The following is a 288,358-nucleotide window of genomic DNA, read 5'->3' on the forward strand; positions in this document are numbered from 1 at the left end:
TGTTTTTATATATATCTTAAGGTTAATTTTCTGAAAATATTAAAGTAGTTGCAAAAATATTTAAAATTTGAAAAGTAGGTATATTAAAACTCAATAATATTTTAAGTAAAAATATTTTATTTATACTGACAACAGAATTTGTTATCATTTGACTTTAATGAAAGCAAGTTCATCAATAATACTTTAAAAATCTAATTCTAGAAAAAAATTAGCCCTTAAAGAAATGTATACAAATATGTATGGGAGGATCACTTTTTCTTTTGCCTCAGTTCCAGCATGGCTTAGCACACACTGATTCCTGAGAACAAATCCATACAAAGAAAAACAAAAAAGAATTAGGAAGGGAAGGGAAAGCGAGCTCGAGAGAGAGACAGAGAGAGAGAGAGAAAGAGAGAATGCCAGAGAGAGACAGAAAGAAAGAGAGGGAGTGAGACTGACATTCTTTCCCTGTGTGCAACTGACCAGACCAGCATCCAAATCCGTACCTGGGCTTCTCAACTCTGTGAGCACTAATGTTTATTGTGGTTATTGTCATCATTGTGATTTGTGTTTCTGTCATTTGAAATTAAAAGCCATCTGTAAGCTGGGTCTTTGTCTTAAATTGGGTTCCCTGAAGCAGATCCTGCAACTAAGATGTGCGTTCAAGTAGTTTACTTGGGAGGTGATCCCAGGAAGTACCGGAGGAGAGTGAAGATATGAGAGAGGGAGGACGGAAGGAGAGAAAAGGAAGTTTTATTGAGCAATACACCACTGTGAACTCTGCTTGGGACTCGGGAAGACAGTGTAGAACACATCTCAGAGTCCCTGCACACCACCCTGGTGAGGAAGCTGGATTATTTATCCTTCAGCTCCCATCTGCTATTGGCTCCTGGGGGCACCAACTCCCTGGCACTTCCAGTCTGCCCCTTGTTCAGGCCAAGAGAAGGATATCAGGTGGAGAATCTTGGTGCTTACAGTAGGATTCTGACCAAGCACATGAACTGGAAAGGTGAGTGCTGGGGGGACAGGTGTGATGGGGCACCCACAATGTCTATCTTAAAGGATGATCAAATGTTTACCGAGGGCACATAACACAAAGTCACTCTCATTACAGAGCAAAGGGGGAAGCTGGTATTGTACTGTAGAAAGCTCATAGGATTTGGACTGGAAAAAGCAGACTTGAATCTTTTCTCCAGATCTTACCGGTTGTGTGGATTAGACAAGTCTCTTGGTATCTTTTGATCATCCGTATGTTTTCTCATCTGTGTATGAGTAGAATAATGATATAACCAACTTCAGAGCAATGCAATGAAGATCAAATGAAGTATATAATTGGTGGGAACACCTTTAAGCACTCAATTTTAGTTTTTTCTATTAGCTGGTCTTAGAAAAGAAGTTTCCATGCTTCAGCGCTGCAGTTTCCAACCCCCCAGGGCCCTGGACCAGTGCAGGCCCATGGCCTGTTAGGATCTGGGTGGGCTGCACAGCAGGAGGTGAGTGGCTTGTGAATGAGTGAAGCTTCATCTGTATTTACACCTGCTCTGCTTCCTCCCTGTCCCCCTACGCCCGTCCTGTGAAAAAATTGTCTTCCGTGAAACTGGTCCCTGGTGCCAAAAAGGTTGGGGACTGCTACTTTAGTGTAGTCAAAAATGATTTGGAGAGCATATTAAAAGTACAGAGTCCTGGAACCCATGCCTAGAGTTTCTGATTCTGGGTGCCTGGGGTGTGACCTGAGACCCTACATTGCTCAAAATTCCCATGTGATGCTGAAGTAGCAGTCTGTGGGGTACATCTTGAGAAATGCTGCGATAGCATGAAATACATACAGGGAGAGAACAACTGGATGTGATGGAGAGATAAGCCCAAGGAAGGAGATGAAGGTCATGCAGGAAACTAAGGGGAACTCGGACTTACTTTGTGGGCAGAGGCAACATGTCGAAGGCTTTTAAAACAGGGGAGTGGTGTGATGAATGCCATGTTGTAGAATAATGGTTCTGACTGCAGCACTGAGAATGGAGTAGGGGGTAGGAAGGGGAGGACTGAGAAAACTACCAGTAGGGGGGCTACTGTAACCAACCAGAAGAGAGGAAATGAGATCTGGAATTGGGGTAAAATGAATGTGAGAACAGAGAAGATGGGGCATGGGGAATGGAGAAACAGATGCTAACAACAGATTTATGCAGAAAAAAGCAGAACACAAAAATGTATATGTATTCAGTGTGTTCCTACTTGGATTACAAATGTGTGCATATATGTTTAAACACACACAAACTCACACACACACATTTACACACAGAAAAGAGGAAAGAAAATGTAACCAAATGTTAAGAGTGCTTATCTCTGAATGGTATAGATAACTTTAAGATTTTTTCTTTAAATATATATTTTTCTTTCAAAATGCTTTATAATAAACATGTATTATTTTTGTGATCATATAAAAAAGAATGTAAAGAAATAAAGCAGAAAAAACTTTATTATGATAAAAATAGAATTTCATGAAGATGACTGAGGAACAGCCAAAGAAGAAAATCTATGAAAGGACAAGAAATCCTTCTTGAGGACTTACAACCAAATTCTGATGAATCCTTTGGCATTATTAGTTAACTATGATGTAGCTATTTAGGTGAGACAGGCTTTTTTTCTGCTACTACTGTTACCTCCTATACCTTTAAAATACAATTAAGTGAGAGTTACTATAGGTTGATTGATGGCTGGAATCTTGCTTGCTTGCAAAATGGATAGAATTTGAACTCTGTATTTATTACACATTCAAGAGGTGAAATGCTTTTCTGTTTCTTTAATGATTTTTTAACTTTAAGATAGAGTCAAATATTTTCAAGGGAGGAAAAAATCCATAGTTTTCAGAACTGACAGAAAAATGTGTAAGGCTTAGTAAAAACCACGCCAAGTACCAGAGTGTGGTAATATATCTAAGAACAATGCAATGTACTGAATAGTTCTCCTTAGACTAGCGTATGTTAATTGTTGTTCAGTGAAACTTGATTGTTGATTGGAGGTGAAAAAAAATAGTAAATGCAATCCAGGACCACAAAAATTTGGTATGGCATCGCCAGAAGCATTCAAGATTGGCAATTTTTCTACCTTTAGTGAGCTTCTAATGAAGGTCTTGTATTCATACTGCCATTTTACAAAGAGATTCAAAAGTTCTCTGGGTTCCCTAAAGTAGCCAGTAACCCTGAAAAACCCTGGCAGTCTCCCTAACAAGTCCTTCCCCATTGACCTCCGATACCAGGAACCCAAAAGACCAAAGAGAAAAGTCAGGCTGGCTTCAAATAGTTTAAAGGGCTTGTTATCTCACAGTGTTAACAAAGGGTGCAAAGAGGATTGTCACTAAAAGCTACAGTTAAAGAGGGATGTCACTGTGGTGGAAGAGGCATTGGTCAAAGAGAAGGCAGTTCACACTCTGCTATCATCCCATTCTAGCTCCAGCAAAATCACCAAGAGAGAAAAGCCTGGTGCATATTTAGGCAGGTCTTGTAGTAAATGGCAGTTTATGTTCTGGAGAATATTGACACATGGGTAGAAACTGAAATCAAATAACAAAAAACAAGCAGATCTAAAGTCAAAACTACAGAAACATCTGCTATTTGCTGTCTGCTGCCCAGGAGGTCAAACTGTCTCCTCCCTACAGCCCTGCTCAGCAAAAGGAATTCCTAAATTCAGTGCTTCCTACCTTGTAGGCTGTGTACTTCTAGGGAACCCGGATTTCACAGGGAGCCTTTGTACCTGTAGATACTCAAATCTTATATAAGAAGTAGAGGAATGTAGATTATTAGCCTGTAAAGAGCATTTGTTCTCACCTATATTTATATACCCACTATTATTTTTCAAATGCGAATCAATTTTGTTGAGATTAATTCATAGGAACTTTCTGACATTTTATATTTTCTCAATCACTGCAACTATGTCAACTGCGGTGTGAGGGACTGTGAAAGTGTTTGACATTCAAGAGGCCCTCCCCCTTGCAAAATAGCTAAGAATGCCTGCCTTAAACAATTTATAATTATTGGCATATAACAATGAAAGAGTTTCTGATGATAGTTTAGAGCAATGTCTCTTAGTTTGGGGTGTACATTCTAATTCCCTGAAGAGTTTTTAAAAACCCCCATGCCCAGCTCACAGCCCAGACCAATTAAATCAGAATCTGTGGGGTGGTATCCTGGCACCAGTATGTGTAAAGCACATGTATTTCAATTTTCATTTCCTTGAAAACTAAAATGATGCACGTGATAAAAATTTCAACTCATGAGCATAGATATACAGTAAAAAGTAAGTCTCTCTCCCACCTCTTACTCCAAGTCATTTTATCTTTCCCAGACACTACCACGATGCCAGCTTCTTCGCACTGATGTAGAGATATTCTAAGCATGTATAAGCACAAAAATTGATATTCTTATTGTTATATGAATTATTAAGGATTATCCTCACTAAACATATGACAGCCTACACTGCATGGGTGCAGCATGAAGCCATGAGCCCACGGGTCCACAAAGAAACAGGCTGCTAACCCGAGTAGATCAGTTGCTTCTAAGTTTTGCATAAATATTCCTTTGCTATATGTTCATTACTTTTGCCATCTGTTAGCTCTCAGTGACAGACAGACAGTAGTAGACATCAAAGGTTAAAAAACACTTTGAGAGCTAATCTCTAGTTTGGGAGAATTCTATCAATTAACTTAATGTTTATGCAAATGCATGCCACGGTTAGAATTTAACCTTGGAACTAGTTTGAGAGCCATTATCTTGAGAGATTGGAAGGAGTGCTTGGGTAGACGAGACAGAAAGGGGTAGAGTAGAGAAAGGATGGCTTGTCCTGGCTCTGTCCCTTTAAATATTCAGACCCTAGGAACAGAGCACAAGAGTCATGACCCAGGAGTTGTCCAAGATTAATTAAAATTTGTTCTAAAATACATGTCTTTATCTTTTCATTCCTCCGGAAGTCTCTGGTTTTCCCCATTTAACAATCCCCTACATTCCGTTCCCTCTTAAAGTCAGGGACAATGTCTTGTCATCAGTGCATCCCTAAAGTCTAGCAAGGTGGCAGGACCCAAAGACAAGACCCACGTGGGTAGAATAATCCCAGCCGACCCACTGGCAAAGGGGCTGACCCTCCAGCCATTGTGGGAAGTAGGCGCGAGTGCTTGGGAGTAGGCAAGGGACAGCTGCCAAAGCCACCAAAGAGAACTTTGTCCAAGGAATTTTTCAGGGGAAGACTGTGGAAATCAGAAGACCTGGGTTCAAATTCCAGTAGTGTTGGTACTATCTATATGGCCTTTAGTTGGACAATCTTTGTGGCCTTTGAACGGTGGTTTCTGAAGCCTGGGCTCCCGGGAGATGCGGGACGCTGTGAGAAAGCGTCCGGGTGCGCCAGGCTTGGCCGTCTGGTCCTTGCAATCTAGAAGGGTGTGGTGTCTCTGGCTGGGGTTTCTCTGTAACATCTTGTTTGACGCAAGGGTTTTCTTGCTCTAAATCTGGTTGAAATCCAGTAGATTTGGAGATTTCCCCCACCTAAAACATTCTAGGATTCAATAATTTCTACATTTAGGAACTATGAAATTAATATTCCAGACCCTTGAATTTTAAAATTCATTTCCTTCGCCTGGGACCGAATCATTTTCCACAAGCGCCCCCTAAAAACCCTACAGCGACACTCCACGCAGGCCCTCAGTCACACAGGCCTGCATTCGTGTCTTTTCATTATTTCCCAGGGAAATCAATAATTCTCTATTCTAGTCAGATTTTATATAACAGCAAACAGGATTTACCAGGCATATGAGTGGCCCACAAACACTTATCTCTGCCAAGGGAAATTCCCATTTAAAATCAAAATGCGGAAAATATTTTTGCTGCCTCCAAAGCTCCCCACCCCCGCCCACCAACTGCACCACAAAGTCGAGGAGGATGCACCGCTGTTCTGACAGCGCCCACTTGGCTTCATTTAAAGATAACAAATGAGAGAGACGCTATCCTAATAGGAATCAGAGGACTAAAGGATTAATTATTTTCCCTGCGAGAGGGCGGACTTTTCCTGGGGAACTTTCCTGCAGCCCTGACGATGCCGCCTTATGCGGGGAAACAGCAGTCGTCACATTCTCAAATACTCAGGGCCTAGGACTTAGGAAAACTTAGATTCCTCAGTGTACTGGGAGGGGCACCGGACTAGGATGTAGGTAAACTGAGTTCTAGACTTGGCTGCACCGTGTGACTTCCCTGCGTCTCAGATTTCTCAGCTTAGAGATTGGAATAGTGATCCTTGTTCTGCAAATCTCAAGGGGTCTTTGCGAGACAAGATGTGCGAAGGTTCTTTACTGAAGGTGGAGCACCATACAGATTAATAAACTGTGTGGTGGAGAGTGTGCAGTGATCTGCTTAGCGTTTATTACCTCTTTCTAGGATGCCTTTCTGTACTGCAGAGCCTAGAAAGTCATAAACATTTCTCAGACAACCTCGCAGCTGGCTGGCTGGGTGTGATTTGGATTTTGTCAGTCATTGCATTTACAAAAGTCTAGAGTATGGAATTGGGTTAAGTGAAGAGCCCTGTTTTGGCTGGTGCCGATTATAACAGAAGTGTCGTGGTTCGGTGGCTGGCAGCTCTGGAGGCAGCTTTTACACTTGAAAGGCAGTTTCATCCTTACGGGTGGAAGTAGCAGCTTCCTTGTTAGCCCAGCTCTGTGGTGTGGCTTTGGGAGTCGCCCCTGGAAGCTTAGTCTACAGTTAGTTCCCTCAGCCCTCCAAATGTTCCTGTAAACTATTTAATATTCTGCTATAAAGCCTGCCTTAAACTAACTAGAGTCAAAAGATATTTCTGTTTCTCTTAAATGCATTCATCAAAGGAAGAGATGATCTCACATGGAGGTAGAAACAGGTCTTTAGACTAATTTCCAGAAGACATCAAAAATTCTGTGTGCATAGAACACAGTGTCTCAGAAGAGAATGGCAGAAGTAGATTGAGAAGATGATTGCAGATGATTTGTGGACAATTTATGAGAGACCTTGTATGTCACACTCAGGACATTATGGCTTTGTTTTGCAGCTAATGGAGAACAATATTCGTAAATGTGTTTCTGAATGATCAGCCAGGATGAGCTAAGAAGAAAAACAAGCCCAGAATCTCAGTGGCTTACAACAGGGAAGGTTTATATCTCGTTGGTTCTACATGTCTGATAATTATGAGACCCTGGCTCAGTTCTACTTGACTTTACTCCAGGACCTGCTGATAGATCAACCTCTACCTGGAATATTGCTGGTCTCGTGGCAGAGGGAAAAGAGAAGTTAGCAGACCACATGCAGGCCCTTGCAGCTTCTGCTTAAGTATGTTACAGGACATACTCATTCCTGCTTCATTCATCAGAGGAACTCACACAGCCAAGCCTACACCATGGGTCAGGGAAAAACAATCCCCTAAGTGGGATAGTCAGACACATTTTTGAGCAATCAACAAAATTTACCATAGTCTGGAAGGCCTGCAGAGAATAGATTGGAGAAAGATGATGAAGTCTTGCTCATTTGTTCCACCATAGTTATATCCATACATTCTGCTATGCTCGGCCCCAGGGATGGAGTGGTCGGTCAGACGGACAAGGTCTCTGACTTCCCAGAGCTCTTAGGCTAACATTTATAATGTGCTACACAGTATTATAAACACTTTTACATGCATTTTCTCATTTAATCCTCATGCTCATTAATATGATCTCTAGTTTATAGATTCGAAAACTGAGGCTTAGAGAAGTAAAATAGTTTGACCAAGACCAGACAGAATGTGGCAGACCAGATCTGAACCCAGGCAGTGAGTGGGACTCCCAAGTTCCATGAGCCGAACCTTTGGGGTAAATCATCACTCGGCTCAAATAGTTCTCAGGAAGCATGAGGAAGACCTGTGGGATGGAGGCAAGGAGGAAGGTATGTCAGGAGATAGTTAGCAAGGAGAAATGCTTGGGCTTGATTATAGAATAGATGTGAGTAGTGAGAGAGAGGAAGATCAGTCAGGAAACTTGGCAAATGAATGACTAGTTTAACTGACCTCTATCTAAGTGATTCAGAAGAAGCCTATTTACGAGTGAAGATGGTGAGCATGGTTTTGGACATTTGGGTTTGCGATACTTTTGAGGCACCCAGAAAAATTTTGGAACAATTAGTTTGGAACCCAGAAAGAAAAAGGGAAGACCAAAAATATAGGGAAACCTGGTTGTGTAGACTTTTCACTGATAGGAAGTAAAAGAAATTGTATCGCTTGTATAGATTATCTTAAAATGGTCAAATAACCAATTCTAATTGCTACAAAGGAAAATGTCCAGTTGTACAAATCAAGGAGTACCTTGTGGATTGTTTTTGTATAGGAGCTGGGAGCAGGGCAGGGCAGGGGCATTCAGGTGGTGGTCAATTTGGAAGTTACCCTCTTGTCAAAAATCATTCAGTAACAGGCAGCTGGATCAGACACTTTGCAGAGTCTGAATTAGAACAGAGTAAACCTCTTTATGTTTCATAACTGCATGGATCTCAATGCAATAAAGAGGTGTAGAAACAGCCGGGCCGCATAAAGAATTGATGCATACTTTGTATTTAGTGTCAGAATCAGACAGAAATTCTCTATGTCTGGAATATTAGCCCTGCTATAAGGAAGTAAATACTTGTGTGCATAAAAGTATGAAAGATAGACCAGCGTGGACACCAGAACTAATCATCAAATACAGAGCCAGGACGAGGGTCTGATAGGACCAACAGGGAACAGTCTCTTGAGCACCTTTGATGAGTGCTCACCCAGTCCCCGTGTTAGGAAGAACATGAGTTACTACAACAAGGGACGGAGAGTTCAGTTTTTGTTTGTTTTTTTTTTTTAAGTTGAGCATCTGTCACATGGTTCTGTGCAGTTTCTGGTGCTCTGGTCCAGAAACCCTAATTTGTCTTTGTGGCCTATCTTCTCTTTGTTGTGGAAATGACACTTTTCATTCATGCAAATGTAAGGTAAGCTCCCAAATAGTGCCCTTAGGGAAGCTTTGAATATAGCAGATTTAGCTTATTTGGACTAAAATACAGGCTGTCCCAAAAGTCTCCATACAAAGGACAAATTTTGTAATGAATATTTTATAAATAAAGGTACATTTAGCTAGAATTTCCCACTTTCCCTATGTATGGTGACTTTTGGGACACCCTGGAGTAAGGAAGCTGCATAGCAGTGTAAGTTGGATGTTCTAGCAAGGTGTGCCCCTGATGTCTTAAATAGATTCTTCACCCTAAAACAGGATTAGATAGTCCTGTGCTTGAAAATTGTGGTTTGCTGTTTAGAGATGCAAGTGAATTTTCAACTTAACGATTGTTCATACGGGACGAACCCTGAGACGAGGCTATCTCAGGAGATGATCACAGACCTGCTTTCCACCCTTGGTGCTGGAGGAAAGACGATAGGGATGACAGGACTGAGCTTGGCACCTTGCTACTGTGACGTGATTGGTGGTCCCCACATGTGCTTCTGCACAGCTGAACAAACCAGACTGGGACGGAATCCTAGGCCAGGTCCCATCCTGAGAGTAAAGCGGTGATCCCCCCACCCCAAGAGGAATAGGTCCTCCCACTGTCAAGCATCCTTGGAAGATGCTAACTCCAGGGCATGAACAAAGTGAGGGAAGACTTATTTCTCTCCCTTGAATTGTGAGTATTTTAAAAGCGAGAGAAAGGATGATTAGGCATAAATTTCAAAGAAAGTGGGTTTCTTAGTACATTCTGGAAAGGCAGGCATTTTGAGTGGTCCCTGCCACATGGCTTTGGGTCAGAACCTAGGTGACAAGGACCTGCTCAGAAGACACTGCAGTTAGACTGGATCTGTGTAAACTTAGTCCTTCTGGTACCCATTGTAAGTTTCAGTCTGTGCTGTACTTCTGCTCTCCCAAGTCTACAATCAGGTGTAGGTCGAAATCACATCATGGTGTGTCCTGGTTGTGCTGGGAGGGTTACCGAGAATGCTGCTTGTTCCCCTAAAGCTAGTGGGCTTTTAGCAGTGATCCTCCTTAAAGAGCTGTGACCAGGAGAGTAGCCATCACCTGAGGACAGCAGCAACAGAGGCCCGTGGAGGGGATTGAGCCTTCTTCTAATTCATGCAAAGGCTCACACTAGTGTGGGCTAGTGGCAACTGGCTTTTTTTGGTGGGGAGAACCTCTATGCCCAATCTTGCCCAGTAATGGCCCCCACAGCCTTTGTATTTCACACCAGGAAAGCAGTCAGTAAACCTCCTCTGCATCTCCAACTTGTCCTTTCTATCCAAGGATGCAAAAAGGGCTCTGAGTTCAGATCCTCAGTCCTCCAGAGGCATCCTCCAGCCCAGCTCGTCCATTCTAACCTTGGTGATCCCTAGTTGTTTGGCTTTGAACACATCAGTGGAAACTTTTAATTTCCCCTTATGTAAAAGTAGTATTATCACAAGGGTATAAGACAAAATGATATGAAAGAGTGTCAAAATTGTAAAGAGCTTACTAATGAAAAAAAAATGATTCTCTTCATATGGTCTTTCACTATTTACTACCATCATGGGAACACTTTTGATGGTGGGGATTTGGATTTTATTTCAACTGAACCTCCCCAGAGTCCTGAAAATGTTGACCTTTCTTCATATTATTTGGTGTAAACATAAAACAAAATTCACATACAATTTCACTTTCAAGTCATATTTTTCTTTTAATAGTTATTGTAATTTCCAGAAGAAAATGTTTAAACAGTGTTTTATCCTGGGTTCCCAGGAGGTAGGCCTGAGGCAAAACACATATGCTAATATTGAGAGAATACAGTCCAAGGAAACAGGAATAAAGAAGAGGATACAAGGGAGACAGGAGGGAGGCAGGGAAGGGACAGTCAGCAAGCTGGCCACCACTTGCTGGATCTCAAGGGTCGCTTGTTCTGGGTGGCCCTCTACATGACTAGGACTCAGGTTGGTCCTCTCTGTGGGGGAGAAAGGAAGAGAAATATATTTATTCTCAACTTCCATGTCTCATTGGCCAAAGCTTTGCCTCTCAGTTTGTGTTCACTCCTCCATATTTCTCGGTGGTATTTACCTGAATAGTCCAAACATCTCCCAACTCTGCAAGAAGGACAATTCCAGCTGGGGCCAAGTGCCATCAGGTTGCACCTGTGTGAATTCAGACAGAGCCACAGCAGCCACTGGGCCCAGACAAGTGCCAGAAAGCCCCGGTGGAGGGCAAGGTTGCCAGGACCTCAAATGGTGCTTAAGAGGTGTCAGTTCAGAACATAGTATTTACTTCAGGGATTACTTTATTTTTGCCACAATGTAGCCCATTTGTATTGTTTTGTCTCTATTATTCTTTGTAAGAAGATAGTCATCAGGCAATCCATCAGAACGACTCACTTGGGAATTCTTGTACAGTCTATGCACATAGGACACGGAAAAAACCATGTAGTTTCTAAAACACTCAGAAATATTGCAGGGCTGCATGGAACACTTTTCCTGTCCCCTTTAATGATGAATTTCCCCTGCTTTATACTCTGCAGCCACAGGTTGTGTGTGTCCCCAAACACGAGAGGTAACCTGGTAGAGGGGTAAGAGCGTGTTTCTAGGAATTTCTTTAGGGTTACCCACTTAACCAGGGCGGAACTTCTATCAGTGGCTCAAAGGCAAAACTGTGAGGGTGGCCTTTCCTTTTCCACTCCCCAATTTTTTTCTTTTGAGAACAATTCTCTCACCTTCCCAAATCAGCCAGGCCCCCAGACTCCCGAAATTCTCACGCTGCTCCATGAGCAAGCTCAACTCCCATCCAGCCTTAATTTCCCAGGTACTGAGTCCACATACATGGACAGTAGCACTTCTGCATACTTGTCATTTACTTAATCATTCATTCACTCATTCATTCATTTATCAGATCTATTATCGAGCTTCCACTCTTTAGGCCCTGGAGATACGGTGATGGACACAGACAACCCCCCAGCTCTTGCGCCACTACATTATAATGGAGGCAGCAGATAACAGGCAGGAAAGCTGAAAAAAAAAAAAAAAAGTTCAGATTGTTCAGATTGTGTTAGGGGATACAAGAGAAATAAAACAAGGTAATTAAATAGAGTCAGTCTTGCACACTCTAAGAATCTAACTCTGACTTATTTATTCATGATTGACACTTTTTTTCTTTCAGCTTATTATGGGGGTACAAAAGTTCAGGTTATATATATCGCCCATGCCTCCCCATCCCCCCGAGTCAGAGTTTCAAGCGTGTCCATTCCCCAGACAGTGCGCATCGCACTCATCATGTAGGTATACACCCATCCCCTCCCCCAACCCCACCTCTGTCCGATACCCAATTGGTGTTATTCCCAAATGTGCACTTAGGTGGTGATAATGTCTTGTTATGACTATAAGACTATTGCCCAGTGAAGTCCTCTAGGGCATCGAGGGGATCTTTCATCTGTACATCTTCAGCATCTTCCTAAGTGCTTATTTGAGTGTTGAATGTTAATAAGAGACAAGGTCTTATTAGTTCAACACATGTATCTTCTTGAGGGATGGTAGGATGTAATTTGAGGCATAAGAAGCCCTTTTCCAGCACCCTCTTTCATATCACATGATGCCCGGAGATTCTCCCCAGGAATATGCTACGGGAAGTATTCTGTAGTCAAGCGTAAAGGCTTTCAAAGAAGAATTTGCTCTGTCTACTTTAACCAGCATTTCTTTCTTTTATTATCAGACCTAAATTCAGTATATTGGAAATAAAGACAGTCAAAACAAACTCCAAATGAACTCAATTTTGAGACTTTGTTATTTTTTACCCTCTGAGTGAAAACCTCAAACTGTATTTCCTCTGCTTTCACACCACAACAATCAACACAGAAGAGTTCTGTGACCAAATGTGTGGGGAGTTTTCCCTGCCAACAAGCAAGCAATAGATTCTGCAGTGAACGTCAACTGGGTATCCTCTAATTCAATTCAATTCTGGCACTGTCTACCTGGAGACAGGGTGAGGGTTCAGTCACCAAGATGACCCCTCACTTCTGTTGCCAGTTGCAAGCCTTAGTTTGTTTTACCTGTGCTTCTGACTGGCCAGTTATAAATCAGGGATTCCATGACCCCTTCTTGGGTTCAATTAATTTGCTAAGCAGCTCACAGAACTCAGGGAAACACTTACAATTACTGGTGTATTATAAAGGATATTACAAAGGACACAGACAAAGAGATGCACAGGGCAAGGTATGAGAAGAGGTGCAGAGCTTCCGTGCCCTCCCCGGGCTCACCATCCTGGGAGCCTCCACTTGTTCAGCTCTCTGGAATCCCCCTGCACCCCGTCCTGTTGGGCTTTTTATGGAGACTTCATTGAATAAGCATGATTGACTACAGTGTAGAAATGTAAGTGGACAAAAAGGGTCTGATCTAATAGTATTAGGCTGAGTGGGGAAACCCCGAAAGGCCTGACTGTTCAGATTCTTCTTGGCCTTTCTCTTCAGTATTCTTTCCTACCAGGAATGGGGCAAGACTCCTTCCAAAATGGGGGTCATACGACCTACAATCAGGCAAAGTCAGTCAGATAATTTCTTTATGGAAAAGTAGGGGAAGATTGTGGTCCTAATGAAAAGAGAGCAGAGGATCAGAGATAAAGAGTCTGTTTTCTGAGGCCTAAAGTGCCCCAACATTATAACAAAATGCTATAATACAGGCTATGGAGTAATGAGCCAGAAACCATGAAAACCTATACATATATCTTATAATATCACACACCCCAATGTGCTCCTTATGCTCTCAAGAGAAAGAGAGAAGAGAGAAGAAAAGGCAAAACAATACAAGAGTTTTAGAAGAAAAGAGTTTTAGAAGTCTTTCTACTTTAATTGATCCACACAGTATTGGTCAGAATAGGTTAGTTTATGCTGCAGTAACAATCTCAAAATCTCAGTAGTCTAAAATAACAGATGTTTCTTTCTTATTCACACAATATCAGCTGTGGGTCCAAATAACTCTCTGGAGCAACTTTCCTCCATGTGTGACTCAGCAATCCAAGCTGTGCACCTCAATGTCAAGTCCAATTTAGCTGCTATGGTGGCTTGTCTAAGCCTTAACCTGGAAGTGACACACATCATTCCCAACCACCGTGCATTAGCCAGAACCAATCTTGTAACCCTGCCGACCTGTGATGATGCTGGGAGATGTGGGGAAGCAACTGGGATGGTTGACACCACTGCCTCTCCCGTATTGGTCCCTCAGGGTATCAAGGCAAGAACACAAAAGCACGGAGATCTTCATGGGGCCATAAGCCTGGTCTTTGCCTTACTCTCCTACCAATGCCAACACAGGGGTCTTGGGAGGTTCTTAGACAGTTTTATACAGCAGGTAGAATCAGTTGGAAAGGACACCTGGAATCTTATCTCACTTTCCCCCAGATTCTGCCACCCCCTCCACGCCCATGAGGCTATGGTTACAATAATCTTTCCTTGAAGTTGTAATTTCCAAAAGGCAGCTTACCCAAAATACCAACCCTCCCCTCAAACAACTGAAAAGACTTTCGTGACAAGTTCTAAAATTAGGGCCCAAAACACCTTTGCAAATAACCTGGTTTGATCATTTTGTGACATGGTTATAAATGTAACCACTTTGATTTTTATTTTATTTTAACTGTTGATCAAACTCAAAGGGACTGGGAGCCACTGTTTAATATTCACAGTGGAGAACAAGAGCCTGGCATCTGCCCGGTTTTCCACAGATTCTTCTGTGATAGGAACAGATTCTATAAACTAACAAAAGACTTTCCTCATAGCCCTGCTTTTGTGGACAAAGGAAGAGAAAGGGACCCTGCGTGTGCAAGTGTGTGTGTGTGTGTGTGTGTGTGTGTGTGTGTGTGTTTATGTGTGAGCAATTAGCATCATAGTATCCTTTACTTTTGTCACCTCACTAACAGCAAAAGTGTGGCAGTAAACCCTAATTGGAAACTTCTGAGAAAGAAAGTGGACAGAGGAAGGAAAGAGGTGGAGGGAGAAAGTATGCCCATTCTCAAGATAGTGCCTACCAAGATTTTAGTAGATAATTTTGTTTCCATTCTAGGTATTCTTGGTTGTCTCTCATTCATTCATTCAGTAACTATTAAGGATCAGCATTAACCTCTATAAAAAGATACTGAGGAATCAATGGTCAGTAAAATTAACATAGCCCTGGCTCAGGGAGTCTAGCATGGGAGACAGACGGCATACACATCTCCACGTAAACAAGTATACAACCTGCCAGTCGTGGGCCTGGGCTTGTTTGGTCTCAGAACTATTTTATTCTCTTCCCCTGCTCTGTGGCAATTTCTTTGCTTTCTGCCTTTCTGGTAGGTTCTGTCAACACCGGGCCCTGGCAGGAGATGGGCAGATAGGAGGAGGGGGAAAGCCACGGGATGTTTCCCCCCATCACTGCTTCTCCTGCCAGCACCCACCAGCCATTCCCCAGCTCTGGGCTCTGACGACCCTGCCGCCCCTCGTCTTCCCTCCAGGCCCAGGGATGGCAGTGGCTTCCGGCAGTTGTTGCCCACGTGCCCGGTGCCTCTGTAGACAAGTCCCTTCATTAAGTCCCCTCTGGCTTAGGTTTCCTTCCCAGGCAATCACACAAGAATAAAAACTGTGACGAGGGCTAAAAAGGGAAAATGTTCTGCTAACAGAGCACAATCAGGGCTCTGTCATAATCTTTATGATCAAAGGAAGCTTCTCTGAGGAAGGGACATTTGAGCTCAGGTAGGAGGATGAGTCAAAGTTAAACAGGCAAAGAATGTGGTTAAAAGGTTCCTAGAAGAAACAGCACAAGCAAAAGCCCCCAGTCGAGGACTCAGGCTGTGAAGGAACTGAAGTGAGGGTAGAGTGTAGGCAGCAAGGAGAGAGTGGGCATAGCAGGGGGCATCAGTTAGGAACAGATGGTGTCATGTAGGCCCTCTAGGCCATATTTAAGACTTCGGTAGCTACCATAAGGACAAGGGGAAGAAATTGAAGGGCTTTAAACAAAGGAATGATACAATATATATGCATGGTTAAAACGATCACCCTGTCCACAGTGCAAAGGCTGTGACAGAGGTGGGTGAGAATGGATTTAAAGAGATCAGTCAAAATGTGCTGCAACAACCCAGGCAAAAGGTGATGGCAGCTTGAGCAAAGGACAGTGGTATGAGAACTGGAGGAAAGTGGATGGACTCAAGAGATATTTAGGAAATAAATCAACAGGACTTGGCGATTGATTAGTTAAGAAGGGGTGACGGAGAGAGGGATGTCAAGGATGACTCTGGGTTTTGGCTTACCCAGGTGAGTGGATGGATGGCGGTGCCATTCACCAAGACAGGAGAGGCTGGAGGAGGAATGGGCTGTGTGTGCATGTATGGGGTGAGGAGGAGATGGATCATAAGTTTAGTTTTGCTCATGTTGAATTTAAAGTGACTTACAGGTCTCCAAATGCATTTGTCTCTAGTAGGCACCTAGATAGATGGGGCTAGAGCTCTGTGGCAGGTTGGATTATTGTTTCCAATTTGTCATTCACCTGTAATAGGATTTTATATCCATACTCTTTGCCATGTAACTCTGCAGTGCCTCTTATCAGGGGGAGAAGCGTATTTCCCCACCCCACTGATCTTAAACTTAGCCCAGGAACTTGTTTTGGTTAGTAGAAGATTAGTGGACAAGATGCAAACAGAGACGTTTAACATGCTTTCATGTTTGGCTTGTCCTCTTGTGACCTGGTGATCTTCCATGAGAAGAGCGTGTTTAGGTAGCCACTGCCCTGCCAGCCTACACTTCAGGATGAAAACATGTAGAGCTGACCTGCACACAACCTGGGAGCTGGGTCCAAACTGATCCAGCTGAGCACTGCCTTGCCCGTGAGCATTGCCATAAACCACTACACTTTTGGAGTTGTTTGTTACGCTGCCTTCACATCCAAACTCTTCATTCTCTACCCATCTTTTGGCTTATACATCTACGGTGCATTCCATCTTGATATGTCTTTGAGAGGCAATGGTTTATGCCTGTCAAACATTTGCTTTTCAAATGGAACCTTCAATGCCTTGGGCCAAAGTCGACCAGATAGAGGCTATGTGGAGTTCCCTTCTTTGCCAAAGACAATGTCTGCATCAAAAAGGTGACTGCTTACAACCGACATTGTAGAACACCATTCAACTTTCTCCCCATGCCAGCAGAAGGACTTAAAACAGGATCCTTTTGAAGACTCCACTTAGATTTCTTGACAGGAGGAAGAGAAGGTGAAAATCTGTTATGTATGTTTCTTCATGCTTCCTGCAGTTAAGGAGTTCACATGGTTGCTCCAACTCAGAGCTATCTCACACTCTCATCCTCTTCCTTTCTCTTCCTCTCTTTCTCATTATTTTTTCTTTCTCTCTTTCTCATTCCTTTTATTGCCTCCACTCAGTCTCCATTCATTAATTCAAGCTCTCTTTACTTAGGTTTGAATAAAGGGAGCACATTGAAATATTTAGTAAATTCCTTTTCCCCTTTCTGCATGCTAATTCCTTAGCCTGTTCACTTCCATAATATGAATAGAAGTTTATATTCATTTTCCTCCATTTCTCTGCTCTTTGTGAGTGAAGAATTCTCTCTCCTATTCATTACATTCAGTAATCTAATTCTCTCTGTTCCATAAATGACTCCCTTTATCTTTCAGAGGGCTGTTTCTAATGAATTTTTTCCCTTTCCCATTTTAAATCAACCTTCAGTGATGTTCGAGCCCTATGTGGGTCTAACGATAAAAATCAGAAAAAAACCCACAGCATTCACATCCTTGCTGGTTACCTCTCAGGCCTCTGCGCTGAGGGTTTTAAAGAACACCCAGACAGGAGTAGAAAATCCTAGGTTCAGTCTCTGGCTCTTATCCTGGGTAGCTTTGTCACCCTAGAGAATGTTCTCCTTATCTTTAAAATGGAGATAAGCTGATGCTAGTCCCTGTGTGTAACAATTGACCTAATTAGACTGAATGAGAAAAATTTTAAATATGGATAAATATTGGGAGCTGCGCCAGTTAGGAATGTATTTGGGTAATGGAAATAAACTAATCACCTCACAGTAACTTTAACAGTTGGTTATTTTTCTCATAGACCAAGCCTAACGTAGGCAATTGCTGGGGTTTGCTGTGTGGATGAACAGTCTCTTCTTTCCCCTTCATGAGGAGAGCAGAAGATGCCCTAGAACACACTCCCCACAGACCTGCACTTATCTCTTATGGGCTAAAAGTGGGTCACGGGGAAACTGAGCATTTGGAGGTCAGGAAGTGGCAAGAAGAAGGGAGGTAGAAATATTTGGGGGAGAATCATCTGCCACAGAAAGTTTGAATTAAAATCACATTAATCAATACACCTAAAACCTTCCTTTAGAGAGAATTCAGTGTTTCCAGAGGTACCAAACTCCTATATGCTCAGAGAAACCAGAAACCTGAAAGGAGAGCCAGGTGCTTACTGTCCTCTTCCTTGGGGCTGTGTCTTCCCTAGACCTAGGCTGCTGGTCCAAGGGAGTCAGGTGACTCAGTTGGGTTGGTATGCGGAAATTCTCAATGCAGAATGTTCCTCTTTAGCTCTAAGATGTTTAACCCAGTAACTAAAAGTACAGGCTCTAGAGTCATGTGGGCATAGGTGGAATTCTGACTCTACTCTTTTCTAACTGTTGATCTTAAGCAAGTTTATGTTTAAAACCCTTGCGTTAGTCATTTGAAAATGGCAGTAACAGTATTTCTTACCTCCTTGTATTGCATTGAGGATTAAATGGAAAGCCCTGAATGCAATAGCTGCCATATAGTAACAACCTTTAAATGGTAACTGTTACTATCAGCTTTAGTAGTTGCTATAGACTGAAATGTTTATGTTCCTCCAAAATTGCTATGTCAAAAGCTAATCCCCGATGTGATTGCATTTGGAGGTGGGGCCTTTAGGAAGTGATTAGGTCATGAGGGAGGAGCTCTCATGAATGAAATGAGTGCCTTTATAAAAGAGACCCCAGAGAGGTCCCTGTGCTTCGACTACGTGAGAACACAGTGAGAAGACGGCTGTCTGTGGGCCAGAAAGCAGCCCTGACCATACTCAGAGGCTGCTGGCACCTTGATCTTGTACTTCCCAGCCTCCAGAACTGTAAAAAATCAATGTTTGTTGTTAAAGTTACCCAGTCCATGGTATTTTTATTATAGCAGTCCAAATAGACTAACACAGTAACAATAAACAGTAAAACTTTTTAAATTTACAGATCTTCCAACTCTACATCAATTTTATCCTAAAGGTTAGTTAGCAATAAAAGTTATATGAATAGATCTCTTTCCATGTGCATCTAAAACTGAACCACATGATCTTGTTGGAATTCATCCTAGAATATCTGTAATTGTTAGTATTTGAATGACAAACTCTCCCATACATTTACTAAAGTTTGTAAAGAAAACTATGTCATTCCTGAGTATGATCATTAGTCTTGATAATGTATCTAGTAAGTTCATTAGTTGCCTGTAGTAGTGTCTTGCCAAATTTAATTTGCAAAAACAGCAGCTTCATAGCCATGTCTTTTAATCTGGTTTGTAATATTGCTCATTAAATAGAAGAGATATGATGCCACATCTTGTTCATTTCAAAGCAAATTATAGGAGGTGACTAAATTGTGTACCAAGAGAAAGCGTCCAATGTTTCACCAGCAAGGCCACAAAACCAAACATCTGCTTTTTGACAAGCTGAGAGATCCAAAGAATTGAGACTTGATGAATCGTAATGCTGTCTGTCATATACCACAATGTTCATCAATTATTTCTTTGTGAAAGAATGACTAATGATTATTCCTACTAGGGGACCATTTGCATATTCAAGCTCAAGTGTTTTACAAAGAAAAAAATGTTGATTTGGTGTGAGGGCAAACTCCTTCCTTCCAGATTAAAATGCATCTTTTTGACACACTGCTACATTAGGCTTGCTATTGAAACCCAGGGAGAGATAAAATATAATTCAGGGCTCAGTCCAAATCTATTTTCCCATTTCCAAGAAAAAGGAAAACAGTATCTTGTTTTTTTGTGGATTGCAGACTAAATTTTTGAAAAACATGCTCTGCAGCTGCCATTGTTCATAGGGGAAAAATGATCTGGATACAATTGGCCTAATCAACTCTTAATCTGAGAACATAAGTGGATGATTACACCTAGTGTTACCCACACAAGCAGCTGCTGACATCAGGGTCCTTTTGAAAATGCTGCCCCTGCCATAACTGCCAGGTAGGTGGCACTGGAGATTTCAGACTTCGTGGCTCCCAAAGATGCTGAGCCATTGCATCTGGTGGCGCTGTCCTCTGAGTCAAAAGGCTGCTCTCCTCTGCAGATGAATGAGTGTTGAGACAGCTGTCCTTCCTAGACCAACAGCTTCTGGCCATGGTTGCTGCCTTCCAAACGGGTGGACTTGGAAGGAAGCAGGATTCAACCACAGCTACACTAGTCTAATTAGTTCCAGCGTGATCCCAGGAACATATCAGGAGGACTTGCTGCTGCCGCAGCCTGCATGTGACTCTTCCCAACTGCAAGGGAAAAAGAGTATACTGGCAGGCTAGAAGCATCACCATCTGCCTGGCCACATTCTACTCGTAGCTCACTCCATCTGACAGCGTGAAGCCAGACCTGCCCTGGGCTGCCAACAAAATCTTCCTGGAAGCTGGGAATAGCATGCAAAGGATAAATAGGAAACATCCAAGTGAATACAAATGAGAGGGTGTTTCCGGGAGAAAGAATCTCATGAGTCAGGCGCACAAGCTTAAAACACCATGATGCCTGTTTTACTGGTTTCCTAGGGCTGCTATGATAAAGCCCTGCAGACTGGGTGGCTTAAAACAACAGAAATCTATTCTCTCACGGTTCTGGAGGCTGAAAGTCTGAAATCAATGTGTTTTCAAGGCCATGCTCCCTCAGAAGTCCAAATCCTTCCTTGCCTGTTCCAGCTTCTGGTGGTTCCTGGTGTTCCTTGGCTTGTGGCAGCATCATTCCCATCCCTGCCTCTGCCTTCACTCCCATGGCTTTCTTTCCTTGTCGGTCTGTTTCTCAGAGCCTTCTTAGAAAGGTGCCAGACATTGGACTTTGCACCTACCCTACTCCAGTGTGGTCTTGTCTTGACTTGATTAGATCTGCAAAGCCCCTATTTCCAAATAGGGTCATATTTATGAGGACCAGAGGTTAGAACTTCAACATATGTTTTTAGGGGACATAATTTAACCCACAACATTGGCACATGAAGAAGGAATAGGAAGCATATAAATGAAAGTAGAGGAGTGGGTACTCCGTGATGCTTGTGCAGAAAAGCAGCAGTGCAGTGGTGTGGGCTCTCCACCTCACTCTTCGCTCCTATAGGATGACTTACCCTCCCTGTGGTACGACCTGCGACATTTAGGGTTACTTGTTCATTGCACATGTAGAGCAGTCACTAGTGTCATCATAATACAACAGCCCATCCCTACAATTTGCCATGTTGGGAGAAGAATACAAATGGAAACCCAATAGCATATGTCTAATTATTTCAAAGTTATATTTCATGCTACAAATAGTTAAATGAAATATGTTCTATTTGCCTATTTTGACAAATACACTTTCATTACTACAAAATTTTAAAACAAATTGGAAAGCTATGGCTTTGATTTAACTGAAAGTTGGCAAAATAGGAAAGATGATCTGCCTGGGTGTTTTGTTGAAGGGCTGGTGATGTTAAGATTAGTAATAAAGATGTATATAATTTCATAAATATCATATATTTATTCCATAGAATTTATTTTTCTTGTCTTCATTTCAGGAAATGCACTGATTATGCTGTTGTGAAACTTTTCACATAATTTGTGTTTTATTGACAGTATTGCCAAACTAGACCAAATCCTTGAGTGATTATTGTTCTTAGGTAATTTTTATGAATTTGAATCTCGAGAAACTTTGCTTCGCTGAGGCAAGAGCAACTGGTATTTTCAACAAAATAATACCTAGATTCAGATATGAGCCATGAATTTCATAGATTATACGCAAACAAAATAATTCATTTACATATGAAAATGTATCATTAACAGAAAAAGTTATAATATATCTAACTAACTTCATCATTAATTGCTGTCACTTATGTCACAGTTTGAACCATTATTTAAGGTAGTATCTAGAGCGATTCCATATTTCTTAAGTTTTTATTTCAAATATGTTCATTCTGGGATGATTACCAAAAAAACCCTGAAAATAGTAGCATGCTGTTAGGTCTGTTTAAATCTCTCATTAACCAGGAGTGTATCTTAATCTTTACTAGCTAGAAAACAGTTTTCTTAAAAATTAGTTTCAGGATTATTTGCTTCTCCTTAGAGTCATTTTTTTTTCAACCTCTAATTTTCTTATACTTTATTGACATGTCATTTTTGTTGTGTAACTTGTGTAGATTTTTATTATAAAAATATATTTTATAATTAAAGTACTACTCTATGTTGTATATATTATATATGTATTAAGGCTTTTAAAAGTAAAATAAGACTATATCTGTTGGGGGTTTCTGTAAGCTTTGGCTAGCATTATTAATAGCATTCATCAATTTATACCAAAAAACTGTGCAAAAATTATAAATTAGTTAAATTTTCTCTGATGCCTATGATTTTCTCTTTTAATTAACTTTCCCAATGCACCTTGTATCCCTTTATGAGTCCAAAAGTGGCTGTAAGGTTTCATCAAAATGTTTCATATTTTAACAGAACCAGAAAATGTGACATATAATCTATGTATTATTCCCAAGAATCTCATTGATAAGGGCACAGTGAAGGCCAAGCCTCCTAGTAGCAAGCACAAAAGAATTACACAAAAGATTGCCAAGTACAAGAGTGGATTTGGGTCAAACTGTTGGCTTGTTCATCTTTTCTTTACCAACCATGTTAGTGCCATTATCATAGGCGTATCATTGACCTTTTAATTTATTTTGAAAAGGTGTTTTCAAACTATTTTTTATTTTATTAATTTTTATGACATGTTTTTGTGAAATTAAAACCCAATTCTAGCTTTTAATGTCCTTCTGGTTACCAACGTAAAGAGGAGATATCATATTTCTGGCATGATATGTGTGTGTGTGTGTGCGTGTGTATCCGTATATGCACATATTGAATTATTTTATATTACAAAATGTTCCTCAGTCACCCAGTGCATTATATTTAATAGTAGATAGTTAATTCATGGGTCTTTCCTGACCCACAAATTGGAACACAAAGAGAAACAAGAAAATGGATGTTGAACACTACTACAAATACTTCTAGATTTTTTTAAACAAAAATCTAGTGCATTTATGATATCTAAGAGGGAAGATTGGGTAAGTTAATTAATTTGGCTTTTCTCTTATCTTAGTGCTCTTGCCACCCAAATCCTCCTCACCTCCAAATTGCTGTCTGTCTCCACAGCTGGCATGGACTAAATCCACAAATCTTCACAATAAACTATTCTTTCAAGGATGTAGGGTATGAAATTTGGTGTCTCAGGGCCCTGATATGTGGGTCCTGAGCCCAGGGCAGAAGCTCCTCATCCCCAGGGCTTAGGTCTATGCTGCAGTCCGTCCCCTGGGACTCTGGGATAGCTCACTGGCTCACGGGCTCGGGCCCTTAGAAACTTGATAGACAAAAGTCACCATCATAATCATATTCATAAAATAGGACCTCTAAACAGCATATAAGTACATACACACATATGCACACTGGTATGGTGATTTTTAAAAGTCCATGTGTATACCTTAATTAAAATCTTTTTGTAGTGATGGTGACATAAATAATAATAAACAGGAAGAGAAGGGGAAGAAAGGCAGTTACTACTTACCAAAGAATTCCTATGTACCAAACATTCCCTTATGCATATTATCTCATTTAGATATTATTATCCTCATTTTACAGACCCCAAAAAATGAAGACCCAAAGAAGTTGCATGACTTATACAAAGTCACAAAGCTAGGAAGTATTAGAATCAGATTTGGATCACAGATTAGTCTATGAAGTTCATGGTCTTTGCCACCATGCTGCATGGCATTTAATTTAGCAGAGCCATACAACAATCATTACTTGTTTTTCTCTATGTTTTAATCCTTAAAATGAAAATAGTTACACAAGTAATAAAAGACAACATTCTCTGCCGGGCAAATTGGCTCATTCCTATAATCCCAGCACTCTGGGAGGCTGAGGCAGGAGGATTGCTTAAACTCAGGAGTTGGAGACCAGCCTGAGCAAGAGAGAGACCCCATCTCTACTAAAAAGAGAAAAATTAACCAGGTGTTGTGGTGCACCTGTAGTTGCAGCTACTTGGAAGGCTGAGGCAAAAGGACCACTTGAGCCCAGAAGTTTGAGATTGCTGAGCTATGATGACTCCACTGCACTCTGCCCAGGGTGACAGAGGGAGACTCTGTCTCAAAAAAAAAAAAAAAAAAAACAACAACAACAACAAAAAACTCATGTTCAAAGAATGAAGAAACACAAAACTGTATAAAGCAAAAGCTAAAGTCTTCTTATACCTCCCACCAGAATCCTTTTTCTCCTTTGCAGGTAACCACTAGCTGTAGCTTAGTGCATAGAGACATGTATCTAGCCTTCCTTGTATAAATTAAGTCAAGAACTATGTATTATTCTGTGACTTATGTTTTTGTATAAACATATTAATAGCAATATATCTTGAAATATTTTTACATCCATATTTCTAGATCTACCTCAATGTTTTCAATGGCTCAGCACTTTATTCCTCTAGAAACTGGAATTTAGACCATTTATATTTTTGCTATTACAAAAATGCTATACCAAACAGCCTTGTATATATATCTTGGTGTGTACATTGATTTTGAATAGGATTTGAATTGCTAGATTACAAAGTATATTTGTTTTTAACATTTTGGTAGAAGTTTTGGTAGAAATTTTGGTAGAAATTGCCAAATTGCCTCCCAACATTGCAAATTTATATTCACACCAAGAGCATACATAACTTTTTATGCCATGGGAGATGGTTTTATTCAAGGGAGTTATATTTGGAACTCCATAACTAACCAATTTTTCACAATATTCAAATGATGTCCAAATTTTGTACAAATCTGTTTCAGACATCCAGCTATCAGTTGATAAATGAGCAATAAATCATTTTCCTATAAACAAAGGTGCACCTCTTTCTGCACAAATCTTTACTACAACATACTGTCTGTTAATTTTTCTTCCTCAGGAAGAACAAAACCATGAATCAATCGCAAATTCAATTTGAATTTGGGTTCTTTCAGGTTTAGGGACAGTGATGATAAAGCCTGCATTGATATTGTCCTTTTTATTTTCCAATTACTTTTATAAATCTCATTTTCTCCCTGAAGTCATAGAATATTTAAATATAAAAAGAATCTGATAAAGTTTTATTGGATTTGTCTATGTATGCAATTTGAGACTGAACTTTTCCCAGGCTGAGACTGAACTTCCCCAGGCTGGAAAGCAACCTCAAGAGCAAAAACTCTCATGTTGGTTGGGCATGGTGGCTCAGGCCTGTAATCCCAGCACAATGGGAGGCCAAGGTGGAAGGATCGCTTGAGCTCAGGAATTTGAGACCAGCCTGAGCAAGAGCAAGACCCCATCTCTACTAAAAATAGAAAAATTAGCTGGGTGTCATGGCAAGCGCCTGTAGTCCCAGCTACTTGGGAGGCTGAGGCAGGAGGATCGCTTGAGCCCAGGAGTCTGAGGTTGCTGTGAGCTAGCCCGACGCTATGGCACTCTAGCTCAGGTGACAAACTGAGAGTCTGTATCAAAAAAAGAAAAAAAAAAACTCTCATGTTTTGCTCATCATTGTCTACTCATCTCTTTGCACTGTGTTTGACATTTAGGATACAAATAAATGAGACAAAAGAGCCTAGTAAAAAGCTTTCCTTGGTAGAATAGGAAACAGAGTACTAGAAAGTTTGAATTACCCAAGGACATGATTATTAATGGCGTAATCAGGAATCTTAGTAGCTAAAAATATTACTAATAATATAATGGTGACCAGGCCACAGTTTGGTGTGTTCTGCTGTTTGCACACAGCTTTGGTCATGTGTGGATACTTCACTCATAACTGAAATTTGCCTTGTGAATTGATCAATTGGTTCTCAAAACTGAGGGCTTTCCTGAGGATATTTTTCACTTGCCACCTGCATGCCAAATACAAAGTTGCTATTTGGTTCAATCCACCCTCCCTAATTTACAAATGAAAGTCTTCCAGTGAGATAGGTAGGGAAAAGACACAATCTGTCCAGCATCCACTGGTTGTCCCCATAGCCCCATTTGGAACATTTCATTCTTTTTCCTCTTTTCTCCTGTCCCTTATCTTAGTGCTTTAAATTTCTTTTCTGGCATTTTTTGCAGATTTGAGATTATTGGTGGGAAAAGACTATTTCCATAGACCTTAAATTCCTAATTTATTTAACCGAGGAGCCTGACGTTAAGAGGAGCCAGGCAGCGATGTGGAGCAGGAGCAAGTGCAGCCTGTCTTGGAAAACTTCTCCCCAAAGCCTTGGCTCACACATGGTGCACAGCTGCTGGGGATGCTCTCTGACCAGGTTGGGGCTCCTGAGGAAACTTGCCTCCCCGCTGCCTTTTTAACTTGGAACTTTCATTGTCCAGTCCCCAGGAACTGACTTTGACAATCCAGACATTCTTGTTTAAAAGGGTTCAGACTACGTAGGTTCTAGAGGCAAAGGCATCACCAAATAAGCCACAGTCTTCTCCCGGGAAGAAAGGTGACAACAGCACTTGGTAGCCCCTCTTGTCACTGCCTCCATCTTCTGGTGGTCTAGAAGGCTTAATCACTACACCTCCAAAACGCTGAACCAGATGGCCAGACACAGTGACACCCACAATGACGATTAAGACATGGTTCCTGTCCTGTCTTTGAGTAATAGTACAAACCAGTATGTGATCAACATCCTAAGAGTGACATTCTAATCATTCTAAGAGGGAAGAGTTAATTCTAGCCAACGTGGCTCAGGAAAAGATAAAAAGTCCAGGGAAAGTGTTTGTCAGCCCACTACCACACACCCACATCCTTCCCCAAACAATCAACACTGCCTACTCACACCATCTCTCTCATGGGAATAGCGCTTTTGACTCACTGCTAAACTAAAAGGGATGCACCAAGTTAAAAAGAACAAGGTCTTCCAAGGAAACATGGTAGACGTGTTGCAACCTCATTAACAGTTTAATCCTAGGACGATTACAGCACCCGAACAGTATTATTTTCAGGAGTTAAGAAAGAATATCAGCAATTCAAGCCAATTTAAATTACTTGTTATAGGTTGAGCATTTATTTAGTACAAGTCACAGTTTCTCTGAAAGTGCACTCTTCCTGACAGTTATATCTTAGTGATTTGTTGCATAGGGTGCTATGGAAGAATTTTTAGCATTGCCCTGAACATATCTAGTCATTTTTGCAGTTAGAATATATATAAAGTAGAATAAACAGGATATATATATATATATACACACACACATATATATACACATATACATATATGTATATGTGTATATATATGTGTGTGTGTATATATATATATATATGTATATGTGTATATATATGTGTGTGTATATATATATATATAAAAATAGGCTAGGATACCATAGAGAAGCCAAGAGGAACTATAATGGGGTTTGTGAATTACAATTCAGAAAATACACTTCCAGTAAATTATTGGTAAAGAACTGATTATTTTTGCCAGTTCTCATATTAGGTAATTGTGTACATGACCCTCAAGAAGTAATATAGGCCGGGATCATTTGAGCTCAGGAGTTCGAGACCAGCCTGAGAAAGGGCGAGACCCTGTCTCTACCAAAAATAGAAAGAAATTAGCTGGACAACTAAAAATATATATAGAAAAAATTATCCAGGCATGGTGGTGCATGCCTACAATCCTAGCTACTCAGGAGGCTGAGGCAGAAGGATTGTATGTGCCCAGGAGTTTGAAGTTGTTGTGAGCTAGGTTGACACACAGCACTCTAGCCTGGGCAACAGAGTGAGACTCTGTCTCAAAAAAAAAAAAAAAAAAAAAAAGAAGTAATATAGAAGTCAAGAATAGTCACTGATATAAAAAAGGTAGCATTTCAAATCAACTGTGACAGATATTAAAACAATCAGGTATATGTTTAAAAAAATTGGATCCCTACCTCTTCCCATGTATAAAACTAAATTAAAATGTGTATGCATTAAGTATCTAAGGAGTAGACCAACTTGACATATTGTTGAACACTATACTCTGTTGAACACTATACTCAACATAAAACACAACATCCGACACCTGTGGAATGCACATGGAATATTCACCAAGATAGAGCATGTGCTGGGTCCTATAACAAGTCTTGATTAATTTCACCTTAAGAAGCTACAAAAAGAAGAGAAAATCAAACCTAAAGTAAGAAGGAGAAAGGAGATAATAAAGATAAATGAAAATCAATGTAACTAAAAAACAGACAATAAGAAAAATTTAAAAAGCCAGAAGTTCATTCTTGGAAAAGATGAATAAAATTGACAGATCTTTAGCAAAACTGAATCAAGATGAAAAGAGATAAAACACAAATTACCAATTTCAGGAACAAAGAGGGGATATTACAACAGAGCTTACAAGCATTGGAGGGATAACGAGGGTATTATGAACAATGTAATGACAATTATTGAATAACAGTTGAAGTGGAGAAATGCCTTTAGAAACAACTTACCAAAATGTATTGAAGAAATAGAAAATTTGAGTGACCTTATATTTATTTTAAAAATCATATGCAATAGAAACATTCTCACAAAGAAAACTCTAGGCCTAAATGACTTCATTCACTGACAATTAAAACATATTGCTGAAAGAAGTTACAGAAGCCTTAAACAAGTGGGTAAATACACTATATCCATAGATTCAGATACTCAATATTGTTAAGATATTAACATCAATGCTGCTTAAATTTTGAATTTATTCATAGATTCCATGCCATCCCAATCAAAATATTACTAGGCTTTATTTTATTGGAAAATGACAAGCTAATTCTAAGATTTATATAGAAAGTATTTAGAATAGTCAAGACAATTTTAAAAAAAGAATATAGTTGGAAAACTTTTACAACATGATTTCAAGATTTGCTATAAAGCTACAGTAATCAAAAACTTGGATTGGTAGTACATGAACATATATATAGTTTAATTGAACAAAATCAAGACCTGAATGTATTGGTCAGTTGAGTAATTTTCAAATCAGTATCAAGGGAATGGAGAAATGGGGAGTGGCTGCTTAATAGATATGGGGTCTCCTTTGGGAATGATAAAAAAGTTATGGAGATAGATACTTGGACAACATTGTGAAGGTACTAACTGCCACTGAATTGCATACTTTCAAATGGTTAATTTTATGTTATACGAATTTCACCTTAACACCAGCAACAGCAGCAAAAGAGTATCAAACAATTCAATGGGGTAAAGGAAAGTCTTTTCAGAAAAAAAGGTCTCCATCAACATAGGGTAGGTAAAAATTTTTTTAGACAGAACATAAAAAGCACTAAACTTTCAAAAAACAGAAAAATTATATTTTATCAAAATGTAAAACTTCTTACTCCTCAAAAATCAACATTAAGGAAATGAAGAGACAAGCCATAGACTAGAATTTTTAAAAATCATGTTTGGCAAGGGATTTGTATATGAAACTACAAATTAATAATAATAAAAAAATCATAAAATAAATAAATGATAAAATTAAAAAGTTTAAAGTAGATAAAACTCTTGAACAAACACTTCACAAAAGAAGGTCTATAGATAATAAACAGCACTTAAGAATGTTCAATGTCATTAATTAAAAGGGAAATGCTAGTTAAAACCACAAAGATACCACTTCATATACAATAGAAAGGAAAAAAAATTTTATTTTATTTTTTATTTTTTTTTTTATTTCAGCTTATTATGGGGGTACAAAAGCTCAGGTTATATATATTGCCCATGTCCCGTCCATCCCCTTGAGTCAGAGCCTCAAGCGTGTCCATTCCCCAGACAGTGCACCTGGCATTCACCATGTAGTCATACCTCTATCCCCGTCCCCCACCCCCTACTTCCCCGAGTCAGAACCTTTAAGCATGACCCTTCCCCAGACGGTGCGCAACGCACTCATCATGTAGGCATACACCCATCCCCTCCCCCCACCCCCTGCCTCAGTCTGATATCCAGTTGCTATCGTTCCCCCATGTGCATTTAGGTGATGATCAGGGAAACCAATTTTCTGGTGAGTACATGTGATGCTTGTTTTTCCATTCTTGGGATACTTCACTTAATATAATGGGTTCCAACTCTCTCCAGGAGAACCAAAGAGATGTCATATCACCATTATTTCTTATAGCTGAGTAATACTCCATGGTATACATATACCACAATTTACTAATCCATTCGTGAATTGATGGGCACTTGGGTTGTTTCCACATCTTTGCAATTGTGAATTGTGCTGCTATAAACTTTCGGGTGCAGGTGTCTTTTTTATAGAATTACTTTTGTGCTTCTGGGTAGATGCCCAATAATGGGATTGCTGGATCAAATGATAGGTCTACTTGAATCTGTTTAAGATATCTCCATATTGTTTTCCATAGGGGTTGCACTAGTTTGCAGTCCCACCAGCAGTGTATGAGTGTTCCTGTCTCTCCGCATCCACACCAACATGTACTGTTTTGGGACTTTTTGATAAAGGTCATTCTCACTGGGGTTAAGTGGTATCTCATTGTGGTTTTGATTTGCATTTCCCTGATGATTAGGGATGTTGAACATTTTTTCATATGTTTGTTAGCCGTTTTTATATCTTCTTTTGAAAAATTTCTATTCATGTCCTTTGCCCACTTTTTGATAGGGTTGTTTGATTTTCTCTTACTGATTTTCCTGAGTTCTAAATATATTCTTGTTATCAGTCCTTTATCTGATGTGTAGTATGCAAAAATTTTTTCCCATTCTGTAGGTTGTCTGTTTACTCTCGCGACTGTTTCTTTGGCTGTGCAGAAGCTTTTTAATTTGATCAGGTCCCATTTATTTATTTTTGTTGTTGCTATGATTGCTTTAGGGGTCTTCTTCATAAATTCTTTGCTTAGGCCAATGTCTGTAAGAGTCTTTCCTACATTTTCTTCTAGAATTCTAATAGTTTCCCACCTAAGATTTAAGTCTGTTAGCCACCGTGATTTGATTTTTGTGAGAGGTGAAAGCTGTGGGTCCTGTTTTAGTTTTCTACATGTGGCTATCCAGTTTTCCCAGAACCATTTATTAAATAAGGAATCTTTTCCCCAGAGTATGTTTTTGTCTGCTTTGTCAAAGATTAGATGGCTATATGAGGATGGTTTTATATTTGGATTTTCTGTTCTGTTCCATTGGTCTGTGTCCCTGCACTTGTGCCAATATCAAGCAGTTTTAATAATCACAGCTTTGTAGTATAGTTTGAAGTCTGGCAAATTAATACCTCCCATTTTGTTTTTGTTGCTTAAAATTGCTTTTGCTAAATGGGGTCTTCTCTGGTTCCACACAAAGCATAAAATTATTCTTTCTATATCTGTGAAAAATGATGTTGGTAATTTAATAGGGATTGGATTGAATCTGTAGATAACTTTGGGCAGTATAGACATTTTAACAATGTTGATTCTTCTGATCCACGAGCATGGTATGGTTTTCCACCTATTTACATGTTCTGCAATTACCACTTCATATGCAATAGAAAGGAAAAAAAATTTTAAAAACTATAGAATGTTGGCAAGGATACGGAATAACTGTAACTCTTGTACTTTGCTGGTGGGAGTAAAACAAAAATGAAGCCACTTTGGAAAGCTGTAGGTTAAAGTTGAACATACACATATCCTCTGACCCAGCAGTTCTACTTCTAGGTATTTAATCAAGAGAAATGAAAATATCCAAAACTTACACAACAAAGACTTGTACAACAATGTTCATAGCAGCTTTGCTCATAATAATTCTCAAATGGAAATAATTCAAACATGCATTGATAGAATTGAAAAACAAATTGTTGTATAGTAATAGAATACAGCTCAAAAATAAAAAGTGTTAAACTACTGAAATATACAAAATGTGAATAAATCTCAACTACATTATGTTGAATGAAAGAAGCAGAGAAAAAAGATGTAAATAAATAAATATGTATGCATATATGTACTTTATGTGTCTGTATATATGTGTATATATTAATACATACAAATACATGCACATATACATATATTCCTTAGTTCTGTTCGCCTGGAAGCAGAGATACTCCAGTAGCAAAAAGCATACCAAGTGCTCAGTTCTTGGCTTCTAAATATCATTTTCCACTAAAAGTTAGAGGGGTTAGTTGGAGAAATATCTAATCCTAGGGCTGAGGCAGGAGAAATGAGAATGAAACATCTTACAGTTACCAGGAGACAAGGAAGTGCTTAAAGAATGTTGGGGACATGAGAAAAGGCTAAGAAGTCAGCTTGATGAAGACCTCACTGGCTGAATCAGGGACAATTTGACCAGCAACATAAATGACAGGAATGGATTATACCCCAGTGAATAAAATAGAAAACCATGTTCATACAGATAATAAAAAAGCAAATAAATAAAAAGTTTGATGAAGAATGGAATACTTATATTTTTTCAAAGTAAATCCTCACAAAACATTTATTAATTACAAAAGGATGAAACAGTAGCATTACAGTGGAAAAGCCTTGCAGACACCAGTTTAATGACATAATAAAAGTGAATATAGTCAGGAATGGGACAAATGAGAGCCATGTGCCACCAGTGAAAAAACTGATTTACCTCTGTGACATTCTTGCCAGTATATTCCTGTATGTATAACTTGAATTTTAATCATGAGGAAAAAAATCAGACCCACCCAAATTGAGGGACATTCTACAAAATCACTGGACACTAATCTTCAAAAATGTCAGGGTCATGAAAGTCAAGGAAAGACTGAAGGAAACTAAAGAGACATTACAACAAAATGCAACTTGTCATCCTGAACTGGATCCTTTTGCCATAAAGAACATTGGGACAACTGTTGAAATGTGAATGGGGTCTCAGATTAGATGGCGTGATGGTCAATTTTATGTGTTGACTTGAGTGGGCCACGGGTTGCCCAGCTATCTGGTTAAACATCATTTCTGGGTGTGTCGGTGAGGGTCTTTCTGGAAGATATCAGCATTGGGGGGCTGAACACAGCACATGGCCCTCCCCAGTGTGGGTGGGCACCTCATTCCATCTACTGAGGGCCTGAACAGAACAAAAGGGGAGTGAAAGTTGAATTTGTTTTCTACCTAACTGCTTGAACTGGGACACTGGTCTTCTCCTGTCCTCGGTGCTCCTGGTTCTCAGGGCTTCAGACTCAACTGGCATCTATACCATCAGCTGTCTGGCTCTCAGGTCTTCAAACCACACCACTGGCTTTCCTGGGTCTCCTGCTTGCAGACAGCAGATCATGGGACTTAGCCTCCATAATCGTGATAGCCAATACCTTCTAATAAATCTCTCTATGTATGTATATAATTTATTGGTCCTGTTTCTCTGACCTGACTAGTACAATGGTTTTAAGGTATTGATTTTGATATCTGCTTTTTGATCATTCTGTTGGATAACATTCTTGTATATAGGAAATTCACACTAAAGTATTCGGGGTTATAGTGAATCGGGTCAGTCGCTTACTCTTAAATGGTTCCGGAAAATAAGTTCTTTTTTTTGTTCTTTCAGTTTCTCTGTAGGTTTGTGGTTGTTTCAAAGAGTGTTTTAAAAGACAGTTAAAGGCCGGCGCGGTGGCTCACGCCTGTAATCCTAGCACTCTGGGAGGCCGAGGCGGGTGGATCGCTCGAGGTCAGGAGTTCGAGACCAGCCTGAGCAAGAGTGAGACCCTGTCTCTACCAAAAATAGAAAGAAATGATTTGGACAGCTAAAAATCTATATAGAAAAAATTAGCTGGGCATGGTGGTGCATGCCTGTAGTCCCGGCTACTCGGGAGGCTGAGGCAGTAGGATCGCTTAAGCCCAGGAGTTTGAGGTTGCTGTGAGCTAGGCTGAAGCCACGGCACTCACTCTAGCCCGGGCAACAAAGCGAGACTCTGTCTCAAAAAAAAAATAAAAAAAAAAATAAAAGACAGTTAAGTAAAAGAATAATGTATATAAAATATATTCCAAATATGGGCTGGGTGTGGTAGCTCACGCCTGTAATCCTAGCACTTTAGGAGGGAGGTTGAGGTAGGAGGACTGCTTGAGCCTAGGAGTTCAAGACCAGCCTGGGCAATGTAGCAAGACTCCATCCCTAAAAAAAGAGACAAATGTAAAGTATATTCCAAATATGCAAACATAAAACAAAATTATATATTGTTTTATATACATACTTATGTAAATATGCATGTAGAGCTTTAGATGAACACTGGTTATATTTGGGAAAGATAGTTGACTGGGGAAATTAGGAAAGATTCTTGTTTGTGATTCAAAATATTCCTATATTGTTTGACATTTTCATGCAATGATAATGTATTCATATACTGCTTATATAAAATGGAAAGGAGGAGGTAAAACTGTTCCTACTTTCAGGTTATATGATTTTATACTTGGAAAACTTTTAAAAATCAACTGAAAACTACTACAAGCAGTAAAAGAATTCAATAAGGTAGCAGAGTATAAAATTAAAATATAGAAATCAATAAATTTCATGTATACCAGAAACAAGTCAGGAAATGTAATAGAAGAAAAAAATCCCATTTCTAATTGCAACAAAAAAGATATAATGCCTGGGGAAAAACAGTAAGAACTGTATAAGCCCTATGTGAGGTGGCATTTCAGAAGGACACAAGAGAAAACAAGCAAATAAAAAGATATTCTTGAGTAAAAGACTCAACATCACAAAGATGTCACTTCTGCCTCAGTGAATTTAGAAATACAATGGAATCTCAAATATACCAACAGGATACTTCGTAAAAAACTAAAAATCTTATTCTAAAGTTTAGATGCAAAAATCAATGAGAAAAATAGCTCTTAAAACTCTGAAAAAGAGGAAAATTTTTTAAAATTCCATTTTTTAAATTTTTGAAATGTTTTTTACTTTTTAAATTTTTAATTAAAAATTTTTATTTTATTTTTTAAAAGGTCCTAGAAGAAAACTTTAGCAAAATCTTTTATAACCTTGGAGTAAGGTCTTTCTAACTATAACTCAAAATGTAAAAGTTGTTAAAGAAAGATGGATAAACAGATATGTTTACAACCATACAAACAAAATCTTGCATTCAGCAAAACAAAAACATAAGCAAAATACAATTGATTAACTGGGAAAAGTATTTACAATTCATGTTAGAAACATAGTGCTAATTTCCCTAATACATAAAGAGCTCCTAGGCTGGGCGTGGTGGCTCACACCTGTAATCCTAGCACTCTGGGAGGCCGAGGTGGGTGGATCATTTGAGCTCCGGAGTGCAAGACCAGCCTGACCAAGAGCAAGACCCCGTCTCTACTAAAAACATAGAAAAAAATTAGCTGGACAACTAAAAATATACAAAAAATTAGTCGGGCATGGTGGCGCATGCCTGTAGTCCCAGCTACTCAGGAGGCTGAGGCAGGAGGATCTCTTGAGTCCAGGAGTTTGAGGTTGCTGTGAGCTAGGCTGGCGCCACGGCACTCACTCTAGCCTGAGCAACAGAGCGAGACCTTGTCTCAAAAAACAAAAAACAAAAAAAAAAGCTCCTAAAAAATGACAAGAATGAGATCCATAACTTAACAGTAAAGGGAGAAAAAGATGAATTGACTTTTTACAGGAAAAAAATATACAAAGGATTTTTAAGTAAAAAAAAAAAACCCACTAAGCTTTATTTGTAATAATTTAATACAAATTAAAACCGTACTAAAATACTACTTCCCCCCTTATATTGGCAAACATTTCAGCCATTAACAACACATTTTGTTGGTGAAGCTGTGGGGAGATGGCATTTTCGTTCCGTGTTTGGTAGGAGCACAAAGGGCCACCGTGGAGGCCTTGGTGGCAGTAACGACCGTTGCAAATACATTTACCATTTGATTTAGCAACTCCATTTCTGAGAATTCATCTTAATTGCACATCTGCATACATGGACATAATGTCAATGTTATTCCCTACGACATTGTTTATAATAGCAAAGAATTTGTCTGATGGTATCAGTAGTCTCCTTAAAAAATAACATCAACCTGAAAAGTCATCAATCAGGACTGGTAAAATAAGTTGTGTTACATTTTTACCATGGGATACATATGTACTGTTAAAAAGAAAAAGGAAAAGAAAAAGAAATGGAGGAGTGAAGGTGACAGAAAGCTACTGATATATAAGATACATTAAGATTTTTTTTTAAAAAGCAAGGCACCTAATGAATATGATATACTCCTTTTTGTGAGAAAAATAAAAATAAAAAATATACATTTTTATTTGTTTATATTGATGTAAATATATTCTGGAAGGAGACACAATAAACCATGAAAAGGAGCATTAGGTTTGGATGGAGATGGGGGTGGGAGAAACTTTTCCCTATATAATTAATTTTTCAACTCCATGAGGTAAGGGTTACCCCTTACCTGAAAATGGCAATATCTGACTCCTTTTGACTTACAAAAACGATAATTTCTAATGACAACTATGACAGTAGTCCCCTCCCCCTTATCTATAGTTTTGCTTTCCGCAGTTTCAGTTACCAGTGGTCAACCTCAGTCCAAACATATTAAATTAAAAATTCCAGAAATAATCAAATCACAAGTTTTAAATTGCACATTGTTCTGAGTAGCATGATGAAATCTCATGCAGTCCTGCTTCCTCCTGCCCGGGATGGGAGTCTTCCCTTTGTCCAGCACATCCGTGCTGTAGACGCTCTCACCTGTTAGTCACTTAGGAGCCATCCCAGTTATCAAATCAGCTGTCGCAGTATTGCAGTGCTTATGTTCAAATAACCCCAATTATTTTACGTAATAAAGCACAACAGTAGTGGTGCTAGTGTATTACTATAATTGTTCTATTTCATTATTGGTTATTACTGTTAATCTCTTACTGTGACTAATTTATAAATTAATCTTTATCATAGGTATGTATGTACAGGAAAAAACATAGTATCTACAGGGTCTAGTATTATTTATGGTTTCAGGCATCCACAGGAGATAGGAACATGCCCCCCTCTGATAAAGGGGGATTACTGTATTATTGCTATTTTACAGATTTTGAATTTATCTGAGAGTTTTTAGAACATGTACAAACATGGACCAAGAAGGTAAGAAGTCATTAAACTTAAATGTAGATAAGATGCAGAGATAAATTTTATTATACCAAGAGCTACAAAATAAATAAATATAGCCATTATTCGGAGGCCTTTCTATAAATCAGAAAGTAAAGAAAAATTCTGGAGAGAAAAGGAAGGAGTGAAATGCTGCCCTGTTGGAACAGGGAAAGAAGCAGATGTCTGATCCGGGATGCAGGCATATAGACCATGTGAGGAATGCTTCATTTGCAGATTAGCAAGATGCTGCAGCTTCATCTGTTTGTTCTGCTGGCTTTTCATTCCCTAGCTCAGGAAGTTCGTTTGACATATTTCTTCAAGAGTTGAGAAACAGAGCATAGGTCTTCTTATTAAAGGACAGATTATTTCAGCCATGATAAAAGAGATGCAAGTCAGATTTAAAATTATTAGATCTTCCTTAAATTGACTTGATCTTGTCCACCTTTTTTTTGCACTATCTATGTATTGAAAGTCATTTTTCTCCCAGGGAAACATCAAGAGACTTGCCCTTAAGAAGTAAGAGATTGATAACTGCAAAACCCTGAATAAAGATCAGAGGAAACTACCCAATGCAGGATGACAACAATCCCTTAAATGAGAACTGATCCTATCGTAAATCAATCTATTGGGCTGGCTTTGTCTTTACAATTTCATAAGAGCAAAATATCACAGTGGAAACCTAGTTCATCTCTTCCTTTCAATTTTCCATGTGTAATTATGACAAGATCTTTAGAAGTTTACAGAAGTTCTTGAAGACTAGTAACACTGAATGAGTTGAAAAATTCTTAATAGGAGTTTGCATTTGAAACATTACCTTGTGAATACCCACAATGTTAATATTTCACTTGTACTCACTGACACAAAGTACACTTGGTTCTATCTCAGAAACAGTTCAAGCCCAATTTCTGATTTGTAAGACATAAATGGGATTTCCTAGGTTTACTTTCCATTTTAAAAAAAGGAAGAGAAAAATTAAGGCAAAATGTTTTCTTGGAGCAATAACACAGAGAACATCACAAAGCTTTTTTTTTTTTTTTTTTTTTTTGGTATCTCAAGATCCTATTTCCTCCCTGCCCCACATTGCTGGGAGGGAAAAGGAAAGCTTGAGAGGTCTCATGTTCATTTGAAAGAGAAAGTCATTAAGCAAAAGGGCACCCAAAGGCTTTGGACAACATCTGCTCTAGGATGCAGCTGATCCATTACGGAGAATTAAGAGTCCATAGCTAGGTACTGAAAGCAGAGAAGGCCATTTCCGAGAGTAGTCCTGTCTGCAGAATGATTCATTCCAGTTTAGTGATTAACTGGATGCTCTCAGCAGCGTTAGGAGGGAGTAAACTAACATTCCTTTCCAGAAAAACTGTTCTGTCCTGTCTAATCTCATTGTCAAAGGCTGTTACAGGTTTTGTGAGGTTTGAAGTTTATATAATTTAAGGAGCCCTCTTTAGCACAAAAAAAGAACTAAATTATTAATTCAAAATTTGTTAGAAAAGTGAATATTTATTTCAAATGAGAAAAGAAATTACAAACTTTTTAAAAGCTGACAAATACAGACATGGCAAAATCAATGTAAACAACACAATGTTTTTATTAATTATATGAAACACATTATAGTTCCTTCCCTACAGTTTGTTTTGGCTGTACATAACCTTTGAATACTTCCTCATATTGACAATTTTGTAATATATTATCTATAAAGAGATAATAGGCACTCTGGGAGGCTGAGGCAGGTGGATCACTCAAGGTCGGGAGTTTGATACCAGCCTGAGCAAGAGCGAGACCCCGTCTCTACTAAAAAAAAAAGAGAGAAAGAAATTAGCAGGCCAACTAAAAATATGTAGAAAAAATTAGCCGGGCATGGTGGTGCATGCCTGTAGTCCCAGTTACTCGGGGGGTTGAGGCAGAAGGATTGCTTGAGCCCAGGAGTTTGAGGTTGCTGTGAGCCAGGCTGATGCCACGGCACTCTAGTCCGGGGAAACAGAGTGAGACTCTGTCTCAAAGAAAAAAGAAACAAAAATAATAAAAATAAAGAGGTAATAGAAATAAAAGTCAGTCTGAAACATAGATGATGAAATTTGTGTTATAATACTGATAGTTAAAAAAAACTTTTAGCTTCCCAACTTGTTATTGGTAATGAGATGCAGTATGTTAGGATGCATAAAACATGACTTCACACCCAGTTGTGCAGCTGTTGGGCGTACTTCTACAAGTTTTCTGCCCTACATACATAGAAATTTTGATAAATTCCATCAAGAAATAAAAAATGATCGTGCATTGATAATTATATAGGGTGCATTATTGCATATATTCTTACAGAACACAACTTCCATTTTGTCTAGGAATTAATGAGAACTGAATTCACCTCTTGAAATTTTACATATTTGAGGTCTGGAAGACTTTTCCACAGGCCATTTTGCTCCATACATTTCAGATATTGTTTCTCCATCATTACCCATATATTTTAATTCCAGGTACAGTAGGGCATGTTTATATCATGGGTAATATCTAGGTCTACACCATTTTACATGGTATCAGGAAGTTGCCTTTGTGAGCAGGATTATTCCTAGAAGCCATTCCTACGCGAGAAGAGGAAGCAAAAACATTCCTATGACCCACAAAACACAAAATAAATGTATTCCCAACACAGTTTCCTTAGCTGAAACCTCATAATGCCTGTGGCCACTCCAATACTCCACAAGTCTAGGTGAAGAGTGACAGAGAAAAAGTTGGAGTGAACAGAGGCAGCAGCTTTAATCAATTGCAGTCAAAATATCTTATTTTGCAAATTTTATAAAAACATATGAATATGTAATCACATTGCTAGAATCTCTCCCAGAGCCCTTAAAGGAGCCCATCTGTGCAGTGACGGGCCTTGAAGCTGAAGTTCTGTTAGTTTCATAGTTAATCCACATTTATGTCCTAGCCATATCAACAGTTTGCTCCCTACCCTTTATGCTCAGGGCCATTAACTCGGGTTACGGACTCAAAACCTTCTTTCCTGCAGTGGCTCTCATCCTCTTCCTGTCCCCAATCCCAGCCTCTCCCTTTTCTTAACCTTACACATTAGGCTCATCTTTCTCCATTTGATCTTCACAATTCCTGAATCAGAACCTCAAACTGATTGCCAGTGGCCTCATTGAAAGGTGAAAACTCTTGACTTTCTAAAGAGCACAGTTCCTGAAATTTAGATCTGGTGTTTATGTTAATTACTGATTGATCAGCTGGTGGTGGTAGGGGGCGACTGAGAGCTGTTTTCTCCTGTAGCCAGTATATGCCCATGTGTATGCCAGTTGTGACAGTTTCATTCACTTCTACTCTGTCATTCAGTCCTCACAACGTTCCTATGAGGTAACAAAGTTTTCAATCTTTTTAAAGATGAGGCAATAAACTCAGAGGTTAGGTAATTTGTCCAAGATCGCACAATGAGCAGTGGAGGGTTCAACTGCAGCAACACTGACTCCCAATAGCTTCCATTAAACCTGCCAGTGCTGAGAGCAGGAAGATATAGCTGGTTGGCCGACTCAAGTCCTAATCAAATGGCTCAGACTGAGTGTCCCTTTGGTGTCTGTGCGGCTCTCTCCAATCACTACTAGCAGATTTTCCAAATCTTTCCTCCAAGCCCAAAGTATATCTGTCTGGCTCCTTAAGGCAGAAAGCTATGCATATGCGGGGACTTTGTTCTACGTCTCTCATTAGATTTGAAGATACTTTAGAATCTTGACAATATACCATCCAAAGCACAGAAGGAGTTAAGAAACTATAGAACTGACAGGGACACTTATGATTTTTCCTCAGATGCTAACAGTCCTCAGATATTCATAAATAAAGCTTCACTATTAAACTGGAACTAAACATTCAATATTTATATGCACATATGGAAGTAAAACTCAATGGAAATCATGCAGGTGGCCGGGGGAGGAGGAGATGGGTGAAATCATACGTAATGGGTATAATGTGCACTATAGGGTGGTGGGCACACTTACAGCTTTGACTCAAACTGTACAAAACTGCTTCATGTAACCAAAAGATTTTATACCCGTAATACTCTGAAATATGAATAAATAAATAAATAAAGCTGATTTGGGTTATTCAGAAAGCAGAAAAAGAATATACTTTCAAAGGTCTACAGAATCTTCTCAGAGAGGTAAACCTGAGACTAAGTAGGGAAAAAAAGAGAAACCGTGACACAGATAAAAAATTGAAGCAACATACTGGGCTATAAGGATGAACATGACAACACAAATAACTAAATTAATGGAAATTTAAAAACTGATAAATAAATCCTCCTATCTTCAGCACTGCTAGGACTCAGGTAAAATATTTTGATTCTTTGTGTTTTCATTTCACTCTCATGCTGACTTCTTCACAGAGAAAATAGAACCAGAATGTCCTCAGTTTCCTACCACCAAACATATAAAACTTACTGTTATCTGCTCTCATCCTATTATCCTTGCCTCTTGTTAAAATAGACCAGAGCAACTATCCTTTCTTCTATTCAAGGCCACTTGCTTTATTGAATACCATTGCAGTGTGTGTACGCAGAAATCTTACACAAGCCATTCGCCTGTTGCTTGTATATTCGTGCTTTCTCTGTCACTGAGATAGTCCCATGACCTTAACAATTTTTGTTTATTTATCAGAGTAGTATATGTACGTAATATAAAAAGTCAAACAGTAGAACAAAACTTGTTTTGAGAAAAACTAGTCCCCTACTTTGTCACTTTCTGCTTCCCAGAGGCAAGCCCTGTCAACTCTCAGTTCTTCCCTCTGGAACTTACCTTCCTTTTTCCAAACCCCAAGCTTGTTAATATGGCTAGTTCTTGATTTTACAATTCATTTAATTTTTTGTTTCAGACATTGTCAGTTGATTGCCCACTAAGAAAGATTAAGAGCAAGAAGTTACAATTTTTAGTTATGGTAATCTTCAACCTTAACATTAATATGTTCATGTAAAAACATTGTTCCCAACTGAGCTACATAATATGCTCTAATTCCATTTGTTCTCCAACTATTTTGGTCCCTAGAATTAGCAAATGCTTTTGTTTTTGTATCTGCTTAGTTTTCTAGTTATTAATCATTAACTTATCCATAAACTCTCTGGCAGAACTCTCTAAATACATTCAAAAGTATTCAATGGAAGTCAGATATACAGTACTAAGTAAAGAGCATTGAGATAGTAAGTATGTGGATAAATAGAAAATATTTCATTATTCTTCCCTTAATTTTTAAAACACATATTGAATGTTTAAAACAATAAATATAACATGGTATTGTCAGGCTTATCATGCATTTAGAAATAAAGTGTGTGGCAATAGTGGCACAAAGAATGGGGAGGCAATAAATGAAATTAGATAGTTGTATGTTTTTTATAGGTTACATGAAATGATGCACTATTAGCTGTAAGTAGACTGTGATCTATTTCATCAAGGGTACATATTGTAATATCTAAAACGACCACTAAAAATGCAAAAAGATATAGCTAGAAAGCAAACAGAAGAAATAACATAGGATATTAAAACATTTGTTAAGAAACACAAAAGATAGCAGGAAAGGAATAAGAGAAGAATGAAAAACAAAAGGGAAATACAGGAGGTGGAGCAAGATGATAGACTGGAAGCAGCCTACCCACACTGCTCTCAAGGAGAGGACTGAAAGTTGCAAGTAGATGCCCACCTCTCAATGGGCCTACTTGTAGAGAGCATTGTGAATCATCAGAGAAATGATGGGAGATGATGATGGAGTGATCCATTTGGCAAGATCAGAAGGTACCTGGGGGAGACCCCTTCATATGGGGAAGGACAAGAGGAGAGAACCCTTGGACTCCATGCTCCCCCAGTAGACACTGCCAAGCTGTGAGTGTGGCCTCCATCACCACCACAGATCTCCAGACTGATCAGAAAGTTGTTTGGAGTCTGTGCTGCAACATTGCACCAGAGAGCGGGCATAGGAAGGACCTGGTGGCTTCCGTTCCCAGGTTGCTGCAACTGACACCACTCTGAGGTCTCAGATCCAGAACACCTGGTCTGCACACAGCTTGGATTTGCAGCAGCTGCCTCTGCATTGACCCAGTTGGGCCTGGGAGGGAGCAGGGACAGCAGGTGCTCCCATGCACCTTATGACTGGGAGCCAAATGCCCCTTCCTCAACAGGGGATTTGAGCTGAACAGGCACCATTGACACCACCTGAGAAGACCCATGGTGACTGTCTTATTGAGACCCGGGCAGGGAGAGTGCCCCAGCTGCCCAGTGGTGCAGGCTCCCATGGCTCCTTCACTACCGACCAGGTCCATCAATTGATGAGTTGATAAAATGTTACACACACACACACACACACACACACACACACACACACACACACACACACCATGGAGTACTACTCAGCCAGAAAAAAATGAAACAATGTTTTTTGCATCAACTTGGATATAAATGGAGACCATTATCCTAAATGAAGCTTCTTAGGAATGGAAAAAAAAAAAACCACCACATGTTCCCACTAATAAGTGGGAGCTAAATGGTGGGTACACACAGGCACAAAGAGATATAAAAAACATTGGAGAGCAAGAAGGGTGGAAGAGTCACCAGGCAACCAGCACGTGGGAGGGCCGGCAGGTAGGGAGCTCATAGTCCAAGTATCTGTTGGTTCACTGTAGGGACCCAAAAGATAAGGCCCCATTCCCTGTGGATGCCTCCAGGTGGTGGCTAAATTGTCTCTCTTGGCAGCTGAAGGTAGAGGAGGGGAAGGGGGAATGAAGCAAAACGGTGCCTGCCCATTGGCTCAGGTCTGCAGGGCAGGAGGTGTCCAGAGGGAGCTGGGAGACTGGTGCCCTGTCCACAAGAGGCTCACTGCTCACTGGCAGCAGCCATCTCTGGGCTGGTGTTGGCAGGTCTCTCCAGAAGCTCAGAAGCCCATCAACAGTCTCATATGCAAGGAAGGGAAAATTTAAGCACTCCACCTACCCTTTTTGCTGGTCTCCAAGCCTCTCAGGATTTAGATCCTGCCGATGCCTTTCTCCTTACAGTTCTGCTCCGCAACTTCTTACCATGGAGTCTCCTATAGTTTCAGGCACGCTTCTTTCTGTTGCTTATCGGATCTATGTCTGCCTCTTTTTTTTTTTTTTTTCACTTTCATTTAAAATCTATCTTTCTTGCACAAACACTCTGGTTGGCAGTTTCTCTCATCCGCCATCTTGCCCATATTTAACTAAAGAGGTAAAAGACCTCTATAGGGAGAACTATGCAACACTGAGGAAGGAAATAGCAGAGGATGTAAACAGGTGTAAAACCATAGCATGCTCATGGGTTGGCAGAATCAACATTGTTAAAATGTCTATACTACCCAAAGTGATCTACAGATTCAATGCAATCCCTATTAATATACCAACATCATTTTTCACAGATCTAGAAAAATAATTCTATACTTTGTATGGAAAGAGAGAAGACCCTGTATAGCAAAGGCAATCTTAAGCAAAAAGAACAAAGTGGGAGGCCTCAACTTACCACACTTCAAGCTATACTGCAAGGCTATAGTAACTAAAACAGCATGGTACCAGCACAAGAACAGAGACATAGACCAATGCAACAGAACTGAGAACCCAGATATAAAACCATCCTCATATAACCATCTAATCTTTGACAAAGCAGACAAAAACATACACTGGAGAAAAGATTCCTTATTCAATAAATGGTGCTGGAAAAATTGGATAGCCACATGTAGAAGCCTGAAACAGGATCTGCACCTTCCACCTCTCACAAAAATCAACTCACGGTGGCTAACAGACTTTTTTTTTTTTTTTGAGACAGAGTCTCACTTTGTTGCCTGGGCTAGAGTGAATGCCGTGGCATCAGCCTAGCTCACAGCAACCTCAGACTCCTGGGCTTAAGCGATCCTACTGCCTCAGCCTCCCGAGTAGCTGGGACTACAGGCATGAGCCACCATGCCCGGCTAATTTTTTTGTACATATATTTTTAGTTGGCCAGATAATTTCTTTCTATTTTTAGTAGAGACGGGGTCTCACTCTTGCTCAGGCTGGTCTCGAACTCCTGACCTCGAGCAATCCACCCTCCTCGGCCTCCCAGAGCTAGGATTACAGGCGTGAGCCACCACGCCGGGCTTAGGAGCTCTTTATGTATTAGGGAAATTAGCACTATGTTTCTAACATGAATTGTAAATACTTTTCCCAGTTAATCAATTGTATTTTGCTTATGTTTTTGTTTTGCTGAATGCAAGATTTTGTTTGTATGCCTGGCTAACAGACTTAAACCTAAGGCATGAAACTGAAAGAATTCTAGAAGAAAATGTTGGAAAAACTCTTACAGATATTGGCCTAGTCAAAGAATTTATGAAGAAGACCCCAAAAGCAATCACAGCAACAACAAAAATAAATAAATGGGAACCGATCAAATTAAAAAGCTTCTGCACAGCCAAGAAAACTATCACGAGAGCAAACAGACAACCTACAGAATGGGAGACAATATTTGCATGCTACACATCTGATAAAGGGATGATAACTAGAATCTCTATGAAAATCAGGAAAATCAGCATGAAAAAATCAAACAAACCTATGAAAAAGTGGGCAAAGGACATGAACAGAAACTTTTCAATAGAAGAGAGACTAATGGCTAACAAACATATGAAAAAATGCTCAACATCTCTAATCATCAGGGAAATGCAAATCAAAATCACAATGAGATATCACTTAACTCCAGTGAGAATGGCCTTTATCAAAAAATCCCCAAACAATAAATGTTGGCGCAGATGTGGAGAGATAGGAAAACTCATACACTGCTGGTGAGACAGCAAACTAGTACAACCTCTGTAGAAAGTAATATGGAGATACCTCAAAGAGCTACAAGTGGAACCACCATTTGATCCAGCAATCCCACTACTGGGCATATACCCAAAAAACCAAAAGACATTCTATAAAAAGGCATCTGCACTAGAATGTTTATAGTAGCACAATTCATAATTGCAAAGATGTGGAAACAACCCAAGTGCCCATCAATACATGAGTGGATTAATAAAATGTGGTATATGTATACCATGGAGTTCTACTCAACCACAAAAAAAAGTGATGATCTGGAACCTGTTGTATTATCCTGGATAGAGCAGGAGCCCATTCTAAGTGAAGTATCCCAAGAATGGAAAAACAAGCAACACGTGTACTCACCATCAGATTGGTATTAACTCATCAACACTTATGTGCACATATAGTAGTCACATCCATTGGGTGTCAGGCAGGTGGGAGAGAGCTGGGGGATGGGTGTATTCAGACCTAATGGGTGCAGTGCCACAGTCTGGAGGATGAACACACTTGAAGCTCTGACTTGGGTGGGGCAAAGGGAATATATGTAACTTAAACATTTGTTCCCCAGTAATATGCTGAAATAAAAAAACAATTAAAAAAAAAAAAGAAGGGGAAACAATTTCAAAATAAAGAATGGAAAGGGGTTACTATTGCAGATCCTACACACATTAGAAGGATTTAAAAAGAGAATATAATGAACTACTTTATGCCAATGAGTTTTGCAACATATATAAAATGGTCATAAGTGAAAAACACAACTTAGCAAAGTGGATGCAAGAAGTACAAAACCTGAATGGCCCTATGTTATTAAAAATTTCATTTTTAATAAAAACATCCCTGTAAAGAAAATTTCTGGCCTAGATAACTTCACTGATGAGCTCTTTGAAACATTTAAGAAGCCAATAATGTCATATTACACAAACTCTTCCAGAAAATAAAGGAGGAAACATTTTCCAACTTGTTTTATTATGCCAGAATAATCATAATACCAAAACCTAATACAGCTATTACAGGAAACACACACACACTCACACAAACACAAAATATCCTTTACGAACATATACACAAAATTCCTTAATCATAAGTCAGCAAATCTAATCCAGTAATATAAAGAAAGAATAACATATTATGGCCAGAAATACAAGGTTGGTTTAAAATTAATCAATGCACAAGATGATGGATATGCTAATTACCCTGATCTGATCACTATACATTGTATGTATTGAAATGTCACTATGTACTGCATATATATGTTATACGAAATCTGAAGGAGTGAACAAGAGCACTACGTCAATTAAAAAGTAAAATAAAGAAAAAAAAGGGAAAAAATTAATCAATGTAATTCACCATATTAAAGGAATAAAAGAGAAAAACATATGGTCATCTAAACAGACAAAGAGTTTTTTGACTAAATTCAACACCTATTCATGAAAAAACCGAACAAAATAGGGATAGAAATGAACTTCCTTAGTCTGTTAAAAGCATCTATGATTCACTTTGGGAGACCGAGGAGAGAAGATCACTTGAGGCCAAGAGTTTGAGAGCAGACCTGGCAACATAGTAAGACCTCATCTCTACAGAAAAAAAAAAAACAAAAAGCTAGTCTGTTGTTGCATGTTTGTAGTTCCAGCCACTCAAGAGGCTGAGGTGGGAGAATTGCTTGAGCCCAAGAGTCGGAGGCTGCAGTGAACTATGATCACGCCACTGCACTATGGTTAACATTAACATTGTATTTAACGGTAGAATAGTAAATGTTTCCCCCCTTACTTCACAACAAGGAAGCCACCTCCATTCAACATTGTACTGGAGGTCCTAGACAATAAAATAAACCCCTCCTTTCCAAAAAAAAAGAAAGAAAGAAAGTTAGACATAAAGAATAGAAAGGAAGAATAAAACTTCATTTTGTAACAGAAGAGAAAATTTATGTAAAAAATCCCAAGGAATATACAAAAACAAAACAAAATAAACAACCCTAGTAGAGTGTATAATTAAATGCAGAAGTTTATAAGCATAAGACCAATACAAAAATTGTATATCTATATCTTAGAAGCACACCATGGAAAATTAAAATTTAAAAATAGCAGGATTTTCACTTCTAGTTAGTATTTAGATTTTTGTAAGAGCCTATCATTTTCACTCTAACAACTAAAATAAGCCAGGCAAGGTACAGTACCATAATTTTTCTAAACTCAGCAGACAACTGAGTGTGTCATTAAAAAAAAAAAAAAAGAAAAAGAAAAATCAAAACAAAAAGCTAAGTAAAGAAAACTCCAAAAGGCAGCTAGCTTTTCTTAAGGGAGAAGAGATTCATGGCTGTCCTCATCTCTGGTGAAGTCCCATGGTAAAGACGAATGGAATCTACCATAGATGTAAACTAAAACAAGCCAAAATTTTGAAAAGAAGGCTGTGTGTAGACTGGTATGACAAACTAGGACTCTGAAAAGCCACAGTAACAGAGTAAATCTGGCGATAAGCTGCCATATCTTTCCAATGGAACTTTATAGAGTACTAGGGAGTACACCAAATCGGAAGGTAGGACAGGAAAGACACCTCTAGGCATGCAGAGCCTCTCTTAAATGTAAGGCAGTCACCCACTGAATTGGATGAGCAGAGCAGAAGAAATGAGAGAGATCAATTCAAGGTACTTTGTGCCTTTACCTACCAAATGTTGAGGTCACAGCTGAAGAACTGAGAGAATGCTTCCACCCCTTCCACACCTAGCACTGTAAGCTTTCATCTTTGAAGGGATGGGAGTGAGATAAGAGATACCCCTCCAGGGTATTCTAGCTGGAAAGAGACCTCCCAAGGAATTGAAAGCCCGGAATAAGACTGAAGACCAAAGGAAACTTCTTAGTTGGTATCTTGGCTATAAAACACAAGATATATCTGGAATATTACCAGTGGACAGAAGGGAAAAATATTGATTTTGTTTCAAATTATTTGAAGGCAGTGATGAAATGAACCCAAAGCTGCAACAAAATCCAGAACAGAATCACCACAGATCATATAGATTCAGCCCCAATTTAGAGCATGACATAAAGAGAGCATGCATGTTTTTGAAACAAATATTATTTACTTTAATTTCTATTGCTTTCTTTGTTCATGTATGGCATAAAACTTAAACATTACAAAAAAGTGAAGCAGAAAGAAAATGTGACCCGTAATCAAGATAGGAAACAATCAATAAAAGAAGATCCAGCTATGGCCTAGAAATTGGAATTATCAGACAAAGACTTGAAAAAATAATAAAAATGCTGAAGGTTATAGTGGAAAGATGAGTAATATGCATGAAGGGAAGAAGAAATTTCAGTGGAGATATTGAAACGTTGACAGAATCCAGTGGAAATCCTAGAAGTAAACTCATTAGGTGGGATTAACAGCAGACTGGACTCCCTTCAGGAATGAATCTGTGAACTTAGAAATAGGTCAATTGATAATACCCAAACTGAAAAATAAGTAGGATAAAGGATTTAAAAAAAAAAGGAAACCAAAATAACAGAGAGTATCTGATATATGTCAGGCAATATCAAATGATCTAATGTATACATAACTGGAGTCACAGAAGGAGAGGAGAGAGAGATTGGCAAAGAAGAAATGTTTAAAGAAATATTGACTGGAAATTTTTCAAAATTGATGAAAGACATCAATCTATACAACCAACAGCTCAGGAAATCCCAATAAGGATCAATTCGGAGAACACCATACCTATAGTCGAACTGCTGTAAACCAAAGACAAACAACAAATTTTAAAAGCAACCAAAGGCTGGGGATGGCAGGGAGTCATATTACATATAGGGGAACAACAAACCACCAAAAACCAAACCAAAACAAGACAAAAAAAAACCCACTGGAGGCCAGGATACAATGCAATAACATATTTAAAATGCTGAAAGAAAACAATCAATCAACTTAGTATTCTATATCCAGTGAAATGATCATTTAAAAATGAACAAAAAATAAAATCATTTTAAGACAGACAAAAGCTGAAAGAATTTGTCTCCACTACAACTGCACTAAAAGAAACCCTAATAGAAGTTCTTCAGGCTAAATGGAAATTATACTAAATGGAAATAAAGATCTGAAGGAAGGAACAAAGAGCACTAGAAAGAGTTAATATCTGGGTAAATGCAAATAATTTTTTTTGGTAAACAAATCCCCATACACACACATAAATGTAATCTTTTAAATGTATTTAAAAGACTATTGCCTGTTTAGAACAAAAAATAACAATGTATTGTGGGTTTTATAGCATATATAGAAAAAAATAAAAACAGACAAAAGCACAAAAGGTGGGGTAGAATTATGCTGCTGCATGTTAAGTACTATATTAGTTGAAGGAGACTGTGATAAAGATGCAGACTGTAATTTTTAGAGCATCCATTCCAAAGCAGATCAAAGGAATTAAGGCAAAGATTTCAATACGCAAGATAAAACCAAATAGGGCCGGGTGCGGTGGCTCACACCTGTAATCCTAGCACTCTGGGAGGCCGAGGCGGGTGGATTGCTCGAGGTCAGGAGTTCGAGACCAGCCTGAGCAACAGTGAGACCCCGTCTCTACTAAAAAATGGAAAGAAATTATCTGGCCAACTAAAATATATATATATATATATATATATATATATATATATATATATATATATATATATATATATATATATATAAATTAGCCGGGCAGGGTGGCACATGCCTGTAGTCCCAGCTACTCGGGAGGCTGAGGCAGTAGGATCGCTTAAGCCCAGGAGTGTGAGGTTGCTGTGAGCTAGGCTGACGCCAGGGCACTCACTCTAGCCCGGACAACAAAGCAACACTCTGCCTCAAAAAAAAGATAAAACCAAATAGTAAAAAAAATGTATTTCACTTAATATAAAACAGGAAAGGAGGAAGAGAGGACTAAAAATGGATGGGATAAGCTATTTATTAATATAAGAAATACACCTTAAATATAAAGGGTGAGACAAACAGAAATTAAATAATGGGGAAAGATATACTTTGAAGAGAGTATAAGAAAGCAGATGCAACTATATTAATCATTAAAGCAACCTCAAAATGAAGAGTATCCTATGGATAAAGATCTTTTATGAAGATAAAGGGATCAACTTATCAAGAAGACATAACCCTACGTATGTGTACCCTTAATAAAAGAATTTCAAAATATACAAATAAAAAATTAACAGAACTAAAGGGAGAAACAGACCAATCCACAATTATAGTTGAAGATTTTTAACACCATTGTTCAGTAATTGCTAGAAAAAAGTATAACAAATGAGTAAATATATAGAGATTTAACTAGCATTATCAATTAGCTCCACCTATGTGTCATTTATAGCACATAATACTGAACAATTGCAGAAATCACATTCATTTCAAGTGCATACAGAACATTCACCTAGACCATAGTCTGTGCCATAAAACAAGTATCAATAAATGACATTGAAATGATAGAGTATATTCTCTGGCCACCATAGATTTAAATAAGAAATCAATAAAACTATGATACTTAGAAAAATCCTCCCAAATACAGAAAGTAAACCCATGGGCCTCAGAATAAAACACAAGGGGTAGTTGAAAATATTTTGAACTGGTGATAATGAATAAACAACAAACAAAAATTTTGGGATGTATTAATGATTAAGGCAGTGGATAGAGGAAAAATGAATAGCTGTACGTGCTTATTAGAAAAGGAGAAATATTATAATATATAAAAATTTATGATCTAAGTTTTCATCTTAAGAAGCTAGGAAATGCATTATTGACTTTCCTAGGGTGTACAATTTAAAAATATTTAATCTTTTTCTTATTAATCTTTTCTTATTAATAATGTAATATACACTTGTTTTATGAAAAGCTTGGAAATGGAGTTCATTGGAACAAATATTCCCCAATAATATGAAGGCAAATACTATTATCACTATGTTCATGTGTTATATTTCCCTCAAGTGTATTTTTATTAAATAGTTTCATAATAGTATGGCTTATCTTGTTTTTTTTCCTACTTTACATAATAGTCAATTTTTCCCCTGTCTTCCAGTATAATTTTGTATGATATTTTTCCCCTTGTAGAGTACATACATCTCAAACCAAGATCACTCGTAGACCTTTTCCATTTTATTTTCTGCCACAGTGACTGGGATCTTATTTCCCATCGATGGATTCTGCCAGTACACATATCTTGTAGATTATCTCTAGATTTTCCCAGCCATTTTACCAATCTAGCCTTAAATTCTAAATTCATTTGGGTATTCTAGGAAGACAATTATATACATTATAATTTCCAAATATAGCCCTACTTTCCCATACTTACATTGGGAAATATATACTTCATATATATTTCCTAGATTAAAATTTCTAGAATGATTTTAAATGATAGACATTGTCAGGTCTCTGTATTTTGGTCCTGATTTTAATGAGAACCCTCTAGTGTGTAATAATTATGATGTTTTTGGCCACTGGTATTAGAGTGATATCCTCTATGGTGTATGAAGCATTCTCTTTCATACTTGGTTCATAATGATTTCTTGTGGGAAATGGATGTGGAATTTTGTAGGACTCAATTAATGATCATGGCTTTTAGTTTACCTGCAGTTATATTGGTGTATAACTGATATCCCTAATACTGAACCATCCTCAGAGTCCATATTTAACCTCAGGTGACTTGGTTTGATTTTCTTTTTACTACTTAATTTTAGCTACTAGTATTTTATTTAGGATTCTAACACTCATATGTATAGTAGAGACAATTTTGTGAGTCTCACTTTTTGAGTATTCTCTTAGTAAAGGGGAAAAGGGGACTGGAAATTAGTATTTACTAGGTTACTGCTACCTCTAGGATATTGCATTAGTGTCTTACATATATGATTTCATTTATTTTTTTGCAATTTCCTAAGGGAATCTGGTTTATACTAGCTTGATTAAAAGTAATTATTTAAGTGGTATATGTATATCATGAAGTACTACTCAGCCACAAAAAAGATGAATTAATACCTTTTACAACAATCTGGATGGAATTGGAGCCCATTCTCCTAAGAGGAGTATCTCAAGAATGGAAAAACAAACACCCCATGTACTCGTTATTCAATTGAAACTAACTGATGAGCACACAAGTGCACAGAGGGAGGTAAAACTCAGTGGAAAGCAACCAGGATCAGGAGAAGAGGGGAGGGGAATAAACCAACCTAATGGGTACTATGAACACTATTTGCATGATGGGCACACCTATAGCCAGGATTCATGCATTACAAAAACTATCCATGTAACCTAAAACATTTGTGCCCCCTTAATATTTTGAAATTTAAAAAAGCACTTATTTATTTTTCAGTATTTATTTCAATTCACATATCACGGGAATTATCAATGCCTAGAATCTTTGAAATAATTCCCATATAAAGCCATCTTATTTCCAGGCCTTTTGTAGAGGTAATCATTTGATACTTGTTTCAATTTCTTCCTTGTTTCAGTCAATTCAGCCAATTTTAGAGCTTTAAAGGGTGTTCCTGACCTAGTCCCACTTATTCAGAGTTCTCTCACTTGGATTTCTACCTCCATCAATAAAGATCTCTCTCTCTCTCTCTCTCTCTCACACACACACACCCCACATCAACCAAAAAGCACTGCCTCTCAACCCTACCAAATTTTAGTTATTGAATCACCACTCTCTTATGGCTGAGCCTGAGCCTGATCCTTCACATTTGTTTCCTTAAAAACACTTTTTCCTCTACACCTGGCTAGCAAGTAGGTACTGTTGAGATATGCTGCACAACATCCTGTATTTCCCATTCACAAGATTTATGTTTTGTTATTTATTTTAATAAATTTCATCATATCTATTACATATCTAGCCAGCACAATCTGCTGAATGAGATTGCTGAGTCAGTTTTTCTTACAGTAGGTGCATTTAACCTACTGCATTTGTTATACTAGTTCTGCTAGATGTTTGTAATGTTATTTTTGCCTTCCCCTTTGTTAGTGTTCAAATTGTGGTTATTCTTCCCTCACTTGGCCACACACAGTGTTCAGTTTGCACTTTGCAGGATTTATAGTCTATTTTAAATTCTACCAATAGAATAAATTGGTAGGATAAAGCTGCTTAATTATAAAAAATCCTTAAATATTTATAACTCAAAGTTTAAAAATCAGTGAAAAAACATTTTTAATTTCTTTTTAGGGAAAAGGAAGAATTCTGTACTTTATTTCTTTACTCAGATTTCCCCCTTCCTCTTGCCTACTTTCCATTTTATTTGCAACAGATGATCACTTGGTCTTTTACATTTATGTTTGTAAACAATGTTACCAGTTAGCCTTTCCTGTAACAGTTTAATCCTCACTGCCAGTCCTTTAAACTTCAACTTCCTAAAACTGGATTGATTTTGATCAATTTTTAGCATTCCCTAAGCTTTAGGTACTATGTTAATATACTTAAAAAATTCTATATAAATGTTAATGCTAGAAATGAATACTAAATAAGAGTTCGCAGGTCAATTTTTTCTCACTTAGAGAAAAGAGTTACCAGAGAAATAGGACTTACTTTTTTTTAATCACTGGGATGTTCACATTACTTATCTTTCCAATTTAAAAGACACCCAGTCATGTCTAGGTTTGGATCTCTGTTCATGAATTCCACCTGGGATACTATGAATATGCTCATTTCCAAAATTCACTTTTTTTTAAATGATGTTCTAGTATCTTTAATGACTGCTTCTATTCCAATTACTTCTTTAGAAACATCAATTATGCAAACATTGGCTCTCAACTCATTCTTTGTAAATTAATGGGCTCCAATCTCAACTGGACCATCCATGTTTTCTTCTCTACATAAGTTATTTCAAAGCTCCTCTGCTCTCCTCAAAACTTTCAATTTGGCATACTGCGGCACAAGAGTCAAATCCAGCCCGCTGCCTGCTTTGTAAATAGTTGTAATGAAACAGCCACAATCATTTGTTTATGTATTGGCTATGGTTACTTTCATGCTACAATAGCACAGTTAAGTAGGCGGGGCAGAGAATGACCAGCAAACGGTTAAATGTTTACTAAGTAGTCCTTTACAAAATTATGTTTCCTGACCTCTGCTTTAAACCTATCACCCACCCCCTTTGATCTGAATAGATGATTTCACAAGGAATACAAGGCACATAATATCAATTATCAACTTTCAGGCAAAAAATAAAAAATAAGAAAGGTCCAAATCTGATTCTACATTCATGCATTTCTACCCCTCATGGTAATGTTAAGGGGCAATTTCCCTGTCTGACATTTGATTCTGTTCTTTTCCAGCTAGGACCTCAGTAATCCTATCTGTATTCTATTTTCTGACCCATTATCACCTTAAAATACTGACACTACTCCCATCAAAAGGGAAAACAAATCAAAATAAGAAACCTTACTTTAAACCTGATCCTACAGCTACGGTTCCCCCCTTGCGTTCCTCACCAAACATCCCATGCTGTATATACATGGAGCATCCATTTCCTCACTCCAATTCTACTTCTTTGCCCACTCCAAAGACTCCTTTCATTTCTTCTTTGAAATACCTAATTTATATTTTAACTTCGTATTTGACTGTGCAGCAGCATGTGACACTGTTGGCCATGTCTCAAAACGTCCTTTTTTCCAACCACCAAGAGGGATACTTCTCTGATTTTTATTATGCGTCCTCTTTTGCAGGCTCCTTTTTCTCTTCTTGTTCCTGTTTCTGTCCTGAGCTGCCTTCTCTTCTGCCTACATACAGATTATCATTTGTATACTGATGATTCCTGACTTTAGAACAGATTACACTCATGTTTAAGATTCACATACCCAACCAGAATGCACCATAGCAGCCTTAAGCTTAAGCTCCATAGGCTCCAAATTGAAATGGATTTTCCCCCTCAAAACTGCTCCTACTCTTGTGATTACTGTATCAGTGAATGGTACTACCCTCCACTCAGTTACCCAATGCAAAAGCTGGCTGTCACTCTTGCCACCTCTCTCTCCCTTCTACCATATGCAATTTATTTCCATGTCCTTTCAATATTTCCTCTCAAATCTCCCCCTTTTTCTCTATCCCAATGTTCCTAGCCTAGCACAGAGCACTAGCATTCTTCACCTCTTTAAAGGATCTCCCTACCCTCTCCTCCAGTTCCCTCCAAACTATGTAAAGACTGATAGATTGTTGATGATCATGACATACCCCCATTCGAAATCCCACTATGCTCATAGGTTAAGTCAAACTCCTTTAATAAGGCCTATTAAAAACTGCAACTCTGGCTTACTGGTTTTTTATTAGTCTTCTTTCCCCTTAACATAACTAGGAGATAGCCACATTCAGTTTCATTCCCATAAATGTTCCATATGAACCTTGTTCAACTTCTAAGACTCCACATGATGGGCTAGATGACACGCCCACTAAGCTTCCTCACTCCCGTTCAATCCCAATTTAGACATCACTTCCTCAGGAAGGCTGAGACTTCCACCGCTACCCCAGACTAGGTGGTCCTCCTATATTCCTATCACATTGTTCACACAGTGTTACATAATTGTGCTTTCTCCAAGAAAACAGACTTTATGAAGACATAGGCTGTTTCTATTTTATCACTGTAAACACAGTTCCATACAGAGCCAGGCATTCCATTTAATTGACAAATTAAACTGACTCATCCTTATTTTCATCTCTCCATTCTTGTCCTTGTGATCTAGGAGCATTTCTCAACCTTGTCTTCTACTGACTCAAATGTCTACCTTATCATTTCTGGTGCTTATCAAATTTAATATATCTAACTTTACTACTCTTTTTCGATTGCACGCCATTTTCATTTTTTGTCTTTCTTCAGTTTTCATAATGACCCTCACATTTTTTAACACTTTATAAAGTATACATTCTAAAAACTTTTTGCTTATGGCAGTAAATCTATTTTAGAGCAAAGTGAGTATCATAGTCTTCAGGGCACTGGTCGCTTTTATTGTGCTGCAATTGTCATTCATAAATTCCACATTTTTTCTCCTTACTTTTATCTATTAAGGCCTGGTTTGATTTTGAGCAAAGGGATAAGATACTATACGAATTGTTTGGCTGTTACGTTACAGACTGGCACAAGACTACACCTGAATCCTTTACTAGGCTCTGGGGTGTGCAGGGGCAAAAGAGAGAGGGAGAAGTGGAAAGGAAGCACAACAGGAATAACAAACTTTTTTTTGCCACCATCCACTGCAAATGCATGCAAACTCCTCTGGTACCCCCCAACCCCCCTCCAAAAAAACAGAAAAAAAAAAAAAAAAAAAAAAAAAGGCAGCAACAACATATTATGTTTAAGATTTTTACCAACGTGCCTTGTACTGAAAACAGTGATTAAAGCAAATGCCACTCTTGGCCATCTCTTAGAAACACATGATTTTTAGGTGGTAGGTGGAGACAAAACATCCCAATGTTGTCAAAGGGGCTGGCTGCTGCAGAGCAGGAGGCAAAAGTTTACATGTAGTTCATTAGTAACGTTTAGAATATGACCAAACCGTGTCCTATTTAAAGTTTTTCAACCCTTCTTTTATGTTTTTAAAGGGAATTCAGTGTGGAAGAGAGAGAGGGAGAGAGAGGAGTGTGTGTTGGGTACATTCAAGGTTTTCCATTATGGCTTTCTACTGCCATGTTGGCCATAATTTTAAGGCATTAATTGTGTTATTGTTATTAAATTGGTTCAGGAATATCTTGCCCCAAATCTGCTTTTTGATACCAGCAAATTATCAAATTTTCTGTGATAACTGAAATTAAGACGGAATAGGAATGACAGGAAAAAATTGATCTCTAAGTGTATGTAGCATTAGAATAAGTCCCTCAACATTGATGTTAAAATAAATGAGTAATATCTCAGTTAAGAAACAAGTCTTTAGTAGGTTACAAAATGTATTAGTTTCCTTAAGTAGAAAAGACAATTACTATGCAAATTTATCATATCAAATACATGACTCTTTTGCAAAGCATCATAATAATCTAAAAAAAGTTTATATTTTTCAAATAAACACAAAATAAGACAATTAATTCTGAATAAGTAACAACTTTATTTTAACTCAATGTGTTGAAATGCAAAAAATATTTTCAGCAACAAGACACAAGTAGTATGTATCTCATCATTAACATCAGCTGATTAAAAACGAGCCTGAAAATTTCGATGTTTTCATACATTTGAATCCTGAAAATCAATTTCCCCTAGATTTAATTTTTAAGTATTTTTTTGCAGATTTTTGTTTTCAAAAATGGGACTCAATTTATTTCTTAATTTTTAAAAACTGAATGCAAAATTTACCAGGTTACAATATACAATGATTAACAACAGAAAAAGATTTAAATATAAGAATTCCTTTTCAAACATAAAGTTCACATACTGCAAACAAGACACGGTGTGATTTCATTCCTAGTGAAGAGGAAGTCTTGCATATGGTAGGCACTCGATATTTTTCAACTGGACCTAAAATTTACATCATTCCATGAACACTTAAATAAAGTAGAGCTCATAATCTGTATAAAAAAGGTTTGTAAAATACTCTTATGTGTGCTGAAAGTGCTATCCTTACAATCTGAGAACACTAAAACAAACCCACTCACCCACCCACCTTCTTTTGCAAGAATACATTGAGTATTTATCCATCAAAGAGCATGCACGTCCAAGTCAGAATAATTCACCTCTTCAAGTATACTTGGCTATGATCAAAGCTTGCTGAGTTAAATTTTCATAAAACGTAACTTGCCGAACAAAGTCCCTGTTCCATTTTAGTAATACTGGGTAATATCTATGATCTACCAATTTTATAAAGAATCCTGCTTAGATTTTAAATTTAAGCATAAAACTTAAATAGGTAAATAAATTAATAAGTATCCTTTTGGCCATTTAAGCTTTTACTTAGATCTAGTTTAAAAATAAACCAATGTGTTTATGACAACTGTTTACGAGATTTTTGTCAATATTTTAAAACTTAATTTTATTATAATTGATGTCCTAAAAAGGCACTGTTTTCACATTTCATCATGCAGTAAATTGATCATATTTTTGAGAATTATTTCATGTCATCCATTGTCCTCCAAAATAAAGCACATTTAAATGAAATATTTCAACCAACCTGAACTTTCAACATTTAACTGGTTCCTATTTTTAGAAATTTACTCTTTTGAACATAACACATACAAAGCCCAAGCGAGTACAGGTATACACACACATACCCACACACACATACACACATACACACATACACACACACACACACACACACACACACACCACAAATAACCACGTAATTCATGCAAGGTTCTCCAATTACCATTTTAAGACAATGACACATGACTATTCAAGGAGGTAACGTTGGCAAGCCATATTATGGCACCTTCATATTTGTGCTCCAAATATCAATACACATTAAAATTAAAAAATAAAAAAGGCACAAATAGAGTGTTTCTAAATCTTAGTCTAAAGAATAGTTATCCAATGATTATTTTTATAATACGTAATATTTAAAACCATTCACTACTTTCTACGGAAAAGCCCTGTTTAGGTGATAAAGGTAAAACAGGAACAGGCTGATAGTTTAAAAGGCTGGACAGAATCTGTGCCCATTTTGAAAACAATGTATGTAGTTTAAAAATGGAGGAGGGAGGCTATTAGAGCACTTACATCAGAACACAGTAACAGCTTTTTATCATTGCTTCAAGAACCCACAATACCAAAAATATACATAATAAATAAAAAAATAAATCAACTACCATATGATTTTGTTAGTATAATGGTAGGCATATTATCTGAAAAGTGGACATTTCTACAAAGATGGATATTCTTATAGCACAGTGTCTGACATTTTTGGTACAAAATGTGCCACCAAACTAAAAAAAAAAAACAAAACAAAACTACTTTATAATAAAATCCTTAAGATCTGCAATAAACACTAGAGTAAGTAAGAACAAGCTGAAATGTTCATTATATGGTATTACTGAAGTCACTATATAGATTCAAGCAGTGAATTAATTCACGATGTGCTGGTATGGTGTGCATTTGATATAAATGGATACATTAGTATGTCATTTTTGACAGATGACAAACAAAATTCTATAGCCTGAGGGAGTTTTTATTTTCTTATAAGACCCTGGCAAAATCTTAAAAGTGTGTATGTATGTATGTGTGTACATGTATTTTTAAAATTGTACATTGTAAACTTAACAGGCTCAATCTTATGGTGGAGTTAAGGAAGTCAAATTTCTACTTCTCATAACACTTTTACATAGGAAGAAGTCCATTACCAGGCAAGAATCTTTCTTCTATCCCAAGGGATTCTTCCAATTTCAAATTTAAGTTACCACAACAGTGACTCAAAGCTACACAGAAAGAAACAAAGATATCTGAAAATATGATCTTTTCAAACTGTAGTTCGTTGTGGATAACACTTATTTGACAGTGTTTGTTCAATGAATCATGAAATATGAATCATTCTTGATATACTAGAATTGCTTCAGTTAACACCTAAAAAGAGACACAAAAATAAAATCTATTTGAAAACCTCAAGCTTCATTTTTTTCTTTTGTCCTGAATTCAAAAATTAAATAAACAAATTATAAAAATGTTAATCTGGAGAATAAAGTTATGCATTCAAACTTATAGGCATATGCATTTTTTTCCAGTGACCCATTTCTTCCCTTGTGGTCAAATGTAAATGTTGTCTAAGAAGCATGTTGTCACTATCACAGTAAGTCAGACGTGGTGCCCTGACACTGGTCGCTCCTGCTTCTCCAGGACAATGCACCAGAACAGACTTCCATTAGAAACGCAACTATCAAACACTGAATGTGTGTATGTGTTTAAAGCTAAAATTCATTTATAATAAAGAACTGGCCCATGAAAAGCAGTTTATAAATAGTTTATCCTGTTCACATTATGCAGAATTTCAATATCATCCACAATGTTAGTACAGCAACTCAAACACAAAGGGGAAAACAAGGAGGTGGGGGGAGGTTCATAGTGTGGCCTGACATAGTCTAAGGGTTCTCTCCTTTAGTACGCATCTTCCATAGGCAAATGGTATCAGTTCATTGTTTGAAGGAGAGTAGACTATCCAGGATTCATTTACTGTTCAGGTGCCTTTTCCAAAGTGTGATAAAACAGGAGTAAATTCAATAATGAATCATCTGTAATCCAAACCAATTTAATTATAATCAAGGATATCTTTCTTATTTATTATCACAAACATCCCAGTTGCCTCCATCTGTCTTAAAAAACTCTCTCAAAAGTTAAGACACAATTAACTATACCTTATTAATTTCCTCAAAAGCAAAAAAATATATGTGCCATTCAGCATACAAAAGTTACACATTAAAAGTGCATATATATCTTTCTTAATTGGCCCACTCATTAAATTTACATTTGGTCATCCTTACTTTTAACAGAATTCTTCATATAAATGTAGGTCACTATAAATTAAAAAAAAAAATTACTTCCGCATAATACATGCTTTCTTCATGAAATCTAAACCTCAATCAGTTCTCAATCATTGTAAACTTGGATAAACCCACAGTTTGTAGGACAGTTAACATACATACAAACATCACAAATTTTACTAAAAATCTGGGCCAACTCATTGCATATTTGCCCCCTGAAATGAAAAATAAATTAGAATTGAAGCAGTGTATTGCCATAACTTACCTTGAAGGTAAGCAGGTTCTCCTATATTTATAGAAACTTAGACTGGAGAAGACATTACTGGTAATCTCCAACAAGTGCTTTTAAGGAGAACCTAGTTTTGAACTTTCAGATAGCGTAGGACAATCCCTATAAAATTCATTTTTCTTTCTCAAAATAATGGAAGATCCTTTTGAAACTTATTATCTTCAGATATCAATATTACTGCATTATGGAGCTAGTGCAATCCTGCATAGCCTTGGTCATAATGACAAGGCACAATAAAAAAATTAAAGTATTATATGAACAAGAGAAGTCATCAAAGATAATTTAAGGCCTTGAAGTGAATTAATCAGTCTAATTTAAAGCTGAAGAATAAACCATAAATTATCCACCTGAAATGTAAGCAATATGCTTTTCAGCTTCTGTTCTGTGGACAAAATAACAGAAACAACTCTTGCTTATGGTTTGTGTATTAGAATCCTTCTGGACCTGGAGGAGTAAAAGTCAATTCCATTTTTCTACTGTTCATGGAAGATTCAGGACTGTTTTAGCCGTTTGCGTGGAATGCCAAACTGTGGACACTGTGCAGATGCTAGTGCTCGGAAGGCTTCTGCTACTAAGTGAGGGTGAGACTGAATCATGGACTTCCACCCTGCTGTTTCCATTATGTCAGTTGCTTGGCTGAAAAATAAAATTAAGAGATGTTTACTAAAGAATACTTTTCAAAATGCATTGCTACATTGTCAATTAAGTTTTATAAATTTGTCTATTTCAAAATGTTTGAACACTGTCTACCTCTCTTGTGTATTCAAACCATTTGGCTTTATTAAAATATCATCTTTATCTGACTGTTTTTTTCTGTTACAACTATTAAATTTTTCTGGAAGTTCTACTCCCCTGAAGTATGTGAAACTTGTCTCCATAGTTCTACTGTCATTGTTACCATTTCTGTGCCAGCTTTTTCAAGAGCCCCTTTCTCTTCTTTTACCTACCTCTATTAAGGCAGGTTTTCTCTAGAGTTCAAACTTTTGCCTTCTGTTCTTCTCCCTTAACATGCATTATTCATTCTACCTCATGCATTCTTCATAATTTTAACTATCATATTCAATGATGATAACTATTAGTTTGTTAAATCATAGGCCTCCCAAAAGGTTTGTTTCCAACCACCTGCTCTTTTTACCTGGACGTGCCTCAAGACCCATATATTCAGGATTATCAGATGAGAACTCACCATCTATCACCCCAAACCCCATTTCTTCCCCACACATTTCCAATTAGCTGAAGCTTCCACCATCACCTAGTGATTCAAGTTAAAAACTGTGGAAACATCTGGACTCTGTCCTCTCCAGTCATCAAAACCCTAGCTTGAGGCTTGAAAGATGTCTTGAATCCCTGGGAAAGGCACATACCATCTCACATTTGGATTATTAAAACAGTCTCCTAAATTGTCTTCTAGTCTCCTATTCTGCTCCTCTCAAATCCAGCTTCCATAATGCTATCTTAGGAATATAAATATGGCTGTATCACACCCCTTTCTATTATTCCACATTGCCTATATCCAAGTCCTTTAGAAAGAAGAACGTGGCTCCTTATGGTTGGTTCCTTACTTCCCCTCTCTAGCTTTCTGCCTCCCACTTCCATGCTCTGGCATTTTATACTCTGATACTAAACTATTTATTGTGCTCTATGTACAACATGCTCTCACTGAGCAATCAAATAATTGCTTAAGCAACAAATCTAGCTACCCATCCTTGCCTCCTCTCTTCTCTCCCTTATACCACCCACCACCCAAATAATATCCATATATTATGGATTCTCCCTTCAAAATACTTCTTATATACTTTCATTGCTCTCTAGTCACACAGTCACCAATCAAGTTTAATTTCACTCATCTTTTGCCTGAACAACTCCAATAACTTTCCAACTGATCTACCTGTATTTAACCTTGTTCCTCAGCTAATACTGTCACCCCAACCTCCCCAGAATCCATTCTCTACCCTGCATGTAGAAAGATTGTTAAAAATGCAAACCTGATCAGGCCCCTCCCTAGGTGAAAACCCTTTATTAGATATCCATTACTCTTTGAATAACATCTAAAAGCCTAATGTTATTTTACATAGCCTTCCAAGGTCTGACCTCTGCCTACTCTCTCCAACTGCTTCTCATTACCTACACCTCCTCCCTTTCCTTCTCTCTCTCTCTCTCTCTCTCTCACACATGCACTCTCTCTCACACTCACACACACTCTATATTGCTTTTTCTCATCAACAATATTTTGCATATCCTTTTCCTGGGATATACTTTTCCTCCTCTCTGCCCTCTTCTTCACCAGGGTAACTCCTACCAATATTTCTGGCCTTCAGTTTTACAACAATTTCTTGAAAACGCTTCCTCTGACCCCTAGATTAGGTTAGGTCCCTTTACCATATGCTTCTATGGATATGCTATACATTCTTTCTCATACTTTATTACAACTGCCTGTTTAATCTGCTGCTAAACCATTAACTCTATGAAGGCAAAGAAAAGATCTGTGCTGGTCACCACTATATTCATCATACTGAGTAAACTGCTTTGGGAACTTATTGGACAATAAAATATAAGTACCTGTCAAATGAATGATCAACTGCTACTTTATTCTTCTATACTTTGGATCATGCTATACTTTCTGTCTGCAATGTTGGCTACTTCTTTCTTAGTTTTACTAACTCCTATTAATGCTTTAAGATTCAGTTTAGTCATCTCCTGAAAGCCATCCCTAAATTTCTAGGCTTATTCTTAGTCAAGTGCCTGTACCATAGCTTCCTCTATCATATTACTTATCATATTCTAATGAGTTGATATATAATCATATATTTATCTCCACTAGATAAATTTCTGAAGAGCAAGATTTTCCCTCAAAATTTTTTTTATATGTAGCACCCTAGCATTGTGCTTGAGACACAATAGATACTAGGTTAATATTTTTTGAACTAATAGTAGCTAACATCAATAAAGCAATTTTTTAAGTGAACAAATATTAAATTACCACTGTGCCATTATGTTTAAAATTTCAACTAGTTGTTTAGAATCACATAGATACTTCTTTAGTTACTTCTTAATATACCTGAGCTCTACATTTATTAATTCAATTAATAATTAGCTACTGAATGTCTGTATGTACAAAACAGCTTCTCCAGGAAGTATAAAATAAGCTAATTTTTTTGACATTGAAAAAGTTATATAATGTAAAGTATTTCCTTAGCAGAGTAAAACTATAGTTTGAAAGTGGCTAAGTACAAAATATCACGAAATTGTCATTTCTGCTAACATAGTATATTTTAAATTAAAAATTTTTTTTCTAGGATCCTACCACATACCATAATGAAATAATATTATCATATACTGACCAATATATAGGACAACCAATAATTTTAAAGTAATCATTACTTTTTACTTTTAGAAAACAAAATTCACAAACTTCAGAAATTCAGTTAACCAACTTTACATATATCAAAATAGACGAAAGCAATAGGGAATAATTAAGTCAACAAAATAATTTATTTTATTGACTTTAACACAATTCTTTTTTTTACTTTCTTATATCAACTTTTGATAATTTGGGAAAATGGAATTTAAGGGTTTATAGGCAAAACTGATAAAAGGTAGATGCAAAACCTTCAACCTGTCAACCCTTCCCTTTTTGATTTCAATTACAAAAAATAGAAAAGTCGCTAAAAATGGGAAGGGAAAAAAGTAGGGAATGATATATTCAGAAGATCCAGGCTTAGAAAGATATAGCAACTATCCAACTGTTATAGATTTACCAGGGAAAAGGAAAGATGAAATTGCTACCACTTTTGGAATATTAGCCAGCTAGCCTAAGACAGCATATGATGCAATCTACTTGGGCTAACCTAAGAAGCAGTGACTTAGCCTTCAAATGGAAAGGCTTTTTAAGCAAATCTGAAGGGTACATTCCTTACAGGATTAAATGACTATTTCCCACATTTTAATTTTTATTTATTTATTTATATTTTGAGGCAGGGCCTCACTATGTTGCCCAAACTGTTCTAGAACTCCTAGGCTCAAAGGATCCTCTCCTCTTAGCCTCCCAAGTAGCTGGGATTACAGGCATGTGACACTGCGACTGGCTTTCCCACATTTTTAGAAATGCTTTCTGAAGGGGCAGGGGCTAGCTCTCTAGCAGTCCTTATAATACTTGGACTCAGCTATATATCACATGGCATACGTGCTTAAGAAATGAGAGCATTTATCACAGTTAGCATGAGAAGCTGATCTACAAGGGAGCATAACCTCAGGAATCCACTAAGTAGTCAAATTTTTTTTTTAAATAACTGGCAGTTTGCTTCAAAAATTAACATCTGGATTCATACTTATTTTAAATGAACAAAAGGCTATGCAAACAATTTCATTTAAGCAGATCAACTTTAAGTCAGAAACTGATGTCATCTTACTTGCTGTTCCAGTTTTTCCCATCTTTACACCCAAGTTGTCGAAGTACACTGCACCTGCATTGAAGATTTAAACACACTTAACAAAAAAGTCCAGTGAAAAAATGTTGAAGGTGTCATACCCACTGAAATTATAAGCATAGCTTACCTATTTATAAAATCTATGGCTTGTGCTTTCAACTGTTCTGCACTGTGCAAATCTGCAAGGACAAGGGTATCAGCAACATTTTCTACTGAGAGGTTACTACACAAAGCTTCTTCACACATGACCTTCAGCCGTTCCAGTGCATACTATCCAAAAAGAAAACAACCGTTAAACATTTACTACAACTAAGTTTCCAAATACATGATATATTTGTAACTTAGAAAATAAAGCTAAAGCAGATTATCTTTAACAAAGGTTACTTTAAAATTCTTTAAGTCATTGTTTCAACCTAATAGAAAGAAAATATGCATGAATGCATTCAGGAGAAAGACTACTTTTCTTTAGGGAATTTCAATTTGCATAACCATAAAATAGAGGGTATTTTTAAAGTAGGGTTTATGCTAAAAAAACTACATTATTACTCAATATTGTTTTTTTTTTGCTTTACTTTGTTTATTTCTCATTAGTAGAGATACCTCCAAGTTGCATAATCATTTTTTGTGAATTTTTTTTTAATTTCAGCTTATTATGGGGGTACAAAAGTTCAGGTTATATATATTGCCCATGTCCCGCCCATCCCCCCAAGTCAGAGCTTCAAGCATGTCCATTCCCCAGACAGTGCACATCGCACTCATCATGTAGTTATACCCCCATACTCTCCCCCCACCCCCATCTCCCCGATCAATATTCTTAATGAGTATATTTCTCTTCTCTACTATTTCAAACACAAGAATATATCACCCAGTACAATGCAAGTTGTCACCACTCAGTCTGAAAGAATGAATTCATTATAATGCTAAAAAGATCATATTCACAATCACTAAAAATTCTTGCATTTAATAGTATATATGTTACATAACATCTTTAGTAGATTTACTGAGGTATAACTGATATACAGTAAAGTGCACATAAAGTTCATACTTTGAGAAGTTCATGCCACCATAAAACCATCAATTCAACATATTAATAGTAAATGTACCAATCATCCCCCAAAAGTTTCCTCCTACCCCTTTGTAATCCTTCCCTCTTACCCTACCCCAGCCAATACCTCTGATATGCTTTCTATCACTATACATTAATTGGCATTTTCTGGAGTTTTCTATAAAGGGAATCATATAATATATACTCATTTTAATCTGGCTCTTCCATTCAGTATGATTGAGATTCATGCATGTCACTGCTTATATATCAAGTTCAATCCTTTTTATTCCATCATATATAGATATCACAATGTAGTCATCCATTCACCTTTTGGTGAACATCTGGTTTGTTTCCAGTTCTTAGCTATTAAAAATAAAGCTGCCAGGAACACTCATGTACAAGTCTTTGTATATGCTTTCTTTTCTCTTGCCTAAAAACCTAAAAGTGGACTCACTGGTTCATAGGTTAAATTTATATTTAACTTTTTAAGAAACTGCCAAATGGTTTACCAAAGTGGTTGTACCATTTTACTTTCCCATTAGCAGTGTATGAGGGTCCTAATTCTTCCACAACCAACCTTGACAACACTTAGTATGGTCTTTGTAATTTTAGCCATTAAATTGGTACACAGAAGTATCTCACGATGGTTTTAATTTACATTTTCCTAATGACTTTGATATGTTGAGTATCTTTTAATGTATTTCATTGACATTATTTCAGAAACTGCTAAAATATTGTCCATTTTTAGAAATAATGTTTTTTATTTTATTTTTTTCAATTTGTATTGATACATAATAATTATTCATGAAGTACATGTTATATTTTGATACAAGCATATAACATATAATGATCAAATCAGAGTAATTGGGACATGATTCACCTGAAACATTTATCATTACAAGGATGTGGAAACAACCCAAGTGCCCGTCAATTCGTGAGTGGATTACTAAAATTTGGTGTATGTATACAATGGAATATTACTGAATTATAAGAAATGACAGCGATCTAGTACCTCTTATATTTTCCTGGATTGAGCTTGAGCCCATTATCCTCAGTGAAGTATCGGAAGATCAGAGGAATACTCTCCACATGTACTCGCCGTCAAATTGGTACTAACTGATCAACACTATGGTGCTCACATGGTAGTAATATTCTCCAGGAATTAGGGGGTGTAGGGGGCGCAAACTCACAACTAATGGTCACAGACATGGTGAGCATTGTAGAGGGAAAGGGTATGCCTCTAAACTTTGCTTGGGTGAGGCAAAGACATAAAATGTAACCAGATGATATCTGCACTTCAGTGTTTATTGCAGCATTATTCACAATGGCTAAAATGTGGAATCAGCTTAAGTGTTTATCAAGGGACGAATGGATAAAAAAGGTGTGGTGTATGTACACAACAGAATATCATTTAGCCATGAAAAAGAAGGAAATTTTGTCATTTGCAGAAACATAGATGGATCTGGAGGACATTATTTTAAGTGAAATAAACCAGGCACAGAAAGACAAATATTGCATTTTCACACTCACATATGGGACCTAAAAAAAAATTGATCTCAAGGAGGTAGTGAATAGAATGGTGGCTACTAGAGATTGGGAAGAGAAATAACATTTTCTTATAATTGAGTTTTTGGAGTTCTTTATACAGTCTGAATACAATAGTCAGATATATTCTGGATAAAAGTTGTTCCTCAGATTTGCACTGGGCAAATATTTTATTCTCCTATGCCTTTTGAAGAAAAATAGTTTAAAATTTTATTACAGTTCATTTTATCATTTTTTTCTTTTATGGATCAGGTTTTTTGGTGTAAAAGCTAAGAAATCTTTGCCTGACCCAACATCAAAAAGATTTTCTCTTAAGTTTTCTTTCAGAAGTTTTAAATCTTTAGGTTCATGATTCATTTTGCATTACTTTTTGTATCTGGTGTGAGGAACGTTCCAAAGTTCATTTTTTACACATAGGGGTATTCTGTTATTCCTACACCATTTTGTTGAAGACTGTCCTTTCTCCAATGAATTGGCTTTGTACTTTTGTCAAAAATTAAATATCCACATATATTAATATGAGGGCCTATTTTTGTACTCTCTATTTCATTATTTGTCTGTCTTGACACCAATACAACACTGCCTTAATAACTGAAGTCCTATAGTAAGTCTTGATATCAGGCAGTGTTAGTCCTTTAATCTTCATTTCCAAAGTTATTTCATCATTCTATATCCTTGCACTTACATGTACATTTTTACATCAGCTTGTCAACGTCTTAAAAAAAAAAAAGCCACTAGGATTTTGATAGGGACACTTGATTATACTACCAATTTTAAAGAGAATCAACATTTTAACAATTTGAGACTTTCAATCCATGAACAAGACTTATCTTTCCACTTATTTAGGTTTTTTTGAATTTCTTTTAGCATTATTTTATAATTTTCAATATTAAACATCTTTTGTCAGATTTATGTCAATGTATTTAATATTTTTGATGCTATTGTAAATGGTGTTTTTTAATTTAAACTTTTATTGAGATAGTTGTAGATTCAAGTAGTTTTACAAAATAATAGATCCATATATACTTGGTCCAGTTTCCCCCAATGGTAACATTTTTCAAGTGGTGTGTATATACACACACACAAGCACATAATCCATTTATCTACATGCACATATATGTGTGCTTTATATATCAAATATGCTTTTAGGATTGAGAACCACTGGTTTTGAGATTCTCTGATATTTTTATGGTTTCATTAATTTTAAGAAATCACCAAAAGAGTATTATAAAATTGTTAACATTTTTTCTGTTTCTCTTGTCATATTAAAAAATAAATCTATGAATATAGAGAATTAAATTATACAAAATACCCAATATTTTCTCGTTTTTTAAAAAGATCATGCACTATGCCTTAAAACTAAGAATACCTGAAAATTACAATAAGTTGTATATGCCATTGTGTGTGTTCTATAAAAGGGAATAAATAAATATACACTCAAAACTAATGAGTTTTCAGTTTAATCTCCCATGGGGGAAAAATCACTTCTTCTTGGCTCAAGATATTTTTATATCTTGTGGATTGTTTTAAAAAATCTCATTTCCATATTATCCCACTATATGCTACTTCATAAAACTCTGAGGAGCCATCTATAAATAGTAGAGATTAATTCAAGTTATTTGAAGTTTTCATTTGATGATTGCTTTCTACATACATCAATCTTGAGGATATTTTTCAGTTCTTTAAGACCTAATTACTTACTTTGTCTGCAGCTGCCAACAAGTTGTCAGCCATTTTGTCAAGGTTTGGTGCTTTCCCTGTGTAAACGAATCTCATCATTTCTTTAAATACCTCAGGGTCTAAATCATTTATTTCCACTCGATTCTGATATTGAAAACAACACACAAAAAAACTTAGAGAAAATACACACACAAATGAACCAAAGTGAATCTCTGACAGTAATTTAAAAGCCCCAAATCTACACTAAAATAAGTTTATAACACAAATACACACATGCAGATATTTCTAAAATCTAGGTAAGTAAATCTTCATTAAGGTAATAAGGCAAAGTGAAGTAGGCAAGTGTAAGAAGCAAGAAGCATATATTGTGTGAGAGATGGGAACCGTGACCAGCTGTAGAGCCCATACCCTGATACTTGGACCAAGCCAAGTACTACCATGTGGGAGTATAAGCCCCAATTTCTCATTAAAGAGCTTAAAAACAAACAAACAACACTGTAGGCCAAACAAAATGCATCTGTGTTCAGTTTCTGACATCTGTCCTAAAGGATAATGGCTATGAACTTTTTCTTTGCTGAATTCCTAGGTCCTAACACAATGACTAAGACCTATGACCAACAGTTCTATTCCCAACATTAAGCAAAAGGTAGGTCCAGGTATTTCAGACAATAACAGAGCTCACTACCTCAGAACTCTCCCTTTTGCAAAAATGGGATGTATTCTTATATACTGGCACTTCCTTGCTAACTTGAAACATACTCAAGTCCAAAGAGGACTAGTACTTTTTTATTTCTTTATCTTTGCATTTGGTTTCTCTCTTGAGATCAATGAAGCTAAATGTCTAACTCTAAACAACAACAAATTTTTCTGACCCTTTGCTGCCAGTAACATCTGAAACCACTGATGTCTTCCCCACTTGGAAGTGACCAGAAGGCTGATCACAGCACGTTCTCTGACCAACCGGCTATTTTATTGCAGCCTCTAGTTCTGCAGAAAGAATTAAGCTGGACCACATGAATAAACTCTGGAGTTGTCTAACTGGAGCCCTAAGGCTCACATGTTATGCAACCAGCAATGCCTCAGCCTCTGATCTCTAACATAACTACATTTCGAGATGACAGGTGAAAGAGAATCATCTGCAAGAGCCAAATAGGTAATATCTTGATAATAGCTAGTGTACAATAATGCTGATGTAATCTATGTCCATTGTGTTAAATCTAATAAATATCCTTTTATCTTAGTAATCAAAAGAATGTAGACATTATTTTTGTTGCTAAAAAATGAATTCCAAAATCAACCCACAAATTCTAGAAAGGGGCAATATACATCTTAACCAGAGACCTCTCAAATAGTTATCGACCAGAACAGTCCTTCTAGGTAACAACTACCCATTTACTTACCTACCAGAGAGGCATAAAAGTAGCTGTTACTTGGAATATTCACTGAGCATCCACATTGAGCTACATCCACTGTTCTATTATAGAACACATTTTTCTCCTTATCTATTTGTTTCTAAAATTTTTCCCTACTTACCACCGTATGAGATCATGCACCATTGCTTTTAAAATATACATTCCACTATTTTACATTTGTAGAAATTAAATATTAGCCTTTAAGCCATGTTTACCTTTTTGCTTTCTTCCATTTCATGTTCAAACATTGCATTAAAAACAGGGGATCGAGCTGTAATAAGATTAAGCATCATTATTTTACATATAAACTTATCTTAGAAAATGTACTATATTACCCCAAAATAGAAAGTACCTGCAAGCACAGATTTATGAGCTTTAAATTCTTTTCCTCTCACAAAGAAACTGCAATCTGTAAATCTTGTGTTTTCCCAGAGATTTCCTAAATCTTCTGCTAGTCGACATTCAGGCACCTTCAAAGTATTTGTATTAGTATGTCCTGATATATTTACTGAATCTTGGACCACACTCACCTAATAAAAAAGGGACAGCAAGAGAAACATTTTCACAAAATAATATCAATAATTAGTAAGTCTAAACTTAATTTTTTTATGTTTAAGATCATTTCGATAATTCAATGTATTCTTGATCAAAAATCCTATTATATGGGAAATGAATTTAAGGATACAATTTAAAAGAGAAATATAATTTAAAAAGCTAGAAACAATATAGATCTTTTTTCAATAGTGACATTTTATGTAAATGAATGGTTTACCAATTGACTGGAATGTCTGATTATTAAAGTAATTACAAAAAATAATTCTCAACAGAAAAGCCACAATATGATGTAAATTCAAACAAAGAGAAGACATTTTTGTACAGAGAGGAAGAAATTCCTTTATTTTTTCATGCTTCAGATTTGGTAACATTTATATTTTATACTATGTACAATAAACATAGTATAAAGCTCTTAATAACTTTTTACAATATAAAAACAGGTTATAAAACTACAGTCTACGATATGTAAATTGAAAATTTTTAAAGAGTTATTCCTACATGTTTCAACTCTAGTAAAATTGAGTTAAATACACAGTACAATTGATTTAAATTTTAAGGAACAAACATTCCCACAAAAGCAATTGCAATTATTAAAGTTCACAAAAATCTTTTATGGAAAATCAATAAGAGCAATATAAATATAATTTAGTTCTATTTGTACACTTTTTATTTACCTATGAAATAATCAGTAAAGTTGGTATTATTACAGTACTTTTATGTAGATTCCAACATAATATGGATTAAATTATCTCCCATTAAAGATGACTATATACTGAATAAATCCTAACACATTATTCGTAAGTCTTGCTTGTGTACCACCACCTTTAAGAAAAGGTATTCTACTATGTTATTGGAAATTTCATATTACATTTAATAAATTAAAAAAATAATATCTCAACTAGTAAAGCAAATGTTTCAGAGTAAATGAGCCTTTTAGAAAAACAATAAACAAAAAGTGCTCCATTAGTTATCTATTCTTTTAAGTTTTGGGGACATTTGTTATGAAACAATAGATAGCTGCATTCATTTAAAAACATTTCATAAGGTTTTTATTAAATAAAAGTATAAATAAGGACACACATAAACAAAGTAAACTATGTAGAAAATATAAATTAGAAATGGGTAAATCAGACCAAACTACTAACATGTGAAACATAAAGTATAATAATGGTTCAGGGTAAAATATTTAGAGTATTAAGTCTTAGAAGTACCAGTTCACTCAAATATACAAACATATATCTTCTGTGAATGAATGGACACTTCTAAAGAAAAATTGGAAAATCTTAATCTTTTAGAGCATATTTTTATTAATTACATTTCCCCCCCAACTTGCACGTTAACACTTTGAAATCATATGTGTCACAGAAATCATAAAATTCATCTTATTTTATAAAGAGATTTCAAAGTGAGATCAAGACAAGGTAAATCACACTGCTAGTTAGTAGCAAAGGAAGACTAGATCTAAATCTCCAGTTTCCTTTTTTATGGATTTTTGTACAAAACAATACTTTTCTGGTATTATTTAAAATTAGTAGTAAATTACTTTAACATTTTATGATCAAAAAGCAATCATCACAACAATCTTGTGAGATGTTTTTCTAAACAGGGGAGACAAGATATTATGTACCTATATAAATGTACCAATAAAGGTTCTCCTATCCTATAGTTTTTAATCACTCAAATTATCTCTAAAATTTTAATAGCTACAAAGTAGAAAAAAAATTCACCATTCCTTACCTGATTATAACCTAGTGATATAGAAACCAAAAATCTGTTCAATGACTTAAAGTATGCACTGGAGTTATAAAAATGTGATGATATAATTAATTTAGGAAAGGATTTCTTAAATTCTATTTATTGTCTCTTACACTGTTTAAAAATAACATAATTAATGTAAAAATTTGGCAAAAAATCAAGTGATAAAAGAAATAAAAAGTTAAAACAGACATTATTGGGCATAGTTATTGATGTCATATTTGTATTTTGTATAAGCAATCATTTCAGAACAATTTATAGTACTGACATGCCTGTCTACATAGTATTATCACAGCAACCACTAATTTTAACTAAGACACATAATTAACGGTTCATATTCTAAAGTGTATCCAAGGGGCTATTTATGGAGCAGAAATTAATGATCTAATTAAAAATTGATAGGAAATGAATTCTGATTATTTTTTTGATACCTATAATTTTAAAAAAATGATAAAAACTTAGTTTTCTCTGTCACGTATTCAAATATAGGTAATAAACACTCTTACTGAATGGAACCCAGAATAAAAAATTCAGGAAAAAGGCTGAGATTCTTTCCTGAGGTCAAATTTGCTCTTCTTTAAAAATTAAAAAAAGGAAAAGTGCACAATACTCAAAATTGTCAAATGTCACAAAGTAAAGCCTCAAACTCATTTGACATCCCTTTTTCATATTTGCTTTTGACTCAACCCCAAGAACATAATTGAGACTGAAGATGAATATCTGAGGGATCTAATCAATTCTGTGACTATGCTGAAAATTTGGGTCTCCTCTCATGTGGAACTAAGGTAACTACTGGTTCCAATTTTTAAAAATCTGAATATTCCAGCTAATTCTAAAAGCCAGGAATATCCAAAGCTGCACAGTACTACAATTTTGCCACTCTAATCAACTGCCTAACCACCCCCGCACTGGCTCTAAAGTGAGAAACTTTTAACAGTCCAATATCACGTTAGCTTCTAGAATAGAGGGTCTTAGACTTTTTTTTACTTTCATAGAGAAGTGTCATTTTTAAAAATCTGGTGACAGAAACAGGGTAGTCAACTTTTCATTTTGCCAAGGTTTTTTTTAGAAAATAAAACCCAACTTCCACCCACTATCACAAGTAACAGAAGGACTATCTGCTATGGTTTGAATGTGTCCCCCAAAGTTCATATGTTGCAAATTTAATCCCCGATGCCATAGTGTTGAGAAGTGGGACCTTTCAGAGGTGATTAGGTCATGAGGGCTCTGCCCTCATAAAGGGACTAATGCCTTTATTGAGAGAGTAGGTCTATTTAAATGAGTTCTGATATCTTCTATGCTATAATGCAACAAAAAGTGCCTTACTAGATCCAGCCTCAATCATGGACTTTCCAGCCTTCAGAACCATAAGCCAAAAAATTTCTGTTCTTCATAAATTACCCAGTCTCAAGTATTCTATTATAGCAACACAAAATGGTCTAAGACACTATCTTAGCAAAAGAAAAACAGGATGGGAAAAAAGATGTGTCCTTAAAAATAAATTAGTTTAACTTTATGAAAATCTCATTATTGTATTTTATCTGTGCATATGTATTTTTCTGTATATCATAGAATGGCATGGGTTTGTAGACTATATTAGAGTATTTAAAATCTGTCAGATTTCAAAAGATGAATTAATCTAACCAGTGTTTTATTTTTCCGACTTATTCCTCAATTCCTGTTTTCTATGCCACTTTAGGAGAAAGAGGGCAGAGCTGTTTACACTGCTAGAAATCTCTGTCTATGTCTGGTCACTTCGACGAGTGTATGGAACTTGTAAGATTTAGCTATGTTTTGCACAAAAAGGGTAGCCCCCAACTGCCTTACCTGTCTACAGCACCACTTGCAGGGGAGGGAGAGGAGGCAGTTTCTTTAGGTAGGGCAGTGCAATGCTTCCTCCTCTTCTGCAAGCAGTGCTGGAGATGCTGTAGAAGGAAGGGCATCTGTGAGAGGGATGGAAGAAACGATGGAGGGCATGAAGAATGTTGGTTAGAAGTATTTTTTGCCCACCTATGCTAAATATGGTGCCTGGGTATAAAAGTCTATATCAGTTAAAAAAAAATGTATACTTCAGGATCTAAAAATGAATCTGATCAATGCCAACTTAAAAATGCATGTCATGATGGGTTTATTTTTAGAGGGCCACTAGTGTGTATAATCTAGCATATGGATACTAAACATACTTCAAAAATACATATCAAAAAAAGGTCTTAAATTTAATTTCAGCCTTAATTCTGAATTTCTTGGTTGTCTAGGTTCCGGAACAATATACTTAGAAAAATATCTGTAAACCCTTTTTCAATCTAAAAAAAACCCGAGTATTTTCTAAAAAGGTTCATTCACAAAAAAAAAAAAAAAAAAAAAAAAAAAAAAAACTAGCCACGGTCAGTATTTTTAAAACTCTTAGATGACATTTTTAAAAATTAACATGTTAAAAATTCTAGAAGATTCTACATTAGGGTGCTAAAATGTTAAATAGCATAACATATTTATATAGAGTACTACTTAGAATATCTGCCCATTGGCAACAAATGATTTAGTTTGTTTTTTTTTCCCTAAATTATTTAATGATAAGCCTTGCTGCTCAAGAGACTTGTGGTATGTGCTTTGTTAACCAAGTAATTGTATTCATAACAAATTCATCATACAGTTCATTTAACTTGTCTAGCTGAAAATAAGATGCACTACATAGTCTCCAGGGCCATATTTCAATTATTCTTCTGACGTAACATAATGTCATACAATTAGTTTGTAATCTTTCCAAGAAATTTTACACATTTACTATAAAGAGATTAAAGCTAATTTAGTAGTAGTTAAGCAGTAATCATATTTCTAAGAGATAATAATCTGCTGAAATATATTTAATCTTGAGTTTACTTAATCATAACCTTTTCAACTGGTTTTCTCATATAAATTATCAACAGCCTTAAACATTTCAATAAAACTGTTACTGATGTATATTCTCTATAAACTGTATCGTTAACATATCATCTGTGAATTCACTCCAAAGAGGATTCTTAAAAATTCATATAGGTAAAAGTCCTTGACAGTAACAATGACAAAAGTAAATCCAAACCTCAAATTAAAACAAATCTTAAGTATAAATTATTGTCAAAAGCAATGCTAGCAACTTTCAAAGTATATCATTTTATGTATATAAACATACCTCATAAGTTTGTCAACAGACACGGTCATATCTTAAAAGCTGAAGAACTATTTCTTAGAATGCTATTTGATTAAATTAATCCAGTTGCCTGAATAGTCAGAAAGCTTCCTAATCTTTTTCAGATATTTTTGGATTCAAGCTGATAACTCTAAGAAATAATGTTTAATATGATCAATCTGAAAATTTTTAAAAATTGACCATTTCTGCAAAGTTATTAAGAAGATAATACTTACAAATGTTCATATAAAGACATCCACAGTCTTTTCAAGAGGAAGGAATTAGTATGTAGTAGCATAATTGTGCATATAATTTTTAGCCAGAGATATGACAAAATTTTTTCAGACTGGGCCACCATATTGATTTGTAAAACAATCTCGTCAGCTTTTTCTGATCAAGAATTTACAAATGAAACCTGATGAAATTATACCAATTACTTAATTTTTAAAGTATACCCAATATTAATCAAGTTTATACTTTTGCCATTATCACTAAATGTAACCATGGAGTTCTTTAGAGTAAAAAATGTACCCACCTCACAAAATAATGTAAGCTTGTCATCTGGTAAAAGACCATTAGCTTCATCAAGCAAAAAATCCCTTCTAATGAATTTCTTAAAACCCCAGTCCTTCCCTTGCACAAATCGATATGCTCTTTGGCTTTCTGGTGGAAAACAGAACAGTAGTTTAAATAAAACAAGTATCCAAGAGACACGTTTCTTAATCATAACCCAGTTAAATAAAATGTACAGACATAAAAGTTGGCCAATAAATCCATTATAAAATTATAGATATTTGTGTTCATAAATAAAATATTATAAGAGTTAAGTTAGATAGAAACAGATCAGTCCACATGGTTACTCAAATTTTGGCCATTGTCAATGAGCTGAATTTCAGACTTCTGAATCTCTAAGTAGAAAAGCCAGATCAAATCTATGGAGAAGGAAGAGATCTTTTTAAAAACCTAGGCCCTAAAAAACAATGAAATAGGGCCAAAGTATGTTGGTATAGGCATACTATTCATCATCTAACATCAGAATCTGGTAAGAAACATACATCTCATTTTCCAATTCTCCCTATAAAAATGGATGCTCTAAGTCAGTAAGACATCTTTTAAGCTTTCCTGGCACATCCATCCCACTGATTTAAGTTTTACTCAACTAAGAAAAATCCATTAACTGGTGAAAAAGCTAAATGAAGTTCTTTATCATTCCTAAGTCTCTGGACATAATCCCCTCCCCCCTAAAAAAAATTTCCACTGAAGTCCAAAAGATGTTTTTAGTATAATTTGTGAAAGATTTAACAAATATCTGAAGTAAATGTTTCAAATGTCTAAATTACTGTACAACAACTATATACTATACAATAAACAAGATCCTCTATAGAAAGTATTCACCATCTGTTATACAAAAAATAAAAGATGGAAAGAAAGCCAGCAATAAATCTAAATGAAGTACACTCCACTATCCTAAAGGTGACACAAGGTGAAAATATGAATTACTTTGGCAGTAAAAGATCTTATTTAAAAACATGTGTGTGGAGGTGTTTTTGTAATCAAGTTATTTGATTCTGTGATTCACTTCTAAAAAATATTTAAAATTTAATTTGGCAGCTCAAGAGATATTTTCCTACTATGCATAATGTATATTTCCTACAATACTCTTCTATTATGAAGCTCTGGGCTACAATATTTCAGCAGGCTATATATATGTGAATCTTGGACTGAATTTAATAGACCCTGAAACTAAGAAATAATTTTTGCATTGAACATTCCCTTTCAGTTAGTGCTCAGTCCATGGCTCAGAAAATTCCAGTGACAAAATATCAGGGCATTCCATCTCCTTCTCATTGTTCTTCAGATTTTATTACTTGGCAAAAAAGGCAAGGGAGAAGAGAAATCTTTCCTGAACATATATTATATATGCCAGGCACTGAACCAGGCACCTTGCCTAAACAGCAACTATTTTTCTAGTTAGATGTCATTTTAGGACATGAAGAAGTTAAATTTTAATATTATTAATTACTTTTGCATGTTTTAGTAAGTTTAAGACTTAGTAAAACAATTATAGCTCTACAACTGAATTTAAAATTAAATAATGGTCAAATTAAATAATTTAGATTAAGCAGATTTTACTTAAAAAAAAAAAAAAGAAACCAACTTTTCTAGGTAAAGGTACCGAAGTTACAGCATACAGTTACACAGAGACTTCTACACTCAGTTTGCAAATCACTTACCCATTGCTTTTGTTTCTTCCCTTTTGGCATTCAGAAGGGAAAATTTGAATTTTGCTCGAACTTCACTTTTGGGGCAGCTGACTAAAAGCAAATATAAGGACAAGTAGTCTTTACTTTCATCATCTAATCCCTTTGGGTTTACCCTCAGGCACCTAAAATAAAACAATAAGCTCACATGGAGGAATATTTGAAGCATTCAAAAGAGAAAGGCAATACTAAAATCATTTGTTAATATCACAAACAACACTCCTGTCAATATCCCCACAGTTCTATACAATTCTCCATACTATTAGGAATGTGTTACCAATCTAATATAAAATTAGACTAATACCTAATCAGGAACAACAATAATAATAATCAAACCACAAGTAGCTGATGGTCACATCAAAAACAAAAAACAAAAATCCAAAGCACACAAAAATCTTACCATTTCATTTTGTCATTCGGGCCAGATGAAAATGTTGAACTTTTTAACACTTCACCCATTTCCTCTCGACAAAAACTGAAGTTATTAATGGTCCACATGTAGGAAAATTTTACTACTTTAACCTAAGAGATTCAGAAAACCACATTTATAACGATGACTCTTATGCTTTTAACTTGTCACATGTTAAATACTCTATGATCCACTCTTCTAATATTTCTAATATCTATGCCAAAGTATTTCATAATAATGTTCTTAAAATACTGTAAATTTTATAAGTGACATAAAGTAAGGAATTTTTAACAGCATGTACCTGTGTATAACACCAGCTTTCTGCTATAGGACCAGTAGACATATCTCCAGGTAGAGGTGGGGTGGGTTCTCGAGACATTGCCACTTTACTGCAGTCTTTTAGAATTTATGCAGTATCCTACAAAGTTGAGTACTTTGCCTATAAAATAAAGAAATTTGATTAACTGATCATAAAGTCTAGCAGCATCAAGATGGAAGATGTGTTTAAACAGTCACAAAACAATTACTATCCTAAATTAGGTTATAAGGAAACGTGAGAATTTCAAATAATTTTTAAGAACTGAAATCATAAGCTTTTGTAACGTATAATACTTGAAACCTAAACAAACAATATTTATAGATAAGACATTATTTTGTCAAGACACGTTTTCCAAAATATCACAAATCAAAAATAACATATAACTTAAGAGTAGGATCATAAACATAAAATCACAAAGTGTCACAGAAACTTAAAGACATCAATTAATATCTGACTCAGCTTCCTTCTTCTTTTCATTGATAGATCCATGAAAACCAAAAAGTCTGCAAAGTTAGAACTAGAAATATTAGTCACTCATCTGTCAGACTTCAGAAGTTTTCATGGAGTAAAACACAGAATAGGATATGATAGGCAATGCTGTGTAAGAATTATATATAGATTTCCACAAAAGTCTACATCTATCTCAGACGAACAGGTACTCTGATAAGATTGCATTCCTATCAAAGTGTTTCTTACTGAGAGGTACTATATTATGAAATTTCCTCCTAGTTAGCTGTTCTTGTACTACATCCATTTGGATGCATAAATAACTCCTCATAACCTAGCCAGGATATTAGTGACTAGATGATTTTGTTTTGCAACTTGGAAAGTCTATAAAAGAAAGAGACAAAATCAGAATGAGCTAGGTAAGCAGTGTACTTTTCAGGAGCAAGAAGGTTTCCAGATTACATTACAACATAGGGACTCAAGTCTGAGAATTCTTTTTTTCATTTAAGAATAATTAATAAGGGAAGAAAACCGCATGAATCCTATGGAAAAAAACTACTAGGGAAAAGAAAGGGGGACTCTACCCAAAATGGAAAGGAAAATATTTTCTCTATCTTTATATTCCATTCAACAGTAGCATAAGATGAGCAAAGACTGAAGAAAGCTGCCTGAAAGACACACAGAAATAAAAATAGCTATGAAAGATATGAAAACATTTAAAACTACAAATGAAGAAACAGTAAAAATATGTACTAGAAATAAGGAATACATTTAACACTGGGGGAAAAATCATATCAGTATAAAGATTCCCTAGAATCAGAGAAAAAACTACTTTAAAAAAAAGGTAACAGATATTGAAGACTGAGAGCACAACAGAAATACTCAACAGATAACTAACTGCTCTGGAAGGGACTAAAACAAATGGAAGAGTAGTTATAAATCAAAGATAACAGAAGCACACTCTCCTGAGCTGAATAAAGAACTTGATCTATATAGATGAGCTCCATAGTAACCAAAAGAAGAAACCACCACACATAGTTCTGCGAAATTCAAAATGAGAAAAAAATGTTATAAGCACAAATGTTCCTTTAAATCAACAAAAATCAAGCCTAAGGAAAACAATAATTACTATAGACTTCTAAGGGGAAAGAGGCTACAGCACAAGAATTTTACACTGTATCTTTTTTTTTTCATTTCCAGATGTGCAAAATATGTATGCCACTCTCACAGCTATAGGAGATAAATTCACTCAAGTTATTATATTTTCCAGCTAAAGACAGATGAATCAAAAAGAGAAACAAACATAAAAACCCCATGGAGAAGTTCCGATTTTTATACCACTTAAATTCATAATGTTTTGAAACTGAATGGACATGTCAAAAATAATCCTTAAAAGACTATGACAAAATAAATTAACTATTAAGTAAAACTATGAGATAACAGAATTATTCTAAAGGCACAAAATCAGTGAGCCCAGGACATAGTTTTGAAACATATAAATGTAAAAAAGGAAGACATTCATCTGGTTCTTATAATCAAGAAACAGCTGATTCAAATCAGCAGCCAAGTTTGGTGAAAAACCCCTCCAATTCATATGATACACATATTTACTAAGTAGCTACTATTTATAATACACTCTTCAAGCTCAGGAAACATGTTAGTGCAAAAACACACAACAGGTAAATAATTAAGCAGGGAAGGAAACCACAGTAAACAAAATTAAAAGCAAATAAAAGAAAAATAGGATGGAGTAATTGCTATGCAATAGCTGAAAATCCTTCAATTAGATAGTAGGGAGGCTACTTTAGATAGGGTAATCAGTTAAGGCTTTTCTGAAGAGTTAATATTTGAGTTGAGACCTAAGAGATAAAATAAAAATAACAGAAATAAGTCAAAGGAAGTGTTTGTAAGGGAGGAGAAAGCATAGGAAGTACAAATGCCAGAAAGAATTTGAGGATACTTCAGAAAGAGAAAGGCATACATGTGGTTGATGTCACTGAAGAATTTTAAGTAGGAGAAAAACAGTGTAATTTATAGAGTAGTAAGATCAGAATGACAGCTTTTAGGGAATAATCTGGCAATAAAGGATGGGGAAGAATAAAGGTAGGAAAACAAATTAGGAGGCTATTAAGAATGGTCTGAGGAGAGATAATGGTGACGGAATAATATGATATGCCAGTAGAGAAGGGGGAAGTGGTCCCATGGATTGAAGACAGTATCTTAGAATAGAATTTGTGAGGGCTTAAAATTAAAAGGAGAAATCAAGGATAGCTCCTAGTTTGGGACTTGAGCAACTGGGAAGATGACAATGCTATACACTAAGATGGGGAAGATAGGGACAAGTATAGGAATTTGAGGGACCTGGGGGATTCAGTTTCAATAAAGTGATATATGAAACATCAGAAAATACTTCAAATAGAACAATTTTTAAATAATCCTTTATGATTAGATTGTTTGTGTAATTTCCCTTTTCAGCGATGGAATCCATATTGTTGCACTCACCCAAATGCATTTACAACTCACATACAAAGTGAGTTCCTATCATGTGATGTAACTGCAGCACAACACAATGAGCTGGGGAATCAGCAAGGAAGCCAGGATGACAACATTGGGAATATTCTTAGAAGCACTTAAAAGTCAACAATCAGCTTTAAAGAAGTGAAGAAGAGTGATGTTGCTTAAACAAGCAAGAATAGGGGGGATAAATGGTGGAAGAAAATAAGAGTGCCTTAAAGAAAAGTGTACACAATTCATTTTACGTTTAATGTTCATTAAACATTACAAATTGCCACTTTAAATACAAATTATTCATTTCTACATAAAAAGGAGGTATTTCTCTTAAATACCTCCAGGTGCTATTGTCAATTCCCTTCATAAACTAGAAATGGGTATTCATTTACTTTATCTGAAAACAGCAGTATGCAGATAGTCCCAACAGCTGAGATCACTAAGAGTACTGTCATTTTAAGAGATACTGGTAGCCTACCCCTACCCACAATTTTTAACAGCTTTACTGAGGTATAATTTTTTTTTGTTGTTTTTTTTTTTACTTTTATTTTTTTGGTCTTCCAGTGAGGACCAAAAACCTGCTAGACAAATTCTAAAAGAACTGTAACACTTACTGAGGTATAATTTACGTGTAACGAAATTCACCCATCACAAAAGTACAGATCAGTGATTTTTTTAGTGATGTCATATAATTGTGCACCAATCAGCACAATGTAATTTTAGAATACTTTCATCATTCCAAAAATCTCTTTCTACTCCAAGCCAAGGCAACCACTAACCTGCTTTCTATAGTTATGCCTTATCTACAAATTTCATGAAAATAGAATTGTACAATATGCAGTCTTATGTATGCCTTCTGCCTTTTTTTCTATTTGTTTCTTTGCATGTCTCAATTTTGGGTTGAAAGCTGGACATTTTAGTTGATATACTATAATAATTCTGGATTCTGATTTTTCCATGGGTTGTTTTCTTTTTAGGAAGTTGCCTAAACTTAACTGCAGTTATTTGTCTCACCATATTGTGTGGCGGCTGATGTCTCTGTTTAGTTTTTTTATTCTTTTCTTTTTTTCCCCTGGCTAGTTGTCCCTTTGCCTTCAAACTGAGTTTGGTAATTGTACCTGATAAATCCGTAGGTTTATCACTACCCTCCCTTCAGCCCCAAATCAAGTCCACCCCATCTGGCAGCAAAGCTGCTGTTTTTCCCAGCAAGCCTCAGGCTGGCAATACTACCAATGATGCATACTGAGCTGGAAGCAGAAATAGGTACAGAAACATGAGTTGAATATTTCTTTTATTAAATAAATGTACTAAAAGAGTAATGATTATTAGATTTATCTACTAGGAAAATCTCTAGTAATATATGAGAGGGCCTTGTCCTGGTCAATACTTTTCTCAGTGACTCTAAAGAAAGTTGATAAAATAAACCATCATGACCAATCTCAAAAACAATAAACCAAGAAAAATATTTGCAATGCATATAGCACATAAAACTAATTTCCCTAATAAGTAAAGAATTTCTGCAAATTAGAAAAAAAGCTTGACTGGGTGGCTCATGCCTGTAGTCCCACCTATTCAGGAGGCTGAGGCAGAAGGATTACTGGAGCCTAGGAGCATAAGGCTACAGCGAGCTCATGTACTCTAGTCCCGGCAACAGAGCAAGACCCTATCTCAAAAAAACAAAGATAAAGTAAAAAATACAAATAATTCACAGGAAAGAAAATTTGCTCATAATAAGAAGAATAAAAATTAAAACTAGATTAAGAAGGCACTTTTTACCTATTACACTAGCAACAATCCAAAAGATCAGTGAGAGTCTAAGAACAGTCACTCCCTGACATTCCTAGTGGGAACATAAATTGTAAAGTGGTTTAATAATCTCCCTTCTAACTTTTTATGGTGAAATTTCTGGCAAAAGGGGAGAAAATGATGCTAAAATATAAGCTATTAATTTTCATAAGCATAAAAATGCAAATGGTGTTATTTGATGTCCACAATAACCACTCATATGGTTTCTGGCAACTAAGAGTGATTTCAAAACATTCAGAAAAAGGTGATGAGATGAACAAGCCAATTCACAGGAGAATAACTACAAAGGGAAAAAAAGTTTAATGTTACTTGTAATCAATGAAATAAAAAAAGAATCCATACCATTTTTTTACTTACAGTTTTGTCAAAGATTATTTTAAACTGTCAACCCCTCCAGCCAGCAAAATTGCAGAGAAGCAGATATAACTATATTGGAGATTAGGCTTCTCTATAGAACAATTTTACAATTAGTATCAAAATAAATTGTTTGTCATATTTGTCCTATGAATTCACTCTAGGAAAGATGATACAATTGTGGAAAAAGATAATTATAAATCTAGTATGTTTTTGTAATATATTTATACATGGAAAACTATGCAACCATTCCCTTAATGACAGGGAAAAGTTTTTAAGATATGTTATATATAAAAAAAAAATCAGACAAGGAGTATGCCTAAAAGGACCTCACTTTTATAAATAAATATAAATAGCATACAGAGTTAACAGAGGTACTGGTAATGAAGAATAAACTGCAGATAGATGCACTGCTTGCACTTTAGCATTGCAGTGACAATGCCAAATACATCTAAATATTAAGAGGCTGCCTCAGGGTAAAGAGATTTTTTTTCTTATTTTTATTTATTTATATTTTCTAAATGTGTTATTTCAATTAATACAGAAATACAAGCCATTATTTTTAAAAGAAGTGAAAAATATAGTTATTTTCAAACTCATATGGACCCACAGAAGATACATAACATTGTGTGTGTGTGCATGTGTCTGTTTGTGTGTGTGTTACTGTCAAAGTAGTAGATACTGGGGTGATAGGTAACAGGAGATGGTAAGTCAAAGAAAACTTTAACCTTAAGTTTTTATAAGAAGATATCAGTGTAATTTAATACTAACAAAATACATAAATAAAAAATAAGTTCTAAAAACCTGGAAGGTAAAGAAGAAAATGTCCTTTAATACCGCTACAAGAGTTATTATCTTCCTCAAGTGTAACTAACAATATTAATACATATATTAAAGCAAACTAAATAAAAACAAAGATTTTTGTTTTCTCTCCAGCTACTCCTTCAAAATGATACAGTTACGGGATGAGAGTGTGGAGAACTTCAGTGAACAGACTGCATTTGTGAGTACTTTATAAGATATTACATACCTTGTTTACTCTTCAGTAATTCTGTGAGACGGGTGGTAATAATCCCATCTTAATGATGAGGAAAAAAAATTTAGATAGTGTGGAAGTTTACTTTAGAAAGTGGTTGAACACAAATTTGCCTCTCTCCAAAGTCTATGCTCTTTCCATAGAATCATGCTGTCCTTCTGAATATTATAGAGCTTAAACAGCCCTTACCTACCTGGTCCAATTCTTATTTTAAAGATGAGGACCAAGATGAGACAAATGGGCTAGAACTGAAAAAATGATCTGTCCAAGTTTATACTGTTAGGTAAGTATTAGAACAAAGAACAAAGATCTCCCAATGCCCATTTCAGTGCTATTTCTAGTATTCTATTTTTCTTCCTTTTCTTTAAAAGAATAAGAAAAACAGTAGACCATCAACTACCTAATTACATTCAGGCTTTCCTAATCTTGTTCATACAGAAAAAACTTGCAGAAGGAGAGAGCACAACCAAAATAAGATTTAGAGAATAACATGAGACAATCTAAGTACATCAACAAATGAATAAATGGTTTCTTCCATATTCTATTGTATAAACTTGTTTTAAAAATGTCAAGTGTGATGTTTCCTACTCTTACTTATTAAAGGAAAAGTAAGACTTAGTATTGGAATAAACATGTACAAGACTTTCTACTTTAACAAAATGTTTGTGTGCCACAATTAATATACATATGTCATACAGACACACACAACTACCTAATTTTATTATTAAAAATTTCAAATATTCAGAAAACATATAAAGAATCATATCATATGTCAAACAACCATGTACCCATCATCCTGATGTATCCTATTACCATCACATTTCCTCCCCATACCAGAAATAACCTATATTCTGAATTTGCTGATTATCATACCAATGAATTTCTTCACATTCTTTCTACTTACCTGTGAATCCCTAAACTATAGGGATATATGTATATGTGTGTGTGTGTGTGTGTGTGTGTGTGTGTGTTTGTGTAGATGTATATACAGATACAAGTTCACATATATGAAATAAAGCATATGCACACAGATGTCACCAAACATGGTAGAGTAGAGAACTTCAAAATTCCATCCCTCCTCAAGAGCAATGAGGTCTGGCAAAAATGGTCAGAATAAGCTTGTTGGAACTCTAGAACCTAATCATAAAAGTTACAGCCAGGGAATACTTCATGAAGAAGTTACTGAATTTCAGAGAGAAAGGGCTGTGGCATTTTAACACACTGCTTACCATGGCCTCCTTCCCAGTTTCGTGGCGGCCACGAAGTCATCAGCCTGCAGTCCTGGCATACAGTGCTGGAACCAGTGGGAGCAATATGGACCTTATTCTTAAAAAAGTTGTGGTTGTGTGCTTTGACCAGTCTGGTAACTCCCTGAAAGACTGGCTCACAGACCAATGTCACCAGCCTTAGAGCTTTTCCAGTGTAGGAGACAGCATGCTGGGCTCTACCGTTAATCAAAAGCATGAAGAGGTAAATGCATTAGCTACAGCCACCTAGAAAGGGAATAAGAATTGGCACAAGCAACATCCAGACAGAAAAGCTTGGGCAGGAGGAAGCTGGGAAAGACGATAAGTAGTGGGTAAGGGCTTTGAAAACCTCCCACGTGTACCAGGCAATCTAGAAAGCCATGTGCATGCTGAGAGCCAAACACATGCTTCGAAAAGACATAAGGAGACCCTAAACTTTCAATTCTGCCTGACAGGTGCTAAGCCAACAGGAAGTGAAAACTAAGGCAGACTTGTAAATGGCCTGGCTAAGCAATGAAGAAGTGTCCCAACAGAGAGCCAATCTGCAAAGACTGGAAGAGTATTTTTATGAGATCCATGTGTTTATGGAAATCAAAAACAGCTTGAAAGTGAAAGGAGGATGAAAAAAGATATTTCATGCAAATAACCAAACAGAGCTTTGTGGCTATACCAGTACAAAACAAAATAGACTAAGTCAAAAATTGTTACAAGAAACAAAGGACATTATATATTGATAAAAGGGTCAAATCATCAAGAAGATGTAACAACTATGAACATATATGCACCAAACAACTGAGACCTAAACTATATCAAGCAAAAACAAAATTGAAGCGAGAACAGACAATTCTACAATAATAGTTGGAGACATCAATACTTGAGATTCAATAATGCATAGAACGAAGAAGATAAATAAAGAAAAAGAGGACTTGAACAAGCATACAAAACAACTAGACCTAATAGACATTTCATCCATCAACAGCACAATACACATTCTTTTCAAGTGCATGTGGATCATTCTCCAGTATAGACCATATGCTAGGCCACAAAAGAAGTCTCAATAAATTTAAAAAGATTGAAATTATAAAGTTTCTTCTTGGATTGCAATGAAATGAAACTAAAAACCAATAATGGAGGAAAAATTAGAATATTCATAAATATTTTGAAATTAAACAACACATTCTTAAGCAACGAACAGGCAAAAAAGAAATCACAAGAAAAATTACAAAACACTTGAAACAGAAAACAAGAACACAATATGCCAAAATTTATGAGATGCAGCAAAAGCAGTGCTCATAGACAAACAAATAACTGTCAACACCTGCACTTACAAGGAAGATCTCAAAAATCAATAAGCTAACTTTACCCTTTAAGCAATTAAGGGGAAAAAAAGAGCAAACTAAACCCAGAATTTATAGAAGGAAGGAAATAACAAAAATTAAAGGGAAGATAAGTCAAATGGAGAACAGAAAAGCAATAGAAAGTATCAAAACAAAAGTTGGTTCTTCGAAAAGATAAAAAAAACTGACAAATCTTTACCTGGACTGGCCAAGAAAAAAGAGAAAAGACTCACACAAGTAAAATCAGAAATAAAAGCACATTACTACCAACCTCAGAGATAAAAAGTACAAGAAATTACTATGATTTATTGTATACCAACAAATTAGATAACCTCCTAGAAGAAACAGACAAATTCCTAGAAATACACAAACTACCAAAACTAACTCAAAAAGAGAAACAAAATGTGAACAGACTTACAACCAGTAAAGAGACTGAATCCCTAATCAAAAAAACTTCTAGCATGTTATTAATAGCTTGAGGAGCTCCATGGACCTGCTCTCCAGCAAAACTGGTGAAAATTTACAAAAAGAACCATTTAAAATCTCTGGAAATGGTCCCAGAGGCTTAGAACAAATTAATAAACATTTATTCAAGAAAATTTACTAAAGGACTAGAAGAACATTGAGAGTCTGTGGTGTTAGAACGAGGACCTGCTACATCCCAACTCAGGGAGTCAGACACTGCACTCCAAACTGGTGCAGCCAAGAGCACTGGGTTCCTTCTTCCAACAGGTCCCTGAGGGCTTCTTGGGAAGGGCAGGGTGTCAACATCCTGCCTCTAGCTATCTATTGTTGAAGTTCCAGGTGACTGTAGCCAAGAAGTGAAGGACTCTCTTTTTTCATCCAGTTGCCACTGGTGGGATGGAAACTCTACTTTGTGCATGGTGCTGCTAGGGTACCAATTGCTGTTATCCTTTCTGGTTTGTAAAATATGGGTTCCACACTGCCTCCCTCCAATCCCATCTATCAAGTGTTCAGCTTTTAGAGCAGAGATATCACTGAGAGAGAAACGCATCATTGTCCCCTTACTTCAAATCCCTGGCTTGGAGATTTTGCCTGTGGGGAGAAGCCGGCCCTAAGCAGATAGCTCCTAATCCCTTCCCAGGGAAACTTACCTCATTTTCAAGGCAAGCATACTCTAAAAAACAGTGCAGGTTGTGGTGAAAGGGAAATGAGACTGGAAAAATCACTGGATATAAGGGCTAAACTACAGGCCAGCTAATTTGCCAGAGAGAACCAGGAAAGGAGACAATTGAGAGGAGCCCACCTGGAGTCAGAAGAAATCTCAAGCACTGATTTAGGGAATTATCCCTTCAAAAGAAACCAAATTTGATTAGTTTAGTCTGTGGAACAATTTAAGCTGTAGGGCATTGCTGAAAACAACAGTGGACCTTAACAGTTGTGTGTGGTCAGGGAAAAAAATATAATCAAAAAGAGTCCTGCCTAAACCACTGTCACACCAGGGTAACTGTGAGAAAACCCAAGGCTGCTTTCCCTGAGGAAAAACATCAGAGGCCCGATTCACTATCTGAATGCATGTGTATTTGTTTGGGCAGCGGGTGGCGGGGTGGGGGGGTGAGGGGGTGCAAGCTAAACAGATGCCACTAAAATGCTCTATAAACAGATAAGCAAGCAAGAAACGATAACATGCACTGGAAGGGAAAAACCAGCTCTAAGAAATTCTACAATGTATTATATAAAATGTCCAGTTTTGAACTAAAAAACTACAAGGGATGCAAAGAAATAGAAAGTATAATCTGTATGCTGGAGAAAAAGGCAGGTAACAGAAACTATCTGTGATTGCAACTACATGTTTGTTAACAGACAAAGCCTCCAAAGTAGCCATTTATAAATTTCCTTAAAGAACTAAAAGAAACCATGATTAAAGAAACAGAGGAAGGTATGATGACAATGTGACAAACAAAAAACTAGAGAATATCAAGAAAGAGGTAGAGATTATTAAAGAAAAGAATTAAATGGAAATTATGGAGTTGAAAATTACAATAACTGAGATGGAAAATTCAGTAGAGGAGTTCAATAGTAGATATGAATTGACAAAAGAATTAATGAACTTGTGGACAGATCAAAAGAGATTATACAATTCAGATATAGAAGTAATGAGAAAAATGAACAGTCTCAGAGAACTGCAGAACATTAAGCACACTGACATATATATAATGGGAATACCAGAAGGCAAGTAGAGACAAAAAGAAGCAGAAAAAAATAATTAAAGAAATAATGGCTGAAAACTTCCCTAACAAAAAACAATAATATATACATTTGGGAAGCTCAGTGAACTTCAAGTAGGGTAAACACAAAGAAATCCACAAACAGATCATAGTAAAAATGCTAAAAGCCAAATACAAGGAAAAAATATCAACTGGAATGGCTATAATAAAAAATAAATAAATAAATAAATCACCAGAGATGGCAAGGATGTAGAGAAACTGGAATGCTCAGCCATTGCTGGTGGAAATGTAAAAATGGTTTAGCCACTATGGAAAATAGTTGAGCATTTCTCAAAAAATTAAACATAGAATTACCATATCACAATTCTATTCCTAGGTATGTATCCAAAGAACTGGAAACAGGTGAAAAACAAAATAAAACAAAACAAAAATATATTAATTATAGTGCTATTCACAACAGCCAAAAGGTTACTGGCTAATAATCCATCCACTAACAGTAAATCTAAATGCCCACCAACAGATAAATGAACAAACAAGATGTGGTATATTCAAACAATGAAATATCATGTAGCCATAAAAAGAAACAAAGCATTGATGCATATCATGACTCATTATGGATGAACCTTGAAAATATTACACTATGTGTAAGAAGACAGACACAAAAGGCCACATATTGTATAATTTCATTTATATTAATTATCTAGAACAGGCAGATCCATACATACAGAAAGCAAATTAGTGGTTCCCAGGGAGGGGGAAATAAGGAGTTACTGGTTACGGGGTTTCCTTTTGGAGTGATAGAAGTGTTCTGGAACTAGATAGCAGTGCCAATTGCACAACACTGTGAATGTACAAAACACTACTAAATTGTACTTTCTAAAACTATAAAAATAATAAATTTTATGTTGTATGAATTTTACCTCATTTAAAAAATGTACATACAATACATATTCATATCCACATTTATACATATTTATTTTGTGAATAAAAAGTAATGGGAATAAGTACAGTCATCCCTTGGTATGCACGGGAGATTGATACCAGGACCTTCATGGATACCAGAAATCCATGGATGCTCAAGTCTGTTATATAACATGGAGTAGTATTTGCATAAGACCCATACATATCCTCCCACATACTTTAAATCATCTCTAGATTACTTAATACCTAATACAATGTAAATGCTATGTAAGTATTTGTTATACTGTATTTTTTTAATTTTTTTATTTGTACTATTTTTTATTGTTATATTGTTATTTTTATGAGGTTTCTTTTTCCCCCAAATATTTTTGAGCCACAGTTGGTTGAATCTGCAAATGCAGAACCAGCAGATAGAGAGAGGGCCAACTGTATAAAGTTTCTTCTATAATTGTTGAGTCCAAAGTAGCCACTATTAAAGAAAATTACTAATTCGATTATTTTAATGAACCAAAAGAAAAACCATTAAGGTTCTTTAACAAATGTCTTCAACTGTGCAATATTTTTAGTGTGTTAGCTTATCAAAGTTTCTAGACCTGTGGAATATATAAATTACCCAGCAAAGTAAGGTTTAAAAAAAATCCCATGGTCTAAAGAATATTATAAAAATTTTATCCACTTGTAAAATGTGACTAACATGTTTATGAGCTATCTCTTTTGTACTGTCATCTATAATCAGCTCATTCCAGGAGGTAGTTTAATCAACTGCAATGGTAATCATATACCATTTTTCTTTATTAATGCTTCAATCAACAAATTGTAATTCATTTTACAACTGTGTACTACTACCATAGTTATGTTAAAAAGTCCTTTGGGGGCTCCAAAGATTTGAGGGAGACATAGAGGTCCACGGTGTGCCCCAGGCCAGCCTGAGCTGTTCCTCGTCTGCCTGGGTCTGTTCAGGGGGGTCTTAGTGTCCAAGGAGCTGCTGACGGAGGGGAGCGACATCCACATAGGTATATGGGACAGGTTGCTCATCAACTCCCAGCCTAATTCCAGAAAAACCTCCACTTTTCAAACAGTTCGGATAGAGAGGAGACCCCGTGGCACGGGCAAATGAAAAGCTAAGCAAAGAAATGGCAGCTGCACCATCTGGTCATTTCAATATTGAAAATATTGATGGGACTCTTGTTAGAGTTATAGAAATGGATGTGGCCTTGTTCGAGATGAATCAGTCAGATTCAAAAGAAGAGGACAGTTCAGAAGAGAGTTCACAAGACAGTTCAGAATCTGAGGATGAAGAAGACAGCATCTTTTGTGAAGTCACGCAGATAACATTAAGCTTCCTAATTCTGAAGGTAGAAAAGGCAAGATTGAAGTTTTGGACAATCCAGCAAGTAAAAAAAAGAAATAGTAAAATAAATTATCTGAAAATAAAAAAAAAAAAGTCCTCTGAACTGCTTCAGGAAGTTATAACAAAATACTGTCTGAGGTCAAAACAGTTTTATATACGTGATGATTACAATTACCTAATGAACAAACCAGGAATTAATATGCAACTTAATATTTAATGTTCAACAGTTTTGCTAAGACTATATCAGGAAGAATAATTAGACTATAATAAATGTTTACAAAGGTGATAAAAACCGTAATACATACATCATAAATTTCTTAAATCTCTTTGAATTAAGCATATGATGACTTCAGGGGAGTAACATTTATTGTATGCTTACATTTATCATATACTGTAATGGACTCTGGAGCACAAAGATGAATAAAATACATTTCCTATTCTGGAGAAGACTACGATACAGGAGAGACTGACAGACACTAAGATACTTTAAATATGATAATATGAGAGAGGAATGTACAGAGTGATGACAAAACATTTTCAGGAAAAGAAGGATTGGATTCTATAGGAAATAGACAAAATTTATAGGAAGACCACAAACTGCAGCATAGATTTTAATACCAGGGGTTCTATACTGAGACCAATGTGAATCATTGCTTTGTCATGAAGTCTGTGATCTTACAGGTAGTAAGGCTTTCCTTTATCAAATAATTATAGTACCTCATTTCTCTATGGTTGGTGAGCGAATAATATAAAATTTTATATACACACACACACACACACACATACTCTCTTAGTACACAGTGAGTAGTACTGGAAAAGATACAGCAAGTAAAACTTCACTGGTGACATCTGAGGGTAAAGCTAGACAGGAGAGATAAAGGTGGTAATAACCAAAACAAATGATTAACATATACGAAAAGTACTTAAAGGCTATCTGCTTCTAAGGATAATGGAATAGCTGGCAGGTGAACTAAGTTCTGCTGAGGAGAAAAACTTAGAAGAAAATAAATATGTTTAAAGGAATCTAGAATGACTCAAGCAATCATGACAAGGGGTTTCAAAATTCCAGAGAAAGGGAACAATCTAAATGTAGGCTGACAGACTACAACCACTTTTCTCCCTATGTGCTAAGAATCCACACTTTGCCCAGACTAAGAGGCACTGCCAAGGGGTGAAAATATCAGCAAAGATTTTGTTGGTTTCATGGGGCTGGAGATAAAACAGGATACCTGAGGGGCTAAGATCCTGGTAAAAAGTGCCCTTTAAGACTTATGCCAAATGCTGACCCTAGGTGGAGGAGGAAGCCAAGAAGAAAGCCTGTAAAAATCAGCAAAGCTTTTAGATATTTTGTATTGAAAAGGAGATTAAGATTACAGTTCAGGATCTGCCAGAGAGAGGGACCCAAATAAAAACTTCAAGCTTCCAATTGGAAGGCCTGGAAAGCTAGACTGTATAACAAGGACAAACCAAATGTACAAATGTACAAACAGCCTTAAATCAGTCCTTATGCATTGAGTCCCTGACTCAATGAAAATCCTCAGCTCCCACGCTATATGCCTAAGAGAGGAAACGATAAACGTTCTCTAAAAGATTATCATCTGGAACCTTTACAATTTCCATGACTGTTATTAAATCAATAATTACCAGGTTGCTAAAAGACAAATGAATATGAATGAAAACTTGGAGGAAAAAAAAACGAGGCAACAGAGAGTTTTAGTAAGAATTTAAGAAAGAAATGGAAATTCCAGACCTGAAAAATAACTAAAATTTACTACTTAAAATAAGTAACAGTAGGTTAAACAGCAAAAGACTAGAAAACTTTAAAAGGTCAATAAAAGATATTTTCACTGAAGCAGAGAAAAAAATTATGGAAAATACAAAGAACCTAAGGCAAATGTAAAACAGGGAGAAAGTCTAACATATATCTGAGTGGAGTCACAGAAAGAAAAGAGACATTTGAAGAGATACATAAGAATTTTCTAAAACTGCCCAACAAAACAGTAATTTTACTGTCTTAGGGTTTAAATATATATAGTATTAAAATGCATGACAACAATAATGTAAAAGGCATGAGGGATAAATGAAGTCAAAAGTTTTCTTAGTGGGGAAAAAAAGTGTTCCAAGGTTCTAGCATTCTTGGGAATGTGGGGCAAGAATAATTATTAGTAGCAGCTGTAATAAATAAGTCAATGAAGCATACTACAATCTCTAGGGTAACCACTAAAAGGAAAGTAAGACAGCATAACTAAAAATAGATTTAAAAAAACAGAAGAGAAAAAAATAGAAAAGATGGTAGATTAAAAATACAAATATATAATCACATTTATATATAAACAGGCTACATTTTCCAATTATCAGACTGGATTAATATCAGAATCTATTAATGCAATTTATTCTGTTATCAGGAAAAGGTGCAAGAAAAGATCACTTTGACAGTTGCAGAAAAAGCAATTGATAAAATTCAATACTCATTCACGATAAGAACTCTTTATAAACTGGAATAAACTTTCTTAACTTTATACCGTGTCTTAAAACACACAGACACACACACAGAATAAATTCTCCCTGTGAGGTGGGAATAAGACAAGAAGATCACTATTCTCTACTTCCATTCAACATGTACTAGAGGTCCTGACCTTAAAGAAAGAAAAATAAAAAGCATAAGAATTGGAAAAGAAGGAAAAAAATGGTTACCATTCACAGGTAACATGAATGAGTACAGACAAACTAAGAGAAGTTACAAGTAATTTTGCCAAGGTTGCTGTAGACAAGATCAACATACAAAAATCCGTTGTATTTTTATATGCCAACAACCATCAGAAAATAAAAATTTTAAAAGATATCATTTATAGTATAACTTAAAAATCTACTTCCTAGAAATAAATCTAATGAAGGATGCAATCTCTACATGGAAAACTAAAAAATGGTATTGAGAGAAAGTAAAACTAAACTAATGAGGAAATATACCGTGTCCATAAATTGGAAAATTCAAAACTGTGAAGACATCTATTCTCCTCAGATTGATATATAAATTCAGTACAATTACAATAAAAACCCCAGTGATGCTTTTTACGGAAATTGACAAGATGATTCTAAAATTTACATCGAAATGCAAAAGGGAACAAAAACACCCAAAGCAATCTTGAAGAACAAAGATGAAGGACTTAGAGAAAATGTATCTTCCACCTAAAATATAGCAACTAAAATGAAGTACAGTACAGAATGGTACTGGTACAAAAACAGAGAAACTGATCAATGAAAGAAAAATAAAAGAGTCTACAAACAGACACACATATATAGCCAGTTCACTTAAGACAATGGTAACGATGAAGTACAATACATAAAATGGTCTTTGAATAAACGGTGCTGAAACAAATGGATAGCTACATGGGGGAAAAAACCTTGACTCCTACTTCACATCATGTGCAATGATCAATTTCAAGTATACTCCAGATATAAATATCAAAGTAGAGCAACAAAGATTTTGGGAAAAAAAATAGGAGAGTATCTTTATAACTTTGAAATAGGCATATATTTCTTAAACAGGACACAGGATAAAAGAAGGTATCTGATAAGGGACTTATACTCAGAATATACAGAGAATTCCTACAATTATAAAAAATGCAGGCAATCCAAGAGAAAAATAGCAGAAGACTTAAATATTGTATAAAAAAGTGAAAAAAGAGGATATCCAAAAGATCAATAAGCATATGAAAAGGTGTTAAACTTCCTTAGTCATCAAACACATTAAAGCAACAATGTGATACTACAACTGACAGAGCAGAATGGCTGAAATGAAAAAGATAATACTAATTGTTGGCATATGGAGAACCGAAATCTATAAAATTACAGTGATAAAGTATAATCACTTTGAAAAACTACTTGCAGTATTTATTAAAGTGGAACAAATGAATACCTGACAACCCATCAATTTCATTCCTGGGTATACATACAATAGTATATATTCATACATTCATCAAAAGTAGCTACAAAAATGCTTATAGATAGATTTAGATATAATTATGAAAGTAAAGTAATAAAGAACTTTTGATAGGCAAAAACTAAAAACAATCCATATATCCACCAACAACAGAATGGATAAATTATGGTACAGTCCATTACAATGGAATACTATACAGTCATGAGAATGAACAACCTGTCACCAACATGCAAAGTGGATGAATCTCATAGACACAACGTTGATCCAAAAAAGCCAGACATAAAAGAGCTTGGGCTATATGATGCCATTCACACCAAGTTTTAAAACAGAAAAAGCTAACTTATGCTATAAGGCATCAGAAGATACCACAATGGCAGAGGTAGAAGTGACAAGACTTTGAGGAATTGTGTATGATATCAAGATTTGTAATTTACAAAACAGAGACTTAATTCACTGATAAAGGGGATTCAATGTAAGAAACAATTATGTTGGTTTTGGGGACAGCTGAGCAGTTTGAAATTATCAGTGCGGGAAAATTATATTCAAAAAGGTCATGAAAATATATATATTTATTATAGCTTTACAGAAGTGCACACATAGAAAAATGATTCATGAGTACTACTTACTGGCTTCCTATGAGCCCAATTATGCAAAGAGCTCTACTATTTTAGCAGTGGGAACAACAACCTCTAGTAGCTAATATCTGCAAGTATCCTTGCTACTGATTCCAGCAAGCCACAAACTTCTTCACCAAGAGTTTTCAACTCATATAATTGAGGGAACTTTTAGAGAAAAGTTCCCTGAAATGCACCCTCAGTATTATAAAGAGAATCATTGTGAAAATTTATTTTCTATTATAATAATCTGCTTCATAGCTAACTTTGCAGAAACTTAACCTCTTCTGGAAAAAAAGAGCTATTTAAAATGCATAACTCACATTTTCCTGAACAGCAGCAAGACTTTCAATATGCCAGGCTTAAGTATTTATCTAATTTAATTCTCAAATTAACTCTATGAGGAAGGTAATAATTGCCTCTGCCAATGTTATAGAGGAGTAAACTAGGGTGCAAAAAAGCTAAGTAAACAATCCAAGGTCAAAGCACAAAAATATGGCAGTGCCTGCCTGAATTTGAGTACAAGCTTACACTAAATTCTTAAAAACATATCTTTTCCAGCATCTCAGTAATAGAAAATAATGCCTGGTTTAAAAAACCCAGAAGAAAAGGGCTTCATACTCTCTTCCCAGTTCATATGTGTCAAAAGTGTATAGCCTTCTATCAATTTTCTAATTTCTATATACCTGGATCACATATTGCATCCAAGATAGAACTTTGAAAAAAGTATATGGCTTAAGGCAGTGAAGTGAACACATTTATCTGTCTCTCTTATTTCCCAACATAACAATGAGGTGACAAATTTTCACAAAAAAATGAAGCCACAACAATGCTGGAAAATAAGAAAGAGTAATAATACTGGTAGAACAGAAATTTCCAGAAATTCAAGGCAGGTGAATAGGAACAAATTAGCGGAGAAATCAATTAGAGGGAAGCAAATTAGCACACAGATAAAGGGAGAAAAATAACAATCCAAGATACTAGAGATAGCCACACTTCTTTCAAGCAGGCCCAAAGAAAAACCAACCTTTCATCAAACACAAAGAGCAGAAAAGGGCCAAGTGGCAATTATCAAGACAATTATTTTAAAAACAGTATTTAGGCTGAGACAACTGGGGCTCTCCTCTTTCCCAAGGCTAGCAGTTGTGGCTTTTACCATCATGCCAAAGTCCAAGAATTGTCCTCTAAAGAAAGTGGGCCATATGTCTGGGTATGTGTGTTGTGAGAATGTGAATTCCTGAGAGACAAACAGGATACAGATTGGACTAATTCTGAGTATCATAATAAACATTAGGGATGAGATAGGGGGAAAAGGAGGGAAAAAAGATAATTCCCAACAGAAATTAAATAGTATTAAAGTACTCTACTACACAAAATAAAGCCCACCTTATTTTGACATGTGGTGGGTGGGTTCCAACTTATCCATGCAACCTGTAGGGAAGTCATCATGTTGAGACACCTTGCTCACTTATGCTGAACATGTCCACAACCTTCCCGTTCAAAGAAGAGGACTGCTGGAGAAACAGACTTATACAACTGCGGTGGAAACCATAGCCAGATACTATCACTTAGTAACACATTCTTTCATCCTAACATATTAATAAAAAGCCAAGGACAACAGACATTTGGGAAAAACTAATGGCATAAAAGAAGACCCAATATCAAAATATTAATAATGACAAATAACCCTCATAGAAATGGAGACAATTCAGGGGACAGAATGGTATATTTTTTAAAAATTTCTCATAAAGGACACTTGAATAAATCAAGAACAATCAGAAAAAGTGGTCAGAAATAAAGAATTCTTAATTAAAAACAAAAGACAAAATAAATTTACTGTGCAAAATAAATAACAAAATGATTATAACTGACATATAAGTGGAAAATAAAAGATAAAGACTACTTTTGAGGAGACAGACTAAAAACAAAAAATAAATATGAGGAATTAGGAACTCGCAGGTCACATCAAGGAGGCCAGTATTCATCTAACAGGTGCTCATAAAGAAGGCAAAAACAGGAACAGATAAAGAGAAAAAAACCAAGATTATTTCCATGATCTGAAGGAAGACAGGAGTTCACAGGCCTCATCAACTGCCAAGAATGATTGTTGAAGAAAAGATCTATACCTAGACAACATTCTGGTAAAACTTCAGAATTCCATAAAAAAAAAAAAAAATCCTAAAACTTCCTATGTTATCTACATGGAAATAAGTCAGACTGAAATCTGAATGCTGTTAAGGTAACGGATAAATGCTTTTAAGGTTTTCAAGAAAAAAAATTTGAATTTAAGATTTCCATACTCAAATTTATTCAAGAATGAGGACAAAATAAGGACATTTTCAGACAGCAAACACTTGGAAAGTTTGCCATCCTATACTACAAATTACTTAATGTAGTATTCTGAACCCAGTTAACTCTAAACTTTTTTATTTTTTTAGACAGAGTCTCGTTCTGTTGCCCGGGCTAGAGTGCCGTGGCATCAGCCTAGCTCACAGCAACCTCAAACTCCTGGGCTTGAGCAATCCTTCTGCCTCAGCCTCCCGAGTAGCTGGGACTACAGGCATGTGCCACCATGCCTGGCTAATTCTTTTTAATATATATATTTTTAGCTGTCCAGATAATTTCTTTCTATTTTTAGTAGAGATGGGGTCTCGCTTTTGCTCAGGCTGGTCTTGAACTCCTGAGCTCAAACAATCCTCTAGCCTCGGCCTCCCAGAGTGCTAGGATTACAGGCGTGAGCCACTGCGCCCAGCCTAAACTTTTTTATATGGCACACCCTTATGAGTAAAAACACATTTGAAAATATTCTCAGTATATATTTATAAATTAATAAACATATCACTATATTATGTATTATATATTGTAAAACATACCAAAATAAAATTTAAAAAATCTAATAAAAAACACAGATTTTGAAAATGCTCAAAATATTCTGATACTCCCCCAAATAATCCTGTATATCCTCTTTAATTTGGATCCTTCATTTTAAATACTACAGCTCTAAACAAATGAAAAAAAAGCCAAGAAAGAGAAAACATGGAATTGAAGAAGCAAGAGCTGACTATGTCTTAGAGGAAGAGAAGTAAACTAAAAAAAAAAATTAAAAGAGAATCTACTAGATTTTTCCACTAGGAAAATTTTCAGTTGATGAAGCTTTAATATACATAGGATTACATTTCAATCTCTGTGGGACCACTCCACTCTGTTTTATAGTAAGTATTTATATAATCACATTGTATTTCTAGGCTTAAAATTTTTAGAATTGACTCAAAAACAAAGTATAAAAAAATTATGGCTACAGAACAAAATGCAAATACCTTGATGATGTAAAATTAATTCATCATAACTGGGAGACTGAGGGAGTAAGGAGAGAAACAAGGCTATCATTCACAGAAATAATACTGTTTTGAGCCAATAAATAAAGAATATTATTAATAGAAACCACTAACTCAACCAAAAGCAAGCACAATTTACAGTGGGGAGTGAAACTGGGAGTGGGAGGATGATTTCTTTACTGTCTTATGTAACGTGAAAATCAATACAATTACAACTTCTAATTTTTTTAAAGTATTATAAGCACGGAAAAAAGCAGTACATAACACAATATGCCAACTTAGAGAACTGAAATCAGTTGCTGATTGCCAGTCAGCTCACATGAAACATTCCTACCACCTCCACCACCCTCCTTCATTTATTGCCTTTTACTGTAGAGTTTTATGTGCAAGGTTGTGGTCTTACCTAACTATAAGCTCTATTTTATTTATTTCTATAAGGCAAAGCCTAACCCAAAGTTTATTTAAGAATAAAAAGGGAGGAGGTTAGTTATATGGTCTCAGGGAATTAATGGAATGGTTAATTCAGATTTAGACACAAAAACAGAAAGGCCATCTTATAGTTCTAATCACTTAAAACTAGTTTGTTTAAAGTTGACTAAAATGTATACTAAATGGACAGAATATCTCCTCTGAAACAGAAACAACTGTGATTCCCAGGGGATCAGTAAAACTAAGAGGAAACACATCAGGACACCACTGCTACCGAAAAGAATCTTAGAGGGGCAGGAACAACAGGTGTTGGAAGACCCGGCAATGGCAACAGCAGAACCCTCAAGAAAAAAATTGTTTAAGGACAGGAAAAATACTCCTTTTTCCTGGCTACATACATTTCTATGTAAGAGGAAAGCCCAAAGAGCTGGGGGTTTGGGGGTGGGAAGATGGGGTGGAGGGGATGGGCACACAAAAGTCATAGGTGGTGGTAATGAACTTACACAGGGCTTCAGCTAAATAAAATGCATGAGGGTTGAGCAAATGTCTTCATTTGCTTCACAGTCTACTTACCTGGGTACTTGAGGCATAAGTGAACTCACTGTTCTACAGTTTGAGCTCTCTGCCCCAAGTAAAAGGTGACTTTCCTTCAGTTTAACAAGTCTTTTCAATCAATTTTATCAGGTTGATCTGATAAACTGATGTTTTTGTAGGTGGAAAACAGGAGAATATCGGTAATTTCATGTGGTCCAACCCAATAGTCCCACACTCCAAGTGATTACAATGGTAGACTCATTGTTTTATATTTCTCTAGGGCAGTGATTCTCAAAGTTAAGTGTGGATTATAATCACCTGGAGGGTGGGTCTGGGTCAGGCTCCCAAATTTGCATCTCTTACCAATGTTTCAGCTGGTCTTGATGAGGCTGTGCCAGAAATCTCACAATCCAGGGATTTCACAGAGACACTGTTCTAGTCTAAGGGCTGGTACACAAAGCTATTAATATCACTAATACAAAAATCTTATCATCACTGCCCTAGGTGTTCTTCATTCAACCTCCACCTCTATCTAAGTCTTCCATTTTATCTGGGTACTATCCTAAGGGGTTGGGCTACCTCCAACTTCTTTTTCCTAGGGTCTTATTCAAATGTTATGGAATCTCTTTTGAAATCACAAAATCCTCTTTGAAATTCACAACATCCTCTACCACTGAAAGTAAGGAGGTAGTTTTAATTACATTTTACAAGGGTAGACTAAAGACTTCCAGGTATTTTTGGACCAACTCTTTTTCTATTTGATAATTCCTAAAAGCTACTTAGCACATGCTGCTATACAAGCAGAGATTGAGAGCCTCTGATTATTGTTGCCTTGTTACTTAATGCCAAGTTCTCCCTTTTAACAAAAACACAAAAATTATAAACTAAAGGTGAACCCCTGTGCACCACAGTACAACCCCACAGAAATCACTGTATTTCTGTTGGTTTAATGTATTTTCAAGGAAAAGACTAAGAGCAAGAAATCATTTAACATTTTTAGACATAGACATAATAAGTATGTTATTTTCCATGGCAATGGTAAAAATGGAAAAGAAAGCCCTAGGGTGCATGTGTTGAGATATCTGGATTCTATTTCAGCCATTTCATGTTTCAGGCCACGTGCCCTTTGGCACATCACTGAGCTTTTGGTTACTGAAAGAACTGGAGGCAAGAATCACTAAGTCCTGTCCAGTTCTACTTTAAATTCATACACAAAAACTCCCAAACTGTAGGCAAAGATTTACGTAATATCACCAAATAATTTCCTCAAACTGAAATTACCTTCTTCTAAAAAATCAACTACAGGTCATTCCAAAACCCAACTGCTTTTCCTATAGCATAATGTATCAAAGATATTCTGGATGTTTGGAAACTATTTTTTAAAATCATTTCCAAACAACTACATTTATGTCATGCTAGTTGCTTCAAGTCCAATTGTTTTCTTATTACTTATGTGATAATGTATATATAAAGCATAATAAGAAAAGTCTAAGCCCATTGAACCTACATTAATAGCCATAACCCTTTAAAAATATATGGAGTAAATATTTCACTTTTAAAGAAGTTATTTCCAAAAATCTTATAAAAACAGTATTAGGATTTTTAAAAATAAGATTTAGTTAGAATCATACTTTATAGTTATTAAACCTCGTGAGATGTGATTTTAAATTATAATAATATATATACTGTACTGAACTTACTTGGGCATTGGTCTACAAAGTTTTACAATTTCAGCAATGGCTTAAAGCTCTTAAAATACAGAAAGAACCAGAAATTGCCTATACATAATCAGTTTTTTTTGTAAAGTATTATAGAATATATTATATACATTTTTATATGATAAAAAATTTTTAAAGTCAATTTAAATCAACCTCTATTTATTAATTAATGTACTTTTTATCCAGCTTCTAGAGGAGTTATTTCAATTAAAAAGTGATAATTTAATCTTATCTCTTCTTTAAGCAACAGCACTATCTTTTAATCTGCCCATCTTAAATGTCACCTGTTGTATAAAACTTTTACAAACCACCCTTTGGTCCCTATACCACTTTCCTCAGTAAAATGAATTACTACCTAGCAATCTGAGCACGTTCATAAAGAATGCCTCCCACACAGAATTAATCAAATTAGTACAATAATCAATAAGATTTTGCTTCACACATTAAGACTTTATTCCTACACATATTATTTCATTTGATCCTCTAAACCTGGGGTCCCCCACCCTCTACCAGTCTGTGGCCTGTTAGGAACTGAGCCACACAGCAGGAGCAGGCAAGCAATGGAAGCTTCATCTGTTATTTACAGCCACTCCCCATTGCTCGCATGACTGCCTGAGCTCTGCCTCCTGTCAGAGCAGCAATAGCATTAGTTACAGGAAAACAAACTCAGGGCTCCCACTGACTCTGTATTATGGTGAGTTGTATAATTATTTCATTATATATTACATTGTAATAATTATAGAAATCAAGTGCACAATAAATGTAATGTGCTTCAATCATCCCTAAACCATTCTCCCCCCACCCCCCACCCCTGGGTCCATGGAATAATTGTCTTCCATGAAACTGGTCCCTGGTACCAAAAAGGTTGGGGAGTGCTGCTCTAAACAATCCTTTGAGATAGTTACTTCTATTTTACAGATAGGCAAATTGAAACACAGAAAAGCAGTGTGATCTAAGGTCATAGAGTTTAAATTTTAAAAAAAGCCAAGCAAATCAGAAATTGAATCCAAGGAGTGTGGGGAACCTGCAGCCTTAAGGCCACATGTTTCCTGCTAGGTCCTTAAGTGTGGCCTTTTGACTGAATCCAAATTTTACACAACAAACCCTTTTATTAAAAGGGGTGAAGCACGAAAGGTGCAGTCTTCCTTGCCTCCTTTGGTGCTTAAAAAAGAACAATCTTAAAATCAGAAGGCCGCAGGTTTCCTTCCCACCGCTGATTGGGCCTGTTTTCTTGTCTACAGAACAGGAATAATAAATGGTAATTACCTCAAATGACTAGTATATTAAATGGAAATGTATAGAAGACACCTAGTACACTGTCTGGTATATAGACACCACTCAACAAATTAGTTTTATGAGTTTCAATATGAATCTCAAAGATAGAATTCATTTACAAAATAGTAATAATCTCAGGAACTATGAAGGAGAGCAGAGTTAAACTGGCCCAAATATAGTTTTTGAGGTTTTATTCTTGCTTTTTCAGCCTTATATAACATAGCTCTCCATAAGGTATTACATCAACTATTAACTCTGATGCTCTCACACTGCTTATCTCTAACAGCTCCCATTTGCCTTTTACTGTAAGTAATGTGGAAGGGTAGCTAGAAAAAGACAAACTGATGTCCAATATTTCTCTTAGGAATTGTGTAACTTTTGAGGGATCTTCTGGAGTAATGGAAATGATATATATTTTGATTGGACTGTTGTTACACACGTGAATACTTACATCAAAACTCGATGAAATGTACCTATAAGATCTGTGTATAAAACTTTGTAAATTAGAAAAAAATTAGGTTATATAATCCTTGAACAAGTTCCTTTCCTTTTCTGCTTTCTCATCTCCAAAAAGGGAATAAATCCTCTTTTACAGAAAGGAAAAATTATACTAAGTATTGAAGGAAATAAGGTCTGTGAAGTATTAATACTTAGGTTAGTTCCTGCACAGTTAGTTGCCAATTCTGAATCCACTAATATTAACCCTAGGCATTTTTCAAATTTACCTGAGTACTAAAACATTCATCCAAAATAAAAGCTATGTTCTCTTCCTCTCCTTTTTCCCTCTCTTCCCCAAACTCTTCTGTTTAGGAAAATATGGCTAAACCTTTGGTTAATGCCTCCTCACCACAAAATCATAACAATCTTTTGCCTTCATATTTCTCTTCCTTCTTCATCTAGCCATGGTCAAAATTTTTTACTTTAAATTACTAAAGACTTGGGGGATGGCCACGCTAGAAGCTCTGACTCGGGTGGGGCAAGGGCAATATACGTAACCTAAACATTTGTACCCCTGTAATATACTGAAATAAAAAAATAAATAAGTTACTAAAGACTTCTTTACCCACATTGCCCCCGAGCTAATTCACTACAATTCAATACTCAGGAGCCTCATGCTCCAATGAAAGAAAACAAGAAAGTAAGCAGCTGTCAGAGATTAGAGTTGTGATAATTGCTAAAAGTTCTGAAAGATATGCATCAATTTTGCAATATCCTCTTGCCAACCTCTAAACATCAAAAATAATCCCCCAGACATCCCAACTACCCCTTAATAACCCATCAAGAACCTGCCATCCACCAATTTATTTAAAAATGTATGTAATTTATTTCCTGTATTAGACACAAACATGTCTCATTACAGTTAAGACTAATTAATTTCATACATTGAAAACACAATTGTGTTAAAGTAACAGTTCCTTTTACCAGTGTTCAAATCACTTTTTTTTCCATTTTATTTTTGTGGTGAGGTATTATATGTTGCCCAGGCTGGTCTTGAACTCCTGGGCTCAAGGGATCCTCCCACCTCAGCCTCCTGAGTACCTGGGATTACAGTCAAATCACTTTTAAAAGCATCTTAAGCAATGCTCTTTGTTCTAGAATTCCAGGACACTGGAACAATTTCACATTTGTCTAGCATTTACTGAACAAACATTTATTAAATACCTAAATAGGTCGGGCACCGGTGAAACAAAGATTATGAAGATAAGGTCAGAGAGGCAAATACCTAACTAAAGCAGATAAACTAGAAATGCTATTAATAAAATAATATCCTTTTCTTACAAACGTGAAGGATCTAGAAAAAGGAGTCAGGGCAGTTCCAGTTCTTCCAACTCTCCAATGTTGTTTCCAGACCTCTTTTCTACACTACCAAAACTGTTTGGCAACTGCATGAGTCAAATATTATACACTCTTCTCACTTGCTATCATGTACTCACCTCTTCCATTTAGGCTCCCTTATTGAGGACTCCAGCACTTGTCTCCCTCCATAGCCTTCTTCACTATTCCTATCACCACCTTGGATGAGTACATGTCTATGGACTTTCAGCCTACCAGCATGGAAGTTCTTTGACCTTTCTGAATGATTTCTCCCACTTAACATTTTAGCAATCTTCTCCAAATGAACTTAGTTCCTTGAATAGCTTAACTAACTCTGAAAATAAACCCTGGTATATCTTTTTATGACAGAACTAACTTATTCCTATTCTGTCATCAATTTAATCCCCCAATATCTCATTACCAATACTTCCTTGACCCCTTCCCATTTTTCTTAAGTCATTATCCCCATTATGGCTTCACCTCCTTATCAAGTCCAAAGCCCAAATGCATCAAGTCAAGCACTGTAGAGCAAGCATGCTTAACATTTCACTCTTTTGTTCTTTTACCACAACCATTTTGTAAGCCCTCCACTCTCCCACCATCAACCTAACCACTCACTATCTGCTTGAGCTGAGCACTGGTGTAGACAATTTTAAAAAGCAAGATAGCAGCTTTGTAAGTGCATGCTTTTATTAAACGTGTACTTCTGTTTTTTACCTAACTGCTGTCAAATGCGCTTGTTTCAAAATAAAAGTCTTACCACATAATGAAATAATTAGCTGTAAATTTATACCTGAAAACACTGTAGCAAGTGCTTTCAGACTACTCTCTACAACTGTACTTTCTAATATGGTAGTCACTAGGCACATGTGCCTATTTAATTTAAATTAAATTAGAAATTCAATTCCTCACCCGTACTAGACTCATTTTACGTGTTCCATAGACATAAGTAGCTAGTGGCTAGTGTATTAGAAAGTGGAGGTTACAGAACATTTCCACCATTGCATAAAGCTTTACTAAACAGTGCTACTCTACATGTTCTGTGACAGGACTGCTTAGCCACTATTTCAGTTCTCATAACCTATAATTTCCCACCAACCCCACCTATCACCATCCTGATGGCTTCACGAATCTTGCAGGCTGTAGCACTTAACATGCTCTAAGTTCATGTACCCTAAGTGGCAATAAGGACAGAAAGGAGTTAGCTATCCCTAATCATTTGCATCCTAACCCACTTCCAATCACGGAGACTCCTTTCTCCCCCAGTACTGTCATTAAAGGAAGACACTGCATCAGAGAAGAATTAGGGAAAGAGAAATATACTTAGTAAATGCCTTTCAGATTTTACCACCTGGAAAAGACAAAACTCTTATCATTGTACAAATACCTGTCTCACACATCACTAGATAAGACCACGACAGAAGCTGGAAGTAAAAAAAAAAAAAAAAAAAAATCTACCAAACTCAGGTTTATTTTAATGCAATCATCAATAATAGTATTTCATTTAAAAAAATACCTAGTACAAATGCTAAATAGGACAGGATGCTGGGGCAAAAGACATAAACTAGCACTGCCTTAGGCAAAAGCAGGATATACCATCATCCTTGAGAAAGATTAGAAGAGAAGAGTGTGATTTTTGGGACCTCTAACTTGTAAAAGTTTTAGGAAAAAAACTGACAAAACAGCATGCCTTAGGGTAAAGGGCAGTAGAGAGCTATGCTTCTATTATCATTACATCTTGCATGTCCATAACCATTAAAATGGCTTAATTCTCCTTAAAAACATTTTTACCACGTAGCTGCTTAGTTTACAGGAAAAAAAGAAAGAAAGAAAAAAAGAAATTGAAAGGAAGGAAGGAAAAGAAGGAAAGAAATGAAGCAAAATGATTCTTAGAGAGCAATGTGTTAGGATACTCCTGGATTTTAATCAGTTTCTTCTGAAATGTTCTAACATATGGCCAAACTAAACTTCATAAAAGGAGATTATTGCCATTCAATTATCAGCCTTATCCCTTTCACAAAGAAATGCTTTGCAAAATAAATTTCACAGGAACACTTTAAGAACATGAATGCCATCTCAGTTCTTCTGAAGATGAGCTAATAATTCAAAGATTCCTGTGACCAGCAACAATCAGTAACTATTAACACGAATATGGAGAGCACAAGTATTTATCAAACAGCTGCTATGCCCTGGATCAGTACTTTGCAGCAGTAAGAAATGAAGTCAGATATAAAAATATTAATGATAAAAATTTAGGCATATTAAATGGCAGAAAGGGAAAATTGTGGGCTTTATCTGAAGTTAAGAGTCTACATGTGTGCTTTATTGTAATAGAAGAAGTCAACAACTAATTATTATCCCCAAAAGGTAGAGGAATGGCACTTCCCAAAATATGATTCTAAAGTAATCTACATTCATTAAGGAAAGAGAAGAGAGTAAAACTATTAATAAAATCCTATGAAAAGGATACATGGGCAGAAATATTTTTTGTATCCTTGGTTTTCACTATGCAATTCAATAATGAAAAATAAAGATTAGCAAGACTTCCTTCTGCAAAATTTATGAAAAAACGCCACAAATAACAATAAATTATTGTTATATAAAATGACACACACCATGCTGTAGGCAGATGGTAAAATTTATTTTCTCAACTTAAGCTCTGCTATATAGATAGTGTTTTGCTTCTTTAAGGGTAGCAAAACCTCACAGAATATTGAATGAACACAACCCACAATTTGGGTAGACAGTCAAGTAAGAACAAATGCATTCCAGCATTGTGTAATTAAAGCTTTGGGCCAATGTTGCAGACTCATTCAATAAAATAAAGAAGCCTACAAAACTTTTTACCAGCTTGCAAAATCTTTAAACTTTCCCCATGTTTAGCAAATTAGAAAGCACCATTTGCCAGAAAGTCAGTAAACTATACTATGAAGCTATAATTTTCATGACAGTCTCATTTTCCTTAAATTATACTTAAATTTGTTTCATATTCTACATCTTGCCAACTGGCAAGGCAACCAGAATCATCTGATAGGCTTTAGGAAAATAAACAAGTCTCTATTCCATTTTCCCTTAGTGTACACACAGGAGAGGTCTCTGGGCAGGAGTATGGAAAGGAATCATGTTTCTTTTGATGAAACAACCTACCCACAACTTAATACCACTTTACACCCACCAGAATGGCTAAATAAATGAGACACAATATCAAGCAAATGTTGCAGAGTATGTGGGACAACTGGAACTCTCATTCACTACTGATGAAACTGAACTGGTACAACCACCTTAGAGACTGAACAAAAGCACACACATGACCCAACAATTATACAACAAAGTAAATTCCTTAGACAAATGTATATATGTGGACCAAAAGACACATACAGGAATACAAGAATATTCTATAGGCACCCTATGCATTATGGCCGCAAACTGGACACAACCTAGATGTTCACTGACAGTAAAACAAATTATGATATACACAGTCATACAATGGAATACCATAAAGCAATGAGAATGAATAGGCTACTGCTACACACAATATGATTGGATCACATAAATATATATGTTTAGGGTAAGAAGCGAGACATAAGACTGCAGGTGCTGTATATTGATATGTGCATGTCTTTAAACATATGTTATACTTCAAAAGTTTACTCAAAATAAAAATGAAAAGAAATATTTAACAAATGAATAAGCAGCCTTGATGCTTTCAGTTCATAATAAAATCCTGCTCCTTACGTCATATCCCACCCTAAAATTGGGACAGGACACTTTTTTCAAATCTTCCTGCATGGTAATTTATTTTTATATTAAAACAAGGCTATATTAAGGTAATAATGCAAAAGTCAAATCCTTTTTAAGAGAAACCACAAACTTGAAAAAAATTTTAATACCAAAGCTCTTCCCATCTACCACCACCCTGACCACACTCTGATCTTCACCTCCCTTTCATCCCCTAAGAGTCCACTCTTCTCTGCCATTTATTCAGTAGAAACACTGACTGACCCGAGCAGGGTAGTTATGAGGATTAAAACAAAAAGAACATAAAGTCCTCAGCACCATATCTAAGCACTCATGACTAGACACTTAATAAATCCTAAATAGTGAGTTCTTCCAGGTCAAAGACTATTTCCAATTCATCACTGTAAACAAGGAACCTGGCATTTAATAGGTGGTCAATAACTAAATGAATGATGTGAACCCAAAATAGAAAAAAGCAAAACAATGAAAACAAGGCAAAAGTAAGAATGAGGAGAAAATTAAGAAGCTCAAAGAAAGTTCTTAATCTATTTTTGTTATCAGGGTAGATGACAAGACTTTAAATCTCAAGATGAACCAACAAAATCATGTGCATACAAACACCATTAAAAATGATCTCAGTATTACCTTACCTCTATATACTGCACAATGTAGAGGCAGTATGTTTTAACTGAAATTAAAACATGTGTTTGTAATATTAAAACCCTTTAAAAATGTTTGAGTGAGTCCCTTATGAGGTTGACAGGAATCACAAGTATATCACAGTTATTTCCAAGATATCCTTTACGGCACATCAATATTCTGACTAAATACATCAACAGAGAAGAAAGGAAAGCAGATTTCAGCTGAGCCTTTATACAGCATTATTTTTATGAAAATAAAAAATGTAATTTATATGTCAAAATTGACTGCAATCTTAGTTTTAAAAGACACATCAATAAAATACTTTGATCTTTACTGTGTGTACATAATATTAATGAACCATCTGATAAGGCCCTTTTCCCTTCCCTTTTAAGCAATCACTGACTTATGTATCTTAGATCAGAAACAGCATCACTGGGTTTTTTTAGTGTTTTGTTGTTTTTTTTTAATTTTTGCGCTTTTTTTTTTGTAGAGATGAGGTCTCCCTACATTGCCCAGGCTGGCCTAGAACTTGTGGCCTCAAGCAATCCTCCTGCCTCGGCCTTCCAAAGTGCTGGGATTACAGGTGTGATCCACCACACCTGGCCAGCATCACTGTTTTTATTATAATTAACAAAATTATTCACAAAGCATTCACCTACACAGAAAGCACTATTCTAAATGTAAATATAACTCGTTTAGTTCTCACAACAACCAAGAGGTGGTACTACTAACATTTCCATTTTCATTTTACAGAGCAGAAAACTGAGACTTTAAGTAACTTGCCTAAAGTCACAAAACTACCAACTGGCAGGGTGGCTGTATGCTCTTAACCTCTATGCTATACAGCTCTAGAGCTGTAGAGTAAAGAGAGTTCTAGAGTAAAAGAGAACTAAATTTGTCTTGACTTCACTTCACGTTGGGAGTTTAGCTGTTTTCAGGACCTTGAGTGATAACCATGAAATGGGGTAGAACTAATTCCACCTTTCACTAATTCTAAGACACCTATTTTTGTCATATTTTAACATCTCTGAAATTGATAGCATCTTACAATTATAATCCATAGTGGATTGTTTTCCATGAAACTTGTCCCTGGTGCCAAAAAGGTTGGGGACTGCTGTTGTACAATACCAAGCGTGAATCATAATGTAAACCATGGACCCTGGGTGATAATGACTTGTCAATATAGACTGATTAGTTTTAATAATGCGCCTCTCTGGTGAGGGATGGTGATAATGGGGGAGTCTGTGTATGTACGTGTGCAGAGGGCAAATTGGAAATCTTTGTGCCTTCTGTTCAACATCCCCATCACCTAAAATGGTTCTAAAAAATAAAGTCTATTAAAAAAAAATTACTTAATTACTTGAAGAGGGGGGTCCAAGCAGAGGTAAAAAACAAATGTATTTTATACAAGAAAAAACTGTTAAATTTGCTTCAGAAAACATACCCAGACAGGAAACAACGGTATTTTCTTTGCTAACAAATCTCAAATATTTTACAAGCATGATACTATTTTTTAGGTATACTACAAACTTTCAGATCTGCATTAGCTATTAAGAATATAAAATGCCTCTTTCTGTTTTTGTTATCCCTAATCATTTTTATTCCTATATCTAATATAGGATGAAAACAAACACAACAATCCCAAAGAAGTGTGTGTGTAGGTATTTTCAAAGATATTCGTATTGTACAGATGAATTTTTCCATCATACTTTCAGTTCAGGTATATCTACAATCTATCCCAACCATTGTTTGAGGTAATGCAATTTTTTTTTTTTCTTTTAGACAGGGTCTTACTCTGTCACCCGAGCTAGAGTGCCATGGCATCAGCCAAGTTCACAGCAACCTCAAACTCCTGGGCTCCTCCTGCCTCAGCCTCCCCCGAGTAACTGGGACTACAGATATGTGACACCATGCCCAGCTAATTTTTTCTATATATTTTTAGTTGTCCAGTTAATTTCCTTCTATTTTTAGTAGAGACGGGGTCTCACTCTTGCTCAGGCTGGTCTCGAACTCCTGAGTTCAAACGATCCACCCACCTCAGCCTTTCAGAGTGCTATCATTATAGGCGTGAGCCACCACGCCTGGCCAGGTAATGCAATTTTATATTTGAAAATAAAAGTACATAAAGCTTAGTCTCACAAAGTTGTATTACACAATATAATGTTAATGATATTCTGTCTTCTTTTAGAACATATAGGCAGGTCTAAAGAATATCAGACAGAAGCAATAGTTATGTTCAATATATAGATAAAAGGCCTATAAAGCTATGCCTGTAAGAATCATGATAATACATAAAAAGTGTAACAGTTATTATACAAGTATTCAGTAAGACCTACAAAACAAAACTTAAAATCAGGGAGAAGGCAAGAGCAGAATATACTAAAGCCAGTAATAACTAGTAAAAAGAAATTTTAAAAGTTATAATTTTCTTAACATAAAATTTAAAGAAGACCACCTTAGCAGATCAGAGTAACACAATATTTCTACAATCACTCAAGAAGGTATTTCAAAAGCAAGTTTTGGTAGAGCCCACCCCCTTTTATTTGAAAGCAGAGGTCTTCTAGAACTTTTCATTTACTGTGTTTTTAAAACACATTTTAACATCATATTCCCTTCTATCTCACTATTTTCTATGAGACTTTGATCTTGCTAAGTAAGGTTTTGCCAACTACAGTATTCTTCAAAAAGTAATCCCTACAGGTGAAATGTGTTCTACTCATGGTCCAAGATAAAAGTCCAGGGACTTGTAAACTCTTTGATGTAATACAACTATTTAAAATAACATTTACAGTATCAAAGGGCTGTTCTCATTCTGCTGAGCCCAAAAGCACTGTCGCCGACCACACAACTGAGGTGTAGTAGTAAACCTTCACCAATCCTTAGCAAGGCCTTCATTTTCAACTCCCTAAATTTGAGAAAAAATTGCCTGTACAAAATGTTTTCCATAATAAATCAGTAAAATATAACTGAAATATTTAACTTATGCTATCAGTTATTTCATTATTCTATAAGTACAGGCTTAATATATAAAATATAAGGCTAGCTAGTAAAAATAGAAATACTAAAACAAAGATAAGCTTTCATTTTTGAAGATATTAAAAATCTACCTCCACATTTGGTGACTTACAAAGATGGTGACAGTATTAATCAAAACAACAAACAAAAAGATGCAAGGTCAAGTTAGAAACCTTTGAACAGCATGGCTAACATCTCTAACTTACCACCCATGTGCTCTAGCCACAATCCCTGCCTTTGCAGGCTTTCAAAATACTTAAAATATCATTTTTTAAACCCCCTACCACTGCCTCACCTTCTCCACCTATGTTTAACTTGCCTTTCAGAAACACTCTGTCCAAGTGTCATTTTCCTTAGAAAGCCCTACCTGATGCTCCTTCTCTGTGCTTCCAAGGCAACCTAAATAAACACTTATGAGAGCACTAATCATACTAGAAGAACAAATATTTGTTTAATTGTCCATTCTCTAATCTCTAAGTTCTAATCACATATCTAAAAGTCTGTTAGTATTCAGTGCCTGATAAATAGTATTTAAAATCTATACCCTGAATGAATGAGCTGTGGGGAAAAAAAGTTTAAGATACTTATAGAACAGCCAGATGGTGATAAATAGAAACATGGATCTGAGCTCAGGAAGGAAGATATGGCTCGTGCTATAGATATAATGATTTTATTCTAAATTTAGGATTGTAGCTTTAGCAGATTAAAACAAAATTCATCATTAAATAGTTTATGGGTGGACTACCAAGAAATATTAAGTTTTCTACATGTTGCTAAATCCAATGTGCACTCTTTAGTTCTCCACTTAAATACTAATAATTTCTCAGCTGCATTCAAAACAGCCAACTGGCCACTCCTCACTTTTTCAAACAGTCTATTGCTTAGGCTTCAGTGATACCAATGAAGTTTTCTTCCAACCTCTCACTACTCCTTCTCAGAGTCTTTTGCTCCATTGGTTTTTCCTAATGTTTAAATGTTGAAGATTCACAGGGCTTAATTTTAAGACCCCATATTTTCTCTATATACTTTCTCCTTAGACAAGCTCATCCCAAACCCCAAGACATCAATTATAAACTCTATGCTATTTCCAAATTTATCTTCAGACCAAATATCTTTGCTGAGCTTACCTATATCCCCAATTCCTACCAAACATCTCCACTTGTATGTCTCACTCTCAAGTTCAGTAAGTCTCAAGCTGAATTAGGATCAATACCTCCCCTTGCTTGAAACTACCAAACAAAAAACTGCTCCTCCTCACTACCTTAGGCACAAGAATTACTAGCCCTGGAAAAAATCAGCTGCCTTTTCTCCCTAAGCCCCCAAATCTTATCCATCCCGAAATCCTATCAGTTTTACCTGCAAATATTTGTCAAATCAGGCTACTTTATCACTGCCACTCTGAACCAAAATTCTACAATCTCTTACCTAAATTACTATAATAACTGAACTTGATTCTACTCAAAGTGTGGTCTGTGAACTAATATTGGTCCACAAACCTTTGCTATTGTTCTAAGATGAGGTAAATACAAAAACTGACAGGAAGCATTTACTAATAGAAACTTTTAGAGCAACTGGACACTGCCACAGCATCCATTTTATTGCGTGTTGCTAAAGTGTCTGCATGAATTGAAAATTAAAAAAAAACTGGTTCTTCACCACAGGTAAGACTGAGAAGCACTGGCCTAATTAACTGGTCTCCCTGCATTTACACTTGCCTCTCTCCAATGTGTCCTCGACAGAGCAGCCAAGTGATGTTTTTAAAGTAAAAATCTGAGTAACTTATTCAGCTGCTTTAACATTGTCTGGTGGCTTCCTATTGCTCTTAGGATTAAGTACAAAATGTTTAGGTTACAATATGCTCCAGTCTATTTCCCATCAACCAACCTCATGCGTTAAGGTCTCAGTAAGGACTGTATCTTACAGTTCCAGAAAGTTGAAATCGCCAACATCAGTCGGGTAACTACAGTTTATCTTTTAGGTTTCAGCCTAAAACACATTTCTTCAGAGAAGCATTCCTTGATAGATTAGTAGGATTTCATTGTTCACAATAATTTTCCTTTGTAGTAATTATCATAACTAATTATTATTTTTATAATTTTTTGTTTAGTTATTTTTTATACCCCAGACTTTACCTCTGTGAATACAGGTACTCTTTTTCCATTAGTATATGTCACCAGAGCCTAGCACAGTGCCTGGTACAGATGAATTATTCAATAAACTTTTGCTAAGTGAGCAAATCCAAGTCAGGAAACAAAACAGTGAGCAGTACCACCAAATGCAAATACCTTCCAAATCTAGTCATATATACGGCTTGAAATAAGACTGGACAAAGTGCTTTATAAAAGTTAAATTTCCTTATGTCCTTTTACTAAACAACCTAAAAAAAGGGAAAACCCACTGCTGAGCTTAAATATTTTTAAATAAATAAATAAATAAATAAAAAACACTTTCAGAAAGATGAAGAATCTTATCTAAAGTAATCAACAAGGAAGTGGAAAGTCTGAGAAAATGACTCAAAAGACTCTAAAACTACATTGCTTGGCTGTAATACTTGTAAATGTGTAACTCTGTGGAAGTTTAGTCCATTTCTCAGGTTCCTCATTTGTAAAATGGAGACAATAAAATAATAAAATCTTTTTAAATAGTTACAATGCAGTGTAAATAAGCTATATAAATGGTCAGTGCCAAACTAGAATATAAATTACAAAAAAGCAGAGACTGCATTATTATTCTAACAAACCTTTTCTCAACTAGGGCTCTGCAGGAATTAAGCCCTACAAAAACTAATTTGAGTGACTACTTCCTCAGTTCCCTCAAGAATGGTACATAGCTAGTACCACTCTAAGTATATAGGTGATGAGGCAATTCATCACATACCTTAGATGCTTTGAGTATTAGAGCTTGATTTTCACTGGAACCATAGTTAAGAAGGGCTACTCTCATGTACCCCTAATACCTGGCATGTGATAGGTGCTCATTAAATATTTTTGGAAATAATACACATTTACAAAACCGAAGGAATAGTGCTAATCACAGAGTAGATGCTAAATGTCAATTTTATTCTACCCCTCCAAAGTTTTTATAAGCTTTAAAAATCTGATTGTAGAGGAGTCATTTTTCTTCTACCCTCATTGCCTATACTATTTAAGGTCAAAAATGCAGAATATAGACACTAGGAAAGCCAAGAAACAAAGAAACCCATGTTGGAATGAACTATGTGGAAGCAGTAAGAGGTGGAAGATAGGTATAATCTGGATAAGCAGGAGAAAGAGCAAAGGTCATTCTAGGTCAGGGAACAGCATTAGCAAAGGCAATGTCACCCAAAGTATGAAACATGCTACACTGGTAGCATAAAAATGATTTTAGGCTAGAGATGGGAAAATATTTTTATTTTGACAGACACATATCTAAATGTACATATTATTACATGTAACTGGGACAGCAAACAATGATTTCAAATTTATACTCTTTGTAACAATACTGAGGTAACACCTATTTAGGTTTTTTAAAGTGAGTCATTTAAAAACATATCAAGTTTCAAAACGAGCAATCTCTATTAAAAAAATAAAAATGTATTAAGTAAATACTAGTACAAAGAGGTAAGCAAATATGGCAAAAACTGTCACGGTTTTTAAAAAGTGTACAAAACTTGGTAAAGGCAAAAATTCACCCAGGAAAGGCATGTGAATATGAATGAACATAACAGATTAAGAGAAAAAGCCATCAATCTTCTGAATGAAGCCAAAGTCCTATCTTGAGTAATTAAAGATAAAGGTCAAATGGATATAAAGAATACCACCAGTTTTGAGTATTTAATGTGCAGTACTAAAACTCTTATTTGTAAAGCCCTCATTTTCCATTATGATGAAACTATTACATACAATACTTCAAATTCATTTATGCTCAAAACAAAGATAAAATTTTATAAATCCTAAAATCGGTATCTGAAATTAAGGGCTGACTTATCTGTAGCTTGAAAATAATAAGTTAAAACCCTGCATTTTTCAAGTCAGAAGAAATTAATTTATACAACAACAAAATACAAATCCTATTTACATCAGAAAGGATGTTAAGTGAAGAAGAGGAAGAAGGCAGCTTTCCATTCCCACTTCCCTCTCTCAGAATTAACCTTTCAATAGCCAAAAGAAAGCAAAGAAGTGATGATAAAGAAAGAATTTATCAAACTCTTATCATGTGCCCCTGTTCTGAATATTTGTGCAATCACCACCACCATCCTATGAGGTTTATCACTATCCCCATTTTGCAGCTGTCAGAATACTGGGGCCCCAGAGGTTAAATAACTTGCCCAAAGCCAGAGCTGGTAGGTGGCAGGGCAAGAGTTTAGACCTTGGCAGGGCTCTTAACCACTAGGCAACATTTCTCTCAAGAATGATGGAATGAGATTTTGAAATATTCCACCAGTCCTACTATGGCAGGAGAGATGTAATTTTCCAAGGCATGAATCTTTTACTACTTCAGTTTCCAGTCTAAGAAACAGTGGATTCAATTGTAAGGAAGAAGTGGGAAGAGGAGTTATTATAATGGGTCAAACTAGGCCCGGGATTATTCAAATACAGACAAAGCATCAGAAGCCTGGAAAGGATGACTAAATGACAGTGTGCAGTTAGGGAAGAGAAAGAAGGGAAAAGTTAGGGTAAGCAGAAGACAAATCTTATTTCTACTGGGCTCTATGATTGCTTTGAGGGAGAAAATCCTACCATCCCTTTTCCTTTATGTGAGTCAATATACAGATACACTCAAGAAGAGAAAGATTAAGAAAAAGGGTAGCAGCAGGAGATAAAAGAAGGATGTTTCAAGACTTGGATTTTGAACCGCAAGGTTAGCTTAATGTGCCCTGGTAAATGTGAGCGAGAATTTATGAGAAGCCGAGTGTGAGCTTGGAAGTGGAGAGGTTGAGGCCATGCCCACTGGGGCGGAGGTACTGGGTGGTCTGGAGAGCTGAGCACTCACCCTAAAATGGTCTAACAGAGATGACAGTTTCCAGGGTCTGGATTTGGGATGAGGAGCTATGGCCGTGGACGCTGGTGGGGGGCGAGGGAGAAGGCAGTTTCTTGCTTCGGGCAGTATTCACGGTGGGTGAGAAAAGAACGCGTAAAGGGGTAGGCGTGGAGGCGTACAGGTCTACAGGGGTTAGGAACCCGGCAAGAGCAAAAGCAGGGGCTAGGCCCGTGGAGAAAACTAAGGGGGACCCCGGTAGGCGGAGGCTGGGAAATCACGGAGGGCCGGGGGGCATCCCCAGGGGAAGCGGAGACGCCGCGGGAGGGAAGGGCGGTCCGGGGGGCGGAGGATGAGACTGGGGGGCGGGCGCGGGGAGGCAGCCCCCGAGAAGGCCGAAGGCGCGCCGCCGGAGCCGCACTCCGGGACCCGGAGGGAAGAGGGTGCACGGGGGGAAGGAGGAGGCCGCCGGGCCGGAGCCGGGGGAGGGGACTGCAAGCCACCAGGGCTGCAGCTGGGACCCCCGGGGGGAGGAGCACCTACCCGGACGCTCGGAGCGGCGGCTGGCAGTCCGGGCGGCGGCTCCTCGGCTGCTGAGGCGGCGGCCCCGGGAGCCCGAGGCTGTGGCGGCGGGGGTGATGGCGGCGAGTCCCTGTGGCGGCCGCCTCCGCCGAACCGCATCCCTCCTCCCCGGCCCGCCCTCCTTCCCTATCTCCCGCTCCTAAACTTCTTCCCCGGGATAAACAAAGCCGCCGTCAGGGGCGGCCACCTCCACCTCCCGCCCCCGCGCAGCCCCCCACCCCCCCGCCCCGGGCCCGTCCGGGCTCCGGGTTCCGAGTTACGGCTCCAGCCCCAGCCCAGCCCGCTAGGGCGCGTGCGCGCGGCGGCGGCCCGCGGGGCTGTCCCTCCCTCCAGCGCCGGGCACTTCCGGGCGGGCCCGGATCCGCCGCCGCCGCCAGGCACTGGGCGCTCGGCGGGGCCGGCTGCGCCGCCCGGGCCGGCCGGGCGAGGGGTGCGCAGTGGCCTTGCTTTGCCGGGCCCTTATTTGGCCAAGCACAAAACTTTTCTTGCCCAGTGATACTTCCTGACTGATCTAATACACGAAGAGGGTGCAAAAGGCGACCACCATTTCTGTGCACGATTTCTTGGGGCCGTACCAGTCTAGAAAGCCAAGGTACAAGTTTCGCTGAGCTCCTTTTTTTTTTTTTTTACTTTGTGCATAAATCAACCTCTAATTGCCTACCTGGCTTCCCAAAAGAAAGGGAGAGGAAGGAAGAAATATTTATGAAATATTTTTACCATGCGCCGAGTACTGTACTAAGCATAGACTTTTGTATCATCTCTTTTTAATCCTCTCAGCTTTTCTACAACTTCATGGTATAAATTATTACATTTTACAAAGAAAGCGACGAACACCAGAGGTGATAAGTAATTCATCCAAGCGCTACTGAGGTTTGAATACTAGGCAGACAGGTCCCCCTCACTTCGAGTTAGTACTACGTTGGCAATCTTATTCACATATTTATGCGCTTGGGATACAATCTGTGCGAAAAATTTTCAGAAAAATGATAAGATTAGCAGTATAACCATAGAATTCAAAGTTGCCTTGGGTTGAGTTGGTAGAATGTTTATGCAGACCAAGGAACTCCAAAAGTTAAAAAACAGAAGTGGAAGTGAGCATGGGGGGTGGGGAGGAGAATGGTGGAGATAATGAAATATAGTGCAAACATTTCACCATCTCCAAACACCAACAAAGAACAGTTAAAAACTATTTGCTGTTCACACTGTGGATGTGTTAATTTTATAATATGTGAAATACATAAAGTGGAAATTACATGTAATTTTTGACCAAGCCTTTTAGCTATTTCAACCCCTTAGTAGTATATCACCCCCTCTCTTTCACTAATCAAAAATTATTAAGCACCTAATAATTGTAATACACTCAAAGAATGAAATCGTAAGTCCTTCAAGTAGATTTACAATTGGAAGTAAAAAGTGATACTTGCTGCCCCTTCACACTTGATTGGGTTTAAGTTGGGAACTAATTCAGTAAACTTTCACCTCAAGGGTGTCAAATTGCTCCTCAGGGTATTCTCATGGGTTCTTTTCCCAAGACTTGATCTCCTTACCCTAAGTATTGGGACATACCTTTCCTCTTTGCAGTATTCTTTGACATAATTAATATGTCAGCAGTTAGTGAAGATGAAGATCAGAACAGCCATTCTCTGAGTTTAAGGAGCACAGATGAGCCTCAGACCTTGGATCTCCTTGACCCAACCCTACGAGGCTCTGCCTGAAGAACCAATCAAGATTCCCATTCTTTTATTTTAGTGACTACAGCATCTTATTCTTTTTTTCTAAATTAAATGCCACAGATGCTCCCATTTCATAGCTTGGTATGCACAATGAACTCACCACAGAATCCCATGCCACCACATGGGACATACAATCATTTTCCAATTCTAATTGTCAAAAACTAAGTTATACAAAATGCACAAATCCATTATTATTTTCTCTGTAGAGGTAAAACAAAAGTAGCAATATGCTTGTTGGCAAACATGTTATACTTCATGAATCCTAAGTGATGTACTCTTTGGGCTTGCTGCCGCTGGACATTTTGCTAATATCCCTACTCTTTTTAATACAAGTATTCACAGGCTTGGTCATAGCACACTACAGCCTCAAAGTCCTAGGCTTAAGCAATCCTTCTGCCTCAGCCTCCTGAGTAGCTGAGACTACAGGCACCAGGCATGTGCCACCCAGACCAGCATCCCACATATTTTTCTAACCATTGTCCCTTCTGTCCCAAATTTTCTTCAAGGGAACCAAACTTAGCTAACTTGTGATCATAGATTTAAAATGACATTTAGTTTTTAGAATTAAGGTGGAAAGAAAAGGACAACTCATTTGCTATTTATTTTTCACCATTACAAATATTAGGCTTTTGGTTGATGGAAACCCCAAAACCCTTGTTTAATAATTTATTAAGTTACTGTACACTTAATTTCATTTTCTCTTCCCATGTCTCCATTTCTTTCTCTCTAGCTTTTCACCTTGCTTGTGAATTCCTAGTTTTACAGTACTTTTATATGATACTGACTTTTTTTTTTTTTTTTTTTTGAGACAGAGTCTCACTCTGTTGCCTGGGCTAGAGTGAGTGCCGTGGCGTCAGCCTAGCTCACAGCAACCTCAAACTCCTGGGCTCAACAGATCCTACTGCCTCAGCCTCCCAAGTAGCTGGGACTACAGGCATGAGCCACCATGCCTGGCTAATTTTTTCTATATATATTTTTAGCTGTCCAAATCATTTATTTCTATTTTTAGTAGAGACGGGGTCTCACTCTTGCTCAGGCTGGTCTCGAACTCCTGAGCTCAAACGATCCGCCCGCCTCGGCCTCCCATAGTGCTGGGATTACAGGCGTGAGCCACCGCGTCCGGCCACGGTACTGACTTTTTAAGGATACAAGGAACTTCAGAACTCAAACATTACGCCTACAACCCTTGTGTAGTGATGCCTGTAGCAGAAAAGGGCCCATAAGTTTGATATATTTATCCCTCAAAAATCATTCCCAGAGAATTCTCAGAGAGCTAAGAACAAAGCCATTTTTAAGTCCTTCAATGATACCCTTACTTTTATGCCCCAAGCCACATTATATCAAATATTTCAGAAAGTTCCTTTGTTTCAAATTAAATATACATTCATGTATTTAATTCTTTGACCCTTTGGGTAATCTGTCAAGTCTACTATAGGAGAGGTGATTTTTGTTTTGTTTCTTATGAAAAACACGTGAAGAGTAGGGGTTGAGTTGCATTTGAATAGTTGGCATTCTGCTATGTTTTATAGCTATTCAATTAAATATTAATTTTAATCAGGTTTAAAACATTTTTGAGGCACTTGAAATGCTAGTATTCCCTAGATTCTAGATCATTAAGCACTTAATAAATTAGAAATAGCAATACTATTGCTGGGAAATATATCATCTGGGAAAAATCTTGGTCACCGTACCTGCAAGTCCTCTATTCACAATGTAATAGAAGAAAAACAATAAAATGATCTCTTCTACAAGGTTATCCAAAGCCCTTAGAGTATCTCTCCAGGCATCCCCTGAGGACTCTCATCTCAGGTCACTTACAGTTGCTGGAAGTCTTTTACTCTGCCAGGATCCAGGCGGGCACTGCTGCCATGATCTAGTCCCTCATAACCTCTCTCTTCAGTTTGGCCAGCTAAGCTCTCTCTCCTCTGCTGGTGCCCTGGCCCTGCCCCTTCTCTGCTCTAAGATCACTGAAAGTTGCAGTTGACTCAGGACCCTGGAGATAGACCCAGGGGAAGCTTAGAGCCCTCCACTCTGCTCTCCAGCCAGTGGTCACCAGCCTTTGCAGCAGCCCTAAGTGGTTCTAGAGGTGCAGCTGCTCAGTCTCCTCCTCTTTCATCTCTGCTCAGTCATCACAATGTCTCCAGGTCAGGGTCTGTGGTCTCCTCCCAGAGAGACACACCCTTCTCACTATCAGGCCAATACCTGGCTAAACTAGAAGCTTATTTAAACATTTGCCCCTGTGATGCCCAGAAGGTGGTTTCCTGTTTATGTATCCTTCTTCTGCCCCTAATTGGGACCACTTCACCCCACTTGCCTCTGAACCTGACTCAAGAAATGGTAGCTCCATGGCCTATTCCTCTGGACACACGAACGGGCCCTGCCTCTAGGGTAATCTCAGACCGGATCACCTCCTGTTTGACTGAGACTCAGGCCCCCCATCCTCCCAAGGGAGAAGCATATAGAATTAGGCTCTGCTCCCAGACCAGCAACCTAGAAGTCTAGTCTCATTGGTTGAGGTTCTGCAGTGTTCCAGGAACCTTAGAACCTCTGGGCTACAGTGTTCCTTCACTCACTGATTTTCTACTCTGCTACAACAGAAGGGCCAAGTTCTCCAGTTCAGTCCTCACTTCACCTTCCGCTGCCTCCCTGCTTTAGAAACTAAGCCCTGCTGTCTTGCTTTTGTCAATTCTACATTCACACACCTACACAATACTGAATGGCCACCTGTCTCCAGATGGTTCTCCCTACTATTCAGAGTCCTTTGCTGCCAGCCTGCCTGTGGAATTGGAAACCCCAGTATGACCATTTCCAAAATTAGAAACCAGACTGCACCATCTCCAGAGGCACTGTGCCTACACCTCCCAGCACTCAGTCAAGCCAACCTCTGCAACTCTCACACACACCCTTCCCTCTGTCACTGCTCCTCCTCCCCCACATTTCTGGCCACGGTGATCTGGGCTTTTGCCTTCTGCTCCTTACCTGCCCAGCCTTGCTGAAGTTTTAATATGCTCTTGACATTCCCTGCTTGAACTATGCCAGGCAGAAGAAGGGCCAATTCAAGGGTTACGTAATCCCTGGATATTCTTTTAGAGGCCCCATTCCAAATCCTATCAAACATTGGAACATGTAGCCATATCCTGCATGAAAAATACAATGTTATGAAAAATTAAAGGAATTTATATAGTTTTCCTCTTGAAATATTTATTAATTTCATTTTGTAGTTTTCTTTGTATTTCAGAGCCAGGGCTTTTTTTTTTTTTTTCCAGCTCTCAAAAAAATTTGATAAAATCTGGAAATACTTATGGGCCCTGGGCACTGTACCTGTAGTGAGAACCTGAGCCTTAAAGGATTAAAAAAAATGCCTCTGGGATGGACGTAAGCAGTTTCACATGTCTCCATGACTCAGTTTCAAGCCCCTCATCCCCATAATCACTTAAATCTCTTTCTTGCCCAGTTTTTAATAACCTAATGGGCTCCCTTGTCTGATGCCCTGCCTCAGCCACTCACATTTTACCCCGGTGCCCACACATGCACTCCCCCTATTCCCAGCGACAGCTGGCCTGCCTGGATTGCAGGAGAATCACCAACCCTTGGATTCTCTTTCACAGCTCTCCTTCCATCTCTGAGGACCCTGCCCCAGGAGACTGCTGCTTTGGATTATGGCATCTGTTCCCTTGACGCTGTAGAAACAATGATGTTCTCCTCAGACTGGACTCTTTTAAGGCTGCAGCTTCATCCAGCTCGCTGGTCGCCCCCTCACCCTCAATAAGAGCCAGGTCCTATACTACATGTTGGATGCTTCACTATCGCCCTGCCTGCCGTGGCTGACCAGCAAAGCTCACTTGTGTCCAAAGCAGGATAGCTACCAGAAATTACACTTTAAATTTTCCTACTTAAATGCCCGCTCACATTTCTCAGTGCTTTGAGTGTCTCCTTCTCTAAAGGAGGCCTTTTATGACTCAGTTACATAGCATCACTGCTGTACTTCTCTGTGGCTTTCCTGATCACTCATTTATGCAGACTGAGAACACATACAAGAAAGCCAAAATGTCCCCAGCAATTACCCCAGATCATATCTCTTCTAAATATTAACCATTGCTCAGTTGGAATAGCCACTAGCAGTTTGGCTTTTACTTTCCGGGATTCCTGTGGTCTTTATATTAGTGATTCTGCAATTTCAGTATATTTCTTAAAATTGAATTATGTGTGTTCTGTGTTTAAGCCAGTTAAGAGGGAGAACCTGCAATGTGTATTTTTGTCTCTTTAGTCTCCTTTCTCAATTTTTTTTCTCAGAAAGAAAATTAAGCTAGCCATTCATAAATTGTGTTCTGCTACAGACTGCAATTTTGAGAGGAAAGGTGATGAATGCTTTTATTTTCATGTTGTCAAGAGCTCAGCAAGAATTTGTCCCTATTTTGGCTACAGAGCCTACTATGTGCAAAACAGGTGTGAAAAAAATTCCCACTTCGTTTATGAGTACCTATTCCAGCTCTTTTCTTTCTTTTTTCTATTTTTAAATTTCTCTCAGTTGTAATCACTTAACCCTAAAAGGGTTAGATATTTATATAAAAAGTTACTGTGCTTCATTTGTCAAATTCTCTTTCTTCTGAGTATGAGTTTTATTTTACTCATTAGTTGTTTGGTTCAGGATAGACTTAACATTGCCTTTTTGCAGGAAAACATGATTAAGGTCCTAGACTATTTACTTGATGCCTTGAACCAATAGTGGTTCCATTGGCATAATATCCACAGACCACATGATACTGAGCCTGTTTGCCTTCAGAGTCTTGCCTTGCCCTTCTTCTCTGCTCCTTATCTTAGCTGGCTTCTGCAGGCTGTTCCCAGACTCCTGTGTCAGCTGGCTCCTTGCTGGGTTAGGCCAACAGGGAGCACTGTCAGGTGACTGGAGGGTAAGATAAACCAGTGTGTGTTCTCCTCCTCTCTTTCTGCCTTAGGCACCGTCCCCTGCAGCAGCTGTGTCTCTTGGAGGCTCTATCTCCTGCTGGACAGACCTCCCCGTGGCATCAGCCCTGGGCTCTGGCAGTACCATCCTGGGCTCTGGCAATTACACCTCCTTCCTCCCACCTGCTTAAAAGTCTAACAGTTTCCTGTGGTTGCTAATCCCTGGATTCTTCTCAGTTTTTCCATCACATGTGCAATGGATTCCTTGCATCAACTTCTTTGTTTGAAGTAGTCACTGTGGTTTCTGTTTTTCTGGTTGGACTTTTCCATTTCATGTTTGCCTAAAGGTCTTACCCTGCTTCTCGGAGAAGGAATGATTTTCATCTAAGTATTGCACACTAGCCAATTGCACCACTGGAGCTCCTAAGGAATGATTTTCACAGGAAAGCAGTCACATTAAATTTAGGAATCTGTGCTCCTCCAGATGGTTTGAGGATTGTCAGTGTTTTTACCACTCCTTATGCCCCGTGTTTGCTCCCTACCTCCTACATACCCAAACCTATGTCCCCTCCCACTCTTAGAACATATGACATCTGTCTTCTGGGGTCACATCCCCAAAGGTGCACAATGATTTGTTTTTATTGATTTTGGGGGGGGGCAGGGGAGGGGAGAAGAGAAGTTTTATTACTTTGCCAGCAAAGGAGAAAATACGGTAAACTTTCTCATCTCAAAATCCAAATTTTCTGAACATTTGTAGAAATATAGAGCTTTTAAAGGATGGGTTCTCAGCTTCAGGCAATTGCTGTTCAACTACAGTGGATGATTCTCATCATCCCATCTCTGCTGAAGACAATCTGATTACCTCTGCCCAGGACCTCCCTTTACCAGGTCCAGGCTGGGCCATCTCCTTTTGCACAAATAAAAGATTTACCTGCCCCTCCCAACTCCTGGCCTGAGACAGGGATGTAGGCTTTAGTTTTCAAAAAGGAGTGGAGGATGTTTTAGAGAGACAGAAAATATTTTTGCCATTTTTTTTCCAGGCCATTCCCTCTGTTACATATCCCCCACTCAATATTTCCCTTCTGGGGGCGGGGGAAGAAAAGGAAAAAAAAAAAAGAAAAAGAAGAAAAATATTTCCCTTCTATATCTATGGAAGGAGGGGTGACGTAGTCATCAAGCTAATTCCTGCTGATTTGGAGCAATGTCTCAGATGGAAGGTTTATACTTATGTACGTCATTACAAAGCTTTGACAGTATATTTAACAACAACAGATTACCAGGTGAAAAAAAGTTATAGGTAACAACTAGAGCAGTGAGGATTGACAAGGCAACATGGACTATCACCTTGTATACAATGTCTGAAACAGGGCTGGGCTAGCAAGAGGCACAGGACCTCTGAGTGCAGAGCTCCTTGCACTCTGTAGGCAATCTGAGATACCAGCTTCTGTAAATTCAGAAATGGATACACAGCACTGAACAAGGTTTTGAATGACAAAGACAAATACAGATCAACAGAAGAGACAATAGCCCGGGTAAATGCTCACTAAGGAGTTGTCTCTCCGTCCTATAGACAGAACAAATAATCAAAGAAAGATTAGCACAAAATATGAAGATTTTCATTTTTTCCTTTCCTTAAACAGCGACTTTATATCGCCTAAAGCCTGGCCCCTCCAGTGGGGGCTTGGGTCCTCTTCTTTCCTGGGGCACCTCTCTACTTTGGTGTGATGGATGGACTCAAGGTTTCATTTCTGACAATTTCAATGAGGTGTGAGTTGTTAGAGGCACTTGATAGGGTCCCTTTCACTTCTTTGTTTCCAACTGGGGTGAAGACCTGAAAGAGGCAAATTCATATACATAGTGGTTAGTACCTGACCCACTCATTTGGCATATTGCTTTACCTTGTTTTTTTACTCATGGTTCTATTACCATACTTACCTCGGGGTGTTGGGAAGGGTCCCTCATAAACTGTTTCTTAACTTAAGCCTGTTTCTGAGGAATATCCTTATTCAGAGGAGGACAAACAGCAATACCCTATTCTACTTTTCTGCTAAGATCACGTTAGGTCATTAAACATGAAACATCCAACCTTGAATAAATCAAACATTTTCTACCCAATAAGCCAACACATGTAGGATCTTGTTCTATATACCTGATCTTTGACAAAATAATTTGTTACAAGACAGTACAATTTAAAGTTTCATTTAACAGCCACTTTTCCTCACACTCCAGCACATACATTGGATTATTATAAAACCATTTTCCTTAGATGTAGGTTTGCAGCTATAGGTTAACCATCCAGCCAAAATTTTTACCAAGGGACTTTTAGATGGAACTTTCCTATATTGCAACAATATGTTACAAACACACACAGACAATACAGAGAATTCTTAACATAAAATGCCAGGCGTATCAAACAAATAGGAAACAAAAGGGGACAAAGCCACCCAATTTGCACCTCAACAGGGCCCAAAATGCCCTGCCACAGGGCTGAAAGGTTCACAGATGGAAAATCAGAGGGGATAAAATGCCCCCACAACCAGTTCCCTGGGAAACCTTCCCCAAATGGTGGCCTAGTCTCCCCATTCCCTGAGAACCACAAAAGAGCTTCAGACTCAAACCTGGTCCCCCGGCCCTCTAAACCACTACATTTCCACCCACAAACAGCACCTCTAAACCAACAGGGAGGTTTGAACCCCACCCCAAAAAACAGGTGGAAACAGGGTCTCGGCGTCCCAGGGGGCTTTACTTACAAATGGCCATGGCTGTTGCAAGGCTTCCCAAATCTGTTTCCTCCTCCTCAACCCAGTCCAGGTTGGTTGAAGCTGCTTCTATCCAGAAGGAAAAAGACTGGACTTTCTGGAGCAAAACAGGCCCCGGCAGCTGCTAGGAATCTGTTTCTTTTTTACCTGAAGAGGCGATGCTGTTACCCACGGCTTGTCCCAGAGCTGCTCCCTGCCTCTTCCAGCAGTTCCAGGGAGTCACAAGTGAGCCTGTGGCTCTAACTAGGAAGGCCAACTCTGTTACCGAAAACTCAGCACTTGTCCATGAGGCCGAATCGGAAGAATAAGGACAAATCGTTTGGGGGGAGGAAAGAGTAGTTTTATTACTTTGCCGGCAAAGGAGGAAAAATGGTAGAACTTCTCCTCTCAAAATCCAAATTTCCTCTGTTTTTATTGATTTTTAAATCCCTTTTTACATAGTGTCCTTAACAAGAGTGTCACAGCTGTAGGATAGCAACAAGAGCACAGGATTTTTCATTCAGAATTTGAATTGGTGTGACCTTGTTTCAGTCCCTTAGCCTCTTCCTGCACAACAATGCCCTCAGTAGTAAAAAACAGGGAAAAAGATAACTTCATCATAGATTTATGAGGAGAAAATGAAATAAAATATTTGAAAGAATTGTTTAAATGCTAAAATTCTAAGCAAATGTAATAGGTTATTATTTTAAAAGAGTAAATAAGCCTAACAGTTATTTTTGTTGAAACAGTGTGGTTTTAAAAGTTAACTGCAAAGGTATTTCTCAACTGGAATTTATACAGAAGTTTAACAGCATCACACAGCCTCGATCTAACACATGATTTCTCGGTCTGAGTTCCATGGACCTTTCGGGCTGGATAATTCTTTGTTGTTGGGAGCTGTCCTGGGCATTGTGAGACGGTTAGTGGATCCCTGCCAGGAGCACCCACCTGTGTAGTTGTGACAATCAAAACACATTGTCTACATATTGCTAAATGTCTTCTGGGAAAGAGAGGATAAAAGCACCCCAAGTTGAAAACTACTGATTTAACAAAACATATTTGAAAAAATGTCACTTCTTTTTAAATTTAAGTTGTTAAAAAAAATTAAAAAGAGCCTGGCTTTCCAAAGATGATTTGGAAAAAGACTTTTAAAAATGTAGTTCAGTCATGAACCATAACCTTAGCGATCCATAAATGCTGCAGTGAAAGTGGGTATTGTCACAGCAGTGGTGTGTGTCACTAAGTATTTGTGTTGGACAGGCTGGTCTTCTTGTTAAGTATTGTGGTTGGACTGCCTAACCAAGATGGGCTTTCTTCTTCCTACGATTAATACCTTTGTTATTTTTACTGGGTATTAAAAAACCACACTAAGTGCTTTATATCTGACTTTTGTATGTTGCAATCCTTTGATGTCCTTTAAAAGGCAAGGAAACTCAGATTGAGTATTAGTAGGAACATCTATTTCACTCATAACATGACTCAGATATTCTGGGTTTGTACTTGTATAAACTACCCTGAGTAGGTGCAGGAATTAGAATGTTATGAGCATCACAGCTAGGTCATAATCTGCAGAATCCTTCATATTATTATCATTCCTGCTATGATTCTCTTAGCCTACCATTGAATTTCTAGGAAACTATAAACCAAACCATAACTATTTAAAGTCTAGATATTATTGTATTTAAAATATTGATCACAGCTTTCCAAACATGTCTCTCCTAGCTTAGATCAACAGGTTTCCAAGACCAGTTTCCCATCTCCAACTGTGTCAGGTAGCTTTCTTCCTACCTTAAAAATATATTGACCAAAGCAAGCTGCAAAGCAGGTGAAACAGGTTGAGTAAAAGGGTTACTTTTGCTGAGAAGACAGAAGCAATGTACTGTCCTTGACATGACTATATTGCTGAGCTTTGTGGACATACAACATCTCAAGATGGGTAAAAATAATACTTATTGCTTCAGGAGAATTACACTTATTTCCTTACCAATGATTCTCCTGGCTAATCTTCTTTTGGGGGAGTATGAGCCCCCTTTGAAGGACTTATGGGTATTAATAACAATAATACTATATAGTAATTATAAATACTATATATTATACTTCTTTTAAAGATATTTTTGTCATAAGATATTTCAATAAAAACTGTCTTATAATTCAGGTGGGTGGTGGGAGTTTAGGATGCAAATAGTGGGATTAATTTGGGCCAGAAAGTTAGGACACTTTTATTTGCTGTCATACATTTGAACTTCAATCACTTTGGGCCAGGTCTGCCTCTCCAGTTCACTACCATTTCCTCAGCTCATCACACATGACATCTGGCCTACACTTCCCATCTGTTAGGTCCCTGTGTAGGCATTTGGATCTGTAAATTCTGCCAGGACAATGCTTGGCCTAGCAACCCACACTCTAAATGAGTATTCCCCAGTGGAATTCTTTTGTTTCCAGAAAAGGAATCTATTTGAGGCATCAGTGCTGGCCTCATCTGTTTTTTAAGATCTGAGAAACAAAAAACTATGTAAATATACACAGAAATGATCTGAGCCAAATCCCTCATTCTCATCATAAACAAGGAAGAAAAGGCATTGATGATGGGCCATTTCAGAGTCCTTCCTGCTACCTCTGATTAAGAAAAGATATATGGCCAAGATGGAGTAACAGGAACTGGATTTATCCTCCTCCTGTAATAACCAAACAATAAAACAACAACAAAAGCAGACAAAATACGTAAACAATGGTTTTAGAGACACTGGATATCAAGCAATGATGGACAGTGATTCTTAAAAGATAGGAAATAGAAAAGACGAGACCTACTATTGCCACAGCTTACTAACTTGGGAGATTTTTCAGGTCATGACACATGGTAGGGGAACTGAGGTGGGGCCCAGTTATGGACTTAAATTGAGGAGATAGAACTGAGAGTCCAGGGATATCAAGGCAGTGAGATTTCATAGGCCAGGATGACAAAGAGGAGAAAGAGCTACACAGAGAGAACCCTGGGGGTCTGCAGAAGGACCTTTGCCAAGTACTACAAAGAGGAACCTACATGAAGTCTAGGAGAGAACCAGCTGGGGGAATAGAGAGAACCTGTGCCTGGAGCACAGACAAGACCAGGAGGGTGAGGAATACTGCCTATTCCTACCACCAGCCAGACTGGAAAAACTGATAATTCACAGGTACCAGGTAGAGTACTCAAGAAAGTCTTGCCTTGGTGGTTGGGAATAATTAGCCCTAGCCTAAAAAATGCTCCCAACCTGCCAAACAAACCATAAAAGCAAGACCTGAAAGGATCACACTGTTTCTAAGTAACTTAACATCCTCCCTGAACATAGCTCAAGATTTATGAGAATTCAAAAGTATCCAGCATGCAACAAAGTAAAGTTCACAAAGTGTGCTTGCAATCAAAGATTACCAGGCCTACAAAGAGACAGGAAAACACAACTCACGTAATAGGGAGAACACCAGATAATCAAAATGGACCCCAAATGGACACAGATGATATAATTAGAGGAAAGGACACTAAAGCAACTATTGTGACCATATTCCACATGTTCAAAAAGCTAAGTAGAAATGAAGTATGTTTTAAAAAGACCCACACCTGGTCAGAATTTCTGGTTAGAACATAAAATGGTGCAGCCTCCTTGGAAAACAGCCTGGTAGTTCCTCAAATTGCTAAACGTATAATTACTATATGACACAGTAACTCTCTAATGTATGTACCCAAGAGAAATGAAAACATGGTTACACAAAAACTCATACATGAATGTTCATAGTAGCATTATTCATAATAGCCAAAAGGTAGAAACAACCCAAATGTCCATCTCTGATGAACAGATAAACAAAATGTCACATATCCACACAATAATTGAATACTATTCAGCCATAAAAAGGAATGAAATATGGACACATGCTACAACCATGGATGAACCTTGAAAACATGCTAAGTGAAGGGACCCAGACACAAAGGACCACACATTGTATGATTTCATTTGCATGAAATGTCCAGAAAAAGCAAATCCATGGAGACAGCAAAGTTAGTGGTTGGCAGGGGTTGGGAGGATGGAAAGTGACTGCTAATAAATATGGGGTTTCTTTGGGAGGTATTGAAAATATTCTGTAATTAGACAGTGGTGATGGTTGTACAATATTATGAATATAGTAAATACTACTGAATTGTATACTTTAAATGGGTAGATTTATAGTATGTTAATTATATCACAATAAGGATGGTTAAAAACAGATGCAATCAGAAAAGAACCAATTTAGCTTTTCACCACCAAATTAGATAAACTCTCCTCCATTTCACTCCTCCCATTCTCTTTAACCCATCCCACTATTCCACTGATAGAATTTTCCCAAGGTCACCAATGATCTGAATTTATCTAATTCACTGTCAGCATCAAAATAGTTTATCACTGCATCCTTTTTGAAATATTTAATAGCATCATTTTCATGAAACCTCACTCACCTAGTTTTCTCTTACCAGACTTTGTAGCCAGCTGCATACTCATAATCTTCACTTAGATGTACAATAGGTGCCCAATACCTAAAATGTATGTGACAGAATTCTTATCTACTCCCTACAATACTATCCTACAAACACACATCAGGTAGGCATATATCTACTCTTCCTCTAGTCTCTCTCATGAAAGTTAACATATAATCATTTACTCAGGTGTTCAGGCCAAAAAGTAAGGAGTCATTTACCATGTTTGATTGCTGTTTTTCCCTTAATCCTACTACATTTAATCCATTGTGAAGTCTTAATAGTACTTCCTCCAAAATATATGCTGAATTTGTCTCCATTCTCCAGTTACTTATATTCAGAGCTCAGGGGGAACATGTGGAGTGGTGCCTGAGGAATTAGCTTCTGTGTGGTCTTGTGGGCCACTGTAAGAACTTTTATCTCTACTCCAAATGAGATATAGAGTTTTGATCAATGTTGTTACATGATCTGCCTTAAGTCTTAAGAGGATCATTCTGACTTCTGTGGTGAAATTAGACTTGGGGTGGGGGATGAAAATAGTGAAGTTATTGCAATTTAAAAAAAGGATACTGGTTTGACTAGGATGTTGGCAATGGAGGTGGAGCACATTTGGATAGGAGGAGATAAGAAGTTTGGTTTTTAACATTTCCAGTTAGAACTATTTATCAGATACCCAGCAGAGATATCAAGAAGGATGTTGGATATATGAGTCTGGAATTCAGCGGTGAGGTCCAAACTGGATAAATAAATTCTGGAGTTGTCAGTTTATATGTGATATTTAAAGCCACGAAACTCAATCACCAATGCAAGCAGCATAGATAGAGAAAAGTCTATGGGCTTGAGCCCCGGGGCCCTCCAATAGTTAGAATCAAAGAGATAAGGCAAAACTAGCAAAGGAAACTGTAACAAAATAGCCACTGAAGTAGGATAAAAACCAGGTGAATGTATTATCATCTTAAGATGGGCAAAATTGCAGCATATTTGAATGCTGAAAGTGTTAATTTACCAGCTAGAAGTCTTGTCCACACTGTTAATGTAAAGAATCAAATCTCCAGTTTCATAAAATGTTATTAATAAAACCATGTTGTAGAAATATCTGCTTCAGTAATGTCAATATCATTTTATAATGATATGTATTTTTAATAATAAACTTTATTTTCTATATCCCTATTTTCCATTAGAGACAAGGATTTCTCAAAGGCTGGCTTGAGATGCCACCCGACTTTCTTGAGACTATCTGTAGAAATACCACTCCCCACTTTTTAGTGCATACTGTATCTGTTGCCTTGGAAAACCAGGCTAGGCTATGCTTAGTGAAGAGTGATAGCTTTCTCTAGAGCAAGAGTAGCATAGTGTAAAGCCCATCATTCCCATTTGGAAATGTCCAATTTCGGGTTTCCCATATCCTTCTTTATTCACTCCTTCTAGTCTCATCCACCAAGGGGCACAGAGAGCACAAGCAAATTTCTTACCATGCTGCACCAGTACATGCTACCATATATTTCTGTACAGCAATTTCATTTTTTTTTTGTTTCTCTGATTACAATTCTTGACTTGAATTTTCTCTCAGACCAGAATATATTCACTAGGATATTTGGCAATTGTATAATTATCCACATTGGTATGAGAATCTAAATAATTACCAATAATGCCTCCTATTACTATTTACTGCTTTATAAAGGAGAAAAATGTGTATTATTGCCCATACATACTCTACATAACCTTTTTAAATTTTAACTATGAAACTATGAAGTTGTTATTGTGAATACACTCTTTAATCATCTTCATCTGGCTTGGCAATTTCACAGAAATCAATTACTGTTGATGTCTATGGCCTGGTTCATAGGAAGATGGCTTAAATCAGACATTGTTCCAGAAGAGAAGCAGCATGGTGTGGTAGATCAAGGCCCTCCACCAGAGGCAGGTGTCCTGGATTCTCACACCCTCCTCAGCATAACATTGAATTTCACTCCATAAAATGAAGACATGGCCTAATTACATCTTATTGGCTAGAACATAGAGGAATACAGCAAGATAATCTCTTTGGGCCTCTTCTAGCACTAAAACCATTGGCTGTCTTAGAATCAGGGTCATATTAAAAAATTGAAAGTTGTAAAAATTACTTGTGCCTATCTATTCAAAACACCTAATTAAATAGAAAAAGTTATCTTTTTTAAAAGGAAAAAAAAGTACCTTAACTACAAAAAGCTCTTTCTATTTTAATTTTGTTGTTAAATAAATAGTATGACTCTGGGAAATAAAATAAAGAAAGCCACTGAATGAATGTTCTGTGAATTGGGATAGCTTTTATAAGTAGTGACTTCATATTTTTCCCTTGTGGTGTAACAGAGGGATGGATCGAGATTTATTCCAAGTTTTCCAGGTTGCTGTACCTGTGGACCAAGAGGAAAGTAGTTGGACTGGATTGCTGAAAAAAGCTCTTTTGGTACTGTAAGGCACGCTTCCATGCACTTTAAGTCTTCTCTTGCCAAAGAAAGTAGAATGACAGCACATTTAGATTTGGAAAAGTCTGATTGATAGAACACCCTGCCACCAACACTCTGGGATCAGTTGGGATGAAACAGGTAAAAAAAAAAAAAATCCCAAAATACCTTCAGCCAGTTCATTAAAAACATATCTGTTTGAAATCTCCTTTTTTTGATTCGTGGCTTTTCTTGATGACTTCTCCAGACATCTGCTTTTATTTCCCTACGAGTTTTTTCAAAGGATAATGAAAGGTGGGTAAAAAAGATTTTTTTTCAGGCTCTACATGAAAAAGCAAGTGTAGATTATTTGTGTCCTTGCTTTGATCATTCTTTCCATGACTCTCCAGTAGGCTTCACAAACTATTACTGAGATCAAAACATAACAATTCCTGTTATGCTGAACGAATATCTGCCTGAGTAAATGTGCAGAAGTTTCTTTTCATTCACCTGCTCAGGAGCATAGTTCTTAGAAATATATAGCATAGAGCTCCCAGAACCTTATTCATTAAAAACTGATTCCTCACTGACAAGGGCTCCGTGGGACTCAGCCTATATAATAGCTTTGAAGGACTCAAGTGACACTTATTTTTATGCAGCTACAGACATGTACCTGTTGTCCTTAATGATCTCATTTTCCTTACCTTTGTCTTCCCCAGGTGCAGCCAGCTGGAATCAATAATACCCCTCTCATGCTGAACTCAGTTGACCCCGGTTTCCTAGCAGAGCCTGACTCAGGCGGTAAGAGCAGTTTCCTTAGTGCCACCTACAGACAGAGTCTAGAAATATTCTTCCTGGTTTGTAATTGGCATGGTCTTGCCAAATTCCTGGAGCACGTGAGACTTTTGTTGCAGAGATTTTTTTTTTTTTCTTCCCTGTTACCCACATATTAGTCCAAGTCATGAATTTGCTATGCTTTTCTTGCTGGGCTTGAGATACTCCCTAAGCTGCAACTCACTTGGCTGTGACTCCAACTCCCTATCTGGCTTGTACCAAGCCTCTTTCCTGTGGATCTTGGCTCCTGGCAAGAAGCTTGCTGTGAAGAGAACTATAATCAATATCAGATGGATCCCTGATACTGTTCCCTACCTAATAGGGACCCTTAGTTACTTAGCCTTGGGCTGCCATATCCTTTGGCTTTTCGGCATTGAACTTCCTGGCTACTGCCCCAGAAGCTCGCTGCTCAAGATTGGCTGGTGTTCTTCACAGTCTCAGCTTTTCCTCATTTCTTGTTGATACAAATTGCTAAGTTACCAGAATGCCTCATGTTTCAGTCTGTCTAATTCGTGATACTATAGTGTTTATCTCTATATGTGCATATAAATGCATTTGTTTCCATTACTGTAAGACAAACACACTAAAGAATAAGGCATTGCATCTCCAGCTTTCCCTAGAATCCTCAGATGATGATGTGGAAGAAATAGTCTCGAAGGCCCTCAAAGCCCTTAAAGCCACTACTCAATTGATCCTAGAGAATTGTACTTACTATTTATAACCTGTCCATCCACTTCTGGATCTACGCCTTGCCTAAATGAAACTTCATACCTACCTGAGGTCTAATAGAACACACTGCTCATAATTCTTGCTTAATTTCATTACTTGAGGGTCTTAGGACTTCCCAGGACTGCAGAAGGCATTCCTTTCCCTAACAATCTAATTTACACCTAAAGTTACTTTAAATTTAGTCTTTGACCCAGTTGAGCAGATAACATGATGCTGATATCTAAATAATGTGATTTTATTTTATAGACTGATAGCTGAGAGATATCCAAGTTGTCACTCTGGTACTGGAAATTTATTCCCTATAGCACAACTTTAGTAGTAGTGAATTTCTTTCCATCTACTCAAAGCATTTTTCTATCAACACAAGTGTTAATTCTCCTTTGCCTCCTAGGCATCTTTTCCTTCCTGGCATCTTCCCCAGATCATTTCTTCAGTCCTGCTCAGAAACCTTTGTTTTCACTAATGCACCAAACCATGGAGAAGCATTCATTGCTCAGACTTTCTTTACCTTGCCTTTTGTAACGGACATTAGATTCTTCTTCATAACACAACATTGATAATAATCGCAGGCAAAAGAATAATCATGGCACACGCCAGGCCCTAGAGCAGTTTCATTGCCATCCCTGCTTCCTGGACTCACAGTGAACTATGGACAGACTTCTGTGGTTCTGCCAATAAACTGCCAGTCAGTTTTGTCTTAGTCACTAAGAACTCCTATCAATATTATTTTGAAATCTGTCTGGCTTTTGTCTTCCTCTCAAGCTACTAATCTGAGACATGTTAGCAATTTTCACCCTATAAGTACCTGTCCCTTGTGGAAGTCATACATTCTATCCAGTATGGTTCACAGCTGTTGTCGGGGGTGGGGGGTTTAGTCACCATCATCCCCCTTTATCTCTCTTTTCAGTTGAATCCCCTGTTTGCTTGACCATAGTCTTCCTCTTTTATATTTTTATGACCTATTCTCCACTGGTTGCCTGAGACAGGTTGTGTGGGAGTATATCAGCCAGAGTTCAACCAGGAAAGCAGAACCAACAGGCAATATATACAAAGGGATTTATTTTAAGGAATTGCCTTACTTGATTGTGGGAACTGGTTAGACAAGTCCAAAATCTGCAGATCAGGCTGGGACTCTGAGACACAGTCTGAAGCTGTAGTTCACACGTAGAATTTCTTCTTCTTCCAGGAAACCTTAGTTCTGCTCTTAAGTCTTTTGACTGATTGAATCAGGGCCACTCAGATTATCTAAGATTATCTCTTTTAATTAAAGTCAACTCATTGTAGATTTCTATTTTCTCTATTCTTTCTTTTTTTTTTTTTTTGAGACAGAGTCTCTCTCTCTCTGTTGCCCAGGCTAGAGTGCCTCAGTGTCAGCCTTGTTCACTGCAACCTCAAACTTCTGTGCTCAAGCCATTCTCCTGTCTCAGCCTCCTGAGTAGCTGGGACTACAGGCATGCGCCACCACACCCAGCTAATTTTTAAATTTTTTAGTAGAAACTGGGTGGGGGGGGGGTCTCGATCTTGCTGAGGCTGGTTTTGAACTACTGACCTCAAGCAATCCTCCTGCCTCAGGCCTTCCAGAATGCTAGGATTACAGGCTTAAGCCACCACCCAGCCTATTGGCCTATTGTTTCTTTCCTGAGATCCTGAAGATTTCCTAGAGGCTGTAAGAAAAGCTTGGTGAACCACCCCTATTTATGGATAGAATTTACCTCAGATGACCTAGAGATATAATCTTCCTTCTTCTCAGATAGTGTTGAGTAGATTTTTACAGATCTTTGTTTTTGGTAACACTTTTTCTAGCCTCAGTGTGAATTACTATGCCTCTACAAACACATTTCATCCTCTTTACAGATAATAAATGGATTTGATTAAGCTACGCTTTTCTTATTTACATTTGATTCCTTGATTGGATTTCGATCTCCTCAAGAAAAAGATCTCTTGAATATGGAACTTCTACAGCTGGCTACTTTCATCTACTGTATTTCAATTCTTATTAATTTCAATCTCTTTATTTTGGCCTTTTCTTGATCTGGCTTAAGCTTCTGAGAGTCTCTAATTATAGCCATCCAGATAATATAAGCCACATATAAATTTGTACTTCTAGTATAAAAATTCTAAGAATCTGAACATTCTGTTCTTTAATCATTAGAAAGCAACTGACAAAGTTTAGCATCCAATTTCCTGCTACTATGACAAATTCCCCCCTAAACAGCATGGGAAAAATACATTCCAGCTTCATCTACATTAGCAATGAATTTCAATTCATAACCTTACACAGTTGGCTTTAGAAGTACTAGCATTCCCTTCCCACATCCTTATCTATAGCTGCAGCCTCCAACCCATTCCCTGAGACATATGGTTCTGCATTTCTTGGAAGGTTTGCCGCAATTCATTACTACATTCAAAATCCCCTGAGTCCAGCTACAATGCTGGGTAATTACTCCAATGTGGAGAAGAGTCAAACTGCATGCGAACGTGCTTCTCCAATAATTCTAACCCAAATCTTCAAAGTAACAACAGCATTTTTGCTTAGCTTTTAGAATCATAGAGTGGAAGCTCAGTTAAATGTTTGGCATAATACTGCTTTGGACAGTAATTGCTGGGAGTACATGGGCTTTATTCAGCATTGAACTCTTGGTAAGCATTTAAAAATATTTCCACACCAAAGAAAAGGACTTGTCAATATCACGCCTACTGCTCAATAATGGTTTTGTCAACAAGCAAGTAGATTTGCCAAAGTGAAATATTCACTGTCAATCAGTAGTTGGTTCAACATTACATATTGTCAAACTAATTTTATGCTATGGAATCCATTTGACACACAATCTTGTATAGAATCTCAATTTACAAAACAGAAAAGCACAGAGTTTCTCAGGTTGAAGGGTCTGGGATGCACAGGGAGAAGTGAGTTTAGCCTTCTCTTCATATCATGGTGGCCAGTAAAGCATATCTGTGGAATCCCAGAGCTCTGCAGAGCATGCCAGGAAAACCATAAAATCTATATTATTTACAATAACATTTTGGTTATTTTCTTACTAACATGTTGGCTATTTTTGCTATATAGAACTGTCAAAAGACAAAATGACTAAAATAACAACAAATTTTTGTTATAGATCTAATTGGATTTTTTGTTGGTGGTGGTTTTTTTTTTTTTTTTTTTTTTTGGTGATCCATGAACTGGGGCAGCCTCCATTCTTCAAGATAGAATGAAGCACCCACCATGCAATGGCAGAATGGTGGGTTTTGTAAGGTGGGGACAAGGAAACAGAACAAGATAAAAAATAACTAATGGGTTAACGTCATGTTACTTCTTTGCACTGGTTAAAGCAGAGGGGACTTCCTTATCACGCTGATTCACGTAGACCGGAATCCTGTTTTCAGGAAAAATTGGTCTGTTTGAGATCTATTTGCTTCCTTAAACTTTAGTTTGATTACGTGGCATTTAGCACGAGTGATTCCATTTTGGTTTGGTCTGGTTTGTTAGGGCCTAGTGTGGGAGCTCACTTTAAAACAATGATCTCCCATAATGTTTAACAAAACCTAGCCAGTAAGCACCAGTTACTGTGTGGTTTCTGAAGAACTCATTGTGCATAGCATTAAAATAAACATTGAGGGGAAGAAATTTCTATGGAAAATAAAATCTTAGAGCCTGGAGACAATATGAAATGAAAACATGAGAAGGAGACTGTTATGGAGAAAACATTCAAGCATAAATGAATATAATCACAATCAAATATATAAAAATATCCTAAATAGAGCACACCTGATCTTGTTTGATCTTGGAAACTAAGTGGAGCTAATCTTGTTAGTAGGTTGATGAAAAATGCCTAGGGTTACCAAGAGCTATCTATATACCAAACAGTTTGGGGACAAAGATGTTCTTATGTTCACCAGGAATCTATTAAACATGATGCTCTACCCACAAGCACTTTGGCATAGATGTTTTGCTTCTGTGACCAATAATAAAACTGAGATACACCATGATCCTAAAGTATTTTATGAGTCACCAAGAGATTATGCTACATCTACCAGACATACAGTTATATGATTATAATATAATTTAATAGAATATACCCATGTATTATTATTGTTGGAAATCTGTTGGAAACCTTATATGGTATGACAGAAGCATAACTTTCTGCTAACCAGAACATTGGAGGGCCTGGATATTGCATTTCCTGACTATTTCATATAAAAGAAGTTTTTGTGTACAAGTGCTAAAGAGTAGCTAAACTCATTGAAGGGACCAGGATCAAGGACATGAAACAGGAAGATTTGTTTTGAGAACTTTTGAAGGTTGAGAGAATATTTGGCAGAGAAATTTAGAAGAGAGCATTTATGTTAAAGAATCTCCTCATGCTTACATGGCCTTAAATTCACTGTGCTTGTTTTTCAATTGGTGTATTTATAAGGCACTTGTCTTCCAAAAGTAGGTTTGTGTTTCAGTGACGATGGAAATAATGCTTCCTTTGTTGAACATATCTGTGTGACCTTGGCCAAATCACACTGGGTATAACATAGAGTACACATTTGCTGCTGCTTCTGAATGGTGCTTCATCTTGGTGGCTGTGCCATGTGGATGGCATTCAGAAATAATAGTTGTTGTCTCCATACAGTGGTAATCAAATATCCAGTAATTTTAAAGGCTCAATGTTTTGATTCTGCAACCAAATGAATACAATTATAGAGACTTAGCTGATCCTGACTAGGCTATCATCCTTTCATTAATTAATTTTTTATAGGGACTGACTTAGGCACTGTATAGCTGCTGTAGAGCATCTAAAGTTTAATCCAATATGGCTTTCCCCTCTAAGTGTCTTGTTATGGTTACTCTTATGTCTTCCCTTCTGCCCAGCTCTGAAAATTTCTCACTTCCTCTCTTGGAGCACCATACTATGATTAACTTTTCTTCCAGGGACTGGCCATGGCTTAGAAAAATGATTCTTTTGCTTGCCAGGATCCCCATACAGACTCTGCCGAGTCAAATTTAGTGCCAAAGGGATTGTGTGCTTTATTTGATCAGCCCTGATTTCTGAGCTGGGCCCTGGAAAAAGAAAACATAGATTTTGTCAGTATCTATGGAGCCAGAGAAAAGTGTCCTGATTGCGATCTGTCCTGACTACAGTTGTGGCAGTACCAAGTGTGGTACTCAGAGCATCCACTGTGCTCTGATGGCAACCACACTCCATTTCTGTATGCAGCAAATGCTGGGGGCTGTTATATAGATAAGCTGTACAGCTTGTAAAATATCCAATTCTTAAGTTGGAAGTGACTTCGTCTTTGATAATTTTGCCTTTCTGAAAAAACTCCTCTCCTCCTGTCTACCCAGAATGTCAGGTTCCTCCCCATCCCCACGAAGATCTGTAAATATCTAGCCTCACCTCATGACGATGATTGGATTCAACACTGTAATTGCATATGCCTGACTCTTCCACTCTGTCAGCGGCCTTTTCCCTGGAATATCTCCCAGTGCTCATGTCATATCCTGTTAGGTAAATTGTGAACCTATAGGACTGTCTCTCCTAGTTTTATGAACAAAGATCACATTTAATTCTCTGTCATTTTCAGCACTTAACACAGTGTTAGTGTTTTAAAAGACTGAAACACGTGTAGGGCATTTATAAACTTTAAAAGTGCTTTTTGGTCTGTTATCTTATGCAATCGTGAGGGATGAGGGATGGCAAATACCTATCTGACAAATGAGAAGACTGAGACATAAAGGTTAAGTGACTTCTCTGAAGCCACACAGTGACAGAAACAGATTTAGGATCCAGTTCCCTTGACTCCTAGACTCAGAAATTTTTTGTTAAAAATTGTCTAGTCATATTAGTACTCCCTGAAAGCTATTCCCACCAGAAGTCTCATATTAATTAGATCTTTCATCCTTTTAAGCTCTGTAGTATTGCTAGCATTTACAAAGTCATGCTGAGTGAAGGCAGTGAACGCTGCTTGGGCTGCCCAAAGAAGCAAAAAGATATAAAGATGAAACCATCAGACAGATTTATGACTCTTTGAGAGAGGATAGTGTGGCCTCAGATTCACCTTGACCCAAAGTTATTACATGTTGAAGCTCAGTCTTATCATAGGACGACCGGGTGCCTTTCTCACGGCCACTCCAGCTCAGTTTTACAACAGTCTTCAAATAGTAAAGCTGTGCCCCAGAACTTCACCGGGCTTCCTTCCATATCTGTGGATCTGTGATCACAACTCTAACATCGGAGCATGGAACAAACCTTAATAAGGATCATCTTATTTCACATATGAGGATATGAGGATACAGAGAATGTAAAGGTAAAGTGACTGTTCTGTCAGGGGCACAGATCCAGGTAGGCGTCTTTATTTATTAACTGAGTCACTCAGAAACATTTATTTGAAAACGTATTTTGTTCCAGGAACCGTTCTGGGTACTGGAAATACAATAATGGCAAAAAAAAAAAAAAGACAAAGTATTGCTTCAATGGAGTTTATATTCCAGTTGAAGAAGGCAGGTAATAAAAATAAAAAAGTAAATTATAGAGTATATTAAAAAATGACAACATATGAAAGAACAAAAAGCAGGAAAAAAGTGTAACTAGCTCTGAGGACACTGTGTAAATTTTAAATCAGGTGATCAGGGAGTTACTTACTGAGAAGGTGATATTTTTGAGCGATAACTTAGAAAAGGTGAAGGAGTAAGTAATGAGAATACCCGGGGAAAGCTTGTGAGAAGCCCTTAGGGGGCAGGAGCATGATGACATCTTTCGGAGGCCAGAGCCAACATGTCTGGGGCAGAATGAACCAGGTGCCGAATGGTGGGATATGAGATCTTAGAGGTCACGAGGAACCAGATCTATTTAGGGCCTTACAGGTCATAGCAAGGACTTTGGGTTTTGCCCTGAGTGAGTGAGATGAGGAGACAGTGGAGAATTTTGAATAATGGAGTGATATCTTTGGGCTTAGTTTTAAATGGATTACTCTGGGTTTTGAGAGTGAGAATGGATTAGAGTGAGGCCAGGATAGGACTGGGGAAACCATTTAGGAGGCTATTACTAAAGATGAGACGATGGTGGCTCAGATCAAGGTAGAAATGGTACCAACAGGTTAGATTCTTAAATGTATTTTAAAAGTGGACCTAAGAGGATTGCTTAAGGATTGGTTTTGGGGTGAAAAAGAGAGAAATTAAGGATGACTCAAAGTTTATAGACTGAGCAATTGGAAAGATAGACTGGCAGTTAACTAAGATGGCAAAGCCTACAAGAGGGGCAGGTTTGGAGAGAGATGAACAGTCCAGTTTTAGAAATATTTCGTTTGAGATGTCTATTAGATAAACAGTGGGGTCAAATAGGCAGTTGGATGTGAATATAGGTAAATATGAATTCAAGTAAGAGAACTGAACTAGAGAATTTAGCTGTCATCAGAGTATAGGTGATATTTAAAGCCAGGAGACTACCAAGGGAGTGAAAGTCAGAAACATCCTAGTAGAGAAAAATAATTTAAAACTGTTTCCATATATTTTGATAAAAGTTTCCTCTGTAGTGTGGGTAATACAAGAGTGAATTATAGTTGGTATGACTAGAATTGCTACTAACTTCAGGCAAGACTATGTGAATGACAATAAGAGAAACTGTTATATGAAGTCTGGACCGGCTGATCTCTAAAGTCTCTTTAATTCCAATTAAAGTTATCTAAGATCTAAAACTCTGTGAGTTCACACAGAGTACTTATCCACCCATGTAAAAAAACTCTCTTGTTTTCCAGAGAACACACAGAATCACACTTCTTCCATCTAAGTACTAACCATGCCCAACCCTACCTAGCTTCCACGATCAGATGAGATCAGCTGCATTCAGGGTGGTATGGCCATAGGTGACATCTCTGTACCTCATTCCCTGAATAAAGTCAGGGGCAAACCCTTAAACACCAATAATGTCAGCTCCTCATTCCATCTTTTAAACGATTTATAGCTATCAAATACTTTATTCTACCAAATGCTTCATTATAATCAAGAAAAACAGATATGACAGTTTGCAAAAAAGGTTTTAATTTCCATATATGGCTTTCAAAGTTCATTTCAAAATGCATTCACTGTTTTGCTTTTGAATTTTTAGTGGCATTTTTCTCTGGGTATTTGGTATGTAGTGATTTGCTAATCAGTGGCATTCCTGTATGTACATCTCTGTCAGAATTCCAAAAGAACATTAGCAGTGGTAAAACAAAGCCCTCAGAGGTACGCATATTTTACTGTAAGATAACATTCCCTTTTAGGCATTGTTTGCCATGTGTCTTTGAACACCTAGGAATTGTATTATCTCCTTGTAGCAGAAGGCTTAGTGTTTTCTAATGTAATTATGTGATGAAAGAAAGTATAGTTTGGAGTGCACTATATTGTGCTGCTTATGTTTTTAAATGACAGATTTAATAACAATAAAACAGGTAACTATAAGTAACATACTTGGAGAATAATATAAAATTACGTCTAACTTAATGTACTGAGGACTTTCTAGAATAAGTCTCTGTAGTGATTAAATAGGACAATCTTAAATCAGCTTAGCTCATTGGCTTTACCTGAAGCAAAGCTCTCCTCCTATAAAATATATTCGATCTAAACAAGACATTTTGGTCTTTAATTTAATTTAATATTTAGACGTCCAGAATCCTTTTCCTTCTTTTGGTTATAACACCATGGTTTCCTTTTGGGAGTTACTTCTTGCCCACTATTTGCAGTCTTGTTAACTGTCAGTCAAAGTCCTCTGTCCTTACCTGGCTAAGGGGTGAGTCTATGAACCAATCAGATGTTCTTGCCCAAGATTTAACTCTTAAGAAGAGGGATATAAAGATAGGAAAAATAGAGACAATTCATCCCCACAGGGTGACCTAATAAAACCTTCCACTAGTTTTGCTACCTGCATTCCTGGATTCTTTTCTGTGTACACTTTTGCAGTTACTCCTTTGGTTCTATGAGCCACCCATATTTTTCCAGTAAGTCCTTTTTTATTTTTCAAGTTTGCCAATGCTAGCCTTTGTTGTTGCAACTGAGGATCTCTAATTGATATAAAAGATCTTGCACTCCTCTTCAATCTGTGTGTTACCTTTCTAAAGGATTATATAGAACTTAACATTTTATATTGGTGTATGTATATCATATGTGTGTATATAACAGATATTCATCCCTTTCCACTGATGCGTATGTATGCGCCTGCTTGCATGCACGTGTGCTGGTATGTGAGATGAATGTGCAAAATACCAAGGTTCCACGGGCATCTTTATAGGACTTGATCTTCCCTAATTAAAGGAGGTTGCTGGATTTGAAACAGAAAACAAATATATTCTAAGGAGGTCTTCCTTAAACACTGTCTCCAGTTCATTGGTGAGTTTGTAAGCCCCATTTTATTTGAATAAGAAGTAAAAAGTCCTCTTATAGCCAGAACTTTCCTACATATTCCTAAAGTGCTGAATGCATACGACTTTCATAGTAGGTTTGTGCTTCATATTAGAGAAAGTCAGTTAAGTTCTATTTACTACTGTGAATTCTGTTCCTACTATTAGGCAGTGAATCAATACATAAAAAGATGATAGAAACATAGCAATAATAATATTTCTGGAATGTCTACATAGATTTCTTAAAAGGCTCATGAAAATTTAAAAAGAGATATTATGGTCTAGAGTTCTAAAGCCTGGGAAGACTAAGACTTTGGACTTTGGACTAAGACTAACACTTCTTGCCTATGCCATTGGATGATTTTAGATATTCATTTAACCTTTCACGGCCATAATTTTTCTAACTGTGTACTGAAGATGATATATTTTTTTTTATCTATAGCATAAGGCTGCATCAAGATCAAACAAGATGCCCTCCAGGTAGTTCAATGGAAAAAGTACTTTCAAATTAAAAGCCTATAAAAATAAATGTAAGATAATATGACAAACAAAGGAAATAGAAATAATGTAACTGTTGCATACAAGGATTCATGTAATTTTCATGAGGGACCCAAAATAAATAAAAGCACTGAAAAGCAGGTTTAAAACAATGATAATCACAACTATACAAAAGAGACTTATTCAAAAAGGCAAGTTTATGAGGTATGCAACCATTTATTTTTTAGCAAGAAATACTCTTTATGATTGTGTAATAAATAGGAATTAATATCTATCAAACATATAGTATTTCTTAGGTTCTCCATTAGCTATATTTTGTCTCACTTAATTCCCCCAAACCAACTAAATTGGGTCCTGTTATCTTCATTTTACAGAAGAGAAAACTGAGACTCAGAGAAATGAAATTACTTGTCAAGGTCAAAAATGACAGAGCTGATATTCAAATTTCTTGTGTATGCACTTCACACATTGAGTCTAGGTTTGACTGTGTGACTTGTTTTGGCCGATGGGATATTAGTAAGCGTGACATAAGCAGAGGCTTAATTAATTAGCACTTGGACTTTAGGGGCTTGTCTTCTTTGTAATACTTTTTTTGGAACCCTGAGACTACCATGATAGGAGGGGCCCAAGACTCCAGAACCACGGTCAGAACCAAGACTCCAGACATATGCCCTAGTTGAGCCATTTGCTAGCCCCCAGATATTTTAGCCACTTCAAGTGAGGCCCCAAACATCATGCAGCAGAAAAAAAGTTATTCTCATCGTGAATTGCCTACCTGTGTTACCCACAGAGTCACATGTATATAAAATAGTTGTCCTTCTTTGCCACTTAAGTTTATAGTGATTTGTTATACAACAATAGATAATTGATATTTTACTTGGGTTCGGTCTCAAGTTTGAATACTCTTTACCCTGCAATATGGTGTCTCAAATTATTGAACTTTCCTACATATACTCAAATGAAGTTCAGTATCTGTTTTTGCAAAGACATGAAATAAACTTTTATTAAAAAGTAAAACAAGCTTCTGCATAGCAAAGGAAACAATTAATAGAGTAAGAAAATAATCAACGGATTGAGAGAAAATATATGGGATAAGGGGCTAAATATCCAAAATACACAAAGAACTCAAACTATTGAGTAACAAGAAAACAAATAACTATTAAAAATGGGCAAAGGATTTGAATAGACAGTTCAGGAAGAAAATACATTTAAATATGACTATATTATAGATTTTTTAAAGTAAAAAAGAAACGAACTTCTATTTGACCAATACATACACACACACACAGATAAAACAAAGAAAAATCCCTTTTGTCTGGTTTGCCTAGCCAAGTTGAGTAACCTTTCCCTCTATTTCTTGTGTCTCCTCAACAAAGTCTCTCATCAGATAGAGTACAAGTCTGATGAGGAGGGAGGGAACCATTAGGAAGTGAGAATGGGATGTTATTATTACCGTTTGTATTTGTTTGCTTATGTTTTTGGTTTCCCCAGGAGACTGAAAGATCTTTGGAACCATGGACTATGTCCTCTCTTGCTTGTTCATCACAGTATTTGTAGTGCCTGGTACAGTATTGGACAACCATAGAACTTAATAAATGTTTATAGCAGAAACCATTAACTTTATCTCAGGGTCAAAATCTGTTGCCTTAGGTCTGATGGAAACATCTAGCTCAGAGGAATGGCACAAGAAAGGAGAGGAATCAGAAAGGCAAGGAACCACGTACCAGCTTGTGGCTTAGAGATACCCTTAGGCACGTGATGTATTCTGACATCACTAAAAAAAATTTTCTCCAGAGAAAAAAATAAACACTGTAATGTAGTATACATCTGTTTTGTATCAAAATTTAAAATTGTGCTGATTTTGTGAATGACAAATGGCCTATTCTATAGCCACAAATTTTAGTTTTCAAGCCATCACTCTGTGACTGTCAGCATTTTGCCTTTTCATATTCTAAATATTGTATTGTGTATATGCCATGAAAATGTAAACTTCGGAGGTCAGAAGAGAAACATCACTTCATTCTCTTTCTTAAATGAGAAATTGTAAAGCATCTTTGAAACACTGTGATAAACATCCCAAATGCCGTTCAAGGTTTGCTTATCTGATTGCTTGACTTCACGAAATCTTATGGAGCCAGCTGACCAGTTGTTTAAAATTCGACAGTAGGTTGCGAAAACAAGACATCATCATTTGAGACAATCTTAGACAAAGTTATAAAGCAGGTGAATTTGGCTTTCAGGAAATGCCACCTTCTTATTACCTGATCCCATTTTTCAGTGCTCTCTTCTTCCTTCTATGCTGATCTTATTTAAGAAAATAAAGGTACTAATCTGGGCGTATCCCCTTTTATTTAAAGTGTTCTAATTCCCTTTGACTCCTTACAGGATAGAATCCACCTTCCTTATCATGATAAACAAATTTTGTTTTTGTGACCTGGAACCTTCTTAGGAATTTGCCAAGGTATTTGATCTATTTCTGAGTTCACTGTTTCTTTTATTCTACACTATTGGGGGTCAAGGAGGTCTTCTAAATAGCACACTTCTTCTCATCCAAGTCTGAACTAATTGAAAATAAGACACAGTTAAGGCATATGGGGACCAAAATGTGACCTTTGTTGCCAGTAGAGCTGACATTAGAAAAATTGCCCACTGATGGACAAGTGGGCTTCCTAATCCCAGTTCCCAGGATTAAATGGTTATACTAACCAAGTTATAGGCAGTACTGGATGAGGGCATCCCCTTCCTCCACTGTTGGTTCCAATGTGCCCAGATAGTACACTATCGAGGTGCACGGCACAAGGTACTTCTCTATAGTAACCTGGCCCCCAAGCAGAAGGTGAGAGGAAGGGGCTGACTTACAAACAGTCTATTTTTTCAAGTTTTCCAATCTTATTAAGTCACTCTTCCTCACAGGAGGACTGAGTGATCTGAGGGTGGGGTGGGGTGAGGAAGGCCAGGACTGTGATGCAAGTGGAAGATTCTCCACACGGAAGGGAACATAAGAAGTAGAGAAGAAGCATCCTCCCAGTTAGATGGGCTGAGCTTCTGGCTTTGCTATTCTTACTGCCAAAGCACAGAGGTCTTTTAGTGAGAATCTATTTTTAGACCCTTGGTAAACGCTTTATTGCTTGTATGTCTGAAAACACCTTTATTTTTTTCTCACTTTTTAAAGATTATCTAGTCTGATGGTTTTCAGAAAAGAGTTTCAGAAGTTCCACAGATCTTCCTCATGGCTACTGTGGTGGGAAAGGGAGGGGAAAGTGTTAAGCTGGTGGGGATCCAGGTGCTACCTTCCAGCCACAGCTGTCTTTGTTTCTTTTATATGTTGGGTTTCCACATAATATTGTTTAGCATAAAGGATCCTATCAATGGATAAAGCTTGAAAGATGTTATTGTATCCTCATCCTTCTTATAATAATAATAATAGGAAACACTTAAATAGTACTTATTATGGGCCAGGAAAAACCTTAAGTGATGATATGTGTGTATATGTACACAGAGCAATTAATTCTCAAGACAACCTTATGAAATAGTTATAATGATATCTCCTTTTTATAGATGAAGAAACTGAGGCACAGAGAGCTTAAATACCTTCTTGAAGTTATGCAGCTAGTAAGAGGTACAGCTGACTTGGACCCCAGCTTTCTGAATTCAAAGTGTATATTATAAGCAATTACACCATTGTGATTTCTAGAAAGTTAGAATGAATCCTACATTTAGATAGTAGAAGGGGAGGAAAAAGAATCTAGGTTTCCTAACTTTCCTGCTAGACTTTTCCTACTACATACACCACATCAGTTTTCAGGGAAACCACTCTGTGTTCATGCAATGTCGAATCTGACCAACACTGTGTTCGCTTGTGCTGACATCCTAATTTAGCAGAGGTGACTCCAGACTTGGATATTCAACATCCTATTTGATTTCACCTGTTGGATGACTCACAAGCATGTCAAACTTAGGAAGTGCCAAACAGAACTTGTGATTCCACACCTCACAAACCTGTTTGCCCTACTCCCATCTTCTTTCAGTAAATAGCATCATCATTTTGTCAGTTGCTCGAGCCAAAACTTGTTAGTCATCTTTAATTCCTTCCTCTCTTCACCTCCCACATCCAAGCCACCAGCAAGTCTTTTGGATATCAACCCCAAAATACAGCTGGAATTTATGTAATTCTCTCCAACACTGCACCACCCTAAGAAAAACAGCACAGTAGCCATTACCACCTATAACCTTTCCTTTATCTACCAAACACAGAATGAGCTCACTTTATATACCATCTGTCTTTCCAAAGGTCTACACTTAATATACTCAATAACAGTACTCTATCCAGTCTTTTTTCCTGTTTTGTAACCCTATGTTGTGAGAAAGAAATTAAAAGTCACAAACATCTCAAAAACTTACCCTGAAAAATCACATTTCCACAAAAATTTCTTTCAGAAAGCATAAGAAATTGTAAATATACACATACTACAACTGTGTTATCCCCAATTTATTTTATGCTTGATCTAATTTCTAATTCATATGGTGGCAAAGTTGTTATAGTCAGAGTAAGCCATTCAGGCATATTTTATGGAAATTTGCCACAAACTGCTTTTGCTATCTGTTTCAGTATTTAACTTTTCAAGATTCGATATCAAAATATACACTTGGGAAAGTTTAATTTCAAACAAAGTACTTAAGCTGTATTGAACTTGTTTAGCTTAGACATATTTTAATCTTCTTGTTATTATATTGGCATGTTACAATTAATGGCCTATTTGAAATTCCATTAAATCTTCTATTATCAGAGGTTCATAACTGCAGCATAAAAATTTTTCTCCAGGCTGAAACTTGTTATACAAAGGTCTCAGCCTAGAACCAATTAAAAAAATTAGTCATTAAATAGTTTGTCTTTGAATGCAGACTTGTCATTTTCATTAATTTTTGGACTAAGCTGTTTAGCCAGGTCTATACTGCTCCATGCTAATATTCTAAAAAATTGTTTTTGAAATGTTCATGGAAAAAGTCAGGAGAACTACAGGATTATACTTTCTCATTTTAGACTGGGGAATGGTATGGTTTTTCATGCCCTTCTTTTGCCTGGGGTCCTCCAGTCCTGTGTCCCTCTGCTTCACCATCACCGTCACATCAGCCCCCATTCCTCCTCCAAGGATGGAAGGATCCATCTTCAGGGTGAAGAGGGGAATCTTAGTCAGATTTTCAATGATTCTTCCTGTTTTCAGTTCTACATTTCACCTCCCATTTTTAGAGGCACCAGGTATCACCAATTTCTAAGCCTTCTTGGGTTGCTGCAATGAAAATCAAGTTGCATCTCGGTTAAGTTGATGGGATGATGATGAGCCCAGCTACTTGAGTCACATTAGGGCTGTACCACTCACTAGCCTTTTAATCTTACAGCCACTTACTTAACTTCTCTGAGCCTCAGGCTCGTCATTTACAACATAGAGATCACAAACTGTCATAGGGTTTTCACGACGATTAAGTGAATTAATGAGGATGAGATTGAACAGGTAACAGAGGGACAGATGAAGCAGAACATGACAGGCCGTTTTAAGGCTTTTACTCCAAGAGAAACGGAGAGCCATTGCAAGGTTTTTAGTGGAAGGCGAACAGGATCAGATTTTTTTTTTTTTTTAAAGAAAACACTAGAGGTTTCTACCATTAGGGTTTTCTGACAGATGAAACGTTAGAGAAAGAGAAGGGTGGGTGTTGATTTCAAGAGTTTTGACCTTTAGCGAGGATGGAGTTTCTATTACCTGAGGCAAGGAAGGCTGTAGGTGGAGTAGTTTTGCAGTGAGAGGGAGCAGGAGTTGTGTTTTGCTTGCCTGTTGGACATCCAAATAAGGTGCTAGAGAATTAGGAGCAGGAATTAGAAATTTGAGAGTCTTTGCATAGAGATTGTGTTTAAAGCCATGAGAAAGGAGATCAACAAAGGAGTGGGTGTAAAGAGGAATGAGTCTGGTGCACGCTGACACCTCATGCTCAGGATAAAAGAGGATGACTGAGAGGAGAAGGGGGCTCAGCAAGGTGCGAGGAAACCATAAAAGTTGTCCTAGAAGGCAAGTGAAGAAAGTGTACTGAAGAGGAGTGATGGATGAACTGTGTTCAATGTGGCTGATAAGTCAAGCACGATTAGGAGTGTGAATTCACCACTGGATTTAGCGCAGTGGAAGTCACCTTAGGTCTGGACAAGAGCAATTTTCATGGAGGGTGTGGGGAAGAAGTAAATGAAGTGATTTTAAAAGGTAACAGAAGGAGATGAATTAGAGATATTAAGGTAGATAACTGTAAAGGAATTTTTCTGAAGAGGGAATAAAAATAATAACTTGTAGGGTCAGGGATTAAGAAAGAACAGCTTATTTGCGTGCTATAGGAACCAACTCCCATGGGCAGAACTCTAGAATATTACAGTCTATTTCTGGATGCAGAACTTTCGCTTATACAGCATATCCTCAAATAGTGTCACTTTGTTCAACGTCATCTTTTTGTAATGTCCATGAGAAAAAAAATCAATTCCCGGCAGGAGCCACTGTCTGTGTGGAGTTTGCAGGTTCTCGCCATGTCTTTGTGGGTTTTCTCCAGGTACTGCGGTTTCCTCTCACATGCCAAAGCTGTGCACTTTGAGTGAATATGGCCCCAGTGTGAGTGTGGGGCTGAGTGTGAGTGTGCCCTGCAATGAGATGGTGTCCTGGCCAGGGCTGGTTCCCGCCTGGCGTCCTGAGCTCAGGATAGGCCCTGGCCACCCGAGACTCTGATCTGCAGTAAGCACGTTGGAAAATGAATGAATAAATAGAAATGATTGTAAAATTGTAAAGTATAATCATACAAATCCACGGCAATAAATGATGTTGGACAAAGGTGCTCAAGGAACCCATCATATCTGTGATTGTTTTCGAACCGCACGGTGGTAGGAGGTGCTCCTTACCATTTGCACTTTGCAAACATGTATTCCACCACCACTGTGACCACTGTCACTCGATTCATGAAAAATTAGGTAAATTATTATCTCATTTGTTATTAATCTTTCTTAAATGTATGGGTATCTCACATTTATTTCAATATTGAATATTAGAGTGTTTTTGGTCTTTATTTAGAAGTTTGGTGATGTTTTTGTGACCAGAAATATGCTGTTGGAACTTAACTCTTGTTTATATCAGTTAGGCTATGGTAAAATTGGTTTCGTTGTAGCTGTTTTTCTTAAAGTCACAGTTTCCAAGAACCTACAATGATGCTAAGTGAGGACTTGCTGTACTAGCTAATAGATGGAATCAATGGTTACAGCTATGTTACTGTTATTGAGAAGAGAACAGTTGTAAGCTTAAAGCACAGCAGTTAATTGCATATATAAAGTTATATAGTCAAATACTTAGCTTCAAATTCCAACTGTGATATATATATATAGGCTTTTTGATAAGGGAATAAATTATGCCTACTTCAAAAAGTTTGATGGGGTTCCTTCAGTCAACCAATATTCATTGAATGCCTAATATAAGCCAGGCACTGTTCTAGGTGCCGTGAATTTAGCACTGGACCAAACAGGTAGCAAATACTAATGATCAGAACTAGGAACAAAAGGTAGAAGGACAGAGATGTTATAGTTTGATATAAAAATAAAATATTCACAAACTGAATGGGCTGGGTAATTGTGAGGTAGTGATTAACTCTCACAGGTAGTATTTAGGCAGCACCATCAAGAATGTCGCATTGGGAATTTCTATTTGGGAGTGATATATTAGACCTGGGTGTTTCTCAGGTCACTTATGGATCTAAAATATAATGATTCTATAAATTTTTTATAAATATTAATGATTAATCCTGGTCAGAATTTTGAATCATTGACCTTCTTTAGGTCTCAGTTTTGTGTCTCATCTGTGAAAATATGAGGCCACTGTCAATTACCTCTAGTGGATTCTTAGCTCTGAATTCAGTTAATGAAAACCACCTGACAAACTGTTTTTCCACTTGTTTTCAGTTTTTGTTTGGAGCTAGAAACATAGAGAACTCTGGGCTGCAAGTACTATACGATACTTTTCCTCTCCATTTGACTTTAAAGATTAAAAATTACATGGATTATATTTGAAAGAAACTTTGAGCTTTGCAGACAAACAGAAAAGCCTCAGCAAACAAAAACCATATTGCAGAGAGAATAATGTGCAGTATAGGTAAAATCAAACATTTACTCTTGGTTCTGAAACCTAAGTTACTGGAAGTGAACAAAATTGCAAACAATTATTGTTGTGAGAAATAACTCCTGCTTGGCAATCTTAGGATGTCAACTCTGATTCTGCACTGAGGGCTAGTTCCATGGTGCCTGGGATAATTATTGAGACCAAGACAATTCTTCCTGGCATGTAATTTTTTTTTTCCTTATAACTTTTTCTTTCTTTTTTTTTTTTTTCAGTGCTCTTTCTCTCTTTCTCTACTCTTATTTTCCTGTGTCATTTTTTTTTTTTGCTTTTTCTAAATCAACAATTATTTGAGCATATATTATGTGCTCAGGATAACCAATGAAGGATAGCCACAAAGAAATATAAAGGACTGTAAGACTAGGTCCCTAATCTTGAGGAATTTTTAGATTACCTATGGAAGGAAGGGTAGAAGAAAAATAGGATAAATCGAGATCTTACAGGGACATTGGCATTGTAGTAAGTACTGAGAAGACTTAGGTTGATGGCTTTAAAGAGGTTATTCATAGTCTAGGACTTGGCAAACATTACTCATTTAATCCCCTCAACAACCCTGTAAGATACTTATCATATCCACACTTTGATGTTAGAGGTTAAGAAATTTGTTCATCTATGTCTGAATCAAAAATCATATTTCTTTTTACTACAATGTACTGCCTTATAGGAACAATAGAATACAATGGGATCAACTGCATTGTGGGGTGGAGTAGTCTATATTTACACTAGGCATGTGAGAGAAAGATAAGACATCACAGGTGGTTGGAAAGATGGGTAAAGACTTCATGGAAAAGTGGGGGCATGAGTCATTTTTTCCATTCATTCTTTAATGAAATATTTATTCAGTATTTCATATTAAGTGCAGTATGTAGGTCTGGCTTAACTGCTGGTGATGCAAAATTTAAAAAAATATAGATGCTTACAGAATAACAAAAACTTTATGAAATATATTATGTAGTGAGCTATTGCCATATTTCATATTTTTATTTTTCCAAGTTCCATTGACAAAAATTCATTTCAATTTCTTAATTTCAGATGAGCCCCTAAGATTCCTGCTTTACATTTGGCGTCCATTTAAGATTAACATTGAGCACACAATGTTTGTTCCCCAAATTTAGCTGAGTAAAGTAATCACCTGCGGCATGTTTTAAGACTGGAGATTCCAGAAGAATCTGGGAATCTGTATTTTTAACAGTGGCCACAGGTTATTTTTATCATTAGCACATTTGGGAATCTCTAATTTAGCCCAAAGCCATTTGAAATTTAGCCTTGGATTTCTTGATTGGTCAGGAAACTTAACACAGGCAAGGGAAAAGGCCCCAGCAATTTCTCTCAGTGACACAGTAATAGTCCACCTCATCACCAGAAATCATTTCAACATTGAAGAATAGAGGAAGAGTGGTGTGGGAGCCACTCTCATAAACCTTCCCAAACCCTGCTCGGCTTGTTTGGCACCTCTGTAGAGGCTGTCCCATCTACTGCTGCGCATTTTCAGCCCTTTCATGGGCCTGTAACTCAGACAGTGAGTGGCTTGTGTTCCTCCTTGATTTAAATGCTGTTACTCACTTGGAATGCCAGATGGGAAAATGCTGGCAATGCAAAGGTTAATAGAAGCACTGACACAACCTTAATTGCAGCGGTACAAACGTATCTCTATAATTGTAGCTAGCACTTATCTTGGTTTCTCATATTTCTTCAGCCCATTGAGATCTGCCTCAAGCTGAAGATGAAAAGGGGCCTCTGGAGTCGCTTGATCAAGAAGGGTCTGATAGAGTTATCAGACTTTTGCAGATAGAACGCCTGCCGCTGTTGGATACATTGTCATAATCAGTGTTTAGGCAAAACACCTGGACTTCTGCAGGGACCACCAACCCCTCCCAGCTCTGCCCTACTGGTTCAACTGACTGGAAGAAACAGATGAAACTGGAAGGGATAATGATGCCAGTCTGAACTGGTTGTCAGATGCTTCACTGAGTGTTTCCCATTAGGTCATTATTTACCCTCATTTGAATACATGTTTATTTCCATACTTAGGAAGGCATTGGAAACGTGCCTGACTCATCTGCAGCAACTGACTGCAGCTTTTAAAGCTCAAACATGCTGATGCTTGTTGAGTGTAATTGGCCATGCTGCATAGTGATGGCTTTGAGAGGGCGGAGTTGCTCATTTTGCAACTTTGAGATCTCAAGTCAGCTAATTTAATGAGGACCCAGACTCCTTACTGTCAAAAGAGACGCTCATGAAATTAACCATCACCATTGTTTATCTTCTTAGCATTGAACTTACCTAGACTGGATACCTTTATGGTGGTAATTAGACCAATGTTGTTGGGTTCATATGTGTGGGTAGAAAGATTGACGCTGGGTGTCTTAATTTTAATTTTCAGAGTCCTTGTGTATTTGATTCTGTTTAAAGACTTGGAAGTACATGTTTGTAAAATTATGTGTTCTCTCTTATTCTCTCTTCCTGTCCTTCTATTTATTGATTTGCTTTGCCTAAGCACGTACGTTGCCCACACGACACTACTATGTGTATGATTGGAGATATTTGTACTTAATATTTTTACCTTAATCCTGGGTAGATCGTGGAGCTGACATTTCTCAGATGAAACTGTGTATATAGAAAGACACTTCTGCAACTTTGCATTGATTTCAAAGGCAAAGGCCTTTGCCAGCTTTTACAGACCAACGTCTAATGAACAGGTTTGCTTTAGACAACTCAAGTCATCCATTTGAGAACTTTCACTCCCTCTCCCGGCAGATCCAATACACTTAAGATCCGCACATTTCTCTTCCATTCGATCTGATAATCTATTCACACTAATGATGTATTAAGTTACCAATTTTCAGTAGCATTTTGTTTAAAAGGAAGAATGCAGGGAGGGAATACCTCATTTTCACACAAGAGAATGAGTCACTAAAAATGACAAAACTCCAGTGACTGGTGGCAATGATACTTTCAGAGAAAGGGTCCTCTTCAGTAACCATCCTTCCCATAATCAGCTTTGGTAAAGAGGCCCTGAGTATGACAACCTGAGTCATGGGAATGAGTGGTTGTGTGAATATATGAGTTTGTGTCCTGGGGGAAATGAAACACATGCGGGAGAAATACCTGCTGGAAATTAAAGGGGCCCTATAAAACATGTTGAGGAATGACATGAAGGGAAGCAGCATTGAGAATGAATAAATGTATGCACAAATGAAAGACTGGAACTTAGTTGTAGTATTCTCCCATAATGATAGTAAGTAATACTAATAATAATAATGATGAGCTGCATTTATTGAGCATTTACTGTATGCAGGAACTATACTAAGTGCTTTATTGTGTTATTTCATAAAATTATTGCAACTACTCTAGGAAGTAGATACAGTTCTTATTTTCATTTTAAATGATTAAAGCTGAGGCATAAGAAATCTAAATAAATCATTTGACATAGTAAGTTGTCAAAATTGAGTCAAATCCAGGTGATTCTAATGCCAAAACCTGGGCTCTCTACTAATGTACTATGGTACTTCCAACAAGGCAGTTCAAAGTTTTCTTTACTTTTGTTCTCAGAGAATTTGATAGGTCTGCTCAAGTCAAAAAAGGGAAAATGGCTAAGTGGGACACAAATTACATGTATCTAAACCATGAACTCTATGAACTACTGTACCTCTCTTAAATATCTACTCATGGTCAGGATCAGACCAGATAAAGAGAAAAAGTTAATTCTGAGATCCATAAAGAACAATTATAGAGGAAGCACTGAATGAAATAAGGGATGTGGCTTTACTTAGAAAGTCCTTCCTGATCTCTATATTTTCAGAGCAAAACCCATTATATGTGTTTTATTTTAATCAGGAAAATTATATATTTGCTTCTTTGGACTTTATGTGTAAACTGATTCTTAAGAGTCTTTAACATCCTGAAATTGTGAGGCTTTCCTAGGAACTGGCTTCATTTTTTCCCTTATTGAATTTCAACTCTAGCACAGGACTGGCCTTCTGAGAGAGTGGAGAGTGACTGACTCGTTGCTCAACATGAGGAAATGGGGTGCAACTGAGAGTGAGGGATTGGTATTCGATGCCTGGATTCAGTTCCCGGCTCTGGCTTTCCCATCTGTGTGGGATTCTGGGCGAATCAAATCACTTAAAATCTCTGAAGTGGTTGCTCTCAGACGTTAGCATGCACTGGAATCACCCAGACTTCTTGCTGAAACACAAAGTACTGGGCTCCACCCCAAAGTCTCTGAATCAATAGGTCTGAAATGGGCCCAGGAATTTACCTAACAAATTTCAAGATGATGCTAACACTACCGGTCCAGGGCCACGCTCTGAGAAACACCACCTAGAGTCTAAATGTTTTCATCTTTAAAATGGGGATGATAGTGTCGACCTCACTGGGCTGTTTTAAGGTTTAGAACCAACCGTAAGCTACTTTCTCACCTGTGCATGCATGCTCCATAGTATAACCGCCAGTTGGTTTAGTGCTTAAAGTCAATCATTCATATCTTTATTTGGACTGTTAAGGGGATATCAGTAATTCAAATGTCTCTGGAAAGGGTCACTTCTTAAAACTTATCAGCTACCAGATAATGTGCAGTTATGAATAACTTGCAAAAATGACAGGTACCGAGAAAGAGAGAGACCAGAAATCTGTGCTTATGCAGGGTAGGAGAAAATGCCCGAAAAGGACCTTTCTCCTGTGATACATAATATTGATGAAGGTCCCTCCTGATGTTCAGTATATTCTAAACAAAAAGTTAAAACCAAATTAATTCATTTATTTAGCACATATTTACTGTGCTTTTAAAAATAATCCTTGTGCTGTGATGAACTCCTATAATATGATACAAGGATGAGAAAGATATGATTATTGACCTCAAGAAACTGTATTTAAAAACCCTTTGAATCTCTCTGTTTCTAAATTAAATTCTGGGTCCCCATGCATAATTTGAATGTGTTCATTCCTTTGTAAGACTCATTGATCTACATCAGTTATATACATTTATTAATCAGCACATTTTTCTCTCTGACCTTTGTTACATTTTGTGGATGGTACAAGGGAAATACAACAAATGGCCTCTGAACTCAAAGAACTGAGAGTTTAGTAACCAACACATAATATTTTAAATATTGTATACTTCCAGCACTAAAACTGTGTATGTTTGCTAAACATTAAGGAATGGTCAGAGAATGAAACCTAAAGGAAGATTTCCTTGTGATTGAAAGTGTTTTCATCAATTAGTTCCTTCCCCCCACCATAATTTAGGGGTAATTTAAAATTAAGAATCATTGAAACTATGACTTTTAACTTTAATCCAAACTTGGAGCCTAAATAAAATCTAAAAATTGGTGAAGTATATGCCAAGAGAAATGTTTGACTTTTCACTTTATAAGTACTATTTTACACTTCCAACTTCATTTCTTGGGTTCTAGAAATTCCATTTCATCAAGGTGCTTACTGACAATACATATGAAACTCTTTGTTTCTTGATTCTGAGTTTTTAAAGTAATCCTACCCTCTCTAAGATTGACCATATCCTAGGTCATAAAGCAAGTCTTAAAAAAATGAAAAAAATAGAAATCATACCCTGCATCTTCTCAGATCACAATGGAATAAAAATAATAATGAACCCTAACAGGAATTCTCATTCCTACTCAAAGTCATGGAAGCTAAACAACCTTCTCCTGAATAACAATTTTGTAAAGGAAGAAATTAAGTCAGAAATCAAAACATTCTTTGAATTAAATGACAAAGGTGGCACAACTTATCAAAATCTATGGGATGCAGCTAAAGCAGTCCTGAGAGGAAAATTCATTTCCATAAATGCCTATTTCAAAAAGACAGACAACTTACAAATAGACAACTTAATGAATAGACTCAAAGAGCTGGAGAAAGAAGAACAGACTGACCCCAAACCCAGCAGAAGGTGAGAAATTATTAAGATCAAATCAGAATTAAATGAAAAAGACAACAAAAATACTATAAGGGAAATTAATAAAACAAAAAGTTGGTTCTTTGAAAAGATAAATAAAATAGACACACCACTGGCTAGACTAACCAAGAGCAGAAAAGAAAAATCTTTAATAACTTCCATCAGGAACATGAAAGGAGAAATCACAACCGAAGCCACAGAGATACGTGACATTATCTATGAATATTACAAAAATCTTTATGCACACAAATTGGAAAATGAGGAGGAAATGGACAAATTTTTAGAAACACACAGCTTTCCCAAGCTCAATCAGGAAGAAATAGAATTCCTGTTAGACCAATATCAAGAACTGAAATTGAAACAGCAATAAAAAACCTTCCCAAGAAGAAAAGCCCTGGTCCAGATGGGTTCACACCTGAATTTTACCATACATACAAAGATGAACTGGTGCCCATCCTACATAAACTATTCTTCAATATTGAGAAGGAATTCTCCCCAACACATTCTACCAAGCCAATATAACATTGATACCAAAACCAGGAAAGGATGCAACAAAAAAAGAAAACTACAGACCAATTTCTCTCATGAACGTAGATGCAAAAATTCTCAATAAAATCCTAGCAAATCGTATCCAAGTGCTGATTAAAAAAATAATTCATCATGACCAAGTAGGCTTCATCCCAGAGATGCAGGGGTGGTTTAACATATGAAAAGCTATAAATGTAATTAACCACGTAAATAGAAGCAAAAATAAAGACCATATGATCCTCTCAATAGATGCAGAAAAAGCATTTGACAAAATTCAACACCCTTTTATGATAAAAACACTTAACAACATAGGCATAAATGGGACCTACCTAAAAATAATACAAGCCATATATGACAAACCCACAGCCAACATCATACTGAATGGGGAAAAACTGAAAGCATTCCCACTCAGAACTGGAACCAGACAAGGCTGCCCACTGTCCCCATTACTTTTCAACATAGTATTGGAAGTCCTTGCGAGAGCTATCAGACAAGAGAGCAGAATCAAAGGTGTCCAAATAGGGACAGAAGAGATCAAACTCTCACTCTTTGCTGATGACATGATGTTGTATCTGGAAAACCCCAAGGACTCAACCAAGAGACTCCTGGAATTAATTAACGAATTCAGTAATGTCTCAGGTTACAAAGTCAATACACACAAATCAGAGGCATTCATATATGCCAATACCATTCAATCGGAGAACCAAATTAAGGACTCAATACCTTTCAAAATAGCAACAAAGAAAATAAAATATCTAGGAATATATTTAACTAAAGAGGTAAAGGACCTCTATAAAGAGAACTATGAAACGCTAAGGAAGGAAATTGCAGAACACGTAAATAAGTGGAAATCCATACCATGCTCATGGATTGGAAGAATTAACATCGTTAAAATGTCTATACTACCCAAAGTAATCTATAGATTCAATGCAATTCCTATTAAAATACCAACATCATTTTTCACAGATTTAGAAAAAATAATTATACACTTTGTATGGAATCAGAGAGGACCCCGGATAGCAAAAGCAATCTTAAGCAATAAAAACAAAATGGGAGGTATTGATTTGCCAGACTTCAAACTATACTACAAAGCTGTGGTTCTTAAAACTGCTTGGTATTGGCACAAGGGCAGGGACACAGACCAGTGGAACAGAACAGAAAACCCAAATATAAAACCATCCTCATATAACCATCTAATCTTTGACAAAATAGACAAAAACATACTCTGGGGACAAGAGTCCCTATTCAATAAATGGTGCTGGGAAAACTGGATAGCCACATGTAGAAGACTGAAACAGGACCCACAGATTTCACCTCTCACAAAAATCAAATCACGGTGGATAACAGATTTAAACCTTAAATGGGAAACAATTAGAATTCTAGAAGAAAATGTAGGAAAGACTCTTACAGACATTGGTCTAGGCAAAGAATTTATGAAGAAAACCCCTAAGGCAATCGCAGCAACAACAAAAATAAACGACTGGGACCTGATTAAATTAAAAAGCTTCTGCACAGCCAAAGAAACAGTCATGAAAATAAACAGACAGCCTACAGAATGGGAAAAAATTTTCGCATACTACACATCAGATAAAAGACTGATAACAAGAATCTATTTAGAACTCAGGAAAATCAGCAAGAAAAAATCAAACAATCCTATCAAAAAATGGGCAAAGGACATGAATAGAAATTTTTCAAAAGAAGACATAAGAATGGCCAAAAAACGTATCAAAAAATGCTCAACATCCCTAATCATCAGGGAAATGCAAATCAAAACCACAATGAGATACCACTTAACTCCAGTGAGAATGGCCTTTATCAAAAAATCCCAAAACAACACATGTTGGCGTGGATGCGGAGAGACAGGAACACTCATACACTGCTGGTGGGAATGCAAACTAGTGCAACCCCTATGGAAAGCAATATGGAGATACCTTCAACAGATTCAAGTAGACCTACCATTTGATCCAGCAATCCCATTATTGGGCATATACCCAGAAGAACAAAAGTCATTCTTTAACAAAGACACCTGTACCCGAATGTTTATAGCAGCACAATTTACAATCGCAAAGATGTGGAAACAACCCAAGTGCCCATCGATCCACGAATGGATTAGTAAACTGTGGTATATGTATACCATGGAGTACTACTCAGCTATAAGAAATAACGATGATACGACATCTCTTTGGTTCTCCTGGAGAGAGCTGGAACCCATTATACTAAGTGAAGTATCCAAAGAATGGAAAAACAAGCATCACATGTACTCACCAGAAAACTGGCTTCCCTGATCATCACCTAAATGTACATCAGGGAAGGATACCAATTGGATATCAGACTGGGATGGGGGTTGGGGGGAGGGGGTGAGTGTATGCCTACATGATGAGTGCGTTGCACACCCTCTGGGGAATGGTCATGCTTGAAGGTGCAGGCCCGGGGAGGTGGGGGGAGGGGAGGGGATGGAGGTATGACTACATGATGAGTGCCAGGCGCACTGTCTGGAGAATGAGAACAGACGCGCTTGGGACTCTGACTCGGGGGGATGGGTGGGACATGGAAAATGTATATAACCTAAACTTATGTACCCCCATGATGAGCTGAAATAAAAAGGAAAAATAAAAAAATAAAAAAAAAATAAAGTAATCCTACCCAAAGTTGGAGAAAACCTTTACTTGTAACTAGGTCTGCATATCAGAGAAAACGAATGTACAAAGATTATTGTAGAGTTTGATTTTGGTCATAAAATCCACTTAGTAATCTCTAAATAGTTAATAAATGTAACATCCTTCATAGGCAAATATGATATTGTTGACATAAGGATATTATAAATTTGTTCATTCACTAGATAGTACATAACATCCACTATATTTCAACAGTCGTGGAAATGGATGTGTACTGATTTTTGCACATGTTCTAGCTTGATCCCACTTGAATTGAAAGATTCTCATTTTCAAATTTTCAACTGGAACTAAAAAGATAGGAAGAAGTTACAGAACAGATCTTCTGTCACAAGTACAGCCAGGCATTTTTTGTTGTCAGTTTTTGGGCCATTGGTTGGAAAATTTAAGGGTGAAAAGGGGAAAGGGGTAGGGAAGAGTTGAATGAGGCTAGATTCTTTTTGGTACATGAAACTCTATGACTCCCTTATGGCTGGTTAATAGAGTGCTAGCTAAAAAAGACAAAATATCATTTTTGTTGAAGGTCTGAAAGGTCATTCTGAGTTTACTTAATCATCACTGTTTTCTTCACATTAGCTTTTGTTTGTTTGTTTTGGTGTTTTGGTTTGTTTGTTTTTAGGTTCCTTTTGGAAACCATACTTACATGTTAGATGAAATTGAGTCGAGTTATGCTTGTAGTTAGGTAAAGTTCTTAACTTGACACCAGCTCAGCTTCTGCTACAGCAGGTGGAAGCCAGGAAGGACAGCAGTAAGGAGGAGATCCAAGTTTGGGTGGCTTCCTTTTTATGATAGGTGTTCTTCGAGTATAAGCAGTCAGTATGACAACCAAAGGTCCTGAGGGAAAATGGAGAGTTAAGAAAAGGTTACAAATTGTTAGAGAAGAATCCAAACTTTAACTGTGTGACAGTTCTGCCTGGGGCTGATCCTGTTCTCTCTTTGTACCTTGTCCAATTTAAGTAATGGATGATACTTGGAAACTTCAGGTCACACATTTTTTTCAAACTTGAGAATTTTTAATATATTTTAAAGATTTCACTCTAAAATTTTTGGATAAATTGCCACTCAATTAACGTTTGACTTATTGAATCAGTAAAACAAAGGAAGAAAAAGAAAAGTAATCTATCAACTCAGATTCTTACACAGTTTTATGAAAGGTAAAAACAGACATCTTCATTTCAATTTAAAACCAACAACTAAGGGTTGATATTTTAAGCAATAACTTAAAGTATCAAGTTAAACTATCTCTATTTTTAGATGGTGTCATTACATGACTAAAAGCCACCAATAACCTATATAAAAAAACTATAAGCAATAGTATAATTTAATAAAGCAGCAGAATTCAAATTGACACAAAAATCAAATAAACTTCACATATGTGTATATATAAACAAAACTATTGGAATATATGATGAAATAGAAGATGCAATTTATGATTAAAAATACACGGAGATACACCTAGACATAAGCTCTACAAGAAATGTCCACAACCTCTGTAAAGAAAACTGTAAAGCACTGCTGAAAGGCCAAACTTGAACTACCAGGAAAGGTGTGTTGGGATGGAAAAATTTAACATCATAAAGATGTCAGACAGTAAAATTGAAGATGGCTGACTAGAAACTTCCTTTGCTGGACCTTCCCGGAGAGAAGGTAGGGATTCAGATAGATAAAGGAGAGGGGAGAGGAGATTCAGACGAAGGAGAGGGCAGAGGAGATGCGGCTCAGGTGTAGATCACAGAGAGAAGTGCCCAAGCCTGCCAGAGACCTTATGGAGGAAAATTGTGAGGCAGAGAAGGAAGAAGATAAAGGAAAAAAGATATCTGTGAGGATTAAATCCAAAGAGGCTCAGAGCCCAGTGAAGGGGTAAGGGGCGATCACTTTCTCTGCCCCTCATTCTTTGGTAAGTAGCGGGCTATGGAATCTCTTGGAAGCTTTTCCACCCCCATGAGGCCAAGCACTGCCGCAAACAAGAAATAGTAGGGAGAACTTGCGTGATCCCAGAGCCTGTACCTTCTGTGCAGGGGTCCCCTCCAAAGAGCGTGACCCGAGAGGCCAGAGGGCTGGCTTTCTTACATTCAGACTCTTATTCCTCACCACCCCTCTGCAACTGACTGCAACCCGAAGAGCAGTTTGACCCAAGAATTTGGCAAACACCACCTCTCTCCCCAGCTGGTGTGTCCTGCAGTCTAAAGTTTCCACAGGGACTGGGACCCATGCCTTTCCCCTTGAGGACCTGTAGGGGACCCCAAGGCACCCGATCTGGGTCTGCCAGCATTTTGCAGAGACGCATGCCAGCAGGTCAGACATGCAGGCTGGATAACGGGGCCCCTGGACATGAGTGGGTGGCTGGGGACACGGGGCAGGTTTGGGAGCTGGACTCGGGGAGCAAGGGAGCCCCTGCGGACAGATCTGACGGGGAATACTGCGGGGGTCCAAGACACGGTGATGTGGGGAAGCGCCACGTCCCCTGCAGGAAGGCCAGGGTTGCTGGAGGAGGCTGGGTCCTGCAGCGGGGGCAGAGCCCAGCCCTGGGAGCCATAGCAATCAAGCGGGTGCGTTCAGGCACTTAGGCTGTCCGGGAACCGTGGCTCCTTCCCCACCCGCTGCAACCGGGAGAGCAATTAGAGCTGAGAATTTGGCCAGGGCCGCCTCTCCCCAGCTGGCGAGTACTCCAGGCAGAGGTTTCCAGAGAGAGTGAGGCCCGTGCTTTTCCGCTGGAGTACCTGCAGCGGACCCAGGGCCTGTTCTGGGAGCTCCCCGCCCAGCCGCATTTCGCAGACACACATTTGGTCAGAAATGCAGGCTGGATCCTGTGACCCCTCCAGACTCAAGCGGGTTGCTGGGGGACACAGCGGGGAGGTTTGGGAACTGGACTTGGGTGATAAGGCAGCCCACATTGACAAACTGATGGGAGAATGCTGTGGGGGTCCCAGATATGGTGATCTGGGAGAGCACTCCCCCGCCACAGGAAAGCCATGCTGTTGGATTAGGGTGTGGGGAAGATCCCGGCCCAGGGTGCCATAGCACCCAAGCATTCAGGCCCCGCCGCCACACGCAGCTCTTCCAGTTTGGAGTAGGCCTTGACTTTCCTCTCAGCGGCTCCCCCTAGTGGCCAGGAAAACAACCTCTGAGCCAGGCTGGGGCTTTGCAAAGCCTTCCAGGCTCTTGCAGCCTAACCACATGCTGCCTCACTCCACCCACCTTTGCCATGGTGAGGATCATGCAACCCCCTGGGAGCTACAGGGCCCCTCCCAAAGCCTGGGGCATTCAAGTGCTCCACCTGAGGGACTAGAGCTTAACATGGGCACAAAAGAACATCTCAGCAGTTGTCCCTTTCAAGCAACAACCACTGTCAGAAGGAACAACTCCACAGCTCATCACAGCATCTACCAACTCAGTCAAACAGCATAGCTGATTCTTACTCACAAGTACCACCCACAATCGTGGAGATTAAGCTGGGGGACCCAATACAATTCACACTGCAGGGAAGAGGTGAAGACAGCAGTATAGAGGAAACCCGAGGGGACACTGTTTATTAGGAGAGAAACAAAAGTTACAGGCAGCTGAATGTGTGAGCATCTCCCTCTTCCACTGCAGACCTCAGGGATGATTGGGGAGCAGCTCAGAGTCTGTGCGGAGACATTACACTGCAGAGCAGGTGCAGCAGAGATCTGGCGCCTGCCAGTCCCAGGCCTCTGCAACTAACATCCTGATTGCTCTGGTGCATGGAGCCAGGTCCGCTTAGGAGCCAGCCATCAAGCAGTAACCTTAGCATCAGCCCTGCCAGTCTGGGGAGGGACCAGACCCTCTCTCATGTTGAGCCCCGTGACTGGGACTGAGAATGCATCCTCTGTGGTAGGGAAGCCAAACAGAGATGCCACAGGTACCACTTGGGAAGCCTGGGGTGACTGCCGCAGTGGGTCCTAAGTGTAGGGGGAGAACCGTGGCCGACCAGCAGTTCTTGCCCACCTACATGGAACCTGGGCCACTGACAGAAACCCCTGACTATGTGACTAAGTACCAGCAGTCCCCATGCTGGTGGAATGGCTCCCTATATGTGTGGCTCTTCCCCCAAAATCACCAGATTCAGCTCTGAAGCTCTTGTTGTACCCGAATCTGACTCTTTGCCCCTGTAGCTCCAGGGCCTCCACTGGGCCTGTGACCCCACCCTCGAGACTCCAGAGTTGTCCCTGGACCCCCAAACCCCACTATTGAGTCCCCACCAGTACCTCTGGGCAGACAGAACTTCCCCAAGGTCCAACACTTCACTCAGGATCCCCCAGCACTGAGTAGCCGTCACTCCTGGACTTGGTTCAAGAGAGTCTCCACAAAGGAGAACAGGTGCTCTGATTCGTATTAACCCAGAGCTGAGAGAAGAGGAGGCAGATGAAAAGAAACCAGCAAAAGAACCCTGTCCAAGCTCCTCAAAGAACTAAAAGTAGAGCTATCATTTGACCCAGCAAACCAGTTACTGGGTATTTACAAAAAGAAGTCATTTTATCAAAAAGACACCAACACTCGAATGTTTATTGCAGCACAATTCACAGTTGCACAAGTGCCCATCAGTTCATGAGTGGACTAATAAAATGTGGTATATGTACACCATGGAGTACTACTCAACCATAAAAAAGATGAATTAATGCCTTTTGCAACAATTTGGATGGAACTGGAGACCATTCTCCTTTGCGAAGTGTCTCAAGAATGGAAAAACAAATACCACATGTACTCACTATTAATTTGGAACTTACTGATGAGCACATATGTGCACTGAGGGAAGTAAAACTCAGTGGAAAGCAACCAAGGGGGAGGGGGGCAGGGGAGGGGGCTAAACCAAACTAATGGGTACTGTGAACACTATTTGGGTGACGAGCACACCTATGGCCAGGATTCAAGCATTACAAAACAAGCCATGTAACCTCAAACATTTGTATCCCCTTAATATTTTAACATTTTGAAATTAAAAAAGATGTCAGTTATTTCTAAGTTAATTAATAAATTTAATACAACACCAGTAAAAATGCCACCAGTTTTTTTTTTTTTCCTGGCACAAGAAAGTTTTGTATAAAGTTAATTTGGAAGGAGAAAGCAAGAATAGACATGAAAACCTTAAAAAAAAAAACAGCAATAAGGGTAGACGAATCCTGAAATACATCAAAACATACTATAAAACTCTTATAATTAAAATAGTATAGCATGAGTTGAAAGAAAGACTAGAACCCAATACATATGAAAATATAGCATAAAATAATATTATATCAATGGGGAAAAGATTAACTTATTTGCATAACTGGTAGTGGCATAAGTGAATGATAGTAGAGAAAAAGAAAATTGGACTCATTTCTCTACACACCTTGACAAATTCTAAATATGTCAGAGTGTTACATTAAACCATACAAACACTCAAAAAAAAAAAAAAAAACATAAGTGAATACCCTATAGCCTAGGAGAAATTTCTGAAACTATAACTCAAATACAAAAGTAGTAAGGGAAAATACTGATAATTTGATAGCATAAAAATTCAAAATAACATCAACATCAACAAACTTTTTTATTACAAAAACAAGTAAAGAGAACCCACCATGAGCAAAGTAAAAGTGACAAAATGGGAAAAATATTTGCAATTTTTATCAAAGAGAAAGGTTAATGGTACTAATATATAAGGAGCTTGGAAGTATAGAGAAGAAAAGCATTCTATAGATCCTATGGGAAAACAAGCAAGAGATTTAAATAGACAGATAGAAAAGAAATACAATTGACCCTTAACTATTTGCAAAGATGCTCAGCCTCATTGGAAAAGTGGTCACCAATTTCAAGCTACTCTGATATCCCATTTCCCGCTTAGGAGATTGGCCAAAATGCAAATGTTTGACACTATCCAGCCACATACATTGCTGGTAGAAAGACAGAAATATACAACTTAAAGTGGAGTGCAAGTTGGCAATACCTATTATTTAATACTTGATGCAGAAGTCTTACTTTTAGGAACCTATTTTGAATGAACCATGGAAGGAAAAAACAAGACATTTGCACAAGGCTATTCATTTTAGGAAAAGACTGGGAAAAACCCAAGTGGCTATCATTAGGGAACTGGTCAAATGCTGTATTACATCCACATCAGGTATGTGTATTACATCCACATACAGTAGTAAAGAGAAATGAGAAAGATCATAATATACTATAAAGTCCTCTCTGCAACTAATAGATTAAAGGACTAACTTAAGAGACATAGCAACCTACTGCATTGTTTAGATCTTATTAAGGAGTTGACAAACTTTTCCTATAAAGGGCCAGATTAATAAATATTTTTGGTTTTGTGGTTCATATAGTCACTGTCAGAACTTTTTAACTCTGCCCTTATAATGCAAAAACAGCCATGGACAATATACAACCAAATGACCTGCATTCCAATAAAGCTTTACTTGCAAAAACAGGCAACAGCCAGAGTTGGTCTGCAGACAAGAGTTTGCCAACACCTGATAAACTATTAAAAAGATATAGTAGACAAGCTGAACGCTCACTGGATGAAAGAATAATGACACCATAACAAGAGCAACCCTTTTATTGGTAAAGGAGGACAATGTGATATACAGAGCAGTTACTGGCCCACAGAAATTCAAAAATTCTAGCCAGCAAGAGCCTCCTATTCTGGAGAAAGTGTTTCAAATTTACATCCTAGTCTCGGTTCTTAAAATAAGATTTTCAGCTCATTGCATTCTGTGACCTTCAGCCCCACCTTCTGCAAGTTCCTACTTTTTCCAGATCATCTTTGGCCACATCTGAAAATGCTCTCTTTGGGAGACAAGCAAGAAAGCCTGCTTCCTTCCTGTGCTGGATTATCTATTGCTGACTTAGTTCCTGGGCTCCTGTCTAAGGTTGGGAATTCCATTTTTCAGAATCCCCTTCCCTGAATAGTTGTGGGATGGAGTTGGCCAACTAGAAGGACTTTTATGAGATTGGAAAGCAAATGAGTACCGAGAACATCACTCTTGGAAGGTTATGGTCATCAGACGCGCCGAGGTGCCTGGGAGCCTCTGGTTCCCACCCTCCTGCTCCAGTGCATCTTCGTGATTGCTGGCCACGCTGACCAACAGCTGCCTCAAGCCCCCTGAGCTCGGCTGTGGATCCACAGAGGCCTACGCAGGACTCTCCCCGAGCTCCTTCTTTGCCTCTGGCAGTGAGATGCACAACTCACTTATATTTTCCTGCAAGCTCCAACTTGTCTTCCTGTGACAGTGTGTCAGGAAAAAGTCATTAGTGACTATTCCTCTTCAACTTTTACTTCCAGTCCCTTCATTTTCCCACATTTGTGTAAATTCTAATTCTCATATTAAATCCTTCATTCCTTGTAATACATATAGTTTTACAAGGTTTCCTGACTAAACTTCAACAGATAAAGTACGTGTAGAAAGTTGAGACATTTTGTGTCTCAGTCATTCATTTTTAGTCCAGGCTGGGTGATCTTCTGGAATACGACTCTCTCAAAAACTTGCATGGCTTCTTGTTGGTTTGATTTTATTTAGTTCCCTGTACCAATATCCATACCACCAATTCTTTCTGATACATGCTTCTTTTTCTAAAGTCCATTACAGACACTTAAAGCCTATCAGATTTTCAGGTGGGAGCCATACCCTTAGTATATTCTCCTTCTGCCATTTGTTTGCTCTCTTAATTGATTCAGAAGTTGGAAAATGGGTTTTAATGTTACATGTTTGATTTGTCTTTCCCATGAAACTTCTTTTTAAATTGGCCTTTGTCACTAAAGCTTTCTTTTTTAGCTTACCAGTTGGAGATAAAAAACAGTTGCATCTTTCAACACCAAAAGCTCCACAAATTTCTGTGCTCACTTTATTTCCCTTTACTTTTGCTCACAAACTATCCAATTCTTTTCCAAGTTCATCTCTTTTTTGTAGTATCTCATCAAATGCAGCCAATAGCAACCAAGGCATTGTGCTAACATATGTCTCCCAACCTCTCCGCTGAAAGCCACAAGCTCATTTGGGACATTATCTTTCTTCCTAGCTATTATACTTCAGTCTGCCACTACATAACAAAGGACATCATCTTTCCCCGGCAAACAAGTTTCCTAGTCATTGTCCAGGAGTGAAGCTAGTGCCACATGTTTTAGGTATTCTGTTATGGTAGCACCTCCCGTTTGAAATCAATATTGATACCAGTAAATTAGGCTATATCATGCTATAATTTAGCTATGTTAAGCCAAATAATAGTTGCTTACATGATAAGGATTTATTTCTCACTCACATTACAGGGTTATCAAGGGTCAGCTGAAACTTTGTTCTACATCTTCACTTGTGATCAAGGCAGAGGAGGCACTATTTCTTGAAAATGTGTATAGTCTCATCATAGGGATAGAACAGAGCTTAGCTGAACCACACAATGGCACCTGAATCTTCTCCCTGTAGTGGCCTAAGTCATTTCTAAGTGCATTTCATTGGTCAAATAAGTCCTTTGTTCATTAACACAGGGTCACATAATTTTCCTACAGGGAGGTACACCTCAAGATATTATGGCCATGCCTAGAGTCAGTGGGCAGATTGTACAACTCACCCACAGGGCAGTCACTGTTGGTTGCATAACTATGCCTGATATTTCATGAGGTGAAAGTGTAACCTCCCAAATGTAGGGGTAGATAATATTTTGACTAGTAATACAATCCATTTTATTTCATCACTGCTCACAAACAACTCAGTATCAGAATTACTTTTATGCCTGTACTCTAACTGTATTTTAATTGACCTACTAGAATCCAAACCCCATGATGCCAGAGACTATCTTTTGTCCAATTAAAAAAATACATGGCCAGGCGTGGTGGCTCATGCCTGTAATCCTAGCACTCTGGGAGGCCGAGGCAGGTGGATCATTTGAGCTCAGGAGTTTGAGACCAGCCTGAGCAAGAGTGAGACCCCATCTCTACTAAAAAATAGAAAGAAATTAGCTGGACAACTTAAAATATATAGAAAAAATTAGCCAAGCACGTTGGTGCATCCCTATAGTCCCAGCTACTCGGGAGGCTGAGGCAGAAGGATTGCTTGAGCCCAGGAGTTTGAGGTTGCTGTGAGCTAGGCTGACGCCATGGCACTCACTCTAGCCCAGGGAACAGAGTGAGACACTGTCTCAAAAAAAAAAAAAAATCCTGCCCATGATTAAACATAAATTAAATTGAATGCAAACATATATATGTATCTTCTGAAAATAATAATTCACTTAAGGAATTCTGTTATCAATAACTCCCATCTGGTGATTAATCTAAAATATTAATATTTAATTTTTTTCTGAAAAATATTTACTGAATATAGTAGAACATCTAATTTTTAAATACATTTTCTAGTAATTATTTAGAAAAGAAAAAATTCAAAGTATGCAATTGTTTGAAGATGTGGACTTAGAAATGGAACATTTGCAATCAGTTTAGTTATCATCCAAGCTTCTATTTCACAATTGTACAAATTCTTAGCTATTCTGCTATTACTTGTGGATCTGCTTAAAAGAAATCCCTTTAGTATTTAGTCAGACGATAGACAACTTTCAGTAGGAAACATTATTATATGATACACTTAGCAAGCTGAACTCTATTCTTTTATACACTGAAACATTTATTTGATACTTATTTATCATTTTTGTAAAAGGTGACACACTAATTTGTGATAAAATTTTAATTATATGCTTTTTGTAACATTATTGTTTTTCCCAAGTAGTGAATTTTAAAATAGCCAGTGTCAGCTATGAAAATAAGCCTGTGCCAAAGAAATATGATCTAATAGAAAGAACTGCGCCTTTGGGTGAAGCAGATTGAGTAATTGATGCAAAGTTTTCCCCAGCTCTGGTAAAATAATCTATTCATTTCTTTGCTATAACCTCATTTTAGATGGAGTGTGCTTCTTGCCTCCTCCTTGGGTTTGGCCATGCCACTTGCTTTAGCCAATGGGAAGTTAGTGAGTATGACGCAAGTAGAGGCGTGAAATTTGCCTGGGCAGTTGGACTTGCTCCTCTGTGCTTCTGTAGTGGCAGGAGAAGATCATGCCCCATGTCCCTCCAGTGTGGGTCCCAGCATGAGGTGTACAAGAGGAGCCACTTCAGCCCACCTGCACATGAACTCAAAGTACATGCTCTCTGTTGAATGCCACTGAGTTTTTGTCGTTGAGTGTCATACAGTTTAAGTTAACGAATACTGGAATTCGCAACCTCATAGTCTCATATCTGGCTCGTTACCAGATATATGATGATGTAGACAGGATCCTCAACCTTTCTGTGTTCAATCTCTCAATCTGCTAAATGAAGATGATAACTCCTATGTCGTAGCCTTGTTTCGAGGATCAGTTAAGACAATGCTAAGGATGTGAAAGCACTTTGAATAGTTATAAGATATTCTTAAAAGATGTTTGGTTTAGAGGTGAGCAAGAGAGAGAGAGAAAAAAAGAAGGCCATAAAAGAGATGTCATACATTTGTCACTTGGCCTGACAATCTGGGAGTGGTTGAATAAAAATCTGTGATCTGTCACTGAAAAATATTTCTTTATAAGACAGTGCTCCTCAAACTTATTTGATGAGAATCCTTTCAGGTATTTATTAAAAAGAGGAGGAAGAAGAGAAGAAAAAAAGAAAGAATTCTTCACAAACTTAGAGATTTTGATATAGAAAATAAGGGTATGGGTTAGTATCTGGAAATTTGTGTGTTAGGAATTATGTCGTTTGGCTTTTTAGAATTAGACAAATTTGGGAAATATTATTATGCACAAAGAGAAAGGATTATGTAAATAAAAAATAAAAATGCAGATGATTAAGGATAAACTAACATTTGACTAAGAGACAATAAGATTCTAGCAATCATTTAAAAACAGAAGAAAGTACCTCCGATTATTAAAAGGCTTAGAGAGATAACAAAAAATGTTATTACTATTATACTATGTTAGGCTGTGATGCTAAAACTCCCAACAATTCTTTTAATTTACTTTTACTTTTGTTTTTTTAAGAAATAACCTTGACATTGGAGAAAGTATATGAAGGTTAAAACAGAAGTGGTATTAATGAAGTGGTAGAGTTTTGTCTGACTTACTGCAGACCTGCGTTTTACATTTGTGAAGTCCAGGGCAAGATAAAAAAATGGAAGCCTACATACCATATGTCCAAATATTTAAATGTTATAAATCAGCCTAAAAACCATTATGTAACATAGGTTTTATCTTCCTATTTTTTTGAATACTACTTTCACAGAATATATAATACTTCAAATTGAAAGATATGTGAATTAAATTGTGGTTTTTATATGTCTTATAGTTGGCAAAGTATCCAGGACATCTGAATTGAATTATCATGTCAGCAAATGAGGAGGGTGGAAAGAAAAATAAAGAAAAGAAAAGAAAAGAAAAAGCCTTTAATTATCAAAATTTCTGAATCTTCTGTTGATGTTGAATGAGTAATAAAATGCAGACATACGTAAATCATGTATTATTGTAGATTTATTTCATAGAATTTTTATTTTGGCAAAATACAACTTACATTGTCATGATCAAATTTTTTTCATAATCAAGACTATTCTGAAGGAATAAAGAATAAAATGAAACAACTACTCAAAATATACAAAATTTAAATATATTTTTATTTAAAAATGTATTTTAAGTTAAATGCATAAATAAAAAATGAAATTATTTTCACAAGCTTATTTTTCTTTTAAAATATTCAGAATAGCTACTAAAACTAAAAAGACAGATTAAAGTTAATAAAATCAAAATATCAATCAAAATTAAGATTAATATATTAATTTAATTTTTGAATATTTACATCTTACTAAAATTTTTTATAAAAATAAAATTATTTGCAAATGTAGCAGTTGATGTTCATTTAATTGCCAATATAAAGCAGTTTATGTCTAGACCAACAAATATACACTTTTAAAAGTAACATAAACTATTATCTCAACATGTTCCTCATCTGCAGTGTGCACTTTTTATGAATTCCATGCTAACTGTGAGCACCACTGGATTCACGAAATGGAACAGGAATAGAAGAGAACAATAGCAGTGGGAAGTAATTTTTATGCAGGAATTAATTGTATTTATGCTGAGAAAATTTTAGCGAGTAAATTAATTTGTCTGTTATCTAAGTACTTATACTACTCAATTCTTTCTTACACAGGTGTCTTAGTCCATTTTGTGCTGCTATAACAGAATACCACAAACTAGGTAATTTAATAAAGAACATAAATTTATTTTCTTATAGTTCTGGAGGCTGGGAAGTCTAATGAGGGCTTTCTTCCTGCGTCCTCACATGGCAGAAGGCAGAGGAACAAAACGGGGATGAAGGCTGAGTCCCCACATGGCAGAATAGTAGAATAGAGCAAACCCACTCCCTCAAACCTTTTTTTAAATAGTGGCATTAATATATATTCACGAGGCAGAGCCCTCATGCTTCTTAAAGGGCTCCACGTCCCAACACTATTGTATTGGGGATTGTTTCTAACATGTGAATTTTGGAGGGGACACATTTAATTCATAGCAACTCGGAAGCGGCTTCTGACTGATATTGGAATTAGCACAGTCCTCAAACCTTCACCACATAAAAGCACAATGCCTGTAGTTTTGACTTTGTCAGGCAAGTGGTGTGCGACAGTGATTACCTTGGAACTCAACAATGTTCATCATGAAGCAGATATTTAAGGTTCTGGTTGCATAGTGCCAGTGCTGAGGGCAGGGTCTTGAGTGGCAGAGGCACCTGTGTGTTCTTTAATATGTATGCTTCTCTGTGTGTGTGTGTGTGTGTGTGTGTGTGTGAGAGAGAGAGAGAGAGAGAAAGAGAGAGAGAGAGAGACAGGAGAATATGAGATATGAGTTAGGAATACTGTAAAGTATGGAACACAGGAAGAGGCCTGAACTCTTTGGGTGTGTGTGTGAAATAGTAAGCTTGTTGACACCATTATTGCCCATATTGAAGGAACCAGGTGGTGGGACTTTTAGTTGTGACTTGCAAGTATTTAGCATGTCAAGGGTATTTTGGCCTGAACTACCACGTATATCTTTCAAAAGAATCACACAATTCAAAGGATTCCCCTTTTCTTCCCTTAAGTAGCAACCTCCCCTATTTTGAGGCACCCAGTTGCATGTTGCTCTCTGTCCTGTTGTGACTTCTTTTATCCTTCAAGGCTGTGACCAATGTCTATTTGAATTTAAATCTAGTCACTGAGTAAAAATGCTGAGACCCAGTAGACCTAATAAAATGTTTTGTTCTAGGCCTTGAGGTCCTACAGGATGGTTCTAAATACATTCTGGGAAGGGAAGGGTGGGGGAGGAAGAAAGCAACTTTTTCTCTGGAGATTTCCCCAGAATACAGCATATTTTGTTCTTTGGCCTAGAGAGATTCTTATTATTTAATTCTGCTTATCCTTCTGATAGTTTTGATCGAGTCATAACCCACTTGGCTAGATTTTAAGTATCGTCTACCTTTCCAAGTAAACTTATGCTGTTAAAGAAAGTCCCAGACCAACCCAGGTCTAATATACCAATGGAAAAGAAAAGGAGGTAGGGGCAGAACGTTTCACATTGCAAGATGATGGCATATACCTCTGCTTAATCAAATTCCCAGCTAATCGTAAATACCAAGGTCATTTGAACAAATGAATTGCTTTTGCATACTGAAACTCTGATTTAAATTCTCAGGCCTCCATAATTTCAAAATCAATAAACACTTATTATTGTTCCTATTTGTGCCACCGAATAAATCACTGTGTAATTTTACCTCTTAATTCTTAAAGGTGTAATATAAAATTATTGATTTTAATCGTTTTGTGCCACTGAAAGAATACGTAATTCATACATACACAACTCTTTGGCATGGTGCCTAAGGCAATGAAATTGTTGCTGCAATAATGTGTGAAAACCTTTTATTTAAAAAATCTTTTATTGAAATATAACTGTCATATAGAAATGTGCACAGATTATAAGTTTACAACTCGGTGGAGTTTTGCGAAGTGAACACAACTGTATAAACAGTCTCTGGACTAAGAAATAGAATATACCAGCACCCCAGAAGCTTTACTCCTCCCTTTCTCAGTCACTATCACCTGGAAAAGATAACCACAATCTGACTTCTAACACCATTGATTAGTTTTGCATAGTATTGAACTTTATTAAGTTGAATCCCACAGTACAAAAATGTGCCTGCTTTAAAAAAACAAACTCAACATTATGTGCATGCAATCACCCATATTTTTGGAATTTAGCAATAATTTGTTCATTCTCATTGCTATATAATAGGCCTCTGTATGAATGTGCTACATTGTCTGTATCCGTTTTTCCAGTGATGCACATTTGTTTTCAGGTTCTGGCTACTCTGAGTGGTGGTGCTGTGAACAGTCTTATACGTGTATTTTGATGTACACGTTTATTCATGTACAGGTATGAATTGCTGGGCCATAAAGTATACCTGTGTTCAGCTTTAGTTGATAATGCTGAACTATTTTCTAACATGGTTGTATTAGTTTACACTCCTGGCAGCAGTGCATTCTTGTTTAATTACTTTCCCACTTTGCCAACACTTGTCTTTTTTCCCCCATCTTTTTCATTTTAGTGATTCTGGCGGATTTATGGTGTTACCTAATTGTGGCTTTAAGGTGCATAATTTCTTCGATGACTAAGGATGTTGTGCACATTTTTGTAAGTTTAATGGCCATCTGGGTGTTCCTTTTTGTGAAGTACCTGCCCAAGTCTTTTACCCATTTTTCTATTAGGATGTGTCCTTTTTTTTTTTTTTTTTTAAAAAAAGAATGATTTATAGGCATTTTTATGTTTAAGTTTAAGTATTTTATGTATCTTACACATATTTTCTCCCACTTTATGGCCTATCTTTCCTCTTTAATGATGTCTTTTGATGAACAGAAATTCTTAATTTTAATATAGTGTCAATGTATCCACTTCTCCTTTATTAGTGCTTTCTTGTGTCTTGTTCAGAAGTCTTTGCATAACCCCGAGTAATAAAGATGTTCTCCAATATTTTCCTTTAGAAGTTTGCGTGAGATAAGCTTTACTTTTAAAAAATAATTTTCTTATTATGTATAGTAAAAGAATGCAGGTGAACATCATTAATACCTTGCATTTCTATCCCTTTAAAGCAATTTAAATTGATTTATTATTTTTATTTTTTTTTTTGCTTTGAGAACTTGATTTTGTATTTATTTATTTATTCATTCATTCAGGATATTATGAGGGTGCAAACATTTTGGTTACATGTAACGCATTTGCCCCTCCCAAGCCAAGGCTATAAGCATATCCCTTCCCCATACAGTGCATTCTGCTTCCATTAGTTGTAGGTTTACCCCCATCCTGACTGGCACTCAATGAGTATTAATACCATGTGAACACCTCAGTGTTGGTCAGTTAGTACCAATTTGATGGCGAGTACATATGGTGCATGTTTTTCCATCCTTTACATTATTATATAAATGTTTCTTGGAATGGTGCCTGAATAAGAACAGGGATATTAATCTCAAGTAGCTTCATATCTAAGAGGGAAGAGGAAATATATGTAAATGATTATGCAAAAATAAAAAGGAATAATTACTATAAAAAATGCAGATAAGGAAACATGGCTTTTTTTGGTTGCTATTGTTCTCTTTTTGGGTAGATGGCAAAGAAGGCTGCATGGGAGAGATAGCATTTTAACCAAGCCTGGCAGTATAGATAGAATTTGGGCCATGAGATAGAGTGAAGGTATTTTGGAGAATGAGCATAGAATAAACAAATGATCAGAATTTAAGGTGCGATATATGTGTAAAGATAGGGGCAATTTAACCAGATAGTTTATATGAAGTATGACTAAAAATTACTGACCTTGATTATTAAAAAGCAAATACAACAGAAAACAGAAGTTTAGATGCACGTAATTTACTACAAAGTGGCTGTACTAGTTAGGACATTTTTTAGTTGTATTAACAGAAACTCAATGTAGCCATTTAAGCCTAAAGAGGAATAGGGGGCAAGTGGATATTTCATGGAAGATATGAGTAGGTGAGCAGACAGATTCAGAAACTAGATGAGACTAAAGGCTGGAGCTCCATAGTGTCTCAGAGAATCCTTTCTCCACCAATTTATCTGCCTCTCAAGGCATATCTGTTTTATTCTGCTCCCCTGTTATAGAATGGCTTCTTTGCTTCTCAGGCCAGATATTAGAAAACAGCTTCTAAGAGCTCTTAAGTAGATCTCTTCCATTCCAGATATCAGACAGATGTACCTGGAGTTTGAAATTCCTTGGGGAAGGAGCTCATTGGCTCAGTCAAGGGCCCGTCCCTGGTCCAATCAACTATCACAGGGCAGGGCATAGGAGGTACGCAGCAGGGGGCATCATATTTGCTAGTGTGATTTCTGGAAACCTCACTGTTATAACCAAAGGGACTTAGAGACTGAGGAGGGAGTTCTCAGAAAAGGGGAAAGTGCATTGTATAAGTTGAAGAGGTGTCACCTTAAAAACCTATAGTAATAACTAATATTTATTAAAGCTATACAGCAGACCAAGTCATTTTTTATATTTAAGGAAGAGTTGTGCAAATAGTACAGAGAACTACTGAATACCCTTCATCCAACTTCTAATATTAATCTCTTACATAACCATGGTATATTTACTAAAACTAAGAATTAGCATTGGTACATTATTATCTAAATTACAGCCTTTATTCAGATTTGACCAGTTTTCCCACAGATGTCTTTTTTCTGCTCCAGAATTAAACCCAGGACATCAGACATTGCATTTAGTCATGATGACACCATAGTCTCTTCTAATCAGTCTCTTTGTGTTTTGTTACCTTGACACTCTAGAAGAGTACTGGTTAGGTATTTGTAGAATGTCCCTCAATTTGGGTTTATTTGATGTTTTCTCACGATTAGACCTGGGGTTATGGGTGGGAAGAATACCACAGAGGTGGTATTTTGTTCTCTGATAACATCATATGATGTTATCAGAGGTACAGGATATCCACATGACATATTACTAGTGATGGAAGTTTTCTTCTTCTTCTTTTTTTAAGTTAATGTGCAATTCAAACACATACATTGGCCTAGGCCTACACAGGGTCAGGGGCATCGATATCACTGTCTTCTACCTCCACATCTTGTCCCATTGGAAGGTCTTTAGGGGCAATAACACATGGAGCTGTCATCTCCTATGAAAACAATGCCTTCTTTTGGAATACCTCCTGAAGGACCTCCCTGAGGCTGTTTTACAGTTAACTTTTGATTTTATAAATAGAAGGAGTACACTTTAACATAACATTAAAAAGTATAGTGTAGGAAATACATAAATCAGTAACATAGTCATTTATTATCATTAACAAGTATTACGAACTGTATACAAACTGTATGTAATTGTATGTGCTATACTTTTATATGACTGGCAGCACAGTAGAATCGTTTACACCAGGAGCATCACAAATATGTGAATAATGTATTGCTAGGCAGTGGGAATTGTTCAGTTCCATTATTATCTTAATGGGAGCACTGTTGTATTTGCAGTCTGTTGTTGACCAAAATGCCCTTATGCAGCACATAACTGTGTGTATAGCAGCACAACTGGCATATAGTCATGGGTAATTCCATGGTCTGGCATGCTTCCTAAATGATTGATTGCTGATTCATGAAACGACAGAGAATACTTGACTTCATTCCCTGGAATTTCTATACAAAGGCTGGCAGGAAGTGCAGGGACATTCAGTAGAAAAAAACACAAAAATAATTGAAATGGGAGCCCAGATATCTGGAATCTAGATTTGGCTCTGCTGCCGTGAGATCTCGTAACAATCAATTTCTCTCTCTGAGTGAATGAGTTGGACCAGCTGATAAGGTCCTTTCCATATCTAATTTTCTGTGATTTCAGGCATATTTGCTTCCCAGAGCAAGTTGGAATGTAGTAAGTACTAGGCATTGACATATAGGATTCACATCTCTTAGAAACCTCACAAGAGTAACAGATAGCAAAGGAATTTATTTTTCTTTGTTTGGGCTCATTTACAAGTAGTGTATGAGAGTCTTTCAGGACTTAGTCATCAAAATATCTTGTCCTTTTGATAAACTGAGTCCCTATTTCCTTATGATTCCTTGACTATGTCCAATCCTCTCTTGGCATAGTATGAATTACTTCTTTTGTCTTGATGGATTCCTATTCATTCTCCTTGCAAAAGCTGAGCAAGGTGCCCCTTTTTCCTTTTTACACCTGCCATACCATTCTGAGTTTACCTGTATTTTAACATGACCCACAGCATTGTCCACACTCTATTGCCTCTGTCCCCCACTAGAAGCACTCTGATCTGAGGATAGGCACAGTAAGTACTTAGCTCATAGTACTTCAATTTTGGTTAAATGAATGAATAAATGAATGGAACATTTGCTATGCGTACAGTTAAATAATTCAATGAGTCAATTTCTTCCCATTTTATTGAAGTTAAAATAAGATTAACTTCAAAGGAATACTTTTACAGTTGGGATTATCCTTATTTTTTAAAAACTTACTCCCCACAAGCATCAAAACTTGACATTGAGGTTCAAATGGCAGCTGAACCATATGATGCAATTTTATACTTCAATGAAAAACACAAAATTACAGTGTCAGGTAAAAATCTTATCAAACATTAGAGTTAGAAGAAACCTCAGACATGACCTAGTCACTTGGTGGTAAGGAAACCCAGGCCCAGTGATTCTTTCGTCCAAAGTGTCTCATGAAGAAACCACAGATCTGAGCCTATAACCCAAGCTTTCTTATTTCCACCTACTCCATTAACCCTACTGCACTCCATAGGCTCGAGTTCCTGTGCTTGGATTCAGAATTAAATTGGAATTTCTCTTGTTTTCACTGTCCCCTCATCTTTTCAGCCTGGCCCTATTTTGGGAATTCAGTGCCTCCGGTAGTGTCTTCTCCTTTATGTACCGCACAGTATTTCAGTGCAGTTCACTTGCTGCTGGAGAGTCCCTCCCTCACCTCTTTCCCTCCTTGTGCAGCCTTCTGAATGAACTTGCAGTTCCAGAAATTGACAGGGAGTGTGAAAGGGGTAGAAAGGCAGCAGATGGAATGCAGAGAGGGAGGGAAGTGGGGAGTCTGGAAACAGCCTGGAGGCAGCCACAACCTGGTGGCCTAAGCCCACAGATGCATTGCTTGACTTTGAAGGCGTTTATACACATATTCTCATGAATATTTTCATATGACAATAATATTGTGCAGCTACAGAGCACTTGCAGTCATCTCATCAGAGAGGCAATACGGGATGGCAGGCAGCCTGAGTCTGAGTATTGGGATTACAGTTGTAATAACTCACTGTAAATAATTTACTGCAAAACTACCTGTGAGTGTTTGGTAGGCCATTGAACCTCACTAAACCTCAGTATCATATCTATAAAGTGAAGTACTCTTTATAGTCCTCTTAGGGTTGTCTTGAGGACCCAATGAGTTTTTATATGTAAAGTGCTTTTCAAACTATAATTTTCTATATAAATGAAGAGCCTGGCACTTGGCAGTGGAACTGTTAAGTCCTTATTCTTAGAACCCACAAGCTGGGTGATTCTAGTGGGTATGTAAATGTTCAGTTACATGGATTTGTTACAGGATGGTGATGTTTAAATACCTTTATTAACATGCTTCTGTATGTTATGATATATATTTTTTCTCTCCCAGTATTTTATGCATGCTCCATTCTCTCCCCATCTCCTACCAGTCAAACCTATCCCCCAGTATGGGTTGTGTAAGGTAGACAGAACTGGAGTGGGAAGTGTACAGACATAGAGAGGGATCTCTCTGCCTTTTGCAACACTGGCTGCAGAGAGGGAGAGAGTACACACAAGGTCTAGGCAGAGATGGCTGTGACAACTCCACAGACATTTGTGAGCTCCAGCATGGCATGGAAGGAGAGAGTCACAAGACCTGCCAAGGGAAGTGGACAAACACGAGGGATGTTGTAAACCTTGTGATCTGACAACCAGTACGCAGATGGAATGAAAGATATCTCAGAATCTCTTTGGACAATGGACATCTAGGACTGAATCACTCAAGGTCACAGCAGGAAAAGATGGCACCCTCACAGGTGGATAATTTGAGGAGGGATTATTTACAAAGGGACTGATTGCAAAGGCGTGGACAGAGTATAAAGTTCAGGAACCTGGGGCTAGTAGCAGCAGTAGCAGAGCTGTTAACCACTGCTGGGCCTGAAAGGATGAGGAGAGGGCATGATTCTGGAAACCAGAAGAAAAAAGAATCATGTAGAGAAGGCTGATTCCATCTGGAAGCCAAAGGAGAGAGAACCCCATTGATATGGTCCATTCAGTTTGGGATCCAGGGCAGGGATTGGGGTGAAGGTGGGCCTAGTATGGATCTGGAGCAGAAATACGGAAGATTTTTAGGAGCCTTGCTCCAATTTCTTGGCACTTTACATGTCTCTAGATCTTTGGCATAATCGTGGGGAAAGGGAGGAGTGTGGGCACAAACTGGTTAACATTGAGTTTCTACCACTACGGAAGAATGGAGACTCAAAATAGAAATTAAGCTGAGTTGTAGAAAAAGCCATATGTTATACTTCTTACAAAATATAAGTTTTGGACCAAGGATTGTACCCACCTCACTTAATAAGGTGGGTTCATTATAGTATATGGATCACAGCAAGAGTCTGTAAGTCCAGTCTTATATATACTATTTACGTGTGTACACTCACAAACACGTGTAATTCACAAGTTTCATCTCCACCAAATGACAATGTAAATGACATTTCTATTGAGGTATAAAACAGAAGAGAAATGCTGGCAGAGAGAAAGGTAGAATGAGTTGAGTACGAAATCAGTAGGAGTGCATTAAGTCAGAAATGTCAAGCAAGGCATGAGGAGATGGATTTGAAATGGCAGGGGCCACTGATATTATGAGCTGAAAACTTCTTGAATGACAGCACACCTTTGCAGTCAGCAGCAGAGTCGCTCTTTGTCCTTGTCCAGGATGAGGTCAGGAGAGAGAGCCGCACGCAGCCACCCACGGAAAAGCAAAGAAAGAGGACCTAGAGTCCCTGTACGATTCAGAGAGAAGCCTGACTTTCTAATCTCCTGCTGTCATGTCCAGTGTACCTGCAGCCTGGCTATGCCTCTCTCCTTATAGTCATTTTCTCTTTTAACCTAGTTTGAATGGTGCTCAGTTCTGTGTGTGTCTATTATAATTGTTACAATGATTTTCTATAGCTTATTTAAATTTCTGAAACTCAATCCCTATACTTCATGACACAGCAAATGAAATCTAAAAATTCAGTCTAACTTAGTCATTATTCAGTCATTTTATGTTGGAAAATGTCACAATCAGGGATGTTTTGCTTTTCCTTTTTCCTCCTGGGTTGAGGTTCTGAGGACCTTAAGCAATGGCCATTGGTGGCATTAGTAAAGAGGGAGCGTTCACTGTTCGGACTCTGTTTCACACTAGTCCTGCCTCCTTTAAGTTATAATTTGTATTATCTGGACTTAACATAGACTTTAGTGATCTGTTGAGATGTAATCACATCCTCATCTAACCTTCTGTGGGACAGTCCACACCCTCTGTCTCAGGTTCCCTTGTCCCAGCTGTAAGATTCTTCCTTCCTCACCTTTCCAACTTCAAATGCACACTTACCCTTGAAAAGTATAAAAACTCTAAATTACAGTACATGATACTGGACAAATATTTAATAGCTCTTTGGGGAAATTTGTGAAGATTAATACAGGACTCCAGAAAAGGAAATAATTTGTCTCGAGTGTGAGTATGTGTGTGTGTGTGAATGTGAGTGTATTTTTTTTTTTTTTTCCTTTCTAACTAACATAATTTTCTATTCAGAGTGACCATGGTTTAAATCCCATTTTGGCAACTTACTGACTGTGTGGGAATGGGCAGTTTAGTTAAAATTACTGAATGGGTTTCCACAATTGCAAAATTAGGAAAAGAATGTCTACCTCATGGGGTTTTGAGGAGATAAAAGGATCTGGAACACTGTAGGTGCTTGGCAAATGGTTCCTATTTCTATCCCATTCCATTCCATTAATGATGTAGGTTTGTTCTGGGCAAGGTGAAAGGAAAGGACTGACCATGAATTAAAATGTAGAAAAAAAAGTTTAAGCTATTCTCTGTTGTTCTTTGTACATGCTCCTTTATTGTCTTGAAAACCACCTGAACGCAATAGGTAAGCAAGATAATTTGGGTAAATATTGATGCAAGGATCTCTAATCACAGCTCCTCTTTCAAAAACAGATCAGGTATAATGGAAATATCTTTAATTAATTTTGGTGCCTTATAAGATTAAATTTTATTATGTGTAAAAGTTTTATACATCATAAAGGAGACATTGTAAAAGAAAAGGATTATTCAATAAATCTTATTTGGGCAATTGTTTAGCTACTTGGAAAAAAATTCAATTTGGATTCTCATTTAACAGCATAAACCAAAATATATTTTATCAGGATTAAAAAGGTAAATGTAGAATATCAAACCTAATTTGACCCAGTAGTAATAAAAAGTGATTATTTTCTAATTTCTGGATAGGAGAGGAAGAATTCATAAGAGAATAATAGATTTGACTATAGAAAAATATAAAAGTCCTCACTATCTGGCGTATTATGAACAAAATTTAAAGGTAGAAAAATTGAAAGGTATTTAGCTACACATATGACAAAATATTATTGCAATAGTTAATGCAGTTAAATATATTGATATAACACCAATATGTTAATGGGCAAAAGACATGAACAGATAATTTATTTTAAAAGTACAAATGATTAATTCCTGCTTTAAAAACATGTCTAATGTTATCAAGTTCTCAAAAAGATAAATTAAAACGAGATAACATTTTCACCTATTGAATTAGAAAGTATGAGAACAACCTCGTATTGCTAAGGATCAGGCTATGTGTACTTATACAAAAGTGGTGAGAATTAAAGTGGTGTGTCATTTTGGAGAGCAATTTGATAATATATGAAAATCCTTAAAAATGCTTATATTGTTTAAGTGAAAAATCCAATCTCCATTCATCTGTGATTACAAAATATTCTAAAGTTTAAGAAAATCTTCATTATAATAATAGTCTTAATTCTTTGGTTGTCTGCTATGTGGCAGACTCAACTTAAGTACATTCACTTCTCACCAAAACTACTAAGTAACTGAGCCAGAATTTGAACTTGTATTCACTGGCTTTAAATTCTGCCTGGGCTCAACATTGCTATTTTATTCTACACATGTAGGACAAAAGTAGTGATTTTGTATTTATTCTTATTTTCATGGTACAATCCTCTTACTTCCATAATTAACGCTGTAATGATTTGATTATGATCAGTTTGTGGGATTATTAGCCATTCTTGGTTTCTTCTCAGCTCATTAACTAGCAAACTAGGCACAGACTGTTGATAATAACCAGTTTCTCATGGACTGTTGCTCAGTATTACCAAATCTTTTTACTTTTATGAAGCTATTTCCGTTGGAAAATGAATAGTTTTTCTATTTTTTTCTTTTTTAGCACATGTCAGTATCACATTAAATATGCCTTTATCATCTAGTTACCAACATTTTTTGCAAGAAGCAGCAGCACCCATTCAATGTTTCAATTAGTGTCAGATTATAATATATTATAATAATGAGGGATTATAATGGTGTTTTGAATCATTGTGAAATGGCTAAATCAAACTAATTAACATATGCATTATTTCTCATAATTTTTTTGTGGTGAGAACACTTAAAATCTATGTCTTTACCATTTTTCAATAATATACATTGTTATTAAATATAGTCACCAGGTTGTACAGTAGATCTCTTGAACTTATTCCTTCTGTCTAACTAAGATTTTGATCCTCTGCACAGCATCTCCGCACCTCCCCCCATGTCCAGCCCCTGGTAACCACTGTTCTAGTCTCTACTTTTATGCACTTTTTAGTTTCCACATATAAATGAGATCATGCAGTATTTGTCTTTCTGTGCCTGGCTTATTTCACTTAGCACAGTGTCCTTCAGATTCATCCATGTTGTTGCCAAATGGCAGATTATCCTGCTTTTTTAAGGCTGAGAAGTATTCCACTGTGTATATATATCAAATTTTCTTTACTCACTCATCCACTGATAGACACTTAGATTGATTCCATACCTTGGCTATTGTAAATAATGCTGCAATGAACATGGGAGGGAAGATACCTCTTCAACATACTGATTTCAATTCCTTTGACTGTACACCCAGAAGTGAGATTGCTGGATCGTATAGTAGATCTATTTTCAGTTTGTTGAGGAACCTTCCATAATGACTATACTAATTTACATTCTTGCCAACAGTGCACAAGAGTTCCCATTTATCCACATCCTTACTAATATTTGTTATTTTTAATCTTTTTGATCATAGCCATTCTAACAGGTGTGAGGTGATATTGTGGTTTTAATTTGCATTTCCCTGATGATTAGAGATATTGAACATTTTTCATGCATCTGCTGGCTATTTGTATGTCTTCTTTTGAGAAATGTCTATTCAGATCTTTTGCCCATTTTAAAATTAGGTTATTTATTTTCTTAATATTGAGATATGTGAATTCCTTATATATTTTGAATATTAACTCCTTACCAGATACATGGTTTGCAAATATTTTCTTCCATACCACAGACTGACTCTTCACTCTATTGATTGCTTCCTTGGCTGTGCAGAAGCTTTTTAGTTTGATGTAATCCCACTTGTCTATTATTGCTTTTGTTGCCTATTCTTTAGGTTTATATCAAAAAGTCATTGCCTAGACCAATGTTATGGAGATTTCCCACTATGTTTTCTTCTAGTACTTTTGCAGTATTAGTATTACATTTAAGTCTTTAATCAGTTTTGAGTTGATTTTTGTATATGGTGTGAGATAAGGGTCTAATTTCATTCTTCTGTGTATGGATATCCAGTTGTCCCAACACTATTTATTGTCCTTTCCCCGTGGTGTGTTCTTGGCACCTTTGTGCAAAATTACTGACCAAAAATGTGTGGATTTATTTTTAGGCTCTCTATTCTGTTCCATTGGTCTATGTACCCAAAATTTTTATACCATGCTGTTTTGATACGATAACTTTATATCATATTTTGAAGTCAGGTAGTGTGATGCTTCCAGATTTGTTCTCTTTGCTCAAGATTGCTTTGGCTATATAGGGTCTTTGTGTTTTCCATATGAATTTTAGGATTGTTTACTCAATTTCTATGAAAAATGTTATTTGAATTTTGATAAGGATCATATTGAATCTGTAAATTGCTTTGCATAGTATGGACATTTTAACAATATTAATTCTTCTAATCCATGAACATGAAATATCTTTCTATTTATTTGTGTCTTCTTCAATTTCTTTCATCAATGTTTTATAATTTTCAGTACATGGGTCTTTTACTTTCTTAGTTAAAATTATTCCTAAGTATTTTTTTTGGCTATTGTAAATGAAATTATTTTCTTGATTTCTTCTTTTGATAGTTTTTTTTTTAGCATGTGGTAATACTACTTATTTTTGTACATTGACTTTATACCCTGCAACTTTACTTAAATTCATTTATCAGTTCTAACAATTTTTTGGTGGAGTCTTTAGGGTTTTCTGTGTATAAGAATATGTCATCTTCAAACAGGGACAATTTAACTTCTTTTCCAGCTTGGAGTTTTGAATTTTTTTCTTTCTCTTGCCTAATTCCTCTGCCTAGGACTTCCAGTGCTATGCTGAGTAGAAGTGGTGAGAGTGAACATTCTTATATTATTCCTGATCTTAGAGGAAAAGCTGTTAACTTTTCACTGTTGAGTGTGATAGCTGTGGGTTTGTCATCTAGGACCTTCATCGTGTCGAGGTAAATTCCTTCTATACCTTATCTGTTGAGAGTTTTTGTGAGGAAAGGTTGTTGAATTTTGTCAAATGCTTTTTCTGCATCTATTAAGATGATCATTTGGCATTTGTGCTTCATTCTGTTAATGTGGTGCATCGCACTTACAGATTTGCATATGTTGAACCATCCTTGCTTCCTCAGATAAATTTCACTTGATAATGGTGAATGATTCTTTTAATGAGCTCTTAAATTTAGTTTGCTAGTATTGTGCTAAGGATTTCTGCATCAATATTCATCAGGGATATTGGCCTGTAATTTTCCTTTCTTCTGGTGTCCTTGTCTGGCCTTGGTATCAGGGTAATGTTGGCCTTATAAAATGAGTTTTGAAATATTCCCTCTTCCTTAATTTTTTGGAAGAATTTCTGAAAGATTGATCTGAGTTCTTTGAATATTTGGTAGTGAAGCTATGAGGTCCTGAGATTTTCTTTGATGGGAGACTTTTTATTACTGATTCAGTCTCCTTACTTGTTATTGATATATTCATCTGTTCTATTTCTTTGTGATTCAGTCTTGGTAAGTTGTTATGTATCTAAAAATTTATCCATTTCTTCTAGTTTATGCACTTTGTTGACATATGATTATTCACATTAATCTCTTATGAACCTTTAAATTTTTTGACATCAGTTGTTAATCTCTCCTTTTTCATTACTGATTTTATTTATTTGAGTGTTCTCTTGGTTTTCTTAGTGTAGGTAAAATTTTGTTGATTTTGTTTATCTTCTCAAAAAAACAACCTTTACGATTTGATCTTTTCTATTGTTTTCTAGTCTCTATTTTATTTATGTTTGCTCTGATCTTTATTATTCCCTTTCTTCTAATAACTTTGAGCTTAGTTTGTTCTTGCTTTTATAGTTCTTTGAGATATAAATGTTATGTTGTTTATTTGGGATCTTTATTATTTTTTGAGATAAGCATTTATTGCTATAAACTTTCCTCTTAGAAGTGCTTTAGCTACATCACATAAGTTTCAGTACAGTGTGCCCATTTTCATTTGTCTCAAGATATATTTTTACTTTTTTACATTTACCTATTGGTTGTTCAGGTGCATGTTTTTAAATTTTCATGTTTGTGAGCTTTCTGAAGTTTTTCCTATTATTGAGTTTTAAATTTATACCATTGTGGTTGGAAAAGATACTTGATATGATTTCAATATTTTTAAATTTGTTAAGGCTTTTTTTTTTTTGGCCTAACACATGATCTACCTGGAAAATGTTCCATGTATGCTTGGGAAGAAAGTGTATTCTGCTGCTGTTGGATGGAAGGTTCTATATTTGTCTATTATGTCCATTTGGTCTAAAGTGTAGTTTATATCTGATGTTTCCTTGTTGATTTTCTATCTAGATGATACGTTCATTGCTGAAAGTAAGATATTGAAGTCCCCTGCTATTATTGTGTTACAGTTTATCACTTTGGATCTATTAACATTTGCTTCAAATGTCTAGGTACTCTGATGTTGAGTGCATATATACTTATCATTATTATATATTGATGAGTTGATACCTTTATCATTATATAATAACCTTCTTTGTCCTGTTTTACAGTTTTTGACTTAAAGTCTATTTTCTCTGATATATGTATAGCTGGTCCTGCTTTTTTGGTTTCCATTTGCATGGAATATATTATATTTTTCCATATTATCCCTTTCTGTCTATGTGTGTTTTTACAGGTGAAATAAGTCTCCTATAAGCAGCAATTATTTGGGTCTTCATGTTTTTGTTTTTGTTTTTTTTTAAATCCATTCAACCACTCTGTCTTTTGATTAGAGAATTTAATCTATTTATATTCAAGGTAATTATTGATCCGTAAGGATTTTCTAGTGTCATTTTGTTAGTTTTTTTTGGTTGTTTTATAAATCATTTATTTTGTTCTTCCTCTCTTACAGTCTTCCTTTGTGAATAAGTGATTTTCTATAGTGATGTGCTTTGATTTTTTACTTTTTACCTTTTATGTATCTACTATAGCTTTTTGCTTTATGGTTACCATGAGTTTTACACAAAACATCTTATAGTTATAAACAGGCTACTTTAAACTGATAACAACTTAGAGTACATGACAAATAAAAACCTCTGTACTTTTACTCTACCTCCCTGCATTTAATATTTTTGATGTCACAATTTACACCTTTTTATATTGTTTATTCCTTAGCAAATTATTGTAGCTATTATTGTTTTTAGTAGTTTTGTCTTTTAACTTTCATGCTAAAGCTATAAGTGATTTATACATCACCATTAGAGTATTAGAGTATTATGAAGGACATTGACTGTATACTTATGGTTACTGTGAGTTTTATATTTTTATGTGTAAAAGTTACTAATTAGCAAAACTAGTTCGCTTATTTAGGAAATTGATTTAAAAAAACAACTTTTAATCTGACACTAATTGAAACATTGAATGGGTGCTGCTGCTTCTTGCAAAAAATTTGGTAACTAGGTGATAAAGGCATATTTACTTTCATGTGATACTGATGTGTGCTAAAAAAGAAAAAAATAGAGAAACTATTCACTTTCTAATGGAAATAGCTTCATAAAAGTAAAAAGATTGTCATTATAGTTTTGCCTTTCTAGACTATCATAAGATCAGAAGCATATAGTTATATAGTCTTTTGTGTCTGCCTTCTTTCACATAACATAATGCATTAGCAATTCCTCCATGGTTGCATGTAACAGTAATTCAATCCTTTTTATTGGTGAGTAGTATTCTACTGAATGGCTATAACACAGTTTGTCATCTATTCACAGGTTAATGGGCATTTAGGTTGTTTCCATTTAGGTTATTTTTAGAAATTTTATGAATAAGGCTGCTGTAAACATTTTTGTACAGGTTTTGTGAGGATATGAGTTTTTATTTCTCTTGGATTAATACCTAGAATTAACATTGCTGGCTCTTATGATAATTGTATGCTGTTGGTCGAGTTATGTGGTGTTGGTAGAGGAGGAAGGGGTAGGTTCTCTAATGTCTTGGTGTAGGTGAGAGTTTCCTGGCCTTCCTCAGTGGTGACAGCTCATCTCTAATAGCATTAATGTAGGATCCTGGGACTGGGCCCAGGACTGTTTCCTGGCCCTCCTCTAGGTGTAGAGAATTTTTCTTCTACATTCTCACATCAACAATGGGTCTTTACCTATGCCTGGAAGTGATAGGGTTTTCTGTCTCGCTCACAGAGGCCAAAGGCTTTTGCTTCTCATGGAAGGATGGTCTGGAAAAGGTGTTGGGGTTCTTGCCTTCCTTATGGCAACAACTGTTTTCCCCTGGCCTGTGTCACCTAGGGGGACTCTCTCGTTATCTGCTGTGCTCCCATCTTTCTCATGAGCACCTCCCAGAGGTTCATGGAAAAGAGCCTAGAGTGAGTACCAACTCCTCTTGTGTCTGGGGCTGGCAAGATTTCTATACGACCACAGCAGCCCACACTCAACCTTTACCAATCCTCTCAGGTTCAGCTGTTTTCTTCTTACCCAAGTACATGGTGGCCAGTGCCTTTTACTCCCATGCTTTTCCCCCTGTGAGCCAGTCCATGGGTGCTGGATTTAATTCAATTTTATTCAAATGTAAAATAAAATTAAAAGCAATTCAACAAAGTATTATTTTTTGTATGACAATTCCTGTGGATTCTATTTTGGGGCAGCAGTGGAAGGAAAAATGTTTGAGGAGGACCAAAGTCTGAATCCAGTGAGACATGGTTCTCAAACTAGCCTCCCATAGAACACTGGGGCATTGCTATAAAATTTAATCGAGTGGGTATTTTTCCAAATACTCAGAAAATATTTAAGTTCATGGATAGAATTTTCTGAATTCTGAACTTTTACCTCATAATTTGCTATTATTGTAAAATCTTGTTAATTGCTGCTGGTTGTTTGCTCAGTGGTACATGCAGCTAAATAAACAATGAACATAAAAATGGCAAATTGGACAGCCAATCCAGCTCTTTCATCCCATTATAAGGTAAATGGATTTATCTTATATAGTTTTAACTTAATAAAATATGTTTTTCTGAAAACTTTTGTGTATTCTGGGAATGTGGAGACCTGTATTATTTTAGAGATGCTAAAAATTTTTGCATTGCCTTCAGAAACTCTGAGTAGTTCTGTGGACAAAATCCCACAAAGCAAAGGGGATGATGTGGCCAAAAATTAGGGTCAGCAAGACGTCTTTGATTTCAATCTTGTGTTGTTTCTGTGAGGGTGAAAATTTTTACCTTAGTGGCTCATGTTATTTCAAGTCATTTGAAAAGCCAAGATTTCAGCAAAGTCCCTATGAAGACCTGAAGGGAAAACATGTTGAACCTAAATATAAAGCTTATATCCAATCACAAAGTGAGGGTTCAACAGACTTTAATTTATGACAATTTTTGTCTGGTAAAGGAATATGGGAAGATTTCCAGGACTGATTTGAAAACAGTTGAAATGGATTTTACAGAATTTTCAATTTTTATAAAATTTAACAAGTGAATAATAATTCTGCAAGACATAGGGTGTCTGTGTTTATTAGAGTTGAAGGAATTCTGGGGCATAAGTTTCCCCTCCAAATATGGAGTCTATTGATTTATTGCTTTCATTTTTTATTTGTAATTATTATGGGCACATAATAATTGTATATGTTTATAGGGTACATGTGATGTTTTCATGCAGGCATACATTGTGTATTAATCAAATCAATGTAATTGGGGTGTCCATCACTTCAGGGATTTATCATTTCTTTGTGTTAGCAACATTCGAATTCCACTCTTTTAATTATTTTAAAGTGTACTCTAACTTATTGTTATTATAGTCACTTTGTTGTGATATCAAATATCGTTCATTATATCTAACTAACTATATTTTTGTACCCATTAACAATCCCCCACTTTATCCTCTCATCTCCCCGCTACCCTTTCCAGCCTCTTGTAACCATCATTCTACTCTCTGTCTCCATGAGATCAATTGTTATTAATATTTAGCTCCCACATATGAGTGACAACATGCAAGACTTGTCTTTCTGTGCTTGGCTTATTTCATTTAACATGATGTTCTTCAGTTCCATCCATGTTGTTGCAAATGGCAGGATTTCATTCTTTTTTATGTCTATGTATTGTTCCATTGTGTATATGTACCACGATTCTTTATCTATTCATTTGTTGATGGACACTTAGGTTGATTCCAATTCTTGGTTATTGTGAATAGTGCTGCAATAAACATGGGAGTGCAGATATCTTTTTGATTTACTGATTTTCTTTCTTTTGAACATATACCCAGCAGTGGGATTGCTAGGTCATATGGTAGTTCTACTTTTAGTTTTTTTGAGGAATCTCCATACTGTTTTCCATAGTGGTTGCACTATTTTACATTCCCACCAACAGTGTACAAAGGTTCCCCTTTTTCCACATCCTCACCAGCATTCATTTTTGCCCATCTTTTTGATAAAAGCTATTTTAATTGGAGTGAGATGATATCTCATTGTATTTTTGATTTGCACTTCTCTGATGACTAATGATGTTGAGCATTTTTTCATATACCTGTTGGCCATTTGTATGTCTTCTTTTGAGAAATATCTTTTGCCCATTTTTAATCAGATTATTTAACTTTTTTCTTATTGAGGCATTGGAACTCCTTATATATTTTAGTTATTAATCCCTTGTCAGATGGGTAGTTTGTAAGTATTTTCTCTCATTCTGTTGTTTGTTTATTTCTTCACTTTGTTTGTTTCCTTTACCGTGGAGAAGGTTTGTAGCTTAAAGTGATCCCATTTATCCAATTTTGCTTTGGTTGCCTGTACTTTGGGGGCACTACTGAAGACATTTTTGCCCAGACCAACGTCCTGAAGCATTTCTCCAATGTTTTATTTTAGTAGTTTCATAGTTTCAGGTCTTAGTTTTATATCATTAATCCATTTGGATTTGATTTTTGTATATGGTGAGAGTTAAGGGTCTAGTTTCATTCTTCTTGATACAAATATCCAGTTTTCCCAGCACCATTTATTGAAGAGACTGTCCTTTCCCCATTGTATGTTGTTGGCACCTTGTCAGAGATAAGTTCACTGTAAATGTATGGATTTATTTCTGGGATCCCTATTATGTTTCATTGATCTACGTATCTGGTTTTATGCCAGTACCATGCTGTTTGGGTTACTATAGCTCTGCAGTATAATTTGAAGTCAGGTAATGTGATTCCTCCAGTTTTATTTATTTTTTGCTCAGTATGGCTTTGGCTGTTCTGGGTCTTCTGTGGTTACATATACATTTTTGGGTTATTTTTTCTATTTCTGTGAAGAATGTCACTGGTATTTTGATGGGGATTGCACTGCATCTGTAGATTGCTTTGGGCAGTATGGACATTTTAATATCGATTCTTCTAATTCCTAATCTTGGCATATCTTTCTATTTTTTTGTGCCCTCTTCAATTTCTTTCACCCGTGTTTTATAGTTTTCATTACAGAGATCTTTCACTTTTTTGGTTAAGTCTATTCCTAGGTATTTCATTTTATTTGTAGCTATTATAAGTAGGATTACTTTCTTGGTTTCTTCTTCAGATTGTTTACTGTTGGCATAGAGAAATGCTGCTGATATTTGTATGTTGATTTTGTATCCTGCAACTTAACTGAATTTGTTTATCAGTTTTAATAGTTTTTTTGTGGAGTCTTGAGGTTACTCAAGATATAAGATCACATAATTTGCAAACAAGGATAGTTTGACTTCTTCCTTTCCAGTTTGGATGCTTCTTTTTTTCTTTTATCTGATTGCTCTAGCTAGAACTTTCAGTTACTATGTTGAATAACAGTGGTAAAAGTGGACATCCTTGTTTTGTTCTAGATCTTAGAAAAAAGGCTTTCAGTTTTTCCCCATTCAGTATGATAATAGCTGTGAGTCTATGGCTTTTATTGTGTTGAAATATGTTCCTTCTATATGTTCCCTCTGGGTATAGAGTTTTTATCCTGATATATATATATTACTTTTACATTTAAACATATGTAATATAATTATAACTTGGCTGATAGCCATATATTTTTTCTAGTAATGTTTTCTGCTAGAAAACTTATTTTTAGTTTATAAGAGAGACCTATGTATATCAATATTTCATGCCAGTCAACAAAGAGTTCTATGATTTTTAAGCAATTTGTCACCTGTATCTGAGTTGACTTTAGTGAGTTTTCACATGATTTACCTTGGATGTTGGGGCATTACTATGAGTAACAATTTAGCCTGAAAAGTGACTGTGGCTTGATTTTATTCAATATGTAAAATGGGAATAATCATAATGCCTCCTTCATAGGGTTATTGTGAGAATTAAATAAGGCATTGCTTACAAACTGCTTGTTGCAGTGCCTGACCATAGCAAGCATTCATTAAAGGTTACCTATTGTTAGCTATTATTATTTAAAGCACAAAAGTGGTCATGGGATTGTTTTGAAGGTCCTAAGGAGAGCTATGCATCGTTGTAGAGATTCCTCCCTTTTAAATGGAAGGAACAACAGTGATAATATGCCTGGCCTATTAACTTCAAGCATTTATTGTGAGGATCAATTGAGATAATGCTCGTTAATCTGTGTTGCAACTTTAAAATACCCTGCACACACACTGTATCAAGGTTGCAAAGTTAACAACTATTCACACCAAGAAAAAACTCTCTTTGTAATTTTATACACCCATCAAGTCAAGAGAAACTGTCAAGTTTTATTTTATGATTTTTATTGTTTTATTCTCCTAGATTTAATTTTTTAAATAACAGTTTTTCTCACCTTGGCTTTAAGGTATCTCTTTCCATAATGTTGTTCAAATCTGACAAGCTGAGTATGAGTGCAGTGTTTAGTTTAGTTCATGCTGTAAAGCAAATTTAGGCATAGTGTAGCATCTCAGAATGCTAAAATCCTCCTTCAGGTGGCAAGCAAGCCTCTGCCCAGAATCTCAGTCTGACTCTGTAAGGGTTTCCAGTTAACTTTTTTCTCTGCAGAAACAGCAGAGGGAGCAGTGGTCTCTCCCTATCTAAACAATCATAATGGCTTTTAAACATATGGTGGACCTTTCATGATTAAACTAAAAAAAAAAAAAAGTTTGAATGGAAATATAAAATTCAAAGTATGAATGCACATTAATTATCTTAATAATGCTGGCAAGTTTGAACTGATTCAAAGTGAAACTGTTCAAGACTACAGGTCATTACAGAGTAAAACCGAGGGCTACTGAGTAACTTTAACATAACATAATTTAGAAAATATTAGTTGTAGGAAGTAGAGGGGAGTAGAAAGGTAAGAATGCCTGAAATCATTCAACAAATATGTATTGAGTACTTGCTAGCTCAGATCATGAACTAAATTATGGAACTATAGGGACAAACCAGATTCAATCTGGGGAGGTAGGAAGGAAAAAGTTAGGAAAAGCCACTCAAAGAAAATAATGTCTAGTTTCTAAATAAGGTTTCTAGATAAAATGTTTTTTGAATGAATTAAAGGTAATAGTATGTGTATTAATAATGCAAAATTAGAATTTTTATATGGTGCTTTAACTTTATGATGCTTTAAAGTTATGGTGCTTCTACATATATTACTCATTTAATTACATTTACAGTCTCAGGGATAGTAAATGGCAAAGGTAGGTCACTGACTGTAAATCAGTGAGCTTTATATTCACTGTATAAGGTGTGCACAATTTGTCTTTTTAAAATAAGGCATATCTGCTTGCAAATACATTCTTAGAGAATGAACATATTCCTTTAGTAAAGGGCAATGAACTCTTTTATTATAGAAGTTATTTTCCTAGTTAATGGAAATAATTTAAAACTATTAAGTCCCTATATTTGGAAGATCAAGAAGGTTTACCTGAGGAAATATATCTAAATATACACAAAATCTTAGCAAGAATTTCCCTTGAGATCTTCAGACAAGTTTTAGTTGAAGGAAGTACAGGGTTATGCCATACAGAAAATTTCATATATCGAGAAGAAATGATCCAAGAAATTTCAGTAGTAGGTCTGATAGAACATCTAGGATAATATATCATGTTTGTGTGTTCTCAAGATTTCTTTGAATTTATTCAATTAGGTCACTCACCTAATATTAAGACCTAATTTTTGAATACGAAGAAAGTTACTCAAACATAGTTAACTTTGAATTATTAAATAATTCATTAAACTCTGTGGATAAAGTAATTTTTTTTTTTTTTTGAGACACAGTCTCACTCCATTACCAAGGCTGGAGTGCAGTGGCACAATCATAGCTCACTGCAGCCTCAAACTCCTAGGCTCAAGCCATCCTCCCACTTTGGCCTTCCAAAGTTCTGGAATTACAAGCATGAGCCACTGTGCCCAGCCAAGTTACCTGGATTCAGAAATATGTATTTGAACTGTGCTAGACTGATAGCTCTTCAGGGATGATCATCATAACTTAATGTACATATATTTGTATCTCCTGCTCTGGCATAAAATCAGCTCTCAACAAATGTTGAATGAATAAACAAATGAGTGAATGAATGAATATTTAGTAGAAACATAGGATTGCAAATTTATTATTTTGTTGAGTCAATCCTTCTTCATGCTCTCTTGAGAACTTACATCCAAAAAATTTTCCAGGAATACTTGTTGAAGGTGTGCAACTCTCAATATTTGCCCAAATCTCACTCACCAGGGAAGATTTTTGTCTCTGACAGAAAAAGAAACAGCACTGTCTCTTACATGCACATTATCAGAAAGAATGTCATAGGCGATGACCTTCACAGTAAGTTTGTTGTCAGAAGTTTCACCTTTATAATGTAGACTGAGAATTCATTGATGCAGATAGGTACATTCTTTTAAGGTATACCTCTCCCCAGAAATCCTTTCTGATAGATTAACCTGGTGGCATAAATTGAGTCACAAGGGAGGTAGAATTTCCTGATCTGAAACATAATTGGGAAGAAGGCTAAAGAAAGCAAGTAGGACAGAACAGAGGGGAGAGAAAGATGTGTTTGTCAACAGAAAGAACACTCTGAAGAAAGGTTCTTTCTGCAATCCCGTCTCTAAAACCTTGACCATCTCAAATATTACCACCTTCCGGGAATTTTCCCTTGTAACGTCTTCTACCAGAGCATCTTATGTTTTTCTTATGGCTTTTACTTTGCCCTGTCTTGATATTTTTTAACTTTTAATTGTGAAATAATTGTAAGTTTATGAAAGAGTTGCAAAGATAGTACAAAGATTTCCCACATACACTTCACCTCGCTTCCCCTAAAGTTAGCACATTACATACACGTAGTAATAGGGAGAAAACTAAGAAGTTAACATTGATATAATAAATACTGTCTAAATTAATGTTTACTTCAAATTTCCTATTTTTCTACTAATTTCTTTTTTTTTTTTTCTGTTCAAGGATCCAATTCAGGATACTACATTGTCGTTAGTCATCATGTCTCCATAGTCTTCTATTAATATAATCTGTGACAGGTCCTCAGTCTTGTCTTTCATGACCTTCATATTTTTGCAGAATACTGGTTCCTCAATTTTGACTTGTCTGATACTTGCTCTTAATTAGACTGAGGTTGTATATTTTGGGAGGAAATGGTACAAGGGTGATATGCCCTTTTCATTGCCTTCTACGAGGGGATACATGATATTAGTATGTCTAATGACTGATGATATTAACCTTGATCACTTGGTAAAGATGGGAACTTCTTCACTGTAAATTTACTATTTTCCCCTTTCTGTAGTCTATTCATTAGAAGTGGGTTAATAAGTGAGTCACTAAGTTCATTTAAGGGAAAGAAAATTAAGTTTCTGAAGGAAGGAGTATTAAAGAATTTGTGGATATATGTTAAAATTAATAAGCAATGAATATTTTATTAATAAATATTTTGAATTAATAAATATTTCATAAATATTTTGGAGGAGAAATACTTTGAGAACATGCCAATGTCCAATTTCTTTTTAAAGTTTCTTCTTGCTTTTATACCTCTATAGGTAATGTGTCTTTTTTTCTCTGCTTCCTTCAACATTTTCTTTTTGTCTTTAACTTTCAGCAGCTTGTATTTGACATGCCTAAGCATAGTTTTGTTTTTGTTTGGCTTGTTTGCTTGTTTTTTTGTTTTTTGGTGTATACTCCGCTTGGTGTTCGCTGTGCTTTGTGGACCAGTTTTGTATCTCTCATTATGTTTGGGAAATTCTTGGCCATTATATCTTCAGGTATTTCTTCTGCACCATTCTTTCTTCTCTTCTCTTTCCACCTAATTCTGGTTAGGCATTTGTTAGACTGCTGGATATTGTTTCACAGCTCTTGGGTGCTCTGGTCTTTTTTTTTTTTTCCCCTCTTACTTTATTTTTCTATTTGTGTTTCAGTTTATGTGATTTCTAGTGCTAGACATTCAAGTCCACTGATTCTTCGGTTGTATTGAGACTAGTGATTAGCCCTATGAAATCATTTTTCATCTCTTGCTGTGTTTTTGATTTCTAGCACGCCCATCTGACTTTGTAGAGTTTCCATCTCTCTGTTGGATTTGCCTATCTGATCTTATGTATTGTCTACTTTTTCATTGAAGTCTTTAACATATTAAAAAAATGTTATTTTAAATTTGAGAGTTTTCTGTGTCATATCTGAGTCTCCTTCTGATTATTGCTTTGTATTTTCAGAGTGGGCTTTTTGCTTGATTTTTAAAAAAATATGTCCTCATGTTTTGATGGAAGCAAGACCTATTGCAGGACAGTAGATACTGAGGGAAATGTTTTTCCTGTTTGGAGAAGAGCACACTTTTGCTTCCAGTAGGCCTTAATAGGGGGTTTGTGCTGACCTGGTTGGGAGTCAGGCTGCATTCAAGGTTTGTTGTTGCTGCAATTACCCTCAGTATTCCCAGGCTTCAGATGCTTGTAATAATTCCTCTGGTGTTCAGGATGTGGGCTGGTATGAGAAAGGTTATTATTTTCTCAATGTCTACTGCCTCCTTGGTATAGAGTCTTCCTTTTGTAAGATGCCCAAGTAATAATTTCTTTGCACTCTTCCAGCTGTAAAAATTCCACTGTTATTTTTACTTGATGCTTGCTCACCTGGTGGTAGCTGGTTGGAGAGGATATTCTGGTTAAGCTTCCAGCTTAGTGAGACCTTGGGTGTCTGGAGTGTGGCCTTCTCATATGTCCCTGCTTCTCTCCCAGTGGCATTGCTTGTTTCCTTTTTCCATTGTCTTCCAGATGCAAAGAGTTTCTACCAGTGCCCTAAGGTCACAGTTTTGCTGCTCCTTCCTCTGCAAATCAAGGCTTTTCTTTTGTAGGAGAAATACAGGTGCCAGGTTGAGCCAGAGTTTTGGCAGCAGCTACTAAACTGCCAAGTAAGAAAAATATGTTTTCCTCTACAGCCAACACCCTAAGAAAATCTTTATCCGTGTCTTAGTCTGTTCCTGTTGCTCTGACAAAATACTACAAGACAGCATAATTTATAAGTAATAGAAATTTATTTCTCACAGTTCTGGAGGCTGGGATGTCCAAAATCAAGGCACTGGCAGATTCAGTGCCTGGTAAGAGCGTGCTCTCTGCTTCCAAGATGGCTCTGTGCTGCCGCATCCTCTGGAGGGGACTGACACTGTGTCCTCACATGGCAGAAGAGCAGAAGGAGCCAGCTCTTTGAAGCCTCTTTAATAATGACATTAATCACATTCACATGGGTGGAGCCCTTATGGCCTAATCAACTCCCAAGGGCCCCACTTATTAATATCACCACCTTGGGGGTTAAGGTTCAACACATAAATTTTGGAGGGACACATACATTCAAACTGTAGCAGTTAGAATTCTCCTTAGTCTTCCCTCCTTAGCCTGGTGGGTTCATGGAGGCAAAGCCTGCAAGAGCATTCCCCTACACTTGTGATCCTTTGGGGCTTGGTGCTGTCATCCCAGCTCACCCTCATCATCTAGCAATTCACTAAAAACGTTTAGCTGCATCACCCTACAAGCTAATACGGTGTCTGGTGTTGTCTGCCTCATGTAAGCAAACACTTGGGTCCTGTTTCTCCCTGAAGGCACCTGTATCTCCCCAGTCTTAAGGTCACTTGGTGGCCCTGAAACCACAATTCTTTAGTGGGTTCAAGGAAAGTTGTAGTTTGTAGTTCGTACATCTTTGTCCTTGCTATAAGACAGGAGTAACACTCTTTCCCACTTTCTACGTCTCTGAGCTGAAAAACTCTGTTCTTGATTTCAGTCATCATCTATACCATGTTTTGTCTTTATTCCCCACTATCATATTTCTCAGAATTCTCTGTGCATAAGAACCAACTGAGAAGCACATTGATAATACATATTTTTGTGTCCCACCTTCAGGAAATGTGATTCAGTAGTATGAAGTAGACCAAAGAAACTTGCACATTAATATGCATTAAATTTAAATTAGTTGGATAGGAGCAGAAGTGGGAAGAAATTTTCCTTGGAATATCTTACCTTTTTCTCATATTTATGAAATGTACCCATAATTTAAGGTTCAGCTAAAGTTTCAAATCTTCCATCTTCTCAGAATCTACAACATGGGAGCAGTTGAGGGGCAGTGAGTCAAGAAACCCACTTTTAGCTCCCTGTTTTGTCAGTAATTAGTTGTGTGATTTGGCTAAGGCACTTAAAGCTTTCCAAAATTCATTTTGGCCTTTGATTTGAAAATATAAGAGTGGAATAGACTTTGAATCATAAACATGAATAATCGTGAAAATCACTTGGGGAGGTGTTTATTTTCACTCATATGTATGTATATGTATATTTCCATATACATACAGACATTGTACATACACACATATATGTATACATGCATACATATACATACTAGAAAAAATATATAATATATTAATGTATATGAATTACAGATACTAGTGCCTATCCCTGCAGATGATGATTCAGTTATCCGAGGTATTTTTTTAACCTCCTTAGATGATTCTAAGGATCAGTTACATTTGAAAACCACTAGATTATATGCTTTTTACATTCTCAAATCCAATTTCTATCTCCATCCACTGACCACCTCTGATGGCCATTCATCACCATAAAGTGGTGACTGAAAATATATTATGTCATTTCATTTCCATTTATATTATCACTCCAAATACCATTGCAATATACTTGATGGTAAAAACTATGTATTATCCTTCTTTTCTCTTGAATAGAGTTCCTAGCACAGTTTGCAGAATCCTGCAAGCAGGTTAGTAAAATTTTGTTGACTATTGGATTGAAAATAGCCAGAAGTTAGAAGTCAGGGAGGAAAGGGAAGCTAGAGATGGGTGGGAGATACAGCTGTCTTGGTCTTAGCAGCACAAATAGAATATCTTGGCAGAGAGGTTTTAAATAGATTGGGTAGGTGATAGAGGGGAACCCGGAAGAGAAGAAGGTGGCAGTAGTCAAGGTAACCAAGCAGTTGATGAGCATATTGGTTGGAGTTTCTGAAATGCGGAGGAGGTGACACCAGGGAACGTGTGAGGGAAGAGTAGGTGGGACAAAGGGAGACATAATGAGGGGACATAGCTACATTTCTAAGGGCTAAGGACAGTTTTCAGGACGAGATGGAAAAGTCTAAAGTTTAGGAATGAACACAGATGTGTAGCACAAAGATTCCAGAAAGCTTTTAAATCCTGAAAAATCAAAAGAAGTTGAGCTTTCAAGTTTGACTTAATAATGAGGTATGGGAAGTAAATGCTGTTCTGCTCATCCAGGGGAGGCCATGATAGATTGGTTCTATCAAGTAAGAAGAACCAATTTTGATTTATTTCACTGATTCTATTAGTAGAATAACTTCCAGGAAGGAAGTGTAGCCCATAAGATATTTAAAAGTACTGTTTGTGGCCTAACCCTGAGGTCTCACTGCAAGGACAAGGAGAGAGTAAAAACTGATGATTTTGAATTGTCTTGTTCAGAAATTACCATGGTGTTCATGTTTCTTTGCAAAGGAGAGTCAGTGCTCAGTTGTTATGCTAAACAAGAAGTAATTCCCTTTTTTTTTTTTTTTGAGACAGGGTCTCACTCTGTTGCCCAGGCTAGAGTGCAGTGGTGTCATCATTGCTCATTGCAACTTCAAACTTCTGGGTCAAGCGATCTTCCCACTTCAGCCACCCGAATAGCTGGGACAACAGGAATGTGCTGCCATGCCAGGCTAATTTTTAATCTTTTTTTATTTTTTGTAGAGACGGAGTTTTGCTATTACCCAGGCTGGTCTCAAACCCTCAGCTCAAGTGATCCTCCCACCTTGGCCTCTCAGAGTGCTAGAATTACAGGTGTGAGCCACCATTCCTGGCTACAATTCCCTTTTTTTTTTTTTTGAGACAGAGTCTCACTCTGTTGCACGGGCTAGAGTGAGTGCCGTGGCATCAGCCTAGTTCACAGCAACCTCAAACTCCTGGGCTTAAGCAATCCTCCTGCCTCAGCCTCCTGAGTAGCTGGGACTACAGGCATGCACCACCATGCCCAGCTAATTTTTTTCTATATATATTTTTAGTTGGCCAGATAATTTATTTCTAGTTTTAGTAGAGATGGGGTCTCGCTCAGGCTGGTCTCGAACTCCTGACCTCAAGCGATCCACCCACCTCAGCCTCCCAGAGGGCTAGGATTACAGGTGTGAGCCACCGCGCCCGGCCTAACCAATTCCCTTTTTAAAAGGTATCTGTGTAGCTCTGTGTTCCTGTGAACGGAAGGTAGGCATCAAAGAAAACATAGCCACAGACTTAGAGAGTTTAGGTCAGAGAGGCAGAGAACTGCCATGTTATGAAGCCAAAGTATAACAGAATATTTGACAGAATACAAATCTTGAAAATGTTCAACATCTCCAGTTATCAGAGAAATGCAAATCAAAACCACAATGAGATATCACTTAACTCTAGTGAGAATGACTTTTATCAAAAAGTGCCCAAACAACAAATGTTGGCATGGATGCGGAGAGATAGGAACACTCAGACACTGCTGGTGGAACTGCAAACTAGTACAACCTCTATGGAAAGTAGTATAGAGATACATCAAAGAACTGACAGTAGAACTGCCATTTGGTCCAGCAATCCCACTACTGGATATCTACTCAAAGGAAAAAAAGACATTCTATATAAAAGATATCTGCATCAAATATTTATAGCAGCACAATTCACAATTGCAAAGATGTGGAAACAACTCAAGTGCCCATCAATACATGAGTGGATTAATAAAATATGGTATATGTATACCAGGGAGTTCTACTTAGCCATAAAAATATGGTGAGCTAATACCTCTTGTATTACCCTGGATGGAACTGGAGACCATTCTTCTAAGTGAAGTATCACAAGAATGGAAAAATAAACACCACATGTACTCACCATTAAATTGGTCCTAACCCATCAACACTTATGTGCACATATGGAAATAACATTCATCAGAAATCAACCAGGTGGGAGGAGGAGAAGGGGATGGGTAAATTCACACCTAATGGATACAATGCATATTATCTGGGAAATGGGCACACTTTAATTCAAATGGTATAAAAGCAATTTATGTAACCAAAACATTTGTGTACCCATAATATTCTGAAATAAAAAAAGAAAAGAAAATGATCAACTGGTTGAGGTGGTGATTTCATATAAGTGCAGGAGCAAAGATGTGGGGCCAATAAGATGGAAATAGGTATCCTGGCATAGAGAGCATGGGACCTAGAGAGGAGACCCTGTTCTGGGCCAGACCATTTCCACCTCCTTGTTCCAGGCTTTTCATAAGTTTTGCATGAGATGAATTGGTTGGCAGAACCTCCTATGTATCCATTCTGGTTCATTGTATTTTACCACGTATCTAGGTAACATTACAAGTATTGGGTCATCCAATCTCTGTAAATCCTTTTATCATCTTCATAAAGTTCTGTATAAAAGCATCCTTCTAGGTACCATTAAATGTAGGTACTGAAATTAAGAATAACTTACCTGGTAATCAACGTCAAGGTTGTGGTGCTAAAGTCAGTACTGTAGAGTAGACATTGGTGGTGGTGGTGTTTGGCTGCCTAAAACCACCAGCCATTCTTAATTTTACTGTTGATTTTAGGGAAATTTCTTCTATTCATTTGTGGGCAATTTTCGTGTCAGTCATTTGTCTTGCTGTACCCTAGGTATAAGCCAGGTACAAAACTCAAGTTATGCTGATTGGACTTGTCTAGAAACTTGAGCTGACCGAATCACAAAACAAAGTATTTGGAGCTCATTCATTCCAGCATTTGGATCCAGAGACATGTGAGTCACTGAGTTTTCTTGGTTTGTGGTCCTGCCTGCTTCATCTCAAAGCCCATTTTTCCAGTTTTGTTTTTATTCTGTCAGTACCTAGTATCACTCAAATAAATTATCTTCTTAAGTTTACCAAAGTTTATCTTTGATGTTCAAACTTTTTGCAAACATAGTGCAATTTAGCAAATGCACTGAGCAAAACCAGGTAACTAGCATCAAAATTTTCAGAAGGAGAATAATTTATCTTGGGTGGCATTTTATATTATAGAAGGACGACAGGAAAAAAGAGGCAAATATTAGAAACAGCTTTGTTACTTGCGGATGCTCCGTGTGTTCTCTGGTAGGCAAGTAAGTTCAATGCACAGTCAGCTCAGATTTGGCCCACCTTTCTCCCACCATCAGCTTGTGGGACTGAGCACCATGAATATTATCTGAGCAGATGCAATGGGCATCAGTTTATGTTTAACCATATACGTTTTACAGAAGATTGAGCCAAGGAAAGAAAAATAAGGAGGAGCAATCAACTCCCATATGCACACAGGCTACAGAAATGATGTAATGGGAAATATAGGTCCGAAGTATCAGAGCAGCGATTAAAAAGGGCCCCCAGGTGCACAGGTGAAATAAAATATATTTAAGAGTCTATGCCGGGCGCGGTGGCTCACGCCTGTAATCCTAGCTCTGGGAGGCCGAGGCGGGTGGATCGCTCGAGGTCAGGAGTTCGAGACCAGCCTGAGCAAGAGTGAGACTCCGTCTCTACTAAAAATAGAAAGAAATTATCTGGCCAACTAAAAATATATATACAAAAAATTAGCCGGGCATGGTGGCTCATGCCTGTAGTCCCAGCTACTCGGGAGGCTGAGGCAGTAGGATCGCATAAGCCCAGGAGTTTGAGGTTGCTGTGAGCCAGGCTGATGCCACAGCACTCACTCTAGCCCGGGCAACAGAGTGAGACTCTGTCTCAAAAAAAAAAAAAAAAAAAAAAGTCTAAGGCAGACCATCTGGGCACCATGTGATGAGCATATAGGCAAAAGCCCAGGCTCTGAAATGTGATTTCCTCCTTTCGAATCCATACTCCTCCACTGATTAGTATTGTGACCCAGGCAAGTTACATGATCTTTCTGTGCTTCTTTCTTCCTGATGTATTAAATAGAAATAATTGTAATAGGTACCCTACGAGTATTTTATTTTAGTACTAAATGAGTTAATACAAATTCAGTGCTTAGAGCAGTGCCTGATGGATGTTAAATGTTTAATAAATATTAACTATTAAAAATCATTGCTAAATATGATTGGGGTTGATTAGTGAGCTTCCTTTCAGGAGCTTGACCCAGAGTGTGGAAGAGAGGAATGAAGAGCACTGAGCTGGCATCAGCGGAGAGTGAGCGAGGATCCAGGAATGTTCTCCTCCCAAACCCACACCTAAATTTGGAGACAAATAGACGTGGCATAGTATATAGCCTTGAGGAAAACTGACTGAACCCACCTGGAAAAAACTTAGATAAAATTCTTTTCCTCCTTTTTCTTTCTATTTTTTAAAATTTTGCTCCACTATAATGGTAGAAAAATCCTTAACCTCTTTGTTTCCTCATTTATGAAATAGACACCATAACTCTGTGTGGAATGAAATTGTCTGTATGAGAGCATTTTGCCAAGTTATAGAAAGTTTATATTATTCAGTACTCTTTCAGTTGCAAGTGAAAGAAACTCAACTAGTTAAGAAGGCAAGTGGAATTAATTGGCTGACAGAACTGGAAAGGATATTGAGTATATTATAGGACTGAATGACAAGCTGTAGAAACCTGCTCCTAAGAGGTTGGAACTAGGTCTTCAAAATGACCTGGATGCTTTTTTTTTCTCTCTAAGACTGTTTTGTGGCACACCTCCAGAGGGCCTTGTTCCCACGGTATTCTAGGAGAATAGAATCACACAGGGCTGTGGTCCCCAACCCCCCAGGCCACGGATCTATCAGGAACTGGGCTGCACCACAGGAGATGAGCAGCAGGTGAGCGAGCAAAGCTTGGCTTTAAGGCCACTCCCCGTTGCTCACATCACCACCTGCGCTCCGCCTCCTGTCAGATCAGCAGCGGCATTAGATCCTGATGATGGTGAGCTGTATAATTATTTAATTATATACTACAGTGTAATCATAATACAAATAAAGTGCACAATAAATATAATGAGCTTGAATCATTCCAAAACCATCTCCCCCACCCCACCCCGTCCATGGAAAAATTGTCTTCCATGAAACCAGTCCCTGGTGCCTAAAAGGCTGGAGACGGCTGCTGTAGGACACAAGGTAGAATACAAGGTTCATGGAGCCCTTCGGAGATGTGCCATGTTCTCCCCTCTGCTTGACTTTGCTTCTCTTTGCACCTTATTCTCTTCTGTACCAGATAAGTTTCCTCCCAAAGGCTTAACACAGCCACAAGGAGCTTTAGCTTGTATCCTTCCAACACTGCAGCAGAAAGAAAACAGAGTCTTTCCTTTTAGCTCAAGTAGAAATTTCCTAAGAAGGATTCTGATTGTCCTGAACTGGGTCATGTGCCTATTCTTGAACCACTGCAGCCTGGGCGCTGGGGCTTTCTGGCTGGACGAGGCTTGGTCATGAGCTCACCCCTGTGAGTGTGTATAGTATATGGTGGCTGGTGTGTGTGTGTGTGTGTGTGTGTGTGTGTGTGTGTGTGTGTGTGTGTGTGGTGTGTGTGTGTGTGTGTGTGTGAATACATGACTGAAAACCTCTTGAATCATGGGGAAGAGAAGAGGGGTTCTGTTATCTAAAGAAGGGAAATGTGAAAGACAAACTAGCACTACCGTAGTCCACCATACATGAAAGCATTATTTTCTAATGCTTGAGATTATTCACCACTCTTCTACTCTGCATTGGTGTGAAGAGTGTCTTATGCAGTAGCTGTAGTTATACGCCTATGTGGTGTATATTAAACCTGGATTTTCCTATACGGAAAACAAACTCCTTGCTGAATTAAGATATTTCATTGTAGCTGTACTATTTTTTTTCACCATTACCCTTTTGGAGAATTCTAATACCATCACGAATGAGATATTATTTTTCCATATACTACTTTCATGTGAACACACTTTTTAAAGATCTTGAAAAGAGGGGATAACTATCTCCGTTACTGAAAGGGAAATAGGTGAAAGTAGAAATTCAAAGGGCATTCATTTGCTCAGTAAGTCTCCTGAGTGTTCTCACAAATACCAAGAAGTCAGTCTGGCTTCGGGAAAGAAAGTGTGTGTTTATCAGATGTACTTGCTGAGACGCATAAACAAATAGTACTGGGACTATGGAAATGATATGTGGGTATGTTTCTGGAAATTTAAACACAAGTATTATTCAGAGAGCAAAAGAATGTGTCTGGGAATTGATAACCCTTTGAGGGTTCACTGGAAAGATTAGAGAGAGATATATATATGGAGGGATGAATAATAACATATATAAAACTGAAGGTGAACTGGTGTTCAAGTTTCAAATAATGGTAGAGAGCACTTTCTGTTTTTCCCCAAATTTCTTTACTCATCATTTCTAAGTTTCTGTTTATTTTAAAGACTGTTTTTTCTTGTCTATATACAACTTTATTGATAGAGTTTTAGCCTTTCTTTAGATAACAAAAAATCCAGAATTTTTGTTGCTATTAATATGCCACTTTATAGATGATGAAACCGAGGCACAGAGAGGGTAAACAACTTGACGCAGCTTGTTGACTGGCTTCAGAGCACATGCCCTTAACTATTCCACCTTGCTGCATGTTCGCTAAGTTCAAGGTGTTTGGAATCTAGTAGTTGATGAATTCTTCTCTTGCAGGAGGCTTTTTGTGTAATCATATAAGATTATTGTATTCATCCATTTATTCAAGGTAGCAATAAGATTATATTTTTTCTGAACATGGATGTGTTCTGAATACAGGGATAATCTGAGAGCTAGAACTATCTCATCCTCTTACTAGCTGGGTGAATATGGGTATACTTCTCATGTTCTTCACTTGTAATGAAGGGGACATACTACCTGCTTGACACATCTCAAAAATTACTAGGAGAAAAACAGATGGGAATTGTGAGTTGAGGAAGCATTAAGAAATTTGGCACCATGAAAATGAAGCAAATTGAAACCAACACCAGCTTTTCACGATCTTTTGTCATCCCCTTTTCCTGTTTTTATGCTGTCTAATTTATATCATAAACTCTCAAGTCTGAAACCATCACCTCTTTATGCAGAGTACAAAGACTGGTGTCACTGTTTAATAAAAATGCAAGAAGCAGCAGCAAAGGTTTGAAATTAGATCCACAGACCTAAAGAGAAAGTTATATTGAGTTCCAACTTTAGTTCATTATGGCAAAGTTAAAATAAGGACAAAGATTTATTTTCTTTATTTTCCTAAAACTAGTGTAATATAGCAATTAAGAGAATTCAGTTCAGAGGTGGATTTCCTAGATAACAATTCTGGCTTGGCCTCTTAACAATTGTATGATGTTTTGAACACATAATATTTCATAAATTCCAAGAAACACAATATTTTACATTTTCAAATCTTATACAATCGATGGTATTTTATGACCACTATTGTCTATGTGGTAGCTGAGATGTAGCTGGCTTTGCCTGAGCTCACACACGCTTGGTCATTGCTGCTCACAGTGTCATTTCACCTGAGTTATGACCATTGGTGTTACTGCTCATGCTAAGTTAATTTGCCGTTTATGTTGGCTTCAGATAAATTCCCAATACATTTGGCTTTAAGACAAAAAGTTATCGTCTATGCAAAAACAGAGCAGTGTGATTTAAATTTGGTATGTGAAACAAACATTCATCATTAGAAGAATGATCATCATGCCAGATTTTCCTGTTAAAAAACACACACACACAAACAAAATAAATCAAGTGTCTTACGACATCCAAGAGAGAAAGATATCCACACGTAGCTGAGATTACGTTATATATTTTTTTACTGAGGTGTAGGGGAAGGATTGCTTATCACACCGAGCCATGCAACTAAAGGCAGGAGAAATTCCAAATTCCTTAATATAAGTGAGAAAGACTTGCAAAGCAATGAGAGAGGCTGGCATGGTATAAGAACTATTTCAACAAATGAGAAATAAAAATTTGAAGTGATAAGAAAAGATTACATCATAGTTTATTTGGTAGCGTTTTCTCCTCTTTTATTTATATATTAAAAAAATCATAAAATGCTGATGGCCTCCTAGAGATGATGAAATGCAGAATCTATCTCATACTTTGTGTGAGAATTCAATGAAACAATGTAGGTAGAATGTTACTACTGTGTGTAATACATGCTAGTCTTTATTATTATCATCATCAAATCACAAAGGTCTTTGATTTTCATATGTGCTCTCTAATAGATTAATAGAGACTGAAAACAATTCAAGAGGGGTACACTCTATTTGAGGGTGAAATGTGGTAAGTGTTCTGGGGAGAGCAGAGGGAAGTTGAATAGGTGAAGTTAGGAAACCTGCCAGGTGTTTCTCCAGTCAAAGGGAAGAGTGGAGAAGACTTCACAGCCTGCTCAACATAGGCTGATTTTTCCTGTCTTTGACTTCAAGTTCCTCTTCTGCTACCTTAAGAAATTGATCCCCAGCAACATGATAGACAAAGCTTCAGCTGTGTTTCCTTGGCCAAGAAAATTGGAGACATTTCTACATACCACCTTGGTTTTTGATTCAAAAAGTGTAGTGTTAATTTCAGTGTACCACTTCACAAAAAGATATTCATAGTTTTAGAATTTGTGATTTTTCACAGCTTATTTGGAGCCACAAGCATATTGTAAGGATTTTACTGAAAAGTTTTCAAGTAAACAAACGTGTGCCTGAGCTCAGTGAATTTATACAATGTTCAAGTACACAGCTGAATTCAACCTCTGAATTTTAATTTTCATCTAACTCAAGCTGTTGCATTACTGAAAACATAAAAGGAAGACTCTATAAAGTCATGAGTGATGCTAATTGGGCTGTGCATTTTTTTTTCAGGATTGACTTCCTGGTTATAGAAACAACATTTTGAGATACTTTCTCAAAGTGTCTCTGAGATTGTGTCAAAGCGTCTCTATTAAAAGTTAACTCTTATTTTTTTTTAACAAATTAATTTTTGAAGTCTGAGATACTTGAATATGTTTGACTTTTATTGATCAAGATAATTCCAGAAAAATGGATTAAGTACATATCATACACCACCTCCTTCTCATACACATACATTTTTAGGTAACCATGAAAGGCAAACAGCAAGCAAAGATTATGTGTACGTGACCTTTACCACTTTTATTATTTCAAGAGCACAAAGATAATAACAGCATGTGCTATTTGAGGTTTTAGGAGTGAAAAACCTCTCTTAAACCAGAGGAATTATGGAAATTTTAGTACAAAAATAATTCTGGGTTGATTCTTTAGCCAAATTATTTGGCTTTGTTTTTATAATATAATTTTGATTGCTGCACTTTTTTCCCTGTAGGGGAGAACAGATTTCTTTCATCATCCATCACTATATTCACAGCTGAAACCCCTATAATGAAAGATTAATAAGAGAGAAGCATACAAATTTATTCAATATAAGTTTTATATGACATGGGAGCCTGCAGAAATGGAGACTCAAAGAAGCAGGGAAACTGTGTATTTTTATGCTAACTTTGATGAAGAAGTGGATAGTGCAGAAGCGTGATTGGACAAAAGAGGTATGATCTAATGGTAACGAACTGGGTGGAACTTAGCAAGGCCTATTTGTTCAGATTCTTCTCTGTTTCTATGTCTTCAGCAATAAGGACATTCCCTTCTTCTGGGTATAGAGTAGGCATCTCTGGAATGAAGGGTTTGTGACCTACATCAGGGGAAGATAAGCTAGTTTTCATGGCCCGCTTCAGGGGAGAAGGGTCGAGAAGAAGGTGAGAGTGACCTTCTTGCCTCTGCTGTTTTCTAAAATGCTGAGGTGCTATATTTTGAAGTAGAGTGTCCTGAACCCCATAATCCCTGAAGAATCAGATGGGTAATAGAGGAATGAGCATGACTGGTTCAGATCTTCAAATTTATAATTAGAGTCTATCAAGATAGAAAAGCATTTTTTTTCCATTTTTCTACTTTTTCTAAATATTGTTGAATCAAGAAAATGGTTGATACAAAACTCTAATCAATGATGGTGGAATTTTCTCCATAATGTTACATTTCACCATTGTCTATTTGGTGTAAAGTACTCTGACTAGTGCTAGATAAATCACAGAATAGAAAGGAATACTAAGAAAACAACAATTCAAGTGTTTTATTGTCTCTATGTGTTTGATAGTCTACTCTATTTTTGGAAGTCCCTTTTAAGCTCTAGGAATGTAAAACAATTACCTTTCAAACCACTGAAGTGCAACCTGAATATAGTTAACACTTCATCTGGCTTCTGGGGTGTAAATTAACCTTGTTTACAGGCCATCAGGAACATTTAATGTTCTTTATTTAGGAATCATCAACATCGCAAAATTTGACTAAATGTAATAAAAAGATAAGCAACTTAATAAAAATTTTTGAGAGCAATTAGGAAGCAGGACATTTTTTTTAATGATTTATCACAATGTATGACACTTTTTCCTGATCCCCAAGTCAATCCACTTATGCATTAATTCCTCTTCAGAAGAGCACTGTAATAACACGAGGAGTTAGTACTCACCTGCCTGCTGTCACTTCAAATGCATACACATCGGCAGGAAATCCAGGGGCCCAAAACACATTCCCCCAATGGCCCACGGGTCTTCCTCTGGGAAGGAGGCAGCAGTTAGACACAGAACAGCCCAGCAGGCAGGGAGGCAGAGCCTCTGAGGCCCAGCCACGTGAGCGTCCCACCACGTAACATTCTAGTGGAATGCTTGAATCAGTACATGGATTTGATATTGGAATAAATATATGGCTACTCCCCTCTCTATTAACTCAAATTTAAAATATTTTTCTTTCTCTCCCTTTTTCTTCTGTCTAGCCTTCATCCTTCTCTTTCTACTTATGGTCTCTCTTTTGAGCTCTGTCTTCTACTATCCCTTCTTCCCCTATCCTCTCTCTGTGCATTCCCCCTTTGAATACACATTTAATCTATGGCATATCAATATACACATAATCCGAATTCTCTATCTCTAGCCCTGATCTCTTTCAACCTCCCATTCATCATTCCCAGTTCCCTGCTGGGCACTTGCAGCTGTGATTCTTTAAATCCTTTAGATTCTACCTGTTGTCTGCTGAACTCGTCTTTTCCCTATTCCTCAAACCAACTCTTGTCTTCTCTTTCCAATTTCAAAGAATGTTTTCACCAATATTTCAGTTATCTGGGCCTCAAATCTTGGAGTAATCTTTACTTCTCCTTCCTTCTCTTCCTACATTCAATCAGGCATGAGTCTTCCTGACTCTATTTTGTCATACCCTTAGATCTGCCCTTTAATTTTCATTCCTAACATCAAGATCCTGGTAAACTTTTATCATCACTCCTCTTGGTGTTCTAATCATTAGCAATACATCCTTCAGACCATTGTCAAGATACCTATGATATTACAATATTCCTAAGTTACCATAATAATCACTTTATCTGCTTATGAAGAACCTTTGATCAGGGGCAGGCATAGGCAAGTCAATCACAGAGAAGAAAAACAAAGTACATACAATACTAGATATCAACATGCATTATAAATGATACATACTACAAGATATCAAATGTGATTTAGACAATGCGGACTTGTGAAGTATAGACAAATAGACTTGGAACAATTGAAAGAAATTGCAAAACAATGGTGGTATGATAAACTCTTTCAATAACTATAGGCAAACTGAGATTCCAGATATATAGTCCCTTGATGTAGGAGAAAAATAGTACTGTAGTGCAGTGGAGGAAGGATAGTCTCTTCCATAAATGATGCTGAGTCCATTGGATAGCCACATGGAAAAAAAATGAAATGTTGACTCCTCTTTCATATCACATGTAAAGAATCAGTTCTACTTGAGGCATGGAGATGAATGTGAAAGATAAAACAACCAAAGGGACATACACAAAAATCATTAACCAAAAAGAAAAAATATTAATAAATCAGACTGCAATAAAATCAAAAAACCTAAAGAAGTACAAATTCAAGCTACAGCATGGAAGATGTTTGCAGTGCATCTATTTGACAAAGAAGTAGTATAGAATATATACAGAACTCTTAAAATAGAAAAAGTCATGTAATCTAATAGAAAAATTGGCAAAAGACTTAACATTCACTTTATTTATTTATTTTTTTAACATTCACTTTATAAAAGAGGATCTACATATGGCCAATAAATGTCTGAAAATATTCTAGATCTTTTAAAAGACTAAGGAACTGCAAACTAAAACCTCAGTGAAATACCACTACATACCCACCAGAAGAGCTAACGTCTTAAAACCTGAAAAGTACCAGTGTTGAAAGGGACATGGAACAAGTAGAACATTTATAATCCCTGTCAGAAATGCAAAATTTATATAACTGTGTTGAAAGGCGGTTTAGCTGTTATCAATTAAAGCTGAATATATGACCTGGCAATTCCACCTGTAGATAAATATACAGCAGAAATGAGCATGCATGTGCATTACAAGATATGTACAAGAATACTCATAGTAGCACTATTTGTAATAGTCCGAAACTGGAAACTACCTTAATGTTCATCAAGAGTAAAATAAAAAATAAATTTTATTTCATGTTTTGATATGCACACATCCTACTAACACTCTGGAAGCTTGGCTTCCACCCACACTTACATTGTATTCACCTTGCATCTCCCTGAACTCCTGTGCATCATGGGCCCACTGGAATGCTGTGCTTATGGGGCTCTATGAATGCTATGTGCAAATGGGGTGGCAAGAAACAGTGGATGCACACATTTGCTTAATCTTCTCTGCTCACACATATACTTCATTGTTCCATTGGACTTCACTTGCAAACCACAATATCAAAGATAAAATTATTAAGAATTTTAAGACAGCAATAGCAGAGCAACAAACTAAGTATGGGCCCTTCTGAGTGACGGCATTCCATGAAACTAGTTCTTCATGTTAATCATACTTCAATGGAAGGTTTATTAAAAGCAAAGTGAAGAATGGATAACCTTTGAGAGCTCCTTCACTGTCTAGCAAATAAAGTCAAAATTCCTTAGGCTAAAGTAGAGTTCTAAAAATTTTGATCTTAACTCCCATCTCTTACTCCTCTCCCTACATACCAAATAATCCTTCCCAATATAGGCATACCTTGGAAATATTATGGGTTTGGTTCCAGAGCACTGCAATAAAGCAAACATTGTGATAAAGTGACCTACACAATTATTTTGGTCTCCCAGTGCAAATAAAAATTATGTTTCCAATATACTGTAGTCTGTTAAATATGAAATAGCATTATGTCTAAAAGAACAATGTGCATACCTTAATTGAAAAATACTTTATTTCTTCAATATCCAAGGGCAGAAGATTAAAAAAATACTTTATTTATAAAAATTGCTAAGAATGATCCAAGCCTTCAGCAAGTTATAATCTTTTTGCTAGTAGAGGGTGTGGCTTTGATGTTGATGGCTGCTGACTGATCAGAGTGATGGTTGCTGAAGGTTGGGGTGGCTGTGGCACTTTCTTAAGATAAGACAACAATGAAGTTTACCACATCGATTGACTCTTCACAAAAGATTTCTCTGTAGCATGCAATGCTATTTGATAGCATTTTACCCACGGTAGAACTTCTTTCCAGATTTGAGTAAATCCTCTTAAACTCTGTCACTGCTTTATCAATTAAGTTTATGTAATCTTCTAAATCCTTTGTGGTCACTTCAACAATGTTCACAGCATCTTCACCAAGAGTAGATTTCATCTCAAAAAATCACTTTCTTTGCTCATCCAAAAGAAACAACTCCTATCTGTTAGAATTCGATCACGAGATTGCAATAATTCAGCTTCATCTTCAGGCTCCACTTTTAATTCTAGTTCTCTTGCTATTTCTACTATATCTACAATTACTTCCTCCACTGAAGTCTTGAAGCCCTCAAACTTCTTTCAAACTCCTGACAATGTTGCTATTGTGACCTCTCATGAATCACAGATATTCTTAATGGCATCTAGAATAGTGAATTCTTTCCAGAAAGTTATCAATTTACTTTCCTCAAATCCATCAGAGAAATCACTATCTAGGCAGCAATAGCCTTATGAAATGTATTTCTGGAATACTAAGACTTGAAAATCAAGATTACTCCTTGAAAAAAAATTACTCCTTGATCCATGGCTGCAGAATGGATGCTGTGTCAGCAGGCATGAAAACGACATCCATTTCCTTGTACGTCTCCATCAGAGCTCTTGGGTGAGCAGGTGCACTTTCAATGAGCAGTAATATTTTGAAGGCAATCTTTTTTTCCTGTGCAGTAGGTCTCAACAGTGGGCTTAATATATTCAGTAAACCATGCTATAAACAGATGTGTTGTCATACAGCCTTTGTTGTGCTATTTTTTGAGCAGAGTAGATTTAGCATAATTCTTAAGGGCCTTAGGATTTTTGGAGTGGTAAAAAAGCATTGGTTTTAACTGAAAATCCAACCAGCTGCATTAGTCCCTAATAAGACAGTCAGTCTGTCCTTTGAAGCACTGAAGCCAAGCATTGACTTCTCCTCTCTAGGTATGTAAATTCTAAATAGCATCTCCTTCCGATAGAAGGCTGTTTCATCTACTTTGAAAATCTGTTGTTTGCTGTGTCCGTCTTCATCAATTATCTTAGTTAGATCTACCGGAAGACTTGCTGCAGCTTTTCTATCTCACTTGCTTGACCAGGAAATGTAAAGTAGCTCTCCCTCACCAATTCTGGTCCTTGTTATCACAGCATTAGCCTGTTGCCCCCCCTACTACTCACCAGCACCTGCACTGATTGGGTTGATGAATTTGTCTTCTTACTTAGTGTCTGGGTCCTCCCCATTAGAATGTAAGCTCCAGGCTGTCTTGTTTATGGTTCTATCCTGAGGGCCAAGAACAGCACCCAGTGCGCCATACACGCTTAACAATGTTCCATCTCATCACGCCCTTTTGGAAGGGCGGTTGAAAGCCCTTCTCACACCCTTGGTTCCTCTCTCCGCCCACTGAGCATTCTCAGCCAGCTGGCACAATTTTGTTTTGGTGAGGGAACATTAGAGGCACGTGGGACAGGAAAGCAGGGCTCAGGGCTGGCGCTGGGAAGCAGGAAGATGCCAAGTAGAGATATGAAAGTTCTGGAGAGAAAATATTTTCTAGGAAAGAGAAAAGTTTGTTTAATGTGAATTTTGTAGGTCACTGCTATGTGGGGAGACTCTCTTTTTCTTAGAAAATCATCAGTACAGTCCACAAGACCCGTGAAGCATTTGCAGGTCTTGTGGGGAAGGAAGGATCATTCCTCCTTGTGCTGTGTGTGGAAGGCATGGGAGCCTCAACACCCTGGTCACCTGCAGGTCACACGTATTTTTGATCAACATGGAGTGTTAAGTGTGATGAGATTAGGTTATGCTTTCTTTGGCTGTTCCATTTGTTTGTAATATTATTGCCAAACATTCCTCCCTAGGAAGCCTAGCGTGGAAAAAAACTTGGTGGGGGAGAGCAAGCATGCTGGAACCTGACTTCTGTGAAAGCCCAGTTCTGCCCCTTGCCAGGTGTGTGAACTTTAACAAGTTGCTTAGCTTCTCTCTAAAGTAGGTATACTACTACTACTTGTGGCAACATTTGTTTTGATGCCTAAATAAGATAATGCATGTACACAATGACTGGCAACGTATGTGCCCCTTACATGTTAAGTTTTTATTCTCTTCCCTTTGGGAGGCAAACTCCCGGAGGCCAGAGTCTCTGAGAAGAGATTCCATCTCTCATAATTTCAAATCCCAAGGAAGAGCCCTGCACAAGGTCGTATGGGGCAATTTCAGCAAGGATTTGTGGTAAATCTAGATTTTTAAATATTCAAACTTGAAATAAATGTGTTCTCTTTTATAGCAACCCCTTCCAAAGGACCAGTATCCTATTGTCATTTAAGTTTATACCTTTCCCATTTCCCTCCTCAAAAAGAGGGTCGTGGAACACCTAACAAATCAAACAACAAACAAATACATAAAGTCCCAATTGAATTATTCTGACTTGAGAATAAGTTTGGAAATAAAATCTTTGTGGCTATTTCTTCACTTCTTTCTTCTTTTCTACCAAGGAAACCCACAACTCATCGCTCACTGTCATGTACTGCCCAGTATGTGAGATCTTTCACACGTGTCTTGTCTCCTTAAGGCTCTGTCACAGCAGGGCGAAGATGTCTTTTGTTCAGTAGTCTTTGCAATTCCTGACTCTGCAGTTTGTATGTGGCATATGCTCAAGACAGGCTGGGGTGACTTGCCTGGTGTTTAAGAACTAGGAGATCCCAACACCTCATTGTGTTGGCATTTTGGCACCTTGCACAAACCTCGAAAATACTCCTGATTTGTTTCTGGTTCTATGAGTACAAAGAAACCTGTTAGTGAAGAAGACCCCTTGCCTATTCAGTAGACATCTGCCTGAGGCCTCCTAGTGGCTGGAGAAAACCCTGTTTGCTGTCTTGCCACTCAAAGGGTCAGGTTTGCCTCTGTGTGTCTGTCTGTCTGCACAGAGACCCAGTGAGCTTTCTCGCACCTCAGCTTCAGAGCTGGTGTCTTCCTTCATGGAGCACCTCTCTGGACAGAGCTTGGCAGGTCTTGGACTTTGGCTCTGCCTGACTCATCCATTAATCCATCTATTCACTTGTTACTGAGTATTCCTATGCCCCGGGCTCTCCTAAGTGCCGGGGACAGAGCAGTGAAGGAGACACATCAGGTTTCTGCTCTCATAGAGTTTACATTCCAGTGCAAGGAGTGGTGGAGACAAATCATCACAAGAAAAAGAAGTCAACAAGAGTTCAGATCGGCATATGTTTCATGCAAAGTTTCAGCAGGGAGGATTTTTAAGAGTCTTTGGTGGCAGACTAGTTTAAGCAGGAGAAAAAAATACATTGGCTCGCTTGGCTAGGAGACTTCTGGGAGGGTTCGCAGGGTTGAAAGAAGAGCTGCAGCCACCGAGACAGCAACTGCCCGGACCCTGCTAGAAATCTCACTCTCTCTCCCTCATTGTCACTTGTTCTGTCTTGCCTGCACCCTGAAAATAGGACTTTGACCCATGGCGTGGAATATGGACACTGAAGGACCAGAAGATAGACACTGAAGACCCTGATTCACATCTCATTTTAGAAATCTCACCTGGGAGAGAACCTCTCTCTCCCAGTAGAGCAACTCTGATCAGTCTCACTTGGGCTATGTGTCCATCTCTGAGGTTAATCACTGTGTTGAAGGAAATGGGTTCTGCAATTGATCAGGCCTGAATGTGTCTGAATCCAATAACAATGAGGTGGAATACGTTAACTGAAGGCTGAGCTCACAGAAAGTGCCAGGCAATGAAAAGAATGGATTTCATCTCCTCCTACAGTGCTCCTTCCTGGATCAGAAGATCCAGCAGCCAGGGCACTAATGGGAACTAAGTCCTCCAAAAAGTTCCTCACCAACAGCCTTCTAAAGTTTTTGGAATTCCTGGAATTAACCTAAGGGTAAGGCATAATTCCAGCATGAGGGTGGATCTGCACATTATGTTGCTATGAGGGGCCATAAGAAAGAGGGTGCTGTGTAGAGCCAGAGAGACCTGGGTTTAGATCCTGGCTCTGATATGTACCTGTGACCTTGTGCGAGTTACAGCTTGGGACCTGCATTCTCTCATTTTTCTTTTTTTAAACTCAGTGGTAAGAACCCAGTTCTCTCATTTGTGAAGGCTTTCTGCAAAGGTGAAGTATCATCAATAAAAGATTATGCCAATGTGATGTATTCAGCTTCTTATCCTCAGTCCCCAAATCCCCAGGGCTTATAACCTTTCTGAGGCATAGACTTCGCATATCTCCTAGGATCATGAGACTACAAGCCCCAAGGCTAAGTTTAGATGCTGGGTGTAGATTAGACACAGAACCCTGTCTAGTTCCGGACACCGGGACCTAGTGTAGAATAACGGTGAGCTCTCCCACTCCAACCAGGAAAAGGAAGCATTGCAGGGCATTGAGACTACCCAAACATGAGGGTGGGGAGAGCTGCTCTGAACCCCAGGTTGCCTGAGACCTTCTGTAAGCAGTCAGGAATCTCCCGCCCTGGCACTGAGGAGGCTCCCATGATGCTTTTTAAAATCCTTTCTGTCTCCACTTGTTGTTTGTAGGGCTTGATGCTCCAGAAGTTTGAAGGTAGCTATCAATTTTATACAATCTTATTTTATAATTACAGTGTTTCTGCCTATCATTTTTGAATTAGATTATCAAATCTTCAAGAATAAAAGAGAAACTACAGTTCATTCATTTATCCTTTTATTTGTTTAATAAAACGGCATGAGAAAGAGTATGTGCCAACTGCAACCAGAATGTTTGGTTTATGTGCCAGTTTATCACTTAATAGCTGTGTGACTGTAGGCAAGTTCTGTAATCTTTTCTGTGCCTCAGTCTTTTCCTCTGTAAAATGGGGATAATCATAATATTTGGCTTATAGAGTTGATGTGAGAGAAAAAAGTTTTTCAGTGATGTGCTGCAATCTCTCAGCACGGGCTAGCTGTTATTAAGGCAGCACTTACTATATGCCAGGAGCTGTGCTATATTTACATCATCTAAGTTACTCCTCACAATGGCTTATGATATGTTATCCCTGACCCCATTTCACAGATGACAAATTCGGGAGGCGAAGCTCTTTGCCTAAGGATGATAGCAGAGCCAAAGTTGAAATCCTTGTTTGTTTGACTTCAGAGCTCATGTTTTCATCACTGTCTTACCCCTGCCTCCTTGCTTGTGGAGTCCCGACTTCAGTGCAGGGGACACTGATGCACCTTTGTAGAACCACGTGTGTGCAGCAGATTAATTCACATGGAGTTTCCAGGTTTTACTGAGGTTGTACCACGAGCCTGGTATTTTTTTCCTGGAACTAATTCACATCATGACTTCACAATACAGGACTGAATGCAGAGGTTGTGTTGAACTATTTTTTTCCTCCTTGTCATTTAAGGTCAGGACTGGGCACAACATGTTGAAATATATATTGTTCACAGCCTTTTTCTGTTCACCGAACTTTCCAATTAGTGTTCACTTAAATGGATGCCGGGGAGAATTTCTTACAAGTTATGGTGTCATGTTGAATTGTGGTGATTATGAAGGCTACAGTGACAGGAAAGACCTAAGATATTTTTTCTCTCCTCACATTGCTTGGCAAAAACTGGCTGTGAAAAATAACCCTTAAGATAAAAATTACCTGATGTAAGAGAACATTAAACCTTTTTTTTTTTTTTGGCCATTTTGTTGTTAAAAGTCCTTCTAATTTAAATGTTCCATTTCCTTGAGTTTTGTTTTTAAGATTATTGTTGCATATGGCGCCCTTGGGGTAATGTTATATTGATTATCAAATGTCTCCAGTGCATTTTTGCTCTCAGTCTATTTAAGTATAGAACAAAATAGTGTGGGTTTTCTATCTTTCATTCCAAATGTCATTTGCTGTGAGCTATTTTCTCGCACTTAGTTGCTTGCTTTTCCTTTTGTTTATCTTATTTTGCATATACTTTCAATTTTTACAAAATTGGTTAGAATAAGGGATTATGCTGTGTTCTGAGGGTGAATTTGAACATTAGGGCTGATATTTTATTTTGTGACAGAAAGATTAGGGTATTTTTTTTCTCTTTTATTCTCCTTCAAAAAAAAGAAATGCACCAGTCAATGAATAATTTAAGTCCTTGAGTTCCGAAGAACATATTTGAGTATTTCATGGTACAGGCATCTTTATTTTATGTTTCCTTCCCAGAGGCAAGAGAAGTACCAGGTATTATAATATGAACTCAATCAGTCATGTCCTTTCCCGGGGCTGTGTGGTGATGAGAGTCTCACCTCTAAGAGGATTTAATTCATGGACAGCAAGAGAATTCAAGGAAGGCCGCTGTCACCCTTATTCAATCTCCCTTGCTTTTTACTGGGAAGTCTAGGAGCACAGGCTTGCAGCTTCCCTCATGTTAAAACTAAGAGGTTTTCCTATGAAAATATAGTTGTTTCTGGAGTTTTCCAAGGATCACCAGTTTGTGGTTAGGGCATTGGAAGGGATTCTCTGTCTAGTTCCTCCTAGCACTATTACAGTTTCAGGATAGGGATGGGGTAAGGGAGTGTTTCTAATTGTACTTTGGTTCTGGTCTCCAGCTCAATTTTATCAAGATCTATTGTGGCATTTCTGGCTATCTCAATGAAAAAGAGTATATGAACATTAGAGAAAAGTGGTAAATTTGCTTATCAGCAATTCAGAATGCAATGGTGGCAGAAGATAATTTATGCTGAATCATAACCCCTCTCCAGGTTCAAGGCCATTTCAGGGTGTGGCAAGTAACTAGTACAGTTAGCTTGCCTTTTAGAAATTGATTGAGCTTCTTTATAAATTGGTTGTTTGAAATTCAGGAGTATAATAATCCACAGAAAAATTATTAAAAATACTGATATAAGTCCCAGGTTAGCCTCACTAACTCACAATGCAATTGTAGGGTGGTGAAATAGTACTGACAAAACCCCAAACCATTTAGATTTGGAAATGTGTTTGGAGTTTCAGTTACCTCTATTGTGGCCCTAGGATCCAATTTTTTCCTCCACTCCCACCAACTCCACCACTTCCCCAGCTTGTCACATGGACGATTTGTTCTTCAGCTCATGTCTTGAAACTCCTACATTTAGCCTATACTCTGTTTTTTCTCAATTCTTTTCCTATGTCCAATGTGCCACCTTTCTACCAAGTTTAGGCCCTGATTTTTACTAGGCCTTCCACTTGAAATGCTCTTCTAGATGTTCTTCTCTTGGCTAACTCCTATTTGTCCTTCAGTGTGGGTGTCACCTCTCTGTGAAACGTTCCATTGTTCCCCTTGTCATACTTCACGTTTGTCTTATGCCTATTCATCTTCAAACTTTCCTGGACCTCTGAGAGCATGGTTAGCCCAAGGAAGGGAGGGTGACCAGTCAGTCCAGTTTCCATGCTCACATGGAGAGACAACCACTGCTTCCATAGTCTTTGCTGATACTTGTTGTCCTTGAACACAGGCCCTACAGAGCTATCAGAAGATGCTCTTCCACCCTCCTGACTTCTCCTGACATTGATGACAAGATTCTACTAGGGACTTCCATGCGTCTTTGGACTGAACTTAGCAGTATCAGGGCTCCCAGGGTTTCTGATCTTAATGCTCAATCTTTAAGTTCACATGTAAAGCTCCCTCTCAGGGAAATAGGAGGCCCTGCAAACACTGGATCATGATTGTTTCTGTCCTAACTTCTCATATCCAGACCACTTTCTTCCTTCTTTCTCCAGGGATTCACATCTATTGGTTGAGCAGTCCATTAGATTCCTATGGCTGCTGTAATAAATTAGCACAAAATGGGTGGCTTAAAACAACAGAAATGTATTGGCTCACAGTTCTGGAGGTTAGAAGTCTGAAATTAAAGTGTCAGAGGGGCCACGCTCCCATCACAGGCTCTAGGAAGAATTCTTCCTAATTCTTCTTTGCCTCTTCTAGCTTTTGGTGGTTGTTGGTTATCTTTCATGTTCCTTGGCTCACACATGCATCATTCCAATCTCTGCCCCTATGTTCATAGGGCCTTTCTCCTGTGTGGCAGTGTCTCCGTGTCCAAATTTCCCTCTCTTATTAGTACACCAATCATATTGGATTTAGGGCCCACCCTAACAGATTATGACTTCATCTTGACTTGATTTCATCTACAAAGACCTTATTTCCAAAGAAGGCCACATTTATAAATTTCAGATGGCACAAATTTTGGGGGGAAATTGTTCAGCCCATTACAAGTTTCCTCTTAAATGCTCAAAATCCAGATGGTCTTATTATACATCTTCCACAAAATGGGGATAGTTTTCCACACTCCTTATGAAGTCTACTCTCAGTAGTTCTAAGGTGATTCACCGTCATAAGGGAGACTTTTGAACACAGTTCAAAGTCAAGTAGGCATCTAGGGTGCAAAAGTGAAGGAGGTGATCCTTGCCTGTATCGTGGAGCTGCAGGGCTACACTTACACAACCCTGGGAGAAGAGACTTCCGTCAATGTTGGGTTCTCATTCTCTTGTTGTCTTTTCCTATTCCCAGCCCTACTCCCCAAGGTAATACAAGGAATACACCTAAGGAAATGGCAAGTGGGGTGGGCACCATTCCTGGCATCTCCATCATCGGAAAGAGAAAAATATCTATAATTTTCATCTGTGGCACAACACCTTAATACAGACATCATTATAGATAAAATTTTGGAGTGGTTCCTATGTGTAATCACTGTGCTAAGGTCCCTTTATCTCACTTATTCCTCTTAGCCCTAAGAAGGTATTTATATTGTTTCCATTTTTTAGAAATGTAACTACAGCTATCTTTCGTTTTGTGACATTTTGACTGCCACAGTATCTGACACACAGCAGGTACTAAAAAATGTTTGAATGAATGAGAAAGCCTGTGATTTTTTGAAGAAATTGTTTGTTCATCTGACAACTAGTCATAGTGGTTACTCTGTGTCAGGTGTTTTTATGGCCACCAGCATGTGGACATGAATGAGAAACCATCCTTGTCCTCAGGAGTTGAGAGTTCAGTGTAGCAGTTTTCAACTCTAGGGTACAGAGAAAGGAAGAAACATAGAATTGCCTGGGAGACCTTCTCCCAAACTAACAGGCATGCACTTAAGAACCCCTAGATTTCTCATCTTATCATGTGATTGCCCTGAGAAGTAGTTTGATTCCCGAGCTTCAAGTAATCCTGGTACCCAAACAATGAAAATGTTTTTATGCAAAACTCCCTCTCTGCACAATAATTGAGCTGTGCTTAAGGGTAGTGCAACAACCTGAGTGCATGATGTTTCCCTAATACAAAAAAAAAAAAAAAAGAAAAGGATTTTAGTACATCCTCCCTCTAAAATCCCTCTGCATTAATTAGACTTAATTGTGTAAAGTGATTTGATGACTAATTAAAAATCTAATAAATTATTAACACTCTAATACACAATAATATTTAATATATGCTAATGAGAGCTCACATTTATAAAGTATTCAATTTTTTAACACCACCTCTATAATTTATTACAAAATTTAATGAAAAATACTACCTGTAAGAAACTCCATACTTTGACCATGGTTTCAATGTAGTCTACATCCTTGGTTCACCTTTTTGTTGGAAAAGAGCTGGTAAATATACCATATGAAATAGGTTTCAAGGAGAGAGGAAGTGGGACTTATTTCATTTGTGTAAGAATCTTTCTCTTCAGACCTGGGAGGAGATGAAAGGAATGGCCTTCTTAAGCTACTATTTAGCTTCCTAGAATCACAAACTATTCCTTAAACTAGAAATTTTATATATCGCAATATGTCAGCATCTGGTACACTGCCTGGAACAGAGAAGATGTTTAATAAATATTTGTTGAATGAATTAATAAGCTAATAGACAATAAATCTGCTATTTAGCCCTCCTCTTTCTCTTTCTTGGTATTTCTTCTGTGATGTTGACTGTAAAATTGCTCTCCCACTAGGAGAAATGGGAAAAAAATTTTACTGGCTTGAGAAAAGTACCTAAAATATGATTCCTTTCATTATATGGGGAGATATAAAATATGTATTTATAATACATATTTACATATTCTAATGTGGATGAAAAGTTAAATTCATTCATACAGAATTTAACAATAGAGTTCTAGAAGACTGTCTCAGCGATGTTTCCCCACAAAAATAACTTTGTCCCTAACTACTGGAGAGAAATAAACACTTTGTCAGAAAATAGTCTGCAATTACAGAAGAACACTGACTTTTCTTTTTTGAAGTGTTGAAGAGATAACTGGTTTGGAGGTTAACACACTGCCAAATTGCAGGTAATAAACAACTTTGTTCACTTCCAACATGTGCTTTTGTTACTTAGCAGATTCAATTTGTATGTAATCAAATCACTAAATATTTCTTCTTGTGAAGGTGTTAGAAATATAATAATGGCCTTACAGAGTTTTCCTTAGGCAGTATTTGCAGAAAAGCAATTGTAGTTGTACTTTTAAATAAGTGGATGGGATTTTCCCATCCTTCACCTCCTAGGCCCTAGAAATATTTTAAATAGAGCCAAAGATTGACTTTACTTTAGACTTAACACCTAGTGAAGAGAAGACATGCTAGAAACTAACAAAGCAAAAATTGTTTTGTCACCAATCTGTGATGTTTCAATTTAAGCTTCAGTTGTTTGGTATCTAAAGTGCCTCAGTTACTGCTAGTGATTGATGGGGGTTGTTTTTCAAGTGTTAAACTGTAAAACTATTTTATATTGCTGAAAGATATGGTAATTTTATCCCACTGATTTGGAAAAAAACATAGTTTAAAAAATAAACTCTGAACTTACAGAGTTATTTCTGTGGAAATGAAGAAAACAACTTAGGATATTAAGTATTAAAAAATTGATGCTGTGAATCTCAAAGCAATTGTAAAAATGTATTCATATTTCTAGGTGGCTTGTCTTTCTTTTTTCTCTCTTTTTTTAATATAATGAGATACACTAAGTTTATTTGAGTTAAGTAAAATTCCCCACTTTCAAATGTATGCTGCAAGAAGGCCTATCTTCTATGTTAATGTTAAAAAGGCTAGCAAAAGGAATTTCGTGCTTTAAGAAACCTCTCAGCACCACTGTGACCATTTTAAAGAAAAAGAAAGATTAAGGTGAAGATTTGACTGGGAGTTTTCATTGCTTGCAGGGGAGGCAACAGTGATCATTATTCCTTATATAAAACTGGACAGAATGAAATCCTGTTTCCTGTCCTCCCACTTTCTGTTCTGATATTCCCAGGGTGCAGTGAAGAACTGAGGGAAGCACTTGAACTATTTCAGTACAGGTTGCACATCCCTACTCTGAAAATATGAAATCTGAAATGTTCCAAAATTTTAAACTTTTTGAGCATCAACATGATGCCACAAATGAAGAATTCTAATCTGACCTCATGTGACTGGTCAGTCAAAACACAGGTGCACAACCCAGTTTAGTCAGCATCCCCAAGGGAAAAAACAAGACCCAGGTCCCTTCAGCTGTGCTATATCTTTTCAGTGTGTGCCCAGATTCCCCACACAAGCACGCCCACAATGGGCAACAAAATGGCACGTGTGCAGGCCAGAGGCACCAACAGCAGGATCACCATGATGTGATGCCCCATGTGGGGCCAAGACCTATGTGCATTATTCACTGTGTTTTTTTTGCTTTTTCTCTGCTCTGTGGTGTAAAGATATTGTTGAAAATTTCAACGAGGCCTGCAGATAGCCCTCTGCAGTGATCAGAAAAAGAGGAAGGATTTATGTTTATCTATAGAACAGATACTCAAGCTGTTGGAGAAACTGGCAGTGACGTAAGTGTGAAACATCTTACAGAAGAGTATGGTGTTGGAATGGCCACCATATATGACCTAAAGAAGCAGAAGAATAAACTGGTAAAATTCTATGCTAAAAGTGATAAACAGAAGTTAGTGAAAAATAGAAAACTGCTGTATAAAGCTAAAAATGAAGATCTTGAACGTGTATTGAAGGAAGATACATCAGTGTAGCAGTGAATACATGCCACTTAGTGGTATGTTAATTATGAAACAAGCAAAGATCTATCATGGTGAACTGAAAATTGAAGGAAACTGTGAATATTCAACAGACTGGTTGCAGAAATTTAGCAAAAGACACAGCATTAAATTTTTAAAAATGTGTGGTAATAAAACATCTAGTGATCACAGAGCAGCAAAAAAAAAAAAAAATATTGATGAGTTTTCCAAGGTCATTGCTGATGAAAATCTGATACCAGAACACATCTATAAGGCTGATGAAACCTCACTGTTTTGGAGTTATTGCCCCAGAAAGACACTGACCACAGCTGAGTGTCTTTCTGAGACACCCCCTGCAGGAATTAAAAATATTATCAAAGACAGAATAATTGTGCTGGGATGTGCAAATGGAGCAGGCACACGTAAGTGTAAACTTGAACTTTGTATACCATTGAAACTTTGTTTTATATTATAGCAAAAGCTTGCATCCTCGCTGTTTTTGAGGAGTGAATTTCTTACTAGTCCATTATTATACTAATTAAAAGTCATGGATCACCAGGAACATGCCTTTTCTGATTGGTTTCACAAATATTTTGTACCAATGGCTCCTATTTACTGCAAAGAAACTGGATTGGATGATGACTACAAGATTTTGTCATTCCTTGTCAACTCTTCTGCTCATCCTCCAGCTGAAATTCCTATCAAAAATAATGTTTATGCCATGCACTCTCCTCCAAATGTGACTTCTGTAACTGAGCCATGTGACCAGGGTATCCTTAGATCAATGAAGAGTAAATATAAAAACACTTTCTTGAACAGCATGCTAACAGCAGTAAACAGAGGCATGAGTGTGGGAGGTTTGCAAAAGGAGTTAAGGATGCCGTGTATGCTATTGCCAATATTTGGAGCACAGTGACTAAAGACACAGTTGTGCGTGCCTAGCACAACCTCTAGTCTGTGGCTATGCTCCGTGATGATGATGCACAAGGTGGTGACTTTGAAGGATTCCCCATGTCAAGTAAAAAAAAAAAAAATGATGTCTGACCTCCTTACGTATGCAAAAAAGATACCTTCAGAGTCCATCAATAAGCTGGAAGAAGTGGATATAAAAGAAATTTTTAACATTAATAATGAGGTTCCAGTTGTTCTTGCATGGACCTATGGTGAAATAAGTGAATTGGTTCTGAATCAACATGATCATCATAATAGTAACAATAAAGAAGGCATTGGTAACGCTGCAGAAAAAGTGTCTATAGAATGACATGGTGAAAATGTGTAACATGCTTATTAAAGGACTAGAGCAGTGTACATTCATAACAGAATAAGGAATCTTGTCAGTGTATAAAATTAAAGAGGAACTTCTAAGACAAAACCTGTTGTTAATGAGGCAGATTGCTCTGGTGGTAGGCAGCTTCCTGGGTTGCCTTGTGCCTAGGCAAGTGCTGCACTGCTGGGGGAATAGCAGCCAATGGCTGGTTGGCATTCTGGGCCTCGCTCATGCCAGCTCTGTGCTGACTATGCTGGGATGCCAGCATAGTTGCCTATCCAAAAAACAAAGGAGGCAACTGACTCTGGAGAAGACATTTGAGAAAACCGTCCTGGACCCTCAACTGCTTCTGATGTTTCCTTTCATCTAAATAATCCCACAAATACAGAAATGTATAATAACCTTTTAATCAAAACACAGCACTGCAAGTGGAGACCAAAAGCCTGCCATTGTTTGTTGTTGCTATGGTTTATCACTTGCTCTGGTGATGCTACTGTGCTGCTTAGTTACCCTGAACACATTATATTTTCACCATATTAATGGATTGTCATATTTTCTTTAAGGTTAAGTACTTATGTATAAGTAAGTGTAAGAAATTATTGCTTATCAGTAGCATATAAATTCAGAGTCAGGAATGATGGTGATGCCAAACAAGCACAGATTGTCTACATGGGTGGCTGAGATAGTGACACCTTTGCATTCAGATGGCTCAACATACATAAACTTCGTTTTATACATGAAGTTATAAAAATATTTTATAAAATTACCTTCAAGCTATATGTAAAAGGTATACAAAAAATATAAATGAATTTTGTGTTTAGATTTGGGTCCCATCCCCAAAATATCTCATGATGTATTTGCAAATATTGCAAACTCTGAAAAATTCCAAAGCTGAAAGCACTTCTGGTTTCAAGCATTTAGGATAAGGGATATTCAACCTGTATCTAGTTGTTCTGTACCTTAAAAGAACTCTATCCTTGAAGACTTATTTTGAGGAAGTATTGAAGGTTTTACAATGTTGAAATCTCCTATTAAAATGCAAACACTCGAGGGGAGAGAAGATGGCGGAGTGGAGGTGACCTCCTGGATTTGTGCTCCCGGAGAGGAAGGCGTGGATCTCCACCTGCCACAACACTGGAGGATTGCTCCTCCACAGGAAGGGTGAGGTGAACCCACGGAGAATCACCGTGGGACACAGGGAACAGTAAAAAACAGAGGCGAGTGGGAAATCAGACCGAGATAATTTGGAGAGTGCGGGACGGAAAACAGACAGCGGAGTGCGGGACGGCCGTACCTGCCTCACCGGCGAGTGGGGCGGGTTCAGCCCCACAGCAAAGCGGCTTGATCTCCCCACTGACCCCCACATCCACTCGGTCAACGATCTGACTGAAATCGGTGCAGAATCACCACGGGAGACCTGGAGCTCTGAGGACAGGTGACATAGGTGGGCGAGAGCTTGGACTCTGGCGGCTCTCCGGCGCCCTATCTCTTAAAGGGACAGACGCGGGCCTGCGCCGAGGCCAGGGGCCGCGAGCGTGAAATATTAAAGCGGGACTTTTTTGCTTTTTTTTCTGTCCCCACTGCAGCTCTCTGGCTGGGGAGCTACTGTGGGCCCTGGCGCCTGCCGAGCTCTGAACGCTCTCCCCGGGCGCCTGCAACCGGCGCATGCGCGGTCGCCATCTTGGTTCCCACAGCTAAGCCTCTGGCGGCTCTCCGGCGCCCTATCTCTTAAAGGGACAGACGCGGGCCTGCGCCGAGGCGAGGGGCCGCGAGCGTGAAATATTAAAGCGAGATTTTTTCTTTCTTTTTTTTTTTTTTTCTTTTTTATTTTATTTCTCTCTTTCTTTCTTTCTTTCTCTTTTCTTTCTTGTTTTCTCTTTATTCTCCTTGTTATTCATATTGTTTCTCTCTCTCTTTTTTTTTTATTTTTATTTCTCTCTTTCTTTCTTTCTTTCTCTTTTCTTTCTTGTTTTCTCTTTATTCTCCTTGTTATTCATATTGTTTCTCTCTCTCTCTTTTTTTTTTTTTTTTTCTTTTTCTTTTTTTTTTCTTTTTTCCTTTCCGGTGGCCCTCCAGCCCAAGAGCTACTGTATACTCCTGAGTGCTCCAGACCCCCAGGTCTGATTCCTATTGGTCCCTGAATATTGCCCCCCAGTACCAGCGAACTGCGGGTGGGCAGCAGCAATTGTGAGGGCCAAGGTCTAACTGCTGCAGAGCCATAGGGTGCCAGGCGGCTCCCCAGGAGGCTCCATCCCCTGATCCATAGACCCTCTCCAGGTCCCCTTCCCAGGTGTGAACACTGAGTGCTTCCCCAGACGCAAGAGTGTGGAGCCTGGACCTTGGGAACACTGGGACAGTGTAGACCCTTGCCCGTGGGAGCTGCAGCAGCTGGGGCACTGAGGGAGTGAGGGCACTGCCTCCTCTGCCTAGCCAGTGTCTTCCCTGCAGAAAGAGACAGAAACCACACATCCAGAGGAAGAACCAAAAGTCAGGGGGGGAAGAAGAAGGAAGAGGAAGAGAGAGGAAGGGAAGAAGGAGGAAAGAGGGAGAGGAAAAAAAAGAAAAAGAAGAAGGAAGGGAAAGAGAAAGAGAGGGAGAAGAGGCTTTCTGCTTGCAAATAGTGTGAATCCTGCCTACTAACTGAAAGTCCACAACACAGTGATTTAACTTGCCAAACTGGTCTTAGGTCAAGCCAACCCTCTGGGGGTGGACCCATCAGAAGCAGTCCCCCAACTGAGATAGAAAAAAGAAACTCTAAACAGCACACAACAGTCTCCCCCTATAGATAAAGGAAGCAACATTCCTAGACTGTTCCACAGCCTAAGAACAGAGTACAAGACGTGCTGTTAACTAGACTAAAGCTGTGAGAAAAGATCTAACGATAGAGCCAGATGGGAAGGGCTCAGCGGAAAAATATGGGGAGCACAAAAAACCAAACGGAAACCTCACCCCCAAAGAGAAATACCAACTCTCCTCCAATTGGCACAAGCCAGTTTCAGAATACCAACATGTTACCAGAAGAATTTCAGTCTTGGGTTATAAATAAGCTGAATGATATACAAGAAAAAATTGATATCCACCGCAAAGAAACCGCAAAAAAATTCCAGGATTTGGAAGAAAAATTCACTAAAGAAATAGACGTATTGAAAAAAAACCAAACTGAACTCCTAGAAATGAGGGATTTATTCAGGGAGCTACAAAACACAGTGGAAAGTCTCAAGAACAGGGTAGATCAAATAGAAGACAGAATCTCAGAAATCGAAGATAACTCTTTCCAATTAAATAAGACAGTCACAGAGATAGAGCAAAGAAATAAGAAAAAAGATCAGAGTCTTCAAGAAATGTGGGATTATGTGAAGAAACCTAATGTGAGAGTTATAGGCATCCCTGAAGGTGAAGAAGATAATAAGCAAGGGCTGGATAAACTATTTGAAGACATAATAGAAGAAAATTTCCCAGGCCTTGCTAAAACTTTAAATATACAGGTTCAAGAAGCTCAAAGAACCCCTGGTAGATTCATAGCAAATAGGAAAACACCACGCCACGTAGTCGTCAGACTGACCAAAATATCCACTAAAGAGACACTTCTTCGAGCTGTAAGGAGAAAGAAACAAGTAACATACAAAGGGAGACCCATTAGAATTACGCCAGATTTCTCAAATGAAACTTTACAAGCAAGAAGAAGTTGGGGCCCCATTCTCACTCTTCTGAAACAGAATAATGCCCAGCCTAGAATCTTGTACCCAGCTAAGCTAAGCTTTCTATATGAAGGAGAAATTAAGACATTCTCAGATAAACAAGGACTGAGGGAATTCACCAAGACAAGACCACCCCTCCAAGAAGTACTCAAAAGAGAGTTACACACGGATCATCACAACAAAGGCCCACGAATGTAAAGCCACCCAAGAACTAAAGATCAAATTGTAGCCACCACAATGGCTCAAGAGAGAAAACATAGAAAAGAAGTTCTACCCAATAAGATAAACAGAAATCTGTCCCAATTATCAGTTCTCTCACTAAATGTCAATGGCCTGAATTCCCCACTCAAGAGACATAGACTGGGCCAATGGATAAAAAAACACAAACCAAGTATCTGCTGCCTTCAGGAAACACACTTAACCGGCAAAGATGCATTTAGACTGAAAATAAAAGGATGGAACTTGATATTTCAAGCAAATGGTAGCCAAAAGAAAGCTGGTGTGGCAGTTTTAATTTCCAATAACTTAGTCTTTAAACCAACAAAAGTAATAAAAGACAAAGACGGTTACTACATACTGGTGAAAGGCACAATTCAACAAGAAGACATAACCATACTTAATATATATACACCCAATCTAGGTGCACCCAGATTCATAAAGCAAATCCTACTCGATCTAAACCAAATGATAGACAACAACACTTTAATAGTTGGAGACTTTAACACCCCACTGACAGCACAGGACAGATCCTCCAAGCAGAAAATAAGCAAAGACATAGTAGACTTAAACAGAAGGCTAGAACAAATGGGCCTGACTGACATCTACAGGACATTCTACCCTAAATCCACTGAATATACATTCTTCTCATCGGCTCACGGAACATTCTCTAAGATTGACCATATCCTAGGCCATAAAGCAAGTCTTAAAAAAATTAAAAAAATAGAAATCATACCCTGCATCTTCTCAGACCACAATGGAATAAAAGTAATAATGAACCCTAACAGGAACTCTCATTCCTACTCAAGGTCATGGAAGCTAAACAACCTTCTTCTGAATAACAATTTTGTAAAGGAAGAAATTAAGTCAGAAATCAAAACATTCTTTGAATTAAACGACAAAGGTGACACAACTTATCAAAATCTATGGGATGCAGCTAAAGCAGTCCTGAGAGGAAAATTCATTTCCATAAATGCTTATTTCAAAAAGACAGACAACTTACAAATAGACAACTTAATGAATAGACTCAAAGAGCTGGAGAAAGAAGAACAGACTGACCCCAAACCCAGCAGAAGGCGAGAAATTGTTAAGATCAAATCAGAATTAAATGAAAAAGACAACAAAAATACTATAAGGGAAATTAATAAAACAAAAAGTTGGTTCTTTGAAAAGATAAATAAAATAGACACACCACTGGCTAGACTAACCAAGAGCAGAAAAGAAAAATCTTTAATAACTTCCATCAGGAACATGAAAGGAGAAATCACAACCGAAGCCACAGAGATACATGACATTATCTATGAATATTACAAAAATCTTTATGCACACAAATTGGAAAATGAGGAGGAAATGGACAAATTTTTAGAAACACACAGCCTTCCCAAGCTCAATCAGGAAGAAATAGAATTCCTGAATAGACCAATATCAAGAACTGAAATTGAAACAGCAATAAAAAACCTTCCCAAAAAGAAAAGCCCTGGTCCAGATGGGTTCACACCTGAATTTTACCATACATACAAAGATGAACTGGTGCCCATCCTACATAAACTATTCTTCAATATTGAGAAGGATGGAATTCTCCCCAACACATTCTACCAAGCCAATATAACATTGATACCAAAACCAGGAAAGGATGCAACAAAAAAAGAAAACTACAGACCAATTTCTCTCATGAACGTAGATGCAAAAATTCTCAATAAAATCCTAGCAAATCGTATCCAAGTGCTGATTAAAAAAATAATTCATCACGACCAAGTAGGCTTCATCCCAGAGATGCAGGGGTGGTTCAACATACGAAAATCTATAAATGTAATTAACCACATAAATAGAAGCAAAAATAAAGACCATATGATCCTCTCAATAGATGCAGAAAAAGCATTTGACAAAATTCAACACCCTTTTATGATAAAAACACTTAACAACATAGGCATAAATGGGACCTACCTAAAAATAATACAAGCCATATATGACAAACCCACAGCCAACATCATACTGAATGGGGAAAAATTGAAAGCATTCCCACTCAGAACTGGAACCAGACAAGGCTGCCCACTGTCCCCATTACTTTTCAACATTGTATTGGAAGTCCTTGCGAGAGCTATCAGACAAGAGAGCAGAATCAAAGGTGTCCAAATAGGGACAGAAGAGATCAAACTCTCACTCTTTGCTGATGATATGATGTTATATCTGGAAAACCCCAAGGACTCAACCAAGAGACTCCTGGAATTAATTAACGAATTCAGTAATGTCTCAGGTTACAAAGTCAATACACACAAATCAGAGGCATTCATATATGCCAATACCATTGAATTGGAGAACCAAATTAAGGACTCAATACCTTTCAAAATAGCAACAAAGAAAATAAAATATCTAGGAATATATTTAACTAAAGAGGTAAAGGACCTCTATAAAGAGAACTATGAAACGCTAAGGAAGGAAATTGCAGAACACGTAAATAAGTGGAAATCCATACCATGCTCATGGATTGGAAGAATTAACATCATTAAAATGTCTATACTACCCAAAGTAATCTATAGATTCAATGCAATTCCTATTAAATTACCAACATCATTTTTCACAGATTTAGAAAAAATAATTATACACTTTGTATGGAGACAGAGAAGACCCCGTATAGCAAAAGCAATCTTAAGCAATAAAAACAAAATGGGAGGTATTGATTTGCCAGACTTCAAACTATACTACAAAGCTGTGGTTCTTAAAACTGCTTGGTATTGGCACAAGGGCAGGGACACAGACCAGTGGAACAGAACAGAAAACCCAAATATAAAACCATCCTCATATAATCATCTAATCTTTGACAAAATAGACAAAAACATACTCTGGGGACAAGAGTCCCTATTCAATAAATGGTGCTGGGAAAACTGGATAGCCACATGTAGAAGACTGAAACAGGACCCACAGATTTCACCTCTCACAAAAATCAAATCACGGTGGATAACAGATTTAAACCTTAAATGGGAAACGATTAGAATTCTAGAAGAAAATGTAGGAAAGACTCTCACAGACGTTGGTCTAGGCAAAGAATTTATGAAGAAAACCCCTAAGGCAATTGCAGCAACAACAAAAATAAACGAATGGGACCTGATTAAATTAAAAAGCTTCTGCACAGCCAAAGAAACAGTCACGAAAATAAACAGACAGCCTACAGAATGGGAAAAAATTTTCGCATACTACACATCAGATAAAAGACTGATAACAAGAATCTATTTAGAACTCAGGAAAATCAGCAAGAAAAAATCAAACAATCCTATCAAAAAATGGGCAAAGGACATGAATAGAAATTTTTCAAAAGAAGACATAAGAATGGCCAAAAAACGTATCAAAAAATGCTCAACATCCCTAATCATCAGGGAAATGCAAATCAAAACCACAATGAGATACCACTTAACTCCGGTGAGAATGGCCTTTATCAAAAAATCCCAAAACAACACGTGTTGGCGTGGATGCGGAGAGACAGGAACACTCATACACTGCTGGTGGGAATGCAAACTAGTGCAACCCCTATGGAAAGCAATATGGAGATACCTTAAACAGATTCAAGTAGACCTACCATTTGATCCAGCAATTCCATTATTGGGCATATACCCAGAAGAACAAAAGTCATTCTTTAACAAGGTCACCTGTACCCGAATGTTTATAGCAGCACAATTCACAATCGCAAAGATGTGGAAACAACCCAAGTGCCCATTGATCCACGAATGGATTAGTAAACTGTGGTATATGTATACCATGGAGTACTACTCAGCTATAAGAAATAACGATGATACGACATCTCTTTGGTTCTCCTGGAGAGAGCTGGAACCCATTATACTAAGTGAAGTATCCAAAGAATGGAAAAACAAGCATCACATGTACTCACGAGAAAACTGGTTTCCCTGATCATCACCTAAATGTACATCGGGGAAGGATACCAATTGGATATCAGACTGGGATGGGGGGGTGGGGGGAGGGGATGGGTGTATGCCTACATGACGAGTGCATTGCGCACCCTCTGGGGAATGGTCATGCTTGAGGGTGCAGACCCGGGGAGGTGGGGGGGGAGGGGATCGAGGTATGAATACATGGCGAGTGCCAGGCGCACTGTCTGGAGAGTGGGAGCGGACGCGCTTGGGACTCTGACTCGGGGGGATGGGCGGGACAGGGACAATGTATATGACCTGAACTTATGTACCCCCATTATGAGCTGAAATAAAAAAAAATAAAAAAAAATAAAAAAAAAATGCAAACACTCCAGGGATAGTTTTTTTTTCTCTCTCTCTCTCTTGTCTCTCTTCCTGAGCTTAGTCCCTAAGTAGGGACAAAACAGCAAGGAAGGTTTTATCTCATTTGCCCTTGGCACTTATTGAATACTGGTTTGATAGAGACTGCAATTACCAAGGCTTGGTCTTTGCTTTCTAAGGGATGTGATCTAGGAAGTTGGGGGTGGGTTAGGAACTTATTTGTGAATGTGTGAAAAGCAGGAATAAGATAATAGGGAGAGCTGGGGCTTGAGAAAGTGAAAGGTGCCTGCCAATCCTTCAAATTCCATTGTTTAATAACCAAGCAAACCAGTCAACAGCGTGATTTTTGAGCCCTGGCATGGCTATTTGCAATCTTTGATCTTTGATGGAGGGACTAGGGAGGAGCGGTCAGGCCACCAACTCTAATGCAATGTGATATGAGTTGTAGTAAAGACAAGCACAAGGTCAACTGCTACAGAAGCAGGAAAAGGCACTGCTTAATTCTTTCTGGGGATACTAGACATATTTTCAGGAAAAAAATTACATCTGAACTTTGTTTCTGTTTTGAAATTAATATTTATTGAGGACTGACTGTTGGGCAGCAGGCACATATTATCACATGACTGAAAGGAGAAATAAGTTATGTCATGGAGGGAAAATTCTGAGTCAAAGCTGAGGGATTTCAATATACATTTTTCCTCTAAAATGCCATTGGAATTCTGGAGAGGCAGAGAAGACAAGCTCAGAGTACATGGCAAAAGTGTTTTATGTCATTTTAGGCAGAGCCTGGTCACTCATCAGCCTTGAGGGTAATCATGTTACCTGGGGAAAGAGTGCAGGGGAAGAAGACAATGAATAGAACCAAGAGGGAAGATCCCTGGGGAGTGGCTACAGGGTGGAGGAAAGTGACCCATTTAAGATGACTGAGAAGGAATAGTTAGCAGGGTAGAAGGAAAGCTAGAAGATAGTTTGGCTGAGCCAGCTTCCATGGAAAGGCTGCATCCAGCCCCCGTTTTTTCAGCCATCCAGTTCAAGTGCCAGACCTGTGAGTAAAAATTCCATCTTGTGTTTTCCAGGGCAGGTGTGGCGCTCTGCTCCATGAACACATTTTTGCCTCAACGCTCTACTGTCTCTAGGGTACTGGCCTCGTCCTCATCATCCAAGGTAGTGGCATGATGTTTCTGGCAGGAGAATGAAGGAAGGTAAAAAGAAGAAGAAACAAAGGGCATACACCTGCTGTCTCTTAACATAGGTTCCTGCAAACTTATGAGGTTCTTACACAAAAATTCTGATTCTATCTCATTGGTCAGAACTTAGTCACATGGCCATAGAAACTTGCAGGAAGGACTGAAAAATGTAACATCTATTTAGAGAAACCATATATTCAATAAAAATTCAATTACTATTAAAGATAAGCAGCAACCATGGTGTCTGCCATACCAAGGCAATGGTATCGCTGGGGGAAATCATGGCTTCATTTAAGTTCAAGTGTTCTTAGAAAACAGTAAAGGTATAAAGAAATTCCTACAGTTTGTATTAAAAAAACTAAAGAGCACATTTAAATCATTATCCTAAATTATAAGGATTTTGGTCTTCTATCCTCCTTCCTAGAAAATGTTCCTAATATTTCCAGGAGTGTTTCTCACTAAATATCTCTGACACTTCCCAGGTCAGTGTATAAATGTTCATGGACCATTTCTTACCATTGTTCACATGCTGCTTCCTGCTGAGGGAGCAGAAACTGATGTCCTTCTTGAGGGTGAACGTCATGCCGATCAGTGTCTGAGTCCTCCTTTGCCAGCCTCAATGGATCAAGAAATCTTCCACTGATGGCTCTGTGTTCCTTCCAGTCATGGATCCCAGTTGATTTGTCCCAGCAACAATAGCATCATAAGAGGTAAAAGCTCTTTCAGTTCAGAGCCCCACCCTGTTGTGGCCCATAAAGTACACTCATATTACCAAAATTAATTGTGCTGGTAACAATACAATTTTCAGCAGTGTGTAGAGGTGGGACCAGTGCTCTCAACTCACCCATAGCTTTTATAAACAGACATACTCATGCTTCCAAACTCCTTCCACTCTTATAATTAAGTTCCCTCTCAGGGGGCCTACTGTTCTTAGAATCTACCTTTGATCATACCATTACCAGTTAATTGACCTGTTTTAATATCTTTGAATTAAAGCTATTTCATAGCTTTGAATTAAAAAGGATAATGAACTTATGGGCTCAGTCCCCTTTTCCCCACAAGTCTTAGTTGTCATTTGTGCATTTATTTTCACAAATAGTGAAAAAGAAGAAGGAAATTTGCTAACCTGGAAGTATCCAACTCTGAAATGAATGCACGTGGTTATATTGGGAAAGGCATGACAGAAGTCCGTGGGTGAACATTTCTTAGCTCAAAGCCCGTTCACTTTGTGCCCTTTGACACTAGACAGAGGATTCCAAATGAGTTAGTGCAAGGGACTAGGAAAGAGTGGTCAGTAAGAGATGGTCTGGCCAGGGGAGGAGAGGTCTGTGACAGGGGTGATGAGATATGATGGATATGGACAGTAGACTGGAGAAGTATCCCTGTTGGGTGGTGATTATGCATCACAAGGCAAAGGGATGGCATTTGGAATGGGACCAGAGCCACCAGAAATGAGAGAATACTAATTTCAGAAAAACTGGGAGGGCTCTAGAGTCTGATTCCCTTTTTTGGCTTTCCCCAAGGCCAGTAATCCAAATGAGCATTTTAAAATTATTTCGTAGAGTAATTTTAATGATTATAATTCCAAATTAGTTAATTTTAGCATCAGTCCTAAAGAAGTGACAGTTTCCATGTGGTTTAAAAAATTATATTAATTAACTACTTTTGAATATATTACCTGTATTCCAGAGGCATATTAGAAATTTTCCCTATCCCCAAGTATTTTTTTCTGTTTGTGTCCATTGTGTATGTCTAGGGTCTTTAGAATTTAACCTTTTAATAGGGCTTAGTTAGGGGTTAGTTAGCAAAGAAGTTGATTACATTACATTAGGGAATAAGGGGATGGTATATGATCTCATTACTACATCCACATATGGCAGACAGGTGGACATCAGAACCTACCCCCTGTTTTGTGGATAGAGAAGAGCAAGCAGAATGTAGTATAAGCTGCAGAGCAAAGTATCCAAAAACATGGTCACTGACAACTGGTGATTGCTGACGTGATCACTATACTGGAGGAGAGTTTCTCAACAGGACCACAGAGTAGAGCAACAGGGAACCCAGTACTTCATTCCCTGGGACTATATGTCTCAGTCCAGGCAAACAACCCTGGAGAACTGGCTCTGAGGAGGGGGATCAGGGGTCTCGGTATCAAAATGAGAGTCCCTCAGGAGGGTTGGAAAAAGGAAGGCATGAAGAAGTCCTTGAAGGATACCAAAGAAGAGAATCAAACATATAGAATAAAATAGAAATATTCTGTATAATTACAACTGAGTGATAAAGTCAGGGCTTGAAAGATCCATGAACTGAACTCATCTATAAAGTTCCCCATGGATGATGGAGGGAGTTATCAAGTACAGGGAATTGGAGGGTCATCCCAGATCCCTTGGGAAATCCCACTTTGCATGACTACAGTCACTCCATATTTACAACTCCTTGACCATAAGCACCCTCTGACTTAAAACAGAGAACTTCCTCTTGTGTCTCTTCTCTTTTCCTGCTAGATGGTTGCACAGCTGTGCTGAAAAAAAAGACTAATTAATAGAACAATGAGGAATATTTCAGTGTAAGGCTATGCTAAATGCTTCACACATATTGCCTCATTTAATTCTTAAATCTTAGAACAATTTACGTATTAGGAAACTGAAATAGAGCAACTGGAATTTAGGTCTGTCTTTCTTGAAAGGTTTTAGCACATGATTTTTCTATATATAAAAATACATCACCTAAAAAGTGGGGCAACCAGTTTCTTACCCTACCTCCCTTTCAATCATGCAATTAAAAAATTGTTTGACATTTTTAAGACTTCTTTTCATGTTGGTTTCAGCTTGTTAATAATTTTGTTAATACCTGTGATTTTGGACATCTCCAATGAGGAGTGAGCTGTAGGGGATGATACAGGATCGTAGATAACCACGTAGCCCTCAGATTGCAGTGGATCTTGGTTTCAGTCTAGTTTTTCATTATATCAGACGTGTCTTCAGGAAAGTCACTCATCTTTCCCTAAGTCACATCTTTCTCTTCTATGAAATTGGAATAATAAATAAAAGAACGTTATTTTGAGTATTAAATGAGATTATGTGTAGAAAGAGGCAGGGTCCCTGCTATGTGGAGCTTAAAGTCTAGCAGGAAGGGGATAAACAAACTGAAAAATCAACAAAACCAGCCAAAAATAAAGACCACAACATATGTTAATAAATTATAATAGATTTTGTGAAAAGTAATGATTTTGAGACATAAAGATCACAGGAATATGATTTAAATTGTGCTTGTATTTTATCTTATACGCAATTAGAAGCCTTTGAGAAAAGAGTGACCTCAGATTTTTACTTTTAATTGATCATTTCAGCTGCTGTGTGGAAAATGGATTGGAGAGAGGAGGGCAAAAAAAAAAAAAAAAAAAAAGCAAACGCTGGGATCCCAGGTAAGCAATAAGAGTACAAAGACAGATGCGGATGGAGTCAAGTAATATTTTGGAAGTTGATTCAACAGGCCTTTATGATGGATTAGATATAGGAGTTAAGGTGAAGTATCTGCGTGTCAAGGGTGGTTGTCAGATTTCTGGCTTTAACAGTTGAGGTTGGAAAGTCTAGAGATGGAGCAGTTTGGTGTGGAAAAGAGAGGATCAAGAGCTAAGCTTTTGAAATGTTTAAATCTTAGGAGCATTTGAGATATCCAAGCAGATGTATAGAATAGCAATGGGCTGTCCTGTCTGAGGTCTGTACTAAAAGTATGTGTGGGAAGCACCGGAATTTGTGTGGCTTCATAGCCATAGGAAAGGATGAGCTCACTGAAGGAGTGTGTAGAGAAGAGGGTGTAACTGGCTCCATAAGTAAAAAAGACTTTTTTATAATTCTCTTACGTTTCAAGTTCCCAGGCCATTAAGATGTGCTGAATAGAACTTTGTCACTTTCTGCTGCGCTGGTGCATTCTCTTTGGAGTTCCCCCACATCCCAGAAATGGCAGAAACTGCTTGCAGCCACGAGATAACTACAAAGTCTTACAATACCTGTTTGCCCAGAGGAGACAAGGTAGGTGACATCCCACCACAGATCATGCCTGAGGACCTGCTGAGCAGCTTACTCCCTGCATCTTGCTTGTGCACAAGGCTGAAAGAATGGTCACTGAACCCCTAGCTCATTACACTACTAAAATTCCCTCCCTAGGGGGGACTTATCTGCCATTGTTTGATCCTGGGATGTATGGGATAGCATGATTTCTCACTGAGCTGTGTGCCCTGCTCTCTGCCTCAAACATGTAACAATGCTCACCTCCCCCCCCACCCCCCGTGCATCATTCATCCCACCTCCAGAAAAACCCCTGACCCCACTGGTTGGGGAAGTGGCTTTGAGACAGTCCATCCCTTCCACCTCCTGGTTGACATGTCCTCCACAATAAATCTCCTTTCTTCCTTGACAATCCTCATTGTCTCAGTAATTGGCTTTCTGTGTGTCAAGCAACAGAGAGAACCTTCTCCCCCACCATTCAGGCTTGTTAACAAGGGTAGAAAAATGAGCCCTAAAGACATCCAATATTAGAAAGTAGGGAAACTTTTTAAAAAAAGTCTTAGGAATGACACACATGCACAAAAATGCAGATTCATTGTCTGTACAGTACAATTTTACATGTCAATAGAAAGTTTAATTTTCTATTTTTTCTTAGTTAGTTGTATCTTATTTTCTTAAGAAGATGAACATTTCTGGATAGAGCTCATGATTCTTCCTTCCCTGGTGTCTTATATTGTAAGAGTCCAAGAAATATTTTTGATTTATTTGAGAAAAAGGGTGATAAAATAAAATTTCTAACTTACATCAGAACACTAAAAGTCATCTTACCTTTCATATTAAATCCTAATAGTCTTTAATAGGCCATTAGGAAGATTTTCACCCATCTTTTTGCATAAGAGAGAGGAAAACTTCATGGCAAAACCATTTTCTTCCTTCTCTACTTAAATCAGATATCTTGTGATTAAGGCCATTCAATTGCAATAAAGATTCTAAATCAGAGGTTGACAAAATGGGCAAGTATCTGATTATGTTTCTGGACCTATTGAATGGCTAATCAAAACTATAATTTTTACTTGATTACATTTAAGAAGGATAACACTTCAGTTTTGTATCAGTTAATCATGAAACCAAAAAAAAAATCTATTAAAATACTTCATAGCCTTTACACCACCTGCCCACAGGTACAGTAATTACTGAAAGGCAAAGAGAAGAGTAGGGAGTAAGATTATTTCTGAGAGGATTTTAGTTTTAATACTTGGTTAAATTATGGCTCCAGGGTTGGTGAGACAGATCTATAGGATAAATGAAAGAGGTTTGATGGAAGATGACATTTAGGTTTAAAAGTAAGAAATATAAATATTTGTATTTATCATCTGACTGTGGTGATGTTTTCACCTCTGGTTTTTCCATCTATTCAATTTGGGGAATTGGAATTTCATGAGATGAGCCTTTTGACCAAAAAGAACACAATGCTATTCTTTTGGATCACCTATTTATTGTACTGCTCTGAATCAATTATGTAAATTTCAAGGTGTGTGTGTTTGCTTTTAAATTTCTAACATTATTGAAAAAGTAGTCAATAGATATTGTTGTTTTTTAATAGTTATTAGTATTTTAATGTATCAAGTATAAAGCAAAAATTTCCCATAATCCTGCTTCCTAGATAATTACAGTTGACATGAAAATATAAGGAGCAATATATGAATACTGGTAGAGAATGGAAATGTACTATGAGGAGTAAAGTGAAAAGTGAAACCTTCATTCTCCAAACCCCAGAGGGTTGTCAAAAAGACTAAAAGAGTTGATATAAAATGACTAGAACAGAGACCAAGTGCACCAAAAATTAATGTATGTTAGCTATTGCTATTTTTCTCCTAATCTCGCTTACTAAAGATATTCTTGTTGTTTTAAAATATGCAACGTGTTCAGTTTATTGCATTGCTATAGTGCATCTCTGCTTCCTATAATTCTATTCTGCATTATTTGCTTTTGTAAAAATTCTCCTTTTAAAAGAGCCAGTTCTCCTACTTATAATTCTCCTAATTGTCAATTTGCTTAACATAAACCCCCTCCAGCATTTTGAAATCCATTTAGTGTTTGTGAATTTTCATCACATTTTAAACTATTTTCAGGTTTTTAAAATTAAATGTATTCACTGTGACAAATAATTATAGGAAATAAAAAAATGATCAAATTTACAGTATTTTGTGCATTGGGGGTTGTTTTGCATCTCATATCTTCCTACTTTTGTCCATTTTCATGACTTTTTAAAAAAACTTTTTCCTAGAAAACATTAAAATAGCATATGATTACTGATTATATGAAATATTTCATATAAAATATATAATTTCCAAGATGTTTCAGTCATATAATTGATTATGATATAGTCCTGACGAAAGCAAACTGGAATATTTATAACTCTCTTTGAAGGAGTAGTAAGATTTAACCCATAAATCTGGGTACAAATATACTCTGTATATTATTGAATTTTATAATCCAGTATTAGTCAATGAATTTGAGATCTTTTTTTAAAAAACCCAGTGAAATAAAATTGTGATCTATTTTCTCATTTCTTTGACAATACTTTTGATTAATGTCAAATCCTCACAGAACAGAATTTAGTATTTGGTTGATTTATAAGCACTTAATATATACACCAGAGATACAGAACATAGAAAATTAGCCTTAATTTATGAAGACTAATCACAGAGAGTATGAAATATCTTTTTACAAAACTGTCATATTTGTTACGTGCTTGTTACTAGAATGAGAATGGGTTTCTGAAAAACTGATAAAAATTCCTTAAAGTTTTCAGTAGTCAATAAAATAGCAAATATGCCCCCTCCAAGAATATACCAATGCCATTTATGTAATGCTGCAAAACTGCAAAACTATTTTATGCATTTGTAATAAGTATTCATAATAGAAGTCCCTTTATAAAAATTAATGATAAAAACCCATGAGATAACATAAAGATGATAAAAAAAATTGGCCTCCAAAATGACTGCAAAAAAGACATCGAATTTAAGCAGAAGTATGCACGAGGCAATGAGATGTAGTTTTGGTTTTTCAAACAGCTTTGTTTTTTTTTTTTTGTAGACTATAATTAGAAATGGGCTTTCTCAAAGCCAGATATTGAAAACATATTTTGCTGAAATTTTTTTATGACCAATTCAGGCATCTGCTAGAAAGTAATATCCTTGAAGACAGGATTTTTGCCTATTTGTTCACTGCTATTTCTCCAGCATCTAGAAGAAGGTGGTCTGAAACATATAGCAGGGGCTCCAAAGACATTGATTGAATAAAACAACACATAAATCTATTTATAACCATGTGACATTTTTCCAGGCCAAACTCATTGGAGTAAAATTAAACACAGTAGAACTTTGGGATCTCTTACAATACTTTGATCTGAATATTGAAGTTTATCCAAACTAAGTAAGGAAAACTTTGATCCTGTTCTTGGTTAATTCCTGAACAGAGGCAGGGCACGTACTTGTGTAAGGTGAAATTTTAGTGAGATGGTGCTGTCTTGTAAAACCCTAGCTGTAATGTCAAGGCATAGGGGTTGATTTTTAACTAAAAACATAAAAGACCAGTAGTTCAGGGAACATAGAGTAAACTGATTGCCACTTTCAGCTGTCAAAGCTTAACTGAGAGAATTAACCTCTCAACAAATCTTGAAGCAAAGATTTGTTCTTTGCCTAAATGTACTCTAAGCAGTACGTTTTTACCCCCACATACTCTGAAAACCTATTACTGTATTAATTTATGCCAGCACAGAGCTAACCCCTGTAACTGTGAACCTGCTCTGCCTCTCTGGTAGAAATGGGCTTTTATTATGATGACATTGATCTATATCTGAGGATATTATAAGAAATGTCCTTAAAATATTGTGTTTTTAGAAGTTAGTTATCGGTAACTTTTTATTACATTACATTAGGGAATTTTATTTCAAGTTGTATGTTAGGATTGGCTGCTTTTGTTTAATGGACCTTATGAATTTTCTGATGGATCAACTGACCATGTCTGCGATTTTATGTTGTCTGTTAAAAAGCTTAGAGGCAAACTTCTAAGCCACCTATTGCCATGTGATTGTTTTGATCTCAATGTATATTTAAGTGTACATGTATGTGTGTTTGGTATTCACTTCTGGCATGATTTTACATCTTATCTTTGTTTTGTTTTCTTTTTTCCTCACATATATTTAATTTATAATCTTAATAAAATATACATGTTCTTATAAAGTAAATTAAATGAATTGTGGAACAATGTGGGAATTGTTAATCGATCGGTTATTGGCTAGTAAATAAAAATAAATTAAACAACTTTAATTAAAAAATAGGAATAAAGTCAATTAAGAAAGTGACTGGGTATAAATGATTTTACAATTGGCAGGATGATTTTATCGTTATTGAAAAGCACCAAATACCCCACAGAGGACAGCTTGACTTCAAGATACAAAGTTTTATGGAGAGAGAACTTCGTTAATTTGGAAAATACCTCCTAATTTTGTTCATTTGTGGTCAATCCTATTCTTATATAAAAGTAAGTGTGAAGAGGAAGGGAAGGTAATGTCAAAAGAATAAATAAATAAATAGATTGATAGTACCAATGTAAAAAGGAGATAAAGGTCTTCAAGAGTGTTCTAGCTGCCTACTCTGTGGTTCTCAGTGTGTCCTGAGATTATTTCGATGTCTCCAGCGAGTAGCTGACAACAGAAGTAGGCGTCCCAGTGAATGCTTTCCGGGTTAGGGAAGAGATTGTTGGAAAAGATTTGTCATAGCCACTTAATGGTTGAGACTCTCTCCTGTCTCTGATCATGTCTCATCGCACTGGATTTCAGGTTTCTAAATTCTCATGGAGGTGACTCTTTCTCGTGGTCGTATGAGGAACTCCATTATTCACTCTTTAATTACCTGCCCAAATACTACCTCCCAGAACAGGGGTTATATCTGACTACTGCAGCCTGGGCACGTCCACTGATATTATCTTAGCCTCATATTCCAGGCAGGACAGGTGAGACCATATATCACAGATTTAGAAAAGGCCTCAGGATAGTCCTTCTGCCTGAGCTGGCAGATGGAGCAGTCCTTCAGGCCCTGAGGAAAAGCTTAGCCAGGCAGGTTGTAAATGACCAGGGAGGTTTCTGCAGGGTTGTATTTCTTTGGGACTGGAAGGCAGATGACCTTTAGATTCCTGAGAAGCTTCCTGATAAGTAGTACATTATGACTTTACTACACCAAATTCCCCTTTTCCTCCTAAGTATTCAACCAGACACTCCTCATTTACAGAACTCATAAAATTTCCACTCATGGATGAAACGAACTGTTCCCTAGTTTCAGATCTGTATTCTGCTGCCTCTACTTTTTAGTATGACAGGTAGAATTGGGACAAAATTGTTATAGACCGTGCTATTATGGACTCAGAGGTCAGGCAGTGCCATTTTTCCCTTCTATGACACAAATCAGTTTATATCCTCCTAAAATTCACGATTTAAAAGATTTTGTTTTGTGTGCCACATAAAGCCACTGTGTTTTCTTTAAATTTTGTCTCTTTTCAGTTTTATTAATATAAACTATCTGGTTTGAAGCAATAATTAAGAAATAATGTTGGCTCATTGGTCTTGGAGTCCCTAGCATAGAAAACAATTTTTCTGGTTTGTTTGTTAGGGTGTTTTTTTTCTCCCACGTATAAAATAGGAAAGAAGGGAAAATCATCAAGGGCATCACCATGTAAGCACATCATACTGAATTTCAAATTTTGACATGGGGTAGGGCAGTGTTTCCAGGTAGGGGGATGAAGAGAAGAGGGATGCTACAAATGTTATCTGAATTACCTGGAAAGCTTTTAAAGATATATCATATTCATTTTCTTTATTCCTTGTGGTTTGAGAGAAAGAAACAAGGAATAGAATGGTTATGGTGAGCAAGTACTTCTGTGTACCTCATTGTTTTCTGGTGAGACAGCATTGGAGTAAACATTTGACATTTTGAGATAAGGCGTTTGCTAATTTACAACATTGCTTGTGCTGGGCCTTGGCTTGTTTGCTCTCAGATCCTTTGCTTCTTTAGTCAGTATCACTGGACCAGGAGTTATGGGGCCGGGAGAGGAGGGGCAATCCCTACAGGCTGTGTTTCCTAGGCTCTTGTGTTAGCTGATTTGTATTTGGTTTAGCCAAGAAAGGAACTGACAGAAGATCGGAGGGAAGGTGAAGGGGAAAAGCCAGGTCTTTCCTCCTCTCTGTCTGACTCAGGCAGCATCTCTCTTGGTGTCTGAGTCTCTTCCATGGTCCTGGTTCTCAGTTGGATACATCTGCCCTGGTTTCACATTCTTCCAGGTGGCCCTGGCCATGGGCTCTAGTGACCTGTCTCCCCCAGGCTGCTGCTAATCTCTAGGTTGATTCACCAACCCCTATTTGTCTCTCAATTCTCTTTCATCACCTGGGGACAAATTCCCTGTATTAAGTTTCCTCTGGTTTAAATACTTAGTATAATTTTTATCTTTCTGTTCCAAACTAAATGGTATATGATTATAGCATTTAGCTTATGCATAAAATTGAGAAAACTGAAAAGTAGAGGTAGATCTTCTCTGTGAGTTAATATTCATTCAGTCAGAAGATGGAGAAAGCCGACCAAAATTCCTTAAGCAGCATAATGTATTTAATGCCTCTGATAACCCAAAGACCAAGAATTGCCCCTTGATTTGGAGGCCTAATGGTGTTAGCAGAATTCATCCTACTGGGTTGAGTTCTTGTTTGTTTCTTTTGTTTCCTTTAGATTGGCCCCATTCTTACACTTAGTCTCACTTTATCATAACACAAGTTTCAACAAAAGAAAGAATTAACTTTCCTAATAGCTACCAGCCTCCTGGAGGGGGCCAGGCTCAGTGGTTAGGGTCAGCTCCTCTGGCTTTGCACACTTCAATAATTAAGTCACAAATAGACCCAGGTGCTCTACTTTCTGTCCCGCCCTCCAAGCCAGGTTCCATCCTGTCTTGGTCCAGTCTCTCTTCTTATTGGCTTCTTCAGAGGGAGGAAGGTGTTGGAAGAGGTTGTCATGTGATTTGTGAAGCTCAAACAAAGCCGTATGACAGGGAGAGAACTGCATTTCCTAATTACAACCATGGTCATTAATGGCTTGTAATGAACACATACTCATCAGGCAATGAAATAAATGAGTAACCACTTTGTTCTGAAATGTAAATAGAGGTATATTAATTACTCATCCTTAGTAGAAATCTAAGTTGCCTTTAAACTTCAGTGTAACATGAATTCACAAAAAGAAAGTCCACAAATCTGAAAGCAGAAAAGCTAGGGCCTAGCCTATGAGACTTGTGTGATGTTAGGGGGCCAATAAATAGCACTTTTTCTCTCTTGAGTTTTGAACAAGTTTATATAAATAGACAAAAGAATCAGAAAGACAGAGAATGGCATACTGTTTTTTATTATTGGAAAGGCTAAAATGGTCTTTCCAGAGCAGATACAGTCACTGAAGGACTATTGCTTTGTATCTCGGCATCTTCAAACAGTGAATGAGATGGGCCTTCAGAACTGCTTCTAGAAAGTAGGTCTTAGTCCTGACCCATGTGTGGTTGTTCCCTGATATAAGAATGGAGAAGAATGCACTCATCCTAGTTAATCCAAACAGAGAGAGGAGAAAAGGCGTGAGTTGAGCATGCTCAATTGTTTTTCAGTTGCACCAATGAGATGTCAATCTTCCCTTCAGGAGTGGGTAGAAATTATCAAGTGGTAGAGATTTTTATTTTCTGGGCTGAGACTGCAATGCTGGAGTGGAAATGAAAGGGTCCTTCTACAAGCACCTATAAAATATGTGTAATGTGTAATGTTTTTTATCTACAAATATTTCACCATTGCATCAGGTCTCAATAAATTTACTTACTACATACAATAAGATGTGAAACATGTAGCAAACGATCCCCAAAAAAAATCAGCATCATGATAATCACTTAAGTAGGAGTCTAATACTGAATCCCTACTGACCTTAGCACAAGCAATGATTGTAGATAACGACCAGGCCATTACTATTATTGTCTGCTGATTTTAAGAAGCACAAATAAGGTTTTGGAACCTTAGTCTAGAAGCATAGCGTATCAATCAAAAGAAATTATTTTGATGTTAAATGTTACTGTTTTCCCATAGGGAGTTTAATGTGATTTTACACAACTAATGAAAACAAAACCTACAATCATAAAACAGAGAGACAAGGCTTTTGGTTGGGTTAGCATCACAAAAGCCAGAGAGAAAAAAATTCCTTAGAATCCAGTTTTCTTCCGTTTGGATTAATGGGCAGAGATTAAGGTTGTACCCTTCAAACTAAGACATTTTAACTTCTTCACAGAAATTTGTGAAAAAAAGTTTAACCACTAGAAATTATGCCCATAAAATTAAAGATTCTGGGTGGGAAGTAGGGTGCATTTTTTGGTAAATATGCCACACTTCAAACATGGCTTGGGTCCCAGTGCTTAAGAAGCCTTATTCTACAATACAAACAAGAATAGCTCCAACTTGTGTTGGCTTGTTTGTTGCTGACGAAGCCTTTTTAGAAAAACATTATGTTTTGAAATAATCTCAAACTTAGAGAAGTTGCAATAAAAATAGAGAGAACTTCTGTATAACCTTTGACTAGATGCCTTGACTGTTAATATTTTGCCACATTTGTTTTTTCATTGTCTCTCTCTCTCTCTGTCTCCCTCCTTTGCTTATATATATATTTTGAAACATTTACAAGTTTCAAATATGCTCTCTTTAACCCTAAATACTTCAGTTTGTATTTCTTAAGAACAAAGATGTTCTCTTACAATACCATAAGTGCAATTGTTCAAGTTGGAAAATTAACCTTGATATAGTATTATTATCTAATCTAGAGATCATATTCAAATCTCGCTAATTGTCCAACTGTTGTCATTTACATGGCTGAATTTTTAATGCTGAGTCTTCCTGGGTTCAGACTTTAGCTAAGGCACAGTTACAGAAAGCAAGAGGTACTGTACCTGTTAGTGAGGCACAGGTGGCTTTGTCTGTACTTGGGTTGATTGTTGCCTTGTGTAAACACAAACTTTGACCTGCAAAGGATACCCTAAGTTTTGCTTTCAGAAGCTTCCCTAGCACCTCTTCTATGTCATATTTAATGTTAAACAGAAGACCAAGACCTCCAGTTCCCTCTAAGACTTTCCACCACTTTCTGAACACTTCCACAGATGGTACCACAGGTTCTTCCCAGCCTGCACTTCACCCCAGTGTGAGGTAGCTGCCAGGATTCTTTTCTAATCTGCTTGGATTCCCAAGTGGTGCCATTCGCTTCACATGTACCATCTTACCAATGGTGTTGGTCACTATATTTTTTTGCTTCCTATTGATGACCCTGAGCAATTTCACTGGGTCTGTGATGTCACAGAGATTTTGGATGAAACCAGACACTGTGTGGTCCTGTACTTCTCTTTCTCACACACAGTGAAATTCCACACTCCTTCCTTTCCCCACCAAATCCTGCCTCTCTTTCCAGCCATTCTCATTCACATTAGAGCTCTAAGCCAGGCCTTTGGGCCCAAGACCCCTGATTCACTCTGAAGCTTTTTTACCACTCAAGCTTGCCCTACCAGAATGAGGCTTGTTTCTTACACATTCCCAGGTCTGTGATGCTTATCAGTAGGGACTGGCCTATGTGTCTGCACATTCTAGAAAATACATGAAAACTCATGCACACATATGGGCGTGTACACATGTGCACATAGACACACGCACACTGCATCGCTTAGTCCCTTTGCATTGCTATAAAGGAGTACTTGAGGTTGGATAATTTATAAAGAAAAGGTTTATTTGGCTCATGGTTCTGCAGGCTATACAAGAAGCATGGCACCAGCATCTGCTTCTGATGCGGGTTTCAGGAACTTCCACTTCTGGCTGAAGGTGAGGGGAGCCAGCGTGTGCAGAGATCGTGTGTTAAGAGAGAGGAAGCAAGAGAGAGAGAAGAGAGATGTCAGATTCTTTTAAACAACCAGCTCTTGTGTCTTTATTACTGTGAGGAGGGTGTCAAGCCATTCTTGAGGGATCTGCCTCCATGACCAAAACACCTCCCAATTAGGCCCCACCTCCAACATCCCAATGAAATCAAATTTCAACATGAGGTTTTGGGGACAAATATCCAAACTATAGCACCATGTGGCTAGATTTAACTGAGATTCTTGTACTGCCAGCATCAAAACCAGTTATCTTATTCTTCACATGTGGCAGGAGATGGATTCAATGTCGTATTTGCTTATTACTATTTAGATAGCTGGTCTAATCTTCTTACAACTAGCTACTCTCCAATCTTGTGAGTTATATATTTATAATTAAACTACCATTCTATAGCAAACTAGAGTAGGTTAGCTGCCAGAAGGGGAGGCAGAAGAATAAAGGGTGAAGCACAGAGCTTGAGAAACTGGGTGCTCAATGCTTTGTTGAATAAATGATTGAATAAAGAAATCTTAATTAAAAATGCTAGGGATAGCTCTAAGAAATTAGCTAGGGCCTCTCAAACATAATGCCTACCTGTAATTTTGGTAACATTCTTCCAAATGGCCCTTGTTAGGTTAGCATAAGTCCAAGAGATTAGCAGAGAGTTAAGATATAATGCTCATGGGAAAGGAAATTATAATATCTTTAATAAAAATCATATAATTATGACTATTTGAAACTAGATATTAATACATATTGACCACTAATTGCCTACATTCACATATTAGAAAGGGATTTTTAAGTGAATACTACAAGTGGGCTCAGATAAATACCTTCTTATTTATATATGCTTGTTTTCAATTGCTCTTTAAATGCTACTTGCTCTAGTTTTCTTCCTAGAGGTTAGAGGTCTTCCCTGTCATTCTTGAAGTGGGCAGCAATGCCACAGAGCTTTCTGTGACAATGACCTCTGCTGACTGCCTGACCTTATCTGAAATTGCTGTCTCTTTAGTCTTTTTGGTACTTCTGACTGCTGGATTTCTTCCCACTTTTTAACTCTCCATTTCATTTTACAGAAGGAATCATAAATCTCTTTTCTATTTTCATTCTCTTTTTCTCTTTGCTTTATTTATTATTTATTAAAAATATTAATAGTCTTTATTTTACACAGCAGTTTTAGGTTCACAAAAAAACCAAGCGGATAGTAAGGAGTTCGTTCCTATATTTCATTCCCACCCCAATCTCTCCACTATCAACATTCTGCACTAGAGTGGTTCATTTGTTACAATCGAGCAAACATGGACACAACATTACCAACCAGAGTCCATGGCTTATATTAGAGTCTACTCTTGGTCTTATACATTCTATGGGTTAGACCAGCAGTCCCCAACCTTTTTGGCACAAGGGACCAGTTTCATGGTAGACTATTTTCCACGGTCCTAGGGGTTGGGGGATGGTTTGGGGATGATTCAAGCTCATTACATTTATTGTTCACTTTATTTCTATTATTATTACATTGTAATGTATAATGAAATAATTATACAACTCACCATAATGCAGAATCAGTAGGAGCCTTGAGCTTGTTTTCCTGTAGCTAGACCCATTTGGGGGTGATGGGAGACAGTGACACCCAAAGTGTGTTGCTCACATCCAGTCTACTCCATAATCTCGTTTTGGTTGCTGTCACTGCAAAAACCCTGCTTCCCAAACATAGGATGTTGGAAATAGAAGCAGGCTTTTCAGTGTTTTCATGGCAATCTCAGGATATTCCACGTTGACTTTATTCCAGAAGGTATGGAGATTTGAAGTTGTTTCAAACATACTTTTAAGGCCACCGTCATTTGCGATCTCAAGCAGTTGATCCTCATCTAGCACGGACACAGTCGATTCACCTGGTTTATTCACAAATGGGTTGCGGATCCATCTTTCCCAGTTTAGGGGTCTTTTGTGGTTGGGAAGTAATGCTCAAACTCTCCTGAAGGCTGAGCTAGGTGATTATGCGCCAGCTGGGAGAAAAGGCCCTGGCTCAGTCTCTTTCAAAATCTCTGCTAGTGTTTGAAACATGTCAAAAATCCCAATGTTCACTTTTCACCCCCATAATTCCAGTTTGGCTTTGAATGTGGCCACTTTATCTGCTGACTTAAACACAATTGTTTTTCTCCCCTAAAATGACAGATTGAGTTCATTGAGCAGGCTGAATATGTCACACAAGTAAGCAAGTTTTGTGACCCATTCTATGTCACTGAAAAGTGCTGCCAGCAGTGACTATTTTTCTAAAAGAAATCTCTGGAGTGGCTCTTGTAACTCAAAAATTCTGGTTAGTGATCTACCTTTAGAAAGCCATCTCACTTCTGTGTGTAAGAGAAGACTTCAAGGGTACAGAACAGACATCCAGTTGCGAGTGAGAGTTGTCATGATCCTGTCTTCTTCAGACTTCACCTGCAAACAGTTCTCCATGGCAGAAGCACCTTGATGAAAACGATGCTGCCTGCAGTTTTTCTTCGAGCCTTTCCTTTAGCACTGTGTGTGCAGGGCTGGCCTCCATACACACAGGGACACAAAGGCTACTGTCGAGGTGATTATGAAGCCTCTAAATAGTTATGAAGAGATTTCTACAGTAAAGATCCAGAGTTTCTTGATTTACCACACAAACCTCCTCCCCACCTAAGTCTTCTCCAGCTCAGTGGATGATAACACCACCTTCCAGCTGCTCAGGCCAAAAATCTGGTCCTTTTTATAGTACCTGGTCTTGCTTTCTTGATTTTCAAAATGGGGATCTTTTCTCTTCATCCATAGTCATGGTGATTTATTGCAGTTGGTAGGAAATGTAACTTGAGACTTTAGGAATGATATTTACCACCTCGTTTCAAACCATTTAACTAATTTGCAAGTTCCATGGCTCCTTAATTCTCTGAGACGATTTCCCCCTTTCCTCAGTCTCACTTACACTCAGCAGTGCATGCTCAAAATTCATGTAATGACTTTTCAAGTAGGAATTACAAACTCTATTAAAAGAAAATGGAGGATCTTACGAAGTACCTTCATTATTTGGTCCCTTGGAATTGGTTAAGATGCGCAAGAGGGCAATCATATTTCAAAATAAATAAGTCTGTTGATGTTATTTTTCATTGGTTTAAAATGGAAGGGACAAAACTGCCCTTCTTCTGAGCTCACTTCCCATAGTATATTCTGTTTAAGCACAGGAAATGGAGTAGTGCTTAATTGCTGGGGGTGGGGAGACTTCCTTCAAAAAGGGGAGTGTTTAAGTGAAAGACAATCAAATTTATAGAAAGCAGCCTTCTAGCTGCTGAGCTTGAAACCCTCAAGTGCAGAGAGTCTCCAAGTGAGGTTTGCTGACGACATCCACAAAAACACTGAGATGTTTGTTAAATGTTCAGCTCCTTAGGCCCCATCCCTGATCTCCTTCCCAACTGTGCTAGTGAGGTCAGGACTTGGTATTTTTAAAAAGCACAGTGATGACCTCGGTTTTAGTTCTGTGAGGTGTGCCCTGCAGCTTCTGTTTTCTCATTTGTGCCTCCCCCACAAATAGTAATATTTACCATGTATTGAGTGTTGACCATGTATCAGACACTCTGCAAACATTATCTCATTAAATTTTCAGGCCAACTTTGAGAGGAAGGCGTATTTACATTTTGCAGACAATTCTTTTAATAGACAGATTCTTGGGTTTTAGTGTTAAGGATTTTGATTTGATACATCTTGGATGGAGCTGGAGAATCATTTTGCTTAGAAAGCTTCCAGGTGATTCTCACGGAAACTGAAGATACTACCAGGAATCTAGAGTCACTCAAAATACCTTCTATTTGTGAGTGCTAGAACTCTAAGAATTTTCTTTGGAATAGCCACTCATTTGGATTCTTCTCTTTGAACACCGCTTTCACAAGGATTTTACTCTTATAAGAATGTGACACTAGGACACAAGGTACTGGCAGCTTCTGGTGCCTTTTTTCTGACAGGAGTGAGGATACGTAAGAGAGCTCATGAAAGAATATGGAGGCAGAGCATGGAAGGGCTCAGAAAATCAAAGTCAAGAGTACCAGAAAGCAAACTGGTCCATTTCACACATGCCCTAATGTTAGCATTGTCTCCAGGTCAGCACTTGACACTTCCGAGTCAATCCACAGGCTCCCAGGATCCTTGGAGGAAAACTCCTTTTTAACATTCTTGGAAAGAAGAGGGAACAGTGCTTCCTGCTAGTACTTTAAACTATCTCTAGCCACATAGAATTATAGGACTTTGGCATCCTATTTTGTGGTATCAACAACTCCTACTCATCACCTTTCAACTTGTAGGAGAATATAATTAAAGACCTCAGAAAATAGAAAAAAAGGAAACTTTACTGTGCAAAGAACAGTCATTAATTAATGAGCAAAATACAAGTTGTGAACAAGAGAGCAGCAGCTATTCCAAGAAGCTTCCCTTGATGGAGCCATAAGGTGTGAAATAGGAACTCCGTTGATTTGTGGGCATCTCTCTGGTGTGATAAATGAAAGGACACTCAGACCACTGGCAAGGATACATTTTTGGAGGGGAAGGACCCTAAATCTCCATGACATTCCAAACCAATGGCATTTTATTTATGTGGTGATATGATATCATGCATATTTTTACCAGGCATCTCATAAGTGTTCTGTCCTATATTCTTTCTGAATTCTTAGTCAATACCTTTGTTTCTTAATTTGATTTTTCCAACTATCTCAGAATTAAAAACGCGCATATATATAACTGTCAGCCAACAAACTATTTCCCAATCTGATAAACAGAAGTACTTTATTTTAATGAAAATTCACTTAAGTGGTTTTTTATCAAAAAGTTGGAGGGGAACAGTGGTGATCTGTAGTGTGCAAAGTGATACTGTTTTCCAGTTTGCCAACGTGACTTAGAGACAGGTGCTGCTTGCTTATCATATATCACGTGAGGAAAAGCCAGCAGAATGAAGGTCTACCAGTGACCCCAAAGGTGTCTGGATTCAGAAAGAATCTGATTTAGAAAGAAAGATATTCCAGGGGCAACAATAGAAATATGCTGAAAAGAAGAGTTGTTTCCAGGCTGGTTTTTCAATATGTTGATAAAGAATGCTGCTCTTCCCTGTTTCCTCAGCATCGGATTCTCAAATACAAGTTGGGCATGAGTCACCTAGAATAGTTTTTATTTATTTATTTATTTAGGAAGATAGAGTCTGGCTCTGTTGCCCAGGCTAGAGTGCTGTGGCATCAGCCTATCTCACAGCAACCTCAAACTCCTGGGCTCAAGTGATCCTCTTGCCTCAGCTTACCAAGTAGCTGGGACTACAAGTGCAGGCCACCATGCCTGGCTAATTTTTTCTTTTTTAGTAGAGATGGGGTCTCACTCTTGATCAGGCTGGTCTCGAACTTCTGAGCTCAAGCAGTCCTCCCGCCTTGGCCTCCCAGAGTGCTAGGATTACAGACGTGAGTCACCTAGAATAAAGACTGCACATCTCAGACTCCCTTACAATCAGATGACTAAGTCTTGGTTAAGGAAACACTTGGTTAAGTTGCTTGTGAAGGATGCTCCTGGGAAAAGTCTTTAAAAGAAAAGAGTTTAACTACCTCTTTTTTTCATCTTCCTGCTGACTGGAATAAAGATATGATTGGCACTAGCCTAGCCATTTTGGAGCATGATGTAGAAATTGTGTATAGAAGATATCAGAAGAGCAAGATAATAGAGACTTTTGGGGTTTGGTGATTGTATTTTCACAATATCAGCTTGGCCTGCCTACCTGGAATTATATATGGGCCAGAATATGCTCTCTTTAGTTGGAGAGAAATTTAGTACCATGATAAAAAACAGACTCTGAAACCAGAATAGGTTTGGTTGACTCTTGGCTCTATTTCTTGCCCTCTGTGTGATCTTGAGCAAATTGCCAAGTGGTGCCTCCTTATACTCAGTTATAAAATGGGCTAATCAAATAACACCTCACTCATGAAGATACTGTGAGGATTCAATAAGATAATGTATGTAAAATGATTAGGGCAGCGTCTGGCACATCATAAGCCCTATATAAATAATAGCTATTGTTATTTGAGCTATAATTATTTTTATACTTTTTTATATCACAGAGGAAATCAATCCTCATTAATGCAAATGCTCTAGCATGTATATTAGTAACTGGTACAAAGTGAGTATTTAATATTTTGAATGAATGAGTGAGTTGTTTCTGCTTACTTTTAAGGTCATGTGCTGTGATAATCTGAACAGTGACTTTAAAGAACATTGTAGCATAAATTAGCCAATTATTAGCCTTATGTTTTGGCAATTATCTAGATACAAAAATGTCTTTTGGCATAGAGCCGCAGGAATCAATAGTCATTTGCCATTCACTAATATAGCAACTTCTCACCTGATCTCTGGTTTCAGTTCTCAACCCTGCATAGCTATCATGGCATCAGGCTATTAATCCATTGCAGGCTTCTCCATCATTAGCAAGTAGGGCAGGCTATCTCTGTGCCACCAGCCATTAGTGTGCACTCAGAAAAGGCCAGTCCATTTAATATTAGCCAAAGGAAAAGTCATAATTAAGAAAATCCACTGCCATGAAAATTCCATAAGATATTGACTTAATTAAAACAAGTACCTACTAGATTATTTGATAATTGAGGGGGATGGGTACCTAGCCATTCTATTTCTTTCTAATCATCAACCCAACCTTAAGAATGAATTTTATTTTGTATGCTACGCTTGTGTCTATTCTCCGTGTGTATGACATGCTTTTTTAAGGAGTGTTAGCTGGGACGTAGCATTTCCATTCTATTATTTTCCTAGATGAAGAACATTTCAAACTTCAGGGAAAGCATATGATATCTGCAATATTTATAGATCCCTATTAAAAGCTTTGCTACCACATAGAGCATGTAGTTAGTTTCAAGTTGCTCTTTTGTAATCATTCCATACAATCATTCCATTTTCCTTAAAATTAGTATAAATATATCCATCATACTATCTAGAATTTGACAGCCTTGCAAAGAAGATGGAAGATGTTATAGTAAAGGTATAAAATTGATAAAGAAAGTTTTGACACAATTATATACCTGGTATCTTCTTTTCCTTATACACGCAGTTTAAAAAATTTCATTACTCATTGGCCCAATTTTACATTTAAATATGAATTCTTTTAATTTTACTTTGCAATCAGGTAAATTAGTGAGAAGGAGTCTAAACAATATGCTTTAATTGCGTTTATAAATTATTCTCTCTGTCCTTCATGAGTATTCTTTCTTTTTTAGATATTGAAATGTGGTGTCTAAATATAAAGTGCAGTAACATCTGGTTCTAATTGCTGGTTTGAATAATATAGACAGACCTTCAACATTTCATGCTTTTGAAAGGATGCATTTAGTAGGAGGTACTGAGTCAAAGGTTGTAAAAATTTTGTACCACTAAAAATAGTTGAAATCTCAGATTCATTTAAGATGGAAATTACCACTTTCTGAGCAAATAATTCTTCTCAACATAAGGTGTATGTATGCTAGAAATGGTTCACCAGAATAATCTTTTTTGGTTTTTTATATCCCATATACCATAATTCTTATAAGCAGAGTGGCTTTATTTTCTACAGATTCCAAGTTTCACTCAAATTCAAAGTAAATATTCAATATAATGATCACTGAACCCATATGTTATACAAGGTTTTGTGTTTGGGGTTATCTTTTAGATCTATTCTATCACAATAAGCTGAAGTAGAATAATTCAATTTCCAGCAAGGTGATGGGGCAGGGTTGTTATACTGGTAGTAATGTGTATGTGCATGTGTGTGTGTACCTGTGTGTATCTTAGCTGTTGTGTATGTGATAGATCACTATGTCTCACCAAAATGTCCTTAGGAGTGAGTGTATATGTATATATTTAAGCTTTCCTTCCTTCCTCTAATCAGAAAGATCCTTCTCCAAAATATTTGTCCCACTCACAACTCCTCTGTGAGCTTTCATTTCATGGCTTTGTTGCTGCAATATCCTTTAAAAAGAAATGTCAATAACCAGACTTTCATCTGAAAAGCACTCAATAAATACCTGTTGCATAAATACTTAATTCTTGATTAAATCAATGAAATAATCTGATGTCTGAGGACATTATACAATTATTCTATTTAGAATAAGATTTAATGTATTTTTGAATTTAAGATATCCTTACAAAGATAAGCATTGTTCCCTTCTTTGAAGGCCAGTGCCCCTGAGTTCTGTATGTCTAAGAAAAGATCTCTCTATAATTTGTTGGCCATCTGAGACCATCTGGATCATGAGCATTCTGAGATTTTAAAAGTGGTTACTTATGAAATAGTATTACAATTCACATTGCCAAATTCCTACTTTTAAATTATCATTTAAATCTTAGGTATGGTGACCCTTTAAAATGGACCAACATCTCTGTCTGTGGCAGAACAGCAATGGCCTGAGGCTTAGAGGGTGGGGAACCCACTGTGTTTAATTGCCACAAAGGTTCCAGTGCCAAACTCAGGTAAAACACCTAGGTTTTACTATTTGCTAGATGCATTACCTTGATCTACTTAACGAGCTTCTTTGGACCTCAGTTTTCTCATTTGTAAATAAGGATAACATTTATACCTACTTCACAGATTGTAGTGCTACCTAAATGAGTTAAATCACATAAGCTGCTTATTATTACTGAGACTGGGACTTTTTTTATGATTTGACTGAGAATCTAGGATCAAAGTAATCTCTCTATAGACATCTTCTAAACAGAAAGCATAGTCAGGAAGGCAGGTATGGAGTAGAGAATTAAAGGAAGATGATTTGAGCCAGCTCTAAACCAGCACCAGGAATAAATAACTCTCAGTATGGCTTTTTTTTGTTTGTTTGTTTTGTTTTTTTGTTTTTTTTGTTTTTGGAAATAGGCCAGAAGCAACTAGTTCTAGCACAGAAATTTGATTCTCTGGGCCCAAAGATGAGGATCTGCCCTAAAGTCTGGGGAGAAAAGGAATTTCCACCCACCTTCCAGGGCTTCTTAGGAATCATGTTTGCTAGTAGGAGGTGGGCCTAGGACTTTTTGCAGATCTAGAAAAAATAATTCTATGCTTCATATGGGACTAGAGAAGACCCCATATAGCTAAAGCAACCTTAAGCAAAAAGAACAAATTGGGAGGCATCAATTTACCAGATTTCAAGCTATATTACAAGGCTGTAGTAACCAAAACAGCATGGTGCTCAGACAAGAAGAGAAACATAGACCAATGGAAGAGAACTGAGAACCCAGATATAAAACCATTCTCATACAGCCTTCTGATCTTTGGCAAAACAGACAAAAATGTACACTGGGGAAAAGAATCTCTGTTCAATAAATGGTGCTGGGAAAATTGGATAGCCACATGTAGAAGACTGACATAGGATCCACACCTCTCACCTCTCACCTCTCACAAAAAATCAACTCACACAGTGGATTACAGACTTAAACCTAAGGCATGAAACCATAAGAATTCTAGAAGAAAAGGTTGGAAAAACTCTTACAAACGTCAATCTAGGCAGAGTTTATGAAGACCCCAAAAACAATCACAGCAACAAAAAAATAAATAAATTAGACCTGATCAAATTAAAAAGCTTCTGCACAGCCAAAGAAGCTATCACTAGAGCCAATAGAGAACCTACAGAATGGGAGAAAATATTTGCATGCTATACATCTGATAAAGGGTTGATAACTAGAATCTACATAGAACTCAGGAAAATCAGCAAGAAAATAATTAAACAACTCCAATAAAAAGTGGGCAAAGGACATGAACAGAAACTTTTCAAAAGAAGACAGACTAGTGGCCAAGAAACATATGAAAAAATGCTCAACATCTCTAAATATCAGGGAAATGCAAATCAAAACCACAGTGAGATATAATTAACTACAGTGAGAATGGCTTTTATCAAAAAGTCCCAAAGCAACAAATACTGGTGGATGCGAAGAGATAGGAACACTCATACATTGCTGGTTGGACTGCAAACTAGTACGATCCTCTGTGGAAAGTAATATGGAGACACCTCAAAGAGCTAAAAGTAGAACTATCATTTGATCTAGCAATCCCACTACTGGGTACCTACCCAAAGGAAAAAAGGCATCCTATAATAAAGACATCTGTACTTGAATGTTTATAGCAGCACGATTACAATTGCAAAGATGTGGAAACAACCCAAGTGCCCATTAATACATGAGTAGATTAATGAAATGTGGTGTATATATTCATGGAATACTACTCAGCCACAGAAAACAATGGTGAACTAACACCTCTTGTATTATCTTTGATGGAGCTGGAGCCCACTCTCCTAAGTGAAGTGTCACAAGAATGGAAAAACAAGCACCATGTATATTCACTATCAAATTGGTACTAATTAATAAACACTTGTGTGCACCTAATGAGTGCCGTGCATGCTGTCTGGGAGATGGACATGCTTGTAGCTCTGACTCAGGTGGTGCAAAGGCAATATATGTGACCTAAACATTTATACCCCTGTAATGTTCTGAAATAAAAAAAAAAAAAGAAGTTTGGCACATAAAGGAACTAGGCAGCTCAATGACCATCCCACCATATTCCACTGAATCAGGCAACCCAGCCCCTTTCTTTCCCAAACTTGGAAGCCACACTTGGTGAACTGTCTCACCCCTCTGTGTACTTCAGCTCAGCATCAACTTATTTGTGTCCTAAATATTTACAACATTAACTTGGGGTGAGGATTCTTTACTTTGCTTGTTTCTTAAACTCTTCAGTGATTTCATTCTTCAACTCAAGTGTTAGTTCCTTAAAGGAAGTAAGTGTCAGCCTTTATCCCAAAGAAACACCTAAAGACTTACTAAAAAGTCACTGCCAATAATTTACATTAGCAAATAGAAAAAAAATCATTAGAAAATAGAAAAGTGACAACTATAAGTAAGCAATATATAATACTTATGAAAAACTGTTCAGTTAGTAATCAGAGAAGGAAAAATACAACCAAATGAGGTAATATTTTTTCATAAAAATTGTCAAAAGAATATTTTATTAAATAATTGCATGGCTGTACAATGTAACAATAGCCATTAAAATTACACTTATAAGTTTATGTTCATATATTTTTGGCTGAAAAAAAGTAAGGTTAAAATGTATGCACCCTATGATCACAATTTTTGTTAAATATATATATATATATATATGACCTATGGATAAAAATCACATCTTCCCTGTATTCCCAGAGCTTAGAGATATGCTTGGCTTATAGGTAATATTTAAATAACATTGAATAAATAGAAAAAATCTGGAAATATGACAAAATGATAACACTGTTTAATTAATGGCATTACAGTTCATTTTTTTTCTTTTTTGTTTACGTTTATTTTTATACAACAAACTCATGTAAACTTGATAAGAAAAAATATTTTTTAATAAAAATACAGCTTTTCGGTTAATAACATTTCCTAGCAAAGCAATAATCACCATTTAACTCACTGAGTCTGAGGTGCTTCTAAAAATGTTCAAATGAAGATGCTCAGATCTCATTCCCTGTTTCCTTAGCACTACTGCGCAATTCTATCAAGCCAGCCTCCATGGACAGCCATGCGTGTATTATTGGGCTACAGGTTTTAGACTTTCTATGTTCAGAATTTCCTGAATGCCTAAAGAATAACTGCCCACCCACACACCCCATCGTGCTCAGCTTGGCAAGACTCTCTCATCACGTACTATATTTTCCAGGAACACATTCTGTATAGAAAAATGGCCCCCAAGGAGCAACTGAAGCGTGTGTGCAGGCACTTAGAATTGACATATTGTTGAGTGATCAGAAATTTATTTGGATAAATAGTCTGTAATATAGTCACGGACTTCTCGTAATTCTGAAATCAATGAGGCCCTCGGTGCTTTTATTTCCCTCACTTTCAAGACAATGGGATTCACATGGACTATGGATTTATTCATTAAATGCTGAATGTAAGAACTTGTCAACGCCATCTTATTTGGGGACAACTGAGCATAGTTCCTTCTGGTAAATAATAGGAACATAAAATAAACATCGTAAGCTATGTTTGGTTTCAATCTTGTTTGTGAGCAACGGCAAGTCCAACTGCTGCTGCACTGAAGCAGATGCTACACATAAAGCAGTGAAATGCGTGGCTTGCAGTATCTCACTGTGGGATGCTGGGATGTCAGTGCCCCTTGCCAACACATTCCGAATTGGCAAAATTCCCATAGTGTGTGCTCCAGGAAACGAGGTACAACATTTCTTCCAGTGCATCGACTCTGGACTTAGAGAAGATTCTGGCTTTGATAATTGATAACATTTTTAAAAAATCTTTGGTAGCTGGAAGTCAAGTAGCTTAACTTTCTCTGTGCCTCATTTTCCCCATCTGTGAAAAGGGAAACTATCAATAGCCACTTCATAGGGCTGCTGTGAAGATTAAAGGTGGTAATGGTTGAAACGTGCTTTAAAAGGACCAGAAAAAAGAAACATTTTAAAAAGTAACTAGCACACATTAAGTGCTCAAAAATGTGAATCATTATCACAATCATCATCCTTATTCCGGAGAAGGGGATCTAGTTTTATTGTCCTGGCTGTGTTTCAGTTGACATTTCCAGCCTGAGGGAAATGCAGTAGGAAAGGAAGAAAGAAACCCAGAGCAGGCTGAGGAAATAAGGAGAGAGGAGGGGACAGACACAGATAGAGAAATAGAAAGATCATCGAAGTTGTTTCAGGCTGTTAGGAAGCAGACACCTACTTTAAATGGGGCAAAGGGCCGAATTTGGTGGGAAGATGCCATCCAGCAAAACAGTAGCCAGATGTCTTCCTCAGTTATTCTAAGGTAAGTGGGACAAATTCTTACAATGATATATACCTCCTCACCTGTGCAAGGCAACTTTTAATCATGTAGCCATTATCCTAAATAGCTTCATTTTGTATTCTTCCTTCTTCTTCACTGGTGATGGTAAAGATGATGATGATGATGATGATGGCAGAAGTAGCTATGATTTACTGAGCTTCTATGATAAGCCAGATACCACATTTTATAGGTGAAGATATTTGAGTTGCAGAAGGTAGAACCAGAATTTAGATAGTCTCTGGAGATACCTACTACACAATGGATATACACCTGTGCCTATACGTTTCTAGTCTTGGGATCTTTCCGCCACACAACTTTGTCTCCTTTTTCTTCTCTCCATATTAAAAAAGAAAAAAATTGTCTTTAGGGTTCTTATGATTCAGCAGACTGTTCTGCTGACAAGTGCTTGAGAGTAGGGGAGGGAAGCAATGAGGACCAGTATCAGAGAGGATGATCAGGATTGAAAACATACAGAGCCACATCCCAGTCCCTTGCTGACTACTCTTTGTGTGTGTGTGTGTGTGGTATGCGCATTTGTGTTTGCATGCGTACGTGTAGGCTAATAGACAAACAGAGACTATGTCTCTATTTACCTTGATCTTAGAAAACACACAGGTATTTGCCTTACCAGGCACTCTTCACCTGTGAAGGACACAGATACTAGATTTTCTTGCCACTTCAATTTTCCAAATATCAGAAGTTCAGTGGGGATCCTTACAGTAAAGAAGCTTCCTACCACCTCTGCTAGGCTAATTCACAATATGTATTTAACCAAAACTAATTTGTCTAGGGTAAATATGATTAAGTCAGTTTACCTAATAGCATCCTGGGTTATAATAATTTTTAGTAAACAATATTGATCACTTTCAGCACATCTCTTTTTCTTTTTTTTTGGCACAAAGCCTCGCTCTTTCACCCAGGCTGGAGTGTAGTAGCAGCCTTATCCTCCTGAGTAGGTAAGACTACAGGTGTGTGCCACCATGCTTGGCTAATTTTTAATTTTTTTTGTAGATGGGGTCTCACTATGTTGCCCAGGCTGGTCTTAAATTCCTGGTCTCAGGTGATCCTGCCTTGGCCTCCCAAAACATTTTAGCACATTTTTGATATGAGGCCCTTTTACATATTCTTACCCTTTTAAGTGACTTTTTCTGTTTTTCTTATTCATCAAGAATCCCAAACTTCATTCCAAGCTATATAATTCAGATGTCTGGACATGTCTTATGAGCAGGCTGAGAAGTACTCATAGGGAATTTGCTTAAATCTGATGTCTCCTGGGAGAGAACTTATTCTAAAAGAAGAAGAGAAGTAGCTTGATCCAGGGACAAAAGCACTAGGCATTGGAGGAAAGAACTGATTGTCTTTTCCACTTGGAAGTTCAAGTTACAAATTACAGCTTATTTAGTTATTGCTAGAGGCAATTGTCTCTTAAAGGTCAATCAATCAAACAAGTATTTATTGAGTAATTATATGCTCAGTATGTAATTAGTGCTATAATTGGATACGTATAAAAATTGATAGCTGCTCCATTTGTTTTTCATTTTTGTATACCCAGAACTCAGAATCCTGCCTGATTTATGTTCATGTCCAATAACTAATTGATAGATAAGTTAGTGAGTGAATGAATGAATGAATAAATGCCCTGATGAATTTATAGCCTCCACAGAGGCAACACAGATGAGATGAAGCAGCAGTCTTTAGAAAAGGAAAAATGTAATTTATTATTGAATTATGCATTGTGTGGTGAACTGAGTTAATACTTGGGTTCTATTTCTACTCTGCTTATGACTTATTCGGGGACCATGCATGTTACCAACATAAATGAAATCTGTTAGGTTTCTAAGATCTTTTGAAAGTACAACATATTTGATTTGATAAAAATGATTTCTGAAATATCTAAGATTCCTTAATTAGAAGACAGTGGAGATATGAATGATAAGGAAAGGTTTCAGTGAAGAAATAGTATTTGATTGGGGAAGAGTTTCGATTAGACGGAAGAAAGAGAAACTAGTATTGATTTCCTTTTATGTAGCAGATGCTTATACAAATACTATCTTTCAGTCTCAATGTCAAGAGTTAGCTTGCTGATGGTTTTTATAGTTAAAGAAACTAGGTTAACAACAGAGACCAACATCCACCTGACTTCCTTTCCTTCTGCGTCTAGTTAGGGCCAACCATCCTTGGTTATAACAAAGGCAGGGAGAACAGCCTGTTTCAGGTTGTCTGGATGTCTTCCATCACAACTCGCTTCACAGACTCTGGGATTTTTCCATGCAGTGAGGCCAATTAGTGGAACAGCTAAGGTAATGCCATACAAACACTTGGTTTATTTCCTTCACTGACTCTAGAGTCAGTGGAAGCATCAACCATCACATAGTACAATACCTAAGGTGTTCTAAAATATGTAGGTTAGTATTTAAATTTTTATACAAGATGCAAAAGAGCCCTGTTTTCATTATTCTTTCTTTTTACTCTATCAAGTTTTTCTCTAAGAACCTGCCTTGGGATGCTCCAACCGCCTTGGGAACATATTAGGCCAGTACTTCAAGTCTTTCTGCTACCAAGTTGCTGTGATGATGGGAGTAGGTTTGGGAGGCCAGCTCTCTTCTCTGTGCCTGTGCAGTCCTTTCTTTGTGATATGTTTTATATCAGATTTTTTTTCCAAGAGTGTAGAAGCATTTTATTATTACTATTTAAATTGAACCTATATAAAAGCTAGATTTCCTCTTTTTGTTGTCACGTTAAGGGTTGGTGTTAAGCTAACCTATTTGCTTCTCATTGTCCTCTAATTTGGTTTTATTTCTTGTCAGAGTCCTTTTTGTTTTTATTATGTCAGGCTTATGGTTTTTAAACTGCTGTGAGATAATACTCGTATCTTATTTAATCCTTCACTAACCCTGATGTTTAAACCAGATAATGATAGTTCAAGTACACAAAATTATAGGCTGATTTCACATATAAACAAAGATGTGAAAATCCTTAGAAGTGTTTAGCTTAACAAATCTAAGACTTTATTTTTATGTATTTACTTTTTATTTATTTGTTCACTTATTTATAGTATATCATGAACAAGTAGAGTTCATACCAAGAATTAAAGGGTATTTTGACTCATGTACACAATAATCTACATTTATCATCCATTGGCAAAAGAGTCTCATAATTATTTCAGTAAATGTACCAGAAAACATTCTTAATAAGGTAGGATTAGTCAAAAACTTTCTTAATCTTATATTAAAAAATTACCAAAACAGGTAAAGCAAATATACAATATGGAATATTTGTGTGCATTTCCCTTAAGTTTAGAAATAATGTTACGTATATATGATAGCAACACTATATTCCATATAATACTTTTGGAACTGGCAAAAATAAGAGCAAAAAAAAAAACCCCAAGTAATAGGTATGAAAGAACAGAAAGAAAGAATTAAAATCACTATTATTTGCAGATTATCTACATAGGGAACCAAGGAGATATAAATCTGGATGTCTCCGGTACTTATTCTGTGTCTTGTGGAGGCATGTCGAGTAGCTGACCTGCGAGAGCTGAGTGGGTTTGAGGCAGCTCGAGGAGGGAACAGGCTGATCCGGCTGAGGAATTTCAGAGGTCCCCCTTTCTAAAAACAGGACTGCCTCCATCAGAGTGTCCCTTTAAATATAGTGATGTAACTGTTCCCTGGCCCTTGTCCCTATAAATGGGTAGACTATCACAGGGAACAGGGTCCCTTTCTGTTGGAACACTGGCCATTGCCCATACAGTCCAAATTTGCACTGCCTAAGTCATGGAATAGTGAGAGTTCACAGGATTGTGAGTGTCAGATTACTTTTCTATAGTGAGATTCCCATTATATCTGCACCAGGTGGCACTAATTTAATATTCCATGTCTATAATACAAAATCAAATTTGCAAATTATTATAACTAATAAGATAATTTGGCCATTTTTCTGGATACAAGATTAACTTACAAAATCAAAATCACTAACCAATTAACAAAAATAATGGATAATAAAATATTTCTCAGAATAACAAGAGCTATAAATATCTAGGATTACTCAATAAAGAAGGCACAAGACCTTTATAGAGAAAACGTTTTTTAATTGAGTAAAGAACATGAAAGGTTTCCTATATAAATGTAAAAGTATAGAACAATTCATGGGTTGAATGGTATGATATTTACTGATCAAATGGAATTTAAAAAGAAATGAATAAAAGAAACAGAGCTGGAAAATCCACAAATATTTGGAAAGTAAACAATGTTCTAATTAACCCATGGGTCAAAAATAAATCAAAAGGAAAAATAGAAAATAGTTTTAAATGAATTGAAAACAGGTAGATTCTTAAAAGGTAAAATATACCCTTACCCATATACAGAAAGTCATTTTCTACCTATTTACCCAAGAGAAATGAAAATCCAAGTCCACACAAAGACTTGTCCACAAATGCTCGTAGTAGTAGCTTAATTTATAATAGCCCAAAGTGGAAACTGCCCAAATGCCCAACAGGTGAATGAATGAACACTCTGTGGTGTATTGATTTAGTGATATACTACTCAGCAATGAAAACCAATCACTGATACATACAACGACATGGATGACTCTAAAAACTACTCTGTGCAGAAGCAGACAGACAACACAGAGTAAACAGAGTATGATTCCATTTATATGAAACCTCGGAAAAGACTAATCTAATTTGTCGTGTCAGAAAGCACATCAGTGGCTGCCTGGAGTTCACCGTGAGCCACCCCCTGGAGGTACAGCAGAGCACCAGTGATGTGTTTGACCAAAGCTCTTTGGCTTATTCTCAGGCAGGTTCCCTTCACGCATATCTGTGCTCTGAGGTGGGGAATGCCGTAATTCAGTGGGTCCCAACTAGTGGTACAGGAGCTAGTGTGCTGTGAAATCAGACAAAAAGATGTCAGACCTGTGGGAAGTTTTTCAAAGTGTTAAATTTATTCAATTGTAAGTGACCATTATTGTGAAATTATCTCTTTGTAATTTGGTGTTAAAATATCCATTTATTTTATGCAATGGTGACAGTGATGAGGTTGAATTTTTAACTACCCTTCTTGGCAAAATAGATATTTGACAAATCTGGGTATTAAACAAAGAAAAAGAAGAGGAGAAGGAGAAGGTAGGAGAATACATGTTCTGTTTTGAGGTAGGGAAGGATATCTTTTTAAAAAAATCCATAAAAGCACATGTCTAAAAATGACAATAATACCAACAAAGAAACAAGATAACAAAAACAAACAACTAGGGAATTTGACTACAATAAAAAATTTATGTTTAATAACATATAGGAAGTTTTAACATATAGAATTCACAACAGTGAGAATTGTGTAATATTTAAAATACATAAAAAATACCTGCTATTCAAGAAAAAAAGAGTGAAAATCTATAAAAATGAGTATAGTATTTGAAAGGACAACTCACACAAGTGACTAATATGTGTGTAAATTGATTCTCAAATCCACTACTAAGTGCATAAATGAAAACTAAAACAATAAAATATTACTTTTATAATCACCAAGTTAGCAGAAGCTAGAAGGCAGGTGAGCATGTGGGGAGGAAGAGGAATCTACACGCACAGCTAGCGGGAATGTAGAATGCTATGATGCTGAAAAGAATCTGACATTCCCCGAGTAAAATAAGTATTCCTGGTTCCCACAGCCCAGCTCATGAAAAATTACAGGACTTGGTGGAGGATTTTCACAGCAGCACTGCTTGTGATAGCTGGGCATTGTGGGCTACCTGATTGAGTGGCCAAGTGGAATGAGGTGTACGCGTATGTGGGAATGCTGGAACACTAGGAACAGCCAGCAACAATGAGCTAGATTTATATTTAATTTTATTATTTTATTATTTTTTTATTTTTTATTTTTTTTGAGACGGAGCCTCACTCTGTTGCCCGGGCTAGAGTGAGTGCCATGGCGTCAGCCTAACTCACAGCAACCTCAAACTCCTGGGCTCAAGGGATCCTCCTGCCTCATCCTCCCGAGTAGCTGGGACTACAGGCATGTGCCACCATGCCTGGCTAATTTTTTCTATGTATATTTTTAGTTGGCCAGATAATTTCTGTCTATTTTTAGTGGAGACGAGGTCTCACTCTTGCTCAGGCTGGTCTCGAACTCCTGAGCTCAAGCGATCCACCCACCTTGGCCTCCCAGAGTGCTAGGATTACAGGCATGAGCCACTGCGCCCGGCCTTACATTTATATTTGACAGCATAGAATTACCTAATCTTGAAAACAGTGCTGAATGAAAATAGCAGGAAACACAACACATAATGCTATCATTTATGCAGATTAAAAGCACACATAAAAGACACTCAGCAATTTCCAAGGATACAATACATCTAAACAACCACTTGGATGGGAAGTTGGAAGGGTGAGAAGTGGGGAGGACTGATAAAAGGGAAAATGCAATAAGAATAAAATTTAATAAAATGAAACAGTTCTTAACATATTGATGGTGAAAGTATGATGAATTGAAAAGTATGATTAATCTTATATGCCCTACATTTTTAAATTTAATAATAGCACAGTGAATGAGTACCCTAAGTTTCATGTGGGAAGGGGAGGGAGTGACCTAATGACCAAGAGTGACCTCCATCAATCCCTCAATCCATCAAATGCTTTTGTGTCACTACACAGTGCTGTGCATGTCTGTATATTGCTTACCACTAAAGAATGCTCTTATATTTTTAAAAATTCTTATTTTTCTAAGTTTTCCTGAGATAATAGATGGCTGCAAAGCAGATTCCATGGTTCTTCCTCCACCATGCCTGACGCATCATATTGCAAATATCAGGCACTCGACAATATTTAACTCCTTTGATTAATAGAACTGAAAAGCGGGATTCCGGGGGATGTATCTTCCTTAGATACATCTTTAAGTGACTGCAACAAATGAACTGAAAATTGCTAAAATTGCTATCATCCTTATCAAATAAATATTCTCACTGACTTATACATTGCTACCAGTTTATTTCATGTTTTGCTTGTGAGAGAACAAAACACCTTCCTGTGCTAGGTGTTTTCACAGCATTTCTTTGCTTTGTTGCATGATGACACTCTTTAGGTCTGCTAGATTTTCTAACAGGGTTTCAGATTCTCTTTGGAAAAAAGCATTGTTTATAGGCTATTTCTCTCGTAGAGCCTCTTTCCCTCTCCTCCCATTACATGCTGACTTCCATTTTTCTACCAGGTTCTGGATATTTTATTTTTATTCCTTATGCTCCTGAGCAAATTTTTTAGCAGCACTCATTCTAGTAGTGAGGGTAATACAATTAAAGGAAAACTGTTTCTCTACTGACAACACTTCTGATGCCAAATGTGTGTGAGCTTTTTTGCCCCCTCCACTAACCAATTTTCCAACTCTCTGGACACTAATTGGGTGTTCTATAATTTAATTCAATTCTGACACTACCTGGAGTTAATATCAGACAGCATAGGTTTAAGGGCTCAGTCCCACAAGACTGCCCTTACTTCAGACCCCAGGAGCAAGTAATGCATTCCCATTACTTCTGTCCAACTTGGCTACAAAGTCAGGGTTTCCGGCAACCCTTCAACCCTATTGAACCCTTCCAAATTGTCAGGTTCAATAATTTGTTGAAATGGCTCACAAAACTCAAGGAAACAGTTATCTATGGTTACCAATTTTTTTTCAGAATATTACAGGAGTACAAATGTTTTGGCTACATGAATTGCTTTTGTACAGTTTGAATCCAAATTGTAAGAGTGTCCATCACCAGATAACATGCATTGTACCCGTTAGGTGTGATTTTACCCATCCCCCTCTCCCCCCTTCCACCTGCTTGATTTCCATTGAGTTTTACTTCCATGTATGCACACGAGTGCTGCTTGATTAGTTCTAATTTAATAGTGAGTTGGGAAACTATAAAGGACACAGATAAACAGCCAGATGAAAAGATACACAGCATGAGATGTGGAAGGGCCTTGAGCACTGGAGCCTCTGTCCCTGCAGAGTTGGAGTGCCGCCCTCCCAGCATGCGGATGTGTTCGCCAACTCAGACGCTTCTCAAAATTAGCAGTTCAGGGGTTTGTATGGAGGCTTCACCATGTAGGCATGATCAATTATCAACTCAATCTTCAGCCCCTCTCCCTTCTCCAGAGGGTGGGAGGTGAGACTAAGAGTTCCAAGCTGATAACCATGGCTTAGTCTTTTTGGCGACCAATCCCCATCCTAAAGCTATTTTGGAGCCCCTCAAGAGTTGTCTCGTTAAAAGAAAAAAGGCACTTATCACCCAAGATATTCTAGGAGATTTAGGAGCTCTGCGTAAGGCGCACGTATCATCCCCATCTCTGGGAAATTGCAGGAGCTTTAGGATCTCTGGTCTTGGGACAGAGACCAAATATATATTTCTTACTGTGTCACAGTAATGAAGTAGAAAAGTGAGGCGGTCATGCTTGCACAGAATCAAATCCTTCCTCAGGCAGTTCTTAACTGCATGACCTTGAACAAGTGACTTAACTTCTCTGGCTCAACTTTCTTGTTTGTAATGTGAAGAAAATACTATTTTATTGATATGGTTTTTGTGGTATTTAGTAATGTTAATATAGAAAGTTTATATCATGGGACTTAACTTTCTGATGTCCCCATTTTGACCCTATAAAAAGTTGATGTGCTCACATATTTAATAGTCCCACAAATCTTTTAAAATAATTTTTAGTTAGTAGTAAGCATGGAGACCCACCCTTGTCCTCAGCCTTATCCAATTATCAAGTCTTACCATTCCTCGGGACTCATCCCATTCTTAATACCTCAATCTATAATTTTTTCTCAGACTTCTGAGATAGGTTTAAAAATAGGGAATGACTTGGAAGGGAATGATGATGTAGGGGGGCACATTAATTGGGTAAACAAAGCTAAAAATGGAATTTATCTGCATTCAGTTTGTGCTAAAATATCTCATGAGGTAAGTAAAATAGTATAATGAGTTCTCACTGGAATTTCTGTTCAAGATGGCAGAGACAGAGAAAGAAAAACTCACTCATAAAAGTGCTAAATATAAGGAGAAGGAGTGACAACAGCATACCCAAGGATTTGATAAATCTTTGGAAGACGGGTGTATGGTATCATATTGACAGATGAATCACATAGGAGGGAGCCGCCATTTAGAGCAAGGGCCTGAGAAAATTTTCAGCTCATGAGGGAGCTGTTCTTCAGGGTGGAGGTCCCTGGATTTAGCTTGTGGAGAAAACTGATGTGGGAAAGGAAAAGCAAGTGAGACCACTGGTGAAAGGATTTGACAGAATCACTGTCCCTGGGGACCCTATCTTCTCCCCACCTTGAAATAATCCTTGCCCACAGGTGCTTGTGTTGTGAGGGTTTGCAAATGGCCAGAAGCCAGACACATGCTCTATATATTAATAGGATATTCAGCCTTCCCCCTGTCAGGGAATGGGGCTGTCTGATTTATGGAGACCTTAGGAATTAGTTGGAAAAACAAACTCAAAAAGCAGTTTTGTTTCTGCTACCTAGAATTAAATAACTATGATTAAAACCTCGTGACCCCATCACTACCAATACTTTGCCTTTGTCATTTGTTCAGTTCTTAAAGAGAGGTGAAAACAAAAATGACATAAATGGCTCTCTGAGCAAGAAATATTGATCCTAGTTCTCCCATTTTATGCTACCTCCATGGACAGGGATGCATCTGGTAGCCATTAGAGACACAGAATTGATGAAGATCCATCAGAAAAATATACAAAAGTGTTAGTGTTGATGGGAAATGATTAGAAGACAGAAAGAAAATGCTTTACTCTGGGAGAGAAAAAGAAATTCACTTGTCAAAATTTCTGTGGTTGCATTCATCTAGTCCCTGTGGACGCCGTACCTTATGTGCCTAGGAGGAGCCCTGGGATCCACGTCACACTCCTTTACACCAAGTCATATGAGTGGGCTTCAAGCCTAGTGCCTTGTTTACCACTTCATGCTCTGAGTTTATATGCTTAGGCTTGTAAACATGTTTTGTGTGTGATAACACTCTCTTCTCAGAGTCTGACCGCTGGTTTTTATGTTTCATCATTTCACAGTGATTGTATGATTGTATGGTCACTGTGAACTGTAACGTGGTCACCCCATCAGATTGCACCCCCAAAGCTTACTCTCCTCATAGCAAAGTTGATCAGGGTTTGCCGTGAGTTCATGACATCCCGTGATCATTTATCTGTCCTTCCCAAATGCACACCTTATTAATGAGCCAAACTTGATTTAGATTAGTTCCCTAGACTCACAACTTCCTATTATCCTACTTGACACAGCATTATCATCCAAAGTCCATGGTTTACATTAGGGTTCACTCTTGGTATTTATTGTACTTTGCATAGGTTTTGACAAATGTATTATATAGTACCATGTCTCCACCATTGTAGTATCATACAGAGTAGTTTCACTGCCCCCCAAATCCTCTGTATTCTGCCTATTCATATATCCCTCCCCACTAACCCCTGACAACCCCTAATCTTTTCACTGTCTCCATAATTTTGCTTATTCTCTGGAATGTCGTATATCTAGTTGGAATCATACAGTATGTAGCCTTTTTATATTGGCTTCTTTCACTTAGCAACATGCATTTAATGTGCCTCCATGACTTTTCATGGCCTGATAACTCATTTCTTTTTAACACTGAATAATATTCCATTGTCTGGATGAGTTTGTTTATTCATTTACCTACTGAAGGATATTTTGGTTGCTTCCAAGTTTTGAATTTCAATTATGAATAATGCTGCTATAAATATCCATGGATAGGTATTTGCGTGGACATAAGTTTTCAGTTCATTTGGTTAAATATCAAGGAGCACAGTTGTTGGATTTTATGGTAAGAATATATTTAGTTTTGTAAGAAACTGCCAAACTATCTTCCATGTGGCTATAGCATTTTGCATGCCCACCAGCAATAAATATACGTTCCTGTTGCTCTACATCCTTGCCAGCATCTGGTGTGGTCAGTGCTTTGGATTTTGGTCATTCTAATAGGTATGTAGTGGTATCTCATTGTTGTTTTGACTTGCAATTCCCTAATTACTGATGATGGTGAAGATCTTTTCATATGCTTATTTTCCATCTGGACATCTTCTTTGGTGAGGTGCCTGTTCAGGTCTTTGGGCCCATTTTTTAAATAAAAATAATTTAGTTTTCAATTTTTTACAGTTGACTTGAAATACAATTACATTTTTTAATTACTGTCAACAGAATGAAAATTTAGTGAAAATCTTGATTAAAACAACTTGGTGATTGTACTAAAGGTAAGAAAAATAAATTTTATAAAAAAAGTATATGCTTTATAACTTATCTGTATCTTTTGTTATTAAACCAAATATCAGTGACACATGAACAATAAAACCAAATGTGCACAAAAATGTACACAGTTATCTTTGATGTTTTGTAAACATTTGATCACTTAAAAACTATAACTGTATACACATTTGTCATTATGAAGGTAAATTTTCAAAATAGGAGAATAGAACAGTTTAACAGTTTGATAGCTTTAGTTATAACTTTTTCATATTTCCATATATGGTATGAGGACTTCCATTTTTATTTTCATCATGGGCTAAATGAGTCCAGGGGTGAGACTAAATTCTATTCTCCCTCATTGGCCAAGACAACTTTTTGTGCACAAAATTCTCCTGCCCAGGAATTTCTAAAAGAAAAGTGCATACAACTATTTCTGTGTTTTACTCCCATCATACCCCTCTGCTGCTGCTGTGAACATAAAGCTGAACATTTGCTTGGCTAGGGAGAAAATGAATGGGGAAAATAGAGAAATACAAGGATGTTTTTTAAAAAAAGATTACAATTTACAAACATTGCCTTACCATAAATTGACAAAGGCATGAGCAGTTTTCCATGGGAACATAGGGAAGCAGTAGTGGTGAACTCTCCATTCACAGTAGTCAGTTTAGAAACATCCTCCTCTCTGTTGTGACTTGGAGGCGAGTTTTTGAGCGAACTTTCAGATTGTTAGTGTGAGTACTGAGTCTGTGCTGGTAGTACACCAAAGAGGACATAGTATGATCAGCTAGGAATCAAGAAGAAAATAAAATAATTAAAAATAAAAAATATGTATGTATGTACAGACAAATATATATGCATACAGATTTATAACCACGTGCTGCTTAACAACAGGGATATATGTTCTGAGAAATGTGCCATTAGGCGATTGTCATTGTGTGAACATCATAGAGTGCTCTTACACAAACCTAGATGGCATAGCCTACTACACACCTAGGCTATACGGTATGGCCTTTTACTCCTGGGCTACAAACCTGCACAGCATGCTACTGTACTGAACAGTGTAGGCAATTGTAGCACAGTAAGTATTTGTGTGTCTAAACATATCTAAACATAGAAAAGGTACAGTAAAAATAGGACATAAAAGAGAAAAAATGGGACTCCTGTATAGGGCACATACCATGAATGGAGCTCACGGGACTGGAAGTTGCTCTGGGTGAGTCAGTGAGTGGTGAGTGAATGTGAAGGCCTAGGACATTACTGTGCACTACTGCAGACTTTGTAAACACTGTACCCTTAGGCTACACTAAATTTATACATTTTTTCTTTCTTCAATAATAAATTAACCTTAGCTTACTGTAATTTTTACTTTATAAACATTTTAATTTTTTAAGCTTTTTGGCTCTTTTATAATAACACTTAGATTAAAACACAAACACATTGTACAGATGTACAATTTTTTTTCTTTCTTTATATTCTTACTGTATTAGCTTTTTTAATTTTTAAAATTTCTTTTTTACTTTTTGAATGTTTTTGCTAAGAACTAAGACACAAACACACACATTAGCCTAGACCTACACAGGGTCAGGATCTTCGGATCATCCATACCACTGTCTTCCATCTCCACATCTTGTCCCACTGGAAGGTCTTTAGGGCAATCACACACCTGGAGCTGTCATCTCTTACGATAACAATGCCTTCTTCTGAAATACCTCCTGAAGGACCTGCATGTAGCTGTTTTACATTTTTTTTATAAGTAAAAAGAATACACTCTAAAATAATAATAAAAGATATTGAATAGTAAAACAAACCAGTAACATAGTTGTCTATTATCTTTATCAAGTACAGTATTATGTGCTACACATCACTGCTCATGCTCCACTTTTACATCGGTGGTCCCCAACCTTTTTGGCACCAGGGACCAGTTTCATGGAAGACAATTTTTCCACAGACCAGGATGGTGAGGGGCATGGTTTTGGGATCATTCAAGTACATTACTTTTATTGTGCACTTTATTTCTATTATTATTACATGTCACTTGCCATTTACTGATGGGGTTTTGATGTGAGTCTGCAAATAATTTATTTATTATGGTCTCTGTGCAGTCAAACCTCTCTGCTAGTGATAATCTGTATTTGCAGCCGCTCCCTAGTGCTAGCATCACCGGCTCAGCTCCACCTTAGATCATCAGGCATTAGATTCTCAGAAGAGCTGTGACCTAGATCCCTCGCATACGCAGTTTACAGCAGGGTTCGTGCTCCTGTGAGAATCTAATGCCGGGCTGACCTGACAGGAGGTGGGCCTCAGGCAGTGATGTCAGTGATGGTGAGCAACTGTAAATACAGATGAAGCTTCCCTCGCTCTTCCACTGCTCACTTCCTGCTCTGGGACCTGGTTCATAACAAGCCACAGACCAGTACTGGTCCGAGGCTCATGGGTTGGGGACCATGGTTTTAAATGACCAGCAGCTCAGCAGGTTTGCTGACCCCAGCATCACTGCAAACATGTGAATAATGTGTTGTGCTATGACATTAGGATGACTATGACATCTCTAAGCCATAGGAAGTTTTCAGCTCCATTATTATCTTAGGAGATACCGTCTTATATGCTGCCCATTGTCAACCGAAACGTGATTATGCAGCACGTGACTGTATTTACATCTCCATATGTATGTATACATATCTGTAGATAAACAATACATAACTCAATGATAAATATTCATATTTTTGAGGATGCTGTTTAACACTGCAGTCAACATGCTTCTCAGTATGTGGTCTGCAGACTGCCTGCGGCAGCACAGGGGTCTTGGGCTTGCCTCATCAGGGAATGTGGAGGTGTGTCTTAGGAATGGGTTTCTGTAACAAGCCCCCTAGTTTCTTGTGCATGCTAGAGTTATAAAACCATTACGTCTAAGGCTTAAGGAAGGTTGTTCTGTTGTGCTATGGAGAAAGGCGAAGCAAGCCGATAAACTGAAGTTAGGAACGTGCACTGCAGTTTATTAATTCAGACCTGAGGTGGTGAATGAAGCTCTCAGGGGGGCGGCAGTGGGAACAGGGAAGAAAGGATAGACATGTAACATCTAGAAGAGACACTATATGGACTTAATGCCTAAATAAGGGGCATTTAGAAGAGAATAAATCTTAGAGTCAATGTTTTAAAGAACTAATTCTCCTAATAAATTAGTTGTTTGACCACTTTCCCACTTCCAATCCTCCAATTTGCAGCCTCACTGGTGAAAGCGATTTGTCTGAGGTCACACATCTACATAGTGATAGACTCTGAAATAGAAACCAGGCCCTGTGACAGTGAGGTCAATAGGCTTGCTACCTAACAGTGAATTGCGCGTTTCTAAGGTTTTAAGTCTGAGTGACTAGGAAAATTGGTCTGCCATTCAATACTTTGTGGAGAACCATCTCCATGTTGAGCAGTAGGCTCTGTGCTAAGTGCAGGGACTATCTATAGTGGTGAACACAATAAATATGCTCCCTGTCCCCCGCGTTGCTCACTAGCTGGTTGACAAAATGGAAACACTAACACCAGAGAGAGGGTCTTCAGGATGGGCAGTTGATGTGATGATGGGAATATGATGAGTTATTTTTAAGAATACTAGTTTGGAACATGCTGGATTTGTCTAAATTTCAGGCACATTCAAAGTCTCTAGTTGTCCCTGCAAACCATATGCACATTGTTCATTTACGTATATGTATAGGTTAAGAAAGCTACTTTATGTGTCTTTTCAGACAAGGGAGAGAGAAGAGAAGAGGAAATAGTGAAGAGAAGGGTTTATCACATTTATAAGACATTTTGCTCCTGAGTTCGCAGCAAAGTGACCTCTGGCCTGCATAGAAGAATGTGAGGTTGTTTTACCAGATGGAACAAAGTTGCAGCTTTTGGACCAGAGTTTTAAAACTAGTGAGGTAGTACCCGAATGTTTATAGCAGCACAATTCACAATCGCAAAGATGTGGAAACAACCCAAGTGCCCATCAATCCACGAATGGATTAGTAAACTGTGGTATATGTATACCATGGAGTACTACTGAGCTATAAGAAATAACGATGATACGACATCTCTTTGGTTCTCCTGGAGAGAGCTGGAACCCATTATACTAAGTGAAGTATCCAAAGAATGGAAAAACAAGCATCACATGTACTCACCAGAAAACTGGTTTCCCTGATCATCACCTAAATGTACATCGGGGAAGGATACCAATTGGATATCAGACTGGGATGGGGGGGTGGGGGGAGGGGATAGGTGTATGCCTACATGACGAGTGCGTTGCGCACCCTCTGGGGAATGGTCATGCTTGAAGGTGCAGACCCGGGGAGGTGGGGGGGGAGGGGATGGAGGTATGACTACATGATGAGTGCCAGGCGCACTGTCTGGAGAATGAGAACGGACGCGCTTGGGACTCTGACTCAGGGGGATGGGCAGGACATGGACAATGTATATGACCTGAACTTATGTACCCCCATGATGAGCTGAAATAAAAAAATAAATAAATAAAATAAAACTAGTGAGGTATCTTTCTCCTGTACAATGTGCTTGTCTCTAGGATGGGTTATGTTTTAAACTCTTCCAACCTATGGAAAGAGGCAGAGCACAAAGGTGATGTTGGCTGCGCCCAGCACATACTGTCTGTACATTGGCCACCAGCCAGATTTTCTCATATAGCTAGGCACCCTGTGTCAGGAATAGGAAAATGAATTAACCTGGACATGCTTTGGTGACTTTCAGAATGAAAACTGGTATCCATAGGCTTGAAATTAGTTTATTCCCTAACTACTGGCACTCATAAAAAAATGTAGATGAAAAGACTCTGATGATTCAAAAATAGAACATTGAGAAGTAATAAAAGTAGAATCATTTTAAAGAATTTAAAAAGACACATTGAATAAAATACCAGTGGGTGAAAGTGGACACAGCTCTGACTGTGACTGCTTGAATAGTCTTCTCAGAGATTTTTCTATCTTTTGAAGAAAATTTTTTTCATATATGGGAAGAAGTTTGAGTTTTTTATATGTTTGCAGGATATAATCTAGCTTTTTTCTTCTTCCTTAAAATAAAGAAGAATGACCATCAAGGAAAATTTTTTTAATTATAATATTTCCTAATTTATTAACAGCAAAAAAATCTTTTTACCATTCTGAATGAATAATAAAAATATAATAAAGCCATGAAATTGAGTTCTATGTGGTTGTAGGGGAATCAAAACATTTTTACTTCTTGGTTTGTTACTTGAACTTAAAAGTGAAGAAAAAAGAAAAAGAAAGAAGGGGGAAGAGGTATATCTTGATGGATTTTTCTAAATTTTTTGAAGATTTTCTCTTTTTATTAGAGAACAAAGAGCCCTAATTTATTTAGAGTTGTTCTACTGTGATTCTGATTTTGTCTACATGGAGATAGACTGTATCTGTTACAGTTTATTTGATCTAGAAGGTTTTCTCATATTTGGACATCATATTGGTATAGCTAATAATTCCCATAAGAGAAATAAAGTGCATTCATATTAAACAAGATCGAAGTAATTCAGTAGATGCTTGTGCAGTCACAGATGAGACGTTCTGAAAAACACTTCTTACATTTCTTAATTATTGATATTTATTCATGAGAATAATTTTATGTTTACCAATTGCCATTAATCCTGCCAGCTTTATGATTTACAAGCTCCCTTAGGCATGAGATAATGACTTTGGTTAGCAAATTGTGGCATTTCTACAGTTTTCTAGATTTGCCTCAGGCTTGGTATTCTACAAAATCTTGAACTGAAGGAGAGGATTTTTCCCCGAGAAGAGAACTTTTAACAGCCTAACAAAACTATGACCAAATTGTTCATAATCATAAGCTGCTGAAGAGTTGTCACTGATAACTGGGCAAATGGGCCCCTCAGTGGTACAGCTTGAACACTAGAAGTTCTGAGTAGACACTTAATAAGGACTTTATTTTCTGGGAGTTCACAGGGGGAAACTGTGTATCTGTTCATTTCCTTCTGTACCCTAGAGCTCTAATCACAAGTGAGAACAGTCTACCCCATGGATTTACCAATATTTAACAATATTTCTCAGAACAAGTTTGCATGTTTAGTGAGAAATACCCATGAGTGCTGCTTAAACGTACTTACAGTTCTCTTATGAAGTCACTTAGCAAAGGCTTGTTATGCTCTGATTAGCTTATTAGTTCATTCTGGATCTGATAGAGAGTTTTGGGGCATTGTCTGTCAACTTGCTAGGAATTAGGACAGAAAATGCCTTCGAATCGCCTTTGCTCACTTAACCATGTCTCTGCAGATGTTCATTGTTTTAATATGTCTCTTATTTGGAAAGTACACTCTATGTACAGTATAATCAATTAGAGACATGTAATTTTGAATAAACTTAGAAGTTTGTAAGTAGATTAAAATGCTTAGGAGACATACTTCCTTCTCAATGAGTGCCAACCTGCATATCAATACACGATTAATTCTGAGTATCAGAAGATCACTCAGGTTCCCTAGTTTGTTTATGCAGTCATGATAAAAAAATTCACAATATATAGTGTATGAAGGTAACCCATAATGTTAGTTTGGCTTATACTTTGGTTATTTACATATGATCATAAAAATACTTTTTAATGTAAGAATGGCAATGTGAGAGAGTTGTTGCTTTAAGGAATCAATTATGTAAAATAATTACGGAGAAATATTAGTGGTACTTTCAAGAAGTGGAAGTGTAATGCAAAATGCAACTCTCATTATTTTCTTTCCGAACTCCTGTCTACTCCTGTTACTTTAATATAAATGAGTTAGTAAGTTGGCAATCTAGGGCAATAAAAAGAGATTAGACTTTTAAGACAGACATAGGGGTATAGTGCCGGATAGCCCCAAGGGGTGCAGTTCATTTAATAGACTCTGTGAATGGCATTCCCTTGAGTTGTGCAGTGCACAACATGGGTAACGAGACACAGTAGCCCTGAGGTCGACAAGTCTTAGAGATCCGATTCAATAGCATTGGGTAAAGTTATTGGCTTTCTGAATCTTCTCCTTATCTATAAAATGGAGATAATTTTACCTACCAGATATAGTTCTTTTGTGAATTAAATGAGGTTTTACAAGGGTTTATTTCCATAACAATACTTAATGTAGTACCAAGGGCATAGTAGATGTTTAATAACTGTTAGCCTTGAAAATAGGCGGATGAGACAGAATCTGATAAGTGGTTATTTTAAGAAGAGAGAAAAAAGATGATGTTCATTTAGAGGTTTAAAACTTAAAAGAAAGACCAGTTTTTTTCCTAAACAATCTACAAAAGGCTTCCAATAATTAGCAATGATACACATATGCACACATGCATGCACATGTGAAAATATGTGCACACACAGACTAGCACATGCATGCATGCCCACAAACACAGCCTCCAAGTTTGGGATACTTAATTGAAAAATGCTAATTTTCCATCATATAAATTTTAGACATTTATAAGAAAATATAAAGCAAACATTGAAAATTAATTGTTATCTAAGAAAAAACCAGACAGAACCACAAAGAAAAAAGGTAGAAGAAAGTTTGTATAATTCAATATAATAAAAACGTAGGTGTAATGCCAATTACTACAGCTATCAATCTTCAATAATTTGTGAAGACTGCAGCCTCAAATGCACTGAGGCTTTATAAGATTTGTGATTACAGAGTGTAAAAAAAATAACAGATGCTACAATATTTAGATGCCTGCTGGCATTTACCTTTGCCTCTGCACAGTTCATTTCAACTATATGAAAATTTTATGTGTTATATAAAAGTGGAGAAAAAGAAATTTATTTGTAAAATAACCACAGGAGAATAGATGGTGTTTTCTGCAATGCAGTATTTGATTCTTTTGATCAGATGAACTATGCAAGAAAGTAGAGAATTTGATAATGCAATATTTTTAGTTTTTATATGGTGGAAGATTCATAGGTCAAAAAATAACATTGACATGGAATTTAGTTACTTTCTCTGTGGCATTCAGAGCTGATTTCTTAGGCTAGGAGGCATAGTGTTTGTTCACTGGAGAAATGGTTTCGCTTTGAGTATTCAATGGAAGGATAGTGGCATTGGTGCCATTGAGAGATAGCCAACGTTCTATTTCAAAGGCAAAATGCTTAGGGTGCAACACCTGGCTTTTTAAAATACATTGTGAAGGTAATCAAATATCAGTCTTCTTTTAAAAAAATCTTTTTATTATCTCATCCATTATCATATCGTAAACATAATATTAAATTCCACATACTCTCAATCAAAAACCCCAGATTTTCTACTTTTGAAGATTTTTGTTTCCTCTTTCAAAAAGTGTGTTATTTATTTTCCATTATATAAATTACATATTTTTCAGGAAAAAAAAACCTAGAAAATAACTAAAAATTTTCTATGTCTGCAAACTAGAAACCTAGAAGTCATTTTGGGACATTTTCACCTTTATCTTCCCAATAGACAATAATTCATTCATTTCTATTGATTTTATTTCCTAAACATTCATTAAATCTGCCTCCCTGTCTCCGTTATCACCTCTAGTACTTTTACCTGGGCTCTCTCAGATAATGGAAATGCATCTTAATTATTCTCCCTGTATTAGCATGGCCCTTGAGCACTGACATGGCTCTTGCACTGTCTACTCTCAGCTTCATCTCCTTTTGCTCTCCTCTTGCTCTCTGCACTGAAAGGGCTGAAAGCTGCCCCCCCACCTTTTTTTCTTTTTAGAATCAAGAACTTTCCCCAAACCAGCAGTCTTCAAACTGAGGTACATGTATCCCTGGATGTGCATGAAGGTATACCATGTGCACTGATTGGTTTAATCCAGTCAATTTCCAGATCTACAATGTCCATGTGGATTTTTCCTACAAATGATCTGCCTCAAGAACATGTCTGCAGGTGCAGGTGAGCCATCCCTGTTTCTCCCCTCCATTTCTACTTTCACCACAGTCACCCTTTTAGTTTGCAAGCAAAATAATAAAAAAAAAGAGATGCCCCTCATTCATTCTGATTCTTACTGTAGAACAGTGCATCATATATTAAAATCTCTAGGGTACCAAAAGAGGGGCAATTCAAACTCTCTGTGCGTGAAGGCTGCCTTAGTCATAATGCCAGATCTTTTCCTTTTTCATACATATTTCTGTTAAGGGAAAGCAGAACATTATAAATGAGCAATTTTGGC

The 288,358-nt window shown here is 37.4% G+C and overlaps 1 protein-coding gene, 1 long non-coding RNA gene, 1 other non-coding gene and 1 pseudogene across 7 annotated transcripts; 2 read left to right on the top strand and 2 right to left on the bottom strand.

Annotated features, from left to right (window-relative positions):
* Nucleotides 1-60,814: 60,814 nt before the first annotated feature.
* Nucleotides 60,815-120,290, bottom strand: SPOPL (speckle type BTB/POZ protein like). 5 transcript variants are annotated; one of them, XM_045558878.1, is made up of 13 exons: nucleotides 119,958-120,140; nucleotides 119,430-119,533; nucleotides 87,588-87,652; nucleotides 80,190-80,327; nucleotides 79,880-80,001; nucleotides 79,453-79,604; nucleotides 77,754-77,881; nucleotides 72,098-72,275; nucleotides 71,961-72,016; nucleotides 70,355-70,477; nucleotides 66,191-66,333; nucleotides 66,046-66,099; nucleotides 60,815-62,272 (listed from the first exon to the last, which is right to left on the bottom strand). In XM_045558878.1, exons 4-13 carry the CDS (start codon nucleotides 80,265-80,267, stop codon nucleotides 62,128-62,130), a joined length of 1,179 nt encoding a protein of 392 aa, XP_045414834.1. In that variant the 5' UTR covers nucleotides 80,268-80,327; nucleotides 87,588-87,652; nucleotides 119,430-119,533; nucleotides 119,958-120,140; the 3' UTR covers nucleotides 60,815-62,127. The 5 variants fall into 5 exon arrangements, 4 of the variants coding, with proteins under 4 accessions (XP_045414834.1, XP_045414836.1, XP_045414835.1 ...); XR_006736773.1 differs by lacking the exons at nucleotides 87,588-87,652; nucleotides 119,430-119,533 and having other exon boundaries at nucleotides 60,815-61,098; nucleotides 61,984-62,272; nucleotides 119,958-120,153; XM_045558880.1 differs by lacking the exons at nucleotides 87,588-87,652; nucleotides 119,430-119,533 and having other exon boundaries at nucleotides 119,958-120,290.
* On the bottom strand, nucleotides 83,714-83,774 carry LOC123644232. Its single transcript, XR_006737051.1, has one exon. It is a non-coding gene; the product is annotated as a U7 small nuclear RNA (small nuclear RNA).
* On the top strand, nucleotides 87,589-93,463 carry LOC123644144 (annotated as a pseudogene).
* A 91-nt stretch (nucleotides 120,291-120,381) lies between the features above and the next one.
* Nucleotides 120,382-241,115, top strand: LOC123643447. Its single transcript, XR_006736789.1, has 3 exons — nucleotides 120,382-120,588; nucleotides 136,992-137,073; nucleotides 241,045-241,115. It is a non-coding gene; the product is annotated as an uncharacterized LOC123643447 (long non-coding RNA).
* The last annotated feature ends 47,243 nt before the right edge of the window (nucleotides 241,116-288,358 follow it).

The sequence above is a fragment of the Lemur catta genome, chromosome 8 (assembly GCF_020740605.2).
Source record: "Lemur catta isolate mLemCat1 chromosome 8, mLemCat1.pri, whole genome shotgun sequence".
NCBI lineage: Eukaryota > Metazoa > Chordata > Mammalia > Primates > Lemuridae > Lemur > Lemur catta.

Coding starts and splice junctions, on each gene's coding strand:
- SPOPL (XM_045558880.1), bottom strand. CDS start 80,267: ATGTCTCGAGAACCCACCCCACCTCTACCTGGAGATATGTCTACTGGT. Junction 80,002..80,189: donor AAAGCTGGTGTTATACACAG/GTACATGCTGTT, acceptor TGAATCTCTTAG/GTTAAAGTAGTAAAATTTTC. Junction 77,882..79,452: donor GGAAGAAACAAAAGCAATGG/GTAAGTGATTTG, acceptor GTTTTCCACCAG/AAAGCCAAAGAGCATATCGA.